We start from the raw sequence: 288,358 nt of genomic DNA on the forward strand, positions 1-288,358 counted from the left end.
GGTCGCCAGTTGCCCACGTCTGATATAATGCTTAACAGCAGTATTAGTGACTTTTTTTTTTTTTTTTTTAACTTTAACCGTCAAGTGTACTCGCCTTTTAGTAAAGCAAAACTGAATACACGTACTCCAAATGTGAGTACTAGTAGCGCTTCACTAGCTCAAACAGCTTTCCATAATCACCATGGAATAAAGCAGAACATATGTGGCATCTACTTCAAGAACAATGAGCTTATTTGTGTGTGATTAGTGAAGGACCCTTCAGAACACCACAGCACATTATCATTCATTTATGCACCTAACAGATGGAGAAAGGAACTGCTAAGCACACAGGGTCACACGTTCATCTCCAAGGGGAAAAAAAACACCAACTGTCATCAGAAAAAGTCACGGAAATACTCCTTTATTCCCCAAATGGAGGGTCATGTCAGTCAAATAGTACATGCATAATCTGTTTCTGTAATGTTCTATCTCTACATAATAGATATTTAATACATATAAGATTCTATCGATACAAAATATAAAAATATGTGCTGCCTCATTTACAACCATATTTACAAAGACTTCCTTAACTTAAAGTGAAAATACAAATTAATTTATATACAATCCGTGTGCTCAATTTAATAGTAAATCTAAAGTCTATAAGAAAAAGAAAAACATGTGCTAAGGTATGACACGCACTGTCTGAATGAAAACCTGTGCTGTAGAAATACAGGGACCTAATTGTATTGTTTGACCTAATACTGAGGATAGATATAGAAAATAAACAAACATGCAAACACTGTTGGTTTTCACTGATTACTGACAGTAACCAATCACTGACTTTTAGTTACATGAAAATCAACGACACTGAATGAATGCACTAGGATTTCGATTCTTAAGCAAGAGTTTGTTAGTGTACAAGCGCTGAAGGGGAAAAAAATCAAATATTTAAGAAATAATGCAGTTTTTGCTTTTCCTACGTTTGCGAGTGTGTAACTGTTCACTCCGATTGGCTCCTCCCATCCCTGTGTTGTTGAACTTGTGCACCAGTTCCTGGTTGCTGAGGTAGCGCATCTGGATTGGCCTGGGGATCGGCTCGCCCAGGAAGTAGCCCTCGTCCTCTGATTCGGAGGAGGAAGAGCAGGTAGAGCACCAGTCATCGTCGTAATCATCCCAGGAGTACTGGTTCAAGCCGGAGCGCCGGGTTCCTTTTGGGTTCTGGAGAGTCAGGTCTGATGTGGTCCTGGGACACTGCCTGAAGAGCTGGGGCTGGTATCGACCCGCTCCTCCTGCTACAAAGCGGTCCCTGGCACTGCGTGGTGGTGGGAAACGATCGTAATCCTCTTGGACGCGCAGCTGCGGCCGTTCTTGAGGTTTCATCCTCCGATCCGCCACTAAGTTTAGTGCATTTTCTGAACGAGATCGACGGGACCTCCGTGATCTGTGGTGGTGGTGCCGACGCCTCTGTGGAGTGTCTTCAGGTGTGTCCATGTGGATTCCTGCTCCTCTCATACTTAACGGAGCTGCACACCCTACTCCACTCATCCTGCGCTCACTGATAGGAGGCAGACGCGCAGCATTAGCACTGCTAACCAAACTGATCCTATCCTCCTCCTGGAAAGTAAAGCCAGGGGGCAAATGAGACAAACCCATCCCTGCACTCATGCCAGAAGGGTCACGGTACTGCACCTGGTACTGAGTCGACCTTGGAGGACCTATTTCCATGTAGGCCTGATTAGCATTGAGACTATGAATAGACTCAGAGCTACGGTACTGCACGGAGGAGTTGAGTGTTCCCATGTTGCTTTTCTCTGACACGTTCATTCCAGAGTCTTTGCTCAAGTCAGGCATTGAGAAACGAGACAGGTGTTCCTGGCGCTTCCCTCCAGCCTCGGCTGAATTTCCTGGAAGAAAACAGAACAGAGTCCCATGTGTGACATGAGGAAACTTACTGGTAAATAAAAAAAAAAGCATTGATAAGAATAACTGAACCTAACCCTAAAAGAGTCTCAATACCCTCTAACTAATGCCTGGAAAAGCAGAGTTGTTAGAATCAGATATTTCTGGATTTCTAAGAGGTTTTAAACTTCATTTTGTGAAAAACTGCAGTATAGTTAAAGTAGATAAAAGCAGACATCTCTATAGATACTGTATGCTAAAACTGGTAGATAAAATCATGAGTTCTATAGGGCAACAATGATGAGGGCCTTTATCTTAGCTAGAGTAACAATGTTACAAATGAAAACTATGAATAAACATTTTTCAAACAGCTTTTGGGAACGGAGTTGTGGGCAATTTTAAAGCTGCTGAAGAATAAGGCTACAACAACGAATCGATAAAATCGACGATTCAAAAGCATCGGCAACGAATTTCATTAAAGATTTGTTGCATTATGGGATTTATGTCACTGACCATGATTGCGAGTGTGTGCACGGCAATGTGTGTTTCTTCTTTGTTGGTGTATGGTTGCTTCTTCTTACGGTTGGCGGACTGGGTATCAAAAGTAGGAATCAAAATGTAAAAATGTTAACGATTCTGGGGGAACCAATCAATACTCGATGCCCAACCTTAATCAGTAGTGAATGAGAACTTCTAGATGAAATACAGGTACAGCTGAAAAAATGTGTTATTGTTGCCAGCAGCTTTAAATGTTTACCATGTTACTTGTTGGTCTGCATTTGTTTTGGAAAATCCCAATTAGATTAAAGATTCTAAAGGTCCACAATATGTACAACACACAAATACAGAACAAATGAAATATAATGGCTGCCTGGTGCTGCTTTCCTACCCACCTGTAGCATTAGACAGAGCCAGAGACTCAATGGATTCTCTCGGGGTCTGCTCCAGTGGAGTCAGTTGCTCTGTGAAGCTTAGTGCGTTGATGGGATTCCTACTTCTAGCTACTTGTGTAGCTGCTGGAGGAGCTGCTTCCCTGCTTCTCTCTCCTAGAAACCCTGCATGCAGACTGATGGAGCGCTTATCTGAAGAGAAGCCGTTGTGATGCTGGGAGCAGTGGGACACCTCGGTGAAGCTCTTTTGCATCTTGAGTTTGGGTGGATGGTACTCATCCGGACTCGGTTGGGGGAACCACGCCTCGTTCAGGGAGCGACCTTTCATGGCTGACACAGGGGGTCGCTTTAACCCTGCGTTCTCCTTAATCCTGTGATCCTGCTGTTGATCAATGGGTCCAGTGCGGTTGGGGTTAAAGGCATTCCTCACATTGCACTGGCTGAGGAGCTGGAGAGGAGTTGGGATAGCAGTTGGATTACTCTGGGCTTCAAAGCTATAACTATCACATTCCTCCTGCTTCTGCCAAGATGGCGGCTCTCGGGTTAAGCTGGGAGTTTGGCTGGAGAGACTCAGAAGATCCATTTGCAAAGACAGAGGGTCCACCTCCCCAGAAAACCTCTCAGTCAGCACCCCGCCCCCACCACTCTTTCCCATCTTGAAGCTGCGTCTGGACTCCCTGGTGGAACGAGCGCTTTGGAAAGCCGAGTCGGATGAATCGGATCCATTAGGCTCCTCCCCCAGACTGCACGAGCGAGAACAGAAGATGTGACCCTGCTTGGGCAGGAAAGGCCGACCCAGGAGAGAGCGTTTACAGCGGGCACAGCAGAAGCAGCCCTCGGTGGCGTGCCAGTGCTGGCCTTCGTACGTCATCTGACCCTGATCGATGCCTGTGAGACACAAACAGTAGATGAGTCCAACATGTTGATGGGAACTTTTTAAAATCACTGCAATATCTAAATTTTTTTCCTTTTTTCAAATGATTACATTTTAAAAGGTCATCTTTTTTTTGAAAATAGCATTTGCAAACAGCCTAATGAATGAGAAACTAGGAGGTACAGATGACACATTCTGTTCTTTAGTTAACAGGGCCTGCACAAAAAAGTCATTATCATAATAGTTTCCAGTTATTATAGAGCATGTGTCAAACTCAAGGCCCAGGGGCCAAATCCGGCCCTTTGAATCATCAAATTTGGACCACAGGAGAAAGTAAAAATGACATAAAATCATTGTGAAAATTAAACTCAACAATAGTTGCAGGTAATAATTCCAGTAAGTTCATTTTGTCTTCTTTTTTAAAATATATGTTAAGGTTTTATTTAGTTTTTTCAGGAAATTGTTATCTCTTAATATGTGAAATTTCCTGAAATACCATGTCTGAATTAATGAAACCTTAACAAATATTTGCAGGTGCTCACAGTTTTCCCAGTGCTTTTATCACATCGCAGTCATTTTTAAAGTTAAACTGATGAAAAAACTCAAAATTTGTACAAAATCCTCAAATTATAACATTCCCTTAATTAAATAGAAATTGGTCACAAAATCTAGGAAATTTAAAGTAAAGATCCTGTTGGGACTGATATCTGTCACTTATTGCTTGGATATTTCTATCATATTTTTCATTTCATGAATACGTAGAAGTGTAAACTAGGACACAATAATGTTGAAAATTCTCATTTTCTCGCATAAAATCTGTGGTCCACTTGAGATCAAACTGTTCCATATTTGGTTGTAGAAGGTATAATCTGTTCGAGAGGGTTTTTTGTTCATTCAAGCACATAAACTCTAGTTTTATTAAAGCTAAACATCCGTCTTTTTTGCTAAAACATGGCTTCCCTTTTCTGTGAGAAAGCTTAGGTATAAATCCAACTTTAACGTTGCCGTGTGCGTCAGGGTTAAAACCCGAGCCTGAAGACATTTACAAAGTCATTCGATACAGCCATGCCTTTGACCTGAGCTGCTTTCACACTAGCATGATGTATATGCTACATATTTCTGTGCACTGTAAGCTCAGGTCTCTCCGACACTCAGCTGTGCACGCTTGCTTCACATGCCTGACTGAGGATGAGATCATTCCTTCAAAATCTACAATTTCCATTTACTTCTGCCATGGATTTATATAAGATTATCAGTTTTTTTTCTCAGTCGTTTAAAAAAATAAAAAAAGAAAGAAATGAGGTATTCCAATGCCCTGCATTAAAAATCAACTCTTTATGCTCTCTCCAACCAGTAAGAAAGTCACACAATCATGCATTTTCTTCCTCCTTGTGTTTCAAGTTGTTGTATTCAGGGCTTTAAATTAACTTTTTAGATCACCAGCCAGCATGGCTAGTAGATTCTTAAAGTTTCCAGCCAACCAGATTTTCCACCAACCACATTTTTTTCCAGCAAAAATAAACTACATTATGAGTGCCACAGAATAGATTTCAGCGTCCGTGTTTCTTTTAATAATTTTTATTTTAGTTGATTGCAGAAATACATTAAAATGGTAAAAATATAAACATTTCATTTAAAAACAATGTTGTAACAGTGCCTAAAAGGTGCAATATGGAACTTTGGGTGTGTCGGAGAAGTCAACCTTTTCTAAAGTATATTCTCAAAACTTAATAAACAAACTTAACCGAGATGAAAATTGGATCCTTGGAACACTATTTGAAGTTAGAAAAAATAGAAGTAATCAGTACTACGAATTACACGTACTGTAGAGAAAAAATGTTTTACAAACATGCATGCTTTTCAAATGTAAACAAACTGTATAGTGCACATTTTAAAGGTGAACCAATGGTCGAATACCAACCAATCATGACCCGACATCCATTTAGTATTAAAACTTCTCAATTTCTTCTTCTTTTTAGATCCTCTTTCATCGTCATTTTCCCGTGTGTCGGCTGCAGCCTTCCTTTTTTGCAGTTCAGGTTTTTCAACATCCGATAAATATCTCCACGTTTGTTTTTTTTTTCCTACCTCATTTTACAACTTAATGTCAGCTCTTATTGTTTGTTTTGCGCCGTTCCGTTTGTCTTCTCCAATACCAAACCATAACAGTCATGCTAACATAAGCACGTAGCCAATTGTTGTATGACTCGTCACGACATAGTGTTCATTGGAAATGTAAGATCAGTACAACCAGCAGTGTTGCCAGAAATACATTACATTTTAAAATCTAAACACACAAAAACTCTCAAATTTCTTGGAGGAAAACAGGCCAATCTGGCAACAATGACCTGTCGCATCGTTTCTGAGCCTGCCGATTCAAACAGACGCAGTGTTATTTGTTTCGTTCTTCACCGACCACATTTTGCCTGTAATGTTACAATGTTAACCGCCAAAGTTGATTTTTACACACAATTGGTAGGCGTTGACTTAAAGCCCTGGTTGTATTTAAAACAATTAAAACTAAAACTAATGAAAATGTGGTGAAAAGAGAAGAAGAAAAAGAAAAACACACCGATATGGTCTCCACATGAGTCGCAGTACTCGGCGTAAAGCGACTCAAAGCAGGAGCAGCAGTACGGCCTCCCCTCCTTCATGATGTAGCGCTGCCCCCCCAGCACCGTCTCACACTCAAAGCAGCAGAAGTGCTTCATGTGCCAGTGACGGCCCTCGGCCTCCGTGCACTCGTCTGCAAATATGATCTAAGAAAGAGGAGATAAAGAGGATTGTTCACAGGTACTCACACGGCCTCCCTCCCCCTCAATACAAACTACTTTCTCCTCCACTTATGTGGGAGGCTAATGTGTGATGACGGTGCATTTGCTTTTAAATAAGTAACAATTAAACTCCAACTATGCCATTTAAGTTCTTAAAGCGTCCTCGTCTCCATTTGTCACATCAGTAAAAGTCACTGGTAATGGATTTTAAAAGCCCACACCATTAGATAGAGGCAAACATGGAACTGTGACTGACTCTATAAGTGTCATATGACTTGTGTGAGGTCTGTATGAAGTGGAACATATAAATAGGTATACAGCATGGTTACAAGCCCAGTCTGTTTAAGGGGGTGTCATGCATTCCCAGTCACCAGATCAAGCCATGTGTGCTGGAGCCAATACAAAGAAAACTTCTTTGGATCTTTGGATAAAAGAAAAAAAAAAAAAATGGGATATGAAAATTATTTTTACATAAAATACAAGAGCAAACCTCTGTCACGCACCAAATTACCTCTTTGCCAGATATAGACAGTTATCTAGAGCAGTGGTTTTATGAACTCAAGTCCCCCCTTTGTCAGACTAGAACATTTTGCTCAGAATTTCTGTGAAAAAGTAACTATAGAGCGTAATGATAAAATGAATGAGTGATAACACTCAACAAGTGAAATAAAACAATTCAATTCAACTTTATTTGTATAGCGCAATTCACAAAACAACAGTAACAAACAGTATTTAGTGTCTCAATAGATTTATTTCTATAGATTTTTTAATTCCAGTCATCTCCCACCTGGTGTGGGACCAAGGTTTACTCTATTTACTATTTTCAGTTCATGTTCTAATTAAAATCATTTTTTGTGTGTGTGTATTTTGTAGTGATCTTGTGTGTTTTTCTCTCATTTAGTGTGTCTTGGTTGTTGTATTCTACTGGTGTGTGTTTTTGGTGTCATTTTGTGTACTTTGTTGTTGTCTGTCTGTTGTTTTTAATATTCAATTCAACTTTATTTCTATGCGCTTATCAAAATATAAAATTCATAACAAGAATTCAGTATATTTTTCTCTTAATTGGTGTGTTTGTGTTGTTTTGTTAGTTGCTGGAAATATTTAGTATTATTATAATTTTTAACTAAAAATAAACCCCATATTTATTATGCTTTTATTTGTTAGTTTTCCTATCTCTCTCTTACTCAACGACAACACAAACGTACAAAACAATTAAACTAAGTTGCATTTTAGAGAAAAAAAGACTGCAACGAACTCAATCAAAAATTTGCTGTCAAAATTAACACTGAGTTGCAGATGTTTCAAGGAAAATAATAATGATAAAGATGTAATGATTGAGACTTTTGCTAACACAGTGATTCCGGTGCATGCGTGTGCGTTCACCTCGTCGCAGGCGGTGCAGCGCGGCTTCAGCCTCTCTGCGTGGTGTCGACCACAGTAGATCTTTCCCTCCTGGTAGAAGTAGATGAGGTCAACCAGCAGCTCGCTGCACGTGCTGCACATGAAGCAGGCAGGATGCCAACACACACCATGTCCCGCCCGCGATGTAAACACAGCGATGTCACCACCATTTATCTGACCTCCGCACTAAAAATAAAAACACAAAAGCAGTGGAACATTTTTTTTTTAGTAATAGTTTGCTGACGTGGAACTTTTTCTTTGTATAATGGGGTTTCTGAGGGTCACACCAACAGTGTTTTTATGAAATGTTTCAAATATAACTCTGGAGTGGGGTTTTTACTTTGAAAATGCTTCTGCTTTTTACTTGTGGTTCTTTTTTGGCTTTAGTTCCAGCAAACAAAGCCTCCAGTCACTTTCAGCTTCGCTCTTTTTTTGGTGTCAAAGTATCGGTACATTGTACTTGTGCTGCAAACCAACGCCAAAAATGATTGTTTTTCTGCTTGCGGCACAAACATTTACCCATTTTAAGACAATATTTTCTACTCATGGTAATTTGGAAATCACAAGGTGGTTTTTTTTCTTTTTTTTTTACTGCATACAACATCTCTATTTTCTAGATTTTTATGGTATCATTTATTCCATACCATCAGGTAGCACCTGTTACAACAAGTTGCTGGGAAAGTACATAAGAGACTGTGATCCCATGCACTATCATTAATGGAGAGCAAGGTTCTCTGTAATTTTAAGTGAACTCCTGGAATAAAGGAATGCACCGACTGTGTTTAATCTTTTTGGCCACACCTTCCAATTCAGTAGAAAATGATGGAACTAACCACAGCTTTCAAGTTCACTGACTTCCTGCCTCAGCAAAGTTTAAAAATAAATAAATGAAAAGGTCCAATTAGAGAAAATTGACAGAATGTGATCAAAACTACACAAGATTCAACTTACAAATATGCTTCATAAGGAATATTCCAGGAATGACTCATTACGTTAATCCAGCTGATGTTTGGATTCATTGACTTCCAAGAAAAATGGAAACTTTTACGAGACCTACGATAAGATCTATCCACTGACCCAGTAAATTAGATCACAAACCACTCCGTCTCCAGCATACTTCAGCTTGGAATCTCAAGCTAGCAGAGGAGCAGAGTAAACGAGTGGAATAATGTGGGTGGCTGTGAAGTCATAGAGAGACTAAACAAGTGGTTGCTAGAGGACATGGTGGAGATTATGGCCTGGAGAGTGAGAGCATAAATTCTGGAAAGATAAACTAGACGAGGCACTACCGACACAATTGAGGTTGGAGTCGGCAAAAATAGATTGAAAGATGCAGGAAGATGGAAATCAGGTTATAAAAGTGGCACAAAGTTGTACAACTGTGAGAAAGCCAAGGTGAGAGAGAGGAAGGGAGAAACTGAACTCAATGCTGATTAATGCTATTGCTAATGCTATTGCTAATGCTAACAAACACTAGGTAATTGCTAATGCTAAGCTAATGTCAGCTAATGCTAAGCTAATGCAGTGCGATGCGGGCCAGCACCTGCATCCTCACTTGCATTTTCTTCAGGAAATGCAAATATTCTAGTTATAATTTTAATTGTAATTTTAAAAATCTGATGCTGTCAATTGTAATGAAGTTCAGATAATTGACTTTGTAAATGTAATTGGCATGAAAATTCTATCAAATCTGTCAATTATAATTTAATTAAATGTAATGCCAAACCTAGGATGGAAAATTGAATTAGATGATAGATAATATTTTACTAGTGACTTTTTTTAATTTTGATTTAAGACAAGGGTAAAAACTGACCCGTTATCATAAGAGATGCTAACAGAAAGCTAAAACAAGAGGACGGTTAAGTTTCATGGAGTCATTTATTTGATACTCGGTAATTGTGATTGTCATTGAACTTCAGAAATTAAGAATGTAATTGTAATTGACTTTTAAGATATTAAAAATAATCATCATTTAATTGTAATTGGGGAAAAAATGTCACTGTAATCGTAAATGAATTGAACAATGATAATTGAAGACGTAATTGCAATTACAAAATGTAATTGACCTCAATCCTGGCATCTACTAACAGAAGAGAAATAACCCTTTTGTCAAAAGTAGTCCCCGCTGTACTTTGTGGTCTCTGGAGGCCAGTACAAGAACTCACTTTAGCTAGATGGTAAATAATTGATCAGAAACAGGAAACTAAAAAAGACTATTTTTGAAGGTGTTGTAAAGTAAAATGCTTCACATGGAACAGCCTGTGTGAATGAAAGGTTTATAGATGCCGTACCAGCAGGAAAACCAGAACGACATATCATGCGAGGGAACCCCGAAGAGCAAAGCTTTGAGTCTGAATGCACAAGGTCACGTTACTGTGATATAAACAGGTTGCTGCTGTGACGCTGCCCTTTATAGGTCAACATATAGCACCTCCAACAAACCATTACAAATACCAACAGGCCTTTCAGCTTGTCCATCAAACCATCCACTGCTGTCATTCTGCAAGATCCATGAACACACCTTTGATCCCGACACTCCTCGTTTATCCTTCAACATACTGTATCTGCTCCACATGTGACATTTAAAGAAGTGAAAGGCTGGGACAACACAGAGAAGACGTTATCTGATTACCTGTTCGCAGATCGCTCCCGTCATCGTCACAGGGAATGGACGGACGTTCCCGCGTCCAAGGTTTTCCCGTTTCCGTTGATTACTGAAGAGCTTGAGCTCTCGCTTTTCCTCATCATCCAGGCTGTTACAGTATCGTACCTAGAGACACAAATACAATACACAACAAGATAAGCAGACGTAGTGTATAATTAACACTATCATAAGAACGTCCCTCGCATGCACTGTAGTTGAGTTGCATCTTAAAAAACACTATCCTTCCAAATGAGGGTTTTAATTGTGTTTAATTTGTCTGATATCAATGGGAACACTTTTGTTTACGATGCAAACTCTTCATCCCTTTTCAAAACTACATAATTGGGGTAGTTTTTAACTTTAATTCAGGTCGTATTGTACATGGAGGACAGTAAAAACAGTTGTAGTGATTTGGTTAAGCCACTAAATGGGCAGTTTTTGGATAAATTTGATACTTTCTGTACAATTTTAGAGATAAGAATCATCAGCTGGAAAAACGCAAGGTATAGTATGTGTCATTGAAGAAAGATCTCCAGCCTAACAAATACCAAACAATTTTGAATGTAAGGTCTGTAAGTTATGAGTACAATTGGGTGAAATCTTTCTCTACTCTGAGCTGCTGAATCTGCAGCTCTACAGCTAGTAGCAGAAATTATGGATGAAATATGGACTTATTTAAATAGCCCCTTTATGACTACTGAAGTAGTTCAGTCCCAAAGTGCTTCACAACATCAGCTCATTGCCCCAGCTAGTCGACCGTTGGGAGCAACTAAACTTAGGGTTCAGTGTCTGGCCCAAGGACACTTTGACACATGACCCTTCTGCCACCTGAGCCATGGTTGCCCAAATAACTCAAAATACAAAACAAAACAACAATCAGTAACAGGGATAATGGTCCCAGTCAATGTGGACTACTTCTACTTCTCCTCTTCAGCCCCGACGCTGTGTCAAGCATTGTGATTGGTCAAAGCATTGCTGAACTAGACCCATGCGTAACGGCATCAAAGAGTGGAACAAGAAATAGCATTACGCACGGCACAGCAGAAACCTGAATAAAAATGGATATGTGTTTATTTCAAGCCAAAATGCAACACCTAGTGGTCAAACATAAAACTAACAATGATTTGAATCAATTTGACTGACATATTAAAGTTACACACTTGTTTCCAAACTTGTGGAAAACTTTGGCACAGTTGTGGCAAAGTGGGCTACCGCCTGAACTTTTTTTATACAAAAACATGTGTATCTTTGGCCTAACGTTTATTATTATAACCAAACTTGCTGCAGTTGATGTCCATAGATTAGTTCACTTATTTCTGCTTTTTTAGCCTTCCCTATGGAGAACTGGATTTATATTTTATGTAAGGGCCCTACTTCCATCTGAACAAAAACTAGCCATGTAGGTCATGTAGAAGCTTAGAAAAACATTATGTGTTATTGGTATGTGATTTTTGAAAAAAAGTGGCTGGGGCGTAAGAGGTCAAAACATTTCATACCTTTCCCAAGAGTTAATATGTACATGCTGATAAAAAAGATCACACTACATTCACTTTAACATCTCATTCTTGCTGATTCAGGTGCCAGACCCCATTTCTACTCCTTTCTTATCTTTGCCTCGTGACAAAGGAAGCCAGCCATTGGATAAAGTTAGTGGGGGGAAGGGAAGGGGGGGGGGGGGTATCTCTTTACAGTATCTCACCTCATTGTCGTGGGGTGGGAGCTGATTGAGCAGCTGTTTGATGCGGTATTTCTCTCCCGGGCTGTTCACATAGGGCACCTTGTCCTCGGGCAGGGAGCTATAGTACTGGTGAACCTGAAGAACAGACAACAAAGACATTAAGTGGATAAGGACTTAAAGAGAACAGCACCATGGACCAAACGCTGCCACAGGCCACACATTCATTATAGAAGAAAAACAAGTCAGAATGATCCTTCCAGCTATCGGTTTAACAAAAAAACTTCTGGTAGCATTTTTGTTGATATCTCATTAGCATAGGTAATAGCTGTTATTAAGTTCAGCTAAAAGGTGCAACAGTAAAGAGGTTAAATATTCAACATTTACAACTGAGAGCAGCTATCCCTAATGGTTCAGACTTAATGGATCCTCTCCTCCGTCTCTGCACATTGCCATGGAAAAACCTTCATGCACTCACACACATGACCAAAGCCGCTATTAGCACTGCCACACTAGCTAATAAATGCACATTGCTAATCTGCTAATCACTTGACATTCCTGAGACACAATGAGTGTCATCTCAAAGTTATTTATTGCAGTCTTTCTTATTGCACTGTAACAGGGGGTGCCGGGGTGTTTGAGAGGTCGGGCAGTTGTATATGAATGTGACCAGAGGGGGTGAACCAAACTAAAGAAGTAGGAGGGTTTTGCAAAAACTAAAGGATAGCTGTACAGTTTTTTGACCCCAACCTATCCTTGTTCTTTTTCCAAGGGTAAAGAGCAGAAACTCTGAGGACGCATGTTTTAAGAGACATGATAATCATATGCCAACTCATGTCTCTCTCAAACTATCGATCAGTGAATAGATTTGCTGACTAAAAGCCTTCCTTGTCCTTGATTAAATACACAGTGTGTCACACAAAAAGAGATTACCTTGGAGCGTCGGCTCTCATACATTTTTGGCTCAATTACCTCCTTTCTGTTATTTCTGAATCCGAGTGATAACACACATTTAAAAGAATCTAATTCAGTAAATAATTGGAAAGAAACACTATTTACCTTTTTTGGATCGTGACCCCATTTTGCAGTTGAACTAGATTTACAAAGTGAAAGTGGAGAAATACAGTTTTGTTTCAATTAAAAAAAAAACAAAAAAATTCAAATAATTAATTATTTTCATTTTTCAGAAATTTTAGGCGAAGCCATTTAAACTCCAGGTTACCCCACATGGGGTCCCGACCCCAATGTTGAAAAACACTGATTTAGTGGCTCCTGAACAGATTTATTTCCAAAGTTTTCATCATTTCCAGTCATATCACGCCCGGGATGGGACCAAGACTGACACTTTATTTGTTAATTTTCCACTTTCTCTCTCTTAAGTAGCCCCTGTAGTGCCATCACATAGCCCTAGGGGTACATGTACCCCTATTTGAGAAACACTGCTTAGGAGGATATACAATGAAAAGTGTATAACTGTTAAAAACTCCTCAAAGAAATTATGTTGTGGCCTTAAAGCTGTGGCACTATGGGTTTCCCAATACTAGCGTTATGCAAAGTTTGTTTCTGGTGTAAATTTATAACAGAAATGTCTGGTTGGAAGTGCAACCAAGTTTCTTTTGCAGTGCTTTCATTGGCTTCCAGTGGCGCTGGTGAGCAATATAGGATCTAAAACCGGCATCCCCAACTGAAAGCAGAAACAAGGGCTGGACGGGGGGTTGGGAGGACGATCTAAGAAAAGCCCAGGAAAGAATGATTGTGGACGAGCGACAATAAGTCACTACGAACATATACATCCAAGGAAAAACACACAGAGCCAATGATAAATGACCAAACATGCTTCCAACAACAACAGCCCTACAATCCAGAGGTGAAAGGCAAGCTGCCCTGAGGAAAAGATCCAAAGACAGATGCAGACAATACCAAGTTTCAGTGAGAAGAGGCCTGTGATAATAACTGTAATCTAAAGCAGACCAAAACTAAAGACAGGGCAGGATTACAAACTGTACTAAAAGGAGTGTTTTCCAAAGCTAAAGCAAACAGAATGACTTTGCAAATGAGTGACAAGCGAGATCACTTTGCACAGCTGGTTTCTATTGCTGTTAATGGCAGGAGAGGCACAGGAAAAGACACCACCAGGCACCAGATCTGACATTCTCTCAGCAAGCCTCTTTGCAGCAGTTAGTGTACATGGACATTTAATTGGAGGGAAAACATAAGGGCAGAACATGGTAGAAAATATGTTGACCTCACAGAGAAGGAATTACTTCACAATTCAAAGCAGTAAGTGGCATGACTACTCAGTAATTGAGAATATTACCCCGATAGTAAGCATGTGGTCAAACACCAAAGTGTTTAATTGAATTCTTTTAAAAGGTCAAAGTGCCTCTGGGCTCTTACAGACTACGATGGTTCTGGTTCAATAGTATCAGAACTTGGGTGGTTAGGCAAGGTACACATGATAATCAGAACAATACACAATGTAATATCGTGGCTCAGGTGGTAGTGGGTCGTCTTCTGATCGAGAGGTTGGGGGTTCGATCCCAGTACCTGACTATGTGTCGAAGTGTCCTTGGGCAAGACACTGAACCCTAAGTTGCTCCCAGTGGTCGACTAGCGCCTTGCATGGCAGTCCTGTCCCACTGGTGTGTGAATGTGAGAGTGATTGGGTGAATGAGCTGATGTGTAAAGCGCTTTGAGACTGCTTCAGTGTGGTGATAAAGCGCTATATAAAATCAAGTCCATTTAGTCCATTTATTGTTTTGTTTGGGTGGCATCTGACATTAAAGAGAGTCCACCTGCTTGTTTAAGTTAAGATTATTTTCCTTGGCACAGGTTTATTGATGAGGAATTTTCTCTAATACTCATCTTAACGGTTGCAGCCCCAGAAAGAAGAAGAAATTATTTGCTGATGACGCTATTCTTTTTTTTTTGCCGCTTGTCATCTTCCCCAAAAATATGAAACCTCAGATGAATGTGTCATGGTTGGCAGCTTGGTTTTTGGACTAAAGTGACTTTTTGGGTCCCAAACCTGTCATTTGGTTCGTCTGAACATACCAGTTTCTTTAGAGCCGATTTAGGAAACTCAAACCAGCGAGTACCCCGTCCAGAGTCTAATCCCTATATGTGATAGGTTCAATTTGTTCACAGCGAGAAGCTAAAATTAACAAAATACATTTTCAGTTCACTCAGCCCATTTTTAATTCACCATAAGTGTTGGCCTGAAAGTGGGGCAGAAATGTGAGAAGCAGGAGGTCAGCTTCATTCCTTTTTAAAGATGTTTTTGTGCTAATTCCTCCACTGCAGAGCCTCCCTGCTAGACCTCTAGCCTGCATCAATACCCTTGAACCAAATTTGTGTTTGAACTTCCCACGTGCAAGTAGTTTTAAACTTCATGTTGGACTGCAAATTGAAAACAGACTCTTGTTGACGCTGAAGAGTCTGCATTTTAAACTAATGCTCCACGACTGCTACGGTAAGAGAACACAAACATCACTTTACAAACCACTGCTGGGTTACATTCTCGGTTGTGATGAACTGTAACTTGGCAACGATTATTTAAAAGGATGGATGATCCCATTTATTCTGCATTACACCATCGCAGTCACTGCACTTAATGGCAGCATTGATGGATCAATTATTTTCTGCATCACAAGGTTTGAATCTGAGACGTGTCTCAGCGAGCTATGATTTTTCATGCTGACAAAGCAACTCAAAAATTACGTTTGCCTTCATAATTCCTCAATGCGATCTGACTGAATGCCAGTTTGGCCTTCAAGTCTCTTGTTTCAATAGTGAGTTTCCAGTGGCAACTAAATAGCAGAGTGACGCCCGCTCCCAGTAGACAGAAATCTACACCCAGTGCTCTGATCTTTCAGCTTTAGCCTTGCATCTATTTCCAGTTTTTTTATGGGAGGTCAGACATGCATCAAATTCTTGAATTACTAGAAATTCATACTGTTAATTCTTGGAATTCACCCAATCTCCTGTATAAATGCATGGCTGAATCAATTTTGTTGGTCTGATTGTTGCATTTATGAGGGTTGTCATGGCAATAAAAAAAGAAAGGCTTCTCAGCTATTTTAAAGCTCTGTGTGCTGCCATACAACTCAGCCCCGTTCTCATTATTGCCTGCCCGGTCCTAAGGTCACATAGCCGCTAGATGAGAACCTAATTGACTCAGGGGTGATGTATGTGTGACCCTGGGGAGGGATGAAAAATAGCAGCTCTCTGTCACGGAGGTAAAAACAACTGGCTGTGCCAAAGATGTATTGAGCTGCTGGCAGTGCAGCTAATAAACAAAATGAAAGCACCCACCACAAATGCTTCCATTGTGTAGTACAAGATGAGCAACTTTTATCACAGCGGGGGCCTCAAAAATTGTTATTTTCTGATCCGAGGGCCACATTATCAACATTAATGTCAGCATTTCCAATAATGACCATTCTGAGCATCAACAAAGGAAAGAACAAAGGCTTTGTGTGTTTTTGACATCATTTTGTATATTTTTCTCTAATTTTGTGTGCGCTTGATGTTGTTTAGTCTTTTTGGATTTATTTGGTAATTTTATTTATTGTCATTCTATGTGTTTTAGTAGTCATTCTGCTTATTTATTGTTGTTTTGTATATTTTTCTGTCATGTTGTCTATTTATGTTATATCTTTTTCACTCATTTTGTGTATTTTTGTTCACATTCTGTATATGTTTCTATGTCTGTTGTTGTTTTTCTTGTTTTGTATATTTTTCTGTCATTGTGCATATTTTTTGTAGTCCTCTTGTGTGTTTTACAATTAATTTTGTGCATTTTCGTTTTTTTTTTTTAAGTTATTCTTGTTGTCATTTTGTATATTTTTCATTATTTTGGTGTTGTGTGTTTTTGGGGTAATTTGTGTATTTTTGCTTAGGTAATGGTAAGGTAATGATGACTTGGAAATAAGTATGACCGTATTATTCAGATCACTGGATCGATGTCGCAAATATTTATGTGCAATCCTTCTGTCCTCCTCAGCCTTGAATCCACAGCTGGATAATGTTTTACAACGCCACGCCTTTCTTTTCATGCATGAATTTTGGATCATTGACACTGTCGTGGGTGTAGTGAAATGTGAGCTTTTTAAATGTAACTGTGATATGATTACAGGACTGTTTCATTTGATCCCATTTTCTGTGAAGTGAATGGCCTGACGACTCTGTTCTTCGCACCTGCTTTGATAAGTCTATATGCAGTACTTTAAAGCTGCTTATCCACATAACTACATTTTTTAAAACTGTACCTGCCATTCATCCAAACGTTTCTGGTGTTTTTACAGATTGAAATTACAATGTTCATATTGTGGCTTTCACGGAAACAGTCAAACCTGGCCAAAATTGGAAACAGCGAAACAAAAAGTAAAGAAAAATGTTGTCAAGGGAATCACTGTCTTCCTTGTCTGGCGAAGAAACGCAGCAAATTACTGTAAAAATGACTGCATTTTTCTACGGGACTCCAAATCCCGCAATGCGTGAAAACACTTCTGAAGTTCAAGTCACAAGGCCATTTTGTCAACAAGTCATTTGTAATTAATGGAATCAAAAAACTTTTGAGTGGCAATTTCTACCTTCCACCGTTGTTTGCGGGTAAATATCCATCTCCAGAACTAAGTAACTTGCGTTTAGTGCTCCCCCTGAAGGTCCCTTTTGGTTATGTCACTGTCGTAAAGAGTCCACACCCCCCGCCGCCTGCCCCACCCCACAGCTACATGCGCACCTTTGCTCTCCAATCACGGTAGCAACTATGTGGAAGGGAGTGTGAAAATGTGTGTGGTGTGTTTGCTTGTGTGCTGACAAAGCAGCTCTGAAAATAGATGGATGGATGGATATTTGTGTGTGTGCTGCCTGATGGAGCACTGGGTTGTAAATGTGTGTGCGTGCCTGTTGCCACGACGACAGTGTGCATGATTGCTGTGTGATATAAGTTGGAGAAAAGTTAATATGTAGACAACCGTGTGCAGCCACGGGGCTGGTTATAATCTAGCATTAGTTTGTATTGGACTGCCGTAAAGCAGTACGTCTTGCCATCGGGTCAGAGGCAGGAAAGTTCAAGTGTGGTTTTCTGGCCAGAGACAGCAGAGAGAGATGAAAGACCCCCCATTCACCCCATAAACACTTGTAGTACCCTCACAAGGACTACGAGAAGGATTTATTAACGTAAAAAAGTTAGTTAGTTCTGCTTTAAGCAAGTTTAAGGATAAAAGACAGTCTTTGGCTCAAATCAAAACACAACCACAAAGACTGTAAAGAAAATGCTTCCTATGGTTTGATCATGATGAGTGTCTGTAAAACAGGGATAGGAAACTGCATGTAACCACGTTGTATAAGAACTCATACCTGTTCAGGTTTGAGACCAGGCGGTACCCATGCGTACTCCTCCAGAGCGCAGCCTGAGTCGTCGTCTGAGGTCGAGTTCCTCTGGAAGTCATACATCAGCTTGGTGACAGTCTTCTCCATCTCAACAGGCATGCTTGTCAGTGCATGCTCCTCTCGACGACACTTACAGTGCACACAGATCTTCCTGTAGGGGCAAGAACAGGTACAAATGTAGTCACTTTTTGATCCTCCAATGGTGGCTCTTTAAACAGAGTTCAAACCATAATTTTCAAGGGTACATTACTCGTATTGTCAAAAACCGAGGTTAAAGACAATGTTTTTCCTTCTCCCAGTCTCAGATGCAACCCTAAATAACATCGCGTAAGGTCACCAAATACAACCTGTGACAACAATGTTAGGGTATGATTAACTATGTACAAGGTACGATCTTTACTGCAAGACAAACTTGCAGACTGTGCCACGTGTCCTCACTCCTAGAAAACCAATATATCAATGTTAGAGGATTTATAAAATGAAGGAGATGATGATGCTCCACCTCTTTGCTGCTCTTTCACCCAAAGGCATTTGCACAGCCAAACAGAGGAGGATTGTTATCCTTTATAGACTCAAGTGTTTCTTTTCAAAACACTTCCAGGAATTCCTCTTGAGGGAATGACTGCGGCTTAGAAGAGATGACTTCAATATAGGTTAATCACCTGAGTGAAAGGATTAGAATTAAAACTGGCTACCGAGCTTTGTTGCCATCTGTATATTGATGGAAAGAGTAGACACCTTATACATACAGATCCTTTGTGTCCTTGACAGCTCTAAACCACATGAGTGGAAACTGGGAGGCCAGAAGTTCATGTCCCACTAACCACTTCTCCTCGCCAGGCAGCAAAACCAGGAAGACAATCTCATTATCTTCCCAGATGGATACCACGCCTTCTGACAGGCAGCTCCACAGAGAAGCTTAAGGACAGTTAGGACACGGTGCCCGACAGACTGGGGGCTTGGTTGTCTCAAGTCGGTTGCCAAATGTTTATATATCGGCTGAAAAAAATTACTCTCGCTGCTCGTAAATCTGCCAGAATGAGACTCGAAAAGCCAAATCAGCAGTTGAGCGATGTCAGAATGATCCTTCAGTCAGGTTTACCTACTCGTTCAATGGTATAGCTGCATGTTACCAAGCTTACTAATTTATTTAGTTTTTGTCAGATAAAGACAATGTCGGCCTTAGATTAATAAATCAAAGATCATTTGCTCGAATAAAAGATGTAAAAGGATGAAATTGCCACTTGGACATTTGTTTTGATCTCTACTGTAAAACATCTCTTACTGCCATAGTGAAAAAGTTTGGTGGATTGCATTGTGGGATGTGGAGTCACTTAAATGGATTCATAGTAGTGTTTTTACTACATTCTTACTGTAATTTCTTATTTCCTTGCCAGACAAGGAGCTCAGTTATTCACTTGACACCATTTTTGTTATACTTTGTTCCCAGTATTCCCATTGGTATCGCTTAACTGTGCGAGACATTCAATTCTTGGTGGATACAGACATCTGCCAAAGTTTTGACCTAACTTTTTGTCAGTCAAAACCCCAGAAATGTGTTGGGAAGTCACTTTAGCAGTGGTTTTGGGGGACAAAATCATAGAAATCACAGTAAAAATGGAGTAAAAACTGAAAAACTTTAGAGCGGCAATCTTTTACATCTTTTTTTTCTTCTTTGACTTATTAACCTATGAGGCTTACATTTTGTCTTTATCTGATAAAAATGATGGTCTCCAGCAGCTGTGAGGCCTCTTTCTGGTTAAATAGATGTTGAAGCTGATCCAGGCTTTTGTGAATGTGCGACTAGATCATCATGGCCGTATGAGCAAAGAGCAGAATGTGGGGAGGTGGCCAACATTCATCTTGTCTTCTACTAATGAGATTAGTTCTTCAAACATGGCGCATCACAAAGGACCTCATTGTATAGGATTAGCAGTGCTTTGGTGATACAACAGTCACTGGAAATGTACAGGTACTCTGGACACTTCTACCAGAACCTTGTAGTAGAAATGTAAAGCACACAAAGTACAAAAAAAATAGAAATATTTCAGGGGAATAATTAACTCTCCATCTCCACTTACAGTTTGAGAAATTTCAATAATCCTTACATGACATCAAATCCAACTTAAAGAAACATTTAATTTCTGCTGTCCCTCTGAAGCTAAATATGTTACAAATGTATAAACAAAAAAAGCTAATTATAACCCTGATGGGCATGCTGAGCAAAAGAACAACATGCCTAGACAGACACAGGCGGTCTAGAAAAGGGTGTGTAGCAGATTCATGAGGTCCCAGCGAGCATGATGTTATAGCCAGAGGCAACCCCGCTCTGCTCCATTAAACCCTGATCATTTTTCCCTATTATTTTAAGATGATTCACAAGTAGATGAATGTGATAAACACTTACTGGATAGAAGCACATGGTGATTTATGAGGATGAATAGTATGAATAGTAATGCCACACCTTACAATTAGCCAGAGGAAAACATCTGACAGTACTGTGCCTAGTGTGACATCATGAATGTCAATGCCTGCATTAACTCATCACAAACTCATTCTACACATCTCCCTTAAAGGCATTGGTTCTAACATGCACGGGCTTCCTCCTAAATCCTGTTTTTCATTTGACAGAGATAGTGAACATTTGTGATAATCTGTTTCTGTGTGATGGACTGGCAAGCTGCCCAGGGTGTACCTCTCCTTCCACCTTTAGATAGGTGTTATCATCAACCATTGACCCTCTAACATATAGAAAGAATACAGTGGTAAATAGAAGATGAGATCAGACAGAAAAATGTCTTAAAAGTTGCAGAAAAACTATCGTTTTGCATCTCCATAAAAAATGTCAATGTTTGTCCATTCTCAGAATTTGCTGTAATTGATTCCAGCATTTTTTTAAAAACCTTTTCCTGCTCCCCTTGCTTAGTACCGACTTAATTAACATTTCTGATCCGACTCATTCTGTTCCAAAAGTTCACACAACTTTAGATTCTGCATCTTGAAAAAGAGACTTCACCACACAGACACCAGTGGTAATCTAGGGACTTACAGTAGAAAACGCATAATTCAATATGACACAGAATCACACCGCACGCGCATTTTGGAACAATATCACACATTTAAACACTATTTTTCCCTGAAAACCAGGCGACACATTTTCAAACAAGGGCAAGTCCAATTTTGCTCATTATCTCGCTTAAATTCTCACACTATGAAATAACTATACGATACGAACTAAACCCTCACGTACATCTTTTGAGACCATATCATGCATTTCCATTGTATTTATCCCATGAAACAGGTGGTTTGATGTCAAACGAGTTTAGCAAACAGACTTTCTCGCAAAGTAATCTGAGTTAATGCAGCAACAGTCTGTCAATCAGCACCATTTGAAGATGATCTACTGAGCATCATCCAGCAGGTCTGAGCTTCTGAGAGCGCTTGTCACGCACACATTGTGCCATCGCTGCGTAATTTACGCAGCAGCTCAGCTGATTCTGGCCTAACGCTCATGACATCAACGCGACACGTGAGTTTTACGGTCAAAACATGGAGAGAAAGACAGAGACACAGAAGCTCATTGGAGCGTTGCGTCCGGAGCGACATCCATGGAGCTCCACGCACAGCATCCTCTGCACCGCAGCCACACCAGACTCCACATGTGCCGCCTCAGGTGTGCAGCTTTTTCTCTCCCTCACACACACTTTACTCTGCATTTTCTTAATCAGTGGGTGATATACATTGACTATTGTTTTGTTTAAATTATTTTCTTATACTAGAAAGGTTAACTGGAGCATTATTTTTCTTCTCCGCTGTGTTTTGTGTCAACATTCAGTGCAGCGATGATCTCTGTGTGTGCGTTTGCACCTGCCTGTGGGTCGTACTGGTTTGATGAACTGCATTGCGTCCCCTGCCTTAATTCATTTGCCTTTCCCACTCCCATTTTTTTGGTCCCCTTGTGAGATCCACCTACTTTACATATTCATCAGAGGGAAACGAGCTAAATGGATTGTGGGTGCATTGTAACGCACAGTCCTGATTCCCTGGGGTTTGTACCCCTTATTAGCGCTTTGAGTGATGTTTTCACACGTTTTAATACCCCTAAACCTTTAGTGAATCTGCCCCTTAGTCTTTATCCCACACATTGTTTTACAGTTGAGGCCCCAGAGCTTTTCCTCAAACTACATGATATCAATTACATCAGAAATGAGAGAATTTGGTGATTAGAGTCAAGTGCATCAGTGACACCTAATCAACACCAGTGTAGTGAAGGGTAGGAAGTAATGCCGCTTTTTGAATTTTCATTGAAATGAGGCCAGCCTTTTTAACTCCCTGGGAGATGTAAATGTAGGTGAATCATTGGTTTGTGTGAGTTCAAGCTTTGCCTTAGACCTGGGGGGTATGTTTTGCATTGCATTCACAATGAACAAGATGTCAGTGGACAATGATTTACTGCTTTGAGTTAATTATCATCATCCTGCGCTCACAGACTTACCCTGTAACCAAGATAATAGCTGCTTTAATACCTAACTAGAGTGTGATAGGCCACTATAAAGGGTTAGGTCAGTAATTAGGTAAAAGTGTGGGGATTTAAAATGTCTCCAACCCCACTAAGGAGATCCTACAACATGACGTCAGGGTGGAGGTTTTAAAGAAGGTCAGAGTTAAGTGTAACCAAGTGTAAAATGGTTTGAAGCAAACACTGACTTCGTGTCTCACTTTTTTTTTTTTTTTTTAGAAGCTTCCCAAGAACATCCGCTCTTTCCATGGCTTCACCCTTAAATAGTGTGATTAAAATCTCATCTTTTAATGGAAGCTTTGCACAAAAGGAGAAGTTGGGTGAGCACTGGCAGAGCGAGGAGCGAACAGCTGGGCACATGTCCTGTCTGCCTCTGCTTTTGTTTTCTTTGGAGGCCATGGTGGGGGGAAGACCAGTCGCTCCTTTCTTCTGACCAGCCTTTTGTTTAACAGATGCAACATTTCCGTGGAAGGTTTGCAAGCCCGACTTTTTCGGCAGCTTCAATAACAGTGTTTTCTCTAAATCAGCTAAAACAAAGGCTTTGGTCAAAATCGCATACTAACTCACTACTACTCATACCAAGTCTGGCGGCAAAATGAGTATGTAGTACATTCACATTAGATAGTATGAAAAGATTGAGTACGCGAGAAATACCCAGATGTATACCATATCAGGACATGCCCCATGATGCCTTGGGAGCGGAATGTAAAATGGTCCTGGGACCGGCTTTAAGCTAAAAAATAAAACATCCCCTTTGCAAAACAAAAGCATCTCATCTTGTCTTACATTAGTTTTTTAACGCTTTTGTGAAAAAGGCTCTTGTTTTGACACTAAGTTTCATCAATAGCACAATGTTGAGTTTTCGAAAATCTCCATCACATGAACATATGACAAAACAACGATTGTGGAAAGACAAAATCGAGTCTAAAACAAACTTGTGAGCAACAATTCCAAACTTTTTGAGTAAATTCTTCCTTTTTTCAAAAGAAATTCATTCGTCCCATTAATCTTTGAGTCCTACACTACTTTTTTGGATCAAATGAGAACATTTTGATATTCTACTTGGTCACTTTCTTGGTGAAATATTTTCAGAACTTTAAAAGGTGGAGAATCAACGGAGATATTTAGCCTCAGAGTGATTCAGGTTTTTGTCATTGTCGGTTCTAAATGCATCTTGGGAAACTTCGAAGTGTACTTCAGTGGAAAGGTCATCATCGTGATCATAATTATAGTATATAGTAGACAGTATATACTCATTGAATTTGTAGCGTGTAGAATGCAATTTGGAAGACAGCCAAAGCTTTTGTATTGAAGGGCCGCGTGTGGAACTCACAGCTATTAAAAAGTTAATCACAGATAAACATTGGCAAGGTGTTGCTGACAAGAAACAGGCTCTGCAAAGACAATTTCCATCAGAGGCCAATTAGCAAGAACCGGATTCAACGTCTTGCTGTGGGGAGAGATTAGGCCTGCATCCACCTGTCATAACCAATCCGACCACGAGGCTCTGACCTCTAGCGAACACGCTGCCAGGACATGCAGCAGGTATCCTATCCTAAGCAGTCACTGCTGAGAGGTGGGCCAAGTGAAGTGGCTGTTGAGCGCATATTTGTAGCAGTGCATCAGTTTAAACAACCAGCGAAGACCAAACAGTTTACAGAAACATTCAAATGTCTTGTGAGCTAAGGGAAAAGCAGCACAAACACTGCCAAGTTTGCAGAGAGTAAACAAAGTATTCGGCCACACAAAGCTATAGTTTCTCTCTACAACACTCCATTGTACATTCTGCAGAACCCTAAATATTCACGATAATAATCGTTACATGATGTTATTTTTGTGTTAAACAGGCCAACTATAAATACCTCATGTAGATTGCAAAATTTCAAAAATAAGATACAGAGGAATTTGTTTTATATGCAGTGGTGCCCTATTATACACTACAGCAGACACAGACAACTGACAGCCTGGGGGCCACAAGTACACAAAAAATTCCATATATAATATAATAATGAAAATGACTCATAAAACATACAGTGACAACAAAGACAGACACAAAAACCACTTAAACAAACAAAATGACTTCAAAAACACATTACAGAATAGCTCCAAAGACACAAACTGTTAACAAAATGACAGGAAAATACAAAAAACAAAAATATACAGGAAGTGAGAACACAAAAAATAACAAAAGCACACAATTATAAACAAAAATGCACAAAATGATAAAAAAAAAAAAAGACAAAAAACATTTTTCCCCTGTATTAATGCTCTGACTGGTCATGATTCTAATGCCGACATGAATGTTGATCATGTGGCCACAGATCAGATACAATCACAATTTCGTGGCCCCCGCTATGATAGAGTTGCCAAACCCTGCACTACTTTCTTTCTTACTATGAACTTTATATTTTGTTAAGCGCATTGAGATGACGTTGTTGTAATTTGCGCTATATAAATAAAGTCAAATTGAATTGATAAAGTTGTAAGAAGAATCGATTTTGGCGATATATCGCGATATTTCACTGCGCGGTTATTGTATCATTCCAAAAAATGTCCCAATGGATTTTTTTTAAACCATGTTTAATCATGCTACTTTAATTAGTACTTTACTTCAGTTAGTTAGATTTATTTTTTCTTGCTAATTTAAAAATTAAGGATATAACTTTTATTTTATACCATTTTGTACTCGTAAAGGTGAAATTTGTAATTATTGATATTGCAATATATCGTGATGGATATTCTATCGTTTAGTATCGGGATATATCATGTCATGCAAATCGTGAATCATATCGTATCACCAGATTGATGGCATTGCACACCCCTAGTATACATGCAGGGATCATGTTGTGCTTATACTGTATATATATATATGAAGATAAATATGACAAGCTTCACTTCCTTCTTTTGTTGCCAGTTTTTAAGTTTGTGCTTGTTTAAAATAAATGAATAAAGTAAATTACTCAATGTTTCTTCACTCTAAAAGACAGTTGTTAGTTTAGTTTGTAAGTAGGCACAGGAAAGAGACTAAACAGGCCTGATTTACTTTTGACTCATGGCTCAATCATACATGAGAGAGGATCACATGACGTTTTTATTGCGGGCTGACTGGCCTGTTCCATGCAGTGACACTACTTTGAACAGAGAATGTGAGGTCATGGAAAGGGCGGCCCTCCTAAACTACGTTAGCTCACACATTAAAGCATTTTAAAAACAGAAAAACTTTGTCACGTGTTCTTAGGACAAACATTTCTTTTTTCTACTACTTTTTCTTCGGTAGCAGCAGTGAAATGCAGCATAAAAGAAGACATACGTGAGTTTTAGGGGAAATTTACAAAGCATTAGATTGATTATGGACTGACAGAAAACGTGAGCAGGGATCATAGCATCAGGACAGGGTTAGCCCTTCCTGACTGATGATGTGTTGTTGTAATCGTAATCCTTTCTCATGTCACAAGTTATGTTAGTTTTGCATTTACGATCCTGTCAGTTTGGTCTTTGCCTGGACTTGAGGAGCTCAGCGATCATGTTTGAACCACATTATTCACTCACTTTTCAGCCAGTCATGTGCTAATCCACTCACTTTTAACTGCTAATGTGTGTAATATGTAAACTATCCAAATGGGTCAATTACTGTGATTGGGTCTAAGGGTCGGGATTAGAGACACCGAGGCTGCAAACAGAATGACCCAAATATAAAGGACATTTTACTTTACACAACACAAAATCTTCATTAATAGCAACATATTTTTGCACTGGTAAATCTTAAGCCACATCATTTCCAAAAGCATTCTGGGTAAGCCACAACATTGAATGTATTTTTCCTGATGTGTAACTGAAATATCATGTTCATGATAAATAACTGCTTGGTTTTCTTTTAGTGTGTACTTTGGTTGGTTTGATGTTTAATAGAGTTGTTGACAATTGTAACAAAGTCAACTTACAAGTTTGATCTTTTCACAAACACATTTTTTTGCGGTTGATTCTAAAGCAAGGATGATAAATACAGTTTATGATGTTTTAGATCACGTGTCAAATCTGGCCCTTTAGAGCAGTAATTCTCTAACTCTTTTGGCTCAAGTACCCCCTTTAATTTATTTCTCAATTCAAGTACCCCGTTTGTCCTACTAGAACATTCTAATCAAGATCATTTCAATCATCAGTTTATGTGTTTTTGTCTCATTTTGTGTATTTTGTTGTTGTTTGTCTGTTCTTTTTTTTTAATTCAGTATATTTTTTCTCTTATTTTGTGTGTTTTTCTTGTCGTTGTTGTGTGTTGTTGGTATTATTTAAATTATTCTCTCCCAGCGTGTGTGTTTTTGGTGTCGTTTTGTATGTTTCTCTGTTATTTTTGTGTATTTTGTAGTCATCTTGTGTATTCATCTCTCATTTATTGTGTCTTTGTTGTCATTTTGTGTGTTGATGGTAATAGTAAGTATTTTTGAGTTTTAGTATGTGTGTTTTTGTTGTCATTTTGTGAGTTGATGGTAATATTTAGTATGAATATCATATTTAACTAAAAATAAACATAAAACCCCATATTTTTTAATACATTCATTTGTTAATTTCCCTCTCTCAAGTACCCCCTGTAGTGCCATCGCGTACCCCCATTTGAGAAACCCTGCTTTAGAGCATCCAATCCGACCTGCAGGAGAAAGTACAAATCACAGAAAACATTAATTATTGTGTAAATGACAAATAAAATAATCCAGTAGTAATTTCAACTCGACGAGATTTTTAGGGGGCTTGCTTTTTTCCTTTGTTTATATCACATGAACGCAGTCATTTTTAATTGCAAATTGTGGAAAGAACTATCAATAGTTGCAATTTCTCACAAACAATTCCACAAAATTCCTCCAAATTACACAACAAATTGAAGAATTTTTGAAGTGAACTCATATTGAATACCAGGGCACAATGATGTTGAAATTATTCTTTTTCCCCCCACCTATAATGTGTGGCCCTTTTGAGATCAAACTGGTCCATAGTTGGCCCCTGACTAAAATGACTGACGCCCCTGTTTTAGGTCACTCAGGCTCATTAGATAATGATGAACTAAACCAAACATATGTGGAACAACTTGAATAAAATGCACTTAAATCAGACTTAATTTTTATTTTACTTATCTAAATCATCTATAAGTTGTAGAAAAGCCAATGGAAAAGGCACAGAAGTCTATTGATTTACCTGTTTGATGACTTTGGAATAGATGTGGCACAGGCACACAGCCCGCATTATACACTGAGCACTGCACCACAGGGGGTGGGGTGGGGATATAAACAGTCAGAGAGAGAGAGAGAAAGCCTCAGCACTGTTAAACTTCTACATGTCAGAATTTTTTGTAGGAAAAAAAAAAATCTAAATACGGTCAGAAATACACAAAACCCCAAATAGAAAGAGCGCACACAGGAGTTAGTTCTGACGCAGCTTTACGCACGGGTAGAAAAAGGAGACGTTAACATGGACAGAAGACTCGTGCCATTACGCACCAAAATCCTTCGATGGGTGCGCAGGCACGCGCGCACGGGCACACACACACGCACTTTAAACAGATCAATAGTCTGCAGCTTACCTTCCTATAAACACACCATGGCTCCGATCCCTGTGACTTGGCTGCTGTGGCTTTTAAAACACGCCTTCCTCATCCCAGTTTAGATTCCCAAACTCCGATGGAGAGACCGACTGACCACAAAAACAAACCGCTGTGTGAACACGGTGCGTTCCGCACTGCTGCGTAGTGCGTATACATCCACAGTGAGTAAAGCCTGCTGTGACTGAGCTGCTCTGGAGAGGTGAAAGCACAGGCAGCGAACAAGACAGTCCCAAAGTGCGTAAAAACCAGATTCCTTAGAGAGAGCAAAAAGTCAGAGTCCGAGTGAGGGCGCGTGAAGCAATAAAAGCAGTTCAATCCCAGCGGACGCGCACGGACACTTGAGTCTGCAGAGCCGCGCGTAAAGACACGGTGCACCCATGGAACTCTGCCTGCTACTGCTGCTTGTGCTGATCGAGACTCACAACAGCTACGTTTAAAAGCTCAACTGCTGTCAAGCCACCGCAAGCTGCAGGACTACATCCTGGTTGGCTTTTCAAAATAAAACAATCACCGCGTCCTTTTTTTTTTTTTTTTTTTTAAAAAAAAAAAAAAACAACACTATTGAAACTAGTGAAATTTAGTTTTGTACTATATAAATAAATTCATTTCGAAGTGTTTTATGTTTAAACACATGTTTTTATTTTATTTTATGATGGAACAGATAAGAAAAAGCAAGACTTGCAGTCATTGAGACAAGGAGCAGCATAAAAATATAAATACTTAATTAAAACTGATCTAGAATTTTTTTGGCTGACATTCATTACAATTCAACTTTATTTATATAGCGCAAACTACAACAATAGTCATCTCGTAGCTCTTATTAAAACATAAAATTCTCAGGAAAAAACCCAACAAATCTACATGAACATGCATCAGCTACGGCGGAGAGGGGAAAAAAAATCCCTTTTAACAGGATTAAATATCCAGCAGAACCGGGCTTACATTGACAACAAACTCATACTCCGGAGTTTTCATGTTCTTCAAAAGCTTACATGATATTTTTTTACTATTATGCTTTGGTTTCTTTAAGGCAATGGCTATCCAGATGGTTGCCGTATCAATATTCCGACATGCGCAGCGCCCCTCATCCGTAGCGACAGGCTGCTTATATACAACATACCGTGCAATAGTTTGGCTGACCTGTCCCTAGATAACAGTCACAGTGCATTAAAATCCAGCCGCAGCGTTAGCTTAGCTTCACTGATGCATCGTTTGGAGACAAAAATAATGCGCGTATTTCCACTCTGAGAAACACGTCTTGCTCTCGCATTGACTCGCCATGATGTGATGTAAACAGAAACACGCTGACAATGCTTCTTTTTCGACTGTTTTATCGTGTTATGTTGCGCCACTGTAAACAGGAAGTACACAGCAGCTAGCAAAGTAACGAACAAACGCACCATATTGTAACGGTGTTACAGCCCAACACTGATAATAGGTCAGTCATTGGGTCGAGGGAGTAAGACTAAACCTTACCCGAAACCTAACCTTAACCCTAAAAACTGTTGCGATACTGGGTTGTAACCTAACCCTAAACCTAACCCTAAGACGATACGTACTTGCACTTCGGTAACCGTACCAATAGTAATGGGGGATGTCCGTACGGCAACCGTACAAATAGACACTTTCTTTCTTTACCAATCCATGAAATGCAAATTTTGGACTCTAATAACAGCAGCAATAACAAGAGTGTGTGTGTGTGTGTGTGTGTGTAACTTGCACAGAGGTGTACCTGGCCTGCTCAGTGAGCTCCCCTAAACGGGAAAACAACATCCTTTCTTTATAAATACTTTACTATATAAACAAAGGTTAGTTGACTCACACTTGTAGCATTCAGGAATAAAAAAACCCATCATATTAATAAATAGTGGGCTAATGTGGCAATATTCCATTAAAAAAAGGCAAAAGGGAGTTTATGAAACTGTGAAATCATGTTTTTGTCCAACTCTAGTTTTGAAACTGGCTTCAATCAAGATTTACTTGTAATTTATCAGTTGTTTTTTTTTAAATACTTTATTTTGAAGGGAAAATCTATTCATTTCCGGTCTGACTGTGATCTCGTTCATCTGGCCTTCTCAAGGGTCCGAATCACGTTCAATGCATACAAATATCCCAGTGTGATGTCAGAAAGTCAGCAGCCCTCCATTGGTGTAATTAGCAGCGTTTTGGCAGGATTTACATGTGGAATAAAACACTTCCCTGAAGACCAAGTGGCCCCTGGGGGCTGGAGGAGAGTTAGGGTGGGATGGGGGTGCAGTGGGATGCTCAAACCGGGAGGCAAACCCCTGTAAAAACAGCAGGCTGTTTAGCATAAGAAATGAACATAAGCTTTAAAAAAGACAAAAGATTTACAGACTAGTGGGAAAAAACTGAATTAGAGCCAAATCAGCATGTTGCAGCATTACAGCCCCATTCCTCTGGTTCTTCACCAGGGTGCATTGTCAATTAGAGCTGAGTAACAGTAGGTTCCCAAAAGTGTGTAAGTAATAATTTTATCCAAAATTTTTTTTTTAAATAGTGCCTCTTTATAGCCTTTGACTGAAATTCATACTTTATAAGTGTAACAGTAAAACACAAAGTAATCACTTCCAGAGAAAAATAAATTTTCCATTCTCATCCTTCCTGACTGGGAAGAATAGGAAGAGTTTTTTTTTTTTTTTTTTTTGTGATTAAATATGACAACAAGGAGTTCAATAACTTCCAGTTTCTATAACAGTAAATCAATGGACAATAGTTTGGTTAAAAGGTTGGACAAAGTTCTGGTCCAGTTCCCAGTACACATATATAAAATATATACAAACATATGGTGTGGGGTGGTGTTTAGCTCAGTGGGTTGAGCGCCCGCCTCATGAACGGAGGCTATAGTTCCTCACCTGCAGCCGGTCCAGGTTCGATTCCCAGCCTGGGACCCTTTGCTGCATGTCATTCCCTGCTCTCTCTGATCCCTTTCCTGTCAAGCAACTGTCATATAAAGGCCACTAGAGCCCAAAAAAAAAAAAAAAAAAAAAAAAAAAAAACATATGGTGTAATACAGACATTGGCAACTGGTGGCCCTGGGCCCCAAACCACTCTCAGTCTAATTGTTTGTGGCCCCAAAAGTAAACACACAAAATACCAGAAAAATACACATTAGTAAAACAAAATACACTTTAAAAACCCAAAACAATAAAAATGCACAGAATTACTTCAAAAACACACAAAATAACAGAAAAATACACCAAACACACTACAAGAACAAAATGACTCCAAAACACACACAAACTGTTTGTTTGTTTCCTGTATTAATGCTCAGATTGATCATTATTCTAGATGTTGATTAATGGGACCGTCGGAATCAGACAATCACATTTTTGTGTCCCGGGCTGTGATAAAAGTTGCCCATCTCAAGTGACTGGCAGGTTGCCAGTGGGTGGCAGTTGCTCTAGTGGTATCTGTCATTGTGTCCTTAGGCAAGACACTTCACCCACATTGCCTAGTAAGAATATAGTGTGTGAGTGAGTGTTGGTGGTGGTCGGAGGGCCTGATGGCGCACTATAGCATGTCAGTCTGACCCAGGGCAGCTGTGGCTACAATAGTAGCTTACCACCACTGTGTGTGGAGTGAAAGGATAATGCAATGTAAAGTGCTTTGAGTGTGTAATCCAATGCATTATTATTATTATTATTATTATTATTATTATTTCTGGTGTAATATTCTTTTACAATACTTTATGAGACCAACAATTGAATAACACATGTACAAATGTTCTCTAACAAATGCAGAAACGGATGACTCCCCATAATAATTCTTAAAAAACAGTCAACTCACTTTTTCTGGTTTTACTCATTCCAACTCATAACTGACCCAATATTTCATTCCATTCTACATCTTCTTGTACTTACCATAAGCATCCTATGTTTTTCAAAACAAACCAAAAGCCTATGTTGCACATCTTTAGAAATATACAGAATTTTGTAATAATGTTACAGCATCATGTGCACAAAAAAGTTACTACAGCACTTTTGTGATGTCGGTCGTGCAGCGGAATCGGTCTCAGGAATGTTAAAAACAACACTAATAGTATAGAAACCCTTTTACAAACAGGATTTCAATGAAAATAACCTGTATTTGTGTCATTTTAGGACAGATGGTACCAATCTTTTTCGGGTCACGACCCCATTTTGAGATCACAAATGTTTTTCTAGAAATAGTTTTTGATCGAGTTCATTAAAGTGTGCCACAAAAAAAAGAGTAGCCAGGATTAGTGCCTAGTGACAAGATGCACCACCTCAGATATTTTTAATACTGCATTTCATTTGAAATGGATTTGATTTGAGAACGTTTAAGTATAGGATAGAGTTATTTGATAATTATTGTGTATATGAAAAAATAACAATTCGGAATTTTTTTTAAATATAAGTTTTTTCGGGTTTTTTTTGGTACCAATTACTAGAAATTTCAGGCAACCCCACTTTGGGTGGGTCCCGACCTCAAGGTTGAAAAACACTGTTTTAGGAGGTCAAAACACGCTTTACTATGACTCTCACTCCACAACTACCAACTGTAGTACCATAATAAGAATCATCAAGCTTAAAATAACACTGCAGAGTGGCATGGAAAGTCAATTTCTCAGGATATTTCTACAGAAAAAACAACAGTTTCTCAGACTGTAGATATATTTTGACAACGGCTACTAAACCAGTGAAAAGTTCAGGATGATTTCAGCGTTTGAGGCAGTGCGATCTGTGGTCTCGTCTACTCTGCTTTTACCACCTATATCTTCAGCTTTACTCTTCAAACTTAACAACCTGGATTCTTTTTCTCTTTCATGGCAATATGAGGCTATGAATTACAACTCAAGGACTTTAACCAGGAGCCCAAAGTGTTGGTGCCCTCCTCTCACAGCACCCACGGATCAGCCGCTGTCCTGATTAACTCGGACTGATAAAAGCAAAGGGCTCATCTTGTAGGGCGTAGCACGAATATCATTGCTGAGGGTTTGCACAGTGATGGTAATTTCAGCAGCATATTTTGATTTTTGTCTCTACCAAAGCACCGGATGAGCGATACGCTAAACAGAAGTCCACCCTCCTCAGCCAGAAGCCGATCAGTTCAATGCTATAAAGTTGTAGTGGCTCAAAGAATCTTATCGACCACTAACATTCTTCATGTTACACAGAGGAAGAAGGTGATTTTTGAATTTTGATACGGTCATTAAAATAACACTCCTGATAAATCCAAGCTTTTATCGCGAGTTGAAATGTGGTTGCAATCTTGAATTAGAAAAAATAAATAAATGGCGTCTTCCTCTGCACTCCTCATCTGCTTTTTTAGGAACACCAGACTCCTTTCCTTTCAAGTGGCAAATGCTGATGGCTATCACTCTAGAGTCAACACATGAGGCAGCTGGGGCTCACCCCAACAGCTGATAGCTCAGACAGAGAGGGTGGGAGGGACTCCAACGACTTCCTCTCTCAGATAGTTTCTCTTACCACAGCACAAGGACCTGCACCTCAAACCTGTAGACTTTGGCACAAAGGTTGTTTGTGCAGCATGTCTGCAATGATTAAAACTGGTAAAACCCATGTGTTTGCTCAAAATATAACAATTAATTTGAAATCTGGCAACTATTAATATGTACAGTAGTCTTTTTTAGTTGATTAGGCCTAAATACCAGGATCTTTCATGAGCAGGAGATCAAGACCCGAGGGGCTTAGGACATTAGCAGCTCTGACCGTGTGAGTAATTGTTGGAACAGCTTGAGAACAATTTAAGTCAACTGTTGGTGGTTCTGCGTTTGAGTCGTTTGCTACAAAGAGATCAATGGGGTGAAATAGAAAAGTGAACAAGGGAAAACAGCACAACTCCAAAAGCAGACCTGACGTCCTTAGTCGCAGCTGAAATCTGAAGCTACTGTCAACAATAACGAAAACTTTTATGAACAACAAAGACAAAGACAGTGTAGGCCTCAGATATCAATGGGTCGAATGGATTTCTTCTGGAAAACGGGAGAATTTACTCAAAAAGGTTGAAATTGTTGCTCACAAGTTTGTTGTAGACTCGATTACACAGAATCATTTTGTCAAATGGTCATGTGACTTGAACTTTGGAGTTTCTGTTATTGCATTGTGGGATGTGTAGTCCTATAGAAAATTGCAAAGGCACGGAGCAGCAGAAATGGTTTTTAATAAGTTTGTTATTCTTCATTGTTAGCACGGTTTCTTGTGATAGGACAGTGTTTGTTCCTCTACAGTACTAAACATTAGGGCTCTCACTTTAACATGTTAATTGCAATTAATTAATTACAATTCATTTAAATTTTTGGCTCTACAGTAAACTATGCAAAACTGTATAATAGTTCCTTTTCTTTTTAAAAGTGCAAATGAAAATGTATTTTGTGCCTTAACAATTGGACTTTAAAAGAAATCCCATCAAAGAAATAATATAAATAAACACACTATGACTTTCATTCTCTCTCTCTTGTTTCTCCCTTTCCTCTCTGTGCCCCTCTTACCTTAGATTTCACGTGTTTTTTCTTTCATTTTGTTTTGGGAAGCCAAAATGCTTCCACACTTCTGATTTAAAACAACGTGGTGCGTCCTGAATTTCAAATTAAAATAAATAAATAAATAAAACTGATTTACTGCGATTCAATTTCAGAGAATCGATGTGAACCGTGACACATATGAATTGATTTCGAACTGCCTCACGATTAATCCTTACATTCCTACTACTAAACATATCATTGTTTAATAACTACTGTTCTTAATCATCTACATTAATGCAGAAAACCTGAGGTAAATTTTAGTGATGCAACGAATTCCGGCCACCAAAAAATTCTGGCGCAAATGGCCCAAAAGTGCATTTTCAGTTTTTGGTCGAAGCACTTTTCTCATCAAAAAAATCTGACCAAAACAGGATGTGGTGATGACGCTTGCAAGCATCTCGGTCAGCGTAGCGCGCTTGTCTGAAAACAGGCCAACTTGTCTGCAGAGTCGCAGAGTGGCTGTATTTCAGTAGATCTGAGCGCTAAAGCGTTTTCTAAGCAGAGCTGACGGAGCACACAAGTGTGTTTTATGTTTCTCTGTCACGTCAACACTGTAGTTACATGTCGCCCTCGGTCAACAGTGACCCTTACGCGGCAGCCTGACGCACAGCTGTGCATCATCAGCATGAATTTGGTTTCAGTCTGTATGTGCACGTTTCACAGAGATCCTTTTTACTACATCACGACAATCCACCTTATAAAGATCCATACTTGGATAGGATTAAACAAGCGCGAATCAAAGCACACAAAGTGTGTGCGTCTCTGTGACTTAAATACGCCTGTACAACATTATTTAACGTAGGAGTGGGGACAAGTTAAACATTTATTTTTTTAACTTTATGTTGTGCATTTTTGGAATGTCAGTGCTAAATAAATATTTTAAAATTTTTAGTTGATTTATTATTTGAAGCATTAATAGTAATTTTTACAACTGAAATGTTTTAATTTTAGTGAGGTTAATAAACATTCAGAGCCATAAATGCAATGGGACTAATAATTTGCATAATCATTTATTTCAGTGTTTTGGTTTTCGGCCAAGAACTTTCATTTTGGTGCGTCCCTAGTACATTTCTATGTTGTTTAATGCAAGCGTCAACCATATTCTAGGGGTTGCCACAGACAGTCACTGGAATTTTCTCCTTAGAATTATCTAATAAAGCTACTGTACCTGGGACCTATTGTTAGTGCGCAACATATAATGAAAGCTGTTGCTAAGCACTGCAACCAGTCCTGATGTGTTGGGACTCATGCTTTCAGCCTCTTTTGTTTGCTACATTAGCAGAGCAATGATTCATGTGATTGTGTGCATCAGGTTACATTAGGAGCGATCACTTTCCCTTGCTATTCATTCATTTAAACAACACACGCCTCCTTTAACTGTGGCCCATTGGTGCTTTGCCCAAAAAATCAGATTGGGAAGAACATCCGACTGGGGGCTCCTTATTTTACCCAAAAGCCCTGCTCTCTGTTCTCAGCTGATAAATGGTTGGTTTTCACCCAGCGCTGAACACTAACTGGATTAATTCTGCACAAGTTGAGGGGTGAAATTGTATCATTGAAAAGAGAGGAACAACAGGGAGGATATAAGAAAAAAAAGGCCAGCTTGGCTGATTTTCTAATTAGCTCAGGGGTTCGTTAGCACACCAACTTCTCTCTGCCAGCAGAAGAAAAGCTAATAAAAAGGCCTGTGTCTGCCAGAGCCAAAGACAGCAGGGAAGGATACACTAAACAGCTTGGACAATTCATTCAGTGCATAAAGACCCAGGGTAAGAAGGTGACCTTGTAGAGAACTTCTCGAGGGGGAGGGATATTTTTGCCACTGCTAACCCACATTCACATTGGCCCTCATTTATCAACCTTGCGTGAAAACGGGTCCAAATTTGAGTGCACATTTGGTCGTACGACAGGACCAACGTGTGATTTATGAAACATTCCTATTTCACCAATCCCACCGTACAAATGATCGGGTGTTGATAAATGCGGCAGCTGAATTCAATTGTCATTAACATATTACGCCCTCCTGTTTTGGAGGCCCCGCCCACTGAGGTCAAGCAAGAAAAGAGACATTTACAAGATGAAAATTGGCATCCTCACGTCAGAGGTGGAGCAAAACAAATGTTTACTTTCTGAATGTGTGAAAATTGGACTTAGGAGCTCCTTTAAACGCTGTGTAGAAGAGGCCATACCAGCCTGTCATTGCCCGATCTTGTTAGACATCGGAAGCTAAGCAGGTTAGTAGTTGGATGGGAGACCACTGAGAATTCCAGGTGCCATAGTGAGGGACAGTCGCTCCAGTGGTATCTGTCATTGTGTCCTTGTGCAAGACACTTCACCCACATTGTCTAATATCAATGCAGTGTGTGAGTGAGTGTTGGTGGTGGTCGGAGGGGCAGCCTTACGTCAGTCTGCCCCAGGGTAACGGTGCCTACAATAGTAGCTTACGACCAATAAGTGTGGAGTGAAAGAATAATGCCTTAATTCTGTAAAGCGCCTTGAGTGCTTATAATAAAGCCCTATAGAAAGTCCGATGCATTATTATTGTTATTATTATTAAGAGAATCAGTTACAGAGGAGGTGAAGTCTGCCCCCCTGTGTGCGCAGCAAGCGCCTTCACAACAGAGACATACATGGATATGACGTTTATATCGACCTCAGTCAGCATGCTTGAAGCCATAAATATCACATTAAAAGAAATTAACAATCGAAACCCTTGAAAAAAACAAACTAAAAAATGAATAAATGTTGTCCCTTCTGTGTGTATTATGGTTTCAGCCAATTTCACCTATAAATCATCACATTACTGATTAAATACTGTAGCACATTTGTAAAAGGTTAAGGTACACGTTACATTTTAAAAGCATGAATGAGGTCCTATTTCCTGTACAGCCACCACAGGCTGCGCTGTGCTGCGTACATCAAAAGGTGCTCCATTTACCAATGCAATGTTGTTGAAAAACTGATCAGGCTAAAAATAATGTCTGAATGGATACGGGAGTGTGAAAAGTTTGTGAACCACTGGTCTAAGTTAAACTTGGCGGAGCAGTGTTAAACACAAACCTCTTCTCTTTCTCCCAGCATCACTTACTGTAATAGCACAACTTAGAAACAAAATGAAATTGCTGCTCCATCAATGAACCACCCACGTCCTAACAGCCCACATCCTCCAGCCTGCAGCCACTTCTGACTCAACCCATTCAGCCCACACTGATGTTCCTGCTTTTCACTGAGTCAACATGACCCAGATAAGAGCTGTAGGTGTCAATACACATTTGCTGACTTCCTTTGTATTTTTCTCTATGAAGGTTTTTGTTTCATTCATTACATCACCTTCATTACCTTAACCGCACAGGACCCACTGTAGATTTACTCTCTATAACAAACCACTTTTAGTCTTAATTGTCTGTTTCATCATTAAAAAGGAACAGGAATGCAAGCCTTAATATATGATGTTACCACTTGATTAAAGAATGTTGAAGACTAGTGAACAAACTGGAGGTTTGTAGAACTATTCAGTCTATTCAGACAATAATAAGTCAGTGTAGCTATGGAGGGGTTGATGGACAGTTATTGGCCAAGTCAACTTTTAATAATTCAAAGGGAATTTGACTCTTAAAGCTGCTTAACCTCATAACTCAATTTGTTTTTAAATATGCACATGCATGTCATCCAAAAGTTGTTTTTATAAATCTTTGATAGAGATGTATTCACAAACAAATGTCGAAGGTAGGAATATCAGCTTGAATGTTTGCGTTAACTCCTCCTACACCGTTTGTCCGATTTTGACAAATAAGTCATCAAAATATTTCCCAAGATTTATGCTTACACTTTTATTATTTGTAAATTTTAAACTTTTTGAGTTTTAAATTTTTTTGTGAAACTGCATTTACTTTTCAGGGTGGTTCCCATTTTTAGAGTGGACAGCTCGTTAAGCTAGAGTTGAGCTGCTCCAGTTTTTACCTTCAAATTTTTGCAAACAAGTCACAAACCATTCAACCTTGAACATGTTCAACTAATTAGTACAACCCATTTCAACCTTTTTCCAACATGTTCAAATCATATTGCTAAGGTTAATGCTAATGCTAATGCTAATGCTATTGCTCGGTGAATGCTAAAGTTAGGTCAATTCTAATGCTAGACTAATGCTAATGTTAAGTTAATGCTATAGCTAGGCGAATGCTAATGCTAGGTTAGTGCTAATGCTAGGCGGATGCTGTTGTTAGACTAATGCTAATGTTAGGCTAATGCAAGGTTAATGCTACTGCTTGGTTAGTGCTATTGTTAGGGTAATGTTATTGCTAGGCCCATTTTAAAGGTTGGTTACATTCTAATGTTAGGTTAGTGCTGATGTTAGGTTGATACTGTTAGGCAAATGCTAAAGTTAGCTAATGTAATGATAATGCTATATTAATGCCAGTCAATGTTAACTAATGTTAATACTAGCTAATGCTAGCTAATGTTAGCTGATACTAATGCTAGCTAATGCTAAGCTAACGCAGTGTAATGTGTGCAAGCACATATTCTAGTTATTGTCTCCTCCATCAATAAACGTCTTGTTGACAAATGGTCATGTGACTTGAAATTTAAAAAAAAAAAAGTTTTGCGCATTGCATTTTGGGATTTGGAGTCTACTAAAAGAATACAAAGACAAAGCAGAAAGGCTTCTTTAAAATGTGTTTTTACTTCATTGTTACAAGGATTTTTTTGTGTTTTTCTGCCAAAAAAGTCCTTTTTGCTTTGCTTTGTTTTGCCATTCACCGCGACATGACGTCACTCAGATTTCAGCCGTATTCAGTTGTTTACGTAGAAGCCCCATTATCAACATCACAATTTTTTTTCAACAACTTTCAATCCATGAAAACACCAGAAATGTCACTTTGGTAAAGTTTTTGGGGGCACACTGCCATCAGTAGTTGTCGATGAGAACAATTTATGGATTAAATTCAGTTTCAGGTTAAAATGGTTTGTTCTGAGATTAAGCAGCTTTAAAGAAGAAAAGTAGATGATAAAAAAGGATGGAAGCATTTAAAATATCATTATCAAAAATAAAATTACACCTTTCTCATAACAATGCTTGAGGTTTCTGATGAATAAATTCCAACCTTCAGTGATGATGGTTTCAGATGACTTGTGATTATAGCATCAACATTCAGGATCAGCACATTAACCACAGCTTGGCCATCAAATCTGACATGTACATGAAAAAAATTACACAAATATGTGAGTACTATGTAAAACTACACCACAGCCCTGGTTAACAATTGGATAGCCACATAATTCAACACCATTGGCGAATTCTTCCGATGAATAGACTGAAATGACTAAATTATTTCAGATTATGAAAAGCTTTAGTGCATCTGTGTATGGATTAGAATGAACTAATAATAGTGCAGTAAACTTTCAAATCTGATGTCTTGCATATTTAGATAGACTGCAGAGAGCAACATGTTTATGATGGGGAGACAAATGTGGGCATTGCCCAAAGTGTTCTAGTCCATCTTGAACAAGACCTCACCTTCTAACAAACAGGCCTGTAGCCACAAACACAAAACAAAACCCAACCAAACAATGATGCATCGCTTGGATCACATGTCACTAGGGCTCAAGAAGAGTTTTCAGGAAAGCAGAAGAATGAGGATAAAGAACCTACGTTAACCTGTCTCACGACGGTCTAATCCCAGCTCACGTTCCCTACAGTATTTTGTAGCTGTTTTCTCAATACAATAGTAAGTTTTTCTTTTAATTGCAAAAAAAATGGATCAGCAAGGAAAGATTTTGGATGTTAATGTGAAGTTAAAGTGAATCTGGATTGTAGCGGAATGTTGAGTTGTGTAAGGGATAGTCAAGAAGTTGGATCACATCTTGAATATCAAGAAGGCGAAAGTACAGAATAATCCTGGTTATGACAGAAGGATTATGACCATGTCATCTTTATGTGGGAGTAAAAATTATGATTTCCTCCAAAGAGAACAAGAGAATAAATTTAAAGAACCCTCTTTGACATTCTTGTGGAGATTTTCCTATCCATAGATTGTAGTAAGAACATGTTGAGGAGCTTTATTTACTACTGAGAATTGAGTGAAGGTTAGGGCAGGGAGATGAGTTAACTGGAATCTATACACATAAAATATCTAATAGTCCTACTGAATATAAAAAAAAATATTTGGTTCAAACAGATTTCTAAGCAAAGAGGCCATAAATCAATCATTACTAATGCCTTTCCATCATACTTGAAGCTTGTTTCAAATACCAGGTCTAAGCTAAATATCCTGCTCACACTGACGTCCCTGCTCGTCTGTAACTTCTTTATCACTCCCAACCCCCCCTGTTTAAAGCACGGCCTATTAGGACGAAGTGAAAGAGAGCAGCACCCAGAGAGAAAATACCCCCCGCTTCATTGCCGCTGTTTACACCAGATCTGGCCCTGACGCTGGAGCCACTGTTTATTTGAACTGTGAACCTCCATGTGAGCTGCGTGAAAGGGAAAGCGTGTGTGCATCAGACATGAAGCGGAGGCCACGGTTTCATACAAAACTCAGTGTCTCAGCCTCTGATTTCTTTCACACCTCTGCTGACACGCGCCACGCTGCACATTAATATGCCCCCATGGGCTCCTGGTGCTCCAAGGGTTTCTCCAGGCCACAGACCGGCTTCTGTGCAGCTTGTCTGGGTCTCTAACGCTCAGGCGCAAGGAAGCTAAAACAGACCCTCGACACCCTCTGTAGAGCTCCAGACACCCCAATAATAATAATGTCCTCCCGCTGACCCTCATATAATGTCTCATGCCCACAGGGATCTCATTTGATCCATCCTGTAACAAGCGTTTTAAACACGCAGGAGCAAGAACGCCAGCAATTTAAAGCATCACTACAAAAAGAAGTGATTTTTACACAGTAAGGTTAGTGTGAACAAACCTGACCTGAGAATCAATGAAGTCACTGTGTGAAAGGCATACGTTGACAGTGTGTCAGTGTAGGTTTATACAAGGAACACATCACACTCGATTAAAACATATTAATACACAATGGAGGACCTGGACTTACTCTACTGTACCCCTGAGCAGCCCAGTCTCTCTGTGTTAGTGAAACTGTCACAAAAATGACTTAATGTATTTTTTTCTTTTTCAGTGGTGAGACTCCATTAATATTGTTGTTAGAAAATAAAAAATCTAATTCACTGGCGCCCCTGCCCAGGGTGTAGCCTCGCCTAACGCCCAACGAGAGCTGGAGATAGGCACCAGCAAACCCCCACGACCCTGAAAAAAGGCACAAGGTCAGAAAATGGATGGATGGCTGGATAAGCTAATTAATTAGATACTTTGTAATTATATAATCCTGATTAATCTAAATTAATCAGAGAACAATATTTAACACAAGAAGCAACATTTAAAATGGATTTTGGTACATGGCCGAATCAATGAAAACAATAAATGAGCCGAAACAACAAAATTCTGTTTATCATTTTCATCACTGAGTGTTAACATAATGTGTAATATGAATAAAGAATATAACGAATGCATTGTTCACCAAGCACAAACTTAAATTTAAGAAAGCTATATTCATGCTTTTCAGGATATTTTGTAAACTTTCTGTTTATTAAAAAACAGCACTTAGTACAGAACATTCCAGAAAAGTGGAAACGGAAGATTGCAAAATAATAAATGTGGCATGAAATAAACGGACCAACTGATGAAGCTGATGTTTTATTATTATTACTTTTTTATTATTATTATTATTATTACTTTATTATTATTATTATTATTATTATTATTATTATTATTATTATTATTATTATTATTATTATTATTTATGTTTAGCATTAAGATGGCAGTGGAAGTTGCGATGCTCCGGTGATCGGCAAACATTTTCTTGCACATTCTGCACACAACTAGGCTTTAGTTTTCCATCCGGTGTTATTATAAACTGTAATTATTGCACACAAAGCAGAGCAATGACTTCTTCTCGGGTTCTCCTGATTGTACACAGTGCTACAGTATTATGGGTATACCAGGAACTCATGCAATGAGAAAGGTTCTGTGTGGAGCTGCTGGGGACAAATTGCAAACTGACATTTATTGCCAAAACCCCTAATCCAAACCCTGAATGTAAAGTTTTAGGATTTAATTGTAAGAAATACAGTAACTTCCAATTAAAACATGAGTTTGTGTCATATCTCGCAGCGCAAAAAGAATGCGGACATGGTGTCGGCACACACGAATACAAAAACATTCATTTTCATGACAGTGTCACATTTCATTTTTGTCTTTAGCAACGCAATGTCTGAACCAGTCCAACCACTGCTAGCTAGGTTTGTGTAGTGTAAAATGAGGACACGTCTACACGATATTAAACATTCTGTACAACCAAGAGATTTTACACCAAAAAGCCAATCTTCTGTTCAGATGATTTCTCATTCTAGCTCCTGCATCCACCCAGGCAGTAATAGAATATTACTACTTTTTCCTTTCACACCAAATTCAGATGACGACTTTAAAAAAGAAAAAGAACAGCCGCCAAATCCCGGTCTAAGCCTGAATAATGGCAAATCCCCTGTAACACATTCAACAGACTAGATGGAAAATCATTTAAAATACTGAAAGGAGCCTGAAAATCTTAAGCTGCATCGAAGACAAAAAACTTATTGTATTATGTCATCTGGCCCTGTCAGCATGTCTTCCTTATGTATTGCTGACAACAGCTGAATAAACCCCCCCAAAACCTAAGGAGGTCTGCACCATGGCCGACTTCACGTTTTGTTAGTTTGTTAGAAGCAAAAATGCTTTCATTGGTGAAATATTGTTTTTGTGGATGCAACGATAGTCAGGTAGAGCTGAAGGTAGTGAGGAGGTGAAACAGAAACGAAGAACCGACTGTCAAACCCAAATCCTGACCAGACATTAAGCAGGATGAGATGCTGCAGAAAAAACCCACTAAATCAATTTATTTCCCCACTTTTATTACCTGTATCGCTAAAACCAATCCTCTCCATCCATTTGCTTCTATCTTTTGCATTATACATGTAAACAATAACCATCTTCATATCCTCCTTCACCATATCCATTAAGCCTATCTGTGTGTCTTTATCTTATCCATTAAACCACACATGGGAAAATACTGAAAACCACAACAAAATACAGAAAGTGACCCCAAAAATGCACAAATTGACAATAAAAATGCAGAAAACAAGATAAAAATACACACAATTACACTAAGAATAACAAAAACACATAAAACAACAACATATTATAGAATAGCTTCAAAGACACACAAACTGTTAACAAAATTACACAAAATGACAGGAACACACAGAAAACAACAACAAAAATAGAGAAAATGACTCCAAAAACTGCAGAAAATGAGAGAAAAATACACACAATTACACCAAGAACTCAAAAAATAACAAAAACACACATAACTCAAAACATATGAAATGACTAAAATCTGAAAAAAAAGACAAAACCCCTTTTCCCCCTGTATTAATGTTCTGATTGGTCATTATTCTACATGTTGACATGGATATTGATCATGTGGCCCTTAGATCAGTTACAATCACATGTTTGTGACCCCCGCTGTGATGGAGTTGCCCATCCCTGCATTAAACTTATCCAATAAACTTCTACACATGCCCAAACCTTCTCAATTTGGACTTTACAACCTAAAAAATAATCAGACATTTGAATAGTGTGTTCACTAGCTCACAGCTTCCTATGCACACCCAAAAAGTAAAGGCCTAGTCGATATACACCATGTCTAATCTCATCACACCACAGCAGCTCAAGTGGGTTTGATAGCCCGTTCTGGTAAGTGAGGCAGCATACCAGCACAATGAACTCAGCACAGGAAGGGCTGCAGTTGAAAATGTGTGTATGTGTGTGTTTGCATGCCAAGAATGTGCCACAAGACTGACGCTAACATCAGAAGGAATCAGTCTGCTACTTTTGCCCCAGCAACACACGAAAATCTCCAAGGGAGGAAGACAGAGAGAGAGGGATCATAAAAAAAAGAGATCATAAAAGCAACATCAATGGGTGATTGACGAGTAGCTGGGGGAAACATTAGAGCAAGAGTGAAAAGCACAGGGTCTTTGGAGACAATGGTTGAGAGGGCGACACACAACAAGGAGGAGGGGGGAGACCACATGGTATGATCGACCTCTTCCATCTGCACATCAGCCACGTGTAAACAGAGTCAAGGATAAAGCAGACAGCAATACAATTCAATTGAATTTGTCTTTATATATAAAGAGCGTCAAGTACATCATCTCAAAGCACTCATCACAACGTAAAGTTATGTTTTAATGAAAATAATCCAATACATTAACATGAGCAAGCATCATTGGAGATAAAGAGGAAAAACTCCCTTTTAACAGGAAGAAAACTTCACCAGAACCAGACTCAGATGTCATTCATCCATACATTTTTAGATCCGCTTGTTCCTTTTTTCAGGTTCGCGGGAGTCTGCTGGTGCCTATCTTCACAAAGCACCAGTCCATCCATCACAAGGCAACACACAGAGAAACAGGTAAACACCCACACTCACGGGCTATTTAGAGAGTCCAACCTAACAGTCATGTTTTTGGACCCTAGCAGAAAGCCAGAGTACCCATAGAAAACCCACGCAACACAGGGCTAACATGTTAACTCCACCGAGAAAAAACCCAAGTGTATACCCCAGGGCTTGAACCCAGGACAGTCTTGCTGTGAGGCGGATGTGCTAACCACTAAGCCACCGTACTTAGAGGTCAGAGAACGTTAAAGTTGTAGGTACCATTCACTCCAATGGATCCTAGAGTGTTTAAAATGCTCTAGGATCCATCGATGTGAATGCACCCTCCTACGTTTAAAATGCTCAAGGATTTGCTTGCGCAGATTGTCCTCCTCGTTTGAGCGGTGTGAACGCGCAAACGAAGTCTAGAGCGGATCAAACAGGTGAATTCTAGAGCGTCTACCGCTTTCGGAACAGATCAAACACTGGAAGTATCGACGACGACGAAGAGCACACAGCATTGTGGGTGGTCAGGAACAACTGGCGAAGGCGCAAAACAGGGCTTTAAAACCACTAAACGCACAGCAACTTGTTGCTGCTCCATTGTTGAATGTTGTGAAAGAACAAACGGAGAAGGCAGAAGTTTCTGCCCACTTTTAAGCGCTTGCTATAACCAATCTCTTTTCTTTGGGTTTCTGTTTTTCTGGAGTCTCTACTCCAGTAAGGGCCCCCTCAAGTGGTTAGCTCATGTAACTGCACCAGAGGCTGTTTGAAGTGGATCCGAAGTTGCGCTCTGAATGCAAACCGAGCCAAACCAAGGTGAGAAAATAATCAGCTGTCCTTCGCCCATTTGGACCGAGTCTGGGGCTAAACCGGTGTGAAAGCACCCTTAGAGTATCACAAGCTGGTTGAAGCATGAACCACAGATTAGGAACCAATGCCAGGACACCGAGAGAGAAAATAATAGAGAGACGGAGAGACGAGAAGGCACAGAATGCAGAGAGAAAAACAAGTTACAACATCAATGAGATTGAAGACCTATTCTATCTACTTTGGTCTACCAGAAAGTGAAAAATATTCTATGTTATAAATATTCTAAAGTAGAGACGGAGAAAGAGAGGAACCCAAACACAATGAACAAATTTAATATCTTTATGTGTGTACCCAGCTATACCAGTACGATACTGGGACACATGCCTCCACTGACCTTTTGGGTTGTACATTTAGTTTGGGGAAAACATTTTATTTCTTCAATCAAATAAGTAGTCTGAAGTTATCTTTAGTAGTCATGCTGTATCATCGCTTGTGATTGGTAAATAAAGTGAAAAACTAAAAGATGGAAACAGAATGTTCCCATACAAGGACTTTAAAGCCTGTCAAAAAATCTAAACCATCAAATGCTTAAAGGGCACTGAAGCAACAGGAAAAAAACCTCACCAAAGAAGGACAGACCTCTAAATATTTCTGTACCCCAAACAGATGACAGACTTTCTACACTGATGGTTTAGGGTTGTGGCTTCTTTTTAGAGAAAACAGAAATCCATGGAGCTTTGAAGGAATAAAGCACAAAACAGAACTGTAGTTGTGGTTCTTCGCTTTTGTTTTAAGATTTTTCTCTTGCTAAAAAGAAGTAAAAAATAAATAAATGAATTGAGATGTCCATATACTGCCAAGCAACCTAGTTATTTTTAGGTTTACGTGCTTCGGAGCATGTTTTGGAAAATCTCCGCTTGCAGAGTAGAAAAGTCATTTATTTGTGTTACAAATATACTCAGCTTAGAGTGGACAAGGTCTCCAAATCTTTAGTCTATATGGGCAATGGCAGGATTCCAGGCTCAAATCTAAACCCTCGACAATCAGACCCAAAATCCTTTCACGCAGAGATTTTGTTATACTGCAGTGAAGAGCCCCCATTATGCCGGCTTTCCGGCTGTTTTATTTTACGCTGTACAAAGTAAATGCTGCATAATGCCTCCGCTGTATTCATTTCTACATATCACGCTATAGCTTTCCATAGTCAAAGGCGTGACGAATAATATAACAGTGTCTAGTCTGACCAAAAGCTCGGGTATGCCATGGTGGCTCTTGGCTTTGCACAGATGTCAGCTCTGTTACTCAGCTGTTAGATTAGCAATGTAGCCACACTGCATTGGTGTCTTTGTGTCCGTTAATTTGACCTGAATCATCTATGAACCTTTTGTTCCATGAGAAATATTAATTACTCTTTTACACCAGTGGTTCTCAAACTTTTTAGGCTCAACTACCCCTTTCTCTTATTTCTCAATCCAAGTACCCCCTTATGCCCGACTACAACATTTGGCTTAGAAAACTTTTTAAAAACAACTATAGAGCATAATGATGGAATGAACGAGTGATAACAGACATTTTTTAGTATCTCATTTTGTAAATTAGTGGAAAGAAACAGTATTTAGTGCAGTGTGTTTTAATTTTATAAATTGTATTTATAAATTATTGGGACAGTGCATATTAATATACATTTCTATAAATATGCCAGAATTAGCCTAGGGGCAATTTTTCATCTGTAGTCCCTGGTACAGTCTTGGTGTTCGGTGCCTTGCTCAAGGGCATTTCAGCAGTGTTCGAGAAGTGCCCTGGCACCACTCCAGCTACCAGAACAACTTCTGTATTTTGGTCCGCAGCGGGACTTGAACCGGCAACCCTCAGGTTCCTCCTTACGGACTGAGCTACTGCCGCCCTAAAGTGGTTCACAACCTTTTTTGGATCGTGACACCAATTAGTTTTTGATCATGTTTGAGGTCAGATTTTTTATTTATTTTTTACTGAATTTTAGTTGAACTAGATTAATGTTTCACAATGGAAGTATAGAAATATGGTATAATTTTTTTTTGTCTTGATTTTTTTTTGTTTGTAAAAATGTATTCATCTTAGTTTTCTTTTGGTCTTAACTTTTTTTTCCAGTGGCCCTAATCCTCTTCTGTAAATACAAGACTGTGTGTTGTTTTAATGATAACAATATAAAAATAATAATCCCAAAAGTTTGAAAAATCAATTTAAATTTTTCCCAAATATCAGACGACCCCATTTCAACTCCAGGAAACTCCACATGGGGTCCCGACCCCACGGTTGAAAAACTATGACTTAGTGGCACCTGAATAGATTTATATCTATAGTTTTAATCACTTACGGTCACTTCATTTGTTAATCTTCCACTTTCTCAAGAACCCCCTGTGGTGCCATCGCGTACCTCCATTTGAGAAACACTGTAATACACTATTGAGACTTTTTCTTTTATCAAACAATAACCGATCAATCAACTCACAATTTTACAAGAAACTTACAAGAAAGTCTTATCTTTCTATTGGGAACAATATTAGACAGAAGTGCAGCCATAGCAACAAGGCAATAGATTTGCATTTTAAAGCAGATATGAATCAGCAACTTTTTTGATGACAGAGCAGACCGTTTTGGGGAGCTTACAGAATGGTAACATTACATGAGTTTCATGCATCTGGGACTTATTTAGTGTTCATGTGTAATGCATTAGATATCCCAGCGATAAGGCCATGAGCAAGTCAGTAATCTTTAGACAGGCTTTTTTCAGTGATCTTAAGGGACTTGAGCGTTTTCAGCAAAATCTGTCTGAGAAGAGCTGACGCAGAGGGATAGAGAGTCGAGGGGGAGATGAAAAAAAACTGCAAGAAAAGTGGAGTCTGTCAGTGGATAGATTGCCAATGTAGTGAGTAACGATCATGCTGATGAAGCTCCATTAACACCAGACTTTTCGAACCACAAGAATCAGCAATCTGTTGTAATTTAGAACCGGGTGTGGCAGTCGACTCTGATGATCAACACTTAGGAGCCCATGGTAGTTTAGAAGTGAAGATGCATTAACTAAAGTCAGAGACAGGATTTCAAAGCAGTGAAGTTTTAAAAGGTGCAGAAAATAATGTGCTACCATCCAAATTCACAAATGTCTGAAAAAACACACTCATAATCCTTGGTGCAACCTACACCAAGAGTAAAACATGTCAAAGGTGGATCAGAAGGACCCAACCACAATAAACCCCATAATTAAAAATAGGACAGAATAGAATAGAGAATAGAATAGTCTTTATTGTCATTGTACTCGGTGGTACAGCGAAATTTGAGGGGTGCTCGCATAGAGCTACAGTACACCACAGAGCATAAATTAAGAGACAGGAGCAAAAACAAGGGCATTGAGTATGTACAAAGGTAATAAAAAAAACAACGCACGACATTTAAAAAGGTAAAAAAAGGGGTATTTTTTCCTCTTAAAACGAGACATAAGTGAGTAATTTACAGAAATAAATAACACTTTATGGTGCTAAGGTGTTTAGTGCTAAAGGAGGGGGTTATGGGAGATTGTTCGTGAATGAGTGTGCGTCTGCGTATCCATGGGTGTTTGCAGTCCGTATGGCCCAGGGGAAGAAGCTGTCTGACATAATTTAAAGGTGCAGTCTGCAACTCTTATAAAAGTAACTTTTTGTCATATTTGTTAAAGCTGTCACTATGTATGGACAGCTTTACATAAAACTAGTAGTTTGTGTGAAAAAAACAGACTCATTGAGCCCCGCCCTCCTGCTACTCCTGCAGCCTTTGGCAAATTGCCAGAAAGCACCGCGACCGAGCAACAAGAACCAGTCAGAGCCAGGATTGTGTTTGATGGGCTGTCTGACAGCTGTTGCTCACAGGCCCCGCCCCTTTCCCGGGCTGGAGCACGTCTTTTTTACAGTGTATGGTCTGGAGGAATAGAAGATGGAATTAGTGACTTTTCTGCTTGAAAGGTAATTACTGCTGCTTGATTTACAATATGTTTGATTTGTAATTGTTACACTAGAACTCTGTAGTGCATGTGTTGTTTGTGTACGCGCAGCAGCCTTGTGTGGCTGCTGTAAGTGACACTGTGTTGTTGCTGCTGCTGCTGCTGCTGAGGTGAGTGCACATAGAGAGAGAGAAGCGTTACAGTTATATGCTTTTAACAGTGTATGTTATATCACTGTGATGTTGCTGTCGGACTAACATTAGCTTGTTAACTCCTCTGAGGGAGGAACTTCAGGAAGTTTGGAGGCAGGGCAAGAGAGTAGCGGGGAGGGAGGGGGAGAGAGGGATGTGAAAGTCGCGGACTGCACCTTTAAGCCTATATGTACAAAAAGAAGAAGGACCAAATACTTTTTGCATTTTAGTTTACATGCTATTGAGGTGCCACAATGGCCACGTTTACATGGTAGCTTTAATTCTTCTTTAAATCGGAATAAAAGTTAATTCCTCTTTAACCTGACTTTGTAAACGCCTAATTCCTAATGCTAATTTAATTCTGAAATAAACTTAATTCCAAATTAGGTGGCTGGTTTATTCTGCTTTTAATTTCGAATTAAATAATTCCTCTTTCTTGTAAACAGTTAACAACACTTACTGTAAATCCGCTTTAAGTTAATTTCGGTCATTCTGCACATGTGCGACTTGTGGCGATGATGCGCTGGGTGACGACATAATCCAATGGCGGCCCGGAATAGAGCCGATACTATTTAAAAAGAGCCTTAAAAGACATGGATATAATGAAAAATGAGGATGGACGGAGGCATAAACATGCAGACATTAACACGGTCACACGGGCTTATCACACACATGGAGAGCAAATGGAACAGGTTTCATCCGACGGGTGATACTAAGACCCGGAGACGGAATAAATGTGTCCCTGTACTGCATCAGACAGACAGACAGACAGACAGACAAATATTCACAATATGTATAGTTTGCAGATATAAATATTAAAATCAATATGACTATGGCATATAGCAGTAGAGCAGAAGTATAATAAAATGAATGAAATGACAAAGTGGCAGGTGCAGACCAGTCTGATGCTGCATAAAGTGGCTGGAATAGACATAGAATCAATGTCCACAGTTACATATTTGCTTTAGAATTTATATTTTTTAGTAACATTAAAAACTACCAGATTAATTATCTGTCACTAAATAACATTAGCTGTGTTTCTATTACCTTTGGAAATGCGCAAAATCTAAATAGCGCAAAAAAAAAAACTGGTAATGGAAACACCTGAATTTGAAAAAAACACTCAAATATCCCCAAAAAGTTATTATGCTTTCATGAGGAGGAATTTTAGACATTTCGAAATTGAAATGTGTCGCAAAAGCGCGATGGAAACACTTTTTCCGCAAATACACGTCACAGAACATGACATACATGGTCACATGACGTGAGGTATCTGGTCATATGACCACTTCTCCAAGAAAACATGATGCAGTACGTGTAGACAGAAGAGGAGACGGGGACATTTATTAGCATTATACTAATTAGTCATTATTGCCACATTAGACGTGAAACAGCAAAGGAATACGGAGTGTTATAAGGAGGTTTGGAGTGTCCATCTTTCTGCGATGAAGTCTCGAGGAATGAGATTTCACTGGATTTACAAGGCTGCTGCCCAAACTATCTTCAAAGGAAACAATCAATCAATCAAGGACAATCTGCACCTTAGTCATGGAAATAACTCACAGCAGCACAGATTTCTTACAAGTTTCTTCTGGTACATTCTTTGATTTCCCTGAAAATGACTAAGTTACCCGTCAGTACTAATAATGAACAAAAGCAGCATGAATCCAAGACTTCCTGCTTCCACCAGCGACCTGAAGCCACATTAAATCTTTACAGGCAGCACCCATGGAAACCAGAGGATAAAATGTGTCTTTAATAAACCTAGTAACCACTAGGCTTTAAATGAGTCCCCACAGCTCTTAAATATCAGTGAACACGTCCTCTGGTTAGTGTCAGCACCCTCCTGATGGCTACCATAAAGAGTTAGCTTCTGGAACCATGGATTGGCAGCTGAACTCAAGGTTGATGGTTCAACAGCCACTTGTTACATCTGTGGCTTTCATCTGCCACATCTGGTCTGCTTGAACTTCATCAGAGCTTCAACATAATCCACACTGCCACAGATTTTATACACTTGTCCTGATTTATGTTTTGAAATGATTCAAAATTTTGTGTTGTTGATTGCAATTAGTTGCTATGCAAAGAAACCAAGCGGTCAGACTAATTTTTAGGTCATCTAGGGCAGAGATGAAATACGTTGATCACAGCAGGGGCCACAAAAAAGGTGATTTGTTATTAAAATTCATGTCAGGATTTAGAATAATGACCAATCTGAGCCTGAACACAAGAAAAAACAAAGGAGAGTTTGTGGGTTTTTTTGTGTTTGTTTTGTGAATATTTGTTGTCAATGTGTGTGTTTTTGTGGTCGTTCTTTGCATTTTGTGGTCAATCTTTGCAATTTTGTTTCTTTTGGTTGTCTTTTTGTTAGGGCTGTCACTTTAACGCATCATTGCGTTAAACTCACTGGATAAATATTACTGTTTATGATGCGCTAACTTATAGCACTACATATGAAGTTTTATTTCACTATTTTCTATTATTTGGAGATTGACAAAAGTATACATCAATATGACAGGTAGCCCTTCGGCCTAATCTCAAACATAGAGGAATGTAATTAGCTACGCCTGCATCTGTTCAAGTCTGTTAAAAACAATAAATTACTTATAAAGCCACTTGGTTATACATCAATGTTTTGATCTGCCACAATAATGTAATTTAAATGAAAATACCAGCTCAGCATTTTATAGGTGCGATTATATAAGAGATTATGTTAATTAAATACAGAACATGGTTAATCAATTGCACAATTTTTATTTATCTCTTGACAGCACTACATTTTGTATACTTTTCTGTGATTTTGTATGTTTTTTCGGAGTAATTTAAGGTATTTCTGTTGTTGCTGTTTTACTTTTCTGTCATTTTGTGTATTTTTGTTGTTGTTTGTATGAGATTTAGTTTTCTGTATTTTAGTTTTGTGTGTTTTTGGAGTCATTTTGTGTGTTTTGTTACTTTTGGTGCATTTTCTAGTTGTGCGTTTCTTATTTTGTATACATTTTAGTGATTTTGTATGTTTTTTGGGAGTGAATTAATGTATTTATGTTGTTGTTTTGCTTGTTTATTTTTCTGTCATTTTGTGTATTTTGCTGCCATTTATATGTTAGTTTTCTGTATTTTAGTTTTGTTTGTTTTTGGAGTCATTTTGTGTGTTTTGTTACTTTTTGTGCATTTTCTAGTCATGTATATTTTGTGTATTTACTTTGGGGACAACACAAAATTTGACGGACGGGCACATGACTGTGGTCAAACCCTTTTTTCTCTAAATCAAACATGTCACTTATGTAATTTCTTTCAAAACTTTTTCAGTTGTGCGTCGCTTTTGAATATGAAACATTTGCAGGCCCCGCATCGGTCCAGTATTATGCTATTTTTCACCCATCTCTATTTGTTCGAAGAACCCCAACAACATAGTATTTGAGGTTTATTTTCCCAAACTCGCCAGTTTTTTTGGAGTTTTAACCTCTGAAAAGTGACTTTCTAAAAGTTCTAAAAACGGACTGCTTTGCGGCCTTCTTAAGCATATTCATGAGTAGGCGTGTCTGTAGACGCTATCCACACACTCGTTACTGTTTTCAGCCAAAAAACTGCACATTGCAGTTAAAAAACATTGCTATTTAAGCGGCTATTGTGATTGTGAGTCAGAAAAACACTGTTTCATGAAGTGTGTGCGCCGCGTGCAGTATATGTCTGCAGAGCCAGAGCAGCAGCAGCCGCAGCAGAAGCAGAGGAGTTCAAACACTTCAAACACTTACCGGAGCTGCTAAGTCACTTTCTTGTCATCATCTTGTCTAGTGAATACAGGAATAGCTAGTTCAAGGTGATAGTCCACTAATTTGTGTCACAAAGACGTCACATCTCAAAGGCGAAACGAGGAAATGTTCCCGGTGCGTGACAAAAATCCAACTCGCCCGTTTGGAGCTGACTTTTTACAAAATGTGCAATAAAAAGGGAGGGAGGAAACGGAACTTTTTCAACTTTGGCCCTATGAATGAGGCTAAAGATATATATATATATATATCACTGTAGCAAAACCATTATAAAGTGAAAAGCCTTTATTAGAAAAGGTAAATATTTTAACTGTTCTTCTTCAAAACTCATTGGAATAACATACAATGTGGAATCAACACACAATTTATAACACTAATAAAGTTATTTGAGTGCAAAGAAAATATTTTTTTCTATTTTTCATGCTCAAGAATGGAACCTTTGGTTTAATCCATTACTTGGGGTACAAGTGCTCCAAAGTTACAGCTAAATTACAAAATAACATGTTTGTGTGTGTGTGAAGTTTAGTGGAATAAGTACGTATACGGTTTTTAAGTGTATATCACAAGCGTACATATGTCCAGAAATGTTTGTTTTGTTTTGTTTTTTTCATGCACCTATAGCATTCCTATACATTGTTGGAATTTTCAGTTGATACATCCAATATATTGTATTACAACCACAGTCTGTAAAAGAATATTCCTGCACTGAGAACACAGAGTCCTCATAATAAACAGGACACACTCATGGAAACAAAACATACTGTTCTTTCATCATTAGAGTGATCGTCTAGTACAAGCACATGTTCACGCATGCTTTTACTCCTTCATCTTTAACAATGCACCTCTAAAAACAATCCTCTAAAATAAAAAGAACAAAACTGTCGACACCGTACCATGATCACCTCACCTGAAATCTGTTACAAGGGAACATATGGTAACAGGAAGTACAGCGCAAAGCCTCATTGCTGGGATTACTGTGTAATAAGGAGATATTTTTAGCATGAAAAGAATTTAAAGTCCATAAATGGACTCTTTCACCACACAGAAAGTGGACAGTTTGGCTTGGAAGTAGGTGCTTGCTAATGTGTTGTACATAAAAAGATGTGAAATCTGGCATCAGGAAACACATAGTGAGGTAAAATTGTTTGTACTCTGCTGAATAAGTCTCAAAACTAACTGGGGCACAGGAAAACATGCAGCAATGGTAGAAAATGCTGTATCAGGGAGAGGTGATGGATGTATTAAGGTCCCAAAAGATGCTTAAAGTGGAATAAAGTCAGCAACCAGCAGAAGTGTTTCTGCAGGTGCAGCAAATGAAAAAGGGTTCAGTAGAAATATGTGTGAAATAGTGACAATCAAAATAAGAAACAGATACAGTACATCAAACACAAAAGGAGAAATTAAGTGGAGAATTGGAGTTTTACCATCTATGATTACCAATACCTCCCACTGTCGAGGCAGCATGAAACATGTTCAATTAAGCACTGCGTGATAAAACTACAAATTTGAAATAAGAGATACATTGCTGATAAATGAAAGAAAGTCAAGTAAATGTATTGTCATATTAAAAAAATCATCAACCTAAAGCACACACCTTATTGACCAGGGGCTAGTCAGTGCGTTAACATGCAATCACAATCGCAATAGCACAGCTATCGAGCTAAGCTTCCAGGTTGATAAGGACATTGTCTTGTCTTGTAGAATACATGAAGGAGATAAAATCTAGTTATTTATGCTATGTACAAAACCTGTTGACCGAAAGAGGTCAAGTTAACAGTATTGTAGGATGTTCCGCTCCTTTTGTTGTAGCCGCATGAAATTGGCTTCCTAGTCCGTCCAAAAGTGCATCTTATGTTTTTTGCCCACCATTAATCTTTTCCTTCTTTGTGGGGACCGTCACAGAGAGCCTGTACGAATGCTGTTTCTGACTGAAATCAAGCTAAGAGCCTACATGCACTTACTGTATTGCTTGATTGTCAAATGCATTATCTCAATGAGTTGATCGAGCTATGGATATTTCAATTCCAGCCGAGCTAAACAATTTATAAGTGTAAAAAACTTTCAGTTACTATCAAACTAAGGCAGAATACACCCAAAAAGATAATCAGGCTGTCCAGATTTCCACCTTTTTAATGAAGGACAGCAAATGCTAAATGATCTCGTTTTATCAGATTATTCCATGGTCTGAAGTGTATTAGGAGTGAATTTGTCCCGATAATCAGTTCTTAAATGGGTTGGCGCTGAAAACAATAACTATTAAACTTGTTCAATATTTACAAAAAAAAAAAATCCCTATGTGTGTGGGAAAAGCTGATGACAGGAACACAAAATGCTGCGTTCCAGGCAACTCAGAACTCGACATTTTACGAGTTCAGCGGCAGTGTGTCGAAATACCTCAAACACGGCTAATATGAGATTTTTTCCCCAACTTTACCGAGTAGGAGTTCCAACTTCAGGTGGCGTTCCAAGACACTTTTTCAAGTAGGAGGTCATTAAATCTCGAGATTTGAGTTGCGTGGAATGCAGCATTAGATCACGTGAGATTTTTGGCTTTAAGGAAGATTGGTGTTTGACTGTGTCTGGCGTTCCAATACACTTTTTCAAGTAGGAGCACACACACACACACACACACACACACACACACACACACACACACACACACACACACACACACACACACACACACACACACACACACACACACACACACACACACACACACACACACACAAAACTGTTCTAAGCCTGAATATTGATCTTAATGTGTGGGGTCTGTAACAGATAAAACATCTCTTAAGATCAAGATAACCTTTGTGTGTGTACTCGCATAAGCCAATAATGCAGTTTCCTCAGTGTATTTCACCTCATTGACATGAGTGCTTTTGTGTGTCTAGTAGAGGATGGGGGTGGCTTGGTGCACCAGATACCAGAGACCCTAACTGTATAATACGGACAAATTAATAGCTAGAATCTGTTTCTAATTATTCTTGCATGTTTGTTAACGTGGGGATTCAGCCGCATGTGGCGCTCTGTGTGGGGGTGCTTTGGTCTACTCTGATTACATCAGAATCAGGGCCATGAGGGATCATTTTCTCTCTCTCCATGATGCCCATTTAGCCTGGGGGGGGGGGGGGGGGAGAACTTCTAGCAGATCAACAAGCTGCAAAATAAGGCTACAAGAGCAATAAACTGGTGGGCTTATTCTACGTCATACATTTTGAGTTTCATACTGGGTCAACCTCCAGAAAGAGGAGGGGGAGGGTATAGTAGTACAGCGAAAGGAAAGGTTGTCAAAAAAGCAACAAGTTGGAGGTCAATGTCCATCTTCAAAGGGGGGTGGGTGCACCCTCCCCTCCTCACCTTACCAAAGCCTCGTCTGAGTTTGTGCACTAGCTTTACGACGCAAAAGCAGACAGACTCCATTAAGCTGCTGGTAATGTCTGTGTGTGCCTGTGTTTCTTGACCATGGCGTTGGGCAGAGGGGAAGCTGGCCTGTGGTGGGGGATGGGCTGAAGGAGGAGGGGATACCAAACTTTCTCCTCCAACTAGCACTGAACTGCCACAAACACAGGAGCTTTCTGACTTTGAGGCATGGGGGGTTTAAAAACAGTGACTGCTTTTACACCTGGATGCCACTGACCTGTGTGTGTGTGTGTGTGTGTGTGTGTGTGTGTGTGTGTGTGTGCGTGCAACAGAGGTACTATAAAGCAAGCTGAACGAAAGTGAAAGAAGAGGAAACAATATCACAAACAAATTGGCAAAACTGTGAGTTTGATGGTGAAAATGGAACAGATGCATTAGATGGCGGTAATGAGTATTATGATTAAAGGACAGGAAGTAAAAAACACGGGTATTTTTGGAAAAATAAATAACAATAAAGGACTGAAGCTAAGCTGATGGCAAAATCTTCTAAATTCTGTTGCCTATGTTTCTGGACAGTTCTTTTATGACTGAAGGGTTTTTTTCATGTCTATTTCATTATTTTCACAAAAGTTACCATAATTCTTATTAAAATAAGGCCATTATATGGTAAACAAATCCAGAAGATAGTCACACACGTGGACACAGTAATTTCTTGTAAATTAGATAAAATTAACAAAAGTCTTAACCCTCTCTACTAATAGTATACGTACTACATACAAGCTATAATGTAAATAAATTAACAAAGCACACCTTTAGAGCAACTAATCTATTATAATGTACAAATCACTATTATAAAAACCATTCAGAACCACTGATTGATCAATAATTTAAGACCAACCCAAAATTGTATGCTTTTAAATAAGACAAACTAACACATGACAAAAACATATGATAATAAGCTACCGTTAAGAATTACAATGTTCTATTCCAGGCACTTTGAGCTTCATGGGTGACAGTGCTGAGGAGAACTATAAGACTGAGGCTGAAGGTGGCTGGCCCTGGGCTCTGTTGGCTGGACATTGGATGGTAACACTTTATTTGAAGGGGTATACATAAGGCTGACATTACGCTGCCATTATTATAACATGACACCTATCATTAGTATTAATAAGTTGTCATGAAGGCTGTTATCAAGTGTTGTTTGCTAAATTATGACACTTTTGGAGCCATATTGGCATTCTTGGGAAAGCATTGTCATGACAACGTGTCATTGAGAGTGTATAAAATCACCAACAATTGTCTTTATCATGACAACTTGACATTGATCAGAGCAAAATACCATTCCAATTTTTACATAATTGGGTTTCCATTGGGTACTCCGGTTTCTTCCCACAATCTAAAAACATGACTGTTTGCTTAATTGGAAATTTAAAATTGCTCCATAGGAGTGTGAGTATTGTCAGTGTGTGTGTCATCCTACAATGGACTGGTTCCCTGTCCAGGGTGTACCCCCACATATCCTCCAAAGGAAGCTGGATATAGGCACCAGCAGACCCCTATGTTAATGTCACCTGGCCATAATGTAAAGATTGGTAGGATATTTTGCCTTGATCAATGATAAGTTGGCATGACAATTCTTTCCCAAGAAATGCCAACATAGCTCCAAAGGTTTCATAATTTAGCAAATTACACATAATGACAGCCTTCATGACAACTTATTAATGTCAATGACAGGTGTCATGTCATAATAATGACAGCGTAATGTCAGCCTTAATGTATACCCCTTCAAATAAAGTGTTACCCATTGGACTTTTCATGTATAGGCCACATGCCTGAACCCACAGCTGTGCCATATGAGTGTCCTGCTTTTTCATATTGAATGCTTATTCCTGTTGATTTCATTTCTGTTTGTCAAAAGAAAAAAATATTCCGACTTTGTCTCTACGACTAGTCTCACGTTTGAACAACAAACAGTAGCTCAAACTTTACTTACAATATGAATGGCAATCATTTTAAGTTTAAGATGATTTTAGCAAGATGTGTTTAGATCAAGGTCTGCCACTAGCTTAAATGCTAACATGTTGATAAGGTAGATGATGAAACTGTCCTTTGGTTTGTTAAATGACTGGCAGCTCGACTGGCGTTGGACAAATATTTTCCATCTATATACCTGTAAAATCTTGATTTTCTTCTACATTTGTGATAAGAAAGGCAATAAGACCCTCAATGGTGGATATCTAATGCTCGAGTGTGTGTTTGTCAGTATGCTAAGAATTTATGCACCAATTATGGTCTGGCTAGGACTTGGCGGCTGGTGATAAGGCCTGTCTCCAGTGCTCTCATTATTGTTAAATACTTTGTTGGGTTCATTCACGCACGCACGCACACTCATTGGATGTTATTTAGCCATTATTTAGCACTCTTTGAAGGAGTTTCGAGAATTTTCAGACAATATCTAGGCAGAAAGGATGCAGATATTACATTTTCATGATTAGGAAAAACAAGCACAAGCTAGGAGGACGGTGATTCACTTGACACAATTTTTGTTCTAGTTGGTTCCCGGTGTCATGGTCTGAGTTTACGTCATACTGAAATCGATTATGAGCATACGCGCTACCGGAAAATGAATGTCTGCTCGTTCCGCTGTGAGTTTTGCTACTTCCGCTGTGCTGAGATTGAAAAATTCCATTTCAAAGCTAATGTTCAAAGCTAATGTTCAAAGCTAATGTTATTTGACGAGTGCTGAATGGCTCCATTTCTTGGGGAAAAATGTACAACTGCTCACTATACGAGGCAGGAGAGGTTCCAACGCCACAAAGAAAGAATAGACAGGTTAATCTTTTTCATGGTGAAGGGTAATTTATTTTCTCAAAAAATACGATAATAATATACATTGCAATAAATAACAGTTAAACTAAGCTGATGTATTTATATAAATCTGATCATGACAATCATATTTTTTTTTTATCATTGGTCGATTTTTTATCGATGGTTGACTGATATGATGTTTTAAGCCTTTTTTAAAATCAGTACAGCAATCTCTGTGCGTGGCTAATCCAGAACGGGTATATCTCAGTACGTATCGGTCACGTACTGAGATTGTAAGAGAATCTCAGTACGGAGGTAAACTCAGACCGTGAAACCGAAATTCCCCAAGATTATCACCTCACTCTCACAAACATTCAATTTAGGCACTTCTATGCATCCGTCTACGCTTGAATCCCACAATGCAATGCACTAAACTTTTCTGATAATGTCAATAAGAGACTGTTTACAGTGGAGATCAAAACAAATGTTTAAAAAAGGGCAATTCCAACCTTTTACATCTGTTTTTCAAGTATATGATTTACAACTTAATAATCTATCAGGCTTTTATCTGATATAAAACTATTGTCTCCAGCCGTTATAAAGAAGCACTCACTGAAATATGATATAGAATCTTTAAGTAACTCCAACTAAACACTGCAGTCAAGCTACAATCTGTTGAAAAAGGCATATAAATCCTCCTTTAGAGCTCCACTCGTCGCACTTGACCATGATGTTTACTTGGTTCCCACCTACAAATTGGTCTTGAAGCAATGTAAACTGAAGCAAAGATTGGTTCTAGTTTGGTGAGAGAACTCTATTCAGTGTGAGCAGGGCTGCTATAGCTGCACAGACTGGAACTTATTCACAGACGCATGTGGACATTTCAATTTACAGACTGAGCTTGTATTTTTTTATTTCCTCTAAAAAAAAAAATATATATATATACCTTTGTTAATCCATAAGAGCATAATTACTCTGTGAAATATTTGTTTAAATCAGGGTCATATGACCTATTATGGAAAGATTCAAAACTTGACATAGAAAATTAGACCTGGAAAATAAAGTTATATGGATCAAGTGCTATAGGAAGGTTTAACATATAAATACGCAACATCCTTAAAACTGAGTTTTTAGTCATGTTTCATAACTTATATAATGAGAAAGTTTAGCGTGTACTTACAGCTGAATGAGAAAAGTTCCTACACAATACAAAAGACAAGCTTAAATGCAGCAGCGGCAGCCCTGCTCCTGCACGTGAGTAAAGCACGGAACACAAGGGGGGGGGATATGGGGATATGAAGGCGGAGCCAACTGCAAAGTTACATTCAAAATCATGCTATAAATCCCCTACCCTACCTTAAACCTAACATGTCATGTCCATAGAGAGACGGTAGATGGAATCAAATCCGATGTCCTTTATCTGCCCATTGGATCTTCCCCAGAGTGTTTTCTGTCCTCTTTTGTCTGTTTTAAACACTAAAGAGTGTAGTAGAAAGCAAGCTGAAAGGCACAACACTATGACCCAATTGTATCTGACAAATCCTCGTTCCTCACCATCAATGTGTTTTGAACAAAAGACAACGTTCTGGACTTCAGGAAAAATAACAGTCTCCTCTCCTGTGACCATCAACGGCCAGGCTTTGAGTTCGTAGACAGCTTTAATCACTTGGGTATATCATCGACAGTAAATTTAACTTTACTTCCCATGTTGATGCCATAGGAAAGTTCACAAAATTCTCCTTTGTTTGGTGAATTAGGTCACTGTCAACAAAAAACCAAAATGGCCACCACCGGTACAAGGAGCATACGTTGGGAAGTCACTTTGGATGAAATACAGACAATTTTTAAAATGTTTGAGAATGTTGCCAACAGCTTTAATAGAACACAGAAACAGGAAGTAGAATCAGTGAAATTCTTGGGACATTTGTACAACTGCACCATTTGAGAAAAAGCGTAGGTTTCCACGTAAATCATTAATTATTTGCTTGAAAAATATATAAGCTAATTAGCTTTAACTTTAACATTAACTTTACACTGAGCTGACTTTGTTGCCTCCGAAAGTCTGCTTCGTTTCACAGGACCAGAATGTGCACGTGCACAGCTCCAGGCCTCATTTACAACTACTCCGAATCCCTCGTCTGCAAGCTTACCACAGTTTGTTTCTTTCATCCACAACAAAGTCCAAAGGTGGTTTTAAACCTGCCCAAATGAAGCATACTCATTGACTGACCCTTTCTGCCCCAGAACTGATAACTTTCCCCAGAAATGTCTGTGTATTTGTCCTGGGGAGGTTTAACAAGGTGGAGAACACCTAGTACTTTGGAAGCTGCCTGGGGCAATGGGGGTCAGGGTTTACAGAGCGTGGGGGGATGCAGACAACATCAGGACAGATGCAACTTTTTGCCCTGGGGTGATAACTACCCTGAATCCAAAGTACCTAGAACTGTCAGTCAGAAAGTGACCTGAGAGTTCCTTCATACTTCGACTCCTGCTAGGATTCTGTGGTCTGCCTGGGCTCACCTTGTTGGATGTTTCAGTGAAAAACTTACTTGATCTCTTTTCTCACAGTTTTACACTAAGGGGCGGATTCACTAAAGGTTTAGGGGTATTAAAACGTGTGCAAACATCACTCCACAGGCTAATAAGGTGTACAAACCCCAAGAAATCAGGACTGAGCATCTTCTGCGCGTCACAACGCGCCCTTAATCATTCAGCGTGTTTCCCTCTGATGAATATGTAAAATATTTAGATCTCATAAAAGGCGCAAAAAAATGGGAGGAGGAAATGCAAATAAATTTATGCAGTGGGCACAATGCAGTTCATCAAATCTGGAACTGTTTGCTGTGATTGTTTTAACACCGGACAATAGTACAACTGACAAGCAGGAGCAAACACACACGCAGAGATCTGCTGCAGTAAATGTTGACACAAAACACAGCAGAGATGGAAAAAAATGCTCTAGTTAACCTTTCTAGTATAAGAAAATAATTTAAATAAACCAATGGTCAATATTTTACAGCCACTGAATAAGAAAATGCAGAGTAAAGTGTGTCTGATGGAAAGAAAAAGCTGCACACCCGAGACAGAGGATGCTGTGCGCGCTATGGACGCACCGCTCCAGTGATGTTTTGACTGTCAAACTCTGGTGACGCGTTGATGGAAGGAGCATCAAGCCAGAACCAGCTAATCAAATGCATAATTTACGCAGTTATGACACAATGTTCACATATGAGAGTGTGGTGACACTGCACTACTCAGGAGCTCAGACCTGCAGGATAATGGTCAGTAGATCATCTTCGAATGGTGCCGACTGATTGATGGACTTTGTTGCTGTATTAACTGAAATCAATGGCGTCAACAGATCAATAGGACGGTTTCTGTCCAAATCTGTCTGTTTTTTGTGGACTGATCAGAGCAAAGTTACAGGACCTGACGGAGCAGTCACATTAAATTAGGAGAGAAAAGTATCATTAAGTGTGTTGCAAAAGCACTATGGAAACACTTTTTCCATAAATACACGTCACAGAACGTGACGTACCTGGTCACATGACCACTTCTCTCTGAAAAAACATGACGTGGTACATGTAAACAGAAGAGGAGACCGGGACATTTCTTAGCATTATACTTAAAGAATTATTACTGCCATATTAGACGTGAAATGTAGAGTGTTAAAAGGAGGTTTGAAGTGTCCTTCTTCCTGCGGCAAAGTCACGTGGGATGAGATTTCACGGGAGTTGCGAGGCTCCTGCCCAAAACAGCCTTCAATGGAAACACGTTCAAAGCGCAATAATACTTTGTGGACAATTAGAAATATCGCTTTCATTTTGGGAATATCTGTAATGAAAACCCAGCTTGTCTGTCCATTTTAAAATCTTACTATTTTGTCTTTTTTTCCTCTAAAGGCTCCTTAATCATTCTCAATTTCTATTAGTTCTCCCTCAGATTGAAAGAGTAACAAAATTATGAAGAGGAAAGCATGACTTTAGGTGCCAACAGCAATAGGACATTTTCTAAAATAGATTTCTTTCAAAAGGAAATGTCATTTTTTCCTTTGCTTCTCAGAGTCCCAACTGTCTAACACACGGGTTAAGGGAACATATTCAACTCTTCACAATGCCCCTAAAATTAACATTAATGCATGAGAAATACAATGGAAACTGCAAACCAAAGTTTCAAATGTAAACCTCAATGACATTTGTTTTGAATCAAGTTGCTCTTTGTTGGTTTCACAACTGCAAGTCAACACGATATAAAACAAATCACGCAAAACGGACACACTTCATTCCAGTGTGTAAATCCTCTAACCGAATTACTAAGGTTTCATTTTTTACATTGGAATGTATTGTTGTGGTTTGACTTCATCCTCTCCTCAGTTGACATTTAATTCGACCAGACTTTTGCGCTGCGCCCAACTGGTTTTGGATCCTCGTTGCTCGACCGTCATGGTCAGTTCCCTCAAATGCCAAGCAGGATCAAGTTGGAATCTTTCTGCCTCATGAGTGTAAATTACAGCTCGCTTACTGGTACTCAACGATTGTTTGGCTCTCAACGCGCTGAGCGTGCACACACATGCATAGCACAACGCATTGTTAGACATTGTCTCCTCTGTGCACTGAAAAAACCTTGTTCGAGTGCCAATGACTAACTGACGTTTGGGTGAGTTGGTGACAGCGGTGAAAACCACAGGATGACACCAGTTGTTTACTGGGGAGGTACAATCTACCATTTGTCTTGACTTTCAATACTCACCATGTGCGTGTGCATCTGCCAAGAATCACATTGCTGTGTGCTTTAGCAGCTTGTCCAACCGAACAATGGGTTATTTTACAAAACCTACATTCCGGGCAAAATCTGGTGTGATGTGACAAGAACAACATTATGTTAAAAAACTGGATGTTTGATGGAAGTACTGGAAGGTAGGTAGAGGGAAATCATCTGTCATGGCTTTCAGTCTGAGCCAGAGTTTTTAAAAGACAGGAGATTATCTAAAACTAGAGTGTGCATGCATGAGTATGTGTGTGTGTGCGCTTTATTGTGTGCTCTTTTGGCATGACTGAGAGGAACTTACTGTGGTACAAAGCTTAGAATATTCTTCAACCTGTGCCTATAGGCAGAGGTGCTCACACAGCTTATTATGGCTTCATCCATCTCTACTGGGACAGCTTGGCACTGTTGTCAGAGCCTCTCCTCCTCCATCCTCCTCATCTCCATCTAACCTTGCCTCTTGACTTACAGCTGCTTTAATCCCTCCTTTAGCATCACCTCTTCCTCCTTCAACTGATCTTGCTCCCTCTTGTACTTCTTTTTCCCTCTGGCCCAATACTTTTTCTGTTTTTCTCTGGCTATGCGACCGCTCCCTAACCTCACTTTAAAGCCTTTTCCAATTTTACTAATTAACTCTCAAATCCTTCATGTCCATCCTTCTTGGCTTATCCTCCCACACAATCATTTACTCTCTCTTTTTCCAACTTTTTCTCATTAACTAGGCTAATGTTTTATTCCAGTTAGTCACCTTACAGCTCTCACCATAGCTGATTAAAGACATTGTCAAATGTAGCAGAGTTGTACCATCCCCTGGATGATGACAATGCTTAAAATAGTTCTATGAATTTTACAACATACCTAGAAAAGTTTAAAAAAAAAAAAAAAAAAAAATTAAAAAATTGGCTGTTCTTGACCATTGTCCCCAGTATGCATGTATCAGGCAAAGAAGGACTGGTACCTTTGGCTAAGCTAAAAGTGAGAACATGCAAGGTCCAAAAATATTAAAACTACGAGCTTTAGCAGTTTCATAATTGTGTTAAGATTGAGAAATTCCAAACTATTTCCAACTTTACAGTTAAACTAGTATATATTTTTTCCAGAGTGCATTAAAATAAGTATTTGAATTTGACAATAATAAAAAACAGTATTCTTTACAATTCTTTTTTTTTTTTGGAAATCCATAATGTAATTTCAGCCCTAGAAATGCTACATACTGATGTAAAAACAACTGTACAAACATAAGAAATGATTTAGATCATTACTGTTCACTTGTTGTATCTAAAGCGGGATACACTAAAACATAACCTGGCTGTTTTTGACCCAATGGTAAACACCCGATTATCTTATGTTATATATGATTATCCTGTGGTTTGAGGTGTGTTGTGGGGACAAGTCTCAATAATCGGTTCTGCAAATGAGTCGAGGCAGACAACCATAAATATTAGACTTGTTCAATATTTATGAACAAAAATCCTCATGTGTGTGTGAGGAGGGCCGACAATTCCCATCTCATGACACGAGATGTGACACGGAACAGAATGTAGCCAACACAAAACAAGCAGCCAAAGAGAAACGCATGTTCCGGGCAACTCAGAACTCGGAATTTCTAAGTTGAAAACTCCAAGTTCAGCAGCAGCATGTTGAAATATCTCAAACATGTCTGACTGCTATAATAATAGTTTTTTTTGCCCAACTTTACCGGGAATGAGCTCCGACTGTAGGTGGCGTTCCAAGTCAGTTTTTCAAGTGTGAGGTCGGAAAATCCCTAGTTTTTAGTTGCTTGGAATGCAGCACGAGATCAAGTTGTTAGATTTTGTTTGATCGGGTGAGATTCCTGTTTTTTTATCTTCATGTGTGGGGTCTGTAACAGATTTAAAAAAAAATCTTAAGGTTGTACCATACTTTAGGTATTAATAGACAGCATTTGATTATAAAGTCAGAAATGTATCGTTGAAAGGCTAAACTCCATAGAAAACAATACATTTTTAAGAATGTTGGATACAAACAAACTTTTTAGTAAAGAATTTCATCAAACATTAGTTTTTGGACATTCTTGGACAAACTAAATGTCTCTAGCTCTATAACAAAGCATGTGTGAATACTGTGAATGTCTTTACTGTAAAAGAAAAGCTAAATGATAACCATTAGCTTTGCATTGAATTATTCAACCGTTAGTGATGGAGGGTGTTAGAGTAGCTGCCCCAGGTTATTCCAATGAAATCACAGAACTCCAGCCCACTTTGGAAATCCCGTGTTTTCCTGTAACACTACTTTCTCTACCCCCTGCTCTTTAATGTGCACTTCATGTTTGCGTGTTCATAGAGTGCGTTTGGACCACACGAGTGGAGAGCCTACCTGCTGTCCCATATGGTTGGCATTCAGCCTAATTAAAGCTTTTGTTGCCACACAAACTGGGTGTCTTTCCATAAGTGCTGCTCAAAGTCTTGTATTTATGGCAACTTGGCATTATAAATGAGGATGAAAGAAGCGCGGGGGAATGTCAGATTCCTCTACATGTTACCATAGAGACAGAAGAAAAGGCAATCCGGTAAGGAACTGGTAATACTCTGATTTTAAGTCTGAATAGAGCCCTAATCTTTTTATTAATGATTCTGAATGAGTTTTGAAACAATAGTAGTGATACTTTATGACTTGGAGCAGATGAGAGCGTTAAACTGATGAGCCCTAACATATCCCTTGTGTGCCATCTGTGACACAGATCAATCTGACAGTGATTGAGTGTACCATGTACTCCCTGGATTGCCCACATCCTTTCTACTTCAAGCTCTAATAAAGGGTGACCCGGCGGAAAGACATACGACCTTGAAACGTCAACTTATGACTAATTTCTCTCTGGTTGAGGTCATAGATAGCAGGCAGCACTCAAGCCCAAAAGGAAGGAGACAGTAAAAAGCCTAAAAAAACTCTAAAGCCATTACAGGAGGAATCACTGCATCAGAATCAACTTTATTGACCAAGTAATGTATGTTATACACACAAGGAATTTGACTTGGTTTTAATGTGTGTTTTAACGACAAACCCCTCAGCTTCCAGTGAAGCCAAAAATAGCTTTAGCTTAGTTTTGTGTGGAACACGCAGCAGATAGATCAAAAACAAAAAGAATTTCCACTGCCAAATTTTCCACCATGAAGCCATTTTTACTGACAGAGGGTGTTATGAAGTTTTGCGTTTCTGACCAAATATGATGGAAACAACACGGGAGGTGTGGAACCTTTTTTTCTTTTTTTCCGCCCTACGGGACATTTCCAGCTGTTCTGCACCCTCTAAGAGCCCAATGCATCATTTGATAAGCAGCACACTGTAGATAAGTGGATTTAGTTCTCAGTACCATGTGCATGACACAGACCACACTTTCTACTGTGTGAGGAGATGGTGAAATGGGATATGTGAAGAACACCATCTGGGGCCTGATGACAGCTTTACACGGGAGCAATGAAACACAAAAAATTAAAAATACATAAAGCTTTGACACAATTGTCTCATGTATTATGAAATATATCCATAATAAAAATGCAATAATTAATTACAAAATAAAACCTCTTTTTTCTGAGTGAAAAATTCTTAAACCTAATTTATTTTCTAATTTTTAAAATAATCCCTAAAGAACCCAAGTCCATTGTCAAATATGGACAATAAAAACTTTTATTTCAGTTTTTCAATACGTACAATTTCAAGAGAGTTTAGTGATAAATAACTAAAAGGTGTGACCAAACAAAAAAAAGAAGGAAAATGGCTGTTAGTGCACGGTTATCAAAGAAGAACTAAGAGTAACTGGCTGACATAAGCTGTATATTTAAAAAAATGCCTTGATATGGGTGGGGCTCCTGGAGCAGTTAAGATATGCCCATTATAAGCTCTGAAAAACAATCTATGTTATGCTAACTACCTACTCAATACTCACTTTACCCCTCTATTCACAATTCTCTAAATTGTAGAGTTGACAGGTTCTTGTTTTTTTTAAAAGGGGCGGGGCCAATAGTGGTGGTCACAAGACGTCACAAACCACCATTCACAGCCAATAGTAAAATTTGATTGTAATAGACTGGTTTCAACCCATAGAGGGCAGGCACTCTGACATAGTATGCCAAATTTAATTAAGTTCACTAAAATGTCAAGAGTTGGAGAAGAATCAATCAACTGCACTACTTCATAGTCCAATACATTTGGTTCTCAGCAGAAAAAAAGTTGGTTTTGGGGTTTAGTTACTCCAAATATACTGTCAGTGGCTTGGCAACTATTTAATGGTTTGCTTTCTTTCTATTGAAAACCTCAAACGCCAACACTTCACACTTTTAATGTTTAACATAACACCTGTCTTCATTCGTTTCCACAGTTTCAGTCCAACTTCACTTTTTTCCTCAGACTCCCTCTTTTTCTCTTCCTCACTCCTCTAATTCCCCAGCCACTTTATATCTGTCTTCCTGCCTCTGCATCTCGCACTTCCATCACACCTCCCCCTTCACTCAGTCCCGTCACCCTCTGGAGAAGTAGGGGCGGAAGCAAACTCTTTAGTTTGATGGACAGGTCTTGAGTGCAGACATCTCCCCGAGGTCGACCTTATCAGCAACTCGGCTTGGCTGGGCTGAGTGGCAGCTTGCTTTTTCTGGCTGCACTCTTAGCCTGCGAGTCTCTGGAGCTCTGTCTACTTGTGTTTGTGCATGAGTGTACGTGTATGCATAGTTAAATAAACCCACCCCCTCCAGCACCAGGCCGAAGGAAGCAAAGACATATAATTGCGTTTTATTGTTTGCTTTAAACCTTACTGTTGTAGACTTTATTTCTGTTGACCTTCCATTTACAGTCATCAAAGTTAGTCTGTTAAAGCTGTAACATACACCAGTAAGCCACTTTCTTTTCCCATTTCATTCACATTCCATCCAACTCTAGAGAAGCTGTTCAGTGGGTACTGGTTTGCTTTCTACCTCAGTGCACTGATATATTGGCATTATACTATTCAATGGTCCTACTCTGTCCTCTGCTCAATGTCAACTGGGATTGGCTACTGCAACACCTGCAACCATTACGGGATAGGCAGGTAGAAAAAAAAAGACATGATCATGTTCTGAATAGATAATGCAACGCCTACAACAAGACTCTACTCTTGGAGGGTTCTAATTAATTAAAGTAGTAAAGGATCCGTTCAACCATTTCTGTGTCATCTGTGGTCATTTACATACTCTTGTTTCATTTCCGTTTCATTGACTTTGCTAATCAGATGTCATTACAAGCTATTCAATTTACAGAAATCAGGCAAAACATGCTTAATACAGTTCATGGGGTTAACTGTTATTGTCATGAATTTCACATTAATGCACTGCAGTAAAAACCAAAACAAGCACAAGATTGTGCAAGATTTTGCATGAGATTTGACATCTAGCCGTTTAATACACTTGCTAGAGATCACACAGACATATTTGATGTGATCAATGTGCAAGACCACATGATCACATGAGCTCTGATTGGATTTTGTCCCATGTGACTGTTATGTCGCATCAAATTACTTTATATTTTGCAAGATAATTGATATTTCCATCTCTCTGACCACCTGTTTACGGATAAATATTGTGTAAATGCATGATATTTTCCAAAAACATGTATTGGAGGGTATATTCAGTATCACATTACAATTTTTGCTTGAATTTGGAATAATAATATTGCCATTTCAGGAAGTGAATTTTTTGTCTGTTTTCTGCGATGACAAAAAACCTGAACCCTAATGTGTCCCCCTGTCTGTGTCAGCAGCATGCAATCATACCAAGATTATGTTGACTTGCATTTATTAGTAAAATCCAGAAATACCTGTAATGACTTTTGTCTGACACTGTGACACTGCATTTTTTAAGCATACCAAACTGCAAAGAAATAGCGTGCAGTTATATAAGCAGCTCAATTTAAAGATACACAATAATACAAAATACATCCCAGGTATATGGTATTATGGTATAGTATAGTATTATTATACATTATGTGAGATCAATCTGAATGGATTTGTGTTTGTACAGTAACTTGTTGTTGCAGCATGTTCTTAGTTGTCCAGTTTGAAATAAATCACCCGATTTATTTTGTTTTTTACTCACAAACAAATGTCACAGGTAAAAATTGCCACTTGTTTTTTATTGTCTCTGCCAATAACAAACGACTTGTTGTAAAATGGTCATGTAACTTGAACTTCACAATCCCACTTTATGATGAATTAGGAAATTGCTATTACTTCATTCTCATCGTGAATAATTGTGTTCCTTCACCAGAAAATAAAGACAGTGATAACACACATTTTTGTCCTGCTTTGTTTATCACACGTTCACCATAATATGATATCTATCCAATTTTGGCAGTATTCTGGTTTTTCCACGAAAGCCACAATATTAACATCCGTCATTGTTTTGCATTGGAAGTTTTTTGGGGTCACATTGGCATCAGTAGTGGATTAGAACAACTTTTGAATGACATACAGGTTCAGTTTAACTTATTAAGACATTGTCAAGCAGTTTGTTTCATAGGAGAAGGAACCACAAAGACCTGAGGAAAAAGCTGCTCGTTACAGCTGCTTTCAGACAGACCAGAGATCATCAATAAGTGTGCATTCAAAATTTTGGGATCTTTCAAACCAAGTGAAGGGAAACTAATGAATAAAACCCATCTGTTGTGCAGGATGGCATTTGATTACTGTACCTTACTATCAGTTATAACATTCATTGATGGCATGATAAAACAGTGCCCAAAGAGTTTACATAAGTCAAGGATGGGAAGCTAACTTTTATTGTCATTCACTAAAATACATTGGCGTGGTAGGAGGCAACATTTTTAAAATTAAAATATGGAGTGTGGATAAAAGTCCAAACAACAGCCAATAATATGATTGATTTTATTCATTTTCTACAAATGAGTGGTGCACTTTACAAATTCAAATGTCGAAGCTATTCAGGATTAAAATCAATGAGACTAATCAAAGCACCTCTGGGTTGATAGAACGCTGTGAGCTAAATACTTTGTATTGATTGGTTCACAGAGAACAAACCAGCAGAAGGAGTGGGTGGGGGGTTGGGGGGGGGGGGGGGGTTCACTGAGTGACTCAACTACTCACTTCCCAAATCAATTGCCACGCTAACTGCCTGGCAGCAGCTAAGGGGAACCACTTTTAAATTTGAATTCATTCATCTCTCTGTAGTGTCTCCACTCCAACCCCCACAGATTCCTAATGCTAATCGTGTCTCAGCTTGGTTGAACTAAGAAGTCTAAGCAGATCGTTGTCTTGTACTCAGAAGAAACTTTGAAGTGAGACGTGTAGTATTAAAATAAGAGGACAGGCCTTTCCACAACTGTCTATGAATTGCTTTGGTAATTTCCAAGTGAGTCCATCTTCTTTCCTTGCATGTACCAATGATTACAATGGCCATGGATACATAATGTTTTTACTTCTGGATTAATTATTCTGAATTAAATGATTCTGAATTAAAGTGTTCTGCTTCGTGTTTACATGAAAATAGTAATTCTGAATTGAAGTTTACATGGAAAAGAGGTTTATTTGGCTTTATTCCATTCAGCTTTAGGTCTGGGGGTTGGGAAGGCTCTGATTGGACTGGGGTCAAAAGTGGCGTATCACATCTATTGGGATAAAACACACAACAAATCTTTTCTTTTTGGCTACACAATTGAAGACCACATAATTAGAATGTTTTTCACTTTTATTTTGATTGTAGTTTTGAAACAGCAGCTCAACAATAACATGACATTATTGTCAGCTGAACAGGAGAAGGTAGATAGAACGAAGGCAGACGACCCTTCTTTGGCCAATCAAAGCCAGTGCAACAGCTGCTCTACTTCCCCTATACAGGACATTGCGTGAAAGCAGAACTTTATAATGATCTGCGTGTCATTAGTGAAACTCTGTGGGTCTGGTGCCATTTGCCGATGTCCGTGTGTGTGTGTAATAAGTCTGTGTGTAATATGTCTGTGTGAATGTCTGCATGTTTATGCTTCCGTCCATCCACTCTTTTCATTATATCCATATCTTCTAAGGCTCTTATTAATTAAACAGTCTCGGCTCGAGTCTGGGCGGCCATGTTAGATTATGCCAGCGCGTCATCGCGACAAATCGAGCATGCGCAGAACGACCGGAATTAACTTAAAGCGGAATTAAGCGTTTACAAGATCGAGAAATGATTTGATTCGGAATTAAACAACCACCTAATTCTGATTTAAAGAGTAACAAAACCCCTGCTTTCTGCTGACCTGCCACTAGGGGGAAATTCAAAAATGCCTTGATTATGGGTGTTGCTTATGTAGCAGTAAGACACGCCCAGTCAGGCTGGAAGATACACACAGCAATGTGAAGTAAATGCACATCCGCGCGCACACAGAGACAGACGGGAATACACACACAATGTGTCCGTACATACACACATAGCTTAATGAACCCTCTGATTAGACTAGAATCTGCTTTTTATAGAATCAGAGAGTCAAAAACATTACCGCAGCTGGTTTGTACAGAGCATTAGACTTCTGCTTTAAAACTGTCAATCAATGCTCATTGAGGACTTTGATTGGAGGAAACCCTCCTCCCTCCTCTCAGCTTTTTAGGAGGGGCGGGGCCAACAGTGGTGACGCGCGATGGTCACGATAATCCGTCTCAGCCAATAGCAAAATTCAATTGTAAAAGCCGGCTTTAAACTCTTAGAGGCCAGTAAATCAGACATTTTACAACTAAATACGCAAAATTTAAATACTTTTACTAAAATGTTAAAAGCTGGACTAGGGTCTATCAACAGCACTACTTCATACCACAAAATGTATTCAGCAGAAAAAAGTGGTTCTGGGGTTTGGAATTAAATGTTTACAAGGTTAGTTTAAAGAGGATTTAACTTTTTTATTCTGAATCAAAGCTCTCATGTCAAACGTGGCCAGTATGTGCCAAGGCAACACATTTAAATCAGTCAACACAGAGCCCGTTTATTACCTGGGAGGTGTACTCGCTGCTGTGGGTGGGTTTTTAAAAGCCAGGTGTAATCAGTGACTAATGCAGAAAGCCAAAGGAGCTGCAAGACTCTGCATCCAATCCAAACCTTCCCCCTCCTTCCCCTGTTAGTTATTTAACAGCTTCTCACACGAGGGTGCCATCAACAGAGCGGGCAGCATGTCTGTGTGGAATGTTCTCCGGCAAATTTACGGACACACTTACATGGTCAATAAAGACTGTTGAGCCAGTAGCGGAGCTCGCACATGTAAACTGTATTTAAACTTGTCACAGTGAAGATAAGGAGTGGCCCTTGTCTGGCAGATCGTCATGGAGACGACACACGAAACATGAAGATCTAAACACGTGAAAGGCTTTTACACAATACACGCACACACAGACCTCAGGACACAATGGTCTGCCCTCTTCCCGAATGTGGCAGCCTAATATAGCTATCTGGGTTAAAAATAAAAAAGCCAAGGCATGTTGCAGCTGTGAGAAGCCAAGAACTTTGTGTATTATCAGCCCACTTAAATCACAACAGCTGAAAAGAAGGTGCAGCCTCACAAACTCCAATTTCCACTTTTCCTTCCTGTCCTTCGTTCACTTGTTATTTTCCTAATTTATAAACTAAGTCAATCCCTGCACCTTCACCTACATTTTATTCCCCCTTTTGACACATTTTTTTACTTGAAGACACCTCCCCCTAAGACAATCTCATTCGTTGCCCCAACAAAGCAGCACCCAAGGGAGCGAAAAGACAAGCCTTCAAGTGACAACTTTACGCAGTTGTCACTATTCAACCATAATTCACTGGTGGAACATCACATTAATGCCAACTGTAAAGCTTTGCCAATATGAAATACATGCAGCAGACATGCCCATTTTATTCGCTTTTAAGCCTTCTTACACATTCCCTCAAGTATAAATTGTTAGGATAAGTCAACTGTTCTCTTAAGAAAGCTAACCAATCACTAGGGGATTAGCTGGCCAGAAAAACGGTGTCAAAAGATAAATTTACACAACCCAAGGGAAAAATCTTGACTCCCTGCCAAAGACAACGTTGCTCCGTCAACCAGCAACAGCAGCAACACATCAGCCTCTGAATAAAAAGGATGAAAATGTTTCAATTACTCACCACTTCCCACCCTCCCCTTGGCTGTGCTAGGGATACGATTAAAAAAAAAAAATGGGGAAACACCAAAGAGCAGGAGGATCTGATGGGGGAGGTTTAAAAAATATAGGAAACTGGCAACAACAAGGGTGAGATGAGCAAAGCACCAAAAGGAAGAGGTAAAAAAAATGACAGTTTTTGTCAGCAGACCAATGCAAACAGTGCTGAACACTAAACAGGTTCCTGAGAGGACAAACAGTCCTTCCTAATAACAGCATTAACCTCGGCCTCTGCCTGCCAAGAGCAGCCAGCATTTTCCCCCAAAAATGTTCTGGCAGTTTTCTGCGATGACATCTCGAGAGAGCAGGAAGCACATATTTCTACGTCTGTGAATACTTGCAAGAACTAACAGGAGTACAGTAACAATAATTTAGATCAAGTTATTTTTGTTCACATTTGTTTATGGTGTTCATGTGATATGAAGTCACTCCGTGAGACATTGCATTTCGGCGGTATTCGAGTGTTTTCGTGTAAAGCAACAACATCAACATTCACCCATTCTTTCAACCTGTAAAAACACCGGTAATGTCACTTTAGCAGTGTTTTGGGGGTCACACTGGCATCAGTAGTGGAATGGATGAGAACAACTTTTGGATGAAATATAGGTGCAGCTTAAAGAATATTAGCGATTGTTGCCAGCAGCTTTAAAATCATTTAACCACTGTTAGAAGAGAGAACGTCACTATTCTAGTATATGCTAGTAGTACATTTACTTGTCTCACTTCAGAATAGTTATTTATTTGTTTAATGACTGATTTAGTTTGGAGTATCACTTTGCTACATGACTGGCTTAACGAAAGATTGGTTTTACTATATTGCTTGCTATTTTGAACCCATATTGCTCGTAAATTCTGGCTTACATGGCTCAGTAATGCATTTTAGTTACTCCCTACACTCTCAGAACGTTGAGTATTCTTTGACCTAATCCTTGAAGGTGCTAATGTAGAAATGTTTATTAGCAGAACGTCCCGTCTTATAGAAGAGTTAGCTGTGATAAATTAATAACAGCAGTACTGCGCATTCATTTTTTCAACTATGATGTGATGCAGAAGACTGTATAAAGAGAGAAAAAATGAATAAAGAAAAGAAAGAAAGCTGCAACCCCAAGATGGCCAGCAACAGTCCAAATAATTTAGAAACATTGGACACAATTTCCCACATTCCATTAGGCACCATTACAATAAAAACTTTTATTAAAAAAAGGAAAAATACCAACACTCTCCACAGTTAAAGGTCCTATATTGATCAGCTTTTTAATAGTATTTCACATTGGGCTCAGAAGCCCAACAAAAGATCATTCAAAGTGTTTTGCCGCAAAAGCATTTGTCCTCTCGAATTAAAGGGGTCTAAAACGTCACTATCATGAGTTCCCCTCTGAACAGACTGTTTCTCGGTCTACTTCTGGGTATGCGAATGAGCTGTCTGGCCACGCCCATTCCACGCACCAATCTGGGATGCAGCTCTCGATTTTTACCAAGCCTGAGTTCAATTTCACAAAATGTGGAGCAGGCAAGGGATAGAGGAAATATACAATTTCTCTTTTTGAGCCACATAACAAGGCTACAGTGATATATATTACTGTTAGAAAACCAGTAAAAAGTCTAATTTTATAATATGGGACCTTTAATATGTAGCCCACCCCGTGCACAGGTACATACAGACCTAAAGGCACCCTAATGGTTAGTAGTTGGCCACCTTTTCCACTGATCTCCACCAGGTACCGTATTTTACTGTATTTTACTGTGTGGGACCAATATGGAATTTTATCTCACAGTACATAGGAAAAGTTTTTCTGATATCTTCACAGGTCCCTCAGCCTGAAGCTTCTTAAATGTTCTCAAAATTCCATAAGACAAAATCCCAACCCTTTATTAGAACTGTGGAAAAGAATCCAGTTCTTATTTCTCAAACCTCAACATCTAACCCTAGTTGGTATTTACATTTATATATTTATACACAACATTGTTATTTTGTCAATTTTTCCAATAGGGTTTGGGATTTTGTCCAACCTAAACATAGTGAAGGCACTGCCTCACACCTGATGTTGACTCTACAGTGATCCCAAGGCTGTTCAAATCTTTGTGTTTATGTTGCTAAATAAACTTTCAGAAATGAATGATTCATCATAAGAGATTATGTATGACAAGCAGGATGACTTTGGTCTTCAACACAGTAGCTCAGCATTTTCTTGATAAATGAAGAATAATGAAGCTGAATTATTTTGGCAACAATGGGGGTTTCAATGAATTAATACTGCAAATTAGGACTTTGACTGATGACTGCACTGTTTACAATAGAGCGGTATAGCAACTTTCCCATTTCAGCAGTTAATCAACCTCCTCTCCTCCCCGTAAATCCACTGAGACATCATGCTATGGAAACATCTGCTAGAGCACTTTCCAAACATCCTCCTCTCTCAGAGTAGCAGTAATGTTCATTCAGTGAGCAGCGGATGAACTAAATCAGGCCAACCAGACTGTGTCCTTATAATGGCTCGCATGATGCCAAATCCTAAACTGTGTATCTCAAAAATGGCTGATTCTAGAGAAAGGTTGACAGCCCACATCTTCTCTCCACCAGTCATGTGTCAAATAATCGCAGGAAGAGAAAGGGTGAGGGAGAGAGTCAAAACAGGTCTCTCCACCCTGTTTGAGTTGAGCTTTTTGGCACTGTTGAGTAACTGTGGTGCAGGTAGATGTCATCACTTCTTCAGTGGTAGGACTGCTTGTACCGTGCACCTACTGTTCTCAGGAAGGAGAGATTGCCTTTATCCGAGCAGTAAATCAGGAGAGACTTCTGGAGAAGAAGCAAGGCCTCCGTAAAGAGAGCAGGCTCCTGTCCACACCTGACAGCAAAATATGCACAAGTTCTCCTCCAAAGTTTCCTCTGAACGAGCACACACACACACACACACACACACACACACACACACACACACACACACACACACACACACACACACACACACACACACACACACACACACACACACACACACACACACACACACACACACACACACACACACAGACAAAGGCAGAGAAACAATTACGCTAATGCAGTGATGCTAGGAAATATGTCATCCATATGTCAGTATTTCTGACATCATGGCTGTGTTCGCCATTGCATACTAACGTACTACTCATACTAAGTCAACATTGTTATGAAGTGCGTTCACATTAGATAGAATGGAAAGATTGAGTACGCGAGTAATACCCAGATGTATACTATATCGAGACATTTTCAAGCATGCACGGTGGGCACACTAGTCATACTCAACCGCCCCATGATGCATTGCGAGCAGAATGTAAAATTGTCCTGGGACCGGCTTCTCCTTCCATTAGTTTTTTTGTAAATAGGGCTCTTGTTTTGAAGTTAACCAAAAGTTTTGTCAGTAGCATAATGGCGGCTCTCCGAAAATCTCTAAAATGTCAGCATGAAATGTGTACACGCAGGTTTTATGGATCAAATCACCACATGTTGATGTTCTACTTAGTCACTTTCTTGCTTAACATGCTTTCAGAACTTTCAAAGGAGTAGAATCAACTGAGATATTTAGCTTCATTGTGCTTCAGGTTTTTGTTGTTGTAGGTTTGAGATGCATCTTGGGAGACTTGGAAGTATACTTCAGTGGGAAGGGTCATCATCGGTCATTATCCTAACCATACATATAGTATATACGTACGTATAGTATATACGTATGGTATATACTCATTGAGTTTGTAGTGCATAGTACGGAGTGTGCCATTTCAAACACAGCGCTTGTGTTTTCATTGCCAAACAATTCTTTGAAAAAGGTCACGCTAACATCCAGTAATAAAAGCTCCAACATCTTTTATTAAACATTAAAATTTCTACTTTTGCCCAACATTCGGTTCATGTTTTGCTCAAATCACAGCGCCTTGCCCGTGACGTCACAAGAGGCTCTCTCAGCTCACAAGTGACATATCCGAAGCACATGAAAGTTTGATTTCTGGAGTAGCAAACTTTGAAAATGTTCACCTTTCATGCTTGGATGGGAGTGAATCTGAGCACAAGCTGCATTTAGACATTCTGCTTGAAGAATTCATTCAGCCTAATTGATAACCCAGTTTGAGTAATGAGGAAGTAGAAAGCAACCAGTCATTCTGGCAAATCAAGCTGTCTGTACTCAGGCTGTAGGAGAAGGCAGACTGAAAATGACTGAACAGTATAATTATAGTTTATATTAAAGCTATTAAAGGCTCTGGCTTCTGCTACTGGAGCCGACTTCAGTGGCTCCCAAACCCACAATTAAACATGGAATTAGGCCACCTGAACCATCATTTTCTCATAAATTTTTCACACCAAAGAATTTGTAGGTAAGTGTCGTGATGAATTCTGTGCCCGACAAAATGATGGCTCCATGTAAATAAGGCAACTCCGTCTTACAATGAGCTGCTACACAGTATTGAGGCATCTTTGAGAGTAGTTTGTGTAATGATAATAATGATGAGGCTATCTAACTCCGTGGGCGTCGTAGTGTGAGCTATCAGTGCTGCTGTGAAGCTGAAGGAGGCCTCGCAAGATCCTCTTTGTGCATCAAACTCTCAGGAAAGCAGACTGGCAATGGGGAAAATGCAACATCTGCAAAATCTTTCATTAAGATTGACATAACAACGTGAAATATTTTGTGGATGCCTTATTAAGACTGTGTGTGGCATTTGGCATCAATAAGGATAATGGTGACCTCGGGACTTTAAGTCTTCTTATTAAGTAATGTTTCCTCTGTTATTGTGATGAGCCTATGCTGCAGTCGGCCAACATGGATGAAAATGCATATTGATCCTGTTGATCACACCAATGCACATAGCACAATTGATTCCAATTGTTCTGAAAGAAAAAAAGAGGAACCCCAGACAGCACGTGACTGCTTATGTGTGACAAAAAAAAAGTTGTTGCACGTCACTTTCCTAATGACAAACCTCACGGGTTTCAAAAGAAAAAGAGGAGACGGCTGCCTGAGGTACATTTAAGATTACAATGAGAAAAAGCAGTGTCGTCGTCTATTCATCCACACAGATGCTAAGACATGCACTCATCCCCTTTCTCTGTTCAGGAACAAATTAGGTTATCAATCATCTAATGGTTACATGGAGAGCAAAGCGGGTGAGGCCCTCAGGCACTTTAAGATCAGAGCTGAGGAGGCAAAAAACCTGAGGCTCAGATCAGGTCTCTGCAGCTTAGTAGCAAAGAAGTACTAGTAATCTCAATGCATTACCTTTTTGAAACACTTGTAGATTAAACACTGTCAGATTTTAAGACGCCGCCAAACCATTTAAGTGAAGTGACTTTGAAATAATGTTACTCGATATATTGAGAGTAATAAATATTTGATACTTGCTATTTACCTTTAGGATATTATAATAAACATAATTAGAAACTTGCGAACAGGTGGGTATTTTGAAAAACACAAGACAAGACATGAATGTATCTGATTGGTTCTTTGCATTGAGACCAAATGGCAGGGATTGGTCAGAGTCTTGACAGGATTTCAGCCACTACAGATGTCTGATTATTTTAATTACTTACATAATGTATTGGTTATTATATCAGGATGGAAGGACCATTTCCAGTATAACAAAAAAGTGTTTCTGAAAATGATTGTGGACTATACCTTTAAAAGGCACTTTGAGTTTGAATAAAATTTTGACAACAACATACTGGTACTATACAATATAATTTGCTATATGTCTGCAATCAATATATCAAATATATACTGTATATATAAAGATTATGCAAGCATATGTATTCAGTTGCTCCAAAATCGAATGAGATTTTAAAAAAATGTTCCTGTTGTTTTCAGCTGTAATGTAAACTTTTCCAATATAAAGTTCTTTGTACTCTGAAGGCACTTGTGATAAAGAAAGAAACTTTCATAAATCAAATGCAGTGCAGAACTTTCACAAAGAAAAATCAATGCAAATGTCCCGAGTAAGAAAGGTTGGAAAACAATGTTTCCAGCCAACAACTTTTTCACTTTGGAAGGGTTTTAAAAGCACAGAATACCTGCAGGCTACAGAGGGCAGCTTTCACACTAAGAAGGCTGCAACTTTCTGTAGTCAACGTTTATACTGAAACCGGCTTCAACTAATTAGAGCCAGGGTAGAAAGATCATAGCAAGTATGTCAAGTCTAAATGTGATGAAAAACTCTTTAATCATGGAATGAGATGCCAGATAAGGTGAGATTTCTTAAAATATTTTGCCTCAGAATGTCAGTAAAACCAGAGTATGGGAGTTCTGGGCTTGTCTAGACTCTCTTCAAGACCAACTTTATTGCACAGGGCCACAAAGAAAGGCCTGGAATTTGCTTTGTGACCTGAAATGTCGACAGAGCTCAGCAGTGAACTCATCATATTGTGGTTTTTGGCTGTCAGATCGCTCCACTTAATAGCTTGGCTGTATCTCCCTCTCATACCATACAGTACAGTGCAGTGGGTGATGAGAGTAGCAGTAAGGGCCGTGGAGGACAAGTTCAGCATAAGCAAAGAACTATAATGGAAAAAGTATGACGTGCGAGGTAAAATAAAACATTGGTGTCTTATAGGAAGAATGAAAGTCAAGAACAAATGGGTTTGAAGAGATTGGAAAAAGCTTAAAGCGATGAGAATACCGAAGCGCCCCATCTTCTGTTTCTGGACTGGCATTCCGCTTTGTGGCCTAACGTTTGGTATCGTTGATATAATGGCACGTTTCCACTGGCAGTACCGGCTCTACTCGACTCAGCTCTACTCCCTTTTTGTGTGTTTCCACTGGGAAAAAGTACCTCCTCTGTGACACCTGGTGCTGCTTTTTAGGCCGGGCTGACGGACTCAAAACGCCACTCACTTTTTTGTTGTTGTTCTTCTTGTTGTTGTCGTTGTGTACACTAGTTAAAAACGCTACTCCTCTGTTATTCGTGAACGGATCTGGCTGAAATTTGGTAGGTATAATTTATGGATGTGTACTCATTGAAAAAAAAAAAACGAAAGTCAATTTCTCATTTATTTTTCGATTCAAATATTACGGTTGGTGGTACCCGACCATAGTTCATCCAACTTTCTTTAGTACCTCCTTTGTTGAGGTTCCGAAAAAAGCATCCCTTGGGCCTTATTTATAAAACTGTGCCTAGGTAAGATCACTTCAGCTGGCGTACGCTTAAGATCAGGAAATGCATACGCAAAAAACTGTCAGACTTATAAACGACGGCGCACGCTCGTCCCACGCCTTTTTCCGTTTATAAATCACAATCAACTCGAACGTTGTCGCACGTGAGGAAACACCTTACTCCGCCCATACGGTGCCTATAAAAGGCACCGTATGGGCGGTAGACCCGAGGAGGAAAACGAGCAAATAAAACAAATTTCACTCAGAGCGAGGTGGAGGTATTAATTGTTGAGGTGGACATTCATAGGAGAGCGTAATTTGGTGACACAGTTCGCTTTACGAATGCCAGAAAGGCAGATTGCGTGGCGTGGCCTCAGAGCATCACACTGTGACTGTGGTGAAAAAGAAACGGTCAGACATAGATGAACTATATGTGCCAGAAGCATGGGATTAAATTGTATTTCCTTGTTTGAAATAATAAAAATGAACAGGTAGTAAAACACATTTGGAACTATGCGGAATTTGTATTATTTAATTTCAAGTAAAACCATATTTTTATCAGTCCCAGGGTGTTGACTGGTCGGTGGTGCCTATAGGTCTCGCTGGTCTCTGAAGAACCGCCCCCCCCCCGGAGTCTCCCCAAATGTATCAATTTTACAGAGCTGTCTTTAATTTCATCCTTCTCATGTTGGGGTCGGAGTTTCCCATTTCACATGATTTTGTTCATTAGGCAGCGTTAGAGCTGTCGTGGAGGTGCGCACATTATCTCGCCAGGTTTGTTTTTTATAAGTCCCAAATGTTGCTTATAAGTCGGGTACGCTTTCTTTTTTACGTACGCTGCATTTATAAATGAGGCCCCTGGTCTGAAAATGTAACGTACGCACAAAGCAGACACTGATTGCGTCATCACAGCCTTCAGTCATCAACTAACGCACAGAGAGGAAGCATTTGGCCACCACTGATTTTTGTTGGTGATCTTGTGAGGATGACAGCAAAAAAGTGCAATGCGTGGAGTCTGGTGTCAAGTTGGTGCTCAATGGAGCCAATACCGCCAATGGAAATGCACCATAAGGGTACAACTGGAGAGGGTAAGAGGCGCATACACAAGTGTAGGAGCAATAGGTTGAAGCCCTGCTGCAAACTTTGAAAAAGATATCTCAGCATGCTGGAGTCCTTCTTTCAAAGTCTAAGGCTAACCAAGAAAGCAAGTATAAGAATAATATTCACAGCTGTTTTAGATTGTTTTACACTTCATGTGGACTGAAAACTGAAAGAGAAAAGGAAGGAAGAAACATGGGAAGCCAAGGCACGGAGGAACGAATGAGAAAAGGTCTGGTTTTCAATCTTAACAGCAAATCAGCAGTAAATTTAACACAGTTTTTTGGGGGGTGGGGGTGGTTGTGGGGGGTTGTCTTGAGAGCCAATCTCTCTACTTAGGGTGAGGCTTGGGTTTCACAACATCCAGCTGTTGAACTTGAACAAGTAAAGCTCATGAAAATTCCTGCTTACAGTGCGCAAACAGGCCAAAATTACGGCTTATACAAAGGAATGAGCTCAAGGCAATGGAATATCCAACCATTACAGTTCATAGGGAATCTTGCATCTTTGAATTCCCCTTTGTTCTCATTTATTCTGTCCCCTTCAATAAGCCTCATAGCAATGTTGGACAAACACTTACTTTCACCCTCCCGAGTTAGGCCATTCTATTAACATTTAACTGTAAATTTAATTGGAGCAAAGGCTGGAACATGAAAAGTTTCCCCGTAGGAAATTAAGAAAATTAATATTAAAGGCACATTTTAAACTATTAGCCCTCACTTGCTGATGGGAACTGAAATGCTCTCCGAAGTTCCAATACGTCACTGTTCCTGTGGCTCATTCCTTTGACTAATCCCATCTTTTAGCACACACAATAACAATAATGGAGGCAGTGGGAACTCAGCACCACAACAAGGACAAACTCAGCAAATCAAAAGCCCACAGCATTTCTCACTTTTTTTTTTCTACATTCAAATGATTCTTATGCTACTCAAAACCACACAAAAAAGCAGCGAGAGCAGTGCTTATAAGTCTGAAAATAAAATATCATATACAATTATGTCAAATAGCATCATGGGTATGATTAGGACTAGGAGGTTCTGTAGTGACAATCCAAGGCAGAATAAAATCAACAAGTTTAAACATTGAATAACAATTTATGGGGTCAAAGTTGGCTTTAGCAGGTTTTCCTTAATCAAAATCCTACCAAAAAATGCTACCTACTCAATCCTATCAAACACTTAAGCCAGAGCTCAAATGATGGGTAGGTTATGCAAACAATCACTTACATTGATTTCACTCTTTTACGACATGTTTACAATGTGGAATTTTGTAAATTAACATAATTTGTATAGCTCTTTAATTATCACTTGAGTAGCTCATTATTTTATTGGCCAGGTTCATCCATTCACACTCACATTCACACTCCCATTGCGACAGCTGCCATGCCAAATGTGAATTCTCCATTGTGTTATTCAGTGTGTTAAAGACTCTTCGACCCATGGACAGGTAAATGGAATTAAACTACCAAAGTTAATTAGATGATGAACCCTCTACACTCCTTTATCTTATACTTCATAACTTTTTCCTTTACAGTATATTTTATTTAACATTTAATCACATCATTGACTAAAGTGTCATTATTCTTTTGTAGTCTTAACTTGGGGATTGTTCATCGTTCAATTCTTTGAAAAGGTATGTACTGTAAATCTTTTTTGAATAATTAAAATGTCAACTTTTAAAATGTTTTGATTTTAATTACATGACAAGCTTTAATCATGGCTGGTTAATGGCTGTGGAGTTCAACCTCTGACCCTAGTGCCATAGAATGAGAGAGTTCATACTTATTTAATGAAAACACACAATTTAACCAAGTTCTGAGCACTAGGCCATTACAAATAGCTGTGTGCACAAAAGAAAAAAGGCAGCAATGTGAAAATTCAGTTAACTAAAGCAGTGTTTCTCAAATGGGGTTGAGAGAGAGAGAGAGAGGGGGGGGGGGGGAATTAACAAATAAAAGCATAAAATCTATGGGGTTTTATACCAGGTGGGAGGGCGAAACGAGGTGCAGCACTTCTCTAGAAAGTCCCTAAACAGCCTCTATCTACAACTTTTGCCCATTTACTCAGTCATTCGACACAGAAGAGGTGTGAGAACATGAGTTTGAGCTGGAGCTGATACGAATCGCACAGTGCCTGCCTGTCTTTACTCTTCTGTCTCGAACGATATAAATGACTACAAAGATGGCGTCCGGGTTTTTCATATATATATTAAGTCTTTCATATATACTGTATATATATATATATATATATAAATACACTTACAGATATATATATATATATATATATATATATATATATATATAAACTTATGGAAAATGCACAGAACTCTTACTTTCCTCTCTGTTATTATTTAAAAAGAGATCTTTCTGTTTCATCACATGTCCATACAAATACTGTACAATGACAGATTGAGAACTGGGAGGAGGAGCTAAAAAAAAATCCTCACCAAATGGAGGCCCCTTTTTTTTAACGATTAGTTTAGTTCTACAATATGGGATTTTTTGGAATGTTTCCAAAAGAGGCGCGTGGCCCCCTGTTTCTCCAACAGCTGAGGCCCTGAGCATCCCCCAACATTACACACACAGTCTCAAGAGATCTGCTCCATGTCACACACTCACACAATCAATCAGTTGATATTTCTTCTATTGACAGTCCTTCTGTTTGATGGTCTGTCACCTTTGCTTTTATTTCACTGGCTTTTAACTCCTTTCAGGCCAACACTAACCTTTGTGCCATGATCCATTCTAATAACCAACTCTATACACTACTAACAGATTGTTCCTCTTCATTGCTCTCACCGTTTAAAGAAAATACCACAGAGCCTACAGCAGTAGCCCACTCCTCATCCAAAGAAGAACAATTCATTGATTTTGGCCACTAACCCATTCAGACATAAACAAAATGATTCCTTCCTTAAAGGGAGGGATGAAAGGATTGGAAAAGGGAGTCAAAGAACAGAGACTCATGCATATTTCATACATACAATGATACACTTTCGGGCCCATGCATAATGTAGACATGGTTTAAGGATGAGCGTCGAAGGGCGGGGGTTGAGGTTGGGAAATGAAATGGAAAATGAGATGCCACCAGCTAACGGCCGATCTCTCCCTAATGAGAGAACAGTAACAACCACAGCAACACCCACCGTCCAGACACAGATTGTGCTTTGCAGCTATACGTGTCAGAACAAAGAGCAGATTGGTGGGGAACTGATCTCTGGATTTATTTTTAAGGTAGCCATTAAATATGGCGTTCAGGACGTGTTCACCTGATCATGTTTATCTTCAAAAAAATTCTAAAAATGGACCTTTTTTTGACTGCTCCCTGGGTGCTACTTCGTGGCTGCCCACTGTTCCTCAGGGAGGGGTTAAATGCAGAGAATACATTTTCACAGCTTTACAAATATGACAATATAGTATAATATATATTCTATATTAAACCACAGTGTTAGTTTTACCTGTAAGTTAGTTTGAGAGGGAGGAGCTCACATTCTTATAGGGTAGGAGGAGCCAGGATTGTCAGGAGGAGGAGTTTCCACTAGGTGATGTCAAGTAGCAGAAAAATCCAACTCGCCCGTTTGGAGCTGACTTTTTACAAAATGTGGAATAATAATGAATAATATCGGTTTTCAATCCTTGCTGAAACTATTCAGAGGAAAAATGGTTATTTTTTTATTCTGTCCTTTTAACTCCTAATTACACCAAACTTTTAGAGTTTAGCGCTAATGTATCCTTGTCCTTGGCACTGTCACGTTACCGATAAGGCTAAGGTTACACCAGAGAAGGATTTACAGAAGTGGAAATAAAAAAATGTTGTATTCTTCGAAGAGTAACGCCTTGAATTTCCTCTCTGTGAACATCATCCAGTTCCAGCCTACCATGTGTTGCATATCAGCGTCTCTGAGAAAGCAGGGCTACCCGTTTCATCATTGGAGCTTCTCAGACATATGGCCTAAACCTCCTCTGTTCTCAGTTAACACTTAGCACGAGACTGAGTAAAATGGGGTCAATAACTTCACTGTGACAAAGGAAATCCCTTGCCTTTAGTGGATTTAACAGAAAGCTGCTAAAGTACCTAATTCCTGTATTTTATCAGTGGCTGTATATTTAGACAGGAAACAGGGTCAAAGTGAGCACTGAAAGAAGACAAGAGCGGAGGATGATCTATTGGTCGGATGGAAATGAGACAATGAGATATCTGGCGTGAGTCTGTCAGTTTAACGAGTCCCGGTGTCGGCTTCTCTCTTCATGGCCTTATTTTTTCCTCTATTTCCTCCGTCAATGATCCTCCCTAGTTGGCCATTTCTATTATTCTTTTTGTGCTCTTTTTTTTTTTTTTTTCTTCACGGTGTCTGTCTTACATTTCTGCAAGTCAAAGCAGCGTTCAAAATGAAGGTAGAGAAAAGTTATTTCCTTTTTGAATCTAAACCTTTTTCATCCTCCTCTATTACCTCATTTTTCATCCCTGATTCACAACGCATGACGGAATACTGGAGATGCGTTTCCATGTGCCATGAGGGATGTCCAGAATCCTATTCTAGTCAAACACATGTCATATATCAACCCCTCTCCAGAGACTCCCAGGGAAAGGGGGGATGATCAGAAAAGGAGAATGGGTGTGAGAGAATGAACAAGAACACAGAACACAAACATACACAAACAGGAAAACATGCTGGTATGATTGTACAAATGTGATGTTGAAATCCTTAACCGTCCCCATATTTTATACAATACAAAAAGAAAAAAGAAAAAGGTTACTTTCTTTTTCATTAAGCTACTTTCCTTTGTGCATTTGCTTTCACAATAAAATTCCCCATTAAGATTTTCAGATGGTTTCAATAAGATTCTACTGCTTAATCAAAACTGACAGCCAGACTAAGGTTCGACACATTAATAGACACATGATTGATCTCAATTATCTGGTGATAGCATGCACTCTGGGTAGTTAAGAAATCAAATAAATGGTAGAAAAATGTTTTTGGGCTTATATAGTATGTGCGAGGACCAACACACACTCAAGTTCATCCATCCATCCATCTCCATACCCGCTTATTCCCGTTTTTATCAGGGTCGCGGGGGGCTGCCAGTGCCAATCTCCGGCTCTCATAGGGCGCTGGGCGGGGGTACACCCTGGACAGGGCGCCAGTCCATCACAGGGCACACACTCAAGTTATCATCTCGAAAGATGTTGATATCTCTGCTGTTGATGAAGACGACCTAGCTCCCTCTGACCAATTCCTCTTTGTTTAGGGAAAAGGAAAATAAATGAAACCACCTGTGTACAATTTATGGAAGCTATAGCAATGACACCAACTTTAGGTTTGGAAGCAGCTGATAAACTCTTGAATTAGTTAAATATTAACATCTCTACTAAAAGTAGGAAAGCTGAGCGTAAATGACAAAAAAAGAAAAACGTACACAAAATGAGTTTATGTAAATTCAACGAAGGGTTATACAAAGTTTTTGTTTATTTGTTTGTTTGAGTCTAACAAAATATTTAAACATAAATCACAATTTCAAAATATATATAACAAGACTGAAACAGGCAGAAGCAAAATGCTCATATGCCCAACATAAATAATATTCAAGTAAGTTACTGTACATACAAAACATACAAGAGAAATGCACGCATTAAACAATTACATTTGAGTAGCCTTTTTTCAAATAATGCAAAATATATAAATACATATAGACACATGTACCTTATTTTATATACAAACATTTAACTAATGCCAAAAAACACAAACATAAATCTACTGCTTCACATAACTCTCTTCTTTTTGAAATTAAATAATGTGTCACTCATTTTTATTTCTTCATCAACAGAATTCCACAAATTAACCCCAAGAACAGACGGACATCTTTGTTTAACTTCTAATCTTGCTTTTAGAAAAATAAACATAAATGGCTCTCTTAGGCTGTATTTGCTAGTCTGTAGTGTGAAGTATTTTTGAACTCCTTCTGGAAAAGTATTCATTTTTGCTTTGAACATTATTTGTGCAATTTTATAATGAACAATATCTTTAAATTTCACAAGTTTTGATTTAACAAATAACAAAGTGAGGCAGAAATAATATTCTGAAAATACTGTATTGCTAAAAACATTAGTCTCTGTGACTGAAAAGCTCCCAAACACCTCAGATTAGATAATACTTGGGGATGAGCCAACAACCATGTTCAAGTTAATTACAATGGACCCTAAAATGATAGAGAAAACCGTTCCGCAGCTAAATCAATCAACTTGCAGCCTTGACACAAATCCATTGAAATTCTTTCAATCAATTGTGACTGATTTGAGTCACACACTGTACAAAAAATCTCTTAAGTAGCTGCTGTGTCTTGAAACCTCTGTTAAAAAGAGAACACTGGATACTTCTAATACTAGATAACTATAGACCAATCGCCGACCCTCCTTTCATTGCCAACATCATTGAAAAGGTGGTCAACAACCAACTGAGCCACTTCTTAGCCTTCAACTGAATATTTGATACATTTCAGTCAGGCTTTTGTCTTCATCACAGCATAGAAACGGCTCTTAACAAAGTGCTTAACAACATAAGATTTACTGTAACACTGATTCAGGAAAAGTAAAATACAATTTATCTTATTTGGGATCAGCATGAAAATGTGTATTTTGTCTATAAATATGCTTCAAGTATTTGCCCCTCAACCGATTTAAAGACTGGCTCTAGCAAGAAGGTAGTCCAGTGTAGAACACAGGTCAAAAGAACAAGTTTAAATGACTTACTGTGGCAACCTTTGAAATAAAGATTTTTTCTTCTATGCATTAGTCAAACATTAAGATGTCAGATATTTTCACCCAATCGAAAGGTTTTAACATTGTCAGCAGCAGAGAATTCCATATATGCCCATAAATGTTAAAGACCACAATAAATGTTGTTATGGACAGTGAACAGTGGCGCTAATTCATTGGTTTACATAACAAGCTCTGTCTGCTAAGATTTCTTTGTTAGTTAATGTTTCTAAAGTTAAATTCTGCTGCTATTAAGTATGCCAGTAATGAACAACTGCTGCTGTTTTCTATCACCTGGTGTTTATATTGGACCCATACTCCAACTATTTTATTAGCACAACTTTCTCCGTCACCTAACCCCCTTCCACAGATTTTCACCCACCTCATGCTTTACCTCCTGCCTCCCTTCATTGCTTTTTAATAACAAGGTGACCATAAATCTTGATCTCTGTCTCTAGTAATGCGTGTGAGAAGGTTCTGCCTATTATACCATATCCATCCTACTGATAAAGTGTTGGAAATAAACCCTCAAAGATCAGAATCTCTGTCTATTTTTCCCCCATGAATGTGTTAGAATGAACTGAACTATAGGCAACTACAGATAAATTCAAAGCATAGCCCAAGGGCTGTAGCTAGACATGACCAATGAATAATGGAATGATGGATGGATGATATGTGGCGTGTATTATAAATCAAAGATCTGGTTGTAAATGTAAATTTGCATGAAACTGAACATAATCTTACCAACCTTTGGACCTGAAATGCATCACACAGTACGGTACATACTACACCAGGGGTCACCAACACGGTGCCAGCGGGCCCCAGGTAGCCCACATGGACCATGTGAGGTGCCCTCAGGAACTCTCGTCACCAATGAGCTCCATCTAGAATCTGATTTACTTTCCAGGATTCAAACTCAAACAAATATAAATACAAATGACAGATGTAATTAGTACTTCGTAGAATTAAACACCGCTGATAAGGTTGTTGTATTAAATGAACCATCTTTAAATGTTTATTTTCACTGAAACATTGGGACAAAAGTGTTGCAGAGATTTGGTGTATAGTGTGGTATATATTTAAAAAAACCGCAAAGTGGATTTTCATAAAATATGACATAAAGGAACATGATGATTTTCCATGAAAATTTAACAATTGCATAAATTAGAAGAAATAAAGTGCTTCATGTTGAAACCTCAACATTCCCTCCATTTTTAAGTTACTGCTAGCCTTCCTTATTATCTTACCCTCTAATTAGAGTGAAATCATGAAGTTTTAGTATTTAAGAAGTGCTTTCCAACTGGTAGCCCTTTGGACTATACAGTACATATGAAATAGCTTTCAGAAAGGTTGGTGACCCCTGTACTACACTAACGAACTGTAAAATGCTGAAACTGATTCAGTCGGTATTAAATATTAATTTTTAGCTGAACACCGCATAAATTGTAAATCGGCCTTGATTTGTCAGATTTACTTGATTATTATCCAAGCTCATTTTCATATCTAAAATGACCATCTGGGCTTTGACTGACAGCTACCTACGCATAATTATCAAGCAACACATACATTCATTTTTCCAGTTATTTATTGCAATTCAAGTCGTGCAACGAATAGCTTGAAATGAAGGTATGTACAGAACAGCCAGAGGTTAAAAAAAAAAGGTTTGGTTTCCCAAAACTGAAAACTAATGTACATTTCAGAATACCCTTTTTCAGGCAACACAAAGTGGGTTAAAATGAAACGCCTTGTTAACACAGAATGATTCCACTTCAGGGTTATAGTACACGACCCTATGTCGTGACCCAGTAAGTACCAAGACATTCTGATAATAAGTAAGTAAATTGTATTTATATAGCGCTCTTCACAGATACAATCACAAAGTGCTGTACAACCAAAGGTGAAACTAAAACAGAAGCAGCAAAATGATGAAAAAACACAAGAGAATTTAAAACAACAGGAGGAACATCATAAAAAAAAAGATAATAAAAGTTAAAAGCATATTACCCAAAAGTCTTTCTGAAAAGCGCGGTCTTCAGATGCTTTTTAAAGGAGTCCACACAGTCAAGCTCACAGAAGGACTGGTGTAGGCTATTCCAGAGTCTTGGTGCTACCGCCTGATGTGTAGTTTCAAAATAAAAGTCTACCAAATTGTCAAAAATGCCATGGTTACATGATGTTTTTTTTTAATTCGGAATTAGTTATTTCGAATTAAATCATTCAGAAATAAAGTGTTCTGCTTCGTGTTTATATAGATATACTAATTCCCAAAGTGAGGTTTACATGGAAACCCGATTTATTCGGCTTTAGTTTGTTCCGCTTTAGGTCTGGGGGTTGGGAAGGATCTGATTGGACAGGGGGCGAACATGACGTATCACGTCTATCGGGAGAAACACACAACAAACCTTTTATTGTCGGCTGTAACACAGAAGACCACACATGAGAACTGTTTTCACCTTTATTTTGATTGTAGTTTTAAAGCAACAGCTCGACAATAACACACTTTAGTTCACGGAGCAGAAGAGAGATAGGAACCAATCACCGGTAAATAAAGCTCCGTTTGCTGATCTCCGTATGTGTTTAATAAGTCCATGTGTCCGTGTTAATGTCCGCATGTTTATGCCTCTGTCCATCCACTCTTTTCAATAGCTCCATGTCTTATAAGGCTCTTATTATTATTATTATTATTATTATGTCTGCTCTAGTCCGGGCGGCCATGTTGGATTATGTTGTCACCAATCGCGTCATCACCGCAAGTCGAGCATGTGCAAAAGAACCGGAATTAACTTAAAGCGGCTTTAAGTGTTTTTAACCATTTACAAAAAAGAGGAATTATTTAATTAGGAACTAAAACCGTAATAAACCAGCCACCTAATTCAGAATTAAGTTTAATTTGGAATTCAATTAGCATTAGGAATTAGGTGTTTACAAGGTCAGGTTAAGGAGGAATTAACTTTTATTCCGCGTTAAAGAGGAATTAAAGCTCCCATTTAAACCTGGCCACTAATTACATATGATTTTGGATTCAGTTTAAAAGGAAAGGCCCTGGTATCACAGACTAATTCCACTTCAGGGTTATAATATACGACCCCATGGTGTGACCCAGTAAAGTGTCAGTCATTGTATCTTTTACATTCACCACTCTGCTTTTCCCTCCATCCCTGCCTCTGTGCTCTGGTCTTATCTCCATCCCCTCTTCTCTGTCCATATCCTATCTGACTGAGATCACTGCCTTGTGACGCTTTGAAGCGAGACCAAGTGAAGGGGGGAAAAAAATCTCATTAAAAAGAGATTTTAATGCTGCTGTCATGCAGTGGCCCGGCACCAACCAAGCTCAGACATGGACCAAATACAAATGGCCACAAAGGCTCCCCAGTAATTTGGACCAATGCCATGGTGCTCACTGTTTCGTGTCAGCTGTGCTTGGATATGGACAGTGATGCTTTTTCGATGACAAAGACCTTGATAGAACAATTGAGCACATGAAGCCAAACTGTCTGATGATTACAATGACAATGTGCAGTTTCTTGGTCATCTTTATATCCAATGACATGCATTAATTAGGAGCCTTTGAAAAATGAAAAGAGAGACAAAGCAGATGACAGAAAGCCTCAAACATGATGTATTACATAAAGAGAATCACGTTGCAGCTAAATGAGGACAACTCTCTGTGCTCACCTATTATTTCAATAAAAGCCAGTAATAATTAGCCTACTTAATTTAAGACTTCAACAGAAAATTGATTCTTGATTAAGGAGAAGTCGATTCCTTCATCTCAGGTGAAAATGCCTGAAATATAGGGAAAAGGATAAAGGGGGTAATGAAATTAAGCTTTCAAATAGCATGCGTCACAATCCTCGAAATTATCTGATTAATTCTTCAACATGCATTTCTGTTTTTGACAATTCATTGACACAAAAAAAACATGGTATTTTGTCAGATATATTTACAGAAAGTCAAGATAAATTGCAAGAAGGATGACAAGCATTCATAAAATTATTATATGGAGGACAGTACTTTTCTCTAACTTCCAACAATGTAAACAAACTTAATTGTTTAATGGTTGCTAGCTTCTCCCAAAGTAAAATAAAGCAAAGTTTTTTGCTAGACATCAATTAGATAAACTAAAGAACGTATTCAAAGTACATTATTCTAATTGCAAATGAAGGGCATCCTCAGTATTCCTATTTGTGCTAAAGTTTATCTGTGGATTTGAACCCAGTGCCTGCTTGAAGTGACATCAACAATATCAGAGCAAGTAGGTCGGGATAAATTCAGCTCCGTGTTTTTATATATAGATATTTTAAATCTAACTTATACTTTTGTAGCCATTTGCGAGTTCTAGCTTCACTAGCAAATATGTCTGTAGCTGGGTTTCCATTACAGATTTTTGCAAAATAAAAGTGCTATTTCTAAATGTTGACAAAATATAATTACGCTTTGAACGTGTTTCCATTGAACGTTGTTTTGGGCAAGAGCCTCGTAACTCCAGTGAAATCTCATCCCGCAAGACTTCGCTACAGAAAGATGGACGCTCCAAACCTCCTTAAAACACTCCGTATTTCTGTGTTGTTTCACGTCTAATGTGGCAGTAATCATTTTAAAGTATAACGCTAAGAAATGTCTTGGTCTCCTGTTCGGTCCACTTGTACCGTGCTGTATTTTCTCGGAAAGAAGTGGTCAGAGAAGCCAATAGACTTCTCTCTATTGGCATTTATTTATTTTATTTATTCGGTTTATTTACGACATGGTTACATTCACTTTTTTTTTTTTACATTTTTTTTTTTTTTTTTTGTACATGCCGAAAAAGGAGACGAGAGAAGAAGTTTGCTTATCTGGGTCCCGTCCCCTGTTTTACCATCGCAAATTTACATGGGTTTACATGTCTCTCTGGTCAAACATTCTTGAGTTGTTCTGAACAGTCCTTTTTTGTGTATTCTCATCTGTAGTCAGTGCTGTCTTTTTTTTTTTTTATTCCTCCTCCTCTCTATCGTTGTTCGTGTTGGCCTTGTTCCTTGCCAGACGTTGTTAGCATTCCTCCAGTTCAAGAATAGTTCCTCTTTCGAAGGTGTTTGGAAGGTTTTTCCCTTTTCATCCATAATGTCACCACTCGGGAATGTCTCTTTTGGACACATAAGTTTGCAGCTTGTTTTGTCTCTACATCAAGGTTAATCCAGCTGTTGTTAGTTCTATTGGCAGTGTTGTATTTTCCACTGTTAGATTTAACTTGTATAAACACATTATTATATCTTAGTTCATAAGCAAGGTAGTAATTTCATTGTACAGGAAAACGTGTTTCTAACTGCACATATGACAATAAACACTTTGATTTTAAATTTAATGTAATCCTTAATCACCCCAGCACCTAGCAATTGAAATGAATAAATGACAGACCTTTTTTACTCTTGGTTTCCACATTTAATTCAGTCTCCGTAAAATAATCACAGTCTGAGTTTTGTTTCCAGTGTTTATATAGATCTGGGTCCATATCCATGATTACCATCAGTAATGTTGTTGTTTAGGTGGATCCTTCGTATTTTCCCAAGTCTTCCATCGTTTTGATAAGGATTGGTTTTCCGTTCTCTTCTCCCAGTGGTGTGATGTAAATCCTGCAGTTCCTTGTCCACGTCTTTAGAATCTTTCCTCCTTTTTTTATTTGGCGTGCCTTCCATGCGATGCTTGCATTTTTTTTTGTCAAGCTTTCATTAATAAAAACCTTTGTTTCCTTCAGCTTTCTTCCTTGCTTCAGTAGTTCTCCTTTGAATTTCATATTCGTGAAGGTTATTTTTACAGCTCTGTTATAATTTTTCTTTGGCAGGAGATGGCAGGAATTGATGTTGTCAGGGTTCAGGACAATGTCCTTCGACTCCAGGTAGTCAATGACCTGTTGTTCAATCGATTTTGTTTCTTCGTCACTCGTGTAACTCCTGGGTGTTATCTTTAGGCCTGTGATGATGATATCTTTCTCTCTTTCCTTTTGTTTCAGCTGTTCAACCCTGGCGTTCAACAATTTGATCTCTTCAGCATTTCTTTCATTCTTTTCTTTCAGTACCTTTGCTTCGCTTTGTAGGTTTTCCAGTGAGTTTTCCAGCGTCTTTTCCAATGACTTTATCTCGGCAGATAGGTTTCGTAGACCCTCGCGTATCATCTCCTTGACCCCTTCCAAACCCGAATTGGGTTCTGAAGGGCCTCCCTGCGGTTTTTTCACCATTTTCCTTCAGCTGTAGCCAGCTGTAGCCAAGGTCGTGTTATCGGAGCGAATGAAAATACGTCTGCTCTCTCCAAAGACCAGAGATTTGTCACACACATCGCCCTCAACTGGTTTAAATCTTACCTTTCAGGCCGCACTCAGTACATGCAACTAAAATCATTTACATCCCACCCACTCTCAGTCACTACAGGTGTTCCCCAGGGCTCTGTCCTGGAGCCCCTGCTTTTTATCACCACATCAATTTCCATTGCTATGCGGATGACACCCAGCTCTACATCTCCACCAATTCTAACACCTCACTTCCTTCCTCCTCCCTCACTCACTGCCTCACTGATATCAAATCATGGTTCACATCCAACTTTCTGAAAATAAACAGTGATAAAACAGAAGTTAATTAATGAGTACAAAATCCACTCTAACCAAAGCTGACAGTTTCTCAGTAACCATTGACAACTCCTCCATCTCTCCCTCTCAACAGGTTAAAAGTCTGGGTGTCATCCTTGACAGTACTCTATCATTCACTTCTCATTTCAATATCATCACACAGTCTGCATATTTTTACCTCCGCAATATAAACCGCCTCCGCTCATCTCTCACACCTCACACTGCTGCCATACTCGCTCACAGTTTGGTCACTTCCTGTCTTGATTATTGTAATTCCCTCCTGTTTGGTCTCCCCAATAAAACCCTTCATAAACTTCAACTGGTCCTCCAGCAGCTCCACTGGTTACCCATCACACATCACATACATTACAAAATGCTTCTCTCACTTTTAAGGCAATCCACAATCTGGCACCCCCATACCTCTCCAACAGTGCCACACCCTCTCGCTCACTCAGATCATCCACTTCCATCCACCTCAGTGTCCCCCCTGAAAGCCTCAATCATCACCATGGGGAGCAGAACTTTCAGCCGCTCTGTGCCCCAGCTCTGGAATCTACTCCCTCCTGACTTCCGAAATGCAGATTTACTCACTTTCAAAACACAACTCAAAACCCATTTGTTTCAACTTGCCTTCTACCTCTGATCGACATTTTTCCACTGATCTTCCATTATTGTCCACTTTATTTTGTCTTTGTATTTTTTGTTTTCGACTGTTTTGAACCTGTTTTCTGCACGGTGACCTTGGGTACCTTGAAAAGCCCCTTATAAATAAAATATGTTATTATTATTATTATTATTATTATTATTATTATTATTATTATTATGTGACCAGTCACACTCAATATTGAAGCAATATTTGAGAGTGTTTTTATCATCATTCAGGTGTTTCCATTACCAGTTTTTATTGCGCTATTTAGATTTTAGATTTTGCACAAGTCCAAGGGTAATGGAAACACAGCTAATGATGCCCACAACTTCTAAATACCACAGCTAAACTAGGATTTATGTAGACTTATTTATATCGGAAATATCTGAAAATAAATGCTTCAAGTGATAGTGAGAATCTGTACAAATTAAATGAAATTGTCTGATAATAAAGTGGTCTCATTATCTGCTAAAATTGATGAATACTATTTCATACTTCCTGTAATGTACTCATGTACCCCTCGGGAGACGTGTACCCCTCATTGGAAATCACAGCTTGAGAAGAAAAAAAAATCTGTGTGAGCTGACCTATTTTTCTAAATGATCTACATAACTTGCACTACAGTTTTTTACCTGATGAAAGTTGCCTCATCCCCAAAAAAATATTCTTCTTCTACAGTTCAGAGCTCATTAGCTGGAAGTAAAGGGGAGCTCTTATTTTGCACTACAAAGGTTTCACACATAAGCATGTAAATCATTCCCAAAGTCAAAGGAAGAAGATGAGGTACTTTAATGTCCCCAAAATTAAATTTACGATGAACTTTTTCTGTTGGTTGTGGAACAGCTCAGCTGCCATTTAGGCTACGCTCACACTGCAGGTCTTAATCCTTAATTCAGATATTTTTGAAAAAACTGTTTTTTTTGTGTGTTCTTATTCATATGTACTAGAGGTTGAGAGTTATATGGACTTTTTTCAACATCGGCCGAACAAAAAAAACAAGTTTTTTTTTACCATCACCAGCCCTCCCTAAGGAAGGGTAAGAAACACTTTATTATAGGGAGGACATAAAAAGAGAGGGCAGTGTTACACCTAGATGAGGGGGAAGGGAACAGGGAGGAAAGACAAGGTAGGAAATGGAAAAGGTGGTGAAGAGTTGATTATTTTAGAGTGAGATGTGATGTTGTAGTTGTGCATGTGAAGCTTAGCTATTATGTTAGTGGCTTTGAACAGAGGGAAGGAGTGAGTGGTTATACCTAAAACAGGCATTTAGTTTAAATCGACAACTTGCACATTGTATATTGTTGTCGTGCTTTACTCTTATTTAACCGTCCTCTACTTATAGTTTTACTTAGTACGAGTATATTTAAAGTTCAATAAATGTTAAGAGTTGTATTGGTGTATTGTAATTTTTTTTAAATTGGCATCGGCATCTGCCTTTGAAAATCCCATATCGGTCAACCTCTAATATTCATATATTAAATGTGTCTTCTATCAGTTTGGAATATGAACGGAATGTGACTCTGAAGTGACTCATGCGCAAAAGAGGTACTCCATGCACAAGCAAACACGCACTGTTTACGGAAGTAAATATGGCGGTATCTCGTCTCACCGTGTGTGTGGCACTGATAAAATGTATAACATAATAAATATTTATCAATTTTAAGAACTCACTCTCCTTCCACCGACTACTTTTCTACTTACATCCTCCACAGAGGTTTCCCCCCTCCCTTGCCACTCCGTCTGGGACGCAGAATTGTGACGTTTTGATGACGTAAAGGATGCGACCAGGATCAGTCACAATGCAAATTATCAGATCGGATTTATATCCACATATGAAAGTGGCCTGGGTCGGATTTGAAAAAATTGGAATTGCAATGTTCACTTTTACATGAAAAAATCTGATATGGGCAAAAAAATTAATGAAAATTGACCTGCAATGTGAGCATAGACTTAGTTTTTCATCTTCCACTACTGCTTTTCCTCTACAGGGGACGATGCTGATCACATCCCAGCTGACGTTAGGTATTTATGTGGGGCACAAATAGAGACTTTCTTGTACCTAACATAGATGTTTTTTGGACTGGAGAAGAAAAGAAAAACCTAAGGACCCCAAGACAATCTACACAACCACAGTGAGAACAGGCAATCACCACAGGTCCTGTCTGGCAACAAAACTAATGTGCCCAGTTTTTGTGTTTACTTTGCATCCGTTGTTTCCCAAAACCTATAAAAAATGACATTTGGAATAAACTTACTCGATTTACGAGAGCATCATGTCACGAAAACAGCGGTGTCCATTGTATCTGGTGGTCTGAGATTAAACTATGCAATTGTTAGTAACAGAAGATGTTGAAAAAAGGGAAAATAATGCTTTGTCGACACCGTATATATTTCCTTTTGTTTTTTTTTTTCTACTTTGCAACATACATACAAGACAATGACAACAGTGTAAGATCCCAAATTGACACCCAATATGAAATTTACAAATATTTATAATTCCTGTGTGTGTGTGTGTGTGTGTGTGTGTGTGTGTGTGTGTGTGTGTGTGTGTGTGTGTGTGTGTGTGTGTGTGTGTGTGTGTGTCTGTGTGTGTGTGTGTGCGTGTGTGTGTGTGTGTGTGTGTGTGTGTGTGTGGGAAGGGGTGGGAGAAGGACAAATATTAAAAATAAATAAATACCTAGAATATATATAAAAAAAAAAAAAACTGACAACAGAAAGAAAAATGTGGATAAAGATAAATAAATGAACCGTGAAAGGTTTACAAACATAAATGTAATGAAATGAAAAAATAAAATAAAATACTATATACAGTATATACCTGGCTTCTTGAGAGAAAGAGGAGCCCAACCGGGCAGGCATTTAAAGGACGAGAGGGGGACGGGAGACGTAATTATTTCCTACAAATGTGTTTGATGTTCACTTCTTGTATCCCATAAAACCACATCAGCTCTCAGGCTGAGTGACTTTACTTCATAATGAATTTGACCACTGATGGAAATCAGGGTTGGGGACCACTGGTCTAGGTCTAACGCAGACACCCTCCCACAGGAGCAGCTCTAGTGAAAACCTCAGCCGCTCTGTCTTCACAAGCTCATCAATTGATGACTTGACCTCCCTTCCCTTGTATCTCCAAGTCAAGCCTCATTTCCTGCACATCAAAGCCTCCTGCCTTTGAGGTGCGTCGCTCAGACAAATCAGCGCCGCTCTGGGGTGGGGTAATCGAGCTGGACGCTCTAATAAAGCATGCACACTTTATGGTTCAAAAGGTGACCTTGTGTTTTGTTTCTCTTGCACATCTGTGTTCCTCTCACTGTTGAGTTGTACGCTGCACAGAGCTCCAGACCGACCGGAATGACAAATAAAGCTGCTCATTAAATGGAGTCTGGATGACTGTAAGTACAACCAGCACATTCTGGAACCAGAAGGTATTCTTGGACTGTAATTATGCGACTCTGACCAGTTTTCTATCACATGTAGATGAACCAGAAAAATTAGCAATTCCATGTGCATCCACAAGTTCTCTTCATTATAATTAACCAACCAAAGTTTGAATTTATCACTGGGAATAAACTGCACTGTAATGGCGATGGGGTAGACCAGGGGTGTTAAACTTACTTTAGTTCAGGGGCCAAATAGAAAGCAGCAATCTGAGGTAAGTTGTGGGTTTTAGGCAGGAAAATGAGTAAATGAGTCATTATTATGCTCTCGTTTGCACTTCCATGTATAAATAAATGATAAAATACGTACAGCACTAAAAATATCAAAGCAATGAGTGACATATCAGTCCTTCCAGGATCTTTTTTTTTGGGCACATTTTGTGGAAGAATTTAAAGAAAATTGCAGGATTTGGGGAAAGATTTTGTTGTTTTAACAATTTGAGAGGAAAAGTGACTCCCGTCATGTGATATAAGCAAATGTGAGCCCTGCTAATATTGTGGAGTTTCATTTAATTTGTGTATTAATTTGGAGATATGTACAATTTCATTAGCTGGTAATTTAAACAATGATTTATGGTTTGTCTGACTTTTTTTTGCTTTCTGCTGCGGGTCAAACTGGATGCTTTAAAGCAGTGGTTCTCAAACTTTTTAGGCTCAAGTACCTTTTACTCCAATTACCCCCTTTGTCCAACTGTAACATTTTGTTTAGAAAACTATTTTAAAACAACTATAGAGCATAATGATGGAATAAATGAGTGATAACACACATTTTAAAGAATTTTAGTAAATAAGGGGAAAGAAACAGTATTTAATGCAGTGGTTTCCAACCTTTTTTGGATCGTGACCCCATTTTGATATCGAGAATTTCTGGCAACCCCTGGAATTTGTTTATATATATATATATATATATACTATACAGTATATATATGAAAAACACCACACAGAACGACCGTCAGACAGACTTTTCCTCTGCTGCGTTTGATAAAAATGATCTTGTATCATGTTTTCTACCTCACACCAATAGCAGAGGTGTAATTTGTGTGTCGATGACGTTTCGTTTAAAAGATTTTAAAATGTGCAAAATAAACTGCCCGTAAAAATGGTTTTTGTAGACGAAACAAGGTGCAGCACTTCTCTAGAAAGTCCCCTAGCAGCCTCTGTCCACAACTTTTGCCCATTTACTCAGAGTCATTGGGCACAGAAGAGGTGTGAGAACATGAGTTTGAGCTGGAACTGATACAACAATTGAAAAAATCGCACAGTGTCTGCCTGTCTTTACTCTTCTGTCTCGAACGATATAAATGACTACAAAGATGGCGTCCAGGTTTTTCATATATATATTAAGTCTTTCATATATATATATATATATATATATATATATATATATATATATATATATATATATATATATATATATATAAATAATATATATATATAGGTTGAAAAACCCAGATTTAGTGGCTCCTGAATAGATTTATTTCTAAAGCTTTTTATCATTTCTAAATGACACCTTATTTGAAAATGTTGTGCGGTCACGGTACCCCCATTTGATGGCCTTGAGTTTAACACACGTGGTATAGACAGAGACAAAAATGGAGAAGGTGAATTTATCACAGGGTATGGTATGTGATGGGATCACAACATGAGCACTTTCTTTAGGTGAGGGGTTGAAATCGTGTTTTATTGTTAATGTTGGCAATGCTGAAAAAACAGTAAGTAACACCAGGATGTCAAAAATGTTGGTCTGGTTGATATTAGCATTTTAGGAAAAAGAGATGGAATAAAGGTCATAAAAAGTAGTGTGTGTTTGTGAGTCAGAGTATGGAACATTAACCTTTATGTCTGTGCATGTGTGTGTGTGTGCACAAGCCACATGGAGAACAAATTAGATAGTACACAAATCATGGGAAAGTCTGCTGTGTTGAGGCAGCTCGGCCTTGGACGCGTCCTCTGCTGTGGGATTTGAACATGGTTGAGACTGAGAGGAACTGCTTCAAGCTGCCAGGACTGTACGGCTGTTGCATGCGGGAAGAATAGAGCTCTGTGCAGCATTTAGAAAAAGGAAGGGAATAAACTGCTTTTTCACATACTGTATTTTCAAAAGTTAGATTCTACCTATTATAAAATAAAAGTTGGTAGAACATCTCGTAAAAATGAGATAGAAAAAGAACTGGGGTCAATTACATTTTTCAGTTACAATTACGTCTATGTTCATTTACAATTCAATTACGATTACAGTGACCAGCATTCTTTCCAATTACAATTCTATTACAATTATTGTTATCCTCTGGAAGTCAATTACAATTACTTTATCAATTACTAAAGTTTAATGACAATTAATCACAATTACTTAGCCGGCAATAAATAACCTTATAAAAGTTAACCTTCCTCTTGTGTTAGCTTTCTGTTAACATAACAGGTCCTAAATCAGCTGTAAAATACACTAAAAATAAATATCTATCATCTAATTTCTTTCCTATCTATTGGTTACATTGTTAGGCTTCCTAATCAATGAAAATATAGGTTGTAATATTTTTGGTGTGGGTGTCTGAGCTTTTTTGTGTCAGCATATCGCTCAATTATATATATATATATATATATGTATTTTTTTTATGATTAAATGTGGAAAAGCTTGATATGAAACATATTTTAATAATTGTTAACTACATATGTTTAAAACTGTACATAGAACTGTATCATGTTGCCTCAGTTTTACGTTTAATCATAATTGACCATTTTTATATAATTTTCAAGGCAACTACAATTACAAAGTCAATTATCTGAACTCAATTACAATTTCATTATGATTATGACAGCAACAGATTTTTAAAAGTATTATTATAATTATACCACAATTGTAATTAATTATCAATCACGCAATTACAATTATAACTGACCCCAACCCTAAAATGAACTACCGTCATTTTTAGGTGCAACGCAGGTCACAGCAGAACCTGACTTCGAACACTACGTTCCCTGATTTACCCTTTGCAGCTGTAAAAGAAATGCATCGATGGAGTTGCAAATATATCCTGTTTCAAAACCAAATTGTAGTGAATAATGATGAGTCATAACTCAAAGGCTGTCAGAAATATCACTGAAAATAACCAAAGAACAAGTTGCCATGACGCAAAAACAGGAGAATCACAGCAGTTGAGTGGGTGTAAATAAAGACCGGCTTAAAATGAAGCTGGAGACATTTTCAGCATTACAATATGCGGGAGGAAATAACACCGCCATTAAAGCTGTTGAATTCAATGGATATCAAATCTGAAAATATAGATCAGACATGGGCGACTGGCGGCCATATGCAGCCCTCAAGCTCATTTTTTGCAGCCCCCAAAGGAAACGCAAACAAATGGCCACAAAAACATAAAATAATAAAAAAAAGAAATACAAAAAGCAGCAAAAATACACAAAAAAGCCTAAAAAACATACAAATTTACTGTAAAATACACAAAAGCCCCATTCGCACGGGATAAGTATTGTCTGAGGACCCCCCAACGTCGGCTTTTTATGTGGCGCATTTGCACAGGATAACCGAAGCCTGAGATTTTGCTGAAATTTACGAACATCTCACGGATATGATGTCAACGCGCTGCGTATTGCGTAACATTCGTAACATTTGAATTTTAAATCAACTTCAATGGTGCTTATGAAAAAAGTTGTTATAAACTATATGTGCTCCGTTAATGCTTTATTGGCTACGTTCTAGCCAATGAAGTAAAAGTGAAAAAAATACATTTACACTTTATGAAAGGAAGTGAATGCAACACAAGCATTTGGGGCATGTCACACAAATACTCGATTCATACATACATATTCAGACTCAAGGAATGAATTTCAATCAGCTTCCTGAGCTGAAACAACTGCAGCCCTGAATCAGTGAATGAATGAATTCTGAAACATGATCCCAACGGATGCCCCGAAAAAAAGACGTGAACCGGGAGCGCCCCCCCTTCCCCCCTTCCTCACCCCCTGCCTCTGCCAGGCTGAGCCCAGGCCTGAAATAAGTCCCACATGTGCACTCCTGGCAGGAGCACGACCCTATTAACCCCAAACAGGCCCTTTACTGGATCCTGCTAATGATACCCCCCTCTACCTTTCTCCCCTAACTTTGTCTGGTTCACGATGGCTGACTGACAGTCATGCTCTGCACACACAAACAAACACACCTCATTATTAGACACGGACACACAAACACACACAAGAGACCTGTGGAGGCTGCTTGTGTGTTGATAAGGAGGAGGTCAAACAACAGATGGCAGCCAGAGGATTAGCCCCACCGTGTCACAGTCAACTTCTAGTTAAACACAGGCGGAGCACAGTGGCCATCTTTTCATTTAACATTTTCAAACACCATTTTTATATTAATCCAGTGATATGGCATTCAAAACCTCGTTCAGGGGTTTTCAAACTCATTTTAGTTCTGGGGCCAAATACAGAGCAGTTTGATCCCAAGTGGGCCACAGATCATATGGAAGAAACGTGCTCTAGTTTGCACTTCTACGTATACATAAAATACAAAATATCTAAGAAACCGACCATATCCAAGTAATACGTGATAGATATAATTCCCAAAAAGATCTTCACATTTCCTTGACCATTTTCTATCTAATTAACTCACTGACTGCCATTGACGTCTATAGACGTCAATTATGCTTTTCAGTGGGAACGAGTGCAGTAAAGCCTTATAGCGCGTTCACACGAAATGCGTCAAAAGTAGCAGGTGTACATTCACAATATATGGTGGACGCTCCTCTAGGAGCGTTGAGAGGTCCCGCTGCGTGTCCTGCCCCTCCTGTGCGGCGCGTCTTGAAGCTTTTCACGTGACGGACGCTGCACATTTTGAGATTTCAAGCTTTTGACGTTCGTCCAGCGCCTCCAACGCAGCCAACGCTGGCATATTGCGACCAATCAGGGGCGTTCCCTAACAGTGACATATTCAGAATAATCAGAAGAAGAAAAAACACTAACCGGAGACAGATGGACAGGCACTCTTCTGCTGGAATAGAGCCCCTGTAGTTGGGGTCCTGGTAGGAGGTGCGAGCGCCAATGTGGGTCAGCAGGTCGTCACTGGGCACGGGAGAGACGGAAGTAGCGCTGAAAGTGACTCTCGTCCGAGCGCAGCTCTAGTAAATTCATAAACGGCGCTGAGGCACAAATAAAGCCAAGCCACTCTCTCTATAATGTAGAGCCGAAGAACAGGAGTCGAAGGCGGCATGTTCAACCACTCAACCATACTTCTCTATAGCCCTCTGATATCACAGTACACACACTGAGTCACACCAAAATACATCCGACCGGAAAACACCGCCTTCTCAACACAATAATGTTCCCTCCACTTCAGAGTCACTGGGTGAATTATGAACGTAACTGATCGCCACAATATCATCCATTGTATGAACACCACCGGCAACAGAGAAGCCCATCCCCTCAACGAGCTCTTCTCCCAACTTGTTTGGACACGCGTCCCTAGCGTCTTCGACGCTGGTGACAAGCGTCTGATTCAATGAGTACAAGCATCCAACTAGGGGCGTGAGGCACGATTTTGACGCCCGAAAAGCCTTTGGTGAGAAGGCAGCATTGTGCGACTTCCATGTAAAGATCTTACTTGTAGACAATATTTTATTGAGCCAACAGGTGGCAACAGTGCTCTTTGGCTGCCTGATCACAGGTAGCAAAGTAGAAATCGCAGCTACTTCCTACTTATCCATATTCCAGGAGAAGATCGAAAGAGAATGGTGAAACGCGGAAAATCAGAAAAGGAAACAAACAGGCAACTTACACTTGAACAGGTTTTGGTTAGCGGTGGTTCTTGTAGTAAAAGTGTTGAAGGAGATAATGGTGGGGTAGGAGTATCAAAAGAAGCAGACAGGTGTTCCACCTAAAAAAGCTGCCAACAAGCATGCTAAGGATGCTAACCTCCCTGACACAGCTGCTGGTTGCAAGTAAAACTTATTATTTGCCATCAAAAGCCCTTTCTCAATGTTGTTTTTGCTGCTTTATAGAAGGAAACCACTGTTGAGATGTTTGAGGTGTCACTAAAGTAAAAAAAATATTAGCGTCAAAGTCATTGTTCTGCTTGATATGTTTCATTTTCCAAAAAGCTTGTTTTCTATGTTTTTTGGTCAGAAACAGCTGTTTTTAGTGAAACCGGCCTATGTTATACTGCTGATAACTAAAGAACAAGGTGGAAATAACTATATCATTATTATTATTTTCCTGATGAAAGAAGAAAGTCTTTATTTTGGTGGTTTCTATGTTTACATACAGTAGTCATAGCACACAATATTCTGTGGGTCTTGAAAGATCAGTGAAAATCATCTAAAACGCCTGGCAATATAGGATTAGCTGCTCTGAAAATGGCTGGCAGCCAGTGAGTTAAGGGAAATATTATGTTATAATTTGAGGGAAATTTAAGGAGTTTGTGAGAATTTTGAGTTTTTTCAACAGTTTGACGTTAAAAATGACAGCAAACGTGATATAAGCACCAGAAGTTGAGTGTTGAGTTTTATTATTATATTATATATTTATCAAATATCTAATTATTGTTTCCATCGGTCTGGAGCATACATGGGCAACTGGTGGCCTGGGGGCCACATGTGGCTCTCGGTCTAATTTTGTGTGGCCCCCCACAGTAAACTTACAAATTGACTGTGAAAACACATTAGCAAAAAGCATCAAAAAAACATACAAAACTACTGAAAAATATACTAAAGGAGAACAATAATGAACAAACGTAAAATAAAACTACACAAAACGACAACAAATACACACAACTTACTCCATATACACACAAGCTGACTAATAATAAATAACTTTATACACTTAATGACTCCAAAAACACAACTTTTATCAAAAAAACATACAAAACTACTGAAAAATATACTAAAGGAGAACAATAATGAACAAACGTAAAATAAAAATACACAAAACGACAACAAATACACACAACTTACTCCATAAACACACAAGCTGATTAATAATAAATAACTTTATACACTTAATGACTCCAAAAACAGACAAAAAAAAAACAAAACAACAAAAACATGTAAAATTAGCAACAAATGTAAAACAACAAATATACACAACATGATAGAAAAAAATCTAATAAATTCAATCAAAAATACATAATAATCATCCAAAAATACAGAGAACGACAGTAAAAAATACACACAAAAACCTTCTCCTGAGTTAATGCTAAGATTTGTCATTATTCCAAATGCTGACATGTTGATAATGTGTTGTTGGTCACACAAGAGTATCTGAAACTGTATTTTTCAAATACTATAAATTTATAATATTTTGCAACAGTAAAAAGGATTTGGGGAAAAATGTCAATGTAATTTGACATATTCACCTTGCGCTTCCAAACATCAGTGAGGTTTGATATAAGACTTAATGATAGCATGAATGTTTCTTCTTTGTTGAGCAATGTTGACTCTTACCTTTTTCGGGCCAACCAGGTTGGCATTCCAGCAGCCTTGTCAAAGGTGCTATGTGGATGCCTCACAGCTGTGAGGCAGTTAGCACCACTGTCACTTTCCACAGAGACTCATGAATCTCCACGTCAGCCCATATCAGGATTCTGCTACTTCTTGGGGAATTTCCCTTGCACACAGTCACAGTGATAAAACCACAAATATGTATTCAGCCCTCAGCACACTCGGGTATCTGTATCTCATAGAAATAAAAAAAAAAAAAAAAAAAAAACTTTTGCAGACCTCTATTTAGCTAAATTAACTAGTGACGATTTCAGAACCAGCAAACAACTGGCTGCCTACCAGAAAAACTCTTTACTAATCTCCTGCAATATCTCAGGACAGGAGAATGCGACAGATTCTATGAAGTTCAGCACTAACCGACAGCATGTCAGAAACCACAGTAGCTCTGGGACTAGACCCACTGCCTCCCTACAGTTTGGCCATCCTGTAACCTCTAAACAGAAAATGGATGAAGCCTACAGAGCAAAGTAACCCACATCTGAACAAAGAGAACCTTTAGTACAACCACAAGTAACTGCAATGGGTTGGTGGTAACGGCATAAGCTATGCTGCTACCCATTGTGAGTATGATTCCACTCATCAGCTTTCCTGAGAGCTTGATCATTGAATTAAAGATTACCAGAAAGAAGAAGTAGAAAGTTCTTAGTGACGGGGTGACTGGTGTTGACGAGTGAACAGTCTTGGTCTTAGAGACCACACTTTGAAGGTCTTGGTCTTGTCTCGGACTCAAGTTTACATTTACTAGGTCTTGTTTAGGTCTCAAACAGGCCAGACTCAGGATTTTCCATTAAGACCAGTCGAGGCTAGCCATTATCTGCTATTCTTAAACTCCATTAAAGCAATGATAAGGAGACGGACTTGGAACTGTTCCGGATTAATTAATGTTGTCATTTAACTTCTGACTCCTTAGAAATATTTTCAAGTGCCTTATGTGTCAGACACGTACAAAAACTGGGACATCGGTCATCTTATTTCTAGCCAGAAATACCTCTGCACACTTACTGTAGGACTCATTCACCTGACAAATAAACACATTGTTTTCAGATACGTAAAAGATTCTACTCTTATCAGTGGCTTTTAAATACATACAAGGATTTATTTTTTGCAAAAATTTAGTCAAACAAATTTGACAAGATGTCGTGCTTTTTGTCTGTCAAATGTATTTAAAAGAAAAACACTCAACCCTGTCACGGTTTTAAATTTGATTTTCATGGCCTTGTCTTTTCTCAGCTTGTTTCGGTCTTAACGAAGTCTTGACTCCCATAAGTCTTGGTCTTGTCTTGGTCTCAGGTAAGTCTTGGTCTTGTCTTGGTCTCAGTTAAGTCTTGGCCGTGGATAATGTGGTCTTAAAGCTGATATCCGTAGTTTCTGAGAAATCTATGTTTATGTGTCATTCTTTTGAAATGCAAAAAAATACCTAACTAGGATTTTACTATGGTCTACTGCCGGTGTTTATTCATATACGCCAATGTATATAAGTCCCGCCTTTGTCCTATAGACCCCTATACAAATTGCAAGTACTGCCACAATCGCCCAGCCAATAGGCTTTAACTTCCTGTAGCTGAGACTGTCAATCAAAGTAAATGCGATTGCGTACACTGCACGAAAACAAGGCTGCACGTCACAACAGCAAACAAGTATCACTGTGAGTAGCATAGCATCATGGAGGAGCGCGCCGAAACTCCAGAGCTTCTACTTAAAAACAAAAGAAAAGCCCGGGTACAAAGCTTGTGGATAGATGTCTTTGTGACCGCAACAGAATTTATCTCAGAGCTGCTTTTCAAAGGTGGAGGGATTGCGGCTTTTAAAATAATTTGGAATGGACCCTGATTTGGCGACATTTCTCATGGACAGGTAATAAACATGTTTTAATCAAACTACCATAAGTGTTTTATTAGTGAAAAACAATACTACAGGTGTTGGTGTGTTAAACATTGTTATGTTGCGCGTGCACAAAAGTAGAGGCGTGGCTTCTGGTAGATTGGCAGAGGCAGGGGGAGGAAGTGGAGCTATTTAGGGAGAGACATTGAGATGTTTGCTTTTGAATTTTCTCTCTTTTCATCCTCCAGATATCAGCTTTAAGCACAACACTAGTGGTAACATTTACCATATCAGAGTACAAACAACTAGTGATGGTTTTACCTCTTCTGGGTCTTTGTGTTCTTGTGCCAATGCAGAGCGTAGCTCTTCTTTCTATTGTCATATCCTTTAGGTTGGTTTAAAGCTTGAGGTGATAAGAAAAATCTTGCTAGGTAACAAACACAAACAATATAGAACAACCATATATTTTAAATCAGCGGTTGTGCCAGAGTCATGCAATAGCAGATCTGTGTTCAATTTACAGATAATACATCACACACACAGTCTTTTTCATGAGTGATGATTTTTTCTTAGGAATGTTATTTCTTCAATAAAAGAAAGAAATGTGGTCTGTGGTTTTTATGTAACATGTCTCAAACATGAACAATTGGGGGATATCCCGCGGAGAGATTTCTGGCCTGAAGCTAAACGTGTTGGATGTAATGGTAAGCTTTTATAGAACCAGGATGTTCTAATAGTTTGGGTTTTTATTGTTTACTTTACTGCCAAGGTGTAAATGAAAAAATTGTGAAGTGAGTGAGGCAAGCAGCAGTGGGAAATGTGCTTCTTACAGGAGTAAATACAGTAGTAAGACATTAAAGCAATCAAGCTGAAAAGATTGCTTTCAATGCTTTTAGCCAAATCTTTTTTTTAGACCATAATTTTAGAAGCAGTTCTGGTAGACTCTTTGTCAAAAGGATTTTACTTCTCAGAGTCACTTTTGGCTTCTTCCGTGGTGTACAGTCATGAGTGTTGTGAGATTTTTCCCAACTCTTTAACATTTTGGAGAATTTTTTTCTTTCCAAACATTAATCAAACACTCCCGTTTGCTGCAACAGAATACCCACTTTTTTTACAGTAGTTTAGCTTCACCTTTTGCAGCTCAAACAGCAAAATTGTTGTAGAATTGACTCAACTTCTTTAGTGCATTAGGACCTCCTTGATCTGACCAGTATGTCCATTACATTCTCCTGACAACCAGCTTAAGATATAAGAAATGAAGAGAGTCCTCAAAATTTTGAAGAGTGGTGACCTAAGAAGTGTTAAAGAAGTAGATTTGTAACTGGTTCAAGGCCCACCCCATTTGTATGGGCCCTTGAGCAAGGCCAATTATCCCCAACTGCTGCAGCCTCAAGAGGGCCACAAGCCAGTGTCCTCCTTGTGCGGGTCCCAAGCCTATATAATTGTAGATTGTGTGAGGCATCCAACGTAAAAAGCCAAAGTTAACAGGGAAATCACTTGATAATCTGCTTTAGCAACAGCCAAAAGGATGAAAAAGAAGAAAAGGCAAGTCCACAAATCAAAGTAAACATTAGAATCCTGAAACGTGACTAATCAGACCAGGCCATCCTCATTTATTGCTCTGTGGACGATGCTCAGAACCATTGGTCATGGCCAAGATGTTATTTAAGAGACCCTAATCTATAAAGGTACTCTGTACCAGTACAAAGGGAAGGAAATAAATATACTGCTACTTGTAGTTGTATATGGTATTGGACTACACTTTCTAACTTGCTCTCCCCACATGCATTATTCAGCCATGGTGACCACCCTCATTGATTCAGCACTTTAACCTACATTACTTTAGCTGGTTACAGACCACTGCAGCAGCAGAATCTAGCATAATAACTGCCATTTTTTTACATGCTCTAACCAAGTCATCTAGATGTCACGATATGACCCTTGTAAAGCTGCTTCAAATATTTACTCTTGCCCAAATGTCTTGCTTTCGATACATCTGTTTGATAACACAATATTTTGCACAGTAACCGGAGCCATGACCAAGAATAATTCAGTATCATTTTTCTCACCTATAAGATATTTTATGTTGAGGCTTAATAGTGTAGATTTGTATGCAGAAAGTGCTCTCTAAATCAATTATAACACAATCCAAGCAATAATAGAGACTGTAAAGGCCTTTAACTAATTGACTAAAATAGAAAGTCAGCTGTAAGGTCTTTGCTTCTGATACACTGTTAGCCACCAAGATGCTAGCAAATACAGCTCATGTTAATGCAAAGCTAGCAAAGACCATGAATCCATAAACAAGAGGCCAGGAGAAAAAAAACACATTCACTTGTATCAGCCCCTCTCCCAGCACTTGAGATACATTATTCAAGGGCTCCGAGCAGCTTGTCAGAGTTAGAGAATCTGCAATTCAAACATGACAGAGGTGGGGCTGTGTGTCCATGAATAGCGCCCTGACTTCTGACAAACCTTGTACTAAAGCTGCATGTGCACACACAAGCACAAAGACGTGACCAGCTTAAAGATATGAAACACTCAAGAGTATTAACAGAATATCAATAATATTGAGTTTTGAGCTAACTTTGAATTATTGAAACCTTTTCTCAATGTCAACTACCAAGAGCCATTGTGTAATCTGGTAAAGATCGTGGTACTTCACAGATATTCAAACTGGGTTTGTCATAGCAGCTCACACAAAAGGCTTTACAAAGCACATTTTTCTTTGAGTCTATTAAGTATTGTTGTCTAAGTTGAACAAAAACCAGGGCACGTGTTTCCTCTCAGGTATCAAGCTGCTAAATATTACAGGTTTCTGCTCTCGAGGCCATTCTTCCTATGCCAATAAATGCAGGGAGGCATGTGTGGCAGAGACGATATAAATACACAGGTGCATAACGCTTTGCACGAGCTACACCTGCTACAGGCGTCCCTCGAGTTAAACAAAGCATTTAGCACCTGCTATCACGCATTCGCCAGCCAACACCAGTCACCTCGTCAGCACCTTTAACACACGTTCCATCTGTGTGAGGAATCAAGTATCAGGTTGGAGTTCCCTCTGACACACGCCTTGTGCCATCGCTCCCTTTCTGTTGTATTGTCATTTCAAGACATTTACTCCAGCGCATCAATCAGAGCCAAGAGTTTCAAGCGGACTGCCTAGAAACCAGATCAAGAGCCAACCGTGGCATCCCTACTCTCAGCCGTGACAGATGCAGATCAAAGGAGGCTCATAATGAGCTAGGAAGATGAAAATAGCCTTAAAATACATGGAGATAAACAAACCAAGAGTCTCATAAGCCAACCAGATGGAGGGTAAACTGTGCCATCAGTTTAAAACACGCACACAATGCTTTAAAAATCATCCTTAGTTCCCCACATGACCACAGGCCAGAGTTTACATAAACTAAGTATCCCATCTATCCTTCTATTTAATCATTTAGGCTGCAGGCAAACTATATACTGTATATTTCCTTCCTTCTCAATGTGCTGCATGCCGTTCATTAGATCTGCATTAGTTCCTGCTCAGTCAAGGACATTAAAGCAAATTATTAAGGAGGAAGAGGTTTGGTTTGTGGAGATGAATAAATAAATATAGAGATAAATAAAAAACAGGGCAGACGGGGAAAGGTCTCAGAAGAATCAAACATGAAACAAATTACAGAGCAAGACCATTTATCAAAGTTGGGGTCTTTGATCTCCACATTAAATGAGCAAGTCTTTGGAGGAAAGGTTTGTTTGTGTGCTTGTGTGTATGTGTGTGTGTGTGTGTGTGTGGTTGAATTGAAGTAAAACTAACATCATTCTTATGGAATGTAGAGATGAACAGTTAAGATTGCATGGTACCCTGACGAAGCAAGTCCAGTCAGCTTTACCAGTCTCTACTGCAGACAGTACAACGGGTCATCTCAGGATACCAATGATGAACAGCCATTGCAATATGAACACTTGTCCGATTTTTTTTTTAATTGCCTCTTTTAAGCTGTAATTGCATTGACTGCACTAGACGGTGACACAGGATTTATTTTCCATTGTATCCAATCCTAATTCCAACAAGAGTGCTCAGAGAGTGCACACCTCCACCAAGTTTAGAGGTACTGTATTCACAGTCAAATCAAACTCCTTCTTTCTTATGACATTGTCAGTCAGCTCACCAAATTTCATTTATATCCGGTCAAAACTTTTTGAGATAGCCTGAAAACAAACATTCACATCAACAGACAGATGGACGGACAGAAAGACAAACGCCGGTGAAAACATTACCCCCTTGGCAGAGGTAACAAAACTGTCCTGTCCTATCTCAACATGTGTGAGAAAACATAACCTATTACAGATGAAACTTATCTCATGCAAAAAAGATGTATACAAAATGGACAACATTGACAAAGCTATTTAAAAATGGTCTTACTTGAATATGCTCTTATTACAAAATGGATATAAAGATCCATACTGTGTTTATCTGAAACTCCAATACCCACAGACCGTTATTCTTCCACACCATAATCACAGTGGTGGAGGTAATCTTTATCTGTAGACACAACCTTCCTGCGCAAGTCAAGTGTGCTGCCCCTCTCAGCACTAAACATTCACAATAGCAAACTGGTAAAGTGCCTTGCCGAGGGAAAAGAATGGCAGTAATTGGGATGTAGTGGGAACCAAAATTGTGAGATAATTACAGATTCTGAAAGTGTTATTTCTAAGATTTTCAATGACGTCACACATGTTGAAATCAAAGAATATTTGAAGAAGTTATGCCCAAAGTACATACAGTAAGATTTTGAAGATTCATCACCTCCCGTTTTAGGAGCCAAACTCTCTTCTGCTTCTTTCAGATGAATGCAACGCAGCGGTATATAAACAATGGATTACGGCTGAAATGAAGTATCTCTGTGGTCAGAAAAGAAGTGAGGAGGAGAAGAAAATGATTGTAGTTGTGACGCTGTTGCTGCTGCCATAAAAATCAAACACTTCCTAAAGCAGCGTTTGTTCCACTCATAATCAGAAAATATGCTTAAGTAGCCATGTGTTTTACTTCAACGTGCAGTTTATTGGCCCAAACCAATAACCAAAGCGTTTGCATAGCCAAAGAAAGCCATTTAAAAAAACATAGATCTTATCCTATTGGGTATAATGCAATGATTGTTTTTGATTCTGTATTAAGTGTTTGAATCTGCACCCTGCACAGAACATCTGTATCAGATGTTCTGCTCTCTATTTAGAGTTGGAATTGTACTGAATATGCGGTTTAATGCTTGTTGAACCCACGAGTTACCATTAACTCCATCTGTCCTACAGCGCTCTGGTTGGTCTGATGTCCCCCCGCTGTGTGGGAAAACCCATGGACAGAGGATTAGATGGAGATAGAAGGATTTTCTTGTTTAAAGCTGACCTCTGACATGCAAACAATGGCCGTGTGATTCAGCAGGTCAGCCCACTTGGTTGTCCAGCTCTGTTTGTTTTTTTCAGTAAAAGCTGCCACTTAACTGAGGCCACATTCACTGTCATGTTTTAAACAGGATAACAACAGGCTTATGTTAGGGATTTGTTGCATGCAAAAAAAAAAACAAGTGGAAATTGGTCTCTATAGATGCTTCAGAATACAGTAAATATATACAAACTTTATTGATACTGGTTACTAATATTAGAGGTGAGTATTGACAAAGATGTTGCAATACAATACATATTGCGATACTTGGGTCACGATATGATATTATTCCAATATTCTACCCAGTTAATATCAAAATTAAACGCAGAGATGAAAAATCAAGTAGCTGTATATGTTCATCTGAAAATATTGCTCATTCAGAGGACAAATTGAGTCAAAACTATTTGCTTCAAAACATCCTATTTATTATTCATTATTAGTGTTTTTGCACATTTTCACTGAAAAAAAGAAAATGCAGTGTTACACACTACCATCATAAAATAAAGTGCAACAAGTTTCTTTTCACTGAAACTATTGTGTAGAAGTCTCAAAGTAACCATGACAACATAATGACGGCATTGTAACAACTGTAAGTGAGAACATTAAGGTTAAAGTTACTGACAATGCACAAAAATAAGAAAAATTCATAATTTATCCTATTGTGTCAGTTTAAACACTGATCTGAACAGATTATATGAAAATAAAATGCCTGTGCATACATAAAGATTGCAGGCATTACACACTGCCATCATAAAATCAAGTGCATCAAATATTCATTGCAACACATTGAAAGCATTGTAACCACCACTGAAATATTGCACAAATACACAAAAACATTGATTAAATATAAATATATGATTTTATTTTTTATTTAATTAAAAAAAACAGATTTTTTTATATAAAAAAAATTTGCAATATATTGTGAAATATTTTTTTTTTCACACCCATAACTAATATGGGTTCTAAGGTAAGAATTCATATGAGTTGTTGTAGTAGGTCAAAACTCTATACACAGGTTCATTTCCAGGTGAATATTTGGCTTTGCTTCCAACTGAGGCCATTTTTCTCATGTTTTGTGTCCCACAGTCAAAGTCAATTAAACTCAAGGACCGTTATAGTTGGTCTGCTATCTACTAAAGAATATCAAGTGGACGACTGGACCACTGTGTGAATGAAACCTGCAGCTTACTGACTTAGGCATGACTCTGCTCTTTGGTTTCACAAGATAATTCCAAGATACCAATAGATAGGGTGACCATATGTCCAGCATTGCACTGGACCATACAGTTTTTAAAGGCATATCTGGACGCTCATTTGTCTTCCTTTTGAGACAATCATATTTTCTATATCATCCAACTGTATATAATGATATAAATGAAAGTCAATAATAAATAAACATGTCTAAATTCCCAAAAACAGGGAAGTGAACAGTAGCAGAAGCTGCATTGCCAGGTTGGGTTTAGAGTTGTGAAGGAGGGAGTTTTTGACAGTGTATGGGTAGAATTATAATTTATATCTGGCAACGCAGAGCAGACTGCGTCATGTCATGTGACATACGTCATGTGATATACTACAAACAGACACCAACACATTGTTGATCGGAAACAGTTTCTTTGCATAAACAGTTTAAAAATGCACTCTTCCTATTTTAACATTACAACATTCAGAGCACAAAATAAATTAACAGACTTGCAGTAATCCGACCTGCACCTCAGAGAATACCTTAATGAATTTGATTAGACACTTTGAGCCAGGCCTTAGGACCAAACCAAACAAATGCCAGATGTATTGGTCAAAAATATTCACATAAAAAACACAAAGTGCCTATGCATGCCAAATCAAACACCATTTTACATTTTGCATTGAAGCCCGCTTAATTTAGACCGATATACTGTATCAAGGGCTCAGGCCGGGTTCGGCGGCTGCGAGGTAAGGGCTCTATTCTCCCTGATTTAATTCGGAATAACTATTTTCGAATTAAAAAACATCATGTAACCGTGGCCATTGCTTCCTTCTCCCATCAGCTAGATAGCACTGAACAAATAACACTTAAAGATGTTGAATACGGGCAGAAATCAGATTACACAGATACATAGAAAGATAATGACCCCTAAAATTGCCAGAGAAAGACCTAAAGGTAAAGGATGTGGAAATGTGCAGTGCACTAACAAACATCAAGCAACCCAAACTAAAAATTAAACATACTGCTGATCAAAAAGGAGTCTTTAATTGCTCACATTTCATTAAAATTGATCAACAATGAAATCAGACTGGAGTTTGTTAAAACTCAACCAAATGTTTCAAGTATACAATTGACAATTTCAATATTAGACTGGGTTTAATTAAGATAAAACTGTCATGTGGAAGGACTGTACGGTGTCATTTCGACAATAAAACTTTGATCTTTTATTCCTTGCCATTCATTCCATGGATGACTAAGAGTAAGTGACGTGCAGTCAGGGTAGGCAAGGGAGGCAGTGCATACCCAAGGGTGAATTTATATTTTGATTATTTGTTTTAAATATAATATGATTATGAATTATTTATTTTTCCATTTCCGATAGCCTACATTACCTATAAGTTTGAAAGTGTCAGCATTTTGTGCTTTTGTAGACCAAATGCCTAAACATTGCTATTTCCTGGTACGGCAGAGACGCTGCACAGTCTCACTCCGCTGTAAGGCAGGGGGAGGCCGCGCCCTCTACCAAAAGCACATTGCTGCTCTGCCTCTGTTTCCATTGCATGTTTTAATGCGTTTGCGCATGCGCAGTCAGTTCCCCAAGATGAAAACTATTTACGTAAAAAGGCAGCTCTCTAGGCTGCCTTTAGACGTAACCGTGCTATGCTAAATGCTATACGTACGTTCACAGTGCATTAGTGAATTGACATCTCGTGGCCGCTGCTGCTACGTTAGCTCGCTAGAAGCAGGATAACACTACAGGAAGGATGACAGCGCTAGAGACTATAAAGAAACTTTCTTCTGAGGAAAAACGACAGCTTTTAAAAGATGGGAGACCAACACCTGAGCTACCAGACCTTCAGCAAAGGAAAGGTCAGAAAATGTTTCCTACTTTTCATAGTGAATGGTACAAAAGGAAGGATTGGCTTTGTGGATGCGCCTCACAAAACTGCAAAGACACAGATGGGTTTAATTATACATGCCCCACATAGATAAGCTGTGTGTGGCTTTTTGCTTTAACCAGATAAACGTTGCTAATGTAAATGCGGTTACAAATAAGCCTTGGCGAGAAGCTGGTGTTCATGACGTCTGTTTTGGATTTAATTTAATACATCCTCTCATCGACTTGTAGCTCTGAAATACACATGTACATAATCTCTGCCAAACTGTGATGCACATCTCCACTCAATGACAGGTAGGCGTACAATTATGCTGAGTTCACACCGAATGCGTCTTCTGCGGCACCGGACGCATCTGCCATAAGAAAACATACCGCAGGGTCCGCAGGATCAAAAAATGTCCCAATTCGCATCATACGCACGTCTGAAGCAAAGAGCCGCCCACCAGCGACACATCCAACTTGGTGAGTTTCACTGCCTGCTGAAGGGAGGAGCTGCGCTCCTTTTTCTCCTCTCATAAACATAAACCACCAGTGAAAAAAGCCGGTGTGATTAGCAGCTAATGCAATCCTAGCTCAGTGTTACAGAGACAACTTTTACCTGCTACTACCACCTCTTCGCTGATTCTCCTCCACACCAAATCCTTTCTAGTCCAGTCCCGGTTATAAAGGCCGTGTCATACAGCTTCAGGTGGTCACACACAGCTTCTACTCCATGGTTGAATGGGTGAACAGACCGGTGTCTGTTTGACAGCCTGACGTCATCGTCAACAAAGACTCTGATTGGCTTTCATCATGTGAAACAGTCGCAGGAGTTCAATATTTTCAACTCTTGCGGATGTGTGGATATGCGTAAAATCGGGAGCACGCTTGTACGGCCAACACACTTAACGTGCGGATCGGACCGCACTGCCGCACTGGAAAAATTTTGCATCTGGGACTCATCTATCCATTGACTTTGTATGTAATCTGGAGGTAAGGACATTTTGTGATGCATCCGGTGTGAATGCAGCATTAGGCCTATTGGACATACTGCCACCTACTGACAAATGTAAACACTAGCGACATGTGTTAAAGACACTGACAACTTTCTGTAACAAAAAAACGACAAAAATGTATATCTTCCTTATAACCCACAGCCAACATGATCTCACCAGGAAATGACATTGTCACAAAAAAAGTCAATTTTCCTCTGTGCCGATGCGACTTCCATGCTTTTTTACATTTTTTTCTAACCATAACTGTCAGATTACCTGCATCTAAAATGTCTGATAAAATAAGTATGGTTTTTATTGGATTTATTGAGATCATTTTTCCAGGTCTTCCACTTTATTTTCTTCAATTGTAGAATACTCTGTGTTTAAAATTTACTTTTGTTTTGTTTTGTTGTTGTTAACAAATGGGTGAATTTTCCACATACTTACTGTTGCTGACTATTTTTGTCTGTTTGAGTAATATCACTTGGTCAAGCGCTTTCTAACGTTCCGCACTGCAATATCAGTAATAAAAGTGTATGATTTGTGCAGATATCATATCTTATCTATATCGTTATTGTCCAATACTCGAGGATGCGATGTCGAACACCACAAATGACTTCCAAACTCACATGTTTAATTGGAAGTTATTATGTACAATTACATCTTATTACAACATTTAATTTAGGGTTTGGGTTATGGTTAAGGTGATAAAACCCATTGATAAACGACCGTAATTGGTTCCTAGCAAGGAAATAATGTTTCCATGCACCGAAAATTACATAAAGTCCCCCATAATGTTTGTGACAATTTCACAAACAACTGGAACTGGGAAGGCACAGCACACTCAGTTGTACAGTGGTTAGAAATCTCTACCATGTTTCACTGGTTGCATGTTTTAAAGGTCCAGTATTATGCTATGTTTCAGACATCTCCATTTGTTCTAAGAACCCCAAAAACATAGTATTTGAAGTTTATTTTCTCAAACTCGCCTGTTTTCTGAAGTTTCCGCCCTCTGAAAAGTCACTTGTATGACGCTTCTAAAAACAGGCTATTTTTGGGCCTCCGTGCATATGCATGAGTGGGAGTAAACGCACACGCTGCTTCAGCGTGCGTGTTTATCATAGCATTGATTATAAATTATTAACAGTCACTTTCTCCTCCTCTTTTGACCACAGAAATAGTCAATTTAAGACAATAGCCCATTGACCGCAAAAACATCAGATCATCCCAAAAAGGCGATATAAATCTACTATATATCTACTAAAAGTAAGACTGATTGTGAGCGCTTTTTGGTTTATCTATATACTGGATTAGCTACTGAATGTAAAGATGTTAACTATGATATTAACTGTAATATCAACCTGCCTTCGCTATGTTTGTTTTACTTGTGAGGTAATTTGAGAGGGAGGAGCTCACATGTAAGGTAGGGGAAGCTAGGATTGTCAGGAGGAGGAGTTTCCGGGTTGTGACGTCACAACGCAGAAACTCCACCTCACCCGTTTGGAGCTGACTTTTTACAAAATGTGGGAGGGAGGGAGGAAACAGAACTTTTTCAACTTTGGCCCTCTGAATGAGGCCAAAGGAATGTACTGTATATAATTGTAGCAAAACCATTATAAAGTGAATTTTTCATAATACTGCCCCTTCAAGAAAAACATTTTTTGTTCATCTTGATACTAACGTTTCAGATACTATTTTACATTTTCAAAGGCTAAGTTCGTCGATTAGGGATGATGCTGATGCCAAGTAAAACTGAACTAACCAAAGCTAACTTTGCCTCTGTATGCTTCTTTCTGCCCCTATTTCCTGCTCCCTATTTCATTCTCTGTTCACTAAGATCACTCAACAGATATCTAAACAGTTTGGCACTGAGAGCCAACCCGCTCTCTCACCCATGAAATACAAGCTTCACTTAAGCGGCTTTTTGCTATTAATACTCTCCATCGCACACACGCATGTCTGAGCACACACACACACACATATGTGCTTGAACAAATGCCAAAAGCGCTAAAATGTGCACGAACCAGCGGAAGACAAGCAGATGACCATCACACCTCACCCAGCCAATTAGATTAAGCAATGACGCATGCTAGACTGAGAGCAGAAACAAGACAGCAGCTCGCCCACGCTTCAGAGGATAGAAAAATTACACGCACACTCACACACAAACACACAGACAGACGTCATTAAGCAGAATAAGAAGTAGCAGGAAGGGACAGAAAAGTCAAGGCGGAACAAAGTTTTCAGTTTGCCACAATTACCATCCAGTAGCCAACTGTGAATAAGCCAAATATTTGCTTCATTGTGTTGTTGGAAGTGGCAGCCTGAGTTCCTCCAATAGGTCAATTTTCCTAGGTCAAAGAGCTACTTAAAAGCAGCCAATAATCAGTAGGGTGGCTGAATCAATAAACCAATCCAAAAGGTTAACACTGCAGAGTCACCAAGCACCTCTTTTGCAGTTGGAGACAAATGAGGTTTTTGGTTTCTTGGAGGCTCCTCTGGGATTCAGGGTGTGTAATAAAATGGGACATGTCATTAAAGTAATGGGAATGTTATACAGAAACTGTCAGCTTTCTCCTAACTGATGAGCTGGAGCTAATAAAGAAAGTGATGATTCGCACCCAGGTTTTTGGGTTTATGGCTGATCATTTGTAATAAATAAATGAACAGGAGCTGGGGTTGGCACATCTGCATTGCAGCAGGTCCCATTTCAAACGATGAGGTAAACACTTGGGTTCTTTTCTGTGTGGAGTTTGCATGTCCTCCTTGTGTTTGCATGATTTCTCAGGGTACTCCGGCTTTCTCCCACAATCCAAAAGCATGACTGTTAGGTTGATTGGAGTCTGTAAATTGCCCCGTAGGAGTGAAAGTAAGTGTGAGTGGTTGCCTGTCTGTGCATTGCCCTGGGATGGACTGGCGCCCTTTCCACCTAGTGCCCCATGACAGCTGGAGGTAGGCACCAGCAGACCCTCTGCTAAAAACAAGCAAGCCAGTCAGAAATTGGATGGATGGATAAACAAGAGCACTCAGAGAGGTCAAACCTTCACCAAGAGCCAAATCTCCTTTTTGCCAAATATTAGCCGTTATCTGGATCAGTGATTACCAACGGCGACACTGAACCCTAAGGTGGTCGACTAGCACCTTGCATGGCAGCTCAGTACCATTGGTGTGTGAATGTAGATGTGAAATGGTAAATGCGCTGATATTGTAAAGCGTTTGGAGACTACTTCAGTGTGGGGATAAATCGCAATATAAATAAAGTCCACTTACCATCTTGGTACCAAAATCATTCACCTTTTAAAGGCTTGTAAGAAATTTCTATCCCCAATAATAACGATACAGTAGGTCCAAATGTATGGACACCCTAGTTTTTTTTTTAAAAATATTGCATTAAAAAGCAAAATCCGGATCCAAGCTGGATAAAGACAGGCAATTACAAACTGAGATATAAGTTTTTAGAATTTCACCAATAATGAGAGATAAGGATTATTCAATATTGATCCGGCTCCCCTTCAAAATTCATTGGAATCTCCCATAACCCAAGGTCTATCTTTGGTAAAATGTTGTCAAAATCTGTTCAGTCCTTTTGACGTAATCCTGCAAACAGTCAATCAAAGAAATAAATAAATGCTAGTGAGAATAATACATCCTTGGCGGAGTTAATAAAACAAAGAAACACTTGATCAGATATGAGTCAATAATACAATCAGGAATTTAAAGTTATAGATTTAAGTTGTGTTGATCTTGTACAATGGGGACCTCTGTTGGTAGCTGAAGTTAAAAATAAACAATCACAAACTTCTCCTTATCTCTATCCCCCACCAACCACACTAAAAAAACAACAATAATCATAATCCATTTTTGACTGTCCAAACAGTGCCTTAAACACTGCTCTGATCGGGGGCTCTCCCTCTCTCTAGCAGACCCAAATGGGAGCAGGTGGCTGCACAGGGAGGATTGGAGGGGGATAAAACAAGAGGAGGGGAGAATCAAAGAGGTCTTTGAAGTGGTGCACTGCGTAAACCTCACTGCTCTCAGCTGGTAGACTTCGCACCAGACAGATGAGACGCCGGGATGAATGGGTGCCAGAGGGGGGGAGAAAGAGATAGGGGGGTCTGTGGGGATGAACGGTTAGTGAGGTGAAGAACAGATATTGGATCAGCTGGTCTTTTTCCACTGGTCCTATTATTAATAAGACTTTTTCAATGTTGTTGAATGTTGTAGTTGAACAATGTTTCCATCACATCAGAGTAAAGGTGGATCAATATTGAAGATGTGTGTGTGTTACACCTGAAGATCTTTGCTCTAACCCATTGGGTCCCATTGGGTTGGGTCGAGTTTGTTCATTTTACACGGGTTCAGGCATGTGCAATAAATGAGTGGTCAGGTGACACATTTTGATGAGATGAAAGATGTTGAAATGGATGCCGAGGAGGTAGATTGAAGGCTGGCCTCTGGAAAATTAATAAATGAAGTTAAAAAAACGTCTAAACGACTCATTCTTGACAAAAGACAAGAGTCATTGGATTTGAATAATGTTGGGCTGTATTTTGGAAAAAAAAAATCATGTTTATTTAGATGAATGGGTTCGGGTTGAATTCAGTCGTGGTTGGCCTTGTCAGGTCCAACTTTTAAGACCTAATTACAGCTCTAACATGGGCTAGGTTCCAGGAAACATGAAGCTTCACATAAAAAAGGTTTTTTAGATTATTTGGAGCTCATTCATTCAGACCTAGAGGATTACTTCATAATAGGTTGTCGTGTAAACTAGGGAAAGTAGTGATTACATATATTTTATATTTTTTAGTCAAAGACCTTGCTTTTATATGTCTTCTTTAATTTATTCACTAAATTAAAAAAAACAACCCTGAGTGTTGAACCAAAGTCACAGACAGCATAGCATGAATTCACTGTCTCGCATGGGTGGGCGGGTGTGAATTGCAGGCCTGTGCGCAGTGCAAATGCTAACTTGACGAGAAAGTGACAGCCGAGAGCCTGCCTCCTTTTATACTCAGTGACAGTTCAAAAGCAGCTCAGCCAGATAAGCCCTCATTAAGGCCTGGATCAGTGGCAGGTCAAAAATCGGGGGGGAATTCTCAACTCTAGTGCACAAGTCAAAGTGAATTACAGATGTTTGCGAGTGTGAAAGAAATGCAGTTCTATGCAAGACAAGGCTAGGGCTGAGAAAGTTACAGACAGTACAAACAGTTAGAAAGCTTGTGTTTCATAGGACAACCACAGAAAACAGTTTGTTTCACTGATGGGTTTCCACCAGTCTGTTACTGCACTTTCAGCTCTCATCAAGCTTTTCTCCTATCAAAACTTACACATATTATTCAGGGCACTATAAAATCCACGTTAACGGAATCGCAGATGAAATCACGGAATCGACCAATGAAAACGGTTAAACACGGAAATGGACAGAATCGGCATGAAACGCCGTCACCGTGGGGCAAAGAAAGTTTTTTTTAATGGGGAAATGTTTCCGGGGACCACTTATTAGGTGCACCGCCCTCCCCCCTCCTGTCCTGGCTGCAATAAACTCCACCTAAAAACAACGCAAACCATCATTGACTCCTAAATACAGAGCTACTGGTGCCCGTTTAACTTTACTGTGCCCCCGTTTTTTGTGTAGCGCAGCGGTGCTCCGTGAGATTGTGATCAGCTTTAATCATCTTCCCCTACTCAATGTTTGAACTGTTGTGCCTGGTTAACTAAGAATAACTCAGTCTGTGTTGTCTTTTAGTTCTTTTTATTCCAACTTTAGTCTGTACTTCGTAGGTACACAGCAAGCTACCTCAAGTACAACCGTTTCAGTGGGAACTTCCGGTTTACAAAATAAAAGTCAGTTGGAGCAATGTTATTAGAAAGTTACATTCGAAAATCTCATCAGAGCTACAGAACATTCTCATTGGGTCATATTCTCTGGTCTAAACTCCTGCTTTAATACAGAGGGGACAGAGATGTTTGCAGTGAAACAGACCCATTGTCTTTCTACATAATACACAGTTAACTTCTAAATATAAATTGTTCAATGCCTTATGGAGCTGATGCATGTGCGCAAGATCGAACTGAAGCCAAGTCTCATTGCTTTTTTTTTTTTTGTCAAATATTTTTATTGATCATTATTTAAATTTTTGGGAAGGCACAGAAACAGACAAGGACATTCCAGATGTACCACAGTGGTCATCTCTCAAACGTATTAAACTTGTTACAGTAGAACATAACCATAAAACTCCATAAAACCAAGGTGTATTAGAGGTCAGGTACCCCTTCCCTACCGAAATAATAGAAAGAAAAACAGAGAAAAAAAACATGGGAAAAAGGGGAGGAGGAAGAACGAAAACAATAATAACAAAAATAAATAAATAAATAAATAATAAATAGACAGAATCAACAACTCAATAGTTCATTGTTTTTCAGCTTCAATGAGCAAGGTATCTATATGAAGTAGAAAAGGCTGCCAGATTTTATGAAAGACCTGTAGGGAATAGGGATGTAACGATTAATCGTAAGGCAGTTAAAAATCGATTCATAGGTATCACGGTTGATATCGATTTTCTGAAAATTGAATCGCAGTACTTTTTTTAACCAGCCATCCACAAGTGTAGGCGGCGGGCGGAGTCTGCTAATACTTTCTTTCTGGCCGCCTTCTACTCTTAAATATGTTAATAAATGATTCATTACCCCTTAAGCACCGAAAGAATATCAGTAATATTACCTGAATATCTGTAAAAGTCACGTTTTTCTATTAGCTCTGTCTGCTAGCATAGCTTCTCTTCTTCACTGCAAGATATCTGCATGCCAACCGACCACTGTGTTACCAGCGCCCTCTGCTGGTCCAAACAAATATGACGTAAATTAGTACAATCACGGTTTTTTTTTTTTTAAAGTCTAATTGTTAAGGCACAAAATACATTTTCAGTTGCACTTTTAAAAGAAAAAGAACTATTATGCAGTTTTGCATTGTTTATTATAGAAGCAGAATTTAAATTAATAGGCTTCATTTTCATTTGTATTATTCCTTTATTTATTTCATTCAAGATTTATTTTTAGTTAAATTGCATTGTTTTGAATAGTTTATCAAGGAATTCTTTTGACAATGAAAAATAAAAGGAAAATAGTACCGTATTTTCTAAAATTTGTCTACAGTCCCATTTTGCAAAATAAATCGTGAGAGAATCGTATCGTGAACCCAGTATCGTGAATCGAATCGTATCGGGAGTTGAGTGAATCGTTACATCCCTAGTAGGGAACCATTCAGGGAGAATCTGAGTTTCTCAAGTCTCACGCATTGTAAAATCTCTTGAATCCATCTATTATGTGTAGGTGGGGATGAGTGCGTCCATTTGAGGAGAATGAGCCTCCTCGCAAGCAAAGTGGTGAAAGCAATAACGTGTTGTGAGGTTTTGGACCAAACGAGTGATTGGGGCATTCCAAAACGAGCAACAAGGGGGTCAAGGTTCACTGTGCGATAAAAGGACCTTTCCTAAGGTTTCGAAGACGGCACGCCAAAATCAAAAAAGCATGTGATCAGCCGGTGCAAGTTTACATCTGTTACAGGAGCCAGCTCTATCTGGATACAGTTTAGCTAACCTTGCATAAGTAAAGTGGTTCCTGTGCAAGATCTTGCACTGTAAGAGTTTGTGCCTAGTGCATATTGAGGATGTGTGAACAAGATTAAGGATATAGCCCCATTGTTCATCAGATATGGTTATCTGGAGGTCATGATCCAAGTCTCATTTCTAAATATGTGTGGGAACCGTTTCCAGTATCCATGCGCATTTCACCAACCTCTACAGCTTGTTTTACTTGTTATTTATTCCGTAGTGGATCAAACTGTGGTTTTATGTTGTACATAGTATGAAAATAGTAGGACATCAGTCTGAGCAATGTGGACAGTAGTCTGAGGTTTGTCAGAGTTTCTCTTCCTGAGCAGCAGCCAACGCACACACCTCGGGTGCACACTGCTGGTCACGTCCATGCTGCACCTCATCGTGCTACCAGGAAAAGGGGTGGATGGCACAGATAAATTATAGTCAAATGTAACACCTTTTGTCCCATCCAGAACTGTTAAATTTGTAAATATCAACATATTGAACCCCCAGCCACCCTCGGTGACAGCGTGAGTGTCAGTTTAAATAGACTCTTTCTGGGTCTCTTTTGCAATATTATAAGTCTGTGTTGTGTAAATTGTAACTGAGTCCAAACTTCTAGTGCAATATAATGTTTCACCTTCTCGGGGCGCTGCACTTATTCCAGGTTCAGAAGTGCATAAGAGGTCAAGAACTTAAGACACCCGGATAATGCTCGTAAGGCCAGATTTGCGAGGGAACGCCCACATAAAAGGCCGCTCCACCCAGACTGGGACGAAGGTGTGCAGTGACCGACTTGAGTGCAGGGGCAGAATAGCGAGCAACCAGAAACAACGCCACTGCATGGCTTTTCTGACTTATGCGCATGGGAAAATAAAGCCCAATGAAGTTCTTACTTTTTTCCTACTACACATTGTGGGTTAACAAACAAGTACAAGTTGGCATGCAATGCTAACCTTTTTAAAAATATTGATTTGAGCAATTGTATTGAAAATCATTTTTCCGAAATTATAAGATAAAGTGTGTCACATACAACAAATCTATATATAATAAAAGGAAATATAATCAGTAAGATGTGTTGGAAAAGTGATGCAAACTGTGATGCAAACAGTAATCCAGTGGGCGGTAGGGGCGTAACGGTTAAGTAGGCTTGTCATTGGAGGGTCAACAGTTCAAATCCAACCTGGGCCATCCCAATAGGATGTTTCCCAAGTCGTGTTGTACATCACTTTGGACAAAAGCATCTGCTAAATGAAATTGTAATCTTTTAATCTAAACATATAGAAAATCACTTTGTGGATTATTTTTATGACAAAGCGTATGACTAAAAGCATGAGTAAAACAACAGCAGTAGATATACTAATCCCTAAACTATAAATCCTCCTGATTTCAAAATAAAAGCACAACTGCTTGTTAAAGCAAGTTAATGGAGCAATACAGTTCCCACTACTGCATGCATTATAATAAGGATGTAAAATACAGAACAGGGATGGTACCATTATCAGGATCACTGCTCCAGATAACAGATAAGAGGAGATTTGGTACATGGTGGAGGTTTGTGCTCTTGTTTTTTTTATTGTAGACATTTGTGAGGATTTGAAATTTGTTTTCATGGCAAAAGGAAAATGTTTGGTGCATCTTAAGATGATGGTTTTCAATAATGCCCCAACTATCACGTTTCAATTACCAATACAATTTCATCATGAATTGTTGTTGAAGCTTTTATGTAACGTTCTGCACAAAAACTACCGATAGTTGGAGGGATGCACTCCACTGTGAGAGCATTCAAATACAGAGATGTTGGTGCTCAGAGGGATCAAGTTTCCTTACTGGAAGCAAGGAGGGTGATTTAGTCCAGACAGTTTGACATGTTTGCCCTCTGCTGGCCAGTTTGTGTTTGCTAGATCAGTTTTTCTCACCCACAGCAAACCTTTTGCTTTTAACTGAACATGAGACACTAAAGTCCGCCTGTTCATCTCTAAATCAGCTACTGACTAAAAACAGAGCCGCAGTGTAAATGTATGTTACAACTAAGTAAATCTGTCTTTATTCTTTTATCAATATTTCATTGTTGTTGTGAGAGAATATATTTCAAACATACTGGCTTGTGTAGTCACAAAGCACGAGAGAAACACAACCCTTTACAGGGTCTTCTGTTACGTAACCAGACCCCCATTGTGTGGATGAGGTGACAAGATCTGCTGCTATCCCTCTGATCCATTCACTAATATGAAACCATGACAAAATAACATTTTTCCTTCCTATTTATCAAATGCCAAGTGGTTCCCAAACTTTTTCTGCTGTGCCTTCAATTAATAAATGTATTTAAAATGACACTTATGAATGATTTTGTATTTTCTCTGAATAAATAGGTTTTCAATCTGTATTTATAAGTTTTAAACATGTTTTTCTGTAATCATGTGATGTTCTCTGCTCAGATTATTGGTAAAAAAATAATAATAAAAAGCATAGTTAATCAAGTTATTGTTTGCCCAAGCCAATGGCTGGTCTGCAATAAAGTTTTTACTGAAAGAATATTTTAATCTGTCTGTATCTAATGTTGACCTACAATCTAAGTAGACTATGGGGGTTTATAGGTCATACTGTGAATGGAAAATAAATCAGCAATCAAGATAGATGGAAAATAACAAAAACGGAAAGGGAGAGTAGCAGACACAAGCGAGAGCCTCGAAGGTCTAACTATGATTTATAACTCGGAATCACAGCTCTACACCTCCACATAATCTGTGCCATATATCAAACTGTTGACATAGAGCAGTTTAGAAATGACTTCACTCAAAATGACAAAGACAAAATACACCATTTACAGGGTAAAAGGCCAGGCTTAGCAAGTCATTGGTCTCCTGCAACAATACAACAGCTATTGCTAATGGCTGCTAGGGACTTTTTGATTCCTGGAAAATAGCGAACAAATGGCTTTACCGCCTCAGTGCCAGAGCTCTAGGCAGCAAAGCTGGGTTCGTATTGTCTGGCACTGACGACTAATGGCTCTTCTTTCCCTTCCCCCCCTTTCCTCTGGCACTAAAGTAAGAAGCCATTTATACACCCATGGCTCCCCAACAGTTTGCTTTGCCAGGATGTCTTGTTAACACATTGAATAGCAGGACTGGCTTGTGTTATGGAGATCAGGCTAGGTTACCGAGGGGACGGACTTAAGCAGAGCATTCAGGGTCGGATTCTTCTACTACCCTCAGTCAGGCTCTCCTACTACTAGCTATAGGTCGAGCCAGGGCTCCGTACACACAAACAGAAACCTGGAGCTCTTTTTTTTTCATCTTAGCTTATCTTGTATTTCACCTTATCACTAGTGAAACATCAACATTTCTCTGCATAGTTTAGTGACAAACCTTCCTGTTAATCACTGTAGGACAAGCTAATCATGTAAATTACAACAAATCTCACCAAAGAAGAATTTTTTTTCCCATTCTGTAAGAAAACTTATAGCGTGGACCAGACATTGGCATTTGGCAGCCCAGGGGCCACAAGCAGTCCTCCTCTGTATCATTTTGTAAGGCCTTCCCAAAAACAATACACAAAATTAATTAAAAAAATAATAATTAACTAACACATAATGCCAAGAAAAACGCACAGAATTATTCCAAACATACACTACAGTGAAATTACATAAAACCCATAAAAAAATACACCAGACTACAACAAAAAAAAAAGACAGAAATAGATACAAAATTAATCTCACCAAAAAATATTTCTATTTTAACTTCTATAAGACACTCAATAGAGTAGACCTAATCTCATACAGTTGATATTAACCCAAAATATCAAAAAACTAAAAAAAATCTACTTTTGGAAGAAAAAAAAAACAAGAGCAAAAAAACTTAAACTCAAACGCTTCAGGTTTAAAGTAAGGTGCATGAGGTATATATATATATATATCATTTTGGTAGCCAGAACATCACCGAAAAACAAAAAAACATCACCTGTTCCTTGTCCCATTTATTGATTTAGCTGAAAATTTCCAAATCCGTTCATAACTTTTTACGTTATCTTGCTAACAGACAGATTGACTGAAAAATAAATGGAGGGTAAAACATAACATTCCACTCTGCGCTTCACACTGTAGAGTGATAATGTCACGCAGTCTGATCCTGATTCGCAGAGATATTTGAGGAACACACACACAGACAGACAGATAATCCTTGCTTTTACAGAGATAATAATAATAATAATAATAATAATAATAATAATAAACAATAATAATATAGAATCTGAATATATTATTTAATTTTTTTTCATTAGAACATGTCTTGTGTAAAAATAATTTGAATATTCAAGCGGTTGACTTTATATCTTCAATCATTACTGAGACTTTAATTTTACCTACAACAAAACTAAACTTCACAAATGAGTGGAGCTGCTCAGGTTAGTTGTTAATTAATCAAATGGGAAATACAGACACGACCTGAAATGATGAATGCATTGTGTGATGTATTTATAGGCTGTTTATCTCAGGACCATGATAAGTGTTTAACATTTTGTAACTAGATCAAAATGCCCCAGTCTAGACTGTTTAAAGTTCCTAATAATTCCAGTTCATTATTTTATTTCCTATATTTTTGGATCTCTTTGTATTCACTACGGTTCTTCTCCTGCACCTCGAAGAGAGGAGAGGGTCATGTGATCAGGCGGATCCCCTAACACGTTTACACCCAGGTTCATGGTAATAAGCCTGGTAATGAGTCTCATTAGCACAAAGAAATTCAATCAAGCCAATGGCAAGCATCAATAATTCAAAGGAAGCATGTCGTGCAAGGGAATCTCCTCCTATGGTGCACAACAGTCGACTCATCGGACTGAATTACACACCTACATACAAGCCGTCTCAAACCTTTCCACACCACCTAATACTCAAAACGTTGAGACTTTTTTTAATATACATATTTACTTGTTGCTCTGCTTTTTTACGAGAGCTACAGACACAAGTGCGGTGGCCGTAAAAGCTCACAACACAACATAAAATGAAGAACGCAACAAAAAGCGCACTGAGAGCTCACAACACAACATAGAATGACAAATGCCACAACACAACACAAAACAAGTGCACACAAATACAAACCTCACAACACGAACACTCACAATACAAAAGCACTCGGGTAAAAATCCACAACGAAGAATGACGAAAAGGATTTGGCACTGACACCAACGTTATCGTCACTCTTCTTCGTGGATTTTTTTATGTACCAACATTATCGTCACTCTTCTTCGTGGATTTTTTTATGTACCAACATTATTGTCACTCTTCTTCGTGGATTTTTTTATGTACCAACGTTATTGTCACTCTTCTTCGTGGATTTTTTTATATACCAACGTTATTGTCACTCTTCTTCGTGGATTTGTTTATGTACCAACGTTATCGTCACTCTTCTTAGAGGATTTTTTTATGTACCAACGTTATTGTCACTCTTCTTAGAGGATTTTTTTATATACCAACGTTATTGTCACTCTTCTTAGAGGATTTTTTTATATACCAACGTTATTGTCACTCTTCTTCGTGGATTTTTACCGGACTGCTTTCGTATTGTGTTGTGAGTTTTCGTTTTGTGAGCTTTCGTGTTGTGAGCTTTCGTGTTGTGTATTGAGGTTTGTATTTGTGTGCGCTTTTGTTTTGTGTTGCGTTGTGGCTTTCATCATTCTATGTCATGAGCTCTCAGGGCATTTTGTGTTGTGTTGTGAGCTTTTACGGCCACTGTACACAACACATAAGACTATTTACATTAGTTACACCAACAGCCCATTTTACCTCAGGACAATGCATTCCAAAAACCACACTATTAATACAGAAAGTACATTTTTATGTGCATTCTTAACTAAGATACACACAGAAAAGTCACCAGCTTTCCACACAGACAACAAATACATGCTGGACCTGTAAAACAGACTTTGCTTCAGTGGACACAAAGTACTAAGATCCTAGCTTCCAGCTTGTTGGAGAAGAACAAGTTTACTTTGTATTGTAAGTCTGCAAAGAGCAGCAGTTAAAGGGCTGCATTCCTGATCCCACCGTTACCCCTTCAACGGGCTACTTTACAGCCTTTACAGTTCTTCCTCTCTCAGCGAGTGCAAAGCCCCATTTAGAAGAACTTAAATGACTCACAAATTTCTGGCTCCTTAAACTGTTCCTGAAAAAGGGACCAAACATGGATTTTTTTTTTTCTTTCCTGAAATACATGCAGTCATTAATCCAGTTCAGTTTTTAAAAGGAAAAAATAACGTTTGTGTGTTTACAGCCAAAGAAAGTCATTGAATGAATTTGGACAGTGTAATCCAGGGGTGTCAAACTCATTTTTTCTTCAGAGGACAAAGACGGGCCAGTTGGATTGAAAGTGGACCGCAAATTTTTGGTGAGTAATATTAATAACCAATATTATTTTGCCCTAGTTTGCATGGTAAATGATACAGCACGTAAAGCCACAACAATATCAAAAAATAAAGGACAGACATCTGTCGATGTCAGACGACTTCTGACTGATTTTTGTGTCATTTTTAGGGGAATCTTGTGGGATTTGTGAGAAATTGTGGGAGTTCTTCTACAATTTTAAATTTTAAATGACTTCCGTTTATCAAGATCCGTGTGTGTTTAATAAGACAGCATGTTTATGCCTCCGTCCATCCACTCTTTTCATTATATCCATGTCTTTTAAGGCTCTTATTAAATAGTCTTGGCTGGAGTCCGGGATGCCGCCATCTTGGATTATGCGGTCACCAGCGCGTCATCGCTGCAAGTCACGCAAGCGCAAAATGATCCGAATTAACTTAAAGCAGCTTTAACCAAGTTATGTGTTTACAAGAAAGAAGAATTATCTAATTCGGAATTAAAAACGGAATAAACCAGCCACCTAATTCGGAATTGACTTTAATTCAGAATTAAATTAGCATTAGGAATTAACTGTTTACAAAGTCAGGTTAAAGAGGAATTAACTTTAAAGAGGAATTAAAGCTCCCATGTGAAAGTGCCCAATATCAACATAAACAACTTTCAAACTATGAAAATACCAGAAATGTCCCACTGGCTTTAGTAGTGAAGGAGAATAAGTTTTGGATAAACTACAGGTACAGTTTGTGGTTAGGCCCACAGTTTGTCACAAGTTGACAGTTGGTTAAGAATAAGCAGAGACACTGACAAACTTTCTCAGACCTTGCATGGTGCAGTGTGCATGTTGCCTTCCTACAGTTACACACATTGGTCACTTTATAACCCACTAACTCAAACCATCTGCAGCGCACAGCAGGAATGTTTCACCTGACAATAGTAAAGTTTACATGTAGTGTAAACAGGTTTATGGAGCTGTTACTGTAGAGAGGAGGGTTGAATCTGCTTTGTTGGAGAACACCAGGGGACAGACAATGGTTTTCTCACAGCGCTGTGCATGGCTGATTCTCTTCAATAAGCTCGGAAGCAGCTTATATCAAACAGTTGACAAAACAAAAGCTGCTTTTTGGAGAAACCTACATTCGACTACTTCAACAGAGAACATCTTGTTCTCTTTCATAAGAAAATGTTTATCTTCTATATTTGTTGCATCTTTTAAAAAAGCACAAAGTGCATCTGCTACAACCGTTACAATACAACCGCTGATTTGATACCTAATCCTATGATTGTTGTCACTTGGTGCACTCTGACAATAACAACAATTGTTGAAAAAACATTTTTTTAAAAATGCTGTTGAATACAGCCATGTTGCTAATGTCATGATGCACCACCCAATTTTATGATCTCCAGTTAAACCGATACAAAGTCCTCCCTTTGTATGACCACTTTTTCCCTCTTCACATTGTAGCACCTGAGACAAACAAATATAATAAGGCTTTATGTCGACAAATCTGTTGAGATTAAGGGTGTAAGAAAAAATTGATTCAGCAATATTTCACCGCTCGATTATCGTAATCCAAAAAATGTCCAAATTGATTTTTTAAATTATGCTTTTCAACCAAAAACAATTAAAAAAAAAAAAACATTTAATTGCGCTAACGTATGCATAGCACCTAAACGCCTGGTCATTAGGTGTCAATGAACCACATCAGACCTTGTAAAACTACCTCATTCTTCAATGCATTTTAGCTTGGAAGTTGATTGCATTTTGTTTTCATAAAACAAACTGGGTACTTTTATAGATGTATGTGGTAAAGAATTTAAGAACTAAACAGAATCAGAATCTGTTGTAGAAGCAAAAGTTACATTTTAATTAAAAATTGTAATTTGGCAGTTTAATAAACATACCACTTGTTTTTTTTAATGTACTTGGATTACAGTTAGTTGCCATTTACTTGTTCTCCCACGTTAAAAAAAAAAATATATATATATATATTTAATACCATTTTGCACTTGTAAAGGTGACATTTGTAATTATTGATATTGCGATGTACATTGTATTGTTTAGTATCGGGATAAATTGTATCGTGACATTCAAATCGTATCGTATCGTCAGATTCATGGCAGCGCACACCCGTAGTTGTGATCCATTAAAACAGAAGTCACATGCTTTGGCAATCTTTGAATCCCTTCAGTGCTCTTGATTTCACATGACAAATATGCGCAAATCCAACCACTCAGTCACTGAGTAAACATGTAAATGTCTCGTTAAAAAAAGAGAGTCATCAGGCTGATTTGGTTGCATGGGGTGTAATTCACACTGTACCTCCATTCATGCCAAGCAAATCCAGGACAGTGTTCTCCACATGTGGTGCAGGGCTGTCCTCTGCGTGGTTCCTCTGCAGGGTTCAGCTTAGGACATGCAGAGAAAAAAGGTGAATCAGAGTGATGGAGTTATTAATACAGTAAAACTAACACTGGCTGTTTAGGACAGTAGGGCTGAGGTTTCACTGCGGCTTCAATTGTTTAAGTTTCATCAGGGAAAAAGCTCTACATTTAGAATTTTTTACCACCCACAGCTCCAAAGATGATTGGTTTACACAATTTGGCCTTCAATCCTCACAGATTTAGGTTTAGAAAGTCCCTAAGAAAAATCGAAAACTAGTTTCTACAGGTGTAAGGTTTAAAATGGGAAACATCACAAACAATTTGCAATAGAACTGCTAAAAAAATATTGCGTGACCTGCTGGAGACAATCATTCTTTATCAGATATAAACATCATGTAGCTCCCAAGACCATTTGCTTGAAAAAAAGGTCTCAATTGCCTCTGAAAAGTTTGTTTTCATCTCCACTGTAAACAGTCTCTTATTGACATTGTCAAAAAAAAAATAATAATAATAATTGCATTGTGGGAAGTGGAGTCTTGTAGATAGATGCATAGAAGTGTGTTTCCTTCATTCAAAACGCAGAATTAACAATATTCAATGAGATTGTAGATGTATTATGTACATGAGAAAAACAAAGTAGATTACATTGTAAACCTGTTCATTTTATATGGTAAATTACACAAGTGTAAATTCAACAAATCTTCTCCCCTTTTTTGAGTGAATTTAAATAATATATCAAGACTTTGTTACTTATTCATACAAAAAAGCATAAAAACTGTGAAAATATACTATGGGTGCCAAGTGTAAAAATGTAGTATAAAAGTTGTAGCTAACACATTTTCATTATTTATCACACTTTTCTCATATTTAGCACATTTTCCTACATTTAACAAAACATTTAACCACATATGTAGAGGTAAAAAAATAAAAAATAAAATATAAATAAATAAATTTAAAAAAGCATTAAATCTAAATATTTAAATCTAAATCAAAATGGTATGTTATATCTAAATGTTAAATCTATATCTAAATATTTAATCTAAATCTAAATTTTAAATCTAAATGTTATATCTAAATGTTAAATCTATATCTAAATATTTAATCTAAATCTAAATGTTATATATCATATCTAAATGCTAAATCTGATATCTAAATGTTAAATCTAAATATTAAATCCATTTAACATTTAGATATAAGATTAAGCATTTAGATATGATAAATTACATTTAGATTTAGATTTAAATATTTAGGTTTAACATATGCTATTTACATTTAGATTTAACATATATTATTTACATTTAGATTTAACATATATTATTTACATTTAGAGTTAAACGTTTAGATTTAAAATTTAGATTTAGATATGACATAACATTTAGATATGATATACAACATTTAGATTTAAATTAAATATTTAGACTTAGATTTAACATTTAGATATAACATAACATTTAGATTTAAATTTAAAATTTAGATTTAGATTAAATATTTAGATTTAGATTAAATATTTAGATTTAGATTAAATATTTAGATATAACATATACCATTTAGATTTAATGCTTCTTTTTTTTTTTTACCTCTATATATGTGGTTAAATGTTGTGTTAAATATAGGAAAATGTGATAAATATGAGAAAAGTGAGATAAATAATGAAAATGTTTAAGCTACAACTTTTAAACTAACTTTTTACACTTGGCACCCCATAATATACAACAATATTTTTGAAGAGGAAAAATAACTGATTTACCCATTTTATTTTTTTTACTTTTCTTTCAATTGTGTATGTATGATTATTTCTTGCTTGTCTCCTTTCTGTATCTTTGTATATGTGCACTTCTGACTTGTAAATTTATATTTTCCAGATAAAATAAAAAACACAATAAAGTTGTAAAACACGTTTTTTCAGAAATGAAAACTTGCAACATAAGGATTTCAAAGTGCTTGATAGAACAGAAAAAAAGACTTCAACTATAAAGTTAACATCCCAGCACAGTGACAGACACTTGTTCTCCAAGGAAACAAACTCACAACAAACGAGGAACAGAAAGTACCAGTAGTAGTGTCATTAACCACAGCTAAACCATCCACACTGACTATTGTCTCACATACCGGTCTATAGGAGTCTTTCCTCCCGGTGCTGCCTCTCAACATGACCGACCGCAGGGAGAGCCGCAGATGTCCAGGACACAGAGCCGAGGACTGCACACTGATGTCAGGCTGATGGAGAGCTGATGTTCCGGTCTGTACAGCTCCACCCTGCACTGACACAGCAGCCAATGGAGGGACTGTCAACAACAGCAGAGATAGCTGAAGTACTAGTCTACAGTACTCAAGTAAAAGTATAAATACTTGAATTAAAAAAAAAAAAAGACTGGTCAAAGTATTGAAGTTGCTCCCTTCCTGGAGTTAAAGTAAAAAAAAAAAAAGTGCATGCTACTAAATGTACTTAAATAAAAAAGTTAAATCTGTTACCTTTGAACACTTGGACACTTTAGCACTCATAATAAATAAAGTGTGTCAAGAAAAAAAAATAAAATAATGTAAATGTAAATGCTCAATAAAACCCAGAGCTTTGAGTTTAACATTTTTAAGAAACTTGTAGTAAACTCTTACATGGAAATAAATTAAATCTGTTACCCATTATAAATTTAGCAGTCATAGAAAACATTTGTAAATAAAATTTGTCAAGAAAAACACACATTTAAATGCTCAATAAAACCCAGAGCAGCTTTAGGTTTAATATTTTTAATAACTTGAAAATGTTAACACTAAAACTAAGGGAGCTGCCTAACAGAAAAAAAAAACTCAAACTACTAAAACATAGTGTCTTTTTACATCATGGCTTTCATCTTCAAAGGTCTTAAAAGTAATGAGCTCATTTTTTAAATGTAAAGAGTACAAAGTACAGATATTCATTTAAAAAAGTAAGGAGTAAAAGTAATAAAAGCCAAAAGTGCTGCAACAAAGTATTAGTTTAAGGGTGTGAAACCAGGTAATCTTAAGTTTTTTTTTATTTTTCCCCTTCAAAGGTTTCAGTTTGTTTTTCAATTGCATTGTACAGGTTATAGGTCACATTAAAGGTGGACAAAGTTGTGCATTTATTTTTCTTGGTGACATTTTTTTTACATTATAAAAACCTGGCATTTGAACAGCTGTGTGTAGACTTTATATATCCACTGGATTTGTTTAGTTCAGTGGAGTTTCTAAGTTCCCAGATGGTTGAACGATTGTTTGCCTCCATGTGTCGGCCATGAGACACTCTGGCGTCCTGTCGAGGGTGAGTCCTGCCTTATGTCCTACATCTATTTTCCTCTTTGTTATTTTATCTTTATTCAACATGGACTGTTGTGGTGTAACTAAACTCTAATACAATTGGTAGCCAGAAGGTGTGAAGTTTATCAGTGGGAGTCCTGTGTGTACATTGGATTTACAATCAAATCATGACATTACAACCAAAGAATCGCCCTGGGTACCACCTGACCTGGAGCGTCCAGTTTGCAGTTACTTTAGTAAATGTTCTTCTCCTCCACATGATGGAGAACCAGATGAAGTGGTCTGACTCACCAGGAGCCCCTCCCCCACGCTCCTTTAACACCTTCATGAGGAACAGTCAGTTTGGACAAATCCTCAGGATCAGAACATGACATGTTGCAGACATTAGATCTTTCTATTGACCTGGTCATGAACTGGGAACTCTGGGACAAGCTGCACCAATACATCTGTCAGTGATCTGGGTACAGACGCCAGGGCAGTGCTGCAGTGATGGATTATAAAGATCACCTTTATACATTAAAATGGTTTTAATCCCTGAGAAGCTTATTCAAGATTTACTCAAGGATTTTACGTCACATAAAAATAAAACCAAATGAAACGTCTGACCTGGTTTGTTTAAAAGGAAACAGAAATAGATGACATAGGTTACAAAACTAAAAAAAAACAAAAAAAGTTTCAAACTCTTTTGCAAAGGATGCATCCAAAAGTAGCTATAATTAGAAACAATCACACACAAAAAAAATCACGTAGTTAGTTATAATATCACAAATACAAAATTAAGTCACATAATTGACCATTTAGGACACAAACCTAATTAGAGAGGTAATTTAAACTTAAATACATTAAACACTTACTTTAAGTTATTATTTACTTTAGTTCAGTCAAATACAAGAGAGTGAAAAGTATAGATTTTCTAACATTGTTAGATCTTTGCGGAAAAAGTTTTTCAAACTAAATGTCCAAATAATATAAAGAACTGACATGTTCAGGTACAAATAATGTTATATAGATTTATATAATTATTTAATTCTTACTACAGAATTATATTGAATATGTAAAGGAAAAGACTGTAATTTGACACCAGCTTGTAATAGAAAAGCTACTAGCTAATCAAATGAGCTATGTTTTAAAAAAAAAAAAAGTCTCTGGTAAGATAAGGTAATACTTAATGTCCCAAAATGGGGAATTATGGTCATTACAGCAGTAAAGTATATACAAATATAGAGATGACCAGAGATGTAAAGAGTACTGATATCCTACTCAAGTAGAAGTACTGTTACTTAATTGACATTGTACTCAAGTACAAGTATAAGTGAGTCACACATAAAATACTTAAGGAAAAAATAGCTCAATTAAATAGTACTCAAAGTAAAGGTTACTAGTTACTTTCACCTACCAATAAATCAATAAACCACGGTTCCTTCAAATTACATGAAATGAATGGAAAATTTCTAATTATATTTTATTGTATACAAAAATAAAGTAACAAAAAAATTAAATAAATGGTACTTTTTTTTAAGACTCTTCTCAGGACATTTTTATATTGTACTACCATATATCGTTATATGGCACAGCATTACAAGAGACCATGAAACAGATAATTAAAAATAATCACAAAAGATTATCATTTACTCAGTAACGGTTGAATTCCTTTCAAAATGAAAAAACAATTTCTCAGGCTCTAAGTATATAGCTAAATTTATGAACTCTAAAACTGAGAAAATAACCCCCATTCAATGCTGTTTTGGCGCCGTGTATTAAATTAAATCTGATTGGTCCGCCATGATGTGATGCATTTAATTGTTGTCTGGTCATTTTTTGTAGTTTCACAATATCCGTTGATCATTCTAGAACAAAATATAATAATTTACTCAGTAACGGTTGGGTGTTGAAACGTGACTAATGACTTTACTTCTTTTAAAATGTACTTAAGTAAAATGATTGATTTACAAATATACTCAAAAAAGTAGCCATAAAAGCAACTCAGTTACAGTAACGTGAGTTCTTGTCCATTACTTTCATCTCTGGAGACGACTGCAAAAATAGCAGCAAGACCAAAACAATCAAATTAGAACACATGAGAGACTGTTGGAGGATCTCTGTTTTGTCTCAATAACAGACCTTGGGATTGGATAGGCAGTGGTAGAGTCCATCACGTAAGGGAAAAATACACAAAGACTGACACATGTGAGTGTCTAGCTGCACAAATGCAATCCACATTGGTTACTGTCCTACGTCACCTTGTTTTCTCCTGTTGGCCTGAGGCTCACCAGCAGGCCCCAGTTCAAAGCCCACATTACCTTGGACTGGTGCTGATTAAATAATGGTGACCCTGGGGACTGATGACAGTAAAAACTCTCTTTATCAAGGTTAACAGTCACTTCAGACAGAATGGAAACTTTTTCTCTCCATTTTTAAAGGCAACACAGATGTCTGAGCTTACTTTCTATGTGACTATAGGACAAACAGCTAATGCGTCCATGGGTGGACTGGCCATCTGGGTTGGGGTCATTTAGATTTTTCAGTTACAACCACGTTTTCAATTATGATTACAGTGACCAGCATTTTTTCCAATTACAAAAAAATCTAAATAATGTTTTTTATCCTCAGAAAGTCAATTGCAATTACGTTCTCAATTACTAAAGTTCAATTACAATTACTGAGCCTGAAATAAATTATCCAATAAAACGTGATCTTCCTCTCGTGTTAGCTTTCTGTTAGCATCTCTTATGATGAGCTGTAAAATACACTAAAACCAATTATGTATTATTTAATTATTTTCCTATCTACTGGTTACCTTGTTAGGCTTCCTAATCAATGAAAATGTAGGTTTTGAAATTTTTGATGAGGGCATCTGAGCCTTTTGTGTGTCAGTGTACCCTTCATTTTTTATTTTTTTAATGGAAGCTTGATATGATATACATTTAAATAATTGTTCAATACATACTGTATGTGTAGAACTGTGCATAGAACTGTAACATGGTTCCCCAGTTTTGCGTTAAATTGACAATTTTTTCGTAGAATTTTCATGGCAATTACAATTACAAAGTCAATTATCTGAACTCAATTACAATGTAATTACAAACACGAAAGCAACACATTTTTCTAATTATAATTACAATTGTAATTATGTAATAATTGTAATTAATTACCGGTATCAGTTACAGGATTACAATTATAATTGACCCCAACCCTGCTGGCCATCTGGCATACATACCGGGTATCATCCCTGTGGGTCGTTGGCCCGAAGTGGGCTTGTCCGTTCCGTTATGTCTTTTTGGGAGTTTTTTATGAGCGAGTGGAGGCAGGTAACAGATGGCCAAAAATGGTCCAAAAGTGGCAAAAACGTGGCAAATAAAAAAAAGGGCAAATAAATAGGGAATATGTTATTTGCAAAGGGTAGCTTAAAGGCACAATGTGTCAAACAATAGAGAAAACGGGCAAAAATGTGGAACAAATCGAGGCAAAATGTAGGAAGAACGGAAACAAGTGGTATTTATTGGGCAAAAGTTAGCTCATTTAGATGAAAAGTGGCAAAAAAAATTATAGAAAGGACACAAATTGGAATAAAGTGTCAAAAATGGACCAAAGAAAAATAAGGAAAAGGGGTGTTTATTGGCAAAAGGTAGCTAAAGTCTGAAAAAAGTGTCAGAACTTTTTGAAAAGGAGCAAAAATGGGACACAGAAAGTTGCAAAATGGCCAAAGGAAATGGGTTAAAAAGTGTCACCGTTTTAAGGTTTCCTGGGGAAATGATAATTAAAATTAAGACAAAGAACCACATGTTGTGCATCACTGACCTAATAACAGCTTCTACATGGTGTCTGCTGATAATGTAGTGGACTGGTCTGGACACCCCTAAATGTGAAGAAGAAGAAGAAGAAGAAAAAGAAAAAGAAAAAGAAAAAGAAAAAGAAAAAGAAGAAGAAGAGAAAAAATCAAATTAATCTCTTCAGGTGCTTCGTTGATATCTTTATATTCTGTTTTGCTCATATTTTTCAATCTGTTTTGATTTTTCTATTACGTTTTTTGAACAATAACGTCACAGTGTTTGCAGCAGAACTGCCAAATTAGGACATCGACTCCAGGCCCAACACTTCGAGCAATCCGCCATTTTTGTTTCTCTCTTTTATTTTGTAGTCCAAGCTCAAGGATGCCGAAGTTACGAGAGGACAAGTGAAAATGTTCGGTTGTTGGATGTAGTAACCCACACGCTTCATTACACCGTCTCCCAGCATCAGAACCTTTTCGAAGTGCCTGGTTGAGTTTTATTTTTAACGGAAATGTACCCACATCTGTGGGTAAGGTAATTTTTGTGTGCGCGCAGCACTTCAAGGATGACTGCTTCAGCAACCTCCGCCAGTATAAAGAAGGATTTACCGAAAGATTTTGTCTGATTGAGGGGTCAATTCCTTCTATCTTTAAAGACGATGAACAGAGCACTTCGGTAAGCTGTAAATAACGCTAAAAAGTGTGATGATAAGACGTCCCTGTCATTGTTTTGTTAGCATTAGCAGTTACACCGTCTTCATATGTTAGCGCTGTGTGCTAGTTTTAGATCCTTGATGATATGGTCTACGTGATTAAACTTAAGTCTAAAGTTTTCATTAGTCATTTAATTTTGCCGTATTTGTCTCCGAAAAGACTGTATTAAAATGCATTTTGTGACGTTAGCTTGGCGCTAGCGTTAGCTCGGTGTTTGTATTAGCTCACTTGTTAGGGTTCTGCAGGTTCATCATCATTTTCATCTTGCTCCGCCGGGTCAGACTCTGGCTCTAACATGTAAGGCTGGATGGACAAGTATTCTGTTGTTGACATTTTGTAAATAACCTCTGAATAAAAAGTTTATGCGCCGCTACATAGCCATTTCTCTTCTATCAAACTACAAAAATGGCCGACCAGGGTGGAGTTGAACCGAGTGTCACCTCTGCAACCTGGAGAGGGGGCGGGGTATGAAGTGTCTCATTTGCATTTAAAGAGGCAGCACCAAAACGAGTTGCTCTCAGAAGCACATCAGAAAAGGGGTAGAAAAGGGGTGGAGCTATAATAATGAGGAATTCAGACCCAAGCATTGCAGTTCCTCTTTATATAGACCACAACTGTATGATTTATATGTAAGAAAGGAAGAACTTAAATGCATGATATCTCCTTTAATTCCCACACATTACCTTCACACACCTTGCCTGTGAACATTAGAGTCACAGGAGTGTTTCTGAGCTCATACAGGCTGGAGTAGACATGTGGAGGTGGTAGACGTGACATTCAGAGATGCTGGGAATGTCTGGCATAGCTTCAAGCACACAGACGTTGAGGTCAGCGCTATAATCTGTGTGGGTAGGTCTGTGCGGCTCATGTAGAAAGCAAAGAAACTGGGAATGAAGACACTAACTAGGGTCTGAAACAAAAGAAGTAAACATCGTTTTTCAAACATTGTGAGGGTATAGAACAACAGTTGGCTGAGTTTAGCTGAAAATCACTTACGCTACGTTCACACTGCAGGTCTTAATGCACAATTCTGATTTTTCTTCCAAAAAACTCTTGATTGATCATATTACATATTAAATGTGTCTTCAATCAGTTTGGAGTATGAACGGAATGCAGTCCACGTGGACTGTCAGTTGTAAGATCTTTATCAAAGTCAAAGGTGCACCAGAGAATGGGATGTGGATCAGGAGCTTTGACTAACAGGCCAGTAGGTTGTAGACGTTCGAGGTGTGATCACTTTAAATTGGTCTTGACAAAAGGATATCATTACAATTTATTAGCAACTTTATTTTTTTATTCTTTACTCTTTGGTAAGAATCAGGATTATGTCTGTTTTTGTCTAGAGATATACACTAATATGATTGATATGTTAAATCATGAACAACAAATTGATCCTGGCTTTAATTTTCTTGATAAGATTAATGTACACTGCAATTATTACACAGACAAGCAATTCAACTGAATTACTAAGAATGAGATTTGCATATCTATTATACATTTAAATAGTAGAGGTTTGTACACAAACTTTGAGAGGATTAAAGAATACCTGGAACTTTTTGTAAAACCCTTTAATATAAACGCTTTTTCAGAAACATGAATTGATGCAGAGATGAGAGACTTTGTCCTACAAGGATACAACTGTCATGGTCTTTCATATGCACTTATTGATGATTTTTCTGCAGCGATATAGTGTTTAGTGCAGACGTGGAACTGGCGGCCCCCAAAGTAAAATAATAACAAAAATACATAAAATGATAGTAATATACACAAAAAAAAACCAGACAAAAATAATCAAAATCACTCCAAATATATAAAGTGACTACAAAAATAGCCTGGAATCTATAAAACAACAAAGAACTAAGAAAAGCTTTCATAAAATTTACATTTTCCCATGTTGTTTACTACATTTTTTAAAAAACATTTTACCATTTATTTTTAAATGTGAGACTAATTACAAACATAAAATCAAACTTGTTTTGTGTTAAAATTTAAGACTTTTGAAACATTGATTGGGTCAAGACATTTCAATGAAAATGAAGGCCTTATTTTTAGATTCATGATTTTAATGCCTTTTAGAATGCACTTTGTACAGATGGGTCACCACAGGTCTAAAGGCCTGAGCATCACCTGTGGTGTCCCACTACGGAAGTGTAGAGCTGCCACTGATAGAAATATATTTTGGAACACTATATTGTATGAACAATATAATTATATTGTACAAACATAGTATACTGTACAAACATGATATTATATTGTACAAACATGATATTACAGTATATTGTACGAACAATATAAATATAATATCACATTTGTACAATATAATTATATGATTTGTACAATGTAAGAATATTGTTCGTACAATATAATTACATCGTTCATACAATATAATGTTCCAAAATATATTTTCACCTGTGGCAGCTCTACACTTCCGTAGTCCCACAGGGGTCAGCACTGGGACCCTAATTATTTATTTTTTGTACTGTATCGACCAAACTCAAATGTATCATTTTTGCTAATCAAAACAAGCAAGAAATGTTACATATGTTATACTGTGGATTAATTCTACCGTATCTGTTTTATTGTGTTGAAATCTAGAGAAACACATACAAAAGCAACCTACAAAAGATACATATGTATTTTGCCAAAAAGAATAATAAGGATCATAAATCATGCAGGATATCTGGACTGTACTAACCTGCTTTTTCTAAAGTAAAAAAATCAGTTTTTTGGATTTTATTAAGTTTAAAACATCTCAAATTATGTATAAAGCTAAACGCAGAACACTGCCAAAATGTCTATTATGATTTTTTTCAAAGAGAACATTCCAATCTACTTTGAAAAGCATGTGCATCTCAGTTTGTGGGGTATCCTTTCCACCACATCGCCACCTTTTTGAAGCTCTTTTTACTGAGATTTGCGAGTGTCTCTCCACTTTCAGGTTCTTCTTTTTCTCCTTCTGTTTTAATGGCAACTCTTCAGAGTTCTTCATATTTTTATGTCGCATTTTCGGAAAAAAGACTCCAACGTGTCAGGTCACATCAGTGTCGGTCTGTATAGTGTGAGAACATGAATCGTGAGCTGTGCACATTTGGACTCTGCGATTGAGTCGCACAATTCGAGCTGGAGCTAAGTACAACGACTGAAAAAATCGCACAGTGTCTACCCCGCCTTAAGACAAGCCTGGAGTTTTAAAAACTGATGAGTTTCATCTGATTTTATTGACAAATAAAGATGTGTATCATCCGCATAGCAATAGAAATTTATATTATGTTCTTTGATAATTTTACCTTGTGGAAGCATATATAATGTAAGGTCCTAAAACTGAACCTTGCGGAACTCCATGATTAACTTTGGTGTGTAAGTAAGGAAAGACTATTAACTTGAACAAAGTGGATTCTGTCTGATAAATCAAACAAATGATGTTATATATAAAGTTTGAATGTGAAAAGAAGACAAATGTTTGTGGTAGATGTTCGGATTTTATTACTTTCCGATCACAGGTCTATATGCTCTTCTTGTGGCAAAATATGGAAAAAAAAAATACGGTGCAGAAGCTACATCTTTATCAAAGCTTTTGCACAGTGACAAGAAAAGGGGTAAATAAATATCAATATATAATTAAAAAAAAAAATCCATACACAAAGGCATGCTGCAATGGTGAATGCTTACAATGAACACATTGCGAAAGTGTAAAATATCAACTTAAATAATACATCCCTATATTATTGATACCTGAGAACTCCTGTTGGAGTTTTATTCTGACACTTACAGTAAAATAAATGTTTCCTCCTTTTTTGTCATAAATAAAAACAGCTAAATTCCCTTTGGCTGAAGTGTACACGGTTACACACACACATGACATTGAAATAGCACCAACCAGAGCAACGTCAAAAGGCAAATATGGCTTCATGATCAGCTGCGGGTGCACCAAAACTCCACAAATACAGAACATAACGAAGATTTTCAATGATAAGATTGTTTTCAAATAAAAAAAAAAGACACTAAAACAACAGTACCCTAATGTCTTCACACACACTGAAGTTATCCAGGACCTCAGCATGTATAAATTGGACAGACTTGTGACAACTGACATTACAAATAAAACAATGGTTTAGAAGCAGAGTTTTGGACAGAGAGAATGATGCTGGGCCTGAGGAGGAGTCTCTGGACTTGGACAATTACTTTGCATCTCCATCAGGACTGCACTGGCCTAAAGGTTAGGTCATGTTTTGTGTGGTTTTAAATCTCTGAGCTGAGTGCTGTTACTACAGGAAACGCTCATGACTACATGTAAGCTGAACAGTGATGGAGGCCATAGCTGCGTTTCTATTACCCTTGGAAATGTGCAAAATCTAAATAGCGCAATAAAAACTGATAAGAGAAACACCTAAATTCTGAAAAAAGTCAAATATCGCAAAACATTTTTTACCCTTTCATGAGGAGGAATTTCAGACCTTTCGATATTGAAATGTGTTGCAAAAGCGCTATGGAAACACTTTTTAGGCAAATACACGTCACAGAACGTGACATACCTGGTCACATGACCACTGCTCTCTGAGAAAACATGACGCGGTACATGTAAACAGATGAGGAAACAGACATTTCTAAGCATTATACTTTAGAATGATTACTGCCACATTAGACGTGAAACAACAAAGGAATATGGAGTGTTATAAGGAGGTTTGGAGCGTCCGTCTTTCCGCAACAAAGTCTAGGGATGAGACTTCACGGGAATTACGAGATACCTGTCCAAAGCAACGTTTAATGGAAACGTGTTCAAAGCGCAATTATTGTATACTTTGTCGACATTTAGAAATATCGCATTTATTTTGCCAAAATCTGTAATGGAAACCCAGCTATTGTTTCTGTCCTGCTTTTCCATCGTAGATAGCTCCAAAGAGGTGTGTACCTCAGGATGATTGGGTCAACTCATCAAACGGGGCCTGTACTACAAAAATGGATTTCCTCTTATCGCGCAAACTTCCGGGATTTAATCGGTGTGTGGTGTACTACGACAATAGATAACTTCTTACCTGGCTAAATCACCATGGTAACTTAGGCTGAACACTTAACCTGGTTGGCAGTAGGTTTTATTCTGGCTAGGATATGAGCGAGTATGAAAGTCCCGCTTCCTGACCAATCAGTTCTCTTAGAAAACGACCTGCCCAACAAAAGGAGGCTCATTCTGTGGAAACTTTGCTTTGTGGATCTGATCTGACAGCTGACAGGAGAGAGAATATTTAGGCATCAATGTAATCCTTTCATTCACCAATGACATGCGAAAGGAAAAATATAGATTTTTATCTGATGGACTGATCTACATTAGTCAGCTGATAAAGCCTGTGTGCATCCGGCGTTTTCAGACCCACAACTTCATTCATTCATGTATTCAGTGGCAATGCTGAGAGCCTCAGTCCTGTAAGACAATACAGGCTGTATGAAACACAAATATTGTCCACCTATGATGTCGGCTGAGCTGTATAAATGCAGCATCAGAGCCATCTTACAAATTCAAGCATTAAAGCTGCAGTATGTAGAATCCTCTCTCCATTCCATTTCAAAACCAAAACTTAGCCTCCCTTACCGGTATTTTTTATGAATGCTATTAGCGACTATTTTCTCAACAGAGAAGAGTGACATATGAATGGACTTTATCTTGTGTTATTGGAGAGTTTTCTGGTGTCACTCTGTAGTTACTGTCCTGAGCAGCGCCTGCTGCCATCAGCTTGTTCCCGCCACAAGCACATACACAGAGGGGGCAGTGATCTTAGGTGCCGCTCAGGGCATATTGACAACCATCACTCTGCATCCAGACTGTCAATTTAATTAACCTTGGATAAGCTTCACTTAGGTTTACACGCAATTTATCGCGTCTGTCTCACTCTCCCTCTGACACCAGTACATGCAGCAGACTCTGCTCCTGACTTCAGTCGAGCAGCCAATAGAAACGCCCAAAACAGCTCATGAAGCTGTAAAAGATCAGCCAGGAAAAGGAAAAGCGATTCACTGTCCACTCAGAACACTTTGGATTACAATATGCTCAAAGATTATTATGGATTTTTGACCAAATTAGGCCAAAAAAACTTACATACTGCAGCTTTAACACTCATCCATTCCTGCATTCATTCCTTGCTGCTTTTACTGCAGCAACAGTGTTGTTTTTGGTCTGAATGATGGGTTTTAATTTTTCATAGTTTTAAAGAATTATTCCTCAATTGTGAAGTAAGTTGCTCTACACAGTCTGTGTTTGTGATTGGTCTGGTGTTGTAATCTCCACCTCTGTCACAGAGTGCCTATGTAGGCAGTCTGAAATAACCTCCATTAAGTGAACGTGTTGCTATTTCGGTTCATAGTACAGCTGCTTTTTGACGGATGTTTGGTTAGGTGAAGCCCGCTAACGGAGATAAATCCAGGATATATTTATCAGGCTTTGTAGGCCCTAGATATCAGAAACAGGACCTATTTTTCCATCTGATCCACAGCCAACTGAATGTTAAAAACAGACATACTGTATTTAATAAGGTTATTCACTCTTGAGCAGACATGGGAAACTGTGGCCCTCGGACTAATTTTGTGCGGACCCCCCAAAGTAAACACACAAATTGATTCCAAAAAACAGCAAAATACACAAAAGGATAACCTAAACACATAACATGACCAAAATCTACAAAATGACTTCAAAAACATATAGAAGTACAACAGAATTTACAAAGAAACAACAGTAATACACAAAATGACACAACAAAAATAAACAAAATGACTACAAAAAGACTCATAAATAACAGTAAATATACAAAATAACATTCAAACAAATCAATCAAACAAAATGACTCAAACACATAAGGTGCCTACAAAAATAACAAAAAAAAATTACACAAAATGAATTTAAAAACACACACAATAACAGGAAAATACAGAAACATTATTCATCATGATACACACGAAAAACAGCAAAAAAAGGACAAAAAAAATAAACAAAATTAATTAAAAAAAAATAAATAAAAAAAACCCCATACAGAATAATAGGAAAATGTTGATAAGGTGGTTTCAGATCAGATAATCACATTTTTTATTTATCCCTCACTGTGATAAAAGTTGCCCATCTCTGCTCTTGAGGATTTACTGCATTGTGACTGATGTCCAGATGTCGTGGTTTAGCAGTTATTGGAAAATGTTTTCTTATTTTTTTTTTAAATACAAGAGCTGCCATAAAAAGTAGGAAAACAATCTGTAGCTGCTGGATGATTCTTCTACCAAAACTAAGCTTTTGTAAATATAAATTTTACCTCCACACATCTGACACTTACATTGTTGTCAATTTAGAGATAAAAATCCATGGTCGTAATAATATTGGACGAATAAAAAGTCTGCTTTGAATCAGGAGTAAAATAAAGGCTTTCCACTGTATCCTCCAGTTCCTACTGATAGAAAATATTGTGTTTAGAAATAGACTTAAAGCATAGATGAGTGCGTACATGTGATGAAACTGATACATGGAAATGACTCACCAAATTTCTGTCGACCCTGCCTGGAGAAAGCTGACTGCATCAGAACAACCGGACTAATAACGACAAAACAATGAAAAACTTGTGGTTTCACACGTACATATACTGTATAGTAGATTATTGACAGGACTAAAAAATGTTAAATAGGCAAAAAATCACAGCAATGGAAAGCGATTTCTGACAATTAGAAAAAAAAAAAAGAATACTGGCTGGTGTTCGCTGCACATCTCCTACTTTTTTGTTACTTTACAATAGAAAATAAATGGTGAATAGAATAAATAAAATACTTTATCCTGTTATTTACAGTACTTACACTGGATTATTTACATACATACAATAGACACAGATGTGAAAGGAAAGAAGGAGTCTGAAGAATAGACACTCCTAGCACCAAAGTGGAGGGAAATGTTCACATTAGGGGCCCCTGGAGGGAGCAGTGGGGGGGTCCACGGAGGGCCTAAAGACAGAGAGAGCTTCATTAGCACTCACTCATTAAGCATCAGACTTTACATTTATTTGTTTTTACTCTTCACCTTTCTGAAAGTTCTATTGAACGGTCACAGGTAGAGTGGTCCCAGAGGAGGGGGTGCATTTACCACAGTAGCCTCCACACATTCCTGACACTCTGCTGCCATCCTGTGGACACAAAAGGAAACACTGTGTGGAACATGGATTTTTTTAAAATATTAATTATTGTGACATATCAAAATAAATTCAAACACATTGCATTGACCTGGTAATCTTAAAAGTATTTTTGCCAAGAAATAATGATTCTTGATTCTGATTCTTTGAGTTGTGCAGGTCAACAGGTCACAGATTTCACAAGATATTTTTTTAGTTTGAAAAAGCCTTTACACAGGACATTTTTATTAATTAACTTAGTTGATATAGTTTAATTTGGTTGCTGTAATGTAACTAGGATATTCAATTAACAAAGGTTTCCAGCTGTAACTGTAAAAGTGAAACTTTCTGAAATAAAACTGGCGGGGGTCTTCCACGGTGGGTGGTGCGGGCCGTGCTCCTGCATACCAGTGGGTGCGGCGTGGGGTGGCCCCTGCTTGGGCGGTACCCAAAATACCGCCTCCGGTTTGTGCGCGCCGCATGCCGATGTGGTGGTCTGGCTGGGCCCTTGGGGATGGGTGGGGCGGCGGGGGGACTTTAGCAATAACTGAGGCACATCGCGCTGGCGGTGTCAAAAAAGGGTGACCTGGGGCGCTTTGGGCAGCTGGGTCGATGCGCCTGGGGGCTGGCGTTGCGGTGTCCCCTCGTTGTCCAGGGCGGCCGGGGGTGTGGTCGTGGTCCTCGGGCATGCCGCTTCTATTCCGGGTCCTTCTGGCCGCCGGCTGCCTGTTCGTCGCGGCTCTGGCCGTCTGCTGGGCGTGGGCCTTGGCCACTCTGCTGGGATCTCGGGCGGGGGGCTCTCTGGGCCCTCCCCTCGGGGGATTGGGTGCGGGGATGGTGGGGTGGATGTCAGTGGGGGGCCTTGGGGTTGGGGGCGGTGGCGGAGGCTCTTTTAACACATCACTCAATATTAAAAAAAACAATAAAATTAACCTAATAAACTGTATTTTTTAAGCCTTGGGACAGTGGGAATGTCAGAAAAAAAAAAATATTTACCCAATTCAGGGATTAATAATGACTTTGTACTTTCAATGGTAAAATATTAATTACAGGTTTAATACATTTTATTGCAATACGTATTTTTATGCATAAAAACTTTATTCATAAAGACTGTGATGCAGAAACAGATCATAGAACATGAGTTCTGTACCCATGGCGATGATGCTCCCAAACCATAACATTTAATTTGGCTTTTATCTTTCACTTCCTATGACAGAACATCATATGTCACCAACATTTACACACTTTTGCTACTTTTTAGACTAATTTACTAATCATTGGAGAGGATGACACAAAAAAAGTGTGTTTTAGGCAGTTGGGGGCAACTGATTCCCGTTAAGGAAGAGAATAGAGAAGTTCCGACCCCCAGCAGCAAAAAACGGAAGGCTGGGGAAGAAGTGGAGAGGGAAAGACCTGTGAAGAGACGCTGCTTGGACAGGGGTGACCGTAAGCAGAGGAAACATAGACCAAAAATCAAAGCCAAAAGCCCCTCACCTAAAGTCCAATCAGTAGAGCCCCAAAGCTCTGGGTCCAAGGAGAGCTCCAGCAACCCTCCAGTCCCCTTACATGATGAGGACAGGATCCTTTTCACATTTTCCAACAACGGTGAATCTTCCTCCACTTCTAGTTCAAAAACAATAATTCCATTGTTTGAGAATTGCATAAATGTCAAATTTAAAAAGGAGGAGTTCAAAGCCCAATATGAGGAACGTGAGGTGCTCGGAGAAGGAAGTTATGGAGCCGTCTATGCCGGAATACGATGCTCAGACTCAAAACATGTGGCAATAAAACACATCCCTAAAGAAAAAGTGAGCTACATGTTGGTGTATTGCCAGAATAGGTTCCACGTGTGGGTGTCCGAGGTGGTCTTCATGGCCCAGGCAGCCGGCCTACTCTGCAATGGCAGTAAGGAAAACCACGGTGTCATTGGCCTGCTAGATGTGTACGATCTAGAGGAGGAAGTCCTGATCGTGATGGAGCATCCTGAGAAATCAATGGACATCTTTGACTTCGTTGAGGAGCGGGGCGGACAAATCTCAGAGAGCGAGGCAAAGAGCATCTTGAAACAAGTGGTGGACGCAGCCCTGCTGATGCACAACAATGGGATCTTCCATCAGGACATCAAGGGGGAGAACGTCTTGGTTTCTCCAGAAGAAACATCTCTTCCAATCCGGATCGTTGACTTTGGCTGTGCTGGCTTTGTCCTCGATCAGCCCTACAGCGAATTTTGTGGTACTTTAGGCTACGAACCGCCGGAAGTGTTCGAGCAGACCGGGTACCACGCAGAGCCTACTACGGTGTGGCAGATAGGGGCCATGCTGAGGTTCATCTTCAATTGCAAATATTACACCTACAATGACTACAATTTTCTGTCTCGAGAATGTATTGACTTCATGAGTCAGTGTCAGACCTTCGACCCGAAGCAGCGACCGGGATTGGACAAACTACAGCGCCATCCCTGGCTGCAGTAAGAACTAGGGAGGCTCTGATTCTGGTCAGATAGTGGAGCCCAGAGTTCACAGTAAACATGGTGATGCTGCTTTTAGTTGTTATGCTGCAAAGAAGTGGAACAAACTGCCAGCAGAGCTGTAGTCAGCATCACATGGAAACATTTTTAAATCAAAGTTAAAGACTCTCTTTTTCTCGACTGCGTATGATTGAGAGGGAGATTTTTGCTCATGATGTTATTGTTGTATTGTGTTGGTTGATTATAATAAATGATTTTACTGATTATTTTAAATGTTGTTAATGTTCTTATAGATTTTAAGTTTTTGTGTATGTAAAGCACATGGAGTTGCCTTGTGCATGTACAAATGTCTTGGGGGCCACACAGAATTAGAACGTGGGCTGTATGTGGCCCCCTGGCCACCAGTTGCCTATGCCTGCTCTAAAGTTATATTCCCCTGTGCTTAATGAACAAGATCTCTAATACAGTGATACAAAAATATAAAAACTAGTGGTGGGATTAAATTAAAAAAAAAATCCAATGAATTACAAACTTTATCTTAATAACTTAATGTATTGTGTTTTTCTCTATAAAAATGGCAATAATAACTAGTGTTGTGTTCAAGACCACTCTATCCGAGACCAAGACTTGCCCGAGACCAGAATGCACCGAGACCAAGACAAGACCAAGACTTTCGGGAGCCGAGACCGAGTCAAGATCAAGACCATAAACATTTTTTTTTTTTCAATTAAAAAAAATAAACATAAATAAAATTATGACAAGGTTCGACAGTTAAATAACATTCTCTCTTCAATTTAAGTTCATTTTAAATACATTTGATGGACAAAAAAGGTGCCTGCAAAAAATGTCCTAAAATATTAAAACTACTACTGCTACTCATAAATTCACAATTATTCTACATATTTGAAAACAAGATTTTTATGTCAGCTGAATGTTCAGCAAGTGTTTAAAGGATTTTGTGCTTTTCCCAATCAAAAATGCAGAGACTGTATAGAAAAAAACAACAAAATACACAAAAGGACAACAAAAACACATAAAATGACAACCAAAATCTACAAAAGGACACAAAAATCCTCCAGAAGTACAATATAATTTTAAAAAAAACAACAACATAAATACACAAATAGACAACAAAATACATTAAATGGCAATAACTAAATAAATAAATGACTACACAAAGACTCATAAATAACAATAAATAAACCTATTTTGTATATTTTGGTTGTGATTTTGTTTTCTTTTTGTGTATTTTATGTGTGCATAATATAACTAAACTACAAATCAGACTGTAATCACTAACCACACATGAATAAAAAGTTGATCACAAAAACAATTGTATGTTTTTATGTCTTGAACTAAGGTTTTGGGTTAAATTGCAGTTGTTCTTAGAACTATTTAAAGCTGCTGGAGATATCATAGATCAATAAATAAAAAATGATTTGCTCAAAAAAAAAGATGTAAAAGGTGGAAACTGCCACAAGTTTGTTTTGATCTCCACTATAAACAATCTCCGAAAACTTTCTTGCAGTGCATTGTGGGATGTGGAGTCCCGTAGACGGATGCATGAAAGTGTGTTAAGATTTTTTCTTTTATTTAAACAACTTTTTTTCATGCCCAGAAAGAAATCACAAGAACACATCAAAGCGATCAGCAGACACCTCTGAGGAAGACTTACCGTTGACAATCAAAACATGTCAGGAGATCCACATCCCACAATGCAATGGGTAAAACCTTTCAAAATGCCAATAAATGGAGTGTTTAAGAGAGAGATCAAAACAAACTTTTGAGTGGTGATTTTACAGACTATTTCAAACCCAAGGCCCGGGAGCCAAATCGGTCCTTTGAAACATCTAATTCGGCCCGCAGGAGAAACCAAAAATGACAGAGAAAACACAAATCATTGCGTAAATGAAACCTAGCAATCTTTGCAGGGGCTCACAGTTTTGCCGGGGCTTATATCGCATAATTGCAGTAATTTTTATTGTTAAAGAACTTAAAATTCTTACAAAATCCTTAAATTTTTCTCAAATTATGACATAATATTTCCCTTAATTAAATAGAAATTGGTCACAAAATCTAGGAAATTTAAAGTGAAGTCCCTGTTGGGACTGATATCTGTCACTTATTGCTTGTGTATTGTTGGTTCCTTACATATTTTGTATTGTACTGTATGTGTACATAGAAGTGCAAACTAGCTCACAATAATATCTAAATGACTCGTTTTCCTGCATAAAATCTATGGCCCACTTGAGATCAAACTGCTCCCTGAACTAAAATGACTTTGACACCTCTGATCGATGGGCTCTACACTATCTTCAGGGCCTGCCTTGCCTCTCGGCAAACCAGGCGTCTGCCTAGGGCAAATTTCACCCCCCAACCAAAAAATGTTTTTTAAATAATAATAATTTAAAAAGGTATAATAAACGTGAAACACATCCTTTACAATCACTGCACATGTTTTGCTGCTTAAGGGCAATCTTCTGCCCATATTTATGATATTTTATTTAATTTTCTTTGATTTATTTTACCTCCCTCATTGCATTGCCTTTTTGCATATGTAATTCTTGTTCTATTCTGTATAATTCTGTTGTGTCTGAGATTTTTGTTGAGTAGTAAAACCCAACAGCAAAGTAGAAATTTCCTTGCAATGCAATTTTTATAATTTATTTGAACTTTTGATTGCACTGTTTTGCATTGCTTTTGGATTTTGCATCATTGTTGTTGTTCCCTCGGGACACTATACCTGTAGGTGTCATATTGTATTATTCTAGTTTTTAGAATAGGTTGTATTTCTTTTCAATGGTTTGTTGTGTTGCAGAATTGCAGTTCTGTCTCAAAATGGTGATATACGATATTAATCCCAATATTTTTAACTCAATAAAGTCTGACCAGAAAGACAATTCTGGATTAAATTTGCTAATGAAAAATGCCACACAGACACATTTATTAACAAACAGCAGCACAATATGAGCCGCTTCTGGCTTTTTCTGTTCTAAGGGACAGCACGTGTGAGTGAGTTCTGTAGTGTGGCCTGTTTAGTGGAAGGTCTGGGTTAGAATGGACTCAGTAATCCATCTAACTGTGCTTTTCATGCTGTTCTGGGAAGTAGCGAAAGCAGTCACTCCTAAAACAAGTATTTTATTACAAAATAAGAAATAAAATATCTCAGAAATATGGGAAAATTGTAAAGAAGGACACTGTTTGACTATATTCTATAAATAGTAATAAATACTGGTGTGGTGTGATTTGTACTGTATGATTATATAAATCAAAACAGGTTGAAAAAAATATAGATATATCTCAATATAGGCGTTATTATCAATTTCTATATCGCCAAAATAGAAAACTCGATAAATCTTGAATCACGATATATTGCCCAGCCCTAGTACAACAATGGGGTGGATTCACTAAGATCTGAAATAAAGGGTGCTAAACCAGGTGCATCCCCATATCCGTTGATGGCGCTGTTTGCTCACCTGCTGTGGGGAATTCACTAACATTGTGGCACTTATAGGTGCGCGTATATAGTCGAGACCGCCCTGTTTAAATGAACATTTTGCTCATTCAATGTGGAGAGGTGAGTGCACAGAAGCACAAAACTACATTTGAAAAAGTTTAATTGGAGGCAGGTGGACTTCTCTGTCTGCTGCACAAACATTCAATCATGTAGAAAACAAAATAAAGAAATAAAAATGCTTTTTTAATAAGCCTTAAACCAAATGTTGTTTCCCCCCCAACCTAACCTAATGTGTCTACTCTGTCAGTTCCTGCAACTTTGCTCTCATCAGTTCATGAAAAACATCATCCAGCAGGTCTGAGCTCCTGCAGCGCTGTGTCACACACACTGTCATATGTGCACATTGTTCCATCATTGTGTAAAGGACGCAGCTGCTCAGCTGATTCTGGTCTGATGCTCCTTGCATCAACACGACACAAGATTTTGAGCCAAAACATAGAGAGGAAGATACAGGAGCTCACTGGAGCGACATCCATGGAGCTCCGCGCACAGCGACTCTCAGTGCCGCAGAAAAAAGGCCAAACTGGACTCCACCTGTTTCTCTCTCCCACTTTACTCTGCATTTTCTTTCAGTGGCTGTTAATATTGACAATTGTATTATTTTAATTATTTTCTTATATATTAGAAAGTTTAACTGGTGGCTTTTTTTTCCATGTCCGCAGCTATGATGTCTGCGTGTGTGCTTGCACCTTCCTGTGAGTCGTACTATTTTCCGGTGTCAAAACAATCACCACAAACAGTTCCTGGTTTGATAAATCGCATTGCACACACTGCATTAATCTATTTGCATTTCCTCCTCCCATTTTTTTGCTCCCCTTGTGAGATCTGCCTACTTTACATATTCATTTGAGGTAAACGCACTAAATAAATTGTGGGTGCATTGTGACATGCTGAATGCACGCAGTCCTGATTCCCTGGGGTTTGTAACCCTTATTGGCGCGTGAAGTGATGTTTGCTCACGTTATTATACCCCTAAACCTTGAGTGAATCTGCCCCACTGTGGGGAGACTTTTTGTTTGTTTTTAAACTATATTTATTTTTATTCATTTATTTGGGAGGGGGCAATTGGGGCGGAGTCCACAAAGTCTGCACTTGCCTAGGGCACCGAAAGAGCTAAATCTGGCCCTGACTGTCTTCATCTGAATAAAAATAAAGTATCATCTCCTGCAGCTTTAAATAGACTCTTAGGAGAACGATCCACACTTGGCTGGACTAAAGCCTGATAAGAATCTCATCAACACACAGATGAAGTCTCAGCAATGAGCAGGTAAGTAAGTATGAGCTGACAATCGTCCTCCATTCATAAAAGCACAATACTGGTGTTTAACATCTCCATGCAAAGCGGACTCAGCATCGAAATCGATCCCACGACATGAAAGCCACGGGGTGCGCTGAGTGTTTTGTCTCCATTCCACTTTCACAAGGAGGCATTATTTAAACCGCCTGCAGAGCCAAAATTGTGCCAGCTGGCTGTGGAATACAGGACGGGAACGCTCTCTGGCTTCAACGCACTTCCCAACTTGATCCTCGTTTGAAAAGTGGAGGATGAGGAGGTACTCGAGAAAAAGAGAGAGAGAGAGAGAGAGAGAGAGAGAGAGAGAGAGAGAGAGAGAGAGAGAGAGAGAGAGAGAGAGAGAGAGAGAGAGAGAGAGAGAGAGAGAGAGAGAGAGCGGCTGCAGCTGCCTGATAAAGGCGCTTCTTTTAGTCCGTGTGGTGGAGTGCACCCCGGGAACAACAGAGGTATTGAGGACTATACCTACTTGCTATTCATGTTAAAGAAAGAAGTGTGGAATGCAGAATGGGGGATCGTGTTACAAGGAGCGAGAGATGAAAAACAAGATTTCCTCCAGTTCACTTGGTTCACTTCTTTTTTTTTTTCTTAAATAGAAAGCACATCCAGGGTTTGTGTGCTGTTACCTGGAATTTGTGCACATTAGCAACGGCATAGTTTCCTTGGGACACCCATGTGGAGTCATCAGCTAACTTGAACCCTGTTCCTGAAAGGTTAATCCTAAACCGACCCTGGAAGGAAAAACAGATGGAGAGGAAGAATATAATAAACAAATGCATGCAATTCAAAATAACGTGAACAAAACTAGGACTCCTGAATAAAAGCTTTCACTTTATCCCAACCATATGGAAACATTGACTGTAAAATTATAAACCACTTTTAGCTCATTCTTACATCATATACGATACGTCTACATTTCAGTCGTGAAGAGTTTTTTTTTTCTTCTTCAATATTTCCTTTATTTAAAAACAAAATAAAAAACCCTCCAAGTTATTAAAGAAGTTATTCAAACTCTCATGCATTCTTATGTTATTTTGTAGATTTACTGTTATTTATTAGTCTTTTTGTTCTTTTTTTTGTTGTCATTTTATCCAAACCATATGGAAACACTGTAAATGAATAATTGGGGACTGTTCACCACTTTTAGCTCACGTGCATTCTCACATCATATACCGTACATCTACAGTTTAATAGAGAATAAGGCTTAAAAAACACTTGAAGTATTTTATTTTCCTTCAAATCATTCCTTTATTTAAAAAACTAATGAAAAAACTGCAAAATATTAAAAAAAAAAAACTTTTTAATTTTGATGTTTTTTCATGTTTTTTTTTTTAACAGCAACACTTGTAATGAAATAGTCATTGTTTGGAGAAATAAAAAATTGCAGAAAGTTAGCACATAGCTAATTTGCTAACATTGTTTCAGGTTTCTCAGAGAAATGTATATCTAGTTTAGTTGGAAGACAGAAAATAAGGAAAATACAGACCAACATCACAAATCAAAATGAAAAAAAGCCTTTAAATGAATGACGTTTAAAAACAATCAATGGACAATAAGTGTGTGCTGATTTTTCAATTTCCTACTTTGGCAAAAGAAAAAGAACAAAACAAAAATCAACGATAATATTTAAACATTCAGGAAAAACAACAGATAATGATGGTTTGCACAAAATTGTGACGCTGGAAATAAGGTAAATTGTGCTGATATAAGCAATTATCAATGAGTAATAAGAATGTAAGAGAAAAATTTGATTCTGCGATATATCGCAATATTTCACTGCACGATTATTGTATTGATCCGAAAAATGCCCAAATCGATTTGGGCATCCATGTGGTTAGTTTTTAAAATTAATTTAAAAACTTAACAGAATCAGAAAAGGTAAACGTTTTTGAAAAATGTCATTTGACAGTTTAATAAACGTACCAATTGTTTTTGATATTAATACTTGAATAATCCGTGTACCCTTCGTTCTTTGGTTGTTCCATTTTAAAACCAAATCAAAATAACAAATAAACCAAAACAGAAATACAGAAAAATCAAAAACCAGATAGCAGCGTTTTTCTGTTTAAAAAAAAAAAAAATCTTGTTCTGTTTGTGAGATATTTGGATATTTACGGGGAAATTAGAGCGAGATCTGATGTCTGCTGCACCTCTCGTTTCCCTCCTAAGGTCCTGGACCAGGTCTCCTCATACAATAGGACTGTTAAGGACTCATTTCAGCCGTTTTCTGGTCCTGCTCCTGTTTTCATACAGTCTGTGGATGTTTCAGTTAAAAGCTCCTCACGTTTATGTTTTGTTTTGTGGTGTTACGGTCCAAATAGTATCCAAATAAACAGGTGACTGACTACTGACTGTGAGGCTGGTGTGGACACTAACGGCAGCTGTCACACAGAAGTTGATCACAAGAAATGAGAAGCACCAGTAGATTCGTTACACCACTTCTGGGTCCTTTAATCACGTTTTACGTAACATCCTTTTCTTGGTTTTGATTTATTAAATGTATTAAGAACGTTTCAATTCACCAGTTCATCAGTAATGTGACTCATGAGTTGCTCCTTTTTTTGTCGAGGCGTGAAACTCTGTGGGTCCCCTCTGTGTTGTGAGATTAAAACATAAAGCTCTAGTTTCCCGTAAATAACCAAATATCACACAAACAGAACAATAATTAATTTTAAAACAGAAAAAAAACACTGCTTGTCTGTTTTTTGATATTTCTGTATTTCTGTTTTGGTCAATAGAACAAAATAACCACACCATTTATTTGTTATTTTGATTTGGTTTTAAAATGGAATAACCAAAGAATGAAGGGTACACAGATATTGAATTACAGTTAGTTACCATTTTCTTGTTCTCGTAAGTAAAAAAATAAATAAATAAATTGTATTTCATACCATTTTGTACATGTAAAGGTAAAATTTGTAAATATTGATATCGTGATATATCGCAATGAATCGTATCGTCAGATTCATGGCTCCATGATAATGCTCACCTCTAAGGAGTAACGCCCATCACTTACATAGAGTCTAATCACCTTGTGGTATTGTTAAGAGGAAGATAAGTGGGCTATCGTATGTAGCAGATGATAAAGCTGTTGTTTGCCCATAACAAATGCTGTTTATTTCCTTACCTGTGGACAACCTGCAGCACTGTAACAATCTCCTGCTGTGGCAAACGGAACGTTCTTCCCCTCATGGGTTTTTGCAAATTTCCAATCTGTAGCTGGACATGAAGACGAAAGCAACATGAGACTCTTTCACTGAAGCACCAAAGACCTTATCCTCAGATAAACCTGACAGAACCAACATGTATGTGTAATAATGTCAGGTTATAGACTAATTACACAGGCCTTTGTGTTGAGAGGTCAGCATAGATAGTAGTATCAGTATTACTCCATCACATCAGAGCACTTTTATTGGCTTCCCCCGAGCCTTGTAATTGTGTGTTAGGAAAACTTGAAAGACATCTTGAACCCATTAACCTTCAGGACCAAGCACATAATTAGATGGCAAAGGAAGTCCTCATTTGGAACTAATGTAGAGTTAACGTTGGCAGAGAATACCCCTGCCTCTGTGTGTGTGTGTGTGTGTGTGTGTGTGTGTCTCTCACTGATGATGTGCATCTTGCTGAGGTCCAGGCGGACTCTAAAAAATGTGGTGATGCCAGCAGCGGTGTAATCTCTCCTACAGTCACAGTCTTCTCTTCTGGAGCCGTTGGCTGGACACTGGGTGGGGTCGTTGAGCCTGGGAAAAATAACCCAAAAAAACCACAAGACAGCTCAGCTCAACCTTTTGATTTCCGTGGAGTTTCTTTATCCTCCGACTACACGCTGCTGCCAAGGTATCTGCTGGACTTTCTTTGTTTCTGTAATAAAACAGGATTTTTTTTATGCATTGTTGACCTGTTGGCGCTTTTTTTTATTTACCTGAAGCCAAAGATCTCCGAGAAATTCTCCTCTTCGCCAGTTGTCAAGGTGATGTACTCCTGTGGAGTCTCTGTCTGCATTCCTGCACAGTAGATCTTTGTGAGGAAAGAGAAAGGGACACACACGCACACGCACACATGCACACGCACACACACAGGAACAAACAAAGGGAAATAAAGCTTAATAATATGGGTCTATGACATAATGCATCCCCACAACTCACTTGCAACCACTTTGTATGGTAGTGATGGGCCACTTTTTATCACAGTGTCATATTATCAACATCAAAAGGTTTGTGTGTTTTGTGGTTGTTGTGTTGTGCGTTATGAGTATGTTTGTGTATTTTTGAGTCATTTATGTAGATTTCTGGTGTCGTTTCATGTATTTTTTGTGTCGATTTGTATATTTTTTTAAGATATTTTTGTTTATATTTGTAGTCGTTTTGTATGTTTTTAGAGTAAATTTGTGTATTTTTGTTGTCCTTTTGTGTATTTTTGAAGTATTTTTTGTATTTAATTTGGGGCCGCATCAATACTAGAACGAGGGCAGCATATGGACCCCTGGGTTCCGATGCCGCTCACTAAGATCCAACTCATTTAACCTTCTGGGGGCATACTTTGAAGCTAGATAATTATATCCTGGATTTATCTCTGTTAGCGGGCTTCACCTAACCAAACATTCCCTGTCTGAGAGAAGCTCTCCTACAAAGGTCGATAACAACATGCTAATTTAAGCCAAGTGATTTATTTTTTTTTACATGGAGGAACAGCTTTTGATCTTACATAAATATAATGAATTAAAATCCATGATGACAGCGAAGAGCAACACTGTTGGAGGGATTAGTTAGGAGGCAGCGCTTTTATACTCGCTCAGATCTGATCCACTTTATAATCTGGTCCCGACCACGTTCGGTGATCAGTTTAAGTTTGAAATTATAAATAATTCAAATCCATAATTCAGACCAAAAACAACACTGTTGCAACAGAAAAGCCAGGAATGAAAGAACACAGGCAGGAAACTGCTGACACTGTTAATGCGTAAAAGCGAGAGATTATTTATGATATGAATCCATTGGATGATAAAGAGACAGCGCTCTGATCGGTTTCACTTTATTACAGAACACACGTTTATCCATTAATAATCTTTCTTTCCTAAACGCACATGTCAGATCTGCACCAACCAGGATCTTCTAACAATGGGCAGGTCGTTTTCTCAGAGAACCGATTGGTCAGGAGGCGGGGCTTCAGTACTCACTCAGATCCGAGCCAGAACAAAACCTGGTCCCGACCAGGTTAGTCGTTCAGCCTAAGTTACCATGGTGATTTAGCCCAGTAAGACGTTAGCGAGCTTCGTAGGACAGCACACACTGATTAAATCCCAGAAGTTAGCGTGATAAGAGGTAATCTAGTAATCCCCCTCTGTCAGTACCAAAAAATAACTTTACAATAACACGTGATGACTGAGCATTTGAAGCCTTAGCACCAAAACTCTGGAACTGCCTTGTCAATAGATTCTTCTGACTCCCAAGAGTCTGTTAAAAAGATTTTAAAACATACATGTTCAGACAGGCTTACAGTAGGGATGATGTATACATAAACAATTTTATCTCACTGTTTTTATCATTGTTTGTCTGTAAAAAGTGCTTTATAAATCAAGTTAACCTACTGACTTATTGTTGTATGGTAACGTATACATTAGTGCTTAGAAAACCATTTCACTAAAATGATCAAAAACATAAACCAAGCCCTACAGCTACTTGGTGTGTTCCTGCTTGTCATCTGTTAAACTCTGTTATGACTCCACACATTGACCTCTGATGACATCATCTCACCTTGAGAGCTTTTCCTTGAATTCTGAGGAAGTGTTCGCTGTCTGATACGGGGCCGTTCATGCTCTGGATTTCCAGGCAGCTGGACGGCAAATAGCCTTAGAGGAACAAAAAGGGTTGAGATGAGTGCAAAATGCTGAAATACGGAGGAATTTCACTCAGAACAGACTCTGAGTGAGAACGTGATGAGAATCCTAATTACTAAATGTTGATTGTAGGAATAGAAATCAAAGCTATGACAGAACTTTGGGATGCTTCCTTGCAGCACTCACAGTTTGGATTCCTGCAGACTTTTCTGGCCTCTGGCATTGGACTCTGAGGACACCGACTGCTTTCCTGACCGTCTGCTGACACACACTGCACTGTTCTCTCCATCAGGCCGTTCCCACAGCTCACTGAGCACTGACAGAGTGGAAGAGACGCAGAACATCTGGGAGCAGTGCACAGAGATGATTCCTAACTAAAATAAGATGTGACACAGTGGTAGTGGGAGTTTCTTAAGGAATGAATAAACAGAAGGACTATTTTCAAGATTAAAAGCCTCAATTTTGGTTTCAAATTTCCTTCCTTTTCTCTCTCAATGTCGCTGCCTCTAGAGTGCCAGCTGTTTTGACTCTAAGCACCACTTGTTAGTGAAGGCCCATCCCACGCTGCATGGGATTGGCTGATATTCAAACATTTATAATGATAGATTTCAACACTAATGCCTAAATCAAAGCATCTCAAACCTACAAAGGCAACAAGTTGTGTCTAATTATGACATTTAGTGGAGAACAGTCCAAACATAATGTCCAACTACACTGCAGAAAACACTTTATCATCAAACCAGGCTGTGGACGACTAGTTTTGTGATTGTTTACACATAGTCTAAACCAGTGGTTCTCAACCTTGGGGTCAGGACACTGGGAGGGGTTTGCCAGATGCCTTCAGAAATAAAGAATTTTTTTTTAACAACTCAAGCCCATTTTTGCTTATTTCTACCCTTTTTTCTGTAACTACACCAAACTTGCCATATTTTAACCTATTTTTATCATTCATATCATATTTCTTGCTATATTTTTGCTCAATTTAAAGCATTTTTGCTACATTACTCCAATTTCTGACACTTCTCCATCAAATTTCTATACCTTTTCTGCATGTTTGGACATTTTTCTCACCTAATGTCACATATGATGTCACTTTTAACCTCTTTTCACCATATTTTATGCTTATTTTTGCCAATTTTACCACATTCATGATTTCTCATGCCCATTATTTGCCAGTTTAAACTAATTGTTCCAATATTGACACTTTGAACCATTTATGGCTACTCTAATTTGCAACTTTTAACCAATTTCTGTGGTTTTTAAAACCCCATTTCACTTTTCCACCATTTTTTTTATCACTTTCAACCCATTTTATTTCTGATTAAAACAAGGATTTACATCTTTAAGATGACTATACACTATGGCACAGATAATACTAAACTTCCTGTATAACAGTGGATATTATTCAGATGAATAAATAAATGTGGTTATCCCAGATTCATAGAACAATGGACCATCATTTTGCTGACTTTATGAATGGACCCCAAAAAGCTCTCCCCTTTATTCCCCCTTATAGATGGCTTTGTCTCCACATGGCTGTTCTTCAATGTTCATGTCTGTGTTCAACCACCTTCAGCTACAGTGGGGGTCCCTGGTCTCTGGAACCTTTATTTTGGGGGTCGTGGGCTGAAAAGGTTGAGAACCACTGATTTAAACTATGGTCTCAGTCATGAGCAGTGTTAGACATGAGCTTTTTACTGCTGAGTCGCTGGTTGAAACTTAAAATATGGAAAGCACACTCCTCATATATAGTTCAAGAGATATGACACAGCAGAGAGACTTCTATCTTTTAAACATGTTCTCTACACTGCACACAGTCAGTTCCTGTATAACACCATATTTGACAATGCTTTAGCTAAATGCATGCTCTGCTGTTAGCTGGTTAACAAAACAAAGACTGTGTTGGAAATGGCACACTCAGTACTATACATTGCAAACTCAATGAGTATATACTGTCTACTATATACTATAAGTATACTTCCAAGTTTCCCAAGATGCATTTTGAACCTACAACGTCAAAAACCTGAATCACACTGAGGCTAAATATCTCTGTTGATTCTCCACCTTTGAAAGTTCTGAAAACATTTTAAGTGAGAAAGTGACCAAGTAGAATATCAACATGTGGTCATTTGATCCATAAAACGCTCACGTAAACACATTTCATTAAGATATTTGGGAGATTTTCGGAGACCCGCCATTATGCTACTGAGAAAATCTCTGGTTAACTTCAAAACAAGAGCCATCTTTACAAAAGCGTTAAAAAACTAATGGAAGACAATAAGAGATGCTTTTGTTTTGAAAAGTTGATGTTTGACTTTTAGCTAGAAGCTGGTCCCAAGATGATTTTACATTCCGCTTGCAATGCATCATGGGGCGGTTGAGTATGACTAGTGTTCCCACTGTTCACACTTGTCCTGATACAGTATACATCTAGGGACGCGCATCATTAACCGGTTTCGTTTGGGAACCGGTTCTAGTCAAACGATTATTTGGAATCGCTAACAAAAACCATTTACGATACCATTTGCGCCGCCACTGTAAACAAACGTACCCCACTCTGAAATTTGTGATGACATCACGTCACACACACAAGCTGCTGCAGACTAGAGCAGAGGTGAGCTGAGCAGCTACATGCAAATCGATGCACTGAGGACAAATGTCTTCACGGAAAAAACTATGCCAAGTCTGGATGTATTTATAAAAAAAAAAGGACGACACCTCGGGGAACGTCACTTGAAATTCCTGCCAGAGGGATCTTTGCACCAATAGTGGTAATACAACCAATATGTCCAAACATTTGGCCACACAATATGGCATTATACTATGCCGTGTCTTTGACGCACTTAGCAGCACTAGCTAGCACTAGCGCTAGCAGAGCAGGTAAAATTAATCAACTCTGTGGCGCTGGCTCTACGCTGCACTAACTCCATTGACTCCTTTAAAGCAGCTAAAGACTATTTTATACAGACAAGCTTTTAATAAACCTCTTTTATTAACTTGGTGTTAACATTGTATTATATTTTTCCTTATTTTGAAGGACTGTATATTTGTAAATCACTGTTTATTCTGTTTTGTGAAGCAATGTGTTTTTACTGTAAAGCACTTTGTGATTTCTATCCATGAAAAGTGCTATATAAATTAAATTTACTTACTTACTGTACTTACTATAGTTGTGTGATAATGATCCAAATGAGGTTAATTTATTATCCTAAGCCAATAGCCACTTGACTTGTGGTTTCATTTTACTCATTTGAGTATTGTTTCAATACATTTCATGTATTTAGTCCAAAATAAATACATGAAATAAAGTAATGTAAAATTATCTGTGTTCAAAACAGGGGACGGATCTGGATAAGCATAATGCTTTTTTCCGTCGCCCTTTCCGGCATGCAAAAGGATAAAATAAATAAATAAATAAATAAATAAATAAATAAATAAAAAAAATAAATAAATAATGATGTGATTTTGCTCTGAATGTCAAAATGAATTTCTGTGATTGCAACCATGTCGGAAATGAACTGAATAAATAAATAAATAAATATAATGCTAAAAGTTAACTGGATCTCTATATAAATTGTCACAGTTATACAGTTTGTCTCATATTGTGACTAGACGTTGAGCTAACTGACCAAAACGGCACAAAAACAAGTTTTCCACTTCTTTAGGAAACCTCAGCAACAGAGTTGGAGGAGGCAGACTGTGAGGCAGGCGGTAAGACAATTTTCTTTTTCTAATGCCGCCGCCATGCAGCATGCCTTCATGTACAGTGTTGAGCACCGCAGGACATCAGCTATGAAATTGTTTACTGTTGCCAAGGTGATCAGCACCATGAACAGTGGCAGAAACACTTCAAACAAATACTGAACCTTTTTTGTTATTGTTTAGCTCAATACATTTCCTGGAACAGAATTGCTTATACGTTCCATTAATATTGCCAAGACACAAAACATAGCGTTTTAGCAACAAAAAAATAACGCAATTAATATTGATCACACATTTACATTGTTAATCAGCAGGTCTGGGCCTGGTTAGTAGTTGGATGGGAGAATTCCAGGTGCCACAGTGGGGACTCAGTCCTAGTATGAATGTAGTGTGTGAGTGAGTGTTGGTGGTGGTCTGAGGAGCCGATGGCACACTATGGCAGCCTCGCCTCCGTCAGTCTGCCCCAGGGCAACTGTGGCTACAATGGTACTTTACCACCATTAAGTGTGGAGTGAAAGAATAATACCTTAATTCTGTAAAACGACTTTGAGTGTCTATGAGAAAGCGCTATATGAAATTGATGCATGATTATTATTTTTATTACTATGCCTTTAAAAGATATGATATATTAAATAAAATATTCACCAAAATGATAATCATTAGAGGTATATAAACTGTTTCCAAAAACATAGACCCGTTAGAGTCAGAGAATGACACTTTACAAACTACTAGATGTGGAAAAGTTTTTTGTTTTTTTTTTAAATAAAATGTTTCCCTTTTGAAAGAATTGTATATTTTTGAACTTCTGAGTATGAAGATAAAAGGTTTTAATGGCAAATAAGCAGAAAAAAGATGTCCAGGTTGTCTAAAAAATTTCTGTAAATCCATCTAAGTTTAATTTGTGATTGCATTGAGTATAACTATTGTAAATTTGAAATTTTGATGTGGGTTTGTATGTTGATATATAAAACTAAGTAGACTTTTTTTCTTTTCTTTTATTTAATTATATTATTTTTGAAACCTACATGGAAAACATGGTGATTAGAACCTCAAAAGAAGAAAAATATATTATTCTCTGTTTTTCCAGGTTTATTTTTTTAGTTTTTTTTTTAATTCTCTGAGTTTTGTTTTAAGAAAGAAAACCCGCAGGCATCTAATTACTTTATTATGTTATCGGTCAAACTGTGTTGTATTCCACCCATTGTAAACAGTGTGTAATTGTTTGAACAAAAATATAGAAAAATAAAGAATTAAAAAAAGAAAAAAAAAGGTTTCCCCTCTGAAGAACTGCAAAGCGTTTCCAATTGAAAGAATGCAGTGAGTAAACAGTCTTTAGGTTTTCGTGCTTTGAAAGCAGGACATCAAACAGGCCGAGTCCTAATAACTACACTGCTGAATGAGAACTGCAATTACAGCAGCTTTGAGTTGCTCACCTGTCCCCAGATTCCAACCCTCCACTCCTGCAGTGACGGGCATGGGTCCAAATTACAGGGCATGTAGCTTTCAGGGGGAGTCCCGAGGCAGTTGGACAAAGACTGATGGCCGTACTCGTAGTTCTCCATCTCCACTTGCACCTCACTGCAGGAGATCAGGCGCTGACGGTAGCCTTGGCCACAGCTGGCTGAGCACTGGGAGAGAAAAGAAACCAGTGCAATGATGGGGATGAACAGTGATTCTGGTAAATTTAGTGTGTTGTCCAGTTCTGCTAAACTTCTGTACTAAACACAAAAAAGTGATTTAACTTCAGGAATAATTAAGAATATAAGAAAAAGAGGAAGAAGCAGGTCTGAAAATGGAATAGAAAAGAATAAACTCTTTCCAGGATGTATTAATGCTGTGCAATGAAGGTGTTGGCTCTCACCTCAGTCCACTCTCCTGTTATCCACACAAAATCACATGAATGTGCGTTGCAGCTCTCGATGTAGGGGGGTCTGATTTGGTTCACACAGTACATCTCGTGCACCTCCTGTTGATTGTGATCCAAACACTGTAGAGCTCGATGACGGTGGCCCGATCCACATGACTTACTACACTGTAGTGAAAAAAACAACATGGTGACTGATGATGAATCGTGTAGGACAGGATGTAAACTACAGGTGCAACAGATCAGAAGCATTCACAGGGTTGGCTCATCATGTATTGTTAAGGTGAATATTCTAACTATATATACACTGAGGCAACTGAGTGACACGTTAAAGTGCTTTTCATTCAACAACAAATACACAAAGGGACACTGGCAGCCCGGGGGCCACATCCAACCTAGGGTCTAATTTGTCTGTGGCTCCCATTGTAAATACACAAAAAGACTTCATCAACACACTAAAGAACAGCTAAATACACAAAAGTACAAAAAAAAACACACACAAACCAACATCTTAAATAAACGTTTCTCTAAAAACAAACAAAAATACACAAAGATAATAGAAAATACACAAAACAACAACTGAAATACACAAAAGACAACTGAAATATACCAAAAAGACACCAAAAAGACTCCAAAAACTTGCAAAACAACTACAAAAATACACAAATACGACTAAATACACAAAATGAAAAAGTATACAAAAGGAAGATTACAATACCCAAAACGATTACAAAAATACACATTTCTCCAAAAACTCGCAAAACGACACAAAAACACAAAGATAATAGAAAATTCACAAAACGACACCTGAAATACACAAAAGTGAACAAAAACTCACAAAACAACTACACAAAACACAAATATGACTAAAAACATCATATTAAAACAAAAATATACAAAAGGAAAATTAATTACAATCCACAAAGCGATGAAAAAATACAAATTTCTCCAAAAACTTGCAAAACAACCACAAAAATAGTACACAAAGATTACTAAAAACATTAAAAATATACAAAAGGAAAATTACAATCCACAAAACAATGACAAAAATACAAAAAGTGACATTAAAAACAGAAAACTAAAATACACAAAAGGTAAACTAAAAAACACAAAACAATCGAAATACACAAAACGACAACAGAAATATATTAAAATGACTCTATATCACAAAACACACAAAAGGAAAGGAAAAATACACATTTCTCCAAAATCTTACAAAAAAACTACAAAAATAGACAAAAGAAAATAGAAAAATACAAATCAACAACAAAATTACACAAAAATAACTTAAAACACAAAATAAAAACAATATTATATGAAAGGAAAATGACAATACACAAAACAACAACAAAAATACAAAAAATGACTCCAATAACACTAAAAAATGCACCAAAAGGAAAACTAAAATACACAACATGACAACTAAAATATACAAAAGGAAAACTAGAAAACACAAAATATCTCCAATAATCCTTGAGATAAAAGGACAAAACAAATACACAAAAATGACTCCAAAAACACAAAATGACAACAAAAATACCAATAAGGAAACAATAAATACACAAAATTTCTCCAAAAACCGAAACACAACCCCAAAAATAATATAAAATTATACAAAACAACAACAATGAAACATAAAACAAGTAACTAAGTTACACAAAAACACACAACCTCTCTTTTTTCTGTGTTAATGCTTAGATTGGTCATTATTCTAAATGCTGACATGATGAATGTCCATAATTTGACCCTCGGTTCAGATACAACCACATTTTTCTGTTGCCAGCTGTGATAAAAGTTGCCCATCATCGCTGTAGCAAACGGTGAAAAGAGAAGCAATATGTTTTCACAAAGCAGAGCATGAGCTAAACACGTTGCCACATTCTATGGAGAGATTAGATCAGTTCAACATTTCAAAGCTGGTTTCCATCTGACACTGATGATGTGTCTGAGACGAGGCCTGACCTTAAATCTATCAGCATTGGAAAAGTCACTTTAGTCTTATCAGCTACACGCTGTCATGCATTTCAAAATCAGACCAGGTTTCTGTGCAATAAGAGAACAAAGGCGCTTTGGAGAAAATTTCTCATTATCTAAAGATACTCAAACTATAGAAATTCCATTGCATTGATCATCAAATGAAAACCAATCCAATGAAAAATAAATACCATCCAATGGCTTTCTGCAGGATTATTTAATATTTGTCAAGTTTGATTCCCTAACTTTGTTATGGTCTTAGAGCCTAGGTTCCCAAAGTGGGGTACGCAAATTGTCACAGCGGGTATGTGGATAAAAAATTAAAAACAGCGTCAAAACATTGTAAACTACAATATAAAAAGATCAGCAGTTAGGAGCCTCCATGCCTTTGCATTTTAAGATTACCCTCTAGTTAGGGCTGCTCAATTAATCAAAATTCGATTACAATTTTGATTATTACACCCAACGATTACAAAAATAATATAATCGAGAAAAAACAAACCCACTATTTCGGATATCTACAAATAATAAAGCTTGGCACACACGTTATTAATGCTACCTTTGAGTTGTTTAATTCACTCGCATGCAAGCTCCTCCCCTCTGCCCCGCCCCTCTCAAAGCTAAAGCTAGCCTGAAGGCTAACATGAGGACAGTTGTTGCTAGTGGTCTTGAAACATGGCAGGAGAAACACAGCAAAAACGCTTGGCGAACAAGTGGCAAGTCAAATTCTCTTCTATGGGAACACTTTGGGTTTAATAATGAAGACCTAGAGCAAAGACGCATCACGTCAAAACAAATTTTATTTTTGTTTAAAGAATATATTTTATGTTTTTTTTTTTTTGTACAAAAAAGAAATCACTTTTTGGTTGACAAATAATCGTTTGAATAATTGTGATTTCTGACGAAAAATGACAAAAATAATTGTGATTATTATTTTTTCTATAATCGAGCAGCCCTACCTCTAGTGGTGAGCAAATTCATGACATGGCCAGTCGCCCTGCTCTCGCAGACTTACGTTAATCTAATTGATTGATTTACACCAGTGAGTGACTGGAGCTCATTTCACCACGTGCGGCGAACTGTTGAAAATTAAGAAGTAGTTAAAAGACATCAATTGTCCTTCCACGTCGACTGTCACTACTTCAACTCACAGGCCGGCAGTAAAGTGTCACCTGACAGCGATAGCAAGACCAAATATTCATGGTGTACAGCGGTCGAAGATGTGCGCAGCGGTACATTCGGCTAGCATGGCCATGGAGAGCGGCGAGGAGTCGGAGGCAGAGCCCCTTCATGTAGCCTCAGACACAAACGCAATCAGAGCAAAAAAAATGCAAATATGATGGAAGCTACATCGCTATGGGGTTCATATATGTTTGTACGGGTGGAGTTACTTAGCCACAGTGTGTTGTATGCGCAGAAGTTGAGAGATACTAAAACCTGGAAACACCTGGAAACATTTCGGAGACAAAGTAAATTCTGCCCCGTACTAGGGGTTGAACGACTTCATAATTTTAAAGGTCGACTTTATGTGCATACGAGTTGAGTCGACGTTGATTAGTCGATGACATCACCAAGAGCCGAAACTGAACGGCAGCCGAGTGCTGGTGTTGTGCCAAAATCTGTGACCCGAAAAAATCTTTGACCACAGGTGGCGACAGTTCCAACCCTTGCGGCTTCTGGGCGGACATTTACTCCCCCTTAAACACGTTTGTAATTCTTCCCCAGTCTGCATTTACTTCACCCGTCATGTTTAAAGGGGAGTAAATAGCTCCTTAATAGCTACAAAGAGGTTTACGCAGTTGATGTAGCACTTCTTCTCTACCACTGAGAAGCCGCAGCGGTCACAGATTTTTTCGGGGGTTTTTTCCCAGAGGCTTCCTGAGAGCCGGGCGTTTAGACTTTGTTTGGGCTGTTTTTTTATGGTAGCTTTGACTTCCTTCACCAAAGCCGGTGTTGTGCCAAAGTCTGTGACCCAAAAAAATCTGTGACCGCTGCAGCTTCTCAGCGGTAAAGAAGAAGAGTGCTACGTCAACTGCAAAAACCTCTTCGTAGCTATTAAGGAGCTTTTTACTCCCCCTTAAACATGACGCTCCGGTGGGTGAAGTAAATGCAGACTGGAGAAGAATTACAAACATGTTTAAGGGGGGGGGGGAAATGTCCACCCAGAAGCCGCAAGGGTTGGAACTGTCACCACCTGTGGGAACAGATTTTTTCGGGTCACAGATTTTGGCACAACAGCGTTCTTCCCCTGCTAATGGAGCCTCCGTCCTGCGCTGCTGATGTTTTTCAGATCTGCCTAATACACAAACATGTGACCATTACAGCTAACGTTGGCATGTACATTAGCCATATCTGCCTACCAGCTACAATTTGAGCACAAACCAGGTAGGAGCGAGAAACACTTGATGTTGTGCTGCCTTGCCTGCAGGGGTACTGGGACCCTCGTTTGAGTTGTTGCACCGCCATCTTGGGCAAAAGTCAGGTACTGCGACTAGTCGACGTCACGTGAACAGAGTTGCGAGACAACACTAAAGACTAATCAACTAGTCTGTTCAATCCCTACCCCGTACTGCATGCACAGGTCTGTTCCCCCAAACACGTTTTCTCCTTTAGTCCAGGCATGAGCAACTGAGCAACTGACTGATGGCCACATGTGGCCACATGTGGCCATCAGTCACAAAGGCCATTTCAGGTGGCAGCTCTCAAGAGGCTAGTGACAGCGTTCAGGTGAGTAAGGCAGATTAATGTTTTTATTTATTTATCTTTTAATTATTATTACATTAAAATACGGGATATTTACGGGAAAATACTAATACGGGACGATGGCGGGAAAAAGGGGTAAAAAACAGGAGTTTCCCGGCCAAAATGGGATACTTGACAGGTATGATTAAGAGCCAAGAGAAGATATGCGATTATGGTGATATTTTTGACTAAATTAAGCCAAAAAAAAATTTACTTACTCCAGCTTTAAGGCATGCCCCGCCTTCCATGTGACAAAAATAGTTCTGATTGGATACTTTCCAAAAAATAAATTTAGTTCTGAGCGGATTTCGTGCAATGTGAACATTATTTAGTTTTCGCTCAAGGGGACTTTTTAGAATTAGTCATAGTCAAGTTATTGAAATATAGTCGACGAATACTATGACTACAACACAAATAACACTATTTGGGAATAAAGCGGATAGTGCTCAAAACATTTTTTTTATCTGTTTTTACTCAGAAAATAATAGTATAATGAGAGTTTTGCTTGCATTTAAAACAGATTGAAACCTATTTTTTTTAAAAGCATCTTTTGATGTCTTGGATGTTTTCTCTATTGTTTGTTGAGCAGCCCTGGGCTTTGAGGTGCAGCAGAGCTCATAAACGTTTGGATAATTGACAGTGTGTCCTTACATGTGTGCATTTTACAGCTTTTGAGCTGCATTGAAGAGCTGCCCGTAGTTGTTAATGACCAAGGCTTCAGCTTCAGTGAGGAGGAAAATAAGGGATCATCTGATTTCCATCAGCAGCAGCAGTTGATTCTCTCTCTGGCTCTGACACATACCAGAGCCTCGCACTGAAGCCGCAGCTCTTCACTTTCAGCAAACATGTCAGCCAGCGCTGAGCCTCCGTCTTTAATCGCACAGGTAACTTTTTTTAATCACTTGTAAAGTTTGACTTTTACCTTCTGCCAGGCTCCTTCTCTCCAGCGGTAGCGGGACGGACAGTCGAGCAGGCGGCAGCTCTGGCTGGACGCGGGCCTGGAGCGGAGGGCACAGCCGCTCTCAGCGGGACTCCGGAGCTCATCGAGCTGACAAAACACCTCCCGTTGCTGGATGCCGTCGCCGCACGAAGCCGAACACTGAAAACAGGCACGTAAAACCCTCAAACAGTTGTTTCACTTTATTTTTCCTCCGGATATTGATCCATAACGTTAATTTGCTCTTTGCATCTTTATAGAACGTCAACCGGAAATGGTAATTTATCAATTAGTCGCTCTAGCAGGGATGGACAACTCTATCAACAAACACGAGTTTGTGTTTGTTGTCATTTCATGTGTTTTGGTGTAATTTATTGTTTTGTATAGTTTTTTGTGGTTGTTTTGTGTATTTTTTTCCTCATTTTGCGCTTTCTGTTTCTGTCTTCGCGTGTCTTGTGTTGTTTTGTGTGTTATGAGTGAATTTGTGAATTTTTGTTGTCATTTTATAATTTTTCTCTAATTTTGTGTTGAAGTTTTTTTGTTTGTTTTTGGAGTCATTTTGTGTATTTATGTTGTCTAGCGTATATTTCTGTAATTTTCTATGTTTTTTGAAGTCATTTTGTACATTTAATTTAGGGGCCACTCAAAATTAGGTCAAAGGCCGCATGTGGCCCCCGGGCCGCTAATTGCCTAAGTCTGCCTTAAATACTTGTTTGACTTTATTTTTCCTACAGATATTAATTGATAACGTTAATTTTCCCTTTAAATTATTGTAGAACGTCAACCGGAAAGGGTAATTTGGACAACTCTATCACAGCAGGGGCCACAAAAATGTGAATGTATCTAATCCGAAGCCCAAATGATCAACATTCACGTCAGCATTAACACAGTCAGGGAGAAAAAAAAATGGTTTTATCTGTTTTTTTTTTTTTGTTTTTTTTTGATGTTCCTGTTGTACTTTTGTGTACTTTTCTGTTCTTTGCTGCATTTTTGTCGTCGATTTGTGCCTTTTTGAGGTCACTTTCTGTATTTTCCTTATTGTTTTCTGTATTTTCCTGTCATTTTGTGTAGTTTTGTTAACAGTTTGTGTCTTTGGAACTGTTCTGTAACATGTTGTGTGTGTATTTGTAGTCATTTTGTTTAAGTGGTTGTTGTTATTTTTTACATTTTTGTGTACTTTGTATTTTGCTGCCAATTTGTGTGTTTTGGGAGTTATTTTGTGTATTATTGTGGGCTTCGCATTCCTTCCAACTTCTTGAATTTAAATTTTAGGGTTTTTGCTTTGGGGGGGCGCCAAAAAAAAAAAAAAAAAAAAAATATATATATATATATATATATATATATATATATATATATATATATATATAAATATTAGTATATATATGCTATAGTAGCCAATTGGCTAACGTATTTTCTTAGCAGCTACATGAAAAATAAATGTTTATCTACTTGAATTGTACAAACATGAAATGTGTCAATACTATGCATTTTTCTAAATAAAAGAAATTGATAATAAAACATGCACAGCGCTATATACCAGTTTTACCATGAAATATGACAGATGAAACAACTGTTGTGAAGTATTTTCTATTCATATGTAAGAAATATGGTTCATATTCATTCCAGATTTTAGACATTCAACTTGGAGCCCAACACAAGCATGGTCAGTCAGTCTGCTTTCAATCCAAACGTGCATTGTTGTAAGTGAATAAGCAAGCCCTTTTATACCATAATACAGAACACATTCATACAAGGAACAAAGAGAGAGCAGGGATAAAAAAGGTTTTTTTATTTTCTGCCAATACGGCTCTGTTGTTAACCCTGGACTGTAACGGTCAGATGTTGGTAGAAATGCAATCATTCTACATCTGTTATTGAGTGTTATTACTCTCTTCTTTTACCTAAGAGCAACTAATGTGCAAAAATTAACTTTTAATCCCAGTTTTATTGTGTTTTATTGTGTTTCTGTTTCTATTCATGCATGTGTTTAATGTTAACATCCATGAATAATAAAACATACACGATCTGTTAATAATGTATTTATATTCACTGTATCACAATATAATGTCTATCCTATATGCATGTTATCCACCTATGTTGTACATCAGTGGTTCTCAACCCTTTCAGCCCGCGACCCCCAAAATAAAGCTTCCAGAGACCAGGGACCCCCACTGTACCTGAAGATTGAGACAGGGACATCTATAAGGGGGAATAAAGGGGAGAGCTTTTTGGGGCCCATTCATAAAGACTTTTAGACTGTAAAAATAATGGATGACGCACGGGGAAGTGAAGTTTTTTTTTTAGAGCTCCCCCTGCTGAATGGCTGTAGTATAGGTCATAAACCCCGCCTCCTCAATGATTACAGATAGGATGTTGGTCAAACTGTAACGTTAAAATACTCTTCACGTAATTTTTCCCAAACCTAAACTCTGCTGTGATCATCAGTTATTATCACCCTACATTGTGTTCAAGTGCTCATTTTTCTGTAAAGTTTGTTTCAAACAAGTTATTTTAGGTTGAACTACGGGATTTGACGTCATATACTATATTAAGATGATTGACAGCCTCGGATCTTGCGTAGCTCTCTTTTGTGAATAGCGTAAGGAGTTACGTCATGACGGAAAGCAGAGATGCCATTAAACTTTTCCGTTCAGTTTTTTTTGTCTTTTTTGAGCTACTAGTACTAACCTCTATGATCTGATCAACTGAACAAGACATTGGTAGAATTTCCAGTGGGAAAAAATACTTAAGTTCGTGGCGTAGCTGGGCTGCGTAAGTCATCAAGGCTAAATGGGCGGGGCGTGTTACCAGGGCTCCTCCAGCTCCAAATGATGGAAGCACCCCAAAGCGCTGTATTTTGGTTTCAAGAACATTGAGTGGGAACAGCTACAGTGCATGCCCACTGAGTCAGCTAAATGATGGTCCATTGTTCTATAAATCTGTGATAACTACATTCATTTTTTTATCTGAATAATATCCACTGTTATCCAGGATGTTTATTATTATTTGTTCCATTTTAAAGATGTAAATCCTTCTTTTAATCAGAAATAAAATGGGTTAAAAGTGACCAAAAAATGGTGGAAAAGATGGTGAAATGGGATTTTAAAAACCACAGAAATTGGTAAAAAGTTGCAAATTAGAGTGGACAGAAAAAGTGATAAAAATGGTTCAAGGTGTCAATATCGGAACAATGTAGTTAAATTGGCAAAAATAAGCATGAAATATGGTGAAAAGAGGTCTAAAGTGGCATGGGTCGACATTAGGTGAGAAACGTGGTGGAAAGTGTTTAAAACGTCTTGAAAGTGGAAAGAAATGTGCAGAAAAGGCATTGAAATATGATGGAGAAAGTGGCATAAATGGGAGTAATGTAGCAAAAATGCATTAAAAGGAGGACAAATATGGCAAGAAAAAGTGATGAAAATTGGTTAAAATATGGCAAGTTTGGTGTAGTTGCAGAAAAAGGGTACAAATATTTAAAAATGGGCTCAAATTGTTCAAAAAATATTCTTAGTTCCTTGAAGGCATCTGGCGACCCCCTCCCAGTGTCTGGCAACCCCAAGGTTGAGAACCCCTGTTGTACATGGCCTAAAGCCTCCTGTGAACTGGTATCCTGCTCCACACCTATTCAGAGCCGGCCCCCCACCCACATCTTTAATGACGTGTGGAGCACAGATGTGTATCTGAGCATAAGACGGAGTGAGACCAAGAAGGGTGAGGGCGGCTGAGCTGGACTGTCTGATTTTTCTGGCACAATGATATCAGTGAGTTGCCTTCAGTAGCACATTCAGAGCAAAACCCAACACATGGTTCCCATTGGGCGAGTGGAAGATGGACAGAATAAAGAAAGGAAGGAGAACGCGGAAGGGGGAAATGGGTGACACAGGATAAAAGGGCCAGAGTGGAGATGAAGGGAGAGAAATCGGACCATGAAATGTGACGAATTTAAAGATAGGAGTACAGCAGTGTTCAGTTTAAACGCAAATTATGATTTAGTCCAAATCTGTTAGAGATATAGTCAGCTAAAATATACAGCATTTAAAAGTTTATGCATTTAAAAAAAAAAATTTAAATCGCATTTATCAGCCGGATATTGGATGGTATTATTGGTTGTGAATACACACAGATAGATTGATTAATGCAGTTGTTTTCAACCTTGGGATCTGGACTATGGACCAAAACTCATATCTTGATATTTTTTTCTCTAAATGGCGATCTACGATATAAATCTCAATAATTTATATTCAAATGAATTCTGACTAATGTATAACACCACATGATCACATCAGTTCTGGTTGGATTTTTTCTTTTTTAGTTAACAAAATATCTATATATTTTGATAGTTGAAGTGTTGTACATCGTCTGGTGCCAACATTGACTAGCATATCTCTCAAGCAAACCACTTTGTGATGTGCCGAGACCCTAGCCTTATTTAGTAGTTGGGCACGGTGCATAAACCCCATCAGGTTCAGCTGCACATGTTTCACACATATGGACATACTTGACAGCAAGCTGGTAAGTATTAAGTGGGGGTAAAAGCCAACATGTCTGGCAGCGTGAGAACAGAACTTCGAGGTGTGTTTTATAGCAGGGTCAGAGACTCCTTACCTCCCCCCACTCTCCCGTCTTCCACTTGGGGCATCGTCCACCTCGACAGCGCCTCTGTTTGCTTGGACGAGGAGAAAAGTGCTGGCAGTTTTCCTCTGGGGCAGGACGACCTGACCGGGTCACGCAGCTCACCTTTCGGGATTTGAAACCACTTCCACAGGAGGCAGAGCACTGCGAGATGAGAGATAAGAGGTAAAAAGAAACAAGAGTGTAAGTTTTAACTGTTTCCTTACAGTTAAAACTCAAAGTAAAGTCCAAATTCATCAACAAATAAAACCTTACGCCTTCTCTCCTTCTTTATTTTTAATGTCAAGTTTATCTAAGACCACCAATGTACATTCAGTTTGTTTGTTTTTTTTAAAGCGTGATTAAAACCTTCATTGTCACTTTGAAACCTGAATAACCCGGTAGCAGTTATTTTTACATCCGGGTTCATGTAGTGAGTTCCTTGAAAGTGTAAGTGACTGTGACAGGCAGACACACAGCGGCGTTACTGTAGGAGTGGAACAGGCTGTGGACTGTGCTCAAATTATCAAAGAGGGCGGTGCAACATTGGAATGGATGGGAAGCGACAGGCCAGGAGTTGAATGAGTACACAGCTTTGTGTGTGATTCTGCCCTAACCAGGAAGAGAGTGTTCAGCACATTTACATAGTCCAGCCTCCCACTTTGGAGGGAGGATCCTCATGGGAGCTATCAAGCTATGAAACTAATAGACTGTTGTTTGATGTTTTCTTTTTAAGACAATTGTCCGAAGATGAAGAAACAACTTAGGACATTGATCTTGAATATGGACACTGTTGTGCTTATGCATCCTTTGAGGTTGAATGAGGCTTTTTACTTCTGCATCAAAAAATCAACACCAATTCAGAAGCGGATGTTTAACACATGCAGTCATGCAGAAAGTGTTTACTACGAAGGTTACGTCTTATCTCAATCCAGCAAGTTAATTTTGACTTCTTTTTTTAAATGTACATTGCCGGTCAAAAGTTTTAGAACACCCTACTTTTTCCAGTCATTTATTGCATTTCAAGTCGTGCAAGTCCAATGAATAGCTTGAAATGGTACAAAGGTAAGTACTGAACAGCCGGAGGTTAAAACAAAATGTTTGGTTACTCAAAACTGAAAAATAATGTACATTTCAGAATTATACAAATAGGCCTTTTTCAGGGAACACAAAGTGGGTTAACAATTTAAAGCTGTTCTGCAGCAATGCAGGTTGAATCAGCCTTGAAAGCTGGTGCTACTAATTCCTACATGTGTTCCAACTTTTCTTGGTTACTTAGAACCCCCTCTGTCTGCATAAAAGCAGTGTTGGAACTCACTGTGGTACCAGACCAGCATGAGCATCAGATGAACAGTATTGTTCATGGATTCCATGATTTCTTTTTCAACTCAAATTGCTTGTTTTTTCTATGCTTTCATTTCAGAGTGCTATGACACAAACTGAAAAATTTTTGGTAAAAAACTGGAAAAAGTGTGATGTTCTAAACTTTTGACTGGTAGTGTATGTTAAGGTTTTGTTTATTCAGACAAGGTTTTCCAGGATGTTTTTACCTCCTGACATGTTTCGACTGTCAACTGCCAGTCTTCCTCAGAGGTGAGTGATTTGTTGTATCCCTCAAAGAACTCATAAGGAGATATGCTTTGATGCTTTCCTTATGAGAGACCTCATAGTCATACGTCAAAGCAATCACCTCTAAGGAAGACTGGCAGTTGACAGTCGAAACATGTCAGGAGATAAAATTTCCTGGAAAACCTTGTCAAAAATAAACTAAACCTTAACATACACACATTGTGTGTTACCAACTTTCTCTCTTTACTGCTGTTTCCTGCTCAAACACAAATGCCCTCAGAATACCCCAGAAATTGGTGCACATGGGTTGTGTAAAAGCACCAAAAGTTTTATAGGTACATGCCCCCCGCCCCCCACCCCCATCCATAGCCAATAGGCTTTGCTAAATCTGCACACAACTTTCCAGAGCTTTTCTATAATCAACCACTGTGCAACACACATTATGTCATATTAAAATAATGCTGTTTTTCATTGGGCAATTGAGAATTCTCATCAGTAAACGGACATTTGTTCACCAATATGTAATAATTGCAGGACATGAACTCAGCTTTGCGCCGAGGCAAACTCCTCAATCCCCCATCCCCCCCCCTTTCAGGATGAGTTTAGGAATTCTATTGAACGTCACTCTGTTTTTTTTAAATCTCTGGATCACAGGCAATTTCCCAGAAGTCTTCCTTTTGCTGATGGGCCAACTAGGAAAGGGGCCCCTCCAGGGATCAAACATGACCTTTGACTAGACAATGCACCCCTGCATTGTTTTGCTGACGCCTCCTCTTATCCCAGTCACTGTCAGTGGCTCCCACAATGGTACACATGTCAAGAACTGACACTAGACCAGGCCGGAGTGGGGAGTTGGGGGATGGGTCTAGCTTCAGTAACAGCAGCAAAGGTAGCAGGTTTTTAGTTAGACATGTCCAAAGGAGTCCCAGATCCTTGGTCCGAGTGTGTAATTGGTTACAGTTGGCCTAACCCCATAATCCAAGGTAATGAGTACACAAATAAAAAGGGAAATAGAATGAGACTGATAAACAGCAAATATTCACTTTGAATGGAAAAGCTTTAAACTTTAAACGTCCCTGTTAAAAGGGACCTTGATCACAGAAGCTAAAGGTCCAAACTCACTGATTTCCCAATGTCAATTAAGCAGAAGGCTTTTAAACCTGTTTCTGAAGTTTATAGATAGTAGGCTTGACAATATTTAAGGCAACATTGTGTACTAGGTTGGCTTAGGCTAAAGCCGTAGGCTTTGAACAAGTCGTCTTCCTCCAGAGATATCTTTGAATACATTGGCTAAGAGCTTTGTTTTGCAGAATCCAGGACTCATTTTTAAAAAGTCTGATCCAAAAGCAAAGGTTTATCACAAAATAATACAGGACACTTCCTGATCCACACTATAATTACCATAAAAGCTGAGTAGGTGATCTGGAGTTAAACATTTTAATACGGGTCCTATTAGCAGGCCAACAATGTTGCATGCAGTGACGCCATTAGCAGTAATGAATGCTGTAAAAAGCTTGCATTGGGATAACCATCTCTGCTTCTTGGAACAGCCAATGCATGTACAGTAGGTTGAAGGATAAGATGTGTTACTCTTTTTTGAGTTATTTTCCAAAGACCTTGGTGGGCAAACTGTATGAGTGAATTTTAATGTTCAAGTAAGAATGAAAGAAAGCCTTGGATAGTACCTCTAGTTCATTTTAATCATAACCTTTTTCTGACAAAAAACAGAAATCCAACAAAATCCATAATTTTTTTTTTAAATATAGACAGCTTTATAGTGAAATGAACAATAAATACAAGTAATTACATAAATATACAGAAATCTGAAAAAACAGACTAATACTGCAGTTTGTGAAAATGAGACATACATTACACTTATTTCAAGAGCCTGGATGAGATCGGGTCATTTTCAATTTACACATAAGAACTGAGCAAACAGTCAAACTAAAGCTATACAGCATTCCTCAGATAATTCAGTTTAACATGTTGATACTGTGTTAACTCCTTCACTGGTTCAACCTACACTTTATTTTGTCCTGCCTTGCTATTACACATGGCAGTCATTACAGGCAATAGTTCTCATTAGTAAATGATGTGTGGTGAAATATGTACACACTGCTGTGTTAACAGGCCCTTAAAATAAGGTGTCATGTCAGTACAGACATTTATGACCAAGAGAAGTCAACTGGGTGGGCTGCATGCAAATGCTGTCCCTAACCACAGATTCAGGTTAGATTTAGTTGTCAGTGATGGGAAGGATTCAGATCTGTGTTTAGGGACACCAACTTCACAGAGTAGCCTCAACAAGAAATGCTTAATCTTAGCCAGCCTAAACTCCGCCAGTGCAAGGCAGAGCGTGTAAGGCATGGCAGAAGGACAATGATTCTGGAGACTGAGGTAGACACATAAGGTTGGCTCAGAATAAGAGCTTTAGGTCAGTGATTCCTAAACAGGGGCATGTGAGCACATTGCAGTGGGGTACATGGAACTGTTAATCTTTTAATTTCCAACCCCTCCCCCCCCCCCCCCTCCCAAATTATTTTCCAGTAGGTTCAGGAGCCTTTTTTGTTTTACCAAACTTGTTTTCCCATTCCATCGATAAAACACTGCCACAACTTTTTAAAGCTGCTTGAGACAATTTTCTTTATTAAATAAAGACATAGTGTAGACCTCGTATCAATAAATTGAAGATAATTTACAAAAAAAAGATGTAAAAAGTTGAAAGTGTTTTTACTTCATTCTTACTGTGATTTCTTACGTTTCTTTGGCATACAAGGATGTAATACATTTATTTTGATTTTTTTTCAATTGTCTATGAACTATGATGTTTAGAGCTTTAGCAATAAAGTATAGCATGTTTATCTCATGATTTACATCTATCTATAAATACAAGGAACGTCTGTGTATGTGTGTGTGTAGAGCGCATATCTCCCTGACGCAGTGTCTTATCAACCTGAAACTTTGTGTGTGAATCCATTATTTTGGACTTATTTGGTGATTAAGTTGCAAAACATTATATTTTGAAATTAACGCAGGTTAGCCCGGACGAAATGAGAATGGCACAATCATGTTTACCAGAAATTAAACCTATTCAGCTTTTGACCTCAGTGTGAGGGGGCGCTAGCGCACCAAACTGTTCATTTCTAATAATTCGTAGAAGAAGACCCTCCTCCAGCCCACGACCAGGTACACATTTATTATCAGCATCTTCAGATGACTCACGTGTGTGGACACAGCCCTAATCCTACACAGCATGTGTGTGTGTGTGTCTTGCGAGTGGCGGGCCGGGTACTATTACTATAACGTACACAGCCGTGTATGTGTGTGTGTCTTCTGAGCGCAGGAGCGCGTGTAGTGGGTCGGGCAGAGGCGCCCCTGGTGTTGGGGTCTGGTGATAAGACTGTCCTATATGTGTGCGTAGAGATATATTCACCCGTCAAATAGCATTTCTTCTGAGTATTGTTGTATTATACTAGCAGTTCTCTTTTTTGCTGTCACCAGCAGAGTGCTATATGATTTCAGCATAGTGGTAATGCATGTACATGTGCAGTCCCTTTCCAGTTGACTGATCATCTTCTCTGCATTATTCTACAAGCACCCCTGCACTAAAAAAATTTAAATGCTAAATAAATAGTTTAATTTGTATTAATTTTTGTGTCTTTAATCAGATTCTACCTAAACCGCCACATTGGTGCAAACTTTATTTATCAATTTATCATGTGCATGTCCCATAGAATTAAACTAGGAAAATTGCACACGCTATTTTACTTTGCACCCGCAAATATACCACTTTATAACACTACAGAGTATGTACATCCAACCTTCAAACACATACTCATTTGGCCATAATTGACAATTCAACTTAAGCTCCCACTTTATGAATACCAACTTCCAAAGGGCACTGTACTAGTATTCTGTAATACACTAACATGAGAAGAGAGACATACTTTGTTCCTTTGCTCAATTTTATTGCCGTTTTTACAAAGATTTCTGTTGGTTTGTGTTGCTTTATAAACATGCCTGGGTCAACACCCACACAATAACCCACATCACACAATTATTATTATTGTTTTTTGTTCTTTTTCTGTTCTTCTCATCAATTGCCAAGTTAAATTCCTTGTACTGTTTTTAAACTATACTTGGCACATAAAAACCTTTCTGATTCTGATTCCAGACACTGTTTTTAAACTGCCCTTAAAGCCACAAGGCAGAGCTGGACTGTTACAGGTTGTGATAGGTTAAAAAATCCCATTTGAACCAGCTTCACTCCTTGTTAGGGGCCCATCCCAGCCCAGAAGATATCTGTTCTACCTTTTAGATTTTAACCAGTCTTCCTTCTGCTAGCCACACTCGTGTGTGTGTACTTGGTTTACTGGAACACCAGGCCTGCTAAAACTTTAATAGTGACTATAACTAGAATAAACCACATAGAAATACAACTACGCTTGTCATCTGTTCTCGAGCTGTTCAATTAAAAGAATCAGGAAGGTACCGTTTTTGTTCAAGTTTGTTCCTGGTAATCACCTCACTCCGCGACACATTTAATTTTGGCCAAATTCTCATCTTTCCGTGTAAGCCCCCCCCAAAAAAACATTGTTTTGCCACAACTTTCAGCTCGTGAAAACACCAGGAATGTGTTTGGAAGTAACTAGCCAGTGTTTTAGGGGTTAACACAATATATCACAGTAAGAATGAAGTAAAAATACTTCTATGCATTCGTCTATAAGACTCCACATCCCAAAATACAATGCGCAAAACTTTTCCGACAATGTCAATAAGAGTGTTTATAACGGAGATCAAAATAAACTTTCGAGCAGCATGTTTTTAACATTTTACATCTTCTTTCGAGTAAATAATCCTCAAGTTACTGATCTCTAAGTCCTAGACTACGTCTTTATCTGATAAGTCCAAATCTAAGATGATAATAAAAAAAATATAATAATCAGGAATAAATTGGTTAAATCTCTAGTTAATGTTACACTGGGCATTGGAGAATCTCAGCTAAGCTTGCAAACACGTATTAACCACATACGCAACAAAAATTCTCGGAGCTAATACAAGGTTTTAAAAAAGTTGGGAACTACTGCTCTACATACAGATTATCTAGAAGCATTGTCACCTGCGCTCACAGGTATCTCATACCTAAATTTTTACAGATCCTTTGTTTGCAGTTCTGATCTAAATTTCTGGCACAGTTGATTGAGAATAATTTGGAGTTTGTGTTGTGGCACACATTGTTAACATTTAGAGTCTGCTGGTATGTTCAATTTATCATGATTATTGCAGGCTCTATGGTGACTAAAGTTTTGAGTCACCAAACTTTATAATGTATACTGTGCCAAAAAGATGAAGAGATTAACTTTACTGTTTACTTTGTTGTTACTTTTCACCATCATCTCACATTGCTGCTGGTCGTCAGGTTTTGGTTTTTCTCCTGCACTAAGTGGAGATTTTCTTTATCATCTTCCTCTAAAAAGTTTGGGGGATTGGCATATCCAAGTAGAGGCTTGAAAGTGGCCCTGCAGCATGATGGAACCACCACCATGTTTTTCTGACGGACGGCTGTACTGTAGTTTGTTGAAGTTGTTTACCGACTCTGGTAATCGTGGCTTTTGAGAATTACAGTTTTCTGACAAAATAACATGTTTTGCTAAATCATTGGCTTGCAGAGGAAAAACAAAGGTGGTAAAACTCAATACTCATTGGTTTCAAAACATTTTGTCAAGCAGCATCTACTTTAGATTTATATCTATAGTGTTTTTAGGTTAATCACTTTAAGACATATTTAAGCAGAACAGAAAACATATGATTAAATATGATTTCTCTCAATATTAATGTAGTTATGCCGAAAAGTTGGACCAGGCTGCAACGCTTAAGCAAGGTATTTGATAGACAAAGAGAGTTCAACATTATTTCATCAAAAATGTGAGAAATATTGATTTAAATTGGTCTTTGATAAAAATTACAGAAGTAAAGACGAGACAGCAATAAACAGAAAGAACCAACAGCAATTTATCTAACCAACATTTATGTAAGGCTCGACTTAAATTGCCCTTCCTTGGCCAAAGTACCACAGCATTTTTTGTTACGAATGTCCAAGTTGATTTAAGTTATTGTTTCATGTGAGGTATTGTTGAGCACAGCATACCATTACAAAAGTAGCAACTCTAAGCATCGACTATACAACGCAATAAAAATACACTCATATGAAGCACCTTCCAAGTTGTAAAAGTAGCTATTTTGGCCACACTAAAAGGGTTTAATAATCATACTCATACTGGATTACATTGGCCATAACTTCCACCAACCGTAACATTGGTGAGACACTTTATTTTGCAGTACTTGTATAGCTCTGCTCTTTGCGGTGTCTACTCTTATGGAAAGCCATTTGAGCATAAATCTGACATCAACTATAGTGAAGCTTTACTAGTGCTCAAATTTAGAGTACATGTACTAAGTTTTGGTTTGCTAGTACGCGAGTACATTTTACTAGTGAAGCAAATGGTGTCACAAGTACTACAAGTATATTATATGCTACTAAGGGGGTGGGGAAAAGCAAACTACCATTGGCTTTTAAAAATATTACAACCAATCAGGGTGCTGGATTTGGTCATGATCCCTCCTACTTCATTTGATTATGTTTTCTAGAACTGCTATAGTCTTCAAGTCAATTCAACTCAATTAAAATGTATTCATTAGTGATGCACACCTAATTCAGTGCATCACTTTGCGTTTTCGGCAGAAACAATTGGCATAACAATCTTTTGGTGTCTCTGCCTTGGTTTTTTCTTTTGACTTGATTTCGACCAACAATTTTCATTTCGGTGCATCCCAATTATTTATACAGCGCGAAATACAACTTTAAGTCATCTCATAGCACTCATCACAAAACACCGAGTTATGATGGAAAAACCTTACTAGTAAAGCAAAAGTGTCTAACAGTGAATCATTTTGTGTTACTAATAGGCTTAAAATTTCTTAACAGTAAAACTCAAAGCTTTACTAGTACTATTAGTTACACAAAATTGTCTACTGGTAGAATTAATGAAACCAAAAGATTTACTATTTTAGTACTAGTCGACCAAATACAAATGAATTATAACAAAATACAGCTCCCTGATTGGTTGTAATATTTTTGAAAGCCAGTGGCAAGCCTGAATTTACTCTTCCCGTCCCCTTATTAGCAAATGGTGCTTACTTGTGGTACTAGTGATACTTTTTGCTTCATTTGTAAAGTGTACTCATGCACTAATAAACCAAAATTGAGTACATGTATTCCAAATATGAGCACTAGTAGAGCTCAACTCTGGTTGATATCACTGATATCCAATTTCTGCTCAAACAGCTTTCAATATATTGTTGTTGTTGGACGTTCAAGGTACATTTGATTAATGCATGGACCTCTACACCACTAGCACCTTCGGATGAAACTCATTTGCTTTAATATAGCAGTGTTGACTACATAAACTGTAAAATAAAGTGTCTGTATGAGATTAGTAAGCTCTATAAAAACCACGTGCCTCGAGGCAAACTGAAATGTTGATGCAATAGTCATTTTGAAAACCTAGAAAGTAAAAAATGATATAAATAAAGTAAAAAAACAAGATGCAGTCCAAAGTAACATGGTGCTTGTAATGCTCAGAACAGAACTGTAACGTGTAGCACCATGTAATCAGATATATTAGGGTCCATTTTTGGGATATTAATAGTACAAGACATCATACCTATCATTCCTGATATACAAAACATTCAGTATTTGCGTATGAACAATGATTGGCTATATGTGCGAGTACAAAGAGCTAAGACACAAAATACATGATCTTTTTTTAAAAAATAAATGTTATATACAAAAGGTAAAACAGATGTCTTAATAAATTATCTTTAAAAAACAATATTTTACACAACTGACTTCTTTGTAGTACAAAAACATCCTGAATTTTTACAAAATAAACTGATACAAAGGTTCAACAACAGTTTGATGGTATCTTGGACTGTAAAAAAGAACCCATCTTATTTTGAAATGTTTGTAGCTGTCCCTGGTTTGGTATAAGTGTGTAAATCTTTACCTTTCAAATGCCCCAGATAATATCTTTAAAGACATCTTGAGGAAATGTTGACAAATGTTGACCAAAGACACCAAAGATGGAGCAATTCGTTGGGGGTTGGGGAGTGGGTGGGTGGAGGGGGTGTTAGGGTAAAGGTAGAGCTGTAGTCAGCTAGTGTGTAACACTTTCCGAACAAAAGCACCATAGTCTTTTTTTTCCCCATTTTACGGCTGTGTGGCTGAGAAAGTGTGTGAGGCTTAAAAACATTGTATATAGAGTATTTCTTATGAGCGTACCGAGCTCCATGGGTCTGTGTTCCAGTGGGGGCTAGACGAGCACGGCTGAGTATTGCACTGCTCACGATCTGATGGCTTGTCATGGATCTCGCAGCTCAGATCATTGAAAAGCTCGCCGTTGGGACGCTGACACACCACCTGCCTTGTCTTTATTCCACCTCCGCACGGCTTGGTACACTAGTGGCAAAGAGATTAGATTTACAGATGAGAACAAAGACTTTCAAAGGAGATGAAATTACAATTCATCAATTGAAATAATTCAAATGATTCTCTTTTTTATTAGTTGGGTTTTAGCCTGGGTTACACAGAGCCCCGGCAGGTTAAGAATGCCATGAATTTCCATGACACATTTTCTCAAAATAAAAGCGATAAACAAAGTATAATTGCGCTTTGAACGTGTTCCCATTGAACGTTGTTTTGGGCAGGAGCCTCGTAACTCCCGTGAAATCCCATCCCTTGAGACTTTGCTGCAGAAAGTGCTAAGAAATGTCCCTGTCTCCTCTTCTGTCTACATGCTTTCTCGGAGAGAAGTGGTCATGTGACCAGGTACATCACATTCTGTGACATGTATTTGTGGAAAAAGTGTTTCCATGGCGTTTTTGCAACACATGTCAAAATAGAAACGTCTGAAATTCCTTCTCATGAAAGCGTCAAAACTTTTTAGGGATATTTGAGTGCTTTTTCGAAATTCAGGTGTTTCCGTAACCAGTATTTATTGCGCTGTTTAGATTTTGCCCATTTCCAAGGGTAATGGAAATCCAGCTTGTGACAGAGTGCCTCACATTTCAACGCCACCTATGACGCAGTACGAAGAATGGTACGGGTCAGTGGCAAATTGTCACGTTCATCAAGGACATCGTCACAATACGGTACGCGACACCACAAGTGTGGAAAATGTTGCCAAATGTATATTCTTGGCTCCACACAAAAAATCATCCCATCATCATATCTTGGACACTTCACATCGCTCCACAGTGCTCGATATCCCTCCATCAAGTCATCCAGCTGCTGTTATGGGACTGTAGCACACAGCTGCACCTCTGGTCCATCTTTGGAGGGCACCGGCTGATGTCTGGCCCTAGACTTGTGTTCTTCAGCTGTGGCATCTTCAAACGGTGGGAAATGAAGTGATGATACACTCCGAATGCTGCTATGCACTCGACAAATATGGTTATATTCATGGCATTAGTTGAAGATTTTTGACATGTCAAAACCTATCCCTTAACTAGAAGTGTGTCGATACATTGATTATTAGATTAATTGTGATGAGACACATGACGATTCAATAATGATTCATAACTGTTGAAAATCGATTGTTTTTTATAATAACTAAATGACAGGCACACAACCACTGCTCGCAGAACGAAAGTTAAAGTCACACATACCACCCGGACACCAGAAGTAATGGACCAGGTGAAGGTGGTGATGGAAGCAGTTAACTCTGGCAAGTTAAGTATCATAGATTTCAAAGTTGACCAAGAGGTATCTGCATTCCTGGCACCAGTGTCTCTTGTCTCTGTGGGCAGATGCGTCCTCACCAGGCGCATTTCCTCTGCGGCAATGCGCCTCGCCCGGCTTCGTGGCCTGGAAGGGCCAGGCGGCAAAGGTGGGTCGTGGCTCCTGGGCCGCAAGCTTTTAAGTGCCACTCTACTCCAAAATTGTCGCTTCCCGGTGCCTTGGACCAGGGGTAGACAGGGACAAAATTTCAGCCATGGCATTTTCTGTCCAGACCAGCCCACTGCATTATCAGCGACATGTAGAAGTCGTTATTAACCTCCTGCATTACTCCTGAGTCAGTAATGCTCAAGATGTGGCTCTTTACGTCTTCATTTTAATTATTATTCCTCCAGAAAACCTTAAAAGGGGGAAACTTCTTAACCCCTTTTTACCTATTTCTTTTGGCCATGTTGCAACTTCCTTTGTCCAATTTTTGTCCTTTTTCAAAATGTTCTGACACTTTTTTCAGACTTAACTACCTTTTGCAAATAAATATACCTTTTTCCTATTTTTATTTTTTATTTTATCCAGTGTTTGTCCTTCCTTGAATTTTTTGGCCACTTTACATCCAAATAAGCTAACTTTTGCCAAATATATACCACTTGTTCCATTTTTTCCCTACAGTTTTGCCTCTTTTTGTTCTATTGTTTGCCACATTTTGCCCATTTAAGCTACTCTTTGTCATTACATACCACCTGGTTTATCTTTATTTGCCCATTTTTTTGGCCACTCTTGACTGCTTATGGCCCAGTTTAGTCAGTTTTCACTCTTTTCTTGCCACTTTTGAACATTTGACATTTTTGGCCACCTGTTACCATGTCTGCTTTCACTCGCTTTTTCAAAAAAAAAAATCGTAGCGAACTGGACCGGCCCACTTTGGGTCGACGGCCCACCGGGACGATGCCTAGTATGCCAAATGGCCAATCCACTCCTGCCGTGGACTGGGTTACCTTGTTGCGCCCTCTCTGCTTTATGGCAGGGAAGGGGCTGCCTCGTGATAATCGTTAACATCGTGGTAATTGTTGAATAATCGAATCGTAGCACTCTGCCTCGTAATTGATGCAGAGTGTGCTTCGTTGCTAGTTTCACAAATGTGTCACGAATCATGCAGATTTGACATTCGTAACGGGCACTGTGTAACCCTTGCATTGTGGCGCGTTTCCATTGGCGGTATCGGCTATACACGGCTCCACTCTCGCTTTCGGGATACTGTTTTTCCAGAGAATTTCCATTGAGCACCAACCTGACACGCAAAACTGCCAGACTCCACGGATTGCACTTTTTTGGTGCCATCCTCATAAGTTCGCCAACAAAAATCAATGGTGGCCAGATGCTTCCTCTCTGTGTGTGAGTTGATGACTCACTGCTGTGATGATTCTCTGAACCAATCAGTGTCTGCTTTGTGCCTACGTCACATTTTGAGACCAGGGCCGCTTTTTTTGGAACCTCAACAAAGGAGGTACTAAAAAAGGCAGCACCAGGTACTACGGAGAAGGTACTTTTTCCCAGTGCAAAGGGGCAAAAGAGAGTAGAGCTGAGCCGAGTAGAGCTGATACCGCCAGTGGAAACGCGCCATTAGAGGCAGTGTGTTTTACCTCTCCCCAGTTTCCATAGATCCACTGTGGACAGGGACCCGCCTCACAGGATCTTTGCTCATTGGGTCGGGAGCGTTCCTCACAGCTGTTCGCAGGGTAGCCATTCTCATCCTGGCACACAACAACCCGTCGCTGGAAGCCGCCTGCACATGTGCTGGAACACTGGGATAATAAACAAGAGAGTGCAAGGTTACTACTTAGTTTTCTCACTTGTTAAACCTGTTGTAAAAATGAGCAGGGGAATGGGAAAAAGCAGCTTGTACTAATGTATAAACGTGCCTGCACTTCTTTACCCCGCAAGCTTTCAAAGGACAGATCATCGCAATGGACTTTTGTGGCTGGATTACAGCAGGGAAGACACAAGATTGGCTCCTAAAGCTCCATGTTTGTTGACAGCACATCATTACACAGAGAGAGCACTGATGCTGTTTCTGCCTGGCTGGTCTGCTGAACGTCTACTTCACAGCGGAGCAGGGGGGACGGGGGAGTGAAGGACCGACCAACGTGATCAACATACACATGCACACACAAAGCACAGAATAAAAAGCAAAACTACGGGACACAGTTACAATAAAAACTTCTATTCCTATTTGGAATGAACCAAAACGAGCTTTACTCCTCTTTTATTTGACCGAACTTGACAGTAGGCTCCTGGATTACCTATTAATCATTACTTAAAGCAGAACTAAGTAAATTGCGCTTAGCACTCCCCCTAAAGGTCTCTTTTGGTTATGTCATTGTTGTAAACACTCCACACCCACCGCGGCCTGCCCCACCCCAAAGCCACATGCACACCGTTGCGCTCCCAAGACAGTAGCAACTGATCACTGAAAAATCCTAATACAACAGTGACACTAAGGGTGCTTTCACACATATAGTCCCATGTGACCATGTGAACAGTATGAGGTAGAAAGACAAGTAAAATAAATGAATGATGTGGGAGTAAAACGGAAGGGAGTGGAAATGTGTGTGATGTGTTTGTGTGCTGACAAAGCGGCTCTGAAAATGGATGGATGGATGGATGGATATTTGTGTGTGTGCTGCCTGATAGAGCGCTGGGTTATGAGTGTGTGTGCGTGCCTGTTGCTGCAATGACAGTGTGTGTGATTGCTGTGTGCCGCTGCTGAGCTGTCACTGCATGGAGTTGCTCTATTCCTCGTACAAAGGTCTTTTCTGCCTTTTTTTTGTTCGCTCCGCCATTATATAAGTTTGAGAAACGTGAATTTGTAGACAACCGTGTTCATAATCTAGCATTAGTTTGAATTGGGCTGCCGTAAGGCAGTACGTCTTGCTACCGGGTCGGAGGCAGGGAGAGTTTCAAGTGCGGTTTTCTGGCCAGAGACAGCAGGGAGCGATGAAAGACCCCCAATCACCCCATAAACATTTGTATTACCCTCACAGGGACTACGAGAAGGATTTATTAAGGTGAAAAAGTTACTTAGTTCTGTTTTAATACTTGTTTACTCTATTACTCATTATTTATTATCATTATAATTTATTAGAAATTATTATCATTATATTACTAACACTGTTTAGTGTAATCTGAATAAATATTAAAATTAAATCTCCTAACAGTTTTTGTGCCTGGACAGCCAAAAATGAGAGGAAATCATTTTGTTGACCAATTGTCTCAAAAAAAAAAAAAAATTTGCTAGCCATAATACCTTTACAGCTCTACATTTTACACCAAACAAAAGGCCTGAAAAAATGAGATTGAACACAGAGGAAAAAACAAGGCCAAAGCAGCTATTCCCAGCTTGTTTGTACAAGTTAACACACTCTTACAGCTTCTACTACTCACAATCCTAACTGGGTGAACATTCCAAAAGCACTTTGACCTGGATCCAAGTTGAGTTGGAAACCCATTCTAAAAAAAATAAACTATATAGTACCAACAAATACTCTGTTGTTCTTGGGTTTTGCCACAGCACAACATCTAATGCTAGCTTTAATACTACAAGAACAGAACTTTCTCTTCTTGGTTCGTCTTAAGCCATTTTCCTTAACTACAGCATTAAACATTGGTAACAAGGCAGGATAAGTATCTCCCAAGACAAAACAAACGTTTTGGATCAATTTCCACGTTTAATGTATCACTGGGTTTAAAGTTATACAAGCCGTAGGAAAGGTTTCTCAGCTTCAGGTTTTCTTTCCTAAGATTGCACAGACAGGGCAAAAGTTACAACAGCCTGCTCTCAGATCAAAGGAGCCATATACACTGAAATTATAATTTGGGTGACGAAAGAAAGCATTTGAAGCATCTTTGGTGGGGAAAAGATTTAAGCTAATAGCAGAAGCTTAGCATAAAACATGAATCTTGTTGCTGCTTCCGTTTAACGCCGTCTCTATTTTGAAGACATCAGCAGAGGTGAAAGTAGCGGATTACAAGTACTACACACGTTACTGTAATTGAGTAGCTTTTATGGGTACTTGTACTTTTTTGAGTATTATTCCAAATTTTAGTGATACTTAAGTATGTTTTAAAAGAAGTAGTTTGTTGCATTTCTACACCCAACCATTACTGAGTAAATTATTATGTTTTGCTTTAAAATGATGAGCAGACATTGTGAAACTACAAAATAACAAAATGACCATAACAATCAAATGCATCACAGTTGTTTCAGCATGAGAGTGTTTTTAGTTTGAATTGAGTTCATTGGTGTTATCTTATTTTAAAAATAATTGTACATTTTGACAAACCTTTTATTTTATACAGATGCCTTTGTGGAAAATAGTTCCAATTGTGCAAGATTTGGTCTCTTCCATTTTAAGTTTACACATGAGATGTTTACTGTATGCAAGGGAACCGTGGCAAGATGTATTACCAAAAATAAATGTGGGTGGTGAAAATAACTAGTAACTTTTACTTTGAGTACTATTTAACTAAGCTACTTTTTACTTGTACTTGAGTATTTCATGTATGACTTACTTGTACTTGAGTACTTCTATTTGAGTAGAACATATCATGACTCTTTACACCTCTGCAGATATGTTTTCCTAAGATCAGAGCTATAGTTTGTTTGCACAATTTTAACTCAATATTTTACTCTGTGATATAATATAATAATAATAATAATAATAATAATAATAATAATAATAATAATAATAATAATAATAATAAAAGTATAATTCTGATGTGTACAAGGTGGTGCTGCACAAGGGTCATTATAGGTCATTTGCAATAAGTACACAATGTTTCAAATGAGGTTGGAATTACTTGTAACTTATTGCAAAGTACTATCAAATTTATATTACTAAGGGAAGAAAAAGAGGTATAAGAAGCTTACCGCGCCCCAGGGTCCAGTGCGCCATTGGTGGAATTGACTTCCAGGCAGGTTGTTCCTGATGCTGGTGTTTGGAGAGGACGGAACCAGTCGGGGCTCAGTGGAGCGAGATGGACACTGGGACATAGCACAAGCCTGTTCCGTAGCAGGACGGTCTTCAGAGTCGCACTCGCTGGCCTCCACTTCCTGCTCGCTGAAGTTGACACACACCACCTGCCGTGTTGTCTTTCCCTGTCCGCATGTAACGGAGCACTGAGAACACAAATAAAAAAAAACGTCAGTGACACAATAAGTGTTAATCATGACCATTTTTCATTAATCTTTAGCCTTAGTCACTCACCAAAGACTAGATTTAGTTAAAGTCACATTTTAGTCTTTACGTAGGTTTGGTTTTAATAAAAAATTAGTTTTTGGAAATCCGTTTTAGTTTCACTCTCAATTTATTCTTTTCGTAATAATTTGACAGTTGGTATGATGTAATAGATTCTGCAAAAATATGCTTGTCATGGCAGTAAAAACTGTTTAGTCCTTTAAATACTCTTAAAAACTCTTGTATCTTAAAAATGAACAAGGCTAGTAGGAAAAAAAAAAACTCACACACAAAAAACAAAACCCACAAATAAACACAAAAAGTCAGCGACACAACAGTTGTAATCTTAACAGTGTTGGGAACGTTACTTTAAAAAAGTAATTAGTTATAGTTACTCACTACTTGTTCAAAAAAGTACTGCGTTAGTAACTGAATTACTCTATAATAAAAGTAACTCATTACCAAGGAAAGTAACTATTTGCGTTACTGTTAAAAAAAAAAAAAGTTGCTGTATGTCAAATAATTCAGATTTTTTAGATGCGTGTGTCGTTTTGAGGCGCTTCATTAAATTTGAGTTGCGTACAACGTATGTCAACAAAGACTTCTCTCCTGCATATAATGAACACTTCACATGTACGTTCTTGCCTTTGACCACAATTAATATAAAGTAGTGTTTGTATCGTCACCTTAAAAATGACAACTTTTCATCAGATTGCTCCACGCTCACCATCTCTGCTGCTTCATCCAATCTGCTGTGTGTGTGTGTGTGTGTGTGTGTGTGTGTCGCGTGTGCTGGCACGTCGCCTGAGCCAATCATGATCGCTCACCTTGTTCCTCACAACAGCTGAGTAAGAAGCCAGGGTTGCTTTCGGATAACAGTTTATTCAATCAATGCATGTAACGCACCGCATTTAACGTTCAGTAATGATAACGGCATTGTAACGGCGTAAAAAGTAATTAGTTAGATTACCTCGTTACTGAAAAACAAACGCCGTTACTAGTGTTGTGGTAGTCGAGACCGGTCTTGGTCTCGAGACCAAATTTTAAAGGTCTTGGACTCTTCTCGGACTCTGAAGCATTTTGACTCGGTCTTGTCTCGGACTCTGCCTGCCCGGGCTCGGGATTTTCTCTCAAGACCGTTTGAGACCAGCACTAATTCCTGCTATTTTTAAATTTTTTTATAATGTGATAATAACACGGAGAAGAATGGAATAAAAGAATCTTTTATTCATTCTTTAATCCACCCCGTATAACAACCGCAACCTTCCCTAATGTGACTGAGTGATGTGTGTGACACACTCGTGTGTGTGTGTGTGTGTGTGTGTGTGTGTGTCTGGCTACGGTGTCATTTTACATAACGCCGTTATTTTAAACGCCGTTATTCCAAAAACTGAATCTTAACAATCATTTTTAAATTCTTTGGTCTGGATTTAGTTAAAAATCACATTTTAGTCTTTTAGTTTTGTTTTAATCAAAATTTTGTCATTTTTACTCACATTTTTAGTCTCATTGTATTATTTTCATAATAATTTGACAGTTGGTATACTGTAATAGATTTTGCTAAATCCTGTTTGTCAAGGTCGTAAAAATTCTAATGTAAGCTTTAAAGGGGCAGTATTATGAAAAAATCAATTTATAATGGTTTTGCTATATTGATATACATCCCTTTAGCCTCATTCAGAGGGCCATAGTTGAAAAAGTTCCGTTTCCTCCCTCCTTTGTTAATCCACATTTTGTAAAATTCAGCTCCAAACAGGCGAGTTGGATTTTTCTCATGTTGTGATGTCATTAGGTGGAAACTCCTCCTCCTGACAATCCTGGCTGCTTCTACCCTAAATAAGAACATGAGAATGTGACCTCCTCCCTCACAGGTACACTGCGGTTTAATATAGACTATACATTATACTTTATTGTCATATATGTAAAGCTACATACATGTGTTCTCTGCATTTAACCCCTCCCTGAGTAGCAGTGGCCAGCCACTGTGTTGCACCCATTTTTTCTTGACTGTTATACTGCCTCGTATCGCCTTTGATATGATTTGACGTGTTAACCAATGCGACACAGCCGTAAAAAACAAAACTTTGAACTATCACTTTAAATGGACTATTCCTGTGGTTAGAAGAGGTGAGGATGACAAGAAAGTGACAAAGCAGCTTAACTCACTCAGTGCCATTGACGAGATAATTTGTCATTTCAAATCCGAACGCTTAGTGCCATTGATGAGAAAACTTGTTAATTGCATTTTATCACAGAGATTACTAGAAAACACCCTGGCGGAGGTCCCTCATCAATATATAAGCTGTAGTGTGATGTAGTAACCAACTGGTGCCCTGAAGGTGGCAGCAGCACACCTTTAGATGATAGATTAGCCACTGATGCTACCATAAGCTAAGGAGGAAGAAGCAGGAACGAGGGAGATAATGGTGCGATACATACTAACACAGACCTGAGTGGATTATCGATAATGTTGCAATTGTGAGATAAAACCATCAACGAACCGGGCTAAACGGGTCATCTCTGCGTATCAGGAGGAAGAGGAAGTTACGTCTATGTGATTGACCGGGGGGGAGATACAAAATACAGTAAGCAAAACAATCAACTGTGAGCCAGATAGCAAAATAATAATAATTTTGCCATCAAAAGCCTTGTCTCCAAGTTGTTGTTATTTATTTATTTTTTTTTAAAGGAAACCAATATTCAGATGTTATAGTTTTCAATAAAGCAAAAAAAAGTCACTGGCAGATTTTTTTCTTAAAAAAAGCCCGTTTTCGCAGCTTTTTGCTCTGAAACTGGTGATTTGTGTAAAACTTGCTCTATTCAACTGCTGATTACGGAAGAATGAAACACGCTACAAACATTTTTTTTCTGATGAAAGTACTTCAATCTTTCAGAATTTGGTGTCAGATTCAGATTGGCATAGGACAAAATATTCTGTTGGTCTTTAAAAATAATTCAAAACGCTCTAAAACGTCTGGCACTGAGGGGGGTAGAAATTCTGAAAATGGCTGGCACCGAATGAGTTAACAGTGTTTGAGACAGCTGACTCAGATGAGTTTACTCCACTGCTGCTGGTGCCGCGCACACGCACACCCTAAAGCAGCATTTTTCGGACTCACAATCACAATAGCCGCTGATAAAGCCATGTGTTTTACTGAAATGTGCAGTGAGTAAATAGCAAAAGACAACGCTATAGTAATCAACTGTTGAAATCCCACACAGACAGAAGCAGTATAACATTAGTGCAAGCCAAGCACGCTCCAAGAGCGAGGCGTGGAGTCTGCATCTACAAACACGCCTACTCATGCATATGCATAAAGGCCCCAAAACAGCCTGTTTTTAGAAGCGGCCTGAAAGTGACTTTTCAGAGGGATAAACTCTGGAAAACAGGCAAGTTTGAGAAAAATAAACCTCAAATATTATGTTGTTGGGGTCTTAGATCAAATGGAGATGGGTGAAAAATAGCATAACACTGAACCATTAAGTTTGAGTTACAACCATTCAATGATTAAAAGGAAAACCAGTCAAGGTATTGAGGATGGTTGAATCCAGATTGTCTTCCTGGCCGGCGTGATATTTTTCGCATGATTTTACTCTACAGTTGACAATGAACAGAAATTTGGTTTAAATTTTTTTTGTCACAGAATTAGTCATGAAACAAAGGGTTTCAGATGGAAAGTTATAGTCAACAGTAACACTGGACACAAGTCTGAAATTCGCTTTAATCAAGCATTGATTTTTTTTCCTTGTTTGGTTGCTTTGTTTTGTTATTTATTTATTCCAAGCTTTTTAATGTGTCTGCCACATTTGCTTTCTTGTGAACTCACTTTCTGTCTTGCACAAGTTGATCTATTACACAAATTGCTCAAAAGCCTTTTCTCAGATTACACGATCCAGACGTTTACACATCCGTGTCACAATGTTTTACACATTTCTAAATATTGTTAGACAGTTTCACATACAGGAAGCTGATGTATACGACGCGTTGCTTCATGAAACAGTTCGGCAAAAGAACTGTGGTGACAACACTAACACAAGTCTGTCATATCAAGGCTTAATGTCACAGAAAGTTTTCATGGTGTGTGTTTTGTGAGTAGCAAGGATGGGCCTGTGAAAGCGTTCTTGTTCCTGGGAAGAAATATTCCCTTTCTGGAGGTCACTGAGTGTCTTTGGCTTGCTGGTGTTATGAGTGGGCGTGCCTCGTAGTGTGTGTGTGTGTGTGTGTGTGTGTGTGTGTGTGTGTGTGTGTGTGTGTGTGTGTGTGTGTGTGTGTGTGTGTGTGTTTTGTTTGTGTGTATGGTGGCCAGACCTGCAGTGTATCTCCAGTTTCTCTGATGAGAAACATCTGTAAACAAGAATGGAGCCCCCTTCACTGCAGCCCCATGCATATCCCACTTCTAGAAACTTGCATCTCACTCCCAAATTCTGTCTTCCAGTCTTTCATATTTTCACATTCGCGCACGCACGCACCCACGCACCCGCGCACGCACACACACACACACACACACACACACACACACACACACACACGCACACGCACTTTTTCTACCTCAACAGCTGCCTTCAAACCTTGATCTACACTTGCATTCCAGCTGCCACCCTGTCTCCACATCCTTTCAGACTAACTCATTACAGGCAGGCCTCAGTTGTCAGACTTGGTGAGAAAACATCCCCAAATTTGATAAAATTGGGTCTTGCACGAGCCTTATAAAAACATCTGTTGGGGATCACTGCAGTTACTTTTTAGGTCAAACTGGAATCCTACTTGTCAGTATAATGCAATGCAGATATGCGAGGAGATAGATATTGCTATAACCCATTATTTTTTCTTCAGTTTTTACTTCTTTGCAGTAATGCTTGACCTAACAGATCAAGAGTGTCCAAACTTGGGCCTGCAGAGCTGCACTCCTGCATAATTTAGAATCTATCTTCTGAGTTCTAACACCAAAATTTAATGAGATTTTCAAAATGTGGCAAAGAATAGGGAAAAAGGACAAAATGTGACAAACAACAGTGAAAAACATGTGAAACAAAAAGAAGCAAAATGTAGGAAAAAAAGGAAATAAGTGGTATTTTTTGGGCAAACGTTAGCTTATTTGGATGAAAAGTGGCCCAACAATTCAAGAAAGGACCAAAATTTGATAAAAGTGTCAATATGAACTTGAAAAAATGGACAAAAAATAGGAAAAAAGTGGTATTTATTGGCAAAAGGTAGCTTAAAAAAAAAGTTTTAAAAAAGGGGCAAAAATTGGACAAAGGAAGTTGCAAAATGGCCAAAGTAAATGGGTAAAAAGGGGTTAAAAAGTTTCCCCCTTTATGGTTTTCTGGGGGAATAATAATAATCAAAATTAAGACATAAAGAGCCACATGTAAAGCCCTGTTCACACGGGATTAGTTTTACCTGAGGACAACATGCAATTTGTAATAATTGCGGAGAATGTGATGTTAATCCTGTGTGAATCGGCCATGTCAGTAATTTGTAAAGTAAAAATTCCAACGCAAATTACCTACTGTATTTTTCTGAACTCAAGCTCCTGTGATAATACTAATCGAATAGGCCTCTCTGTGATTTGGACAGAAATGGGCGGGACCTGATGCGTGATTACGCTTTTTATTTTGTTTACGGGACGCATGTTTATTTACTTATACCGATAAAATTAATGGTTTCTTCTTGAGTCCAGTGCCTACTTTTCTTCTTAGCGCCCGCCATTTTGAAAACAACGTGAGCGAATGTTACGCAATACACAGCGTGGTGATATCATATCCGGAAATTTAAGTAAAATCTCAGGCTTCGGTTATCCCGTGCGAATGCGCCACATAAAAAGCAGACGTTGGGGGTTCATCTATTTATTACATGGGGTCCCCAGATAATACTTGCGAATGGGGCTTTAAGCATCACTGACTTAATAACGGCTTCTAGTGGGGGTTTCTGATAATGTAGTGGGCTGGTCTGGACAGAAAATGCCAGGGCTGAATTTTTGTTCACCTCTGGACACACCTGAGATCATTCAAATGTAAATGATTCTTTAAAATCATTGCTCCACTGCCTAAACAACGTCCTGGATGGCTGCACACCATTATGTTTGGATGTGATCCAGCAGTTTTCCAAGATGTTTTTTTTTTCAGTCACCTTACACCAAACATCAGTAAGGAATCTGGGTGTCATTTTTGATGAGAAGCTGAAATGTGATCACCAGGTTAGCGCAGATGTTAAAAATAGCTTTCATTATTTAAGAACTGTATCCAAATCAAAGGGTCACCTGTCATACAAGGATTTTGAAACAGTAACTCCTGCTTTTATCAACACAGGTCTGGATTACCGTGGCTCAGTGGTAGAGTGGGTCGTCTCATAACTGAAGGATTGGGGGCTCGAATCCCATTCAAGACAAGCCATTGTCATTGTGTCCTTGGGCAAGGCACTTTACCCACATTGCCTCATATGAATGTGGTGTGTGAGTGAGTGTCGGTGGTGGTCGGAGGAACCGATGGTGCACTATGGCAACCTTGCCTCTGTCAGTCTGCCCCAGGGCAGCTGTGGCTACAATAATAGCTTACCACCACTGTGTGTGGAGTGAAAGAATAATGCACATCAATGTAAAGTGCTTTGAGTGTCTATGAGAAAGCACTATATAAAATCCAATACGTTATTATTATTATTATTATTATTGTAACTCACTCCTGGCTTGGAGTTTTTTCTCCTGCACTGCACTGGCTTCTAGTTACTTTTAGAAAAGATTTTAAGCTTTTAATGTTTTTTTTTTTAAGTTCTTAAATGTTTAGCCCCCCAGTACCTGATGGACCTTCTTAAAGTCCATGTACCTACCAGGACGTTAGGATCCTCTAGACAGATGTTATTGGTCACCCCCAAAACCAGATATAACACCAAAGGTACCAAGCTTTTTTGGCGGCTGCACCTTGGTTCTGGAACAACTTGCGCTGGCATATCAGCTCCACAGAATCAATTGAGGTTTTTAAATCAGCTTTAAAAACACACCTCTTTTCCCTGGCTTTTAATCAAAGTTAAACGAAACATGGTAAATCTTAAAATTGTCTTAAAGGGGCAGTATTATGAAAAAAAAATCCCTTTATAATGGTTTTGCTACAGTGATATACATTCCTTTAGCCTCATTCAGAGGGACAAAGTTGAAAAAGTTCTGTTTCCTCCCTCTCTTGTTGTTGCACATTTTGTAAAAAGTCAGCTTCAAATGGGAGAGTTGGATTTTTCTCCCAATAATACGTCATAAGGCGGAAACTCCTGGCTCCTCCTACCCTATAAAAATGTGAGCTTCTCCCTCTCAAACTAACTCACAAATAAAACAAACCTTGCAAAGGCAGGGTGATATCACAGTTCATAGCACAGCTAATATCTTTACCTTCAGTTTAAAGATAATCCAGTATATAGATAAACCGAGGATCACCACTTTTAGTAGCCGTTATACCACCTTGTATCACCTTTATGGGATGATCTGATGTGTTTGTGACCCAATGCGAAGCAGGGGTTGTACAAAACAATGGACTATCCTTTTAAATGGACTATTCCCGTTTTCATAAGAGGTGAGGAGAAGACAGCAGCGTAGCAGCTCATGTGAGTGTAAACACATGAGCTGAAGCTGCTTCAGCATGTGTGTTTACGCCCACTCATGCATATGCATGGGGCCCAAAAAAAAAAAACAGCCTGTTTTAAGAAGCATCATGAAAGGGATTTTTCAGAAAACTAAAACTCCAGAAAACAGGCGAGTTTGATAAAATAAAGCTTAATACTATGTTGTTGGGGTTCTTAGAACAATTGGAGATGAGTGAAAAATAGCATAATACTGGACCTTTAATCTATTTTCTCTATGTTTTTGTACTTTTGTATTGTTCTTAACCGTTGTAATCTGTACAGCACTTTGGTCAACTCCAGTAGTTTTGAATGTGCTTTATAAATAAAGGTTGAGTTGAGATAGATGTCGAACAATAGACGGCTTCTTACCACTGTCCACTCGAGCACTTTCCATTGTCCGCAAGCGACCACAGAACAAACTTCCCGAGCAGGTGGTTTGAGGAGGTGGGCGCATGCCGACTCATCGGCCACACCACCTTGGTTGTCACGGCAACTCACATAACGCATCCGTGTCCCTTTGCCACAGCTAGCACTACACTGTTGTGAGGAGAGGGAACATTACACATACAGTTGTGTCTGTTTTGAAGGAACATTAAAGTGGTGTAAGATGACACACCTGAGTCCAGGATCCAAACCTCCACTGGGTTTTGTGGGCCTGGTGGGAAGGGATTTTGATCCCAGGGGGAATGGGGTGACTGCTCAGACATTGAGCTATTTCACAGTCCTGTGGAAAGAAGACACATAAAACTTATTCATGCAGTGATTAACAAAATGAATATACTGTACCAACCATGAAATACCATGAGTATTAGAGATTTTCACATGGGAGGGTCATTAACAACTTTAACTATATTCCTACAGTATTTCATTCAGGAGAAGCTAGATTTCCCATCAACCTCTTTCCCCCAAAACCCAAAACAACATTGGCAAAGTCTGCCCTATCAGGTCAAACTATGGATTGTGGCAGTAAGCCACTCAGCATAAAGCTCTGATCCCTGTCATAACAGGTCACAGTGGAGTGGTATTCAAGCCTCCAATACCCACGCTGGCGTGGTTGTAAACTCCACCCATAATCCACCCCGCTCAACATTACCTTCCACCCTTGCGTATTTTCCACCCCGTGCCCTCTGACCTCTCGTCTCTAGGGATGAGGACCCTAATCAGGTCATGCAGACCCTGAGTAGACTGCAAATTCCACACTTGGCCTCCTTAGAGAAACAAACAGGCCTCTCAGCAGCACTTAAAGCAGCTCGGCGTACACTTTCTGACATATTTGCATTTTCACTAATAAGCCATGCTTCAGTGCTTTGGTTAACAGTGTAGAACAGCCAATGTTTGGTTGGGTTATTTTGCAAAACACTTTGAAGCAAAGACTTTCTTCTCTACTTCGCACTTCCTCTTGCACTTGAATCTTTATCCAATAACACCCCCATACCACCCACCCTTTTTCAGCTCTATTTGGGGGTAGATTGTGATAGTGGCCCACTTCATGGGTGGTTGCTTAGAATCACAACGAGGTGGGGCGACTGCTTCAGGGTCACTGGTCACCGGTCTCTGCCGGTCCAGGCACTGGAATTAAGAGCTGCTGCGACTAGAGGGGGCCTCATCTTGAGTCTGCATGCTCAGCCCTGTGAAATGGGTTTTGTGCCCCATGCTGACCAAACAAATCTAGCATTCAGTTCAAAATACTACATGTTTCTTTTGCAACACTGTGTGGGTCCGTGTGTGAGTGTGTGTGTCTGAAAGGATGAAGGAGAATGAGATGTTGTGAAATGATTACGTGCACAAATTAGGTTGCAATCAACTGCATCAGGGAGTTTTCCCAGATTGTTTGAAATTGCTAGCAGTATACTGAAGACTCTTATTTTTCAAAGGTTAGGTAAAAGGACGGAAAGCCAAGTCGTTGAATGGTTCTGTTAATGCCGGGCGACAAAAATAAATTAAAGGAAAAACACTTCATGTTAGGTGCAGTGCAGTGTAAATCTGGCCACGCCTTAGATAAATCAACATCAGCTTGTACCCTTTGCACTGATGTTCGGAGGTCTCTACTTTGAGATCAGACTTAAATTTTTCAATATGATGACAATAAGTGACCTAAGCCACTTACTGAGGTCATGCTGTTATAAGGTTAGAACAGACATGGCATAGTGCCCCGGAGGCCATCTGCTGCCCTCGGTCTAGTATTGTGCTGCCCCCAAAGTAAACGCACAAAATGCTTTCAAAAACACACAAAATGACAGACAAATACACAAAAACAATGGCAAAAAATAAATGAATACAAAATCACTCCAAAAATACACAAAACGGCAACGAAAACACACACATTTACTCTAAAAACTACAAATATACAGTATACAAAAATAACTGAAAACATGTAGATGAGGATATATTCCATTTCATATAACTATTTCCATTTCAGGTAGTTCATTTTGTAACTTTTGTCCAGGATCATAGAATATCAGAGGCCCTACTAGTGGTGATAAATCAAGTGTGGTATCACAAACTTCACCAAGTTTGTGATACCACACTTGATGTGTGTAAAACTGTCGTCTGTAAAAATTCCTCAAAAATGAAATAAATGAATCCAAAAACACAAACTGACAACAAAGATACACAAAAAGACAAGAAAAACACACAAATGTATTCTAAAAACTACAAATATGTACAAAAAATAACTGAAAAATTATACAAAAATTACTCGAAAATGAAATAAATATGCAAATAACATAACATACAACACCAGAACTTCCAAAAGCGGACAAAACAACAACAGAAATCCACAAACTGTTCTTTCCTTCAATAATGCTTGGATTGGTAATTTTAATAATATGAACATCAATCATATTTTTGTGGCCCCTGCTCTAATGAAAGCTTCTTAGAATAATGAAGAACTCTCTCTGCACTAAGATCCATTCTTCCCATGAATAGTAGCTTGCCTGCAGGAAACATCTTCCACAATAAGATGAAGTTAAGTCATTCAAGGTATTCTGTGCCAGACATTTGTGTGTTTTCATGTCAGGATCCTAAAGTTTGTTTATCTTCCCCCTCATTTCCTTTAACGTATCCAACAGGATAGACCTTTATGAAGACCAGGTGTGAATCACGCATCTACCTTTATTTTCACGGCCATCGACTCAAGCATTCACATATGATTCATCTGAGCACTGATGTTCTTACCTGTGTGTTGGTGGGGCGAGTGGCGGCATTGCAATCAGTGTCATCAATGACAGCACCATAAGAGCCGACCACACACTTTACTGCTCGCATCTGGTATCCTGGCCCACAAGAGGTAGTGCACTGAGTTCAAGGAGAGAAGAAGAGGGAGACGAAGGGGAAACATTAGCTTGAGCAAGCCAAGAAAAAGGCTGAGAAAAAGGCAAAGATTGTTCACATAATCTTTCAGCCTAAACCACTAAAATAATCACTTCACAAACAAACAAAAACCTGTAAAGCAGTGAGGGCTGTGTAATTTGGTTATTTCAAGGGGAAAAAACCCAAACATGAAATGCGTTACTGCAGCACTGGTTGCGCTGCGGCTAAGTCAAATGGTAGCTACGATCTCACACTCTCTTCTGGCTCACTGCCCTCTCTGAAACGGGGTCAAACTTTTGTGGCGGCAACTTCAGCTACCATTTCACCACGCTTCATTAAGTGACTTCAAATGTAACACGCGCACATCCTCTAAGGGAGGGCTTCGAAATACCTCACATTTTTGGGCATTTGACAGAGCATGCACACAGACAATATGAACTTTGGCTGTGATAGTACTGTAAAGCTTTGTGGAAGGAGAGAGGAAAAAATGTGCTGTAGGAAATGACCCATGGAGCCTATTATTTGAACAGAACTGTGACAGGGCACCAAAGTACCTGGAATAACTAGAAAGGAGTCCAGTCTACCTTGTAATTGGCTTATATCCAGTGGGCCTTGGAAAAACATTAGCTCATTTGCAAAACTGACATTATAACCTGAAACGGCTCCAATGTTTACATGTTTCATCGATTAAATTGACAAATGAGCTGTCAAAATGCATACTTGTGCATCCAAAATAACAAAGAATTTCACATTGACACATGCAGGCAAGCTTTTCCACAGATAGCTGGTAGTTAGTCGAATAAGGTGACCACAACGTCGCAATTTACCCGGGACAGTCCCGATGTTCAGAGTTACGTCCCGTGTTCTCCAAAACCATTTATTTGTCCCAGTTTTTCACAAACTCAGTCCCGTTTGTCCCATTTAATAGAACATCTGACATAAAAGACCCTTAAAATGCATTTCACCTAAAATCGTGATCTCTGGGACTGTGAGCCATTAATCACAACAGTTGCCATAGTAGCACTTCCAATAAAACCAAATAAAAAGTCTTCCACACGTTTGCAACTCGATGCTGATTGGTCGATGGCATTGATAATATTACCCATTTGATTCCTCTTCTGCTTTCTCCTTCAACATTTCATGATTCAAAACAATATTATGTTAACTTACAATGTAACTTTTTTAATGATGGCCACTTTCAATTTTACTAATTAAGTAAATTGGGAAGATTACCAATTATTTTACTTCTAGAACATATTTAAATAATAATTCAAACAAATCCAACTCCCATTGCTAACTTCTAGCAAAAATAATGCTAACATGGATCTCCCCGCCCTTGCATTTTCACACATAGATGAGCATGTTTTAATGCATATAACACAGCCAGGTTTAAAACCCAACTATTCACTAAAAACTAAGTTTGTGCCAAAAGAATGAAAAACATACTGTAACAATACTATGCTACACCGTTGCTTCTGTAGTGTTCTATGCTATGCTATGCTATGCTATGCTATGCTATGCTATGCTATGCTATGCTATTTTAAACTACACTGTACTGGACTATTCGGTACTGTACCATACAAAACTATTATAATACTATTACTATATTACAATCTACTACACTAAAGCCTACTATGCAATCTGTTAAATTGTAAAATTGTAGTGTAGGTGCAATCTGAACCCATGTCATACAGAAATACCTCATGTATCACACACACATTTACATGGTATTATTCCAGGAAAACCAGTGACCGAATGTATCACAAGTGTAGCAAATGGATGAATATGTCCAATTTCGCTCATAATCTTGTTCATATTTCTTCTTCTTTTCCTTGTTTAACAGTTGTTCGCATCCAGTGTTTTGGTTAATTATTTCCACCCATGAACAGACGTCTCAAACATATATCAATTCTCCAAATACTGTACAAATTCCTGTGAGACAATTTTTTGCTAATAATCAAATGGAAATAGTTATGACACAGACTAAACCCTCATTTGCGTGTTTGGGGAACATATCACGCATTTTCATGGGATATTTTTTCCTTAGCAGTATTTTCGTAAGTCATCTGAAGCATAAATATAAAACTAATAACAGCAGTTGACTCTACTACATCTATTTATCATGTTTGGTATGATATTGGGATGTTTAATAGCCAGTGAAATCATCTTAATAGGGCAAGAGGATGAAACATTAACAAGTGACGCAGAAATGGGTAAACGCTGAAAAGGAATTTAGAACATTTTGAGACAGGAAGTCCCTAGTCCCTAGTAGTGTATACATGTAATATATAAATGTATGTAAAATGGTGCGTGGTTTTTGGTATTACAATTGCAGTTTACCAAAGTAATATCTTTATCACATCTTTTCAGAAATACATATATTTGTTGATTTCTGTTTTCTGGGGTTTATTTCTAATGTGTTCTAATTTACTGACTTTTTCAATCTGTTAAGTGTCTTTTTTTTTTTTTTTTTTTTTTTTTAAAGCACCATGTAAAATAAATGTATTACATTTTTTTTTTTTTTTTTTTTACAGAATTTGTATCAACCACTACTGCTTACCTTAAACATTGTATAAAATGTTACAACAACAAAAGACGACTACTACCACTCCTAAGTAAACACAGCTGTGTGATCTGTGATTTAACCATGCGTAATTACGGAGCCTCCTCACCTGTCCCCATGGTCCGACCTGCCATGAAGCACACTCCTGCTGCTGACAGGCCTGCACTGATTCAGGTTTGGGTGAGCCACAGAAACGATCATCCAGACGGTCCTCGCCAAACTGACACCACGCCTGACGGTGCTTGTAGCCTTTCCCACATGTCACAAGGCACTGAAAAGTACACAAACTGTTAGTTAATGAGTTATAAATTGCTTGTTGAATATTTTCTAACAGTTTTTTAAGGATTTATAGCTGTGTCTTATAAATAGCCAATAGCTAACTTACAAGCTGTTAGTTAACAATTTATAAATTACATGTTAACTTTATGTAAATGATTAACTCATTGAGTGCCATTCACATCTATAGACGGTGAATATACAACTTGTACCATGATGTAGTGACCAACGGGTGGTAGCAGATGAGAGATCACCCGTGATGGGCAGAGCTCAGAGGGAGAGGAGGGGAGTTTACGAGACAGAAAATGGCGCTACAAGAGTTGATGCTGAAGTTCCCAGCAGCGCACACTCGACCAGAGTATGTGTGGAACTAAGTGGACTATTGAGAGTGTCGTGATGGTGAGATAAAACGATAAAAAAGTTGCGTGTGTGGAGAATGACGGGGGGAGAGACTTGGAGGAATGCCAAAATACAGTAAGAAAACCATTCATCTCTGACCCAGATAACAAAATAATAATAATGTTGCCTTCAAAAGCCCAGTCTCAGTGTTGTTTTTGTAGTTTTATAGAAGGAAACCAATGTTGAGGTGTCTCTAAAGCAAAAAAAAAAAAATTGCTTCAAAGTCACTAATAGATTTTTTCAGAAAAATATGTTTTTCTCAGCTTTTTGTCACAAACTGGAGATTTGTGTGAAACTTGCTTCTATTCAACTGCTGATTATGGAAAAACTAAACAAGCTAGAAACAAAATATAAAAGTAGAAAGTAGAGAGTCTAATCTTTCAGAATCTGGATTCAGATTTCAGATTGTCATAGTACAAAATATTGTGTGGGTCTTTAAGTCTTTAATCAGTCAAAATGCTCTAAAACGACTGGAACTGAATGAGTTAATAACAATACCTTCTAAATTAGTAATACATCATGAATAAGCTAGTAGTAAACTACTTACTAATAATTACTGGTTGAGTATTAGTTAAAACTTTATATACATAAAGTTTCTGTACCAAATATTAAGTTCCATTCAATCATACAATGTGTTTACTTGGAAATATTTCTATATTCTGTCTCTCACAGTTGACGTGTACCTGTGATAAACAATTACAGACCTCTCCAGCCTTTGGAAGTGGGAAAAGTTGCAAAATCTGCAGTATATCAAATATTTATTTCCCCCACTGTATATTATAATGTTTAATTAATTAACATACAGTTAACAAGTCATTTATAAATTGTTAACTAACAGCTTGTAAGTTATCTATTGGCTATCTATAAGACAGTTATAAATTCCTAACAAACTGTTATAACTCATTAACTAACAGTTTATTAATGATCTATTATCAACTTATAACAGATAGTTATTATAAAGTGTTACCCACATTTTATTCCGCAGAAGGCCTAAAAATCTATTTATTGCATTGCTACTGCTCACTTGACAGTTTTTCTAGATGCAAATTTAAAACAACATAATATCGGGACCTTACTGATAGCAGAACAAGGCGGCTAAGAAGTGGCTATTTATATATGTGAGTAGAGGCCATGTGTCTACTGTAAAGCAGTGTTGGTGTTTGGCAACAGCGTGCAGCATTGCTGGAACATTCCTGGAATGCAGGCCACAGCTTTGCAAGCTCCTTGTACTAGTGTGTGTAAAGTGTGTAATAGTAAGGCAAGAACATGCCCAGTAATCACTGCTTTAGCAACACTCCTTTGCTGTGAGGAAACGCTGAGTCATCAGAAAGCAACATGAGAAGTTCATCCTGACTTTGTCTTATTTACAGTAACCAGGGTTGGGGTCAATTACATTTTTCAGTTACAATTACGTGTTCAATTATCCATGTTCAATTACAATTACAGTCACCATTTTTTCCAATTACATTTAAATCACAATTATCTTTTATCCACAGAAATTCAATTACAATAATAATTAATCACAATTACTTAGCCTGAAATAAATAATCTAATAAAAGTTAACCTGCCACTTGTGTTAGCTTTCTGTTAGCATCTCTTATGATAACAGGTCCTAAATCAGCTGTAAAATACACTAAAAACAAATATCTATCATCTAATTTATTTCCTATCTATTGGTTACCTTGTTAGGCTATCTAATCAATAAAAATATAGGTTTTAATATTTTTAGTGTGGACATCGGAGCCTTTTTTGTGTCAGTGTACCCCTCGATTTCAATTTTTTTTAAAATGGTAAAATGTGGGAAAGCTTGATATGAAGCATATTTTAATAATAATTAACCACATATGTGTAGAACTGTACATAGAATTGTAACATAGTTCCACAGTTTTGTGTTAAATTATAATTGACAATTTTTATAGAATTTTCATGGCAATTACAGATACAAAGTTAATTATCTGAACTCAATCACAATATCATTACGATTACAACAGCAAAATATTTTTAAAATTACAATTACATTTATAGTTATGCCATAATTGTAATTAATTACCAAATACAATTATAATTGACCCCAACCCTGACAGTAACTGCTGCCACTCCTCTACCAACCTTTCACTTCATTGTTTAACATAAGGAAATGATCACTTTTCCACAACTTTCCCAATCAGAGAATTTACATAATATGTTAAGGTTTTGTTTAATCTGTTCTCCAGAGATCATCGGGCGACCAGTGGGCGTGGCCAACCTCCACATCCAGAAATAACTCATGAGGACACATAAAAGCCATCAGTAGACGCTTTAATGCTTTCCTTATGAAAGAACTCGTAGGGATACATCAAAGCAATCACCTCTGAGGAGGACTGACAGTTAGCAGTCGAAACATGTCAGGAGATCAAATGTCCTGAAAAACAGTTGTCTGAATAAACAAAACCTTAACATATTATTTCAAAACAATGAAGACAAAATGAACTCACTGGAATTACTATAGAGCATTGGTGCTCATACTTTTTTGGCTCAAGTTCTCCCCAATTATTTTATTTCAGATTCAATGTACCCCCTTTGTCCGACTGCAACATTTGTCCCCATTTTGATTTGAAAAATTTCAGGCTGCCCCAAAGACACTTTTTTTCTTCTACAATTAGCTTATGATCATGTTTGTTTTACCGTGTTACAAATACAGAGCAGCCAGGATTAATGGCAAGTTGCGCCAGCTCAGATTTGTAGTGCATTTTATTTTAAATAGATTTATATTTGAGAAAGTGAAAGTATAGCACACAATTAAGATCGTGTGTTGTTTTAAATTTAAATAATAGATTTTTATTTTTTTTATTAATTACTAGACATTTCACGCGACCCCATTTAAATTCCAGACAACCTCACATGGGGTCAGGACCCCAAGGTTGAAAAACACTGATTTAGTGCTTCCAGAATAGATTCATTTCTAGGCAAGGCAAGGCAAATGTATTTGTATAGTGTATTTTATACACAAGGCAACTCAATGTGTTTTATATGATCAAAAAGTGCAACAGAAAACATTCTACAGCTTAAAATCTATAAGAACTATATATTTCTATAGTTTTTTTTCTCATTTCCGGTCTTCTCTTGCCTGGTGTGGGACCAAGACTGACCGTTGTATTTTTATTCAATGTTCTAATCAAGATAATTTCCATCATCAATTATGTTATCAATATTATATCATTTTTAACTAAAAATAAACATGATAAAACGTATGTTTGCAACGCTCACATTGTGTAATTTTCCTCTCTCTCCCCCCTCATAGTGCCATCACGTACCTCTAGAGCCTAGGTGTACGTGATGGCACTAGGGCGTACTTGAGAAAGAGATAGTGGAACATTAACAAATAAAGTGTCAGTCTTGGTCCCACCCTAGGCATGATATGACCAGAAATTATAAAAACTATAAAAATAAATCTATTCAGGAGCTTTGTGAACCATTACTATAGAGCATTTACATGTAAGTATGGATTATTGTAGGCAATCCCTCCACTAAAGAAATAAGATGGGCCATATATTACAACCTCGGACCACTGACCTCGGACCAGCCCCCGGTCTTCCACTGTGGACAGAGGAATTCATTGCAGGGTTGGGACATCAGCTTGTCTCGTTGGTTACATTTGCTCTCGTCTCCTCCAGCCTCAGCAGCCTTTCTACACACGGCCCCTCGACGACGGGTTCCACCACCACAGCTCTTAGAGCACTGCAGACCCAATGAGGAATGAACATCAACAAATGGTACCAAAACACACAGTGCAAGATAAAAACCCAGAATTAGGGATGGGCCATATGGACCAAAACTCATACCTTGATAGTTTTTTCTAAAAATGGCGATATACAATATAAATCTGGATAATTTTAACTCAAGTCTTACCAAAAAGACAATTCAGAGTAAGGCACATTTATCAACAAACAGCTGCACAACATGTGCCAGTTTTGGCTTTTTCTCCCATAAGGGACAGCATGTATGAGTGAGTTCTGTAGCGTGGCTTGTTTAGGGGAAGGTCTGGGTTAGGACACACTCAGAAATCCATCTAACTGCACTATTCATGCTGTTCTGAGAATTAGAGAAAGCAGTGACTCCTAAAACAATTATTTTAATACAAAATCAGCTATAAAAATATATATATATTTATAATATATTTTCATTTTCTATATCGCCAAAATAGAAAACTTGATATATCTCGAATCTGGATATATTCCCCAGCCCTACCTAGAATTCCCTGCTTCCTACCAGTAACATACCTCTGACCAGGATGAGTATTCCCACCCACCAGGGTTGCAGTCTCCATGACAACTTTCCTTATCGTCAGGTTTGCGCTGACCACTGCAGTAGCGGTCGTCAACTTTCTGGGTCTTGCCATCTGTGTGGCTAATTTTAGCGCAATAGAGTTCCAGAGTACGATAGCCAAGGCCGCACTGAGCCATGCACTCACTTTTACGGGCTATGTGCCACCTGTATGGAGAGAATGAAAGAGGAAGGACTTTCCCATGGGTTCATTTGGGTCCAATGAACAATGATACCAACCTGACTTCACACTCAGTGTTGCAGGACTCAATGATGACGCTGGGTCTAGCTGTACCGTGACACCTCTGGTCAGATACCACTGCTCTGTCCGATTCTCGGTTACAGAGAATCTTTCGCTTGCGCTCTCCTGTATTAACACAAAAATCCAGGATTAAGTGTCAATCACCCAAGAATTTGAAAAGATGAGTGGCTGCCAAGAACAGTCAACCATTAAATTTATTCATAACCATGACCATTCATTTTACTGGACAGTCTCTAGAATTGGATTTTCATTTCAAGCTCTTCTTCTAAACCCAAAGGCAAGTTTCCATCAACTTCTTGTGGCTTTACTAACCAAACTGAATTCAAGTAAAACAGAAACGTCACAAAAAGTTTCAGCGTTTCAGTTGAAAACACAAGGAAAAAAAACACCTTTCAAATTCCCTTTCATGATTTGACAAGCTAGTAATCACACCATAAATTATTTTGCAACCCCTTTTTTGTGAATCTATTAAATAATAGGAAAAGACCACAAGACATCACATAAATTATAGCTCATTTAGCTTGCAATTAAAGCATGTATGTAGCTAACATAGGCCAAATATAGGGTTTGCGTGACCGACTTCATTTTTGGGTGACACACTTCCGGTCGCCATGTTGGAGCACATAAAAAAAGGCCACAATTGCGCCCGATGCTAGATACCTAGAGAAAAGCTGTCTGATTGACGGCATAGATCGGTATGGTTTACGACTCGTTCTTGACTCATTGTGGAGCTGTGTGTCACATACTACAGCAGTAAACCAGTATGTAGCATGTAGCGGCACATGAAGCTGCTTATCATGTTAATAGTTATATGTTGAACAAGTGGCTAGTAAATAAAGATGAGTTATTAACTAAACTCAACTGGGATCATTCTACATGTGAGCACAGATTGGAATGGCATGTCGACGACATTGTTTTTTATGTTTCTCGCGGTTCCATGTAAACAGAGATCGTTTTGAAACGTTACCGTGTAAATGCAGAACTTTTTGGAAACAAAAACGTAAACAGAAGCAAAACGTTGTTGTGTAAATGGGGCCTAAGAGACGGGATAAGGGAAAGGGTTGCTACGGTTACAGCTTTCAGGCATTCAGAACTGCAACATTTTCGTTTTTATGCTTTTTCCTTTTCTCACACCGCATTGGCGTATATCGTGGAGATGTTTCAGCACTTCAGACAATTGAATGTCTCGCTTGTACTTCGGGAGTAATTGCCTTATTTTCTAATCTATGGATTTATGCATATTATTATATTGTGATCCATTTGTTGGCCATTGAAGCGCGCCCCAGATTTTTTGTCATACAGTATTCGCACGAGTTGAAAATATTGAACTCCTGCAACTGTTTCGCATGACGAAAGCCAATCTTTGTTGACGATAACGTCAGGCCGTCAACACGGACACCGGTCTGTTCACCCATTCATCCATGGAGTAGAAGCTGTGTGTGACCACCTGGAGCTGTTTGACACCGCCTTTATAACCTGGACCGGACTAGGAAGGATTTGGCGTGGAGGAGAATCAGCGAGGAGGTGGTAGTAGGATAGCATTAGCCGTTAATCACACCAGCTTTTTTCCACTGGTGGTTTATGTTTATGAGAGGAGAAAAAGGAGCACAGCTCCTCGCTTCAGCAGGCAGTAAAACTCACCAAGTTGGATATGTCGCTGGTGGGCGGTGCTTCGCTTCAAACGCGCATATGAAGACGCATTCAGTGTGAACGCAGCATAAGACCACTGTCTTTCTTAAGACCAACTGTTGCAGTTAATAACGGCATTTTTACTCAACTTATTTTGCTATATAAATCAACACAGCAGTGGTGCTGTCCTCCAATATGGCGGACAATACCTTGCAGGCTTTCTGTAGATTATTTTAAACATTACTCTGACCATTTTATAAATAGTGTAACAGTAGTTTTTGCAGCTATGTGTTATAAGGCCTTGGTGTCTTCACTCAGAACACGTTGTATGCTAGCTGTTTATTCTGCTTCAAGTTGTTAGGTTTGTGGTTTCCCTTTGGAATTTGCCATTCTCAAGCAGACCAGTGTCACAAAGCGGGGAAAGAAACAGAATCAAGTGAATCATTGCACATTAAGCTTTTTGAGAGTAGCTGCAATCCACCTCTGCACACCCACGTAGTCCAACATACGCAGACCAGGGCGAAAAGAGGCTAATCTGCCAAATGTGAAAATGTTGGACTTCAATCACTTACTTGAAAGCTGTTTGAGCACAATCCTGCCTGACTGAGCCAGTATGACCCTACTTTCACATGTCTGCTCTCTCCATTCCATCTCTCCTTTTTCTAAATCTCACACCACCCATCAGCCTTCCAGCAACATGTGCCTCCCTCTTACCTTGGCAGAGACGACTGCACTCCTGCCAGGGACCGTATGCATCCCAGAAGAACTGCTGAGGCTTGTCCTCGATGGGGATGTTGAAGGAATACCTGACATCTGGATTGTAAAGGTTCCCTACAGACAGCACCTGGACAGAATGAGACACAAGCCTTTTTATTAGACTGGAACAACTTTAGACAACATTATTCAACTAAAAACTACCAAACTAGCAGAACTCTTTAGGTATTTCTATTTCATAATTTTCCTAGTAAAACTGTTACCTGAACAATAATCTCTTCTTCAATACGTTCGGTACAGTTGATCCTCTCGACGATATGGTCAGAGCCACTGTACTCAATGATGGCATTTCCTACTTTGATTTCCCTTTTGAACATACTGACCACAAATTCTCCATTAAACAGGAATTCTCCACGGCTGTTTGATACGGCTGCAAAGAGACACACACACACACACAAACACAAACACAATTAATGTATGTCCTCTCATTAATCGAGAGTCTAAGGTAGAGTTGTGCAGCTTGGAAAATGCAAATTTGAAAACACAAAAATGCAGTTGTTTGATCGAGGGACACATAATGAGAATTCACATCAGCATTTATTATTGTCATTTTTGTATATTTTTGTTGCGTATTCTTTTGTGTTTTTTTCTTTTTTTGTAATTTGGGCCTATACTACAAAGCTAGATAATTATATCCTGGATTTCTCTCCGTTAGCAGGCTTCACCTAACCAAACCTTCTCAGCCATACAGAAGCTGTCCTACAAACCTTAATTACGACTCACTAAGTTAAGCGAGTTGATTTCAGCCTGGCTACATGCGCGCTCTTGTGACAGAGGAGATTACAGCGTCAGACCAATCACAATCACTGAGAAACTGTGTAGAGCAACTTATGTCAAAATAGAGGAATAATTCTTTAAAAATAAGAGTTAAAATCCATAATTTTAACCAAAAATAACACTATTGCAGCAGTAAAAGCAGCAAATAATTAATGCAGGAATTGATGAGTGTTAATGCTTAAATTAGTGAGATTATAAACAGAGAATAAACAGACACTCTTCGCTTTCACTTTTACCTCATCTGTGGCTCTGATGCTGAGTTCATACAGATCAGCCTACATCATAAGGTAGACAATAGTTGTATTTTATATTCTCTCACAGAACTGAAGCGCTCTGCGTCACCCCAGATTACATGATTGAATGAATTAATGAATTAATGTATCGGTCTGAAAGCGGCCAATGCACGCAGGCTTTATCAGCTGACTTATTTTACTTTATCAATAAATTAGATAAAAATCTCCATGTTTCCTATTGGATGTCATCTGTAAATGAAAGGATTCCATCAATGTCTAAATATTCTCTCCATCCTGTCAGCGTCACATCAGATCCACGCAGTGACGTGTTCGCCATGATCTTCCTTTTATTGCACAGGTTGTTTTCTAAGAGAACTGATTGGTCAGGAGGCGGGACTTTAGGACTCACTCAGATCCGAGCCAGAACAAAAACTTGGCCCCGACCAGGTTAGTCGTTCAGCCTAAGTTACCATGGTGATTTAGCTCCGTAAGACGTTAGCCAGCTTTGTAGTCCAGCACACACTGATTAAATCCTGGAAGTTAGCACAATAAGAGGTAATCCAGCTTCGTAGTATAGGCCCTTTGTGTCTCTTGTTTGTTTTTGATGGTGTTTTGTAAATTTTTCTGTTTTTAATTTCGCACTATTAATATTGAGTATTTTTCTCTCATTTTGTCTGTTTTTGTTGTCATTGTGTGCATTTTTGTTGTTGTTTATGTGTTCTTGGTATCATTAGTAGATAATTCTTTATTTTGTGTTTTTTTGTGACTTTTAGGGCCTATGTTACAAATCTAGATTGGATTAATCTCCGTTAGCTGGCTTCAACTATCCAAACATTCCCTGTCAGACAGGAGCTGTCCTACAACCGTCGATCACCTATGATCACAATAGGCTAATTGAAGCCAAGTGATTACAGCCTGGCTACGTGCCAGTGCACATGAAAGGGGTGGAGATTGCAGCGTCTGACCAATCAATGGAGAGAACTGGCAGACGTCTTTACAGTGAATGGAGGAACAGCTTATGATCCTAAACAAATATAATGAATATAAATCCATGATGACAGTGAAGAGCAACAGTGAATTAGTGCAGCGCACAGCAGGAGGCGGAGCTTTTATACTGGCTCAGATCTGATCCACTTCATAACTTGGTACCGACCAGGCTGCTGAAGTTTAAAATGATGAATAATTAAAATCCATAATTCAGACCAAAGACAACACTGTTCTTACAGAAACAGCAGGCATGAGAGAACTCAGGCAGGAAGCTGCTTACACTCAATGCGTAAAAGCGCGAGAATATTTATTATATCAATCCATTGGATGATAAACGGACAGCGCTCCGCAGTTAAACTTTATTACAGCACACACGTGTTTCTCTTCAAGTAGACCTCTGAGATGAGAGCACATTGTTTAACTGTAGTACGTCCCTGTTGAGGCGCTCAGCGTATAAATGAATGAATGATTTCACCCGTCCGTGCATATGATCGAGACACAGGATTCATCAGCTGATCAGTCCATCAGATATAAATCTATATCTTTCCTAAAGGATGTCATCAGTAAATTAAATTACTGCATTTATCCATTCATAATCTTCTTTCCTAAACACAGATGTCAGATCTGCACCAACCAGGATCTTCTATCAATGGGCAGGTCATTTTCTAAGAGATCTGATTGGTCAGGAGGCGGGGCTTTAGCTAACATCCAAGCCAGAGAAAAACCTGGTCACAACCAGGTTAGCCATTCAGCATTCATTGCCATAGTGATTAAGCTCCAGCAAGCTTTGTAGGACAGCACACACTGATTAAAAAGTTAGCACGATAAGAGGTAATCTAGATTCATAGCATACCCCCTTAGTGTATTATTCTCTCATTTGTGTGTTTCGTTGGCGTTTTGTATATTTTTCTATTATTTTTGTCATCATTTTATGTATTTGGAGTCATTTTGGGAGTTTACTTGTAGGGGTGTCTGGACTAAGGACTAAGGACTAAAGTTTGATATGTGCTTAAACCGTCTTTGCTTTGCTAACTTTTAACTGGATCACTCCGTGTGGGCAGTATGCATGCTCTCACAGAGCAGGAGCATCATTTATCTCCCACAACCAAAAAACACACGTCCTCTTTGAAGTCTCCTAATTAACCAGAGGACTGAGCGTGTGTGTAACTATGATTGTCTCTGTGTTTAAACATCAGTCTTTTTGTTTGCATTATTTTCTAACCATTTATAAGCAGGAAAATCCCATTGAGATTACAGTGAGATTTTCTCTTTCAAGAGAGGTTTGGACAAGATTTGCAGCAGCAAAGACATAAAGCACACATTAGGGTTCTCGCCAGCGTTGTTGAGCGTAGGAGCCCATGACGCTGTGATTTTGATCCCTTACGGATTGATTTTGCCCCCTACGGTGTGTATCAACCAGCGTAGGGGGCCTTTTCTGTGGTTTTTTTTCTTTTTTAATCAGTACCATCATAATAATTGTTGCAGCCAATATTGCCGTGGGTCCCACATAATACCTGATTTAAATTTGTCTTTTGAATAAAATGTTATTTCTTGTCTCTACAGTGTCTGTGAGTATTCATTAGTGGAGGACCTATTGTATACCAAGCAACTATCTAACTCCATTCAACAAGTAACTTTTGGCTTTTCAGTAAGGCAGTAACAAAGATTGAAATAAAACAACAACTTTAGCTTCACAAAATTTGGCCCTCAGAGTTATAATCTTCAAAATTTTCCGGTGGGAGGATGCCTCCAGACCCTCCTACAACACCGGCGCCCCAACGCTGGTGTTGTAGGGTCGCTGTGAACAAATTCCTGGTGAGAACCCTGCATATATAAGTTGATAAAACACTAGGTAGACACAAACAACAACAAATACTGTAAATAAATAACAATTTAGGCAAATTTAGGCAAATTAAGCAAAGCAAAAAAAAAAATTTAATTTTGGAATTAAAGTTGTTCAATGAAATTACCTTGGTCAGTTTTTTTGTCAATTTGCAACATATTCCCTGAGTGAGGAGCAGAATTAAATGGAGAATTTTCTGAGTTCAGTGTGAACAAATGTAACAGTGAACAACAAAATGTATTTGTATCGTCACGGTGTTACAGTCTGAAAAGTGTGGAACAGAAGTGTGTATTTAAAGTTTGAGTTCAATAAAGAAAATAGGACTGAATAAAAGTTAATATGGGATTACATATGGACATTACTCAAACTCTTTCAACTGTTGGCACCTCTTTTAACGTAAATAAAAATAGAAACTGACAGGATGATAATGATGAGATTTTAATGTTTATTACTACTATTATAACTATGAGCTCTCTGCTTTGCCATGGACAGGAAACTAGTCTATTCCAGAGATAATGCAGAAACAATCAGATTTTATACACCTTTCACTTCAATGATCAGTTCAGTATCTTTATTTAAGTGCACTGTGAGAAAATCCTCACAAGAAAATATCCAAGAAGGACGACTCTCGAAGCCTTCACCTCAGAGTCAAACTCAAGGCCTTTTGCTTAACCTGTCACACCACAGTGCTGTTAACCAAATGTAACCATTTAATCTAAAAATCCCAGACTCAGGGAAAATAAAGACACCCTTCATTTTAAAAGAATGAACAGTGCTTTTTATTCAAGAGGAGCTTTTAGCTGCAGTGCCTGACAACACTCAGAGCAGAGCAATGTCCTTCACATTAAACAGACCAAGACAAAACACTTCTTGTCTTGTTATCTTTTTTTTTTTTTTTTTTTTTTAACAGTCGACTGTTGCAGGAAAGGCCTCGAAAAGCATGAATGAAAAAGACGAGAGCAGAATAAATGATATGAACTCACCGAGGTAGTTGTCATCATCTGCTTTCCCTGAGTAGCTGTGCTGACGCACATCTATGTTTGTAGCACCACTGGGTATTTGCACCACTTCATTATAGCCTGCAAACAGCGTGTATGGGTATTAACACGATTTATTTTCTTCCCTTTGTTACATTTTACATCAGACATGGGCAACTGGCGGCGCAGGGGCCACATCGGTCTCATTTTATGTGGCCCCCAAAGTAAATGTACAAAATGACAGAAAGATACACAAACAAGAGCAAGAATAAACTGAAAAATACAAAGAATTACAATATGACAGGAAAATACAGTAAGAGACAAGAGAAAAACACAGAAAATTACAACAAAAATTAACAATAAAAACAACAGTAATACACAAATTTACTCAGAAAAATATACAAAATTACAACAAAAGTACACAAAAAGATAAGAAAAATACAAAAGATGACTCCGCAAACTCACTGTACTTACAATACAAGCCAAATGGCAGCACAAATACACAGTATAATTCCAAAAAACATGTATTTTACAGGAAAAATACACTAAAGGACTACAGAAATGCACAACATGCAAGACAAACCAGAAATGACAGAAAAACACACACAATTAGCATAAAAAGTATTTATTCTTTCTTGTATTAATGCTGAGATTGGTCATTATTCTATATGCTCACATGAATGTTGATCATGTGACCCTACGATCAAACAAACACATTTTTGTGGCCTCACTGTGATAAAAGTTGCCTACTTCATTTTACATAATAACAGTTTTGACAGACAAAAATACAATCAAATAAAACAAGACTTCATCTCACCATAGTTTACGATGTTAAAAGTTCCTGCGACTGTTTTGCAGGAGGAGTTATCGCCTCCGCACACGCCGCACTTGTCCCTTCTGGCTTTGGAGTTCAGTACATGATCACAGCCTGCTTGCTACAGTCAATGAAGGACACGGTAAATGAATATGAGATGTGGTGAAGATGATGTAAAATAACACAATAGATCATTGCAGAACAAAACTTTGTAGTAGCTATTCCAGCCCTCTACGAAGCGCTTCAGCATGAACTTTGTGTCACGTGTGCATTTTGTCGTAAATGCCAATGAGAAGCAGATGAATGTGGGGAGTGCAATGGAATAAGAGAAGCTAAATAAAATGTCTGTCCTGACAATGAGGTGAAAAGGATTTTAAAAAAAAAAAAGGTTCTTTAATCTGCACTTGTTTACTGCGCGTCTATAAACGTTAAAAAGAACTGATGCTAAAAACCCAAGAAACTACAAAGGAGAAACCCTTTAATCAGACAGTCAAACACTCCAGAAATAATTTTTTTAAAAAAAACAATATGAACATGATCTATAATTATAATGTCAAATAAAATGGTCAAATTTTACTCTATGAATCCAAAGATGTGTGTAAAATATTGTTAAAAGAACAAACTTGAATCTTTACTAGTACTACTAATTGTGTGTTTGTAGTTGCTTTACGAGTAAGGTCTACTCACTCACTAATACACCAAAAACCTTTAGTAAATTGTTGTTTACTAGTACTACTAGGAAATGCATTATGTCTGAGTAGGTGGATCTTAACCAAATTTAGCTTCCTGATTGGTTGTAATTTTTTTGACATCCAATGGAAAGCCTTAATTTGTTTTTTTCCCACCCACATATAATGCTTACGTGTAGAACAAGTGAACATTTGTAATATTTTTGAGTTCATTAGAAAGACTAGTGGCATTTTTTGCCTAACTTGCGCACTAGTAAACCACATGGAGTACATGTACAACAACTTTAAGTAAAATTAGAGCTTAAGTATGGTTGATTATCACCAATTTCAAATTTATGCTCTAATGTCTTTCCATAATTTCCTACAGATTAGCAACAAAACATTTTGAAACAATGAACTTTACATAAAGAGTAGCTAAACCCTGAGGTTTTAGCTAGGCTACATCGAGGCTGGCCCATAAGGGCGGGGCTCCTGGTGCAGTGAAGACACGCCCACTCTATACTACAAAATCTTCAAAGAACAATTTATGCTATGCTAACTAGCTACTCAATACTCATTATACCTCTCAATTCAGAATGTTCTCAATTCAAGATACTCGACACAGATTGCAGAGTCAACAGGTGCTAGTTTTTATAAAAGAGGCGGGGCCAACAGTGCTAGTTTGTGACGTAAACTGCCACCAAAACCTGACAAACCAGCATTCTCAGCCAATAGCAAAATTCAATTGTAATCACCAGGTTTCAACCAACAGAGGGCAGTCACTCTTTAATTTTCACAACAAAATACACAAAATTGACGAAAATGTCAATCAGTAACATCCATTCATCCATTTTCAGACCCGCTTTGTCCTATTTAAGGGCCACGGGGGTCTGCCGGTGCCCATCAATCAACAACACTACTTCATAAAATCATCAAATAAATTAGTCTTTAGGAAAAAAAAGTTTTGGATTTTAGTTACTTTTTATCTAATGATAGATGGAACAAGTTAGTATAATGGTGGGTTCACACCAAATGCATCAAAAGCAGCAGGTGTACAAACACAATATATGGTGGACGTGCTTCTAGGAGCGTCGAGAGGTCCCGCTGCGTGTCCCGCGCCTCCTGTGTGGCGCGTTTTGAAGCTTTGGCTGCGTGTTTTGAGATTTCAAGCTATTGACGTGCATCCGGCACCTCCAACGCGGCCGACACTAGAGTTGGGATTGTTGAACTTTTGGGGCATATCGCGGTGCATCGACTAAACAGGAGCTGTCCTCAACCGTGACAAATTCAGAATAATAAAAAAAACATTAACCGGAGACAGATGGATAGAAGCTCTTCTGCTGGAATAGAGCGCCTGTAGTTGGTGTCCTGGTAGAAGATGAAAGCGCCGTTGCAGGTCAGCAGGTCGTCAAACTGGGCACTTGAGAGACAGAAGTCGCACTGAAAGTGACTCTTGTCCGAGTGTAGCTCTGGTAAATTCAGAAACGGTGCTGAGGTGCAAATAAAGCCAAGCCACTCTCTCGATAACGTAGATCCGATGAACGGCAGTCGGAGGTGGCGTGTTCAGCAAGGAACTCCAAACTTAATTCTCCATTCACCGACACTTCTCTATAGCCCTCTGACATCACAGTGCACACACTGAGTCACACCAAAATACATCCAACCGGAAACACAATAATGTTCCCACCACTTCACAGTCACTGGGTGAATTATGAACGTAACTGATCACCACAATATCATCCATTGTATGAACACCACCGGCAACAGAGAAGCCCCTCCCCAAAATGCGCTCAATGCCCTCTCTTCCCAACTAGTTTGGACACGCGTCCAGAGCGTCTTCGACGCTGGTGACAAGCGTCTGATTCAATAAGCGCAAGCGTCCAATTACAGGTGTGATGCCCGAAACGCGTTGGTTGTGAACGCAGCATAACAGTAGCTTAGAAGTAGCATAGAATTTGCATGTTTGGAGCACTAAACTGTTTCTCTTTCCTAACAGTAGATGTGTGTTAGGGCACAAAGGTAGGAAAGCACAGGTATACCTAACCCAGTGCAGACCAAAGACAAGTGGGAGGCATTGCTCACCCTGCACAGGCCCTGGACACAGATGTCGTTAGTTTCGGGTCCACATGGCGTACCATCGGTGACCCGGTCCCTGAGCTGATAGTAGGCAGTGCTGCCCGCAACCCTACAGAACAGTTTACACCTGTCCTTCATCAGAACTGCAAAGAACAAACAAAAAAGATCATTGGACCAAAAGGAATCCATTTAAATCTAATATGTGGTATTTATTCATTAAACTTTCCATGTGTGTTTGAAAGACGACTCACTTCCGCTGTACTTGGGCACCCAGCGCACATTGGGAGGTAGTCCGTTAATGTTGAAGTGCCTGCCATCAAAAGCAGCACATTGCTCCTCCCTGAAGTCCTTCTTCTGTCTGTAGCAGGGCTCGGAGTTACAGGAACGAAATTTCATCCGTCGACCCACACAGTACATCCCCCCATTTCTGGGCCTGTGAAGGGAAAACACAAGAAGAAAACCAACAAATATTTATTTGGACGATCATGATGTGGTTCTGTGATGTTTATTGCTTTTTGTCTTCTGATTCAACCTGTTTCATTCTTATCTATTTGTGCCTTGGAGCCTTAGTTCTGTTGGTCAGGAACAGAAACCATCAATTGTTTTGAAATGCAAAGGTTATGGAAAAATCAATGGAACATTGACTTTGGCAGCTAAGATGGAGACAAGCTCCAGTAAGTGTGACTGACTAGAAAGAAGTGGACTTCTTACACGGGTCGGTTGCATTCGCGCATGGCGATTTTAATGCCTCCGCCACAAGTCCTTGAACAGGAACCGAAAGGGCTCCAAACTCCCCACGCTCCTTCCACTGGGGCGGCGTCGTATTCTTTGGGAATGCAGAGACCATGTTTGCAGTGCTTTGAAAAGAAAAGAAAGAAAACGGTTGAATTAGCAGCTAGAAAGAAAGGAAGGAGGAAATTAAACTGGAATACAATGAGAAGTCAACGACAGACAAAGAAGGCAGTGGAAATAAACAATGGGGTACACAAAAGTTGCATGACATAACTGTCAGCCTGCGCTTTGATGCCAATCTGGGAGACATTTTACCGAGTGGCAAGAAATAGAATAAATGGAACAAAGCACCAGGAAAATGTCAGACACAGTCAATAAATAGATCTAAGCTCCAAACAAAAGGATTCTCTTTCAGTGCACGCCAACTACACTCCAGCTTAAAGTGTGTTAAACGTTGCAATTGAACGTAGAAGCTCAGCCCTAGTGGCAGCGAGTGAGTGACAGTGTCCTAATTAAAAGCAATGCTAAAACACAGAAAGCAGCCATCATTCACACTCACGTACCCTCCTACATTCATCCAGGCACTGTTCAATTACAACACTTCAGACAAACTACAGCGGCGAGTGGTTTTTTGGCACGTGTTTGAAAGCTTGTTTCCATTTGTCATAATGCCCTCCATACTGTCATGCCTGCGAAGAATTTCATGGTCATGAGTCACTGGTAGGCCAGTAAAATCCAAACAAAAGGGGAAAGAAGAGTGACGGTAATTGAAGCTGCTAATGTAAAAGAAAGAAAATGCATTGAGTGGTTTAAATTTTCCATCTTATGGACTGTATATGCTGCATCCAGGCTATTATTGTGTGATGTTATTAACAATCAGTTTATTTCTAAATCAGTCATTTCACTTGCACTTAAGTATGTTTTAAAAGAAGTAAAGTCATTCGTTACACTTCTACACCCAACCGTTACTGAGTAAGTTTATATTTTTTTTGTTTTAAAATGATCAACGAATGTTGTGAAACTACAAAAAAAATGAAATGACCACCAGACAACAATCAAGTGCATCACATCATAGCCGACGAATCAGATTAAACGTAATGCATGGTGCCAAAACAGCATTGAATGCTGGGTATTTTCTCACTTTTAGAGTTCTTAGAGCCTGAGAATTTGAAATCATTGGTTTAATTTTATCTAATAAAGATTTTGACAAATTTTGTATTTTTGCAATTATAAACAAGAATAAATAGAGAAAAAAAAAAATACAAAAACCAACAAAAAACAGACAAAAAGACAACATATATACACAAAATAACTGAATAATTGACAAAACCTAAAAAAAAAAAAAAGTGGACAAAAGGACAACAATTATAGAAAAACATACAAAAAAAGTCAACAAAAATAACTGAAAAATATACAAAACCTGAACAAAAATACAATTCTAAACAAAAAATAAATAAATAAATATACGCAAATTGAAAACATATCGACAGATGTCTTTGTGGAAAATACATTGTTACAATTGTTACAATTGTGTCTCTTCCTTTTTAAGTTTATACATGAGATGTTTACTGTATGTAAGGGAACCGTAGCAAGATTTATTACCAAAAATAAACATAGGAGGTGAAAGTAACTCACTATTAACTTTTACTTTGAGTACTATTTCAGTGAGCTACTTTTTAAATATACCTGAGTATTTTATGTATGACTTCCTTGTACTTGTAAATGAGAACAATATCAATCAAGAAACAGGATTTATAAGTACTCTTTACACCTAAAGACTGACAACAGAGGCATGATTTATGTGCACAGTGTGAGGGAAACTATGTGCGAGGTTATTGAAGTTGTCATGTCACCCTATATCTTCATCACTGGGGTGGGATGGGATGGGATGGGGTGGGGGAGTTATTTTGTTCCATGCCACTGATGAAGTCCACATGGTGGGTATTAATGTGAAGCCTTGAAAGAAAATGTTTTAAACTATAACAAGAGCTGGTTAACTGGATCATTACACTGATTAAATGTGTGTATGTGCTGGTGTTGTTTGCTTCTCTGTGTGGTGACCTAATAACCTGTCTAGGTTTAGCACACGGGATGGGGCCCTGATCCACATAAACAGGTAAAGTTAATGTCTCAGGGTAGCAATAGTTACACTGTGATCTCTGCTGATTGGCTGTGACAGGTAATATGACACATAGTATGAAGCAGACATAGGAAAATGGTGACCCTCGCTTTAATAGTGGGCCAAAATTACCCCAAAAACACACAGAATGACAGAAAAATACAAAAAAGTAGTCCAAAAAAAAAAGATACAATTGGAAACGACAATCATAAACAAAAATAATCAGATAAATATACAAAGTATTAACAAAACTACAAAACATTGGGAAAAATGACAACAGATACACAAAATATTGACAAAACCTCAAGACTAAACAACTATTTAAAAAAAAAAAAAAACCTGCAAAAACATTTAAAAAGTCAACTAAAATATACATGATAACAATTACAAACTAAAATAAAGGGGGAAAAACACACAAAAAACTAATTATACACAAAATGACCACATATATACACAAAATAACTGAGCAATGGACAAAATCTCAACAAAAACAGACAAAACAACAATTGTAAAAAAAACTGAAAAACATACAAAAAAGTCAACAAAAATACACAAAATTACAACAAAAAGACAACAGTTTTAAACATAAATCACTGAAGAATATACAGAACCCCAAGAAAAATATACATAACAGTTTTAAATAAAAATAACTTAAAAAAAAACGTACAAAAAAACAACAAATAATACACAAAATGACAACATATATATACAAAATAACTGAGATTGACAAAACCTCAACAAATACCCATGACAACAATTATTAACAAGAATAACTAAAAAATGCATACAAAAAACAACAAAAATAGTCAAAATGACAACATGTATATATATGTACACACAAAATAACTGAAAAATGTACAAAACATGACAACAATAACAACAAAAACATTAAAAAAATAAAAAATAAAATACGCAAATTGACAACATATACAAACAAAATAAATGAAAAACGTCAATAAAAATAAAATCTCTAAAAACAAAAAAATAAATACATAAAAAACAAAAAATGTAGAAAAATATAAAAAATTGCCCTAAAAACACATAAAAACCCTTTTTTCCTGTCATATTGCTCAGATTGGTCATTATTCAAAATGTTGACATGAATGTGCATAATGTGGCCCTTGGATCAGACCAACACATTTTTGTGGCCCCTGCTATGATAAACGTCTCTGGTATAAAGTACTACTTCTATGGAGATTTCAAACGATGAAATGTGAACCCTGCCAATTTTACAGCCCTAACCAACAACACTCCCACATGATCATGTGTTTGAATCCCACACCAACCTTTCCTGGGGAACAGTCGGTGCCATCAGCCCAGGGCATGTGTTGGGTCCTGCATCCCCGCTGGGCGCCCTCTGGACTGCTGCACCACAGCCTACGGCACTGCGTCTAAAAACACACACACAGAGAGAGAAACAAACATATGGTAAATATCATTTGCTGACATCAGTAAACAGGGTACATAACTGTCATGTTTCATACCCTCACTACACATAACTGCTAACGTATGGACCCGTGTTGGCAGCCTTCCACTCTATCACTCATTATTAAACGTTATGCCAAAAGGTGACGGCGTAGAAAAGTGCTGCATCAGCACGCATCTTCACCCAGATGTTTCTCAACTCGTGGCTTAAGAACGACCTTTCTGAACACGAGTCGAGTCGAGTCTGTGCCAAGTCTCGCACATAACTTAGAGGCATTTCAGAGCGTTTAATGAGCTGGCAAATTAGCCACTCGTTAATTTTTCTAAATTTATGATTACGGTCAAACTTTTTAATCCCATTAAAAAGTTTTTATGGTATGTTCCATTAAGACATTAGCAGAAATGCTGAATCATTGAAATGTTATCATTTAGATTAGTGGTTCTCAACCTTTTCAGCCCGTGACCCGCAAAATAAAGGTGCCAGAGACTGGGGTCCCCAACATTTATTTATTTATCTGAATAATATCCACTGTTATCCAGGAAGCTTATTATTATTTGGGCCATATATAGTCATCTTAAATATGTAAATCCTTGTTTTAATGAGAAAGTAATTGGGTTCAAAGTGACCAAAAATGGTGGAAAAGGTGGTGAAATGGGATTTTTAATTTCCACAGAAAAAGTGGTAAAAAGGGTTCAAAGTTTCACCATTTACTTAAAAGTGGCAGATAAAGTAGGAACAATTAGTTTCAACAGGCAAATAATGGGCATGAAAAATTGTTAATGTGGTTAAATTGGCAAAAAAATTAAGCATGAAATATGGTGAAAAGAGGTTAAAAGTGACAATAATGGGTCAACATATGTGACATTAGGTAGAAAAGTGGTGGAAAGGGTTTATGAGTGCTGGAAGTGGAAAAAATGTGCAGAAAAGGCATTGGAAATCAATGGAGAAGTGGCAGAAATGGGAGTAAAGTAGCAGAAATGCATTAAAAGGAGCAAAAATATGGCAGGAAAAAGTGATGAAAATGGGTTAAAATATGGCAAGTTTGGTGTAGTTGCAAAAAAAGGGTAAAAATAATTCAAAATTGGCTCAAATTGTTAAAAAATTATTCTTAGTTTCTTGAAGGCATCTGGCGACCACCTCCCAGTGTCTCGCGACCGTTAATGGGGTCCCGACCCCAATGTTGAGAACCCCTGATTTAGCTTATGAGTCACTCAAAGTCAAGCATGAAAAATCAAAAGCAAATTATTTGTATGGAAAAAAACACAAATATCCAGGATGCATGAATGCCTTTTTTCACTCTTTATGTTGCATAATTGGAGAATGAACCATTGAATAATTCACCCGTACTTTACATGTTTGAGATCCTATTTCACACCAGGGTTTTATGGGATTGACTGTTTAAAGTTGGTGACCATTGCAACATAATCAAAAGGCTTTTCTCTCTAATATAACTCACATGTGCAACAGCATCATTAAGGTCTGCATGCCAACTCCACTCACCATATAAGGGCACACCTGCGTTCCCGGCCCAAATATCAATTCACATTGTTTATTGACATTGTATATCCGTCCGGGCAGCTGCTGCGAGAGACTGTATGGCCTAGAAACGGGCTCGTCGAGCAAGCACTCACCATATCCTGTGCTATTAAGAAATAAAAATCAAATGACTTAAAGAAAAGAGAGAAAAAACAAGAGACACAAACAGACAGAAAAACACACTCAGTACAGCTGGAGTGGGCATTTTTCTGTACAGAAGCATGTTAACTACTGTATATGCTGTACTTTTCCCTGCACTAGACTGTCACTGTGACTCATAAATGGAATAAACTACTTTTAAAATGCATGAATGACTTCAGGTTTTAATGTATGGTGACTTGGAGAGTTCATAAAAAACATGCATTTCCATTGACTGTTGCTTTATTTACGTTTAACTGAATTCTAAATAGGGTTGCAAAGAGGCGGAACATGTACGGTAAATTTCCACAGGAACTGAGAATATTCAAAAAAAAAAAAAAACTTAATTTTTCATGGGATTATTTATTGGAATTAACTAGAATTGGAGAGTAATTTTTATTAATTTTTTTAACTGATGCTGATATTTTAGATAATGATTTTCTCACATCCCTGTAAAGGACCAAGCTTCAATTTAGAAAATTTCTCATTAATTCCCATAGAAAGTTTCCAACTTTGAAAATTCACGAAATTTTGCAATCCTTGTTTTTTTTAATTGTTTTTTCTTTTAATGGATGCTAATATTTATTTTTTAATACGATACAGTTATTTACCATTACTCCCAAATATTGGGTAATTCCAATAAATAATTCGCAAGAAAAGTTTATATTTTTGAAAATTACCAAATTTCCTGAGTTTAAAGTGTAAGTACACCCCAGGTTTTGGCTGATCTGCTACTAGGGGGGAAATGAAAAAAATGCCTTGATTACAGACCCTTTGATTGTTTGTAAACATTGTGACGTATTTTGTTGGGCGGGGCTTAGCCTGGAGGCAAAACCACAATTGTCTTTGTTTTTCTGAGCACGAGTGTCAGCTGAAATCCTAAAAAACTATCAAAAAGTTATGACACTTTTTTCAGACTTTAGCGACCTTTTGCCAATAAATATTCCTTTTTTCCAAGTTCTTCTTGACACTTTATCCAAATTTTGTCCTTTCTTCAATTTTTTTTGGCCATTTTTCATCCAAATAAGCTAACTTTTGCCCAGTATTTATTACATTTTCCCCTACATTTTGCCTCTTTTTGATCCACATTTCTGACATTTTTCACCATCGTTTGTCACATTTTACCCATTTAAGCTACTCTTTTCCATTACATACCACCTGTTTCCTCTTTATTTGTATGTTTTTTGGCCAATCTTGAATGCTTTTGGCCTATTTTAATCACTCTACACTCTTTTCTTGCCACCTTTTTACCACTTTTCGTCCATTTTTTGCCTCCACTCGCTCGTCAAAATGAAAAAATAAATAAATAATTTAGCGGACCAGGCTGGCCCACTTCGGGTCGACGGTGCACCTGGACAATTCCCGGTATGCCAGATGGCCAGTTCACCCCTGCTTCATACCTAATAATCTATGTATTCAGCAGAAAAAAAGGGGGTTTTGGGTGTACTTTCACTATAAGTTCCCGTTAATTTTATTGAAAACTCCCCCCGCCTTTGCAACCCTAATTCTAAATTATGTTAACTCCATGCATGTCAACAAAATACAACAGTGAGATAAACAAAAGGATTGACTTACTCGAGGAACTCAGTGATGTACTTCCTGCTACATTTAGACCACATCCAAGGGTTTGTGTTGTAGTTTAGTGTTGGAGCCATCACATGTTGCTGAACCTTAACGCCGTCCTCCTTACATTTATAACTGTCATCGTGTGGCATGTTGAACCTATCGGAGAAAAAAGAGTTCAACAAAGCCAAGGCAACAAATTGTAATTTTAAGGAAAAAAAATGAAGGGATATTTCAAAGGTAGTTGAATTCATCTCTTTCTATAACATGTGCAGCTTAGCTTCCTGTGGAAAAACTGACTGTGAAGGCAGAGCTAGCGGCGTGTAATGCAGATGCTGTGGGATGTGTGTGGACAGGTACGGCATCACACTGCCTGCTACTAAGCTCCCCTCCTGACAGGTACCATACAACACCGAGCCCTGCCGCTAAGCACTCAGCGGAGGTGTTGTCACCACTTGATGCGGATAAACGTGGACGTGGAACAATCCAAAGTTTTGTTTCGTGGTTAGAAAGAGCATGTGTTCAATGTGATGAGGGCTGGTATGGACTGGAACAGCCTCCACTGGAGAAGGCTCCGTGTGACGCAGGACTTTGGACGTTTGCAATAGGTTTACTGAGACACCAAGAAACCAACGTTAAGACTGGTGGTCCTACGAATGCATGAAGTATGAATGGGGCGTGCAAACATTTCAGGAACTTTAGAGATGCTGACTCAGGTTGCACATAGTGTAGGCTTCATAGATCAACAAATTGACAATAATTTGATCCCTGCTGTAAACACTCTCTTATTGACATTGTCACAAAAGTTTTGCGCATTGCATTGTGGGATGTAAAGTCCTGTAAACGGATGCATAGAAGTGTTTTTACTTCAGTGAGGCCTGCACTTTGGCCATGTTCGAAATGGCACACTCCATACTATACACTAAAAACGCAATATATATATACAGTAGTATATACTAGGGCTGTGACTTAAACTCGTTAATTGCGATTAATTGATTACAGGAAAAAATAATGCACAAAAAAAAAATACGCCGTTAATAGCTTTTATTTTTGCGCTCCAAACAGCGTGGAACTTTTGTCATTTCAAGAGTTCCCAGTACACCCATAATACTGATGCACAGACTAAATTACAAGAAGGGATGCTGCCGAGCTTTTCAACTTCTTTTGCGTTAATTTTGGCTTTTAAAAACACTGGATGGAAAACAAAAGCCTAGGTGTGTGCAAATTATACACAAAAATTTGCCGATCAACGGAGCTTTTGCAGCCTTCGTTACCACTTCAATGCTAAACACGTAGCAGCTAGCACGAATACTCAAACAGTGCTAACTGCAAGATGCTCCAAGCATGCCGTGTTGTCAGAAAAGTATTTATGATGTGCTAACTTTATAGCACTACATATAGACCTGAGGTTTTATTTAATTTGTATTTTCTATTATTTGGAGATTGACCAAAGTACACATTAGTATTCCCCCTGATGGTCTAAACTAAAGGGGGCAGCAGCCCATGGGACTAGTCTGAAATACAGCAGAATATAAATGGCTACGCCTGCATCTGTGTAAGTCTGTTAAAAACAATAAATGACTTCATAAAGCCACTTTGTTATATATCAATCTTTGATCTGCCACAATAATGTAATTTAAATTAAAATACCTCAAGTTGAGGGCGTTTCTGAGCACTAGTATATACTGTCTACTAGGGGTTAAACAGACTTGTCAATTAGTCGACTTTAGTGTTGTCTCGCGACTGTCTACGTGACGTCGACTAGTCGCAGTACCTGACATTTGCCCAAGATGGCGGTGCAACACAGCAGACTTTGGCACAACACCGGCTTCAGTGAAGGAAGCCGAAGCTACCATAAAAAACAGCCCAAAGTTTAGACGCCCGGCTCTGAGGAAGCCTCGGGGCTTAACAGTTACCGTAGACTCACAGTAGGCGAAGCAGCAGTGTTCCTGGGTTTACTTACCTTCTATAGCACGTCCCGTGTCCCAGGGGCTGGCGATGTTGTGCCAAAGTCTGTGACCCGAAAAAATCAGTGACCGCTACGGCTTCTCACCGGTAGAGAAGAAGAGTGCTAAACCTCTTTGCGGTTATTAAGGAACTATTTACTCCCCCTTAAAGAAATGCAGACTGGAGAAGAATTACAAACGTGTTTAAGGAGGAGTAAATGTCCACCGAGAAGCCGCAGGGGTTGGAACTGTCGCCACCTGCGGTCACATATTTTTTGGAGATTTTGGCACAACACCGGCACTCGGCTACCACTCGGCTTGGCTTCGGCTCTTGGTGATGTCATCGATTAGTCGAAGTCAACTCAACTAGTATGCACATAAAGTCGACCTTTAAAATTATGAAGTCGTTCAACCCCTACTGTCGACTATATACTATAAGTATGATTAGGATGATGGCCAATGATGACCGTTCACACTGAAGTATACCTCCAATTTTCCCAAGATGCATTTCAAACCTACAACGAAAAAAACCTGAATCACACTGAGGCTAAATATCTCTGTTGATTCTCCACCTTTAAATGTTCTGAAAGCATTTTAAGCAAGAAAGTGACCAAGTAGAATATCAACATGTGGTCATTTGATCCATAAAACTCACTGAAACACATTTCATTCCATCATTTTGGAGATTTTCGGAAACCCGCCATTGTGCTACTGACAAAACTTCCGGTTAACTTCAAAACAAGAGCACACTGTCTACTGCATTGGCCATATCAAACCAGTATAAATCAAATGCATAACTGCCTTTTATTGTTAAAGGTAAGGAACAGACTCATTGCCTCATAGGAAAATTTCTGCAACTCAACAGCCAGGAGTTTTATTTAAACGATTGTCTTTCAATTCTGATGAACACGGATATAAAACTTGGCATGCTACGGAAGGTAGATCCACTCTACCTGAAGCAAAGACAAATAAAATGTAAAGTACTGTGATGTACAAGGCCATGGTGACATGGAATGCTCTTCCAAGACAAGTTATTTAAGAAAATAACAAATTTAGATTAAAAAAAAAAACTACTGAAAAAGCATTTATGAACAAAACAGCTCTTGGTGCTTAAATATGAAAGCTACTGAATACAAGTAATTACTGTAAGTTTGATTAGTTTTATGTGATCTATAAATGTATATGTATATTGATAAATACCTGTAAATGTATAGTGATATATTGTAAATGTTTTTTGCAAGACAACCAATCATTTGATTGTTAATTGGAACTAGGTGTAACTGTATGAATGTTGTTTTTGTTTTGTAAATTGTTTTAGTTATTGTTTGCTTTGTTGTGTGATGGGTTATGTGTAATTGTGTACTGCACTAATGAGTCAATTGTATTGGGTGTGGACTGAAGTAGCGATGGCGCTAATCAAAGCTAATGGAGATCCAAATAAACAGAGACAGAAGAGCCCTATTTACAAAAGCATTAAAATACTAATGAAGACAAGAACTAAGGATGTGAGATTAAACTCGACGAGATTTCTTGTCATGTTAAAAATCTGTCTTGCAAGATTTTTTATTATTTTGTGAGCTATCCAAACTTCTATTCTATTTGTGACCTGAGGGGGCAGTAATGCACCTTTGCTACGTCTAGCCTGGCAGAACATAAAGCAGGAGAATGAAAAGAAGAGGAGGAGGAGGGAGTACATTTTAGTTCTTGTTTCAATTTGTGTAAGAAATGTATTAACAGTTAAAAGAACTTGGCTGTGTAGTTGCAGCATGTTGTTACTGACATACTTGGTCAGGCTCCGTTTGCACTATTCGCACTCTGTATTGACAGAGTAGAACTTTGATTTGGTTTTGCACATAATATTGTTTGCACTTGAAAAAAAGAACGAAATATATAATTTTATTTATTTTAACTTTTATACATTTTAGTTTTAGTGGAAGAATAATTTTATTAAAAGCAGCAAACTTTTTTTTTGCAAAAATGTGCAACTCCGTTAAATAAAAGTCTGTTGGTCCAGTCATGTATTGTCATTGTAGTTTTCTTAATATCTCGTCTCGTCTCGCTTTCGTGAACCCAATATCGTGTCTCGTCTCGTGAGTGCATCGTCACACCCCTAACGAGAAGAGATGCTTTTGTTTTGAAAAGGGGATGTTTGATTTTTAGCTTTTGCTCGCAATGCATCGTGGGGCGGTTGAGTATGACTAGTGTTCCCACTTAAAAAATGCTCCAATATAGTATACATCCGGGTATTTCTCTCTATCTTTTCATACTACGCACTACATACTCATTTTGACGTCAAACGTAGTATGAGTAGTACCTTAGTATGACATTTCGAACATGGCCATTGTCTTTATCTCATAAAGAATTATAAAGTCCAGCAGCTTTTTCGGTAAATCTGATATAGGGTCAATGTTTTATCTACTTTATTTCTGGAACCACTATGACCAATGGGAACAAATTCCCCTTGTAATAAATAGATTGCATTCAACAGATTAGGTTACATTACATGAGAGACAAATGGAAAAACAGAGGCTGTGTTGATTTGAAAGTCCCTCTATCGTGTCGGGTTGTTGATTGTTTCAGTCATTTCTTCTGTTGAGTACCAGTGGACTGAAGCCAACTCTGTCATTATGACCAGGAGTGATAACAGCCTTTGAGGCAAACTGTCAGCAGAACCTGCGATACTTACACATGGCCAAGCTCGTGGGCGATGGTGAAAGCAGTGCTGAGTCCATTGTCCTCGCTAATACTGCAGCTCCTATATGGATCACACACTGTTCCCAACTCCGCAAGTCCTTCAAAACAAAACACTTATTTCAGGATTTGCACGTAAAGGTGACAGATTCTTTGTTTTTATCTCTAGCCAATCGGATCACTCTAAAGAAGACTCCACTTACCCAAGGTGTCACACTTATCCCTGGCTCTGCAAATGTCCTGCCTGTGATGGAGAAAACAGATCATTTGTCAAGAAGTTTTCCAAAAAGACAGAATGCTTCCTAACCTAAAGGAATTCTTTTCTTTTCACGTCAACTCTTAGAAAGCTGTTCTTTTTCTTGAGCCATCTGGACTAGATTTGACTCTTTGATCAATCATTTCTCAGAAAACATCATCAAGTGTGTGGGATTAGGCTATCGCTCAAACACTTTAAGTATCCAACGCTATGCAGCAAAGAAACTCTATCGCTTTTTTTCCCCCAGCACCTGGTGATGAGAATGGCCGTGTCGTGATGGGAGTGATGGTTATCGTCCAGGATGTTCTGGCTCTGCTGCCAGATGCAGAAGTTCTTTAAAGTAGTCTGTGCATTGAAGGAAATGACGGGACCATCCTACGACACAAGAAAAACAAATATCAGTCAAATAATAACAAATGTTAGGCTGCTTGTTGTTGATGTAAGGATGTCTTACCTGATCATTGTTTAAAATGACTAACTTTACTATTACAATGTTAATCAGATTGCCAATGCTTGGGTCTTTGTAGATGGAAGACACCTGGAAGAAAGGAAAAGTTGTCAAATTCAATGGGAAATACAGATACACAGACATGAACAAAGATATTATAAGTTTTTGTCACAACACAGAACACTGAACATCTATATTAACATGGTACAATAACGGGGAGTCAGAAAAATGAAATATTTCCTATATTATTAGTTAAAAATATCATCTAATAGCTTCATTTTAATAATAAGCCCACCTTACATGACCTCATTGCAGTGCCCATTAAATAATTAACAAATAAACAATAATAATAATAATAATAATAATACTGGCCTTGAAGGGAATGCCTCATATATTGTTTCTAGAAGTGTATGATTCAGCTTGTTTTTGGAAAAGAAAAGAAGCAATTTAAAATCTTAATAATTAATACTATCGAATCACCAAACAATAGAATCACAATAAACCCAAATCACAATATGGAGCGAGGGTGTCAAACTCATTCTAGCTCATTGGCCTCATTTGACCTCTAGTGGGCCATAGATTTTAGGTGGGGAAACTTTAACATCATTGTGTCATAGTTTTCAATATCAGTTCAATTCACTTAAAAACTTCTTGAATTTGTTCCTGATTTTTGTGTAATTTAGAGGATTTTTTTTTAATTGTTTTGGAGAAATTGGAATATTTGTTGAACAATTGTGAGTTCTTTCCACAGTTTGAAATAAAAAAGAATACTGCATTCATGTGATAGAAAAAGAAAAAAATGCAAGCTCCTAAAAATATTGTGGAGTTGCTCACTTTGAGATGTCTACAACTGAATTATTTGATCATTTTCTCTGTCATTTTTATATTTCCTGCACGCAGGATTGGATGCTTTGACAGTACTGATTTAGGCCTCCTGAATAGATTTATTTCTAAAGTTTTTTTCATTTCCTGTCATCTCTCTCATGATGTGGGACCAAAACTGACTCTTGTATTTACAGTTCATGTTCTAATCAAGATCATTTCTATCATCATTTTGTGTGTTTTTGGTGTCATGTTGTGTGTTGTTGGTATTATTTCAATTATTCTCTCTCAGTGTGTGTGTTTTTGGTGTTGTTTAGTTGTTTCTTATCTCGTTTTGTATGTTTCTCTGTTATTTGTATGTATTTTGTAGTGATCCTGTGTGTTTTTCTTTCATGTGTTGCTGATAAGAGTATTTTTCTCCCCCTAGTGTGTGTTTTTGATATAATTTTCTGTATTTTGTTGTTGTTTGTCTGCTCTTTTTATTTGTCAGTATGCTTTTTTCTTATTTTGTGTTTTTGTTATAGATTTGTGAGTTGCTGGCAATATTTAATATTATCATTTTTAACAAAAAATAAATATTTTAAAACCCTATAATTGTAATGCTTTCATTTGTTAATTTTCCTTTCTGTCTGTCTCAAGTATCCCCTTTATTGCCATTGCATACCCCCCGATTGAGAAACACCACTCTAAAAGGCCAGATTTGGCCCCTGGGTCTTGAGTTTAACACATGTGATATAAAGTATATCAAATCGGCAGCTAAGTATTGAGATAACACGTAACGTGGCCGAAACTATATCATCCCAGCTCTACTTTGCTGATCCTCCCTCCTATGACTTACTACACTTTCCTAGCCCTATTTAAATCACTTTGGTGCTAAAAACAGGTTCTTTTTACAGAAGAAGATGGCTACTACGGATAACACCTAAAAGCTTGCTTCGGGCACATCATTATTTAGGGTTCTGTCTTACCTTAGTTAATAAGATTCTAAATGCCAGGCCAATCTGTAACAATAAAGGTAGCAACTCCACTCTCATCAGATACCAAGCAATGAACCTTGATCAGAGAAGCTGACAACAGTCTGAAGAAAGAGCCGCCTTTATCTAGATCAGAATATAGTTCATCTTTGCATCCCCTGAGCCCAGTTGTCCCGAAAACCCACAGAAGCTTGTACCGTATTTCATGTGGTCTTGATATACATGAGGGTATGTTTTGTTTCCATTTATCAAAGCTGTCAGAGAGTCTCTCCCTGAAGCGGCTACCACGTCACCCCCAAGGCTGTTTGAATAATGTCTTAATGTGTGTCAAGGCCTGTCCTTTTCTCTTCTGTGATTGACTGATAGCACTAAAGTTAAGCAGGTACATCTCAGATCATCTCTGTCCCTATTTAATCTGTCATTAAATGCACAAAATGACAGAAAAATACACAAAAGAACCACAAAAATACAAAAAAATGACTCCAAAAACAGAATATGACAACAAAAAAAGGCACAAAATTACTTGCAAAACACACACGACGAACACAAACCACAAAATCACACAGGATGACAACTGCAAAAACACACTTAAAAACTCCCAAAACAAATTCCAAAAATCTACACTAAACACACACAAATTGAAAGAATAACACACAAAACAAAACAAGAAAATACACAAAGTGAATACAAAAACACAAAGCATTATCAAACACAAAACGTTCGAGAAAAATTTCAAAATGACAAAAATACACAAAAAACACACCTTAAGACAACATGAAAATACAAAATTACAAGAATACACAAAATGACAAAAAAATACACAGAAATGACACAATATGACAACAAGAAATGCAAAAACGACTCACAAAACACACGACTTAAAAGAAACGCATCGAATCACAACACAGCAAAAACAAACTTAATGAATCCAAAAAACGCACCACAGAAAACAACAATAAACACACACAAATTGAAAGAATAATACACAAAACAAAACAAATACATAAAGTAAATACAAAAACACAAAGCAACAAAATTAGAAAATTGAGAAAAAACTCAAAATGACAAAATAACTTAAAAAAAAACACATCTTACAACAACATACGAGGAGATACGTGGTGTGAACCGATCACATCATAGATACTGATCAGCAGTGAGAAACAGATCAACCTTCTTTAAAATCCTATGGTAGACTGAGAATCTGATAAAAATCATAAAATACATTTGATATTTATTTATCTTTTTAATAATTTCTTTCATTATTGTCCAAAAGTGTAATCTTTTTTCAAATTGTTGATCAGTGAAATATGCACAAAGAAATAGACACACTTGGCTATAGAGGCTAGAAAACTGTAAATACTTGTGTTGTTGTTGTTGTTCTGTCTTTATAAATTATATATTTTACATTGACGTGTTTTCGTGTTTGTAAATGATTTGGGAAGAGGGAATAGTAATTTCAATTCTCTACATGTCTTGCACATATAGTGGAATCGACAATAAAGCTGACTAGAACTTTGTTGCTGCCAAACGGCTTCACCCGAGCAGAAACACTGAGCCAAACTTACGATAGACATCAGAGTGAGGATGTAGTGCTGTAGGTTGCTGCCGTGATGCTCCACCATCTTGCTGTCAGCCACCAGCATGACTTCAACGAAGCGCGGGTAGGACAGGAAGCGCTTTGATCTCCTGTGAGGTCCTGAGTCACCATTGCTATCGTTTGAGAGTCTGGCACTGGTGCTGGCGTTCCGTGATCTGAGCCATTGACTGCTGGCCAGCCCGGCGCTCAGTGACTGCAGATCAGAGAGGATGCCAGGGGCAGCATCGGACTCAGCGCTGACCCCAGACACTGCTCTTCTTGTTCGCTTGTGTCTCTTATGCCTGTGTTTGTGCCCTGCAGCAAAAAGCCAAATGAAATGGAGCATATGTAAATACACAAGGGAGGCAACATTGATGGGAAGTACAAACACTCGACACTGGAGCAAAAGCTGTTTGTTCAAAGATGGAATTGCATGTCGTGAATAGGCCATTTGACAGTGAGAAATACTGCTGGCTTTGCCTCGGTTTGGTTTATTTTTATGCAAGCACTGAGTTGACAAATGAACACAAGCCTCTTCTTTCCCCCTCTTAAAGCTTTCAGAGGAGGAAAGAGAAGAGGGCAAAGAGTTCAAACTAGGTAAACCTGGCAACCAGCCACGTAGAAAAGCTGCTGTGCATGCAGAAAACATGCACCGTCAACATCGGGATGCATGCACTCACATCACTGAGGAGGTTTGATCTGATTTCAATCAAGGCACAGCAAATGAAAACAGCTGAGTCGCTGTATTTCCTGAACAAATCACAGTTTCTCTCTATTTGCGATGCATCCCAACTTTACCAGACTAACAAAGAGCAGGACCACAGGCTACGGCTGAATCTCTGTCAGCTACATGTGATTAATGACCTGATCAAAAGCGGTCATTAAAACCAATAAAGATTCAGGTTTAATGTAAATTAAATAAAAACAGCTGAGTCAAAATTCTGCATTGACCTTATAACCAAACAGAATAAATAAATAAATAAACGGGCCATCACACATTGACGTCACTTCGTCCCCATGCGATTGACACTAGATGTCCACTATGGAGGATCGCCACGTCTTTCTTATCGCTCAAGTAGAGGAAGAGCAAGAGTCAACAGGATGTTGAGGAAGTAAACTGAGATGAGAGGATACTGGGGTGAACTTCCAAATGCTCTTTCCTGTGTGAGAGTTGTAAAGCTTCATCAGAGCAAACACTATATATCATGTGGACTTAAGCATGAAACCAAACACTGGTTCACTACTTGGGTTCAGTCATTGATCCTTTGATTGTAGGCAATGCACAGGATATTATTCACTATGGGCTTTATTCTCCCATACGCGTAAGTCCAAAAAGCCGCGTAGCAGCGCTGTTTTTGGCTGTTTTACGCGCATTCTCCGGCGTGCGTAAGTTCTTTTCCTCCTTCCTCCGCTTCTAACCCTGGAATAAGTGCAGTGCCCCGATAAGGTGAAACATTATATTGCACTAGAAATATGGACTTAGTTACATTTGAAGCCACACGGATTTGTGCATCGGGCAGCAGCAGCTGTGATCACTCAGCTGAAAGATATTTTAACTGTGACTCAGTCACACTGCAATAATCTGATCAATGATCTGATCAAATCAACCTGTTATATTGTTTATCAATGAAGGCGTTTCAAATCCAAAGTGAACTTTATCATTTTCACAGATTTCAATGACATTTACAAGCGTTGGGAAAACTCCACGTTCCGTGATTTCTAGAAGCCCAAAAAAATTACATCACCGCCTCCTTTTCTTCAACCCGCCTTCATTGACAGACTACGCGGTTTTGCTACTTACACGCAGTGGGCGCGTCAGGAGCGTGGACCAGAGAATATGCATAGGAGAGAGAACTTCAGGCATGCAAAAACTACGCTTAAATCCAGACGGGAGAATAGACCCCTTTGTTAGTGATTAGCACTTTAGCGACACAAAGCAAGAGGGATATGGGGTAAACCTGGGAACACATCTGTGTGGAGTTGGCATGTTGTTCCCAAGCATTCAAAAACATTTGCTCATGAAAGATGCTAACAATCATTTTACATTTAGTAATACATGCTGGTCCATTGGGATCAGCTACAACCTGATCATGTACCATTACGGTTTCATGTACCATTATGACCGTCATTTCAAATCCAAACGCTCAGTGTCATTGACGAGATAACTCGTCATGTCCGTTTTTTCACAGGGATTACCCTGATGATGGCAGCAGTACACCTTTAGATGAGAGATTAGCCACTGATGCTCCCCAGCAAAGCAGGAAGAAGCCTGTGAGCCAGATTGCAAAATAATAAGTGACATGTAGGAGCTGGCAGTGCACCTTTGGATGAGAGATCATCCATGTTCAGCAGAGCACAGAGGGAGAGAGGAAAGGTGTTTATGAGACAGAAAATGGCGCTACGTACGAGAGTTGACATTCCCAGCAGCGCACACTCGACCAGAGCATGTGTGGAACTCATGGATAGTGTTGCGATGGTGAGATAAAACAATAAAAAAAACAGGACAAGCAGTGACACTCTGTATGTCGGGGAGGACGAGGAAGTTGCGTGTGTGCAGGCTGACGGGAGAGAAAGATGGAGGAACGCCAAAATACAGTAAGAAATCTATTCAACTCTGACATAGATAGCAAAATAATAATAATTTTGCCATCAAAAGCCCAGTCTCAGTGTTTTTTGTTTTGTTTTATATAAGGAAACAATGTTCAGATGTTAGAGTTGTCACTAAAGCAAAAAAATAGCTATAAAGTCACTGACAGGGTATTTTTTACAAAAAGCCTGTTTTCTCAGCTTTTTGCTCTGAAACTGAAGATTTGTGTAAAACTTGCTCTATTCAACGGCTGATGACAAAAGAACAAAACGAGCCAGAAAGAAATTACTTTTTTTTGATGAAAGTAGAGGCTTCAATCTTTCAGAATCAGATAGTCATAGTAGAAAATATTCTGTGGGTCTTTAAAATAAGTCAAAATGCTCAAAAACGGCTGGCACTGAGGGGGGGTAGAAAATCTGAAAATGGCTGAGACTGAATGAGTTAAGTTGCTCCCAATGGTCGACTCGCGCCTTGAATGGCAGCTCAGTCCCATTGGTGTGAGCATGGGTGAATGAGCTGATGTTGTGAAACGCTTTGGGAATACCTTATAATAAAGCACTATATGAATCAAGTTCATTTACCATTTCAATTCACTTCAAATTTACTTTTATCGCCATAGGAAACAGAAAAACAAATGCATTCTCATGATCAAAAATAAATGATCGACATTGGGCTAGAACTCGTGGCTGCAGCTTTAGCAGTGGGTGTGGAGAGGGCGGGGAGTGCGATTGTGTGGAAAGAGCGCAAATAACGCACACAATTCAGAACTTTGGATTTTTCGACTTCCGTAAAGTGCATTGGAAGGCCACAAAATGTCTTTATTGTAAATACTATATCTCGTCAGCCATGTTTGGGATATATTTCCATGTGGAACACTTTGAAGACAGAGATCAGAATTTTAAACTTGGAAATGCTGATTTCCAAGTTGTTTAAATGCATAATCAGCCATACTGTTATAGGCCCAATGTGGACTTCCGGTAGAGTGGAAATCGTACCTCTAGGTGGCACAAATCTGATCAAAAATCTATTTAGCGCCTCTTTAATTAAAGAAAGGCCTCGCTTTGGAGGACATAACGTGCTCTAATTCAGTACATTGGCTAACATTGGCCATACCTGACGTGTCACAGGCTGAGGTCTCCCCTGTTGTGTTCTTCTTGGGTGCAGTCTTTCTGTATACAATATGAGGTTTTGTGTGTTCCTCTTCATAGTGTTCTCCTTGGTAGCTGTGCAGGGGCTCCACAAAGTACTCCCCTTCTGGTGACCTGAAAGTGCCAAGCTGGAAGAAAGAAAAACAACAACAGATAGTTTCCATGGCCTCTAATGATCGTAAATGATGCTACCTCTAATTAGGGAAGCAAGGAAGAACCCTACATTTTGTTACACAATGTTTTCTTCAAAGTCAACTGCTGTCACTCAAACACAAGACTGGGTCAAGGTTAGATATTTTAGAAGTGATTTTTGTGGTTTGATCATTTAAAGATACTTTTTGATGTGCCATCAATGGAGAAAACATGACAGCTTTCAACAACCCATCAATCCATCTATTCATCCGACCATCCTACTCACAAATTCTGTCCATGGTCTTGGATGCTGGACCTGATTCAGACTTTTTTCAAAGGACACAAGGCATGCTACAACTTGACAAGCCACTAATTTGTAGCAGGGCAAACACTCAGCGACTTTAAATCAGCTTCTTCAACATCACAGTCATACAAGCCAAAAAACTGTGGAAACTCTACATCTGATGCAACGCAACTTCATTCTGCTTGTTTTCTCATCATGACCGAAGGCACAAAAACACAAACGGCTTTTCATAATAAAAGAAGTGCATTTGCATGCATATAGTGAGACAGTCATAAAAGAGAATGCTGGGGAAAGCAGTGATTCTATTACAAAAACATGGAGACTCCATGTCTGTGGTGATGGTGCAGAAGGCCTTCTCATTGGGACTTAACATGGCATGTTGAGAAAGATTGGTAACTTTGGAGGTCTACGATGTTACGGATAAGTTACTGCCAAGCTCGGCTCATTTTGTCGATGAAGGCTTGCTACAATTACGTCCAGGACAAGGTAAACACCCTGATTTGAATGCATGTGCAGAAACATGCGAGGGTAGTGTGTGTGTATTATAAGCTGTTTCCTTTTATCAGAACATTTATAATACTGTGCAAGTCTCTGCACTTTTGACCTGTGGAGCTAACAAGGCAAAAAGGGGGAACCTTCCAACAAATTCCTCAGTGGAAAAAACAAGGCTCTTATTCTAGTCACACACATAATGCAATAAAAAGATGCATTTGCCTCGTTTAAAATAAATGTGTCCTCAGAGATCTTGGATAAATAACAAGCACTGCTCCATAAATGTCACATAAGCTCCCCAAAGCCATGCTGAGCTAAACATCTGAAGCCTTTTAGCTTTGATTTGTCATTTTAGTAAGAAACTCATTTTCTAACTCATATATGTCACAGTACTGGGCTTTTCTATGTCTAAACTCTGAATGCACTCAATGCCTTGTGTCAAAACTCATGTTTCGGCAGGCCTGGGAGCTGCTGGACCCATTCTTGGTGACGTAAGTACCCGCCATAATCTTGGTGCACTCGCGTGCATGAAGACGTCATCGATGATTAGGAAAAGACGCGTGGAAGTGAGAGACACTCTGTTTACACTCAGGATTGGGTTCCTCGCATTTTAACAAAGCAGAACAGACAGACGGACTGACACATTCCGCCCTTGTCAACTGGCCATGGTCTTTCCATGCACAGTTTGTTTTTCTAATCATGCATCAGTTTACTGAAAGATCTCCAGTTTCAGTCCAAACCATCTACTTCCGATTGAAGCTATTTGACCTAAACTTGCCAAAGAAGTGAATAACTGTGTGACTGATCATCTGCATCTGTGTGTTGGACATGTTAAGTGATGGATGAATTAATTGATTCAGGTGAAAGTAATTTGGGTTGTACAACAGTGATTATTAGCACAAATGGACCAAAGACTCCAATCATTTCACCAGATGCCATCATAAAAAAATAGAAAATAATCCAACGAAATAAAATGAACAGTGTGTCAACAGTAATAGATTATAATCTAACATTGAACTTCCTTCCAAAAGTACACATTTTACCTTTCATCACCTGTACAGTCTATTGTAGGCTGTATGTTTCAGAAGCTAATAAGTAATTTTCCAAAGTAACAAAGTGAGCAAAACTCTTTCTACAACTGGTGTAAGATTCTGTTAAAAAGTAGGTGAAAAAGAACATTATTTGTTTCAGATGAACATCGTGTGCAAATGGGTAACTGACTAAAACTTAAGTTTGGTTGGTAAACTTAGCTGGAAACCCAAGTAGGTGAAAGGGTACAAGTACAACCCTTAGTTCCACACACAGTGTCCCACATTAGCACAAGAACTGACAGATCTGCTTCAAATTTGATTTTACATTAAGATTGTGTAGTTTGCTCTAATGATCATGGGGAGGAGTGACTTCTAGGACCTAGGTTCCCAAAGTGGGGTACGCAAATTGTCAAATAGTACGTGAATTTTTTTTCAAATCAGCGTGACAACATTGGAAACTAGAATATAAATAGACCAGTAGTCAGAAGCCTCCATTTATTGCCACAAATTACACACTGGCCTCTGTAAAACTACCTTCTACCGGTGTCAAACATTTGGTAGATTTCTTTTTCCACAAGAAAATATATTGTTTCTCACTGAAAATGCCAGTAAGCTAATTAATTAAATAAATTGAGTGATAATTCTGAATAAGATGTTTTCTTGTGTGTTTACAGATTATTATTATTATTATTATTATTATTTTAATTAGGCCCTTCGTGTTAGGCCCGAGCACCACGAGCTGGCGAAGGGCCTCTTGCTCTCGTAGTGGCCACACTACGAGGGAAGGGGCGGAGCCTATTCAAACACCACATGCCCGTCAGTGACCAGGGACCCTTGTCATGTTGCAGGCATGCACCCACGCTTTCAGAAAATGTATAGTGCATGGTACTCAAAAAGGGGGAAACATTGTTATTGTGCTGGAATATTATTTCTGTTTTTCTTCTTTGTTTCCCGGTGTCGGAACCAACTCAACTACTTTTCACCCACTGAACCATTATGTAGAGTCTCAAAAATTTAAACAAAATTCAATCGCGCGCTTCTCTAATTTATGGCTATTTCCGATTTAAAAAATGCAAAAATCTGATGCGCCAGCGCCCCCAAGTACACCAAAAATGCATTACAAGATAGGAATTGCCAAAACAAATAATTCATCGTAGAATCATGAAAACTGACATAGGAGTAAAAAATCATATTCAGACCACGCCAAAAAACACACAGGAAGTCCAGAATCTTGAATAAAAAATTGCAAAATTGCTATTTTCGCTCATGTTGTATTGTAACGTATTTCTCCCAGGGCGTTTCACTGACGGGGTTCAAAATCGCTAGAGATCATCTAGAGAAGTGGGACACCAAAAGTTAGCCATGGATTTTTGATAACTTTTACGGTGTTTGCAGGGCGGAGCCGTGAATTTTAAGCAAAAATGGCAAAAAAACATTTTTAGAAAATCCTCCCAGTTGCACATACAAACTCCGATTTGTGTCAAATGTGAATCAATTGTTAAACCCCCGGCCCTAAACCAGCTCATTGCTTTACTTTTTATTGTGTTATTTTGTATTGAGATTCTCTCCATTTTGTGTTAACAGGAAATTGGCCAAATCTTGAAAATCGTCAGCTCAAACTTTAACACACTCCTCCTGGAGCTACTATTACTATTACTACAACTAGAACTACAACTCCAGCATTGTTCTTGGATGCGTTAGAACAACAACAAAAATCATATATATGTCTAAGTTTATATCTCCATACTACAATTCTGTCTAAACAAATCAATATTAATGCATTGATAGTATAAAATCCACTGTTATATTATGTCTTTGTATGAACTTGAGACAGCGCATTGAAGCAAAGGCGCGCAAATTGCCGAAGGCGGTGCAATTTTGTGAAGGCAGCACGGCGAAAGCGGCGCGGCAAAGGCGAGAGCCGTTTATCGCCGCTTGCGGCTATATTTATATATTATTCTTCAACAGGAAAGATAAAACACATTTCAATGTAGGGCTACATTGTAACCATTACATTATTATGTTTTAACTGTGCAGGAGTGCATGGCTTCAGGTTAAATGTCTGAAGGAGTACGGGACTGTGAGAAGTTTGGGAACCACTGCCGTATGGCTTTGGGTTTTTTTTCCCCAAGGAGGTGGGTGATGGACCCCCAGTTTTGCTGTAAACCTGGGGCCAGATATGGCCCACAAGCCACCAGTTGGCCTGACCGATATATCAAAATTGACGAGATATTGCATGTTGTGTTTTGGCGATATAGAAAATTACAATATTGTCTACATCAATATATATAATATAGCTTGTTTTGTTTTAAAACATGTGTTTTAGGAGTCACTGCTTTCAATACTTCTCAGAACAGCATTAAAAAGCACAGTTAGATAGATTTCTGAGTGCGTCCTAACCCAGACCTTCCCCCAAACAAGCCACACTACAGAACTCACTCACACGTCCTGTCCTTTATAAAAGAAAAAGCCAAAAGTGGCACATTTTTTAAAGCTGTTTGTTAATAAATGTGCTTGTGTGACATTTTTCATCAGCAAATTTAACCCTGAGTGATCCTTCTGGTCAGACTTCATTTGAATTAAAATTATTGAGATATATATCGTATATTGCCATTTTGAGGAAAAATATCGAGATATGAGTTTTGGTTCATATCGTGCAGCCCTAGCCACCAGTTGACATTCTGATGAGGCTTAATGTGTAATAGTTTCACTCTTTACAAAGTGTCAGGCTGGACAGGTTGTTGCTTTACCTAAAGTAAAATAATCCAAAGTTATCTAAACTAAACCCACCATCACCAGGCCGGTGAGGTCTAAACTTGTGCGTAAAGACTCACCAAACCGGCGCACAAACTGATGACCGCTGAGTGCTCTGCGTGCGCGTTTACGTGTCCTTTATAAAAGCAATGCCTCAACTCCGTGTCCTCCTCCTCCTCCTCCTCCTCCTCCTTCCTTTCCCTCTCCCCATCCGTTGCAAAATCCGTTATGTTATCTCCTCGGGGTACTCCAAGTATCGTCACAGTGTAGAGAGGAGCAAGAAATCCCGAATCCTGCGTCAGGTTGAGGTGGTAGCTCTGTCCAAAGGCAGATATCCTGTAGTGGATGTTAGGGGAGGCCCAGTGCTCTGTGCTAGTGTTGTCTGCTGTGCCCACGTCCAAACTTCGTCGCTTCCTCTGGAAGTGCACGTTGGTTGGAAAATAGTCACCGGCTTCATTCATGCGCACCGGCGTCACGATCTCATAAGCACCGTGCTCCTGTGTCACTGTGGATTAGAGACAGCACAGTTCAGTCAGAAGCTTGTCAATGGTTTCCGCCACAGCTGCTGCATGCAACAATGGGGCATGAGAAGAAAAAATACATAAATAAACATTTCAGTGGTTTTGTGGCAGCGCGTCATTCAACTTTTACGCATCTGGGAGCGCAGAGCCGTCATGTGCTTTAATAGCTGCACTCGAAACTCATTCATTCTCTGACTGCACTTAGAAAACTACTGAATCAAGACATGCAGCAAAGAGGACAGAGTGGCATACTTCACCTGTGCGCGGTTTCAGAAGCAATCTCTCCGTAGATGCGACCACAGTCAATAAATAAGGGAATAGCAGGAACCCCAAGCCCCAGAAGAGCACATGCATGATTGTCCACGGACAGTCTGTGTTCCTGTTCTACAGCTCGGATCCTGCGCTCACTCCTGGCTCTGCTGCCGGACACATCCACTTACTTTAAGAGTACTATCGCTGTCATTAATACTAGTGTTGTCCTCGGTGTCCGGCCGATGAGCTTCGCTGCTGGGACGTGAGCGCTTCTGGGATTCCCTGGCAAACATGCATACTGCGGTGCGGTACGGAGAGGAGAGGAGAGGAGCTGAGCGGAGCGGGTGGGCTCCTCCAACAGGCACACTGCGATGGGATCCGTTAGCCCATGAACCAGCTCTCTCTCCCCCAGCTGGGGGCGGGATCACACAGGCAAGGTATATAATACTGGTGTCACTGTGGAGCCACTTCTGGCTTTGTGGGACCCCTGCGTAAACGCTGTTTGGACACCTACATGGAGTTACACAATCCATTCCACAAAAATAAGTGAATTCATTATTAAACTTTACAGTCATGGCAGAATCACATTAAACTTTAAGCTCAGCAAAATAAGCAACACAATTTTACAAAGAAATAATCCTCCTTATTTCAGTAAATAAAACAGATGATGTTTAATTAAAATTTTGAGAGGCAAGAACATAACTCGTGTTTTCACAACAATACAAAAGTCCACACCCTAAAACATGAATTAATAAATAATTAAAAAAAAAAAAAAAAACCAACAACAACAACATAATAACATAAATGAATAAACAGGTCTAAGATCAACAGAAATAATCGGGCCGTAACTTACATTGTTAAATAATGAATGATAGAATAAAACAAAGAAATTGCAGATAATAGAGGGTTTTCATGGCGCGTCATCAACCCGGAAGTTGCCATTTTGGAGATAAAGCAGCAGGTCTGCACGCAGACAAGAAAATCCCGCATTTCGAGACGAAATGGTGAACTATTGCAATTTTTTTGCTGTACCAATTGGTCAAACAGTGAGACACATTTGGAATTTTATAGATTGCCAAAAATCATCACAAATCAGGTAGAACAATCTCACAAGTTATCAGAGGAAAGGAGGCGCTTGTGGCTAGCAAAGCTAAACCAGGGTCTACGAGGCAAAAATCTGGACTATTATGTATCCTGATATCATCAAATATCTGGATTTCACCAAGCCCATACACAGTGGAAGACCTTAAATCTTATAGAAGTTTGGAGGTCGGCTGCGGCTGCCGAGGCTCGCGTTAGCAACGGATATATATATCGGTAGATAACTCAGTCAGTTCTTATAATTTCACAGTGAACCTTCAGCGTAATTACTCTAAAATAGCAATCTTAGATTTTGGCAAATCAAACAGTTATCGTCTTTAGATGTGACTACTCAGGACCTCGAGTCTCGGATTGCTACGCCAGCACATCCAGCGACTTGTGGAGCAGCGGAGCTTCGTGCCAGCGGAGGAGACGTATGCGGTGTGATCGGAAGCAGGAGCGAGGCTAGCAACCAAGCTAAAAGCTAATTTTCAGAGAACGCTGCTTCCTTCTACCCTGCGTTCTAATGTCTGCTTCCTGGAGAACAGACTGGACTTCCTGAAGCTGGACTTATATGCAAGACGGGAAATGAGGGTGGCGGTGTTTGCATATACACCAATAACAACTGGTGCAACAACGGTGAGCTAGTGTCACTGCTCTCCTGATGTACAACTACTGACTATAAAATTGAGACATTGTTCTTCCCTGATCTGTTATAACTTTTGGCAGTCTATAAAACTCCACGTTTTTCACGGTCTGACCGATTAGTACAGCCAAAAACACGGCAATAGTTCACCATTTCCGCTCAAAATTCGGGATTTGCTTGTTTGTGTGCTGTTTGTAAACCGGCTACTTACCTCCAAAATGGCGACTTCCGGGTTGATGATGCGCCGTGAAAACCCTCTATGGACAGAAATCAGAAGCCATATCATATAGACCAGGGATGGACAACTTACATCTAAAAACCGGGGATTTCGCCTTTAATTGGCCATGTAATGTTAGTACATTAATGGAATTCGTCCTCTGCATTTAACCCATCCCTGAGGAGCAGTGGGCAGCCATTTTGCGGCGCCTGGGGAGCAGTTCGGGGTTAAGGGACTTGCTCAACATCCCACAGTGACGGCCCAGGCTTGAACCGGCAACCCTCCGATTACAAGCCCAGGCCACCACTCCCCTTACTAGGCCACCACTCAGAGTAGTGGGGGTCACAAAACTGCCTAATGCGAGAGCCACACCATCAACATTCATGTCAGCATTTGGAAAATGAGAATTATTAGAAGGAAGAAATAATGTTTTTTTTTTTTTGAGTGTGTGTTTTAATGTATTTTTCTGTAATATTTTATATTTACAGGTGTGATTTTGTGTATTTTATTTTTCTTTTTGTGTTTTTTCTGTAATTCGGTATATTTCTAGGCATTAATTTGTGTAACTTTGTTTTCCTTTTCTGTATTCTTCAGTCATTGTGTGTATTTTTGATTAATTTTTTCTGTTGCTCTATTTTTGCTGTTTTTCATATATTTTTCTGTCATTTTGTTTTGGCAGTGGCTAGTCATTGGCCAGTTTAGGTCGCGTGACTAAGACTAAACCTTACCCTAACCCTAAAAATTGTTGCGATATTTGGTTATAACCTAACCCTAACCCTAAGACGCTACTTACTTGTATTTCGTTAACCGTACCAATAGCACTGGGGAGTGTTCCCACGGCAACCATACAAATAGACATTTTCTTTTGTTTCGGGAAAGATTTTGTGCGTTTACTTTGGGGGCCACACAAAATTAGACTGAGGGCCGCATACATAGAATGTTTCTGGAATAAACACACAATAAACCAAAATAACTTTTTAAAGCACAGCAATGGAAGTAAACCAATCCTGAAAACAAATGATACTCCCTTTTTGAAGATACAATTCCTAGAAATGCTTTTTGTGGATGAAGGAGAGAAACTTGGCCAGCTCCTTTCCATCAATGTTGCTTTCATCTCCAGTCCCCACAAAACAAGTTAAATAGATCATAAGCACTTATATTTACTTTTCAGTGATGTTGCACTCATGCAGAAATTCAAAATCTGTTTCCTATTAAACATTATAATGCACAGGTTTTTAAAGCATGTTCCAAATCAAATGTCAATTTAAAGAGATTTTCAGCATATATTTACACATTTACTTTGTAAATGTATGAAAAAAAAAAAGATTGATGACCTCTGTTTGATATGTATGGGTATGCTTCAGGGTGGATTTCAAAGTGGTCAACTTGTATTGACATGGTGAAACTACATTTCTTTCCTGTGGGCAGAGATTACTGTCATACTGAAAAGTTTACATTACACCTCTGTTACACATTTTATGGTTATGCTTTAAAAATTAATACACTACTGTACATAAAAATATATTAAAGAGGGAGGCAGAAATTAATTCAACTAAGTTAGAAATGATTCAATGTCATAATAGTCTAAAATACTCAATAGGGCTAATACAGTTAATGCCATAATAAATATATTACTACTTTAATCGTCACAAACTATGTTAAATGGCAAATATTCAAAGAACAACTTCCACTGGACAATGACACACCTCCAGTTGTACAAATTTAATTCTGACGAATCATTTCTGACATGACATCATTCAATTCAGTATATCAGTCCCCTTCACAAGCTAAATGATCATTTTATTTTACCCAACCTTCACGGAGCATATCTGGGTGCCTACGCATGTAAATCCTAGCTTACTCGCATCCAAGGTTTGCTATGGCAACGAGCTAAACAAAATACTGTGACAGCTCTGCTTTACACTTTCATTCTCATCAAAACAAACATCTCACCTATGTCTTTGACTGTTTCTGCTCTTCACTTTTCTTTTTCTTTCATTTTTTTCCAGGTTGTCATTGCCGGCGAACCGCTCTGTTGAGATTCAGCGTGCATGGAATCACTTGTCACTGACGCTGAACCACTTGAGGCGTCTGAATCACAAGCATCATGATGATGCACCTTTTCTATTTCGAAAAAGTTTCCAGTTATTTTTCTTTTGAATTGACCTTGTCTTGAGCCATTGACCCATTTTCAGTTCACTGCGTTAATTTTGACAAAATATCGTAAAACGCACATCTGCGTAGCCATGAGGTCTTAAAGTGAAGCAATCGCCCTCATTACTAGCACAGTTTGAATTTAAATACGTAGAATTTACCTTGTTTTGGAGTAGGTTGTGAACAGTTTAAGCAATCATTTTAATTGAAAAATATAATGTTAGTTTCAAAAACATATTTGCCCAATAAACTAACAGACCACTAGGAGTCGCTCAAAGACCACCAATGGCCCGCGTAAAAGGTTGTACTAGAGGATGGATACCAGGTCCAGGTCGGGATGGCAAACATCTGTCCACCTCGCACCTATTTCCCTAAAATGTGGCAGGACTGGCACACTCCATATAGCCACTGCTCGACAACGTGCAGACTTTAAGGTGCGTTCACACCGAACGCAATTCCAGTGACTCAATCACGTATTCTGAGTTGCTAGAAGTCGCTGAAAGATAAAAATGTTAAACATTTTAAGCGACTTGAGTGACGCTGTGTCGCAACATCCAATCGGTAATGAGTTTCTCCCCAAGTTACTCTGCCGGTCGTCACTGTCCGTAGAGCCGCTGCAGCAAGAGGACTGTACACTTCTTCAACTTACTGGGGCCAAAATAAAAGTGGCATACCCCTTGAATAAGACTTTTAAATTCTAAGTATATTTTGAGTGAACTCATCCTTTAGTAACTCCATAAGTTGAGCATTTAAACCGTAAATGCTGCTGTTAAGCCCGTGCTTGTTTGAGGTAATAAATGCACGAGTCCTGTGTGTTTTCAGCCAGGTGTGAATTTATGCTTTGCTCCTTTTGGCCAGTGAGCTTTTCTAAAATTCTAATCCGTCTGCAGTAGTCCTAGACTACTGCAAACTCTTTTAATATGGTCACGATTGCTCCGGTTGTGCTCTGGGACCAATAAATCAAACCGCTGACATCACACACAGAGTGGATTGTTACAAAGAAATCTGTCCCAACAACTCTGTGTGCAGTGGTCTTTAGTCACAACCTATGATAGCAGTTTATTATATTCTGATATCCTACTTTTAAAAAAGGGCTATAAACAGGAAAAAAGGCTCAAACATATTGGGTGGAACGTACATAAAGTGGATTCCGCAGAGGTCCGCACTGACGTCCTCAAGGCCAGTGAACGCAAAGCTCCAATTTTACAATTGCGCGGACTCTGCTCTGTGTACTTGGTGTCACAGAAAACACTGTTTGACTTGCATTAAATGTAATACAGACCTGCATTTCACCCACCTGGTACAACAGAGCAGGAGAGATGGAGACGAGCTTTGAGGACAGACTGACAGACAAGCTACAAAAGTACAGACACCGTTTAACACGTCCCAGAAAGAGTACAAGGACTATAGAAAAGTGCAAAGGATTGTGGGAAATGTAGTATTTGACTGAAAACTACTACGCGGCAGTGTGCTCCAGGTGTGCTTGACTATGAAAGCTCCGATGAGTGCAGACATTTCGCGGGGAGTCTGCTCTGCCTACGGTCCACCAGGGTATGTTTGGGCCTTAAGTAATTTCCCTTAAATGAGGCTGAGGACACAGCATTAAGGCTCAAATATACTCAACGGACTTAGCACGGCCTGTCCACTCTCCTCAGAGCTTACATACCGCACCGGGTCCGCTTTGCGGGTGTCCGCCCGAGTATGCTTGAGCCTTTAGGGGCCCTCTAGGGGCTCACAGTGCCCTGTGCACAGTCTTCCTAAAGGGAGAAATGCATATGGTCACTTGTGTTCATACACCACCGTTCCATGGATGGATGATTTCTATGGGAACCTTGGTTTATTATTGAATCAGTATCAATGATTGAGATTACTATTTAATACCTTTTTTTGAGGAACAGCCATAACCGTAAAACCATGGCAGTAAGAAAGACTATCAGTGACCATGACAGTGAGGTGGGGCACATACAGGAGTTGCCAGCCCCCCGGCCACAAACTGAGATAATCTGGGCATGGCTGTATACTTGGAAGTTCATGGGATCACAGAGTGACAAAATTCAAACTGGCAAGCAAGTATTCCAATATACAGTGCAGTTGTGACGGTACAGGCTGGAAAAGGTGTTGAAATGGATTGTGTGGGAATGATGCTAATGGTTTTATGAGCTGTAGTCTTCACAGCAGTGGAACAATGTAACAGGCATTGGTAAAAGCCTTTGTTATGTGGAAGATCAAAGAGTGGGTTTTTCCAGTCTGCTGCCTGCCATTTCATGCTACCCCCCCAACACACACACACACACACACACACACACACTCTCAAACTCTTGACAAAACTCAGTTTTTTTCTACAATTAATGTTAAACTCAGTCAACATTAGAGCATCCCAAATCACTTCTTTATGTACACATTTTCAACACTTCAGCCGTCTGCGCTCTCTTGTACAGACATCAATAACAATACAGTGAGAGGCACCAACATTAAGAATGAAGGTCCGTTTGTTCCTCCTGCGTCAATACTGCCAAACCACTTTAAAGGATCTGAATGATAATCACTGCTGTGAAGATAAAACTTTTCCAAACCACCTGAAGTCCTTATCTGGCCACCAGCAGACATAATAGTGGAAGACTGATCTTCCTCTCCCTCATCTTTCTACCTTCCCATTGTGCAGCCGGACTCGGAGGTTTTACGCACTTGTTTGTAGATTTATAACTTATCTTTTTTGTTCTATTTCTCAAAAAATCTTTCACAACTTTCAGCTTTCTATAGTTTTGGGAAACTGTAACTATGATTTTCTTGAATCCTGGATGACAGCACTGGATTTTACATCATGAAAAGAAGAATGTCAAGTGTTAGTAAGAACACTGACATTCCCCTCTATAGAGCCTATATAGACAATCACAGAGCTGTTCATTGTAGTGTTCTTCTAAACAAACAAACCAAAGAAATAGAAAAGGTCTGCTCTATTGACAAAAAGGAGGTGGAGGATGAGGACCAAGTTGTGGAAGAGCAAATGTAATGAAGAACAAGATACTACAACACCTCTGGTGAAGTGGCATAGCACACCGTAGCAGGTCTCCGGACCAGATACGGGTCCACGACATAGGCAGATTAATTACTAATTTTGCTGGTTGGATCATCCAGTTTGTACTTTAGTTTGTACTGAGTTTTTTTTCCAGTTCAATGAACTTAGCTTGGCTCACTGTAGCTACGTAGTTCCTCTGCAGGAGTGTCACTCGGGCTCCGCCCCAATACTCGCACTTGCACCCTCGCGCTCCTCATTTGCGCGTTCCCAAAGAGGTTGCGAGTGCATAGGGTGTCCCAATTCTCCAGAGTGGTCTTTCGCCCCGCCCCCTACGCGCCCCTGATCCACACTTTGCCGAAGCCTGTGGACTTCGGCGAAGCATATTACCCATAATTTTTTGAGGTATAGAGGTTTTGCACCGACGTCACTGATATCACGTGGGTTTTGTTTATCCTTCTGCGGGTCCTGTGCCGAAAAAATGTGTTTTTAAGTGCAAGTATTGAAATATTTTAACTTTTCTTATGTTGTATATGTGTAAATACAATCAAGTTTTGCTATGTTACTTGGAAAAAAGCATAAATATCTGATGAAGCAATACGGTGATCCAGTATTTCAAACATTCTATGCAAACAATTTCATAACTTTTTTGTGTAATCATTTATATAACACTTGTACAATAAACTTAGGATGTATAAAAACTAAACTATAAAAACATAAAACTTACCAGATACCAGTTAGTTACCCGCTCTACATTTAAAATTAAAATTATACAGCTACCGCAAATAAATTACTAATAACCAATATACATTTCTTTTAACGTGTGTGGATCAACACATATTAACTACTTCTTTTTTTCCCCACAGGGCCTGACGAAATGACCCTCAATTTTGCTGTATTTAGTGTACTTTTAAACAATTCTGACCCCGTAATAAAGGCTTTTTTTATTTTTGCAAATGATGAGTGCATGGACTGTATCTTTTTATGATGTTTAAGCTGCAGTTTTTGGCTGAAATTGTACACTTTTTTTGCTCCAAAGTTTCCTGTTGTGTACAATTTTCTTTTGAATATTGACATTTTCCTCATTCCTCTGCTCGATGGAATGTTTACAAATCTTAAATGAAATATGCAAATGTATCTTTATTTGTGGCATTAAAGATACAACAATTGGGCATTGCTGCTACCTGTAGAAACTCTATAAAATTATTTGTACAATGAGACAAACTGTGAACCACTTCTTTATCGATAACTGTTCAGTATGATCACCAATTAATCCAATAAAGAAACTTAACAGAATATGCATCCCTATTTAATTTATATTTTACTCTTGAAATCGATCTAAGTTGTCACAATATTAAAATTTCACACTTGAACTGCATAACAAATAAATTCTAATCATAAAACTAAATGTAATCATGTTCAGAGAGATCAGCTTGTAAAGTTGAGGAGCAGAAACCTGGGCAGAATGTCGCAGATATGACGCAGCGGTGCAAGTCGATGACGTAAGCCGCATTGTCCCATTTCTCCAAGTTTTGCACACCTGTAACATGCGCACTCGAGCCCTTCGTGCATTTCTAACTAGTGCACACTTCGTAGAGGGGTGTAGGGTGCAGCATGAGTATTTGGAACGGGCCTCAGTCTGCCAGCTGCAGACATCTCTAAGCTCTCTCTTCCAGCCCCTCCCTAGAAGATATAAAACAGGTGTGATCAATCACAATGCACTACACGTGATTAATCACATTCTTCCTGATTCTCTCAGCTTGCTAACCATGTATCTATCATGTACACATTAAGGCAGAAATTAATCAAGCATGCAAAGTGGCAATAAATTAGATAGAATCTGGTCATTGTGTCTAACGACACCATCATTTCCTGCATAAAGCATGAGTGCACCACCTCATCTGGAGAACCAGGGAAACCAGTGGAGATAAAGGAAACCAGTCCAATTGCTGGTTGACATGGTTTGTAGGGATTTGGTCAAACTGTGACCCCTGACTCATCAGCGTGCCAGCATACACACTCCTGGCTCAAAGTCAAAGTATAGGGTTCTCCCGCTTGGCTTGCAAATAAGCAAGCAAATATATACAGTTTATAGAAAGTTCTATTAGCTCCACATGAGGTATTGGCTGCAAATTGAGACCAGACCAGTCATCTGATGAAAACCTGCTGCTAGCACCCAAAAAGGTTGTTTCGTCTAAAGCTGCTGAGACAAGTCAGCCTCCCAGAGTTCACTGGTTCGGATCTACTGTGGGATGTTGAGCAAGTAACTTGACCCCAACCACTCCTAGGGCACGACTGTGGCTGCCCACTGTTCCTCGAGGATGGGATAAAAGCGGAGAACACATTTTTTTGAATGTCTCTTTACATCCATGACAATAACATTAATTGAAGAAGAATTTTTCGTGCGTGGCAACACGATTTCCTCATATTGTTCGCGATGCAGGAAAAGGCCTTTTTTGTGCTGTGTGGCACAAATTTGTTTGGAGCTGCTTGAAACAAATTGAAAAGTGATGAATGTTAATGGAACTTATCACTCAAACAATAATTCACAACATGAATGAAATGTTCAAATAAGATGTAATTGCACAAAAGAACTTTGAAACCAATGAGTTTTAAAGTCGTGTCCCTAGAATGCAGAAATGATGTTGGCACGCACAAAAACCAATCAAACTTTATTTTTAAAGTACCCTAAAAAACCCAAGGGGGAGCGAGTGCTGTATCAGAATCCAAATCAGATTTAGAAAGGTTTTTATTCGCAAAGTACACTTTGAAAACAGCACGAGGAAATCTAACTTGGAAGTCGGTGCGAAGAACAGCAAAAGAACTAAAAACAAACCAGAAACAATAATAATAATGATAAATATAAAGAATAAAGGACAAATAAAGGATAAATATATACATAATATACTAAGTGCTACATAGTGATAGTGACATATATAGATTACATTCAACACACATAAGACACTGTAAAAAAAATGCCGCTTTGAAGTGCTTTAAACGCTTTAAATGACATACACTAAAGAGAAAAAGTATGTTTTTAACAGATTTAACAACGTGCAGAGAGGAAGCCTACCTAAAGTGAAGTGGCAGCGTGTTGCACAACTGCCAGCAGCAAATGCAAAAACACGGTTGTCTCTGAGCTTTGTTCGAGTGTCTGGGACCCTCAGAAGATGCTGATCAGCTGATCTGAGAGTCCTAGCAGGGGCATGGGGGTGTAGAAGTTCTGCCAGATGTTTTGGTGCAAGACAATGCAATGATTTAAAAACAAATAAAAAAGTTTTAAAATCGATCCTAAAACAAACAGGCAGTCAGTGCAAAGTGCTCAGGACTGGAGAAATGTGCTCAAATTACTTTTTGTCAGTTAAAAGACATGCAGGAGCATTTTAGACCAATTGGAGGCAAGAGATGGAGGACTCACTGTTCCCCACATACAGAACAGTGCATTTCAGTAATCCACATGTTGTTGAGTGAGCATCGGTTTAATTATGACCAGTTGTCGCAAATGAAAAAAAGCTTAATTTGACAACAGCTCTGATCTGACTGTCAAAAGTCCAATTTAAAACCAAGAACTGTGACATTCGTTTTCATAGAGCCAAAATAACTCAGGTCAAAGTCAGAGGCACACACACAGCCAAAAGCAATAACTTCTGTTTTCTTATGATTAAAATATTAAAGATTTAAAGACAACCTGGCCTTGATATCCTCAAGGCAGTCTGTTGTGCATTTAAATGACTGGGAGTTCTTCCTGACAGGAAGATATATCTGCTTGTTGTCACATAACAATAAAAAGGAACGTGGAGTTCCTTTTTATTGAACAATAGAAACATTCATTTTCGTGACAGTGTCACATTTCCCTAAAAGAGACCCTTTCAAAATTCGCTTCAACAGATGATGGGACACCCCGCAAGACTTCTATCTTGTTCCAGCACAGAGCAAGTTTCACAGATTATATTTTTGGAACTGCACCATAGAACAAACAGTTTCCACCTGTTAACAAGTTCGTGGTAGGCGCCTACAGCGCTATGTACAGCTAAGAGTGGGCCAGGGACAGATTTCTCTGTTGGTAAGAACCAGAGTGGCAGTAGGTCCTTTCATTTGAGACAAAAAGATCCATCTCTGCCCTACCAAATGTGCTACATAAAGCCTCTACTCTCTAGGAAGTATATCTTGGCAAGAATGAAGAGCTTCTTTATTGACTGGAACATATATGGCTCTGACTTAAGATAGAGAAACTCTATCTGAAAAGTCAACAATCTACTTGAGGTCAGTATCTGAACCTGGTACCACTCTGATTGTTTACATGGTAAAGCAAATGGTATAGTCTGGCCAGGGGAAAAACATTCCAGTTGAGCAGATGAGGTGAAAACTATAAAGGTGCATGAGACACTATATGATGCTTAAGCACATTTTTGTAGTCCAGCTTCTGCTTGGCAGTCCATCAACCTCTGACAGCAGTACTGTGTAATACAACACCCCAACCCTAAAGGGAGGTATCAATTTGGACAATCATTTTATAGGGAGGCATGTTCCACAGCTAAAGACTTTCTCCAGGAACTGGGGACAATACAACATTATTCTTTAGCATAAAGAATAAGCAATCCATCCTTGAGAGTTGTGCTTTTTTCTGCTAATTCCCCATTCATCAGGGTTTTTGGACGAGTGCAGTTATTATACTGCTTCTTGATTGGTTTTTAATTCCACCTTTTCTAAAACTTTAAGCGAACTGAATCAATATTGCATATGCTTTGGTATTTTTCATCCTGTCATGTTTATCATTTCGAGGCACCAGTAAGGGGTGTACATAAGTTATTGTAGGTGATGATATCTGAATAATTTTGCCTCTAACAACTCCTAGTTCATTCATATCAGTCAGAATAAGCCATGGTTTGTGGTTTCTTGACTCTGGGACTCATCGGCTTATGGCGTTAGCATGATAAAGCTATCCGACTTACAGCATGTGCAGACTTTTTTTTTTTACGGCAAAAATTTGGATATTGCTGAATCCCTCAGGGTCACACTGGGGTGATAAACTTTAGTCAAACTTAAGTCCAAGTTCTTGACTAAAATCAGCATAATATTGAACAAAGTTGAGACGTCAGTTTTAGTGTTTATATGGAGCACTTGGACTCTGACATGTCACTGATTGTCTACCTTAACACACAATGGGTTAACATAAATATGGCTCAAAATAATAGCTCAATAGCCATAGATGTGAAGCAAAATAAAAAATAATGCCAATGAGAGAAAAAAAACCCCAGATGAATGGGAATGTTTTCAGCTTTGAGGGTAGTGTTTGAATTCACATCTCTGTCCTTCTGAAAGACCCAGAGCTACTTTGGCTTCACATTTTCAGTGACAAATCGTTCTCAAGCTGAGTTAGTCTAAAGAGGTAAAAACCTGCTGTTAATGGGGCTTACAAGAAAAGAGAAATTCTAGTTCAGCATTGTTGCTTTTTTGTTTTTTGAGTTAATAGTGATGAAATAGGAACCATTCAGGTAAAAAAAAAAGTCTTACATAATAACTGTTTTACCCATTACTGGGGATGACAAGGATTCTTGTTGTATTGGTTTGAATGACTCAGTGATTTGAATTCTTATTTCTGACTTCCAAGTTTTTTGATGGACTGTAGCCAAACTACATGAAGTATACACACACAAACACTCACATTCAAATATACTAAGTCTCTGTCAGTTAAATCGCAACTTAAAAGCCCAGTATCCAGCTATTTTTCACTCATCTCATTTTGTTCTAAGAAACAATGTAGTATTTGAGGTTCATTTTCCCAAACTCGCCTGTTTTTCAAAGTTTTAGCCCTCTGAAAAGTGACTTTCTAATGCACTTATGCACTTATGCATATTCATGAGTGGGTGTGTCTGTAGACGCTGACTCCACACAACAGCTGATCACTGGGGATTTTCTTTTGCCATCCTCACGCTCTTATTATTGTTTTCAGCCAAAAAACTGCACATTACAGTAAAACACATGGCTATTTAAGCAATTATTGTGATTGTGAGTCAGAAAAACACTGTTACAGGGTGTGTGTGCGGCAGGAGCAGCAGAGTCCATCAGCTATTTAAGCTACTTTAAACACTCACCGGAGCTGCTACGTCGCTTTCTTGTCATCGTCTTTATTACTTATTACAGGAATAGTCCATTCAAGGTGATAGTCCAGGGTTTTGTCGAAACGAGGCGGTATAATGGATACTAAAAATGGAACTGATTGTAACTGCTCCCTAGGCGCTACACCGTGGTTGCCCACTGCTCTTCAGGTAGGGGTTAAATGCAGAGAACACATTTTGTGTATGTAGCTTTACATATATGACAATAAAGTATAATGTATATTCTATATTAAACCACAGCGTTTGTTTTAGCTGTGAGCTGTGCATATTCATGAGTGGGTGTGTCTGTAGACGCTGACTCCACACAACAGCTGATCACTGGGGATTTTCTTTTGCCATCCTCACGCTCTTATTGTTTTCAGCCAAAAAACTGCACATTACAGTAAAACACATGGCTATTTAAGCAACTATTGTGATTGTGAGTCAGAAAAACACTGTTACAGGGTGTGTGTGCGGCAGGAGCAGCAGAGTCCATCAGCTATTTAAGCTACTTCAAACACTCACCGGAGCTGCTACGTCGCTTTCTTGTCATCGTCTTTATTACTTATTACAGGAATAGTCCATTCAAGGTGATAGTCCAGGGTTTTGTCGAAACGAGGCGGTATAATGGATACTAAAAATGGAACTGATTGTAACTGCTCCCTGGGCGCTACACCGTGGTTGCCCACTGCTCTTCAGGTAGGGGTTAAATGCAGAGAACACATTTTGTGTATGTAGCTTTACATATATGACAATAAAGTATAATGTATATTCTATATTAAACCACAGCGTTTGTTTTAGCTGTGAGGTAGTTTGAGAGGGAGGAGCTCACATTCTTATATAGGGTAGGAGGAGCCAGGATTGTCAGGAGGAGGAGTTTCCACTAGGTGACGTCAAGTAGCGAGAAAAATCCAACACGCTCGTTTGGAGCTGACTTTTTACAAAATGTGGAATAACAAGGGAGGGAGGAAACAGAACTTTTACAACTTTGACTCACTGAATAAGGCTAAAGGAATGTATATCACTGTAGCAAAACCATTATAAAGTTATTTTTTCATAATACTGCCCCTTTAAGTTTGACCAAAGGCATCTGTTTATCTTGTAATATTTTCATAAACCTAGATAACCTCTAAATGTGGATTAATTGTCTCGCTTTTCTCCTGTAGACATCTGTGCAAACCCCTCATCCAGTACAAGCCTCGTTGGTGATAACTGCTAACACATGCTCACACATGACTTTACATCTCATTTGTTTTGTGAAATAAGCACGCACCTCTATTAAAGAAGCTGCATGAACAAAATATAGTCTCATATACCTCGTGATGATGGCAGTACTGGAGAAAAAAAGGTGAAGGATGAATAGCTGCAGTGTCTTCACTGTGCATGAACAAGCCAAAAAACTTTTTCCTGTGTCATTAAGATGATTACATGTAGAGCCTGTGGGGTTTCAGGTGGTCGTGTGCATTATTTTGACACAACATTGTTTAGGTGAACACACACAAATGTGTATAAGTACTTTTTTACGAGAGAACATTAGATCCAATTACCACTTATATTCCTGCATGATGGATCCAGTAAAATATGATCAAAGAAATTTGCTGACATTTGAACTCTTATGGGTTACATGCTCTTCTAACGTCCATCTTCCAACCAATTGGTGCATTTTATATAGCAGTCTGGACTCTTTCAAACTTTAGGGCCTTTTTTAGGCCCGAGCGCCACGAGCTGGCGAAGGGCCTCTTGCTCTCGTAGTGGCCACACTACTAGGGAAGGAGTGAAGCCTATGCGAGCGTCACGTGCCCGTCAGTGACCAGGGACCCTTGTCATGTCGTAGGCATGCCCCTGCACTCTCCGAAAATGTATAGTTCATGGTACTCAAAAAGGGGGAAACATTGTTATTGGGTTGGATTATTAGGCCAGAGTGCCACGAGCTGGTGAAGGGCCTCTTGCTCTTGTAGTGGCCTCCTAGGGCGTTTCACTGGCTCAAAATCGCTGCAGAACATCTAAAGAAGTGGGAGATCAAAAGTTATCTATAGATTTTGGATAACTTGCATTTTGATTTGCGTCAAATGTAAATCAGTTGTTAAACTCTTGGCCCTAAACCAGCTCAATGTGGAAATATGGAAATTGGCGTGTTAGAGCCCCTTACAGAATGAAGACAATTTAATATGGGAAGATACTTTCCATTTCGTGTTAATAGGAAATTGGCCAAATCTTGAAAATCATCAGCTCTAACTTCATCACACTCCTCCTGGAGCTACAACTACAGCATTGTTCTTGGATGTGTTAGTACAACAACAACAATCAGAAATTTGTCTAAGTTTATATCTCAATGGTACATTTCTGTCTAAACAAATCAATAATAATGCAGTGATGGTATAAAATTCCCTGTTATATTATGTCTTTGTATGAACTTGAGGCAGCGCATCGAAGGCGGCACGGCAAAGGCGGCATGGCAACGGTGGCGCAGATTGCCGAAGGCAGTGCAATTTGGTGAAGGCAGCGCTGCAAAGGCGGCGCGGCGAGGTGAGGGCCGTTTATCGCCGCTTGCAGCTATATTTTCTCATAATTTTTCTTCTTGTTATTTGGATATTTTACTTATTGGAACAACCCGCAACACAATCAGGTCTGTTTTTTTCTCTGTAACAAACCTCTTTAAAATGTTTCCTTTTACTTAATTCACTTAATTGTTTTTTTGTTTTTTGTTTTGTCTTATTCCCCATGTAAAGCATCTTTGAGTGTCCAAAAAAGTGTCCAAAAAAGCGCTATACAAATTCAATGCAGGCAGCATCATTCAGATTGGCCTTGTTTCCCAGAAAGTTCTCTAAATCCTTTTAAAAGTGCAGGGGTCATAAGTAAACTCTGTAGGGAGAGCTTGTGCTATGCACAGCTATGGCAGTGTTTTTCCTTGTAGCAGTTCCAGTTTGAAGCGGACCATTGACTCTTTAATGTGTTGTTGTGGCAGCTGTAATGTTGGTATTTACACCCTTCATTTCAAACTAAGAATAAGCATGTTCAATTTCTCAATGAATGAGCATTGAGATTGTGGCAGTTGGTGCTGACTTGTGGTAAAGGGAAAGCAATAAAAAAGCCACTTCTTTATCCTGAACTGCAGAGTTTGGCCTCCATCATCACTGAGCTCATCTTGATTTCATGTTTCTCAGTGGAACGGTCCTTACAGCTGTGGATGTGTATGTGCCTTTGTACGTGTATGTGTGTGTGTGTGTTATTGTGTGTTTGCGTATGAATGGTAGTCATTGAGGTCATCAGGCAATCACTCGTCCTGAGTTTTGCGCAGGCAGCATCATTCAGAGCAGCTATCAGCAGTTACTGTAGACTTCACTTCCCCTTTAGATCAGATCAGCTCGTCCGATATGGAGCGGAAAGCCTGAATGAAGTAGCCAAACCAGGCCTGGGATTTCAAAGAGATTCCCTCTAATTGTTGAGCTTTCAAATCTTCTTTCACTCTGTCCTTCAACACCACTCCCCTGTAGACTATGATGGCATTGAGACGCTTGTCCTCATTATTCTGAGTTAGTATGTTATAAAAAAAAAAAGAACCAACATTTAGTTAAAAAATAAGCAGAAAAAAAATTAATACCAAAACCATTTATTTATGATTATTGACAAAGCCAGAACATTTTTTTACTGGTAGTAAACTGCAGTGTTGTGTGCTGCAGGCCCCAGAGCTACTTTGGCTAAATGCTAGCATTACAATGTTTCCGTTCATGCCAGTTTATTGTTTGTGGTGATAGCTTGGTTAAGAAAGTCCAGCTTGTTCTCAAACATCACTTCTGGTTTAGCTTTTTTTTTTTCTGAGGTATTGGTGTCATTCAGGCAAAAAACTCTTGTTTTTTGGAAATAACTGATCATTACCAGGAATGACAATGATTCTTGTTAAATTGGTTTAAACAAGGCTTTTTTTAACTTGAAAACGCTGTTATCATATTTAATGTAAAACACAGATAGCTGTTAGAAATATTATGAGGGATATCTGTTCCAATTATTCACAAGGATGTAATACATGGTCATTGAGCATTTTGTTTATTTTTGACACAGTTGAAAGTGAAAAGCAGTTGTGCATAGCTTAGCTCAATTATTATCAAAATTGAAAAACACTGAGCATGATATCATGATGTTAAAAGTAGTGGTGGGAAGAAAACTAATCTAATTAATTAGGGATTTTGTAATAAATTAATCTAAAGTAATTGCAAAACAATATTTGGCACAAGAAGCAACATTTTTCCAATTTATATGGATTTTGGTATATGACTGGATCATTGACCCAGTCATACACAAAATCGTTACTCGCCAGGGCATGTCACCAGCGGATGGGATCGCCATCAGCTACAGGACAGATGGGAGTCTCTTCAACCTACGCCGCCTTCAGGCCAGGACGAAAACATCGAGCTCCATTATGCAAACAACGCAGCATGCCCATCCCACACGGCCGGCGAGCTGCAGAGAAACCTCACAAACCTCACCATCCTCTCGGACACCTACAGGCGTGCCGGACTCCTCATCAACAGAAGACAGAGGTGCTTCCACAACACTCTGCACCTGCTCCTGCCACAGAGCACGCCTTCCACGTCAACGGCGCGGACCTCAAGAACGTCACGTGCTTCACCTATCTTGGCTCGGTCATCGACACCGACTGCGGCGATGTGGAGCGCCGCATACGCCTCGCCTCAGCAGCCTTTGGCAGACTGGCGGGTTGTGTCTTCCTCAAACTTGACCTGACCATCCGCACAAAGACAGCTGTCCACAAGGCCGTATGCCTCCCCACCCTGCTATATGGCTGCGAGGCATGGGTGCTCTACTGTCGGCATGTGAAACGTGGCACAAGGTACCTCACACAGTGGCCCGCTGGTGAGCCCGTCTTCTATCAGTCTATCCTTCTTCCTCGCCAGCTGCGCTGGGTCGGCCATGTCATCTGGATGCCTGCCAACCGCCTTCCTCAATGAGTCCTCTACGGAGAGCTTAGTGAGGACAAGACAAGCGCTGGTGGACAAAAAAAGCGATACATAGACCACCTGAAGGCCACCCTCAAGAAATGCAGAATACCACCTGCTGGCCTTGAAACCACCGCTGCCGACAGATCTGGCTGGCGAAGCATTTGTGACGCCGGCATGCAGCACTTTGACGAGGCTGACTCTGCCGGCATCAGCAAACTGCGTGCCCCACGGGAACCGATTTTGCGTGTCCCACGTGCAGCAGGCGCTACGCTTCGCGTAGTCACACAGTCATCGCCGAAGCCATATCTGAAAAATTAAATAAATAAAATTGCACCACAATGACTCTTTGTTGACACCGACGGACTACCAAGTAGAGTAGTAGTACCACTGTGAGTGGTCGACTGTCCACTACAATCATTGAATCATTGACTTTGTTCATTTGTCAGTCATGGACTTATTCATTTTGGCTCTGAACCCTGTCATCTTGAGTGTGGATTGGTGATTGCCGAACTAGCTGTCCGTGCTAGCCGCAACATGTTTAGCATTAAAGGTGGTAGCAGAGGCTACACGAGCTCCAGTGATCGGTAAACTCTTTCTTGCACAATTTGCACACAACTGGGCTTTTGTTTTCCATCCGGTGTTATTATAAAATAAAAGCACAGCAACGACTTCGCCTCGGGATCTGCAGTCTTGTATTGTATTTTGTGCGTCAGTATTATGAAAATGAGAAAAGTTCCTCTTTGTTTGAAGTGCAACAAAATAAAAAAAAAACGAGTAACTGCATTATTTTTCTGAAATTAATTAATCTCAATTAAAGTCCCAGCCCTAGTGAAAAGATATGACATATTTTTGTGGCAAAGCAAAAGTGTTTTTTTTTTTTCTAGATTCATTTTTGTCAGTAATGCATTTTGGCAAAGTGACATATTTAGAAGTTGTGATTCCAAGAGAACGCATTTAGTTTTAATTATTTACATGAATCAACCTTTTTCCAATTAATTGCTTCCAGCTTGCACATTTGTTAGAATAGTCTGACAGAAAACCACACACTTTGCTATTTTAGCAAAATTGTCCAACAGAAAATCAGTTCTCTGGAGACAACATTGTTGTTTTATTTATTTTGCTATTAGCATTAACATCCACTTCCAAAGTCCCACAGGCAAACAATGACAACAGCCTACACACACTTATGAGCTACATGAGCTGTTGCCTTACTGTTTTAATTGACAAAGCAGACAGATGGCGATGAATACTTTACCAGGATGGGTGTGGGAGTTTGTAACTTTGTCCTTCAGGTTGGTCTTGGTTAAGTTTATGTTAGGTGAGAGCTGAGCAAAAACAACGCTCATCATTTGAAGTGCAATTAAAAGTTTGAAAGAGCTTTTACAGAACACAAGATAGAGGCCTGGACTCTGCCCAAGTCGTACAGCAGCTGTCAGCGGCTCCTTCCAACAATCTCAATGCTTCCCAGATTCCCTGGCTCTCTGAAATAGCAACACTAGAATTCATACCAAAGACCTGGTTAATTACAACCCAGAGAGGTGGAGACAGCCATTGAGGGTGCATTACTGTGTGTGTCCTCCTGGTACAAGTGTGACATAACACGTACACAAAAAGAAGACTCTGTTGACCTTTGAATTCCTAAAAGCTCTTATGGCTTCCATGAACTTCTCTGTTTACATAGGGGTGGGTTTTGAATGAGTCATCCCCCCCTCCCCCACTCCCCTTCACCACACTTTTGTAGAGGAAGATGTCTTCTTTCATAGCACGGGTATGTTTAGTGCACTTGGTGAAAGGGCAGAGCTGTTTGAAAAACAACGGGTGTCATCAGAGGCTAAAATTGCCGTGATAAGGTGTGCAGCCAAGTCTGCACCCCTGTGTAGTAGCGCTCAGGTTTCCCAGATTCATTATGTCGTTAGTGTGCAGTCCAACCTTGGCCCCCAAACGCCGCCTTGTGCAGCTCTCTTGGATCCCGTGCTTCTCAAAAAAGACAACATGATAACCAAATCACTCTCAGCTGTAGAAAAAAAAATGGCAAAATGACGTGACAGAATTTCAACACCTGACTTTTTTTCCATGAATGCCGCACAGCTGGAGTGACAAACGGAGCGCAGAACAAAGGAGCAGAAGGGAGCTAATGGGGGGACGAACACAAATACCAGCCCTGAAAACATATAGTTATTTAAAATTCCTTAGTGTGCACGATAGGCATGACCCTTGGGGTTTCTTTCCTCCATCTGTTTCACACAGATCTGTTTCAAACAGACATGTTTTACAAGGGTTAAGGGTAGTACAGGCACCATCACGTGTGAGAACCCACATGTTAATTAAAAGCACACAGGATTTCTCACCAAGTATCAAGTAAAATTTCCCAGGCACATAAAAGTGGCACTGTATCTGCACTCTTCATTAAAGGATATCTGTAGTGAAAATGTATATAACAAACAATGTGTTTAATGTATTACTGATAAACAAAATATGTGCAAAATAAAACACATTAAAAGGATTTTTTAGAATGATTTTATGCCGTCGGGCGAAAACTATGGAGAGTCGCCATTTTGCACAGGATATGACGGACGTTCGTTGACTCCTGTTAGCTAATGGCGGAGTGTAAAGCTAATGAATGCTATAACAACAAGAGAAAAATCCCACTGCAACATTTCCTTTGTGTCTTTAAGCCAAATAACGAGAATAAGTCAGAGTTATCCAGACGTTGGCTCCATAAATAGGTACGGGATACAAGCTTAAAACGTTTACGTGTGGACAAAATTCTGTGATATGTGAGAACTGCTTCAAGCCGAGCTGCAATGAGAGGCATCTGTGGGCTAAGCTAATGGGCTAAGCTAATGGGCACAAAGCCAAAGTTACGTCTGAAATCAGATACGGTTGCGACAGAATTTCTTCACAGAAAGTCTCAATGCAGCTTGTAAACGTACTTGTTCAGAGCACTACTATATTTCTGCTTACATAGCCGACTGTCATGACACTAACTGCACCCCCACCAGATTGTTCCTTCTTACTTCCTTGTGGCTAAAAGTTGAGCTTTTACCTTTTCTTTACGGCGCTGTCAGGTGATCCTCCCATCCATGAACAGATCATCTTTCACACAGCTTTCATCACAGTTGCTAACCATGTTTGTAAATACAAGGCCTCGTTTCTCTGTCCATTAGGCTTATTCTGCATGCTGAGTCGGCACAGGGCCACATACAAGAAGCAGGTAGATGGTGAGAGAGGTGATATTTAATCCTCTCCGTATATACAACCTGGATGCTGCACTGAGGGAGAGGTTACATACTGCTGCTTAGCTATCAGAAAAACTACACTTCCCACAATGTAAACAGACCTGTTGCGCCTCTACTTCCCACAACGTATCATTTACTTGTGCGTCATGTGCGTCATATCCTGTTCAGAATGGCATCTCTTCATAGTTTATGCCAAAAGGTATAAAATCATTTGAAAAAGTCCTTTTAATGTGTTTTTTTTTTTTTAAAAAAAAAAAAAAAAAGCTGCACATATTATGTTATATGCATTTTCACTACAGGTGCTCTTTAAGACAATGAATGTAAAGGTATGCAGTAAAAAACAAACTGTCATCATCTTTTCCAGTCATTTCTGTGACTTTTACCATTGATGCAAAACTGTAGCTTTACACAAGAGTTAAAAGCAAGGTAATGAAAGATGGTCTTTATTTCTTCTACCCACACACATATTTGTACAGTAAAATCAGTTTCCCTCTGCTTCATCTGCTCCTTTGTCATATTGGATAAAGTTTAGTGTTCTGGGTCAAAGACTCTATTTTATGGCTGTCAGAACTTGTAGAATAATCTGGCCCAGGTCCCGCTGGTAGGACCGCTGTGTAAGTGGGTCATTGTGGGGGACCGAGAGTATTCAGCCAGCTCACTGCTGATGACAGGCTTAGACCAGCCGTGCAGTGTGGACTGTGTGTGGGGAAGGAGCATTAGCTATGGAGAGGCCTAAGAAAAAAAAAATTGACCTTTTCTGTTTATGTTTTGTGTTTTTTGGTCACATAAATCTTTTTAAGCACTTATTAGTTTAGTAAGACATTGGCATTAAATCTGAAATTACAAAATGTTGATGTTTGTACAGAAGATTTATAATACACTTTACTTTATGCACAGGTTGCATGTAGGCCTACCATATGTTTATAATGTACATGTCTTAGTATCAGTGTATGTTTAAACTGAAAATGAAAATAAACTAAATGTCTGTGCTTTAAAGCTTCATAGAATCGGAAGCTTTCTAATAAAAACTGTCTGAAATCCAAATGAAACATCAGCTTTTTGAGCAATTAAAAGTGTCACCATTGACAAGGACTGAACATTCTGTTATCCTATAGGTTGTTATCATTGTCATCATTATCTCTCTCCTTCTCAGTTTTTCAAAAACAGTAGAAGATGCTGATGACAAGGCTTACTTTTGAGCAGCTGTTATATATTTTGAATAAACACCAATGACATATTTTTCAATTAATATGAATGGAAAATATATTGTTAATAAAACTTAAATTACATGAAGTTTTGAATAGATGTTTGTTTTGATGTCAGGTTTTCTGCACAAATGTCTACACTCTGCTCGGGAACTGTTCATGATATGAAAATGTGTCAAAACAAAACTTTTTCTTTTTTTTTTTTTACTCATTTCCCTCACCTCCACCTTGCTTGTGCTACTTCCTGAAGCTCTCTGCTATTAGCATGCTCATTGAAAGCTGGATGTTTTACTACCTGTTTCTGTTCATCAGAGAGGGATCATGTGCCATTGTCCTTATCTTAAACCTTTGTGTCTGTGTGTGTGGGTTTGTATGATATTGTTGGGGTTTCTTGTTTTCTTTTTTTATATATACAGTAGTCCCTCGCTATAACGCGGTTCACCTTTCGCGGCCTCTGTGTTTTGCGGATTTTTTTACAGTGCAATTTTGGATGCATTTTTTTACAGCGTATGAACGCGCATTGTGTTCTGACGACTTTGCAAATTTTGCCTTTTGCGGGTTATTTTTAGATCGTAACCCCCATGATAAACGAGGGACTACTGTATACAAAAAGCGCTATATTAATAAAGTTTGATTTGATTCGATTTTCTTTCGATTATTGAATTTTTTTCTGTTGTGGTACACTCAGTCTGGGGTTAGAAACAGTCAGTTATTGCTAAATGGAGCGTCTTTGACATTTAGATGATGTGCTACAAATAATGACTTATACTCGGCACTACAGTCTTAAAACTAATTTGGCTCCCAAGACACAGCTTTTGCATTTTAAATAAATGAAAACCAAACTTTTGACTGTTAGTGTTTGAGAGTACTTGTTGTAATTAAATAAACATTAATTAAATCAAGCATTTATTTGAAAATTTATTTTTAGATAAAGACAAATTACATTAAGTATTTGAATGGACTAGTTTTATGTCAGGTTTTCTGTGCAGGTTGTCTGTGGAGCCTCTCTGATATGAAATGTTCGGCACAATCTACACTGCTCGGGAACTGTCCATGTAATCAAAATGACTGAATGAATAAATAAATTATGCAATTTCAAACACAGCTGAGTGTAGTTTTCCACTGAAAACCGATTCAGATGATCTGTGTTTGGTCTCATTAGAAACAAAGGAGTAGCTTCAAATTATTTTTCCTTTGCAGGTTTGGATCAAGGAGCAGCAGGTGAGGTTTGTAGAGAAAGAAGAATGACCAGGACAGGAAGAGGAGGAAGACCAAGAGCTATGGTCTCTGATGAAATCAGGGCCACAGTGATTGACCATGTGCTAAATCATGGATTCTCTCTTATAGAGGCTGGCGTAAAGGTGCAGACAAACTTGCAGCATTCAACAGTTGCATCATTTATGATAATTTTTCAGCAAAACAACAGTTATGACATGCATCCTAAAATTAATGTATTGAACCATGTCCTAGTGAGGACGGACAATACGACCACGGTAGCGCATATCAACTGCCAGGGCGGATTGCGCTCCCATCAGTTGCACCTGCTGGCACGCAGTCTGATCCTGTGGAGCGACACACGTCCCGGGATTCTGAACGCGTGCGTAGACAGCCGTGCTGGGGGGCACCATCTTACAGGGAATGAATGCTTCACCTGGAGGTTGTGGAACAGATATGGACCTGTTACGCACTGGCCAGGGTGGATCTGTTTGCCACTGAAGAAAACGCACAATGTGTGCTGTTCTATTTCAGAATATTTTGTCCAATCCCGATTGGCTGGTGAAATGTGTCTGTCCGCCAGGGACACTCCCACCTCCTGTAAAAGAAGGAGGCAGACGAGCACACATCATTCAAACACCTCTTCTCACTCTCAAGCATATCTCGCGTCTTCTATCAGCTTAACTGACCACAGACGGATCTTCTTTTAGCCTTCATCAACGGGCACTGATAAAACGAACGCACTTGTTTTGTGGCTCACACCACGTCAAAATGCTTACCTCTGCCAGGTCGGCGATGACCCCGTTTGACACCACACCACGGTCTCGAAGCTCCAGGCGTTGGCACACCAGCTGACGGCTTGGCTCCAATTCTGCCCCCGACGTTCCTGATGGTCTGGTGCACGTTGGCCCACCTCTCGGGCACTCACACTCTAGTGGATCGCCTAGCTCCACGCTCGACCTAATCCTAACCACACCACTGTCCCGAGTTTCCAGACGCCAGCACACCAGCTGTCGTCTTGAGCCCAACACTGTCCTTGACGTCCTTCAACGCTCCTGCGCACGTTGGCCCACATCCCGGCTGGCACACCTGCTAGCACACCTGTTCTCCCTGCCTGCGTCAGTGCAGAAATGGCCAAGGCCCCTCTCACCGACTAGCCGGGCGGCCCTGAGGCGCGCCTCTGCCAATGCGGAAATCAATTATTCAGCAAGGAAACACACCAGGTCTGCTTGCTGTCAACGTCCCCGGCTCATGTCGGCACTGTGCGGTGTTCAACACCAAGAGCTGCCGCAGGAGGCGAGTGTGTTGGGCGAGCCTGTCAGAGCAGGACCCCTTCCTTCCTCCTCACGCGTGCAAGCAAGGGCCCCCCATGCTCCAGTCTTCTCGCTACCTTGGCACAGCCCTGTGATGGCCAGGAGAGAAGGACATGTTTCACGGGAAGTTTGGCTGTTGCCCCCCCCCCCCCCCCCCCCCATATCCACAAGCACGAACACACACAACTGTTCAAATAAAAGTGATGTGTGCCTCGCACATGCACCCAAGCTGAAGGCCGTGGGCGCAATATGTGAAAGCAAAATTTGCCGCAACAAGCAGCGTGGTGACGGTGCCTGCTGTTCCCACTCGGCGGGAGGCCTCGGCCCCCTCCGGGTCTGGGGCCCCATCATCACGCTGTCTCCTGGGCAATCAGTAAAACATGCACTCATCATGTGCTCAGTTCTTCCCAGGCGATGGGAGGATAGTGCCTAAGCCCAACCCGGCGTTTGTGCCAAAGATGTTGGGCTCGAGTTCCCCGACTGACCTCATGGCCTTCTCTGCCTCATAGGGTGAAGAGCGGCCTCATTTGTTGCATCCGGTACATACAAGACAATGACAAAGACAACAGTGTAAGATGCCAAAAAGACACTCGAAACAAGATTTACAAGTCCTGTGTGTGTGTGTGTGTGTGTGTGTGTGTGTGTGTGTGTGTGTGTGTGTATGTGTGTGTGTGTGTGTGTGTGTGGACAATAACTAGAAGGGGTGGGAGAAGAAGAAATACAAAAAATAAATAACTAAATTGGAATAAGAAAGAAAAAAAGAACAAAAAAGTAGAAAAAGATAAATAAATTAATCGTGAAAGGTCTACACACAAATGTGTTTGGAGGACGAGAGTGGGACAAAGCAAACTCCCCCCCAGACCTCCTCCTTTTTTTTCTTCTTCTTTTTTTCCTCTCTTCCCTCTTTTTTCATTTATTTTATTTTTTTTAATTTCTTTAATGTGTAAGGTATGATTGGATGGATGAATGACTAATAATACCAACCCAAGAAACACCTGTTTTTGCAATATCGGAAACCACAAGAGCCTCTCTGTGAACCTCTAAGCATTTCATTATGTTGTAAACTATACTGCAATTACAGACCTAAAAGCATGCTGAAGAGAGAAAATCGCGTCAACAACAATCAAGCAACATTTTTTTTCCTTCAGTCAGCTATTTTCATAAAGTGTGCATTTAGAATTCTGGTTTGTTTGGACTCTTTTATTAAGTCCATGCGTTTTGGCTTTTCTCAGTCACCTCTCTAATCTCTGGCTTATGCAGAATAAGAACCACTGCGTTGCACTTCTTTGTAAAGGCACGACTTTAATCAGACATGTGAATTGACTCAATATGGCCATCATTAAATTCATTCACACGGCTAACACCAGCTAGGAAGTAATCACATCTCTGCTACCATCTTCTACTTCATTACATCAATGCAAATGGTTTAAAACACACATTAAAGCAAAGTTAATCAGTTTTCTGCGTATAAACTGGTCCTGGTCCCAGAAGTTGTCCTTATACGAACTTTGTAAAATACGACGGTATGTTTCACCTTAAACATGCAGCAGATTGTTTTCGCTACTAATTGTAGTTTAAGCACAGTACATTTTATTTCATTTCAAATCTTAAATAAGACAAAACAGACCCATATGTGTTACTAGTCTGTAACTCATTTGGCTTCATTTTACTTACTAGGAAATCCCATTTAACACGTTGGTTTTTGGTTTATTTTATGACTCCGGTTTTAATTAAGGTTTGTAGGTTTTATTTCATTCTAGTCCAACCTCTGTGCATGTTTGTGAGTGCGTATTGAATAGATCGCCCTGTTTCGCTCTAACAGGTGTGACCCATTCCCAGGTTACTTTCCTTGCACTTTTAAAGGTGTGTTAGGTGATTGAATGTTTGCTGGTTTGTCTGTTACCTTATCCTGCTCTCGTCTGTCTGTGGCAGTTGTTTGTTTTACTTCCTTTCATCTGTCTTCAGTCAGCGCACTGTTGGTTCTGTTTTATTTTTTACTCTCCTCGTCACCTGCCATTGTCTGTGTTTATTAAAAACTTAACATTCTTCAGAAGTCTGCCTACTTTGTCTGATCCCTGCGACTTGTTCCTAACCTGCGCTCCTTTATCTCTCACAGCCTGACCTCACAGGGTTCACGGTAGATTAACCGTTAAGTAAGAAACTGGGCTACCATGACTTATCTTCACAAAAAGTTTATATGGAAGGTATTCGACTGTAGGGTCCTTTTTGGGATGAGCAGGTATTGAGGGTAAATAGGATAACGTTTCAATTTCTTAAGGTATTAGAAAATAGTGTGTATATGTGCATACCATGGGGGCCATGGGCTGCTGGAGCCTAATTCTGGAATGAAAAGAAAAACCCTGCCTGCCATGATGTCATTTAAAGCTGCTCAACCACTCAAATTCTACCAGTATGTTATTCAAAAATTGTTCTCAAAAACTCTGCCAAAGTGAAATTTCTGGTGTTTTTACAGGATGAAAGTTGGTGACTAAACAATGGCGGATGTTGATGTTGTGGCGTTCCACGGAAACACTCAATGATGGGTGAAATAGTCATCGACAAGCAAATCACTGTATTTCTTGTCTGGTAAAAAAAACACAATAAATCACAATAACAATGAAGTAAAAACACTTCTTAAAGAAACTTTTCTGCTTCTGTGCCATGTTTGCGATTTTTTACAGGAATCTGAATCCCGCAATGCGATGCGTGGAACTTTCCCAAAGTCCAAGTCACATGATAATTTGTCAAATAACCCATTGTTGATGGATTGGTGGATTCAGACACAAACTTGTGAGCAGCAGTTTCTACCTTCAACATTTGTTTGTGAACAAATCAGATTTTTAGATGAGATACAGGTACACTTTTAAAAATGTCATTTATGTCGTTTAAGCAGGTTTAAAGGTGGAGTCAGCAAACCTATTGAGTTTTTCTGGGTGGTCCTTCCTTCCTGAGAGTAGTTAATACATTACATATTTAGAAAAAGGAAGAAAAGTATAAGAACTCTGTAGCAGCTGTAATCCTGTAAAAACTCTGACTAATCCCTGCCATTTGGTCCGAATGGAGGAACCAATCAGATGTTTTCAAACCTTGTCTTGCCCACGGCCCCCCTCTGTCCCCCCTCTGTCCCTCCGTTCTCCTTCTAACACACTCACCGAATGACACAATTCCAGGAAATATCAAACACAAATGAGTATCTGAAGAGCCTGAAAAGTGATTTGTGTCTTTCTATTTGTTTTGCTTCAGCGGGCAATTGTTGTTTTTTAATGCATGGTCAAGCTTGTGGGGGCGTGGCTACAGGAGGGATGTGTTGTGTGTTCAAATCATGCTAGATTTTTTTTTTTTTAACTGCTGTTGATGCTTCAATTTTACAAAAGTTATTCCTTTAACTGTTTTTCCAAATTGATATTCATACTGATAATACAACTTTATTTGGAAAATTCTGTGGCTACAATTGTAGCTTACCAGCACCGCTGAAATAATAATGCATCTCAATGTAAAGCGCTTTGAGTATCTATGAAAAGCGCTATATAAAATCCATTATTATTATTATTATTATTATTATTATTATTATTATTATTATTATTATTATTATTATTATTATTATAATAATCATAATAATAACGATAATAATCCATCCATTTTCAGACCCACTTATTCCTGTATGTCAGGGTCGCAGGGGTCTGTCGGTGCCAATTTCCGGCTCTCATTGGGCGCTGGGCGGGGGTACACCCTGGACAGGGCGTACTAAAAATAATAATAATAATAATAATAATAATAATAATAATCCAATGGTCCCAGAGGGCCCCTTTACTGATTTTTTAGATTTCAAAACAGAACCTCATAACTTCTGTTAGAAGCTGATGCATGTTCCACAAAGGGTTTCAATACAACCTAAAAAAAAAAGGCGCAGCATTTAGTTTCTAGGCATTTTTTGGTAAAGGGTCAGAGGTTCAGCTCCATTTTCTGTGTACATATCTGTTAAAGGATGAATATCCTCAGCAGCACAGGATACATCCCATGTCAGACGGCAAGGATTCCTTTAGATTAAATATCCAGGAAACACTCATTCCTCCGTCAGAGCACTAGTCTATTGAGGAAATTGGGCACAGCAGATGGCAGCGCTTTGTTGTCAGATTAAAGGGCCGATTTCAGGATGTCTAAAAACAACACGTTTGTGCTGGAAAGTTTTAGCATTTACTGTAGATTTTATTCATTTGTATCGTAGGTGAACAACACACTAGAAACAGTTGTTTTGATCTACTTTTCTTATATCTGAGTGCAGTGACAAATGAAAAGGCCAGCAGGACACACATATCGGATTTGTTCACGTGTGCTCCCTCTGCAATGTTTTTCACATTTACTCCCACTCGGGTCATACGGTATAAGTTTCAGTCCCGTGTCTGTGTCCCATGGCTACAGTCACATCATCCTTTATTAGTTTCTCACTGTATGTACGTTTCTCTGGGACTTTACACCAATGGTCGACTGGTAATTTTAGGTGTGCCCCATTACTGTAATGAGATTAGATTACTCTTATTTATTTATTTTAAGCATAATGGAGAGGTCACTGGTCTTCTAAGTAAAATGAACTGAATAAATAAAAATAAAAAAATCCCAACTGGAATGGGTCATATATCCATTGTGAGTTATTGAATTTAAGTGTTTAAATAACAACATAACAGGTTGAAAAAAAACATGTGAGCACATACCTTAAAAACAAGCTGAAAGCGAATGTGTTTTGAATCATCTGAAAGGAAAATTCATCATATTCTCCATATTGCGCCATACTCTTAATCACTAAAACTTTTGAGGTCAGGGAAGGAAAGTAGCTGAGCAAGAATGTTTTAATTTGTAAAGGAATGCTAATATTTAGTACTAAGACAGTAGTAAGAGTTAAAAGCAGCATGTGACGGATGGAGTCCTGAGAGGCAGAAAAGCTGCACTGTTGTTGCCTGCGTGGGAGGAGGGCTCCGTTAACCCTGTCAGTCGCTGCATACTTCTGCAAAGAATCTAAAATAAAGAAGAAATAAATGCAATGAATTGTCCCACATGTAAGGGTACATGCACAAATATAATCCTGTGCATTTAACTTATTCGACCAGTGGGCAGCCACAGTGCACAAGCAGTTAGGGTAAGGTGCCTTGCTCAAAGGCCAACAGTGATAGCTCAGCGGTATTTAATAAGCAGGTTTCCGGTTACAAGTCCTGTTACAAACTACTACGAAATATTAAGATAATGTGAGGACACAAGTGCAAAGAAGGAAGACAAAAAACAATCTGACGTCAGGAATGAGTTTCTAATCAGAGAAGAATTTTGAGTCAAGCCACTGCACAGCTGGGCTCCAAGATGTCCCTCTAGGGGAAGAAGAACAACTGGATCAGCTTTTTGGCAGGATTTAGCGTCCTCCACACTGAATGTGTAATATCCTTTTATAAGCAGTACTGTGGATCAAAAACAATTAACACACTCATTTTGTGCAAACCATTTGGGAATCAAGACAAATAAGTTCCACAAAAGCAGAAATTCTGACAGTCTTACTAAACATCCTAAGTTTGGGAATGATCAGATTTTCTAGTTAAAGCTGCTGGAGATAAAACATTTTGATTGGATAAAGACAAAGTGAGAGCATCATTGATTAAATAATCGAAGATCATTTGCTCAAAAAAAAGATGGAAAGGGTTGAAATTGTAGTTGTTGTTTTTTAATCTCCACTGTAAACACTCTCTTACTGACATTGTCGTAAAAGTTTTGTGCATTGCATTGTGGGATGTAGAGTCGTGTAGATGGATACATAGAATAACTTTTCTTCTTACCATGATGTCTTGTATTTCTTTGACAGACAAGGAGGACAGTGATTTGCTTGACACCATTTTTTTTTCTAGTTTGTTCCCAGAAGTCATTAAATTTTGGCTGTTTCTGATTTTTTCCATGTAAGCCCCAAAATAAACATCCACCATTGTTTAGTTTTTTTTTAAAAATCCCCCCAATTTTAATCACTCTTCAACACACCACCCCCCGGAGGGTGCAACAGCCGCCTCCACGCTCCGGAGCAAGTGCACTACATACACAAAGGTTGGGTGGGGAGTACCGCTCCCCTCATAACCTTCCTTTTAATTGCACTCCATACATTCACTAAACACACACATTCACACAGGGGACAGAGAAGTGCCTCTCCATTGGGGAATGGAGAGGTACCATAACAGAGTGGTGGGTGTGATCACACATTTGGCACTGTCGGGTGGGGGCCCTGCCCCTTCTGTTGATGGCTGGACCGCCGTGCAGAGCACAAAAACATCAGGGTGGTGCGGTCAGGCGTTGCGGGGCGGTGGGCCTCTGGGGGACGTGGGGTGTTTTTGCTGGGCACTCTCTTTGCGGGGTCTCTCCGGGCGGTGTCGGCCTTGCGGTGCGTGGGGGTGCCTCTTCCCTTCTGGTATTGCTTGGTGCTTGTCTCATCTCCTGGTTGCCTTGGGGGCAGTCCCTGCGGTGTGAGGGCCCGGGGTGGCCTGCCGTGCCGATGTGGGGGGTGGGTGCCCTGGATGGGCGCTGGCGTCTGTGCTTGGGTCAGGGCGGGGCTGCGTGGCACTTCGGGATGATGCTATTTGCTGGGGGGTGGGGCAAGTTGTTCCGGTGGTTTAGGTCGCTGTTGATCGCCTGGTGGGTCTGTCCTGCTATCTGCGGGCCAATGGGCAGGTTTGGGGTTGGGGTTGGTGGCGGGGTGCGCTGGGACTTTGGCCCCTTGGGGCTTTCTTGGGTGAGTGTGTGTGGGGGGCGGTGGCTGCCTCTCGGCCTGTGGTCGCTGGGGCATCTGGGGGGGTGGCCTGGGGCTTCTTGGCCCTCGCTCTTTCTGCTGGCCTGGTGGCCTCTTCGGACCCGGGATGGCACCCATGGGTTTGCAGAAGCGGATCTTGCACAAACTTTGGTCATGGACGCATTGGCATGTCTTGGGCTGTGGGATAAACTTGTACTGGGCTTAATTTTAGACACGTTGATCCCAAATAACCGGTTTTAGATATTACCACTCACTCCTTCCTTCTTCACGGCCACCGCCATTGTACTTGACCTCCACACTTGCCACCAGACTGGCTGAATGGATTTCACAACACAATAAGCACAACATACACAACTATAACATTACATCTCACTCTCACTTTAAAGCAGTCACTTCTTCCCCACTCTTTCCATTTCATACCCTGACTCCCTCTTCCCTGTTCTCTTACTCCTCACTTAGGTCTAACTCTGCCCTCTCTTTTTATATCCTCATATGATGAAGTGTTTCTTATCCTTCCTTAGGGAGGGCTAGTGAAATTCATTTATTTAATTGCAATAACAAAAAATGCATTGCTGTCTATAAAAGATTGCACTTCTTGTAGTGTTGAACTTTGACAGCATGTGCAGACAAAGAAAAAAAACCCACCAGGAATGACTTACTTTGGCAAAGGTTTTTGGGAGCAAATACAAAAAAAATGATTGTAAGAACAATAGCATTCAGAGAGCGCAAACCTCTGACAATTTTAGAGGTATTGTATCTACTGTACCTTCCAGATCATCTCCAAAATTGATATTCTGCTAACAAACATCCACAATAACAGACTGACAGATGGACAACTGGGGCGGGGAAAACAATATCTCCTTGTCGTCCCATAGACAGATCCAATAATGACAATGTCAATAAGAGTGTGTTTACAGTGAAGATCAAAACTAACTTTTAAGCAACATTTCAAACTTTTTTTGAGTAAATTATATTTGTTATTGATCTTTGAGGTTTTTATCTGATAAAAAAATGTATTGTCACAAATATCGTAACTGAAATAAAGAGGTGTCATCACTGAAAAATGTCCTTTTCATTTTACATTTAGGCACAAAGAAGCACAAAGGATGCAGACACTATGTGGATAAACACATAAATTCAGAAATATTTCTCTTATTGAATCTACGGTAATTTGGCTTTTGGAAATGATGTCTACCTTTTCCATCCTGTTTGTTCCAAGTGTTTTTACTACACTACAAGACACCAAAATACCCCAAGTAAATTCTTTAGAAACAATGTTATTTCATGCTTTTAGTCTTTTTGACCATTGCGAAATATTAAATAGATAGAATTTGGAGTAACTTCAAAGAAGTCTGTTAGAATCTGTCTTTCATGGGAAATACTGTACACACTGAGTAAACTCCAAGAATGTTAAGACTGAAGTGTTGTGGGGCTCTAACTGAAAACATGCCATCACATGCAACAACAAACATTGGCACTTTTGTTTCCATATCTTTTCAGATAAAAACGTCTACAGTTCAACCTGAAGTAAAAGTGACACACTGATCCCAAAACACACACCTCAGGAGTAAAGGAGCAGTCCTACAAATGTGCAGATAGTTAAAAGGGACACATGCAGCTCAGGGACCAAAAAAACCATTTCCGACACAAGTTTTTTAAGAGAGCGGTTTTTCCAAAGATAAACAAACCTAAAATCAACACCAGATTCTCATTTAATACTCCACAAAGATTGTTGGGATCCCCTTTCCTGCACTCAGAGGTTTCTCTCTGCTCTCTGCAATGCTTGTTTGCAGTCTGTTGGACATCCTGCTGACACTATTTTAGCCCCTTTCACAAGGGTGTGCTGACCACAGCCTGCCTTTGTAGTTTGTATACTAAATGCACAGCAGAGAGCGATCCCTTTTGGCCCCGCGGTTTCCTGAAAAGAACCATCTGCATCTGCTCTGGTCTCTGCGTGGCCCGAGGACAGCGGACAGACACAAATAAAATAGATTCATATACTCTGTGGCCTTCAACAAAGAATTCATTCAGTTTGTCGTCATGCTCTGGACGGAATTATTTTTGATTTATAGCTGATAAGGAAGGCAGGAGTTGGTGGTTGGGACATTTGAGGAGAATTCAACCCCCAGGAAGCTTAAGCAACAGTTTGGTTTCTCTAATTAAATCCAACATAATTTTCAGCATCTTGGAGTTGATTGTAATGAACTATTGGGATTTATCAATTAGTAGCTGCTCCCAATGTGCATCCCATTGTGCACCATGATTCCCAATTCCCAAGTAAAGTTGCAATGTCTACGAAAACATGTGGATGTACATCTGGTGAATAATTGGTAGACAACAATGGCATCAACAAAAATAAACCAGTAAACAGTTTTTCATTTTCTCCAATAAAGTCCCTTTGTGCAGTGAGACTGGCTCAAGGTAAAAAGCTCAGTGACTAGAAGGGATTTTCCTTTTCTTTTCTATTTTTTTACTTTTCCCACATCTGCATATGTTGTCAAGGGTTAACACTGTTGCAATCTTTTTGCAACAACTATGCATGTGTTGTTCTTGCGAAAAAAAATAAAGTTATAGTAGAGATGGACAATATATCGAGATTCCAGATATATTGAGTTTTCTATTTTGGTGATGTAGAAAATTACAATATCGCCTGTGTTGGAAAGGATTTATAAGTGTTGAAAATGTCTTGAAAGTGAGAAAAAAAATGCGCAGAAAAGGCTTGATAGAGAAGTGGCAGAAATGGGAATAATGTAGCAAAAATGTATTAAAAGGAGCAAAAATATGGCAAGAAAAAGTGATAAAAAACAGGTCAAAACATGGCAAGTTTGGTGGAACTGCAGAAAAATGGTAAAAATAATACGAAAAAAATGGGCTCAAATTGTTCAGAAAATATTCACAGTTTCTTGAAGGCAAATGGGATCCCAACCCCAAGGTTGAGAATCCCTGGCTTAAGGAGTATTTGGAGTCCTAGAGCAACTCCTGCAGGAATGGGCGGATTCACTTTTGTTGTGGGTGGAGGCAGCGGATCAAAATAAATCCTGTGGGTTGCCATCTACCACTAACATAAAAGATGGAGTCAACAAAAGAATGTAACCGAAGGATTTATGCTCAATTTTAAAGCAATTTAAGGTAATGTCTGCTCAAGTCTGTCAGGGTGTGATTCATTTTTACTGTGTTGGGTGCATTAAGTACAGTAAATGTTTTGTTGATTGTTGTGTGTAATGCATGTGCAGGTAGCCATGGGCACAGATGGAAAACCCTGCTATGTGGGGGAGGTGATGAGTAAAGTAAAGAACACAGATAGGGAGATATAATCACCCCAAAACCAACACAGACACAGGGGCTCATCTCAATACATTGCACTCATCTGGCAAACACACAGTGTCCATATTATTCTACAAAAAGGCTAAAGTATTAAATAATTCAGTTGAACTGAACGCAATGGAAATCTTTGTTCAGTTTTCAACTGATTAATTCTACTCATGCCAGAAAAATCTATATAGTAGATCAAAGGCAAATAGCCTTCACCCTTTTAAAGCAAACCGCAGTGCAGCTGTATTGTTACTGATTGAACATAATGTTTAGGACAACTAAGGACACAACTTTTGAACAAACCCTACAGGCCCTGATTTACGGCGGTGTTTAATCTTTACTCTATAACTCCAACGTTTGCTGAAGTAAATACTTTTCTTGCTCTACTCTTTGGATGTTTATCCTAAATATCCGAGTAGCAGGAAAAAAGCAGACAGTCATCAAAGGACTTGAACTCGTTCTTATTTTAACTTGTAAACTTTTCTCCTGACCTCGTGCTATTTTTTTCTGTTTTCTGCTTTCTTCCCGTGAGCTACACATTTGAGCAGAT

The 288,358-nt window shown here is 38.8% G+C and overlaps 2 protein-coding genes across 6 annotated transcripts; both read right to left on the minus strand.

The window, feature by feature from the left end:
• Positions 1-374: 374 nt before the first annotated feature.
• Positions 375-138,452, minus strand: prickle2b (prickle homolog 2b). Of its 3 annotated transcripts, XM_028447459.1 has the most exons (10): positions 138,340-138,452; positions 136,169-136,254; positions 18,500-18,683; positions 12,161-12,274; positions 10,450-10,587; positions 7,800-8,003; positions 6,215-6,401; positions 2,772-3,656; positions 1,669-1,883; positions 375-1,593 (listed from the first exon to the last, which is right to left on the minus strand). In XM_028447459.1, exons 1-10 carry the CDS (start codon positions 138,379-138,381, stop codon positions 928-930), a joined length of 2,721 nt encoding a protein of 906 aa, XP_028303260.1. In that variant the 5' UTR covers positions 138,382-138,452; the 3' UTR covers positions 375-927. The 3 variants fall into 3 exon arrangements, with proteins under 3 accessions (XP_028303260.1, XP_028303259.1, XP_028303261.1); XM_028447458.1 differs by having other exon boundaries at positions 375-1,883; positions 138,340-138,451; XM_028447460.1 differs by lacking the exons at positions 136,169-136,254; positions 138,340-138,452 and adding an exon at positions 28,621-29,040 and having other exon boundaries at positions 375-1,883.
• Positions 138,453-150,968: 12,516 nt separating this feature from the next.
• adamts9 (ADAM metallopeptidase with thrombospondin type 1 motif, 9) lies at positions 150,969-252,945 on the minus strand. Of its 3 annotated transcripts, none has more exons than XM_028446397.1 (40): positions 252,781-252,945; positions 251,900-252,324; positions 247,072-247,234; positions 243,361-243,686; positions 240,006-240,089; positions 239,802-239,926; positions 239,499-239,539; positions 239,291-239,396; positions 234,671-234,817; positions 232,922-233,063; positions 231,282-231,386; positions 227,856-228,001; positions 227,396-227,577; positions 227,151-227,287; positions 224,404-224,521; positions 223,593-223,688; positions 218,973-219,139; positions 218,710-218,839; positions 216,345-216,471; positions 216,062-216,272; positions 215,355-215,519; positions 211,237-211,398; positions 208,430-208,549; positions 205,869-205,976; positions 205,622-205,789; positions 197,343-197,591; positions 194,056-194,217; positions 190,964-191,140; positions 181,048-181,218; positions 176,428-176,604; positions 170,787-170,957; positions 170,359-170,553; positions 165,410-165,539; positions 165,141-165,235; positions 163,310-163,404; positions 162,994-163,127; positions 162,515-162,606; positions 160,014-160,118; positions 152,025-152,127; positions 150,969-151,948 (listed from the first exon to the last, which is right to left on the minus strand). In XM_028446397.1, coding segments are annotated over exons 1-39 (5,745 nt in total). In that variant the 5' UTR covers positions 252,782-252,945; the 3' UTR covers positions 150,969-151,948; positions 152,025-152,037. The 3 variants fall into 3 exon arrangements, 2 of the variants coding, with proteins under 2 accessions (XP_028302198.1, XP_028302197.1); XM_028446396.1 differs by having other exon boundaries at positions 252,598-252,945; XR_003674068.1 differs by lacking the exons at positions 150,969-151,948; positions 152,025-152,127; positions 160,014-160,118 and having other exon boundaries at positions 162,530-162,606; positions 162,994-163,248; positions 252,598-252,945.
• Between the last annotated feature and the right edge of the window lie 35,413 nt (positions 252,946-288,358).

Source organism: Gouania willdenowi, chromosome 5 (genome assembly GCF_900634775.1).
Source record: "Gouania willdenowi chromosome 5, fGouWil2.1, whole genome shotgun sequence".
Lineage (NCBI taxonomy): Eukaryota > Metazoa > Chordata > Actinopteri > Blenniiformes > Gobiesocidae > Gouania > Gouania willdenowi.

Bases quoted from the DNA above. Each gene is read 5' to 3' on its own strand.
- prickle2b (XM_028447458.1), bottom strand. From the start codon at position 138,381: ATGTTGAGAGGCAGCACCGGGAGGAAAGACTCCTATAGACCG. The intron at 136,255-138,339 runs GTATGTGAGACA...GCATGTCCTAAG, and splicing joins GGAAAGACTCCTATAGACCG to CTGAACCCTGCAGAGGAACC. The intron at 12,275-18,499 runs GTATGAGTTCTT...TCTGTTCTTCAG, and splicing joins CTGGTCTCAAACCTGAACAG to GTTCACCAGTACTATAGCTC.
- adamts9 (XM_028446396.1), bottom strand. From the start codon at position 252,694: ATGCATGTGCTCTTCTGGGGCTTGGGGTTCCTGCTATTCCCTTATTTA. The intron at 239,927-240,005 runs GTAAGACATCCT...CTTGTGTCGTAG, and splicing joins TCATTTTAAACAATGATCAG to GATGGTCCCGTCATTTCCTT. The intron at 227,578-227,855 runs GTAAGAAGTCCA...TTCCCTTCACAG, and splicing joins CGCGAATGCAACCGACCCGT to GCCCAGAAATGGGGGGATGT.